The following is a 215013-nucleotide window of genomic DNA, read 5'->3' as shown; positions in this document are numbered from 1 at the left end:
TGTAAGGTTTCACTAATACAAGCATGAATTGAGCAGTAGCCCTTGCAAGTTATGATCCCCGATTGGTCGCTCCCATAATTGTTTAGACACATAATCTAAAACTGATGATCAATTGGTTTGAAGTGATGGCACATTTGATCAGCCGCCTAGCTAGGATTGGACTTGTCACACTTGGACCACTAATTGAGAAAATCATTTGATGCGACATGCATTACAAATTAATAAATGTGAAACATATCATTATAAGCAGTAATAAATTTGTGATAGGATCTTATTTAAAAACTATATTTTTTTCCTCACAAGAAAAAAACAATATATTTTTTATTGCGTTTTATAATATAGATTCACATGGTATATCTTCTAATAATATCTTAAAAGAAATTAAAAACACACTCCAAAAATACAACCCTGTACACTGTAGAAAAGTATTCGTACGTAGGTGTGGTCCCTAAGGGAAACCCAAAATACATTTTTTTTAAAAAATTTTGTCTTTGACTGTAGAAAAAAAACAACACTCTATGGTATTATCTGCAGAAGAGGAAGAATCTTGTAAAAGAAGTGATGTGGGGATTAAGGAAATTTACGCAATTTTCTTCGTGAATCCTAAAAAGTGGAAATGTATAATTAACTTTTTTTGGGTGAATAATGTGTAATATAACTTTGAAACCTAGTTACTGTCTTCCTGATTATCACCGGGCAGTCATAATAAGCTCGATTAATTTTCCTTCTTTTGCTAATTGTGCTTCTATTTTCCACTGAAGCAACGGGATTGGAGAAACCAACGATCAAGGGCTATGCGCACAAGACGGAGCAGAAAGACAACGAGGTGAAGTACGAGTGCGAGTTCAAGGTCGGGGATGACTTCGGGGAAGTGGGAGCGGTCCTCGTGGAGAATGAGCACCACAAGGAGATGTTCCTGCAAGACATAGTCGTCGACGGGCTCCCTGGTGGCCCAGTTACCATAAGTTGCTCATCCTGGGTGTGCTCCAAGTTTGACGACCCTAAGAAAAGGGTCTTCTTCATCAACAAGGTCAGCCTAATATTTTCTAAACTAGTCATTACTTTTGAATCCGTTAAGAATTTATCTCTTAAATGATAGATGTGACGCAACGTAAATTCATATATATATATATTACACAAGTACTTTTTTTTCTTAGGTGAAATTGCGAAACTACTTTTCATTAATGAGTTATGTTGAATTTGAAGATGATATACGTTTCATGGGAAAACAAGTTTTCTGAGAGATGTGATAAAGTTTGTTTGGATTTTCATATGTTTATAAAGGAATGCGGTACCACTTCAAGTCGTTCCAAACAAAAGAATAATATGGTACCACACTTTGAATTGAACGATGGATTGACATTTTGTCGGCTAATTAGCTAGCACGCACCGCATGGATAGTTAAGATATTTTGGGGCGCCCTGACTTGGGTTCTCTTGATGGAACCGGCGCGATACTGCAGTTGTACTTGCCGTCGGACACGCCGGACGGGCTGAAGAGGCTAAGGGAGGAGGAGCTGAAGGTGCTGAGAGGGAACGGGCAAGGGGAGAGGAAGACGTATGAGAGGATATACGACTATGACGTGTACAACGACGTCGGGGACCCCGACAGCAGCTCGGACAAGAAACGACCTGTGCTCGGCGGTAAAAAGTTCCCTTACCCTCGACGTTGCAGAACCGGGCGACCACTGTGCAAAACAGGTAAGCCTGTAATGCATACCATACATACACACATGACAATATCCGTCCTTTCGAAATTTCCAATCATATCATTAAATTAAGAGGGATCATTTGATAAGGTAAAAGACTTACTTTATATTAAGCTTTGGATCATCAGACGTCGAGGGCCCCACGTTGAGGCAACTCAACTCGTCTGGATTTTCATATCTTTGTCATTGAAAATGAATATTTGGCTTCGATTGTTTCATAACTATCGGGTCGAAGAAAAAAGGAGTTCCTAGCGGATTAGCCCCGATATGGCCAATAATGAGCAGTGGAGAACGAGACTAGTAAGATCAGTAACCCCAAATATCCAAGCCGAAAACTCACTTCCTTGATCGAGTTGTAGTTTTCATTTATTCTTCGGTGAACATTTCATGGTGATGCTGACATATATATGTTTGCTGAATAACAAACAAACTTCAACAATAATATATTAAAATAATATTCTATAGAAAACTATATAATATAATAGGATGTAAATATTCTATATTCATAATTATTAATACGTAATCATATGGTATTATGTGTTTATGTAGACCCGGAATCGGAGTCGAGGAGCTCCACCATTTATGTACCGAGGGACGAGGCATTCTCGGAGGTGAAGAACCTGTCATTCTCCGCCAAGACGGTCTATTCCGTCTTGCACGCCTTGGTGCCTTCCCTGGAATCGGCGATAATCGATACTGATGTCCCCTTCCCTTACTTCACGGCCATTGATGAGCTCTTCAATGAAGGCGTGACATTGCCCCATCTGCCAACAAAAGGCTTCTCAGACCTCCTCCCGAGACTAGTTAAGGCCATCGAAGACACAACCGAAAGTGTCCTGCGATTCGAAACCCCGGAGACAATGCTACGTAAGAAACAATCCTATTCATCCCGGTGCATGAATATGGCGATTTTCAGGATATATATCGAATTTTCTGATAAATTCACTCCCGTTGGACCGTACAGGAGACAGTTTCTTCTGGTTTAGGGATGAGGAGTTCAGCCGACAGACACTTGCCGGCATCAATCCTTACACCTTACAGTTGGTCACGGTAATAAGAATCAGTGATCACATTCATATAACAATTCGTACAAAATCCGGTATTATAGACAATATATATCTTCGTCGACTTTCTAAAGCTCGGCCTAAAAATATTTCCAGGAGTGGCCCATGAAGAGTAAGCTTGACCCATCGGTCTACGGTCCAGCAGAGTCGGCAATCACCTCAGAGATCATCGAGCGGGAAATCAAAGGATTCTTGACAGTAGACGAGGTACTTTCAGCAGAACCAAGGGAAAAAATAGAACTCTCTACTGTCAATTGTTTCTATTCTGACTAAGTCGGGATTGGTCGGGCTTGCAGGCGATAAAGCAGAAGAAGCTGTTTGTTTTGGACTACCATGATCTGCTACTCCCATATGTGAGCAAAGTAAGACAACTCAAAGGCACAACACTATATGGATCAAGAACGCTGTTCTTCTTGACCCCGGATGGCACGCTAAGGCCCGTTGCTATAGAGCTAACTAGACCGCTGATGGATGGGAAGCCACAGTGGAGGGAAGTTTTTACACCCACATCTCACGCCACTGGTTGCTGGCTCTGGCGGCTCGCCAAGGCTCACGTGCTCGCTCATGACTCAGGAGTCCACCAACTCGTTAGCCACTGGTATGCTTCCAGTTATATACATACCACCCAATGTCGACCAACATAACTCTAAACAAATCAGCTGATACCAAAAGCGTGTGATATGTTTCAGGTTGCGAACACATTGCTGCACAGAACCATACATAATCGCAGCCAACCGACAGCTCAGCGCGATGCACCCGATATACAAGCTGCTGCACCCGCACTTTAGGTACACAATGGAAATCAATGCCCTCGCCCGTGGATACCTCATCAATGCTGATGGAGTCATCGAGAGTTGCTTCTCCCCCGGCAAGTATTCCATTGAACTCAGTTCGGTGGCCTACGACCAGCTGTGGCAGTTCGACTTGCAAGCCTTGCCCAATGACTTGATTAACAGGTAGACGAATCAATTCATCGAGCTGTAAGACGACTTTATCATTACCTTGCACAACGTTCTCATTCAGCTCATTTATGAACGGTGAAGTGCTCAGTATAAACCCCTATACTTTGTTATTTCACTCATAAATTAATTAATGAATCATTATTAATATTAACTATAAAAAAAAAATCAATCCATCAACGAGCTCATGATGAACTAAAAATGCATATGTTAAAAAAAAAAAAAAAGTTAGCAAAGTGGCATATACTTTCGTCTGGTAACCAAGAGGTTTTAGATTCGATACTTGGTGGAATTATATATCCGTGCCCCTTTTAGGCTTGTTTGGTTTCAAAATGTGATTTTAAAATCACATTTTAACTTAATTTTACCCACAACAAAACAAAATAACTCATGCAAAGTCAAATGGTGGATCCCATTTATACCACTCTTTTTTCCACAAAAAAACAAAATAACTCATACAAAGTCAAATGGTGGGCCCTATACATAACCATTTATACTACTATTTTTCAAAATCAAAATTTGATTTTAAAATTATACTTTGAAACCAAACGCAGCATTATGCTCCGTTTGGTTTCACAGTTAAAATCACAAAAATTTTAACTTTAACTTTAACTCAACATACTACACAACAAAAATACATATTTTCCAAGTCAAAAATTTTAACTTTAACTTTAACTCAACATACTACACGATCATTTGTCATTTTCCACAATCAAAATCAAAGTTATTTTAATTCTGAAACCAAACGCACCATTAGAGTTCTGTTTTACGTATTAGGCCCATTGACTCCCTTGTTACCGAAAGAAAAATGCATATGTTTTTAAAATTATGTTACCGTCTTCATGTTTTCAGCATCCCTCAACATTGGTAACAACATAATTTTGATAAAATCGGATTAGCGATAATCGGCTGAGATATTTCTAATTTCAATTCTAGGATCGGGCACCCCTAGACATGCTCATCCCTCAGCATGACATCAATGAATTTATGTCTAATGATATATGGAAATTCTCTCTTTGGCTGATCGACAGAGGATTGGCGGTGGAAGATCCGTCGGCACCACACGGCTTGAAGCTGGCGATTGAAGACTATCCCTTTGCCAACGATGGCCTTCTCATATGGGATAGCCTAAAGGAGTGGGTCACCGACTACGTCAATCACTACTACAAGGATTCTAGCCTTGTGCAGTCCGACCAGGAGCTGCAGGCGTGGTGGGCAGAGGTCCGGAACGTTGGCCACGGTGACAAGAGGGATGCCGCTGGGTGGCCGGAGCTGAAGACCACCGATGACCTTATCCAGATCATCACCACTATAGTGTGGGTGACGTCTGGCCACCATGCAGCCGTGAACTTCGGGCAGTACCACTATGCCGGCTACTTCCCGAACCGGCCGACCATTGCGAGGACCAAAATACCCCTAGAGGAATCCACGGAGCCAGAGCTGAAGGAGTTCATGGACAAGCCCGAGGCCTCCCTCTTGAAGTGTTTTCCCTCACAGATGCAAGCAACGAAGGTGATGATAAATCATGTGATTTCTTCGTGTTACCGAGTGCACGTAATTACATTTTTCGTGACAACAAATTATTTACATTTTCATCAGGTGATGGCTGTCCTGGATGTGCTTTCCAACCACTCGTCGGATGAGGAATACCTGGGTGAAAATGCCGAGCCGGCATGGAAGGAAGACCCGATAATAAATGCAGCTTTTGAGAGGTTCAATGGGAGATTAAAGGAGATTGAGGGGACCATAGACGCGAGGAACCAGGATATGAAGTTGAAGAACAGGAACGGGGCCGGGGTTTTGCCGTATGAGCTTCTCAAGCCATTCTCGAAATCCGGCGTTACGGGGCAGGGAGTCCCATACAGTATATCCATCTAGAGAAATATCGACAACATCACCTCTTCGCTGTGAGCTTAATGTATTTGTGCGGGTTTGCCAGTTCCATGTATGTACCACACGTTTGCAAACGAATGCATAAAGTTAGAAATAAGCTTGACGCGCATCATACTTTTCATGGAAACATCGAATCAAGCATCACATTGTACAGTCGACCTTTGTCGTCTCAACACATCCAAGCACGGAATAGCAAGTAATCTTATTCTCAATTCTCAATTGTAACAAACACACAAACTCCTTTCTTTTCTTTACTGCTCATCATTCTCTCAATGAATCTGAAGGTATTACAAGAAGCTTTCGATATGGATGGCGCGCGGCAAACCAACTGCACCTTACAATAAGTTTTACATGAACTGTGTGGATTATATGGGATGTTTCAAGACTTTGGGAGAAAGCTCTTGAAGCTGGTCGGCGAGATATTGTGCTTTGATTCAGAAGAAATTGTGCATTTTATGGTAGAATTGGACAATTCGATTGACGTGATAATGCACGGGAGATCCGTCTTTCAAGAGCCTCTAATTCATTCCTAGAACTCCATGTTAATTTGTGTTGAGACCGAGATAATATCACTCGTTAAAATGGAACGACTAGTCCATGAAATGACAGTTTGTATTCATTGTCTGAATTATTACTCGGTAACATTCTGGACCACAAGACATCGAAAAATCCGTAAGCATCAAAACCCATGTCCTTCATGATGCCCACGTCTTCCTGCAGCTTGGTGTAATGAAACTTTGTACGTATTTGAGCTCTGAGAAAGAAAGATATACCACTTTTCAAGGGGAAAAAAAAAAACCTTTGAGCCACTCCTCTGAAAAATGTATCGTTGAGCCCAAAAAATAAAATAAAATAAAGAAGGGGAAGAATAAGAAAAGGGAGAAGAGCAGAAGTTAGATAAATTTGGATTTTTTTGGAATTCAGTCTTATAAATTTCAATTTGAATTTTTCAGTCTTATATGTTTGTTATGTAATGCACTTTTAGTCATGTCCGCTAATAACCGTTAAGATCTACTGACACGGACTTTACATTGTCAAATCTGTCCTAGGTGGTTACTAATTGTCCATGTAGCAATTTTCTAGCATTTTAATTTTCACCCAGTAGAAAATTATCACGTGAACAATTAACAGCAACCTATGACAGTTTTGACATTATGAAGTCCACGTCAGTAGATCCCTAATGATTGTTAACATATAGGACTAAAAATGTGCTTCAAAGCAAACATATAAGACCGAAAAATTCAAATTAAAACTTATAGGACCGAATTCCAAAAAAAATCAACTTATAGAAATTCTGCTGCACTTCTATTATAAGAAAAGTCATCAAGATATGGAAAAAAAAGTCATCAAGATGATCCCTCTATCTCTTTTTTGACTTATGTGAAAGGGAAGGAATTACCAAGCTTTTGAAGATATGGAGAATTCTATAGATACTTTCTTAGATAGATTGATTAACATGTTTAGTTTTTGAGTAAAAGCGAACCGATTAGGGGATGATAGCCCATTATTTTAGATTACATAGGAGACTCATAAGTCTACCTCACATGAGCATCGAACTTGAGACCTCTTGATCACCAGGCGAAGGCGTGCGTTACAACGCTACACCTTCTTTGATCTATTCTTTGATGTAAATGATCATTCAACTATCTTCTGAGTTTGCTTTTTCTGTACATATGGTTTTTTTAACCTTTTGTACATGTGTTTGAACCTTGTAGGTGTTTTTTAAATGGAAGTTATTATCTTTTTATTAAAAAAAATAGAACATCCCCCCAATCATATAAAATTTCAATTTTCTCCCCGGATTAATTGATACTCATTCAGAACCTTCATCAACAGCTACATCCCTGGGCACTGCTGTTAAGTATTTTACCTGCCATATGACAAAATACAGCGTACAGAAAAGTTGTATTACTATTATTAATTATGATAGAAAAACAATCCAAAATTACACGTTTTTCATCATTATTAATAGGGAAAATTACAAAAAAAAACCCAAGTTTTGTAAAAAATCTCTGTTTTGTCATAAATTTTGTTTTGTAACAGAAAAAACCGTAAGTTTTCTAAAATGTCTCAAAAATTACCTCCGTTATAAATTCTGTCAATTTTTGCTTCTGATGATGGGTCCCTTTAACAGTCCACGTAGGTCATGCGTAGGCAAAAATTGACGGAATTTATAACGGATGTCATTTTTAAGATATTTTAGAAAATTTATGATTTTTTCTGTTACAAAATAAAATTTAGGACAAAATTGAAACTTTTTACAAAACTTGAATTTTTTTTTTGTAATTTACCCTTATTAATATTAGGTCTCTAGAGATAACTTTGTTTTCGGATTAAATTAAACTAGTCATTTCACTCGTGCGTTGTGCGAGATTAGTTCTTCGTAGTATAAATTTATACATTTTTATTGTAAAGAGTCTTTAAAAATATTAATTAGTTTATATTTATAGAACTAATTCTTTGATAATTGTCAAAATAACTATGATTAGAAATTAGAAATTAGAAATTTATCTTATATACATCATAAACTATAATATTTATTTAAGGGCAAATTACACAAAAAACCTAAATTTTGTAAAAATCTCAATTTTGTCCTAAATTTTGTTTTGTAACAAAACAAATCATAAGTTTTCTAAATTGTCTCAAAAATGATTTCCGTTATAAATTCCGTCAATTTTGCATACATGAACTGTTAACTTCAGACATAAATTAATAAACGAATAAGATATGTTAAATAAAAAATTCAAAATTTCAAAAAAGTCTCAATTTCATCATAACTTTAGTATGTAATGAAAAAAAAAATATGATTTATCAGATGATGTGTAAACTTTGTGGGTCCCGTGAAGTCCACGTAGGCAAATAGACGGCAAACTTAACAGAATGGTAACAAAACGTCAAATCTGAGACGATTCTCAAAACATGTGATTTTTTTGTTACAAAACAAAGTTTAGAACAAAATTGAGAACTTTTACAAAATTTAGGTTTTTTGTGTAATTTTCCCTTTATTTAAAAAGCATTAATTTATGTATTTTATAAATGAGATTAGTAAAAGCATGAATAACATTATTTTGAATAAAATCAAGGTGATAATTAAACTTTTTAGTTTTCAAAAAAGAATCTGAATTTTCAATATCAATATAGTAGAATATGGCTATATATCTTTTGTATAAAAATAAGTCCCTCATAGCACACAAAAATGTAAATCACTCATAGAATTCAAATGTTTTAACTTTAAGTAAATTTAATAAAAATAGAAACTAAATTTGTTTCATTCGTTTGTATGACTTCTAAAGAAATAAATTTTTTTGGCATCATTTTTTATTTGTAAGTGTAATTAATATTAACACAAAATTTGTAATAGTTATTGTTTATTCCAAAACTCCTAACAATTTAAATTTTGTAAGTGATTACTTGTGTGAAAAATTTTCAAAAAGTATTTCAACATTCTTTTCATACTAAATAATCCAATTAGATTTCAAGAATATAATTAAGCATGGGTAGAATTGGAAAAACAGAAAATAATTTTAATTAATTGAATTTGAAAAGATATATTTTTCTTTCTAAATTGTATGCATTATTAGATTAACTTACTTGTATTATTTTTTCTAAGGTCCGTAAGATTTCAATAATGTAAGTAAAATTACTTGTGTGGAAATTTTTGAGAAATATTTCGTTGTTTTTTTAAACTGAAAATTGAATTTGATTTCGAGAATATATTTAAGCTTGTAGAATTAAAAATTATTAGATTAATTCAGTTGTTTTATTTTTTCTATTTTAAGTGCATTTAAATGACGCACTAATGAGGGTAGAGAAGATTCTTAATTTTCAATATCAAAATTGTAGAAGATATTTTGATTTATATCTTTTATGTAAAAACAAATTACTCATAGAATTCAAATATTTCAACTTTAAGTAAATTTAATAGAATAGAATATAAATTTATTCCATTCATTTTATGAACTTTTAATTTGTAATTGGATCTAATATTAACATAATACTTGTAATAGCCTTTAAATATTACAATTACGATTTTAACAATATAATGAAGCATTTATAGCATTGAAAATTGGAAAATAAAATAATTTAATTAATTGAATGTGACAAGATTATATTTATTCGTAAATTATACGGATTCTTCAATCAATTTCCTAAATAATCCAATTACGATTTCAAGAATATAATTAAGCATTTGTAGAATTGAAAAATAAAAAAGAAAATAATTTTAATTAATTGAATTTGAAAAGATATATTTCTTTATAAATTGTATGAATTCTTAGATTAACTAACTTGTATTATTTTTTTCTAAGGTCCTTACGATTTCAATATTGTAAGTAAAATAACTTGTGAGGAAATTTTTAAAAAATACTTGAATTTTTTAAAGTGAAAAATTGAATTTGATTTCAAGAATATATTTAAGCTTGTGGAATTTAAAATTATTAGATTAATTTACTTGTATTATTTTTTCTATTTTAAGTGCATTTAATTTGATGCATTAAAGAGGGTAGGGAATATTTCATTCATTTTATGAACTTTTAAATAAAAGGTAAATTACACTGGTGGTCCAAAAAGTTTTAATAATGTATCAGGTTGGTCCAAAAAGTTTTTTTTGCTACTTGATGGTAAAAAATGTTTCAAAATTGTAACATGATAGTACAAACCGTTATCTCACCATTGAAGCCGTCAAGCGAAGCTAACGTGGCCGAAACGTGGCCGACACGTGGCTCTGATATGTTTTTAGGAGTTGGTGGAACGTTACATGATGGTTCAAACTCTTTTGAAGTTGTCACTTAATGGTCTAAAATGTTTTACAGATGTAACATAATGTACAAAATGTTTCTTTAATTAATTTAAACGTCCACCAATGTCAATGGCGAGATGACGGCGTCAATGGCAAGATGACGGTTTGTACTATTATGTTACACTTTTGAAACATTTTGTACCATCAAGTAGCAAAAAAAACTTTTTGGACCAACTTGATATATTATTAAAACTTTTTGAACCACCAGTGTAATTTACCCTTAAATAGATAAATTCTTCAGCATCATTTTAATTTCTAAGTGGATTTAATATTAACATAATACTTGTAATAACCTTTAAATATTACAATTACGATTTGAAGAATATAATGAAGCATTTGTCGCATTGAAAATTGAAAAAAAGTTAATTAACTAAACGTGAAAAAATTATATTTATTCCTAAATTATACAAATTCTTCAATCAATTTATTTGTATTATATTATTTTATCTTTGAGTTTATTTGATGTTAGTGATAATTTTTTTACAATATTCTAGTCAATATCAATTTACTCGTTAAATTGAATATTGAAAAATGGAAATAATTTGAATGAATTGAATTTAAAAAATTATATTTATTCCTGTATCGTACAACTTTTGAAATCCATCAATTTCTTGCATTAAATAGGGTAGAGAATATGCCACATGGAGATTAATTTGTTGGCATTAAAGCGGGTTGAGAAGATACCAAGTGACGGGATTTACAGAAGACAAAAGCGATACGCACATGGTATAATCCGGTAAAGCCAAAAGTAACATTTGGCGAAACTACGTTTATTCCCACTCTATCGTATTGGCATTATATAGATGTGTTGTAACTGATCCAATCTTATCTCCATTTCTTATAATACCCAACCCAACCTTATTTTTTAACTACTCCTCCTTACTCTTCTTCTTCTTTATTTTTTCCCCTTTACTGGCTCAACAATTTTTTTTTCCTGATGAATGGCTCAAAGATACTTTTTTTTTTGAAAAGTGGTGTATCTTTCTCATTACTCGGAGCTCAAATATGTACAAAATTTTATTGCACCTCTAATCCGGAGCTATTATTAAAACAAACAAACATGACAATATCGTGTTGTTCCATTCCACACACACACACATATATATAATATAGATGTGATGGCTTCACAAGATGTTGTCAAATACTAATTGAGTAACTGCCGAAAAGCTAATTAAATAATTGCGATGAGAAAAATTATAATAGTGATATTGAAATGATAATATAATTTTCGCCAATAAAAAGAAAAACTTGAAATGTCTCCCGAAATGGAGTCCCACCAAAAATAATAATAAGACAAGGAGCGCTATCATTACTTATTCTATAATAATTATTATCATAATACATTATACTAGTACAAAGCACCGCACGACGTGACATTTACTTCATCGTTATTTTTTTCACAAATTTATAGAGATAAAAGTTGGGCGTGATATCATTTTTGAGAAAATTAAAAGCACATGAGTATCAAAATGTTACTTTACTCCATTTTTATAGGATGTGAGATGTTTTAGTGATAAATGTATAGATAATTAAGACATGTTATTTTTGAAATTTTTTTGAAAGATGTAAGAAGAAATAAAAAGGATAAAATCGAAAAATAATCAAAATTGTGGATAAACTCGAAAAGGAAGAAAACAAAAGGCTACAATGAAAACGAAAAAATAGGACAGGTGTCCTCCTGTAGTTTAACAGCACAAAACAACAGTTTTAGTTTATATAAAGATAAAGATAAAGATATATAATATAATAAAATATAAATTAAATTAAAATTTTATATTAATAAATGAGTTAAATATATAAATTGACTATTTTTGACAATAGCATTTCTGTGTAATTTTTATGAAAGAAATATCATATGAATTATATGTTGTAATCAGTTAATTTTTTACAGAAAATTGTAACTTAATTTAATATTTTCAAGTAATATTATGTGAATATTTTAAGTGCTTCAAAAAAAAAACAATTTATGAAAGCTATTTTTATTTAAGAAAATTTTTAATGAATAAATTTTGCCTTTACTGCAAAATAAGTAAATCAATTAATAAGAAAAAAATTACATAAATCTACGCATTAATTTTTTGGTTTGGATATTTGCCTATTATTATATCTCTTATTCATTATGATGATCCGAGATACACACATCTTATTAATTATGTGGTTGATACAGGAAGTCACCATATTGTAAACTCAGGAAGGTCTTGTACGTCCGCAAAGTGCAGTTCGCGGCTTGACGTCTTGATTTTTGGGTGAGATCGGGTCGAGAATGGTGAAATTAATCTTGAAGAGAGGTGGAAATATGCATATACATACATATATGTATAATTAATTTAGAACAGAGTATCGAGAGGATATTCAAATGATGACAAAGGCATTTCAATCTGTAGGGCCAAAAACTAGTATTTAAGGACCAGCATGATATGGGAACCCATAACCAAGCCTGCTCTTAATTAATTAAGATCAGCGAGAAAACTGAACCAGCTCGATCGACAGGCCAAGCATGGACCCATATCAATGAGGTAATTGGATCTACTTCTAGAAAACCCTAGCTTGATCGATATGAGCAATAATCGATCAGTTTCAACCCCCATTTCAAGTATAAATAAATAAATAAAGGAAAAATTGATTAATAGATCTTCCATATATGGCCAAAAATTTAGATAGGACTCCCGGTACGTATGTAGACAAGAAACGACCTGTGCTCGGCGGTAAAAAGTTCCCTTACCCTCGACGTTGCAGAACCGGGCGACCACTGTGCAAAACAGGTAAGCCTGTAATGCATACCATACATACACACATGACAATATCCGTCCTTTCGAAATTTCCAATCATATCATTAAATTAAGAGGGATCATTTGATAAGGTAAAAGACTTACTTTATATTAAGCTTTGGATCATCAGACGTCGAGGGCCCCACGTTGAGGCAACTCAACTCGTCTGGATTTTCATATCTTTGTCATTGAAAATGAATATTTGGCTTCGATTGTTTCATAACTATCGGGTCGAAGAAAAAAGGAGTTCCTAGCGGATTAGCCCCGATATGGCCAATAATGAGCAGTGGAGAACGAGACTAGTAAGATCAGTAACCCCAAATATCCAAGCCGAAAACTCACTTCCTTGATCGAGTTGTAGTTTTCATTTATTCTTCGGTGAACATTTCATGGTGATGCTGACATAAATATGTTTGCTGAATAACAAACAAACTTCAACAATAATATATTAAAATAATATTCTATAGAAAACTATATAATATAATAGGATGTAAATATTCTATATTCATAATTATTAATACGTAATCATATGGTATTATGTGTTTATGTAGACCCGGAATCGGAGTCGAGGAGCTCCACCATTTATGTACCGAGGGACGAGGCATTCTCGGAGGTGAAGAACCTGTCATTCTCCGCCAAGACGGTCTATTCCGTCTTGCACGCCTTGGTGCCTTCCCTGGAGTCGGCGATAATCGATACTGATGTCCCCTTCCCTTACTTCACGGCCATTGATGAGCTCTTCAATGAAGGCGTGACATTGCCCCATCTGCCAACAAAAGGCTTCTCAGACCTCCTCCCGAGACTAGTTAAGGCCATCGAAGACACAACCGAAAGTGTCCTGCGATTCGAAACCCCGGAGACAATGCTACGTAAGAAACAATCCTATTCATCCCGGTGCATGAATATGGCGATTTTCAGGATATATATCGAATTTTCTGATAAATTCACTCCCGTTGGACCGTACAGGAGACAGTTTCTTCTGGTTTAGGGATGAGGAGTTCAGCCGACAGACACTTGCCGGCATCAATCCTTACACCTTACAGTTGGTCACGGTAATAAGAATCAGTGATCACATTCATATAACAATTCGTACAAAATCCGGTATTATAGACAATATATATCTTCGTCGACTTTCTAAAGCTCGGCCTAAAAATATTTCCAGGAGTGGCCCATGAAGAGTAAGCTTGACCCATCGGTCTACGGTCCAGCAGAGTCGGCAATCACCTCAGAGATCATCGAGCGGGAAATCAAAGGATTCTTGACAGTAGACGAGGTACTTTCAGCAGAACCAAGGGAAAAAATAGAACTCTCTACTGTCAATTGTTTCTATTCTGACTAAGTCGGGATTGGTCGGGCTTGCAGGCGATAAAGCAGAAGAAGCTGTTTGTTTTGGACTACCATGATCTGCTACTCCCATATGTGAGCAAAGTAAGACAACTCAAAGGCACAACACTATATGGATCAAGAACGCTGTTCTTCTTGACCCCGGATGGCACGCTAAGGCCCGTTGCTATAGAGCTAACTAGACCGCTGATGGATGGGAAGCCACAGTGGAGGGAAGTTTTTACACCCACATCTCACGCCACTGGTTGCTGGCTCTGGCGGCTCGCCAAGGCTCACGTGCTCGCTCATGACTCAGGAGTCCACCAACTCGTTAGCCACTGGTATGCTTCCAGTTATATACATACCACCCAATGTCGACCAACATAACTCTAAACAAATCAGCTGATACCAAAAGCGTGTGATATGTTTCAGGTTGCGAACACATTGCTGCACAGAACCATACATAATCGCAGCCAACCGACAGCTCAGCGCGATGCACCCGATATACAAGCTGCTGCACCCGCACTTTAGGTACACAATGGAAATCAATGCCCTCGCCCGTGGATACCTCATCAATGCTGATGGAGTCATCGAGAGTTGCTTCTCCCCCGGCAAGTATTCCATTGAACTCAGTTCGGTGGCCTACGACCAGCTGTGGCAGTTCGACTTGCAAGCCTTGCCCAATGACTTGATTAACAGGTAGACGAATCAATTCATCGAGCTGTAAGACGACTTTATCATTACCTTGCACAACGTTCTCATTCAGCTCATTTATGAACGGTGAAGTGCTCAGTATAAACCCCTATACTTTGTTATTTCACTCATAAATTAATTAATGAATCATTATTAATATTAACTATAAAAAAAAAATCAATCCATCAACGAGCTCATGATGAACTAAAAATGCATATGTTAAAAAAAAAAAAAAAGTTAGCAAAGTGGCATATACTTTCGTCTGGTAACCAAGAGGTTTTAGATTCGATACTTGGTGGAATTATATATCCGTGCCCCTTTTAGGCTTGTTTGGTTTCAAAATGTGATTTTAAAATCACATTTTAACTTAATTTTACCCACAACAAAACAAAATAACTCATGCAAAGTCAAATGGTGGATCCCATTTATACCACTCTTTTTTCCACAAAAAAACAAAATAACTCATACAAAGTCAAATGGTGGGCCCTATACATAACCATTTATACTACTATTTTTCAAAATCAAAATTTGATTTTAAAATTATACTTTGAAACCAAACGCAGCATTATGCTCCGTTTGGTTTCACAGTTAAAATCACAAAAATTTTAACTTTAACTTTAACTCAACATACTACACAACAAAAATACATATTTTCCAAGTCAAAAATTTTAACTTTAACTTTAACTCAACATACTACACGATCATTTGTCATTTTCCACAATCAAAATCAAAGTTATTTTAATTCTGAAACCAAACGCACCATTAGAGTTCTGTTTTACGTATTAGGCCCATTGACTCCCTTGTTACCGAAAGAAAAATGCATATGTTTTTAAAATTATGTTACCGTCTTCATGTTTTCAGCATCCCTCAACATTGGTAACAACATAATTTTGATAAAATCGGATTAGCGATAATCGGCTGAGATATTTCTAATTTCAATTCTAGGATCGGGCACCCCTAGACATGCTCATCCCTCAGCATGACATCAATGAATTTATGTCTAATGATATATGGAAATTCTCTCTTTGGCTGATCGACAGAGGATTGGCGGTGGAAGATCCGTCGGCACCACACGGCTTGAAGCTGGCGATTGAAGACTATCCCTTTGCCAACGATGGCCTTCTCATATGGGATAGCCTAAAGGAGTGGGTCACCGACTACGTCAATCACTACTACAAGGATTCTAGCCTTGTGCAGTCCGACCAGGAGCTGCAGGCGTGGTGGGCAGAGGTCCGGAACGTTGGCCACGGTGACAAGAGGGATGCCGCTGGGTGGCCGGAGCTGAAGACCACCGATGACCTTATCCAGATCATCACCACTATAGTGTGGGTGACGTCTGGCCACCATGCAGCCGTGAACTTCGGGCAGTACCACTATGCCGGCTACTTCCCGAACCGGCCGACCATTGCGAGGACCAAAATACCCCTAGAGGAATCCACGGAGCCAGAGCTGAAGGAGTTCATGGACAAGCCCGAGGCCTCCCTCTTGAAGTGTTTTCCCTCACAGATGCAAGCAACGAAGGTGATGATAAATCATGTGATTTCTTCGTGTTACCGAGTGCACGTAATTACATTTTTCGTGACAACAAATTATTTACATTTTCATCAGGTGATGGCTGTCCTGGATGTGCTTTCCAACCACTCGTCGGATGAGGAATACCTGGGTGAAAATGCCGAGCCGGCATGGAAGGAAGACCCGATAATAAATGCAGCTTTTGAGAGGTTCAATGGGAGATTAAAGGAGATTGAGGGGACCATAGACGCGAGGAACCAGGATATGAAGTTGAAGAACAGGAACGGGGCCGGGGTTTTGCCGTATGAGCTTCTCAAGCCATTCTCGAAATCCGGCGTTACGGGGCAGGGAGTCCCATACAGTATATCCATCTAGAGAAATATCGACAACATCACCTCTTCGCTGTGAGCTTAATGTATTTGTGCGGGTTTGCCAGTTCCATGTATGTACCACACGTTTGCAAACGAATGCATAAAGTTAGAAATAAGCTTGACGCGCATCATACTTTTCATGGAAACATCGAATCAAGCATCACATTGTACAGTCGACCTTTGTCGTCTCAACACATCCAAGCACGGAATAGCAAGTAATCTTATTCTCAATTCTCAATTGTAACAAACACACAAACTCCTTTCTTTTCTTTACTGCTCATCATTCTCTCAATGAATCTGAAGGTATTACAAGAAGCTTTCGATATGGATGGCGCGCGGCAAACCAACTGCACCTTACAATAAGTTTTACATGAACTGTGTGGATTATATGGGATGTTTCAAGACTTTGGGAGAAAGCTCTTGAAGCTGGTCGGCGAGATATTGTGCTTTGATTCAGAAGAAATTGTGCATTTTATGGTAGAATTGGACAATTCGATTGACGTGATAATGCACGGGAGATCCGTCTTTCAAGAGCCTCTAATTCATTCCTAGAACTCCATGTTAATTTGTGTTGAGACCGAGATAATATCACTCGTTAAAATGGAACGACTAGTCCATGAAATGACAGTTTGTATTCATTGTCTGAATTATTACTCGGTAACATTCTGGACCACAAGACATCGAAAAATCCGTAAGCATCAAAACCCATGTCCTTCATGATGCCCACGTCTTCCTGCAGCTTGGTGTAATGAAACTTTGTACGTATTTGAGCTCTGAGAAAGAAAGATATACCACTTTTCAAGGGGAAAAAAAAAACCTTTGAGCCACTCCTCTGAAAAATGTATCGTTGAGCCCAAAAAATAAAATAAAATAAAGAAGGGGAAGAATAAGAAAAGGGAGAAGAGCAGAAGTTAGATAAATTTGGATTTTTTTGGAATTCAGTCTTATAAATTTCAATTTGAATTTTTCAGTCTTATATGTTTGTTATGTAATGCACTTTTAGTCATGTCCGCTAATAACCGTTAAGATCTACTGACACGGACTTTACATTGTCAAATCTGTCCTAGGTGGTTACTAATTGTCCATGTAGCAATTTTCTAGCATTTTAATTTTCACCCAGTAGAAAATTATCACGTGAACAATTAACAGCAACCTATGACAGTTTTGACATTATGAAGTCCACGTCAGTAGATCCCTAATGATTGTTAACATATAGGACTAAAAATGTGCTTCAAAGCAAACATATAAGACCGAAAAATTCAAATTAAAACTTATAGGACCGAATTCCAAAAAAAATCAACTTATAGAAATTCTGCTGCACTTCTATTATAAGAAAAGTCATCAAGATATGGAAAAAAAAGTCATCAAGATGATCCCTCTATCTCTTTTTTGACTTATGTGAAAGGGAAGGAATTACCAAGCTTTTGAAGATATGGAGAATTCTATAGATACTTTCTTAGATAGATTGATTAACATGTTTAGTTTTTGAGTAAAAGCGAACCGATTAGGGGATGATAGCCCATTATTTTAGATTACATAGGAGACTCATAAGTCTACCTCACATGAGCATCGAACTTGAGACCTCTTGATCACCAGGCGAAGGCGTGCGTTACAACGCTACACCTTCTTTGATCTATTCTTTGATGTAAATGATCATTCAACTATCTTCTGAGTTTGCTTTTTCTGTACATATGGTTTTTTTAACCTTTTGTACATGTGTTTGAACCTTGTAGGTGTTTTTTAAATGGAAGTTATTATCTTTTTATTAAAAAAAATAGAACATCCCCCCAATCATATAAAATTTCAATTTTCTCCCCGGATTAATTGATACTCATTCAGAACCTTCATCAACAGCTACATCCCTGGGCACTGCTGTTAAGTATTTTACCTGCCATATGACAAAATACAGCGTACAGAAAAGTTGTATTACTATTATTAATTATGATAGAAAAACAATCCAAAATTACACGTTTTTCATCATTATTAATAGGGAAAATTACAAAAAAAAACCCAAGTTTTGTAAAAAATCTCTGTTTTGTCATAAATTTTGTTTTGTAACAGAAAAAACCGTAAGTTTTCTAAAATGTCTCAAAAATTACCTCCGTTATAAATTCTGTCAATTTTTGCTTCTGATGATGGGTCCCTTTAACAGTCCACGTAGGTCATGCGTAGGCAAAAATTGACGGAATTTATAACGGATGTCATTTTTAAGATATTTTAGAAAATTTATGATTTTTTCTGTTACAAAATAAAATTTAGGACAAAATTGAAACTTTTTACAAAACTTGAATTTTTTTTTTGTAATTTACCCTTATTAATATTAGGTCTCTAGAGATAACTTTGTTTTCGGATTAAATTAAACTAGTCATTTCACTCGTGCGTTGTGCGAGATTAGTTCTTCGTAGTATAAATTTATACATTTTTATTGTAAAGAGTCTTTAAAAATATTAATTAGTTTATATTTATAGAACTAATTCTTTGATAATTGTCAAAATAACTATGATTAGAAATTAGAAATTAGAAATTTATCTTATATACATCATAAACTATAATATTTATTTAAGGGCAAATTACACAAAAAAACCTAAATTTTGTAAAACATCTCAATTTTGTCCTAAATTTTGTTTTGTAACAAAACAAACCATAAGTTTTCTAAATTGTCTCAAAAATGATTTCCGTTATAAATTCCGTCAATTTTGCATACATGAACTGTTAACTTCAGACATAAATTAATAAACGAATAAGATATGTTAAATAAAAAATTCAAAATTTCAAAAAAGTCTCAATTTCATCATAACTTTAGTATGTAATGAAAAAAAATATGATTTATCAGATGATGTGTAAACTTTGTGGGTCCCGTGAAGTCCACGTAGGCAAATAGACGGCAAACTTAACAGAATGGTAACAAAACGTCAAATCTGAGACGATTCTCAAAACATGTGATTTTTTTGTTACAAAACAAAGTTTAGAACAAAATTGAGAACTTTTACAAAATTTAGGTTTTTTGTGTAATTTTCCCTTTATTTAAAAAGCATTAATTTATGTATTTTATAAATGAGATTAGTAAAAGCATGAATAACATTATTTTGAATAAAATCAAGGTGATAATTAAACTTTTTAGTTTTCAAAAAAGAATCTGAATTTTCAATATCAATATAGTAGAATATGGCTATATATCTTTTGTATAAAAATAAGTCCCTCATAGCACACAAAAATGTAAATCACTCATAGAATTCAAATGTTTTAACTTTAAGTAAATTTAATAAAAATAGAAACTAAATTTGTTTCATTCGTTTGTATGACTTCTAAAGAAATAAATTTTTTTGGCATCATTTTTTATTTGTAAGTGTAATTAATATTAACACAAAATTTGTAATAGTTATTGTTTATTCCAAAACTCCTAACAATTTAAATTTTGTAAGTGATTACTTGTGTGAAAAATTTTCAAAAAGTATTTCAACATTCTTTTCATACTAAATAATCCAATTAGATTTCAAGAATATAATTAAGCATGGGTAGAATTGGAAAAACAGAAAATAATTTTAATTAATTGAATTTGAAAAGATATATTTTTCTTTCTAAATTGTATGCATTATTAGATTAACTTACTTGTATTATTTTTTCTAAGGTCCGTAAGATTTCAATAATGTAAGTAAAATTACTTGTGTGGAAATTTTTGAGAAATATTTCGTTGTTTTTTTAAACTGAAAATTGAATTTGATTTCGAGAATATATTTAAGCTTGTAGAATTAAAAATCATTAGATTAATTCAGTTGTTTTATTTTTTCTATTTTAAGTGCATTTAAATGACGCACTAATGAGGGTAGAGAAGATTCTTAATTTTCAATATCAAAATTGTAGAAGATATTTTGATTTATATCTTTTATGTAAAAACAAATTACTCATAGAATTCAAATATTTCAACTTTAAGTAAATTTAATAGAATAGAATATAAATTTATTCCATTCATTTTATGAACTTTTAATTTGTAATTGGATCTAATATTAACATAATACTTGTAATAGCCTTTAAATATTACAATTACGATTTTAACAATATAATGAAGCATTTATAGCATTGAAAATTGGAAAATAAAATAATTTAATTAATTGAATGTGACAAGATTATATTTATTCGTAAATTATACGGATTCTTCAATCAATTTCCTAAATAATCCAATTACGATTTCAAGAATATAATTAAGCATTTGTAGAATTGAAAAATAAAAAAGAAAATAATTTTAATTAATTGAATTTGAAAAGATATATTTCTTTATAAATTGTATGAATTCTTAGATTAACTAACTTGTATTATTTTTTTCTAAGGTCCTTACGATTTCAATATTGTAAGTAAAATAACTTGTGAGGAAATTTTTAAAAAATACTTGAATTTTTTAAAGTGAAAAATTGAATTTGATTTCAAGAATATATTTAAGCTTGTGGAATTTAAAATTATTAGATTAATTTACTTGTATTATTTTTTCTATTTTAAGTGCATTTAATTTGATGCATTAAAGAGGGTAGGGAATATTTCATTCATTTTATGAACTTTTAAATAAAAGGTAAATTACACTGGTGGTCCAAAAAGTTTTAATAATGTATCAGGTTGGTCCAAAAAGTTTTTTTTGATACTTGATGGTAAAAAATGTTTCAAAATTGTAACATGATAGTACAAACCGTTATCTCACCATTGACGCCGTCAAGCGAAGCTAACGTGGCCGAAACGTGGCCGACACGTGGCTCTGATATGTTTTTAGGAGTTGGTGGAACGTTACATGATGGTTCAAACTCTTTTGAAGTTGTCACTTAATGGTCTAAAATGTTTTACAGATGTAACATAATGTACAAAATGTTTCTTTAATTAATTTAAACGTCCACCAATGTCAATGGCGAGATGACGGCGTCAGTGGCAAGATGACGGTTTGTACTATTATGTTACACTTTTGAAACATTTTGTACCATCAAGTAACAAAAAAAACTTTTTGGACCAACTTGATATATTATTAAAACTTTTTGAACCACCAGTGTAATTTACCCTTAAATAGATAAATTCTTCAGCATCATTTTAATTTCTAAGTGGATTTAATATTAACATAATACTTGTAATAACCTTTAAATATTACAATTACGATTTGAAGAATATAATGAAGCATTTGTCGCATTGAAAATTGAAAAAAAATTAATTAACTAAACGTGAAAAAATTATATTTATTCCTAAATTATACAAATTCTTCAATCAATTTATTTGTATTATATTATTTTATCTTTGAGTTTATTTGATGTTAGTGATAATTTTTTTACAATATTCTAGTCAATATCAATTTACTCGTTAAATTGAATATTGAAAAATGGAAATAATTTGAATGAATTGAATTTAAAAAATTATATTTATTCCTGTATCGTACAACTTTTGAAATCCATCAATTTCTTGCATTAAATAGGGTAGAGAATATGCCACATGGAGATTAATTTGTTGGCATTAAAGCGGGTTGAGAAGATACCAAGTGACGGGATTTACAGAAGACAAAAGCGATACGCACATGGTATAATCCGGTAAAGCCAAAAGTAACATTTGGCGAAACTACGTTTATTCCCACTCTATCGTATTGGCATTATATAGATGTGTTGTAACTGATCCAATCTTATCTCCATTTCTTATAATACCCAACCCAACCTTATTTTTTAACTACTCCTCCTTATTCTTCTTCTTCTTTATTTTTTCCCCTTTACTGGCTCAACAATTTTTTTTTCCTGATGAATGGCTCAAAGATACTTTTTTTTTTTTGAAAAGTGGTGTATCTTTCTCATTACTCGGAGCTCAAATATGTACAAAATTTTATTGCACCTCTAATCCGGAGCTATTATTAAAACAAACAAACATGACAATATCGTGTTGTTCCATTCCACACACACACATATATATAATATAGATGTGATGGCTTCACAAGATGTTGTCAAATACTAATTGAGTAACTGCCGAAAAGCTAATTAAATAATTGCGATGAGAAAAATTATAATAGTGATATTGAAATGATAATATAATTTTCGCCAATAAAAAGAAAAACTTGAAATGTCTCCCGAAATGGAGTCCCACCAAAAATAATAATAAGACAAGGAGCGCTATCATTACTTATTCTATAATAATTATTATCATAATATACATTATACTAGTACAAAGCACCGCACGACGTGACATTTACTTCATCGTTATTTTTTTCACAAATTTATAGAGATAAAAGTTGGGCGTGATATCATTTTTGAGAAAATTAAAAGCACATGAGTATCAAAATGTTACTTTACTCCATTTTTATAGGATGTGAGATGTTTTAGTGATAAATGTATAGATAATTAAGACATGTTATTTTTGAAATTTTTTTGAAAGATGTAAGAAGAAATAAAAAGGATAAAATCGAAAAATAATCAAAATTGTGGATAAACTCGAAAAGGAAGAAAACAAAAGGCTACAATGAAAACGAAAAAATAGGACAGGTGTCCTCCTGTAGTTTAACAGCACAAAACAACAGTTTTAGTTTATATAAAGATAAAGATAAAGATATATAATATAATAAAATATAAATTAAATTAAAATTTTATATTAATAAATGAGTTAAATATATAAATTGACTATTTTTGACAATAGCATTTCTGTGTAATTTTTATGAAAGAAATATCATATGAATTATATGTTGTAATCAGTTAATTTTTTACAGAAAATTGTAACTTAATTTAATATTTTCAAGTAATATTATGTGAATATTTTAAGTGCTTCAAAAAAAAACAATTTATGAAAGCTATTTTTATTTAAGAAAATTTTTAATGAATAAATTTTGCCTTTACTGCAAAATAAGTAAATCAATTAATAAGAAAAAAATTACATAAATCTACGCATTAATTTTTTGGTTTGGATATTTGCCTATTATTATATCTCTTATTCATTATGATGATCCGAGATACACACATCTTATTAATTATGTGGTTGATACAGGAAGTCACCATATTGTAAACTCAGGAAGGTCTTGTACGTCCGCAAAGTGCAGTTCGCGGCTTGACTTCTTGATTTTTGGGTGAGATCGGGTCGAGAATGGTGAAATTAATCTTGAAGAGAGGTGGAAATATGCATATACATACATATATGTATAATTAATTTAGAACAGAGTATCGAGAGGATATTCAAATGATGACAAAGGCATTTCAATCTGTAGGGCCAAAAACTAGTATTTAAGGACCAGCATGATATGGGAACCCATAACCAAGCCTGCTCTTAATTAATTAAGATCAGCGAGAAAACTGAACCAGCTCGATCGACAGGCCAAGCATGGACCCATATCAATGAGGTAATTGGATCTACTTCTAGAAAACCCTAGCTTGATCGATATGAGCAATAATCGATCAGTTTCAACCCCCATTTCAAGTATAAATAAATAAATAAAGGAAAAATTGATTAATAGATCTTCCATATATGGCCAAAAATTTAGATAGGACTCCCGGTACGTATGTAGACAAGAAATTGAACCTTCCCATCACGTCGAGCCATCAGTGAGCATGGGCACCCTACATGCAACATGCATATACTAAGAATAATTTAATCAAAATCCAATTGAAAGCTCAATTATTATATGGGTCCATGATATCATAGGTACCCATTCACTTGATGATGCAATATACGGCTACTTATCTATCTTCTACATGATTGATTGACAGATTCCTTTGTCCGATCTCCTCTTCGTATTAACAAGTTAATGACCATTCTCATCGACGGGTCAAGATGACTGAAGAAACCTTATTAGTATCATTCTGCGATACGCACATATGCAGTTTCTTCATCGTACGTGAGGTGCTGCTAAATTCAAGCTTTACATACATGTCTCTCGATAGACATTCCTGTGTCAAAACTTCAGTCCTAGAGTTAATTCTCACGGGCACGCAGATTTAGAAACGTGCCCTATATATAATTGACAGGCTCTAGCTTGACACATTATTGGATTAATTTTTCTCCCACGCATATAATTGCCATCTTCCAGCTCCCTCTATATATATAAAGGACAGATTTGCCTCACCACTTCAAAGCACCACGTTACCTCCACAATAATCTATAGTCTAGTCAGTACATCTTCCTTGCAGATTGATTGAATCTCCCTGCCAAAAAAAAAGAAAAAAGATGTTGAAGGCACAAGTTCACTCACCACAGGCTTCCCCCCAAACCCTAGTCGCCCCTGCCGTCCTCACCAAGCAGTTCATCCATGGCCTCAATGGCCGTGTCATTCTGCCGCGTCACCAGCACTGCCTGATGACTGCCCGAAAATCATGTAAGGCTGCAGCTCGACTAGGGTTTGTTCCCGGGAACATCAGAGCCATTGCTAGCGCTACTAATAATACAACGACGACATCCACTGTCAAAGCAGTGGTCACCGTGACACCACCGACGGCAGGCGCGCTATACGAGCTCGGGATAAACCGAGGGCTCGATGATATTGCGGATTTGATGGGGAAAACCCTCCTCCTTGAATTTGTTAGCTCAGAGCTTGACCTCGGTAAATACAACATTAATACATTTTTACGGTACCCATGAAAATATATAAAGATAGAGATTATCAAAATCGTCAAAAATGCTGAAATTTGAGTATAACGTAAACCTTCATCTCCATTTTTGGGTTTATATTTTCCATCAACATGGTATTATACATATGTACCTTTCTGTACCGTAAAAAGTAGGTGAATACCCATGCATTCTGTAGGTAAATCTATGAATAAAATATGTAATTTTATTTAGTTGCATTTATGAAAAATTCATTAAATTATTATTAAGAAATATTTTTATGTGAATATTGAATTAATCATGTTGCAGTTTATTATTGAACTTGTTTTGGTTCGTACATTAAGTTTGTTTAGAGAAATTTAATTTACCAATTTATTTACTCTAAAACTATATTAGATTATATTTAGTATAAAGGAATGGAACGAAATGAAAATAATGAAAGAGAATGAAATGTAATAATAATGATATTAAGAGAGAAAATGTGATCTTCTTGTTGCACGGCTTACATAATAATACATAATTGTAATGTTAGATCTCCACCGTCAGTATCTCAACTTAAGTTTGAGGAACATGTTATTTTTTTCCGAAGAAATTAAATAATTTTTAAATGTTAAATGAATGCAAATGATAGTTAATTGTTAAATTATTATTCTAATCATTGTAGTGCATTAAAATATGTTGTAAACTATAAATAAAGAAAAATAAAAGTATGTGAAAAAAGTAATTAACTAAATGAAAGATGTTGAGCAAATATATCACTCATCTTAGCAGCTCTAAGTAAGGTCCTTTACTAACTTCTGCAAAATGACCAAATTGATGTAAAAGATGCAGTGTTGGAATTGGATGAATATGCACAATATATATATATGTGTGTGTGTGTGTGTGTGTGTGTATTATGTACGGAAAGGTCAAGAGCTAAGGTCCACTAATTCACCCAGAAAAAAAAAGAATATGGAAAAATTATGCAAATTATTTTCTAAATAATTATTAAGGAATTTATTATTCATTAAAATATTCCCCTTTATTATACTTATGTAAAAATTACACTATACGTAGTGAAATGGCATCCATATATGCATAAGTTGGATATGTAACTATGAAAGGCACCGGTCTCGATGATCATCGGGCATATATCTATCTAATTTGCTCTTCTTTTTGTACGTTGAAGCAAGGGGACAGGAGAAACCGACGATCAAGAGCTTTGCGCACAAGACGGAGCAAAAGGACAATGAGGTAAAGTACGAGTGCGAGTTCAAGGTCGGGGATGAGTTCGGAGAAGTGGGAGCGGTCCTTGTGGAGAACGAGCACCACAAGGAGATGTTCCTGCGAGACATAGTCCTCGACGGGCTCCCCGGTGGCCCTGTTACCATAAGTTGCTCGTCTTGGGTGTGCTCCAAGTTTGACAACCCCAGGAAAAGGGTCTTCTTCATTAACAAGGTTGGCCCCGCTATTTTGTGTACGCACATATTTGATAAATTATATTGACTTTGGAGATATTATATAAACAGTATCTTGTAGAAATTAAACAAATTAAATGTTCTAATTAAGAGATACACATGATAAACTAGTTCATTATCAAAGAGGGCGTAATGTGGTGTACATTTTTGCATGATAACTAAAATGTTTCAAAATCATACTCATTATAAGACTACTTGTGTCTTTATTAATTAATTAAGATTTTTATTTTATTATATTAAGTTTGTAAACATCCATTATAAAAAAATTCATTCCTTTGAATGTTCACACACACACACATATATATATAACCGACAGTGCACATAAATATACACTAATAGATTAGAATGCGGTACCACTTCTTGTCGTTCCAACGAAAGAAGAAACGGCACCACCCCACACATAGAGTTGAACTATCGAGAGTTTATCTAATTAGGTCACACGCGCCGCCTCGATGATTATGATATTAGGGGGATGCGTCGGTGACATGGTTTCTAATTCTCTTGATGATATGGAATTATATATGCAGTCATACTTGCCATCGGGCACGCCAGACGGGCTGAAGAGGCTGAGGGAGGACGAGCTGAAGGCGCTGAGAGGGAACGGGCAAGGGGAGAGGAAGACATACGAGAGGATATACGACTACGATGTGTACAACGACGTTGGGGACCCCGACAGCAGCCCAGACAAGAAACGACCTGTGCTCGGCGGTAAAAATTTCCCTTACCCTCGACGTTGCAGAACCGGACGACCACGGTGCAAAACAGGTAACCGTGTAATTAATTGTAGGAGTGAAATATTGATAGAATTTGAAAAAGCAAATTCCCTTTGCTCAATTTCTCTCATAGTCAAATTCTCATCACTACGCGTCAAGGAATGGCCCCCTGTCCCTTGATTTCCATATAAAAGATACCACGAGCATAAATTCCCTCTTTAACTTCTATTATGATGAGGTGATTATCTTTCATATGAAAAAAATGAAATTACAAAATAAGTAAATGGTAAGGAATCGGACACAATATTTGAAATGGAGTTTCGCTTAAGAATGAACTCAGAATGAACTCCGGGAGGGTAAAGTAGAAAGTAATATGACAAAAAGAATATGATAACCTCAAAATAAAAACAGTGAACACCCCGAATATAAAAAAAAAAACAAAAAAGGAATTTCTCCTTCCCCATTCTTGTTTGTTTTTTTCTCTCACAACAAAGTGAGGGACCATTGAATAGAGAGAAAAATCTTACTGCGTAGGATCATCATAGTTCGAGGGCCACTTGGGGGAGGAAATTTTTAAAAGATTCTTTCTCGTGATAAGAAAAAAATAATAAGATTATTCTCTCATTTATATAAATTCATTTCCATATATTTGGCCATATGTTTATAAATCCAGTTATTTATTTATTTCAATTTACTTAATATTTCTCCACGTCACGTGATAAAATATAAAATCACCCAAGAATTCCTCCACATCAAGGAAACTCTACTTAGTCTGTAGGTTCGTCTCTTTGCCATTGAAAATGAAACCATATTTGGCATCAAAGCTTTATTATAACTATCATTTTTATGTTCCAAGCTAGTGATCAGCTTAGTTTTGATGGCCAATCACGGAGGATTAATCAGATGGAGGGCGGGGTCCTTAAAAGGCAAATAGGAAGTAAAATTTTTTAACTTAGGAGGGATGAATAGCAATAACTTTATAAAAAGTTAAACTTTAAGTTTGAAAAGTTTAGGATGACGACCGTCCATCCTTGCCAACCAGTGGGGTGGAGAACGAGAGTAGAGTTTATAATTGAACGATTATCGCTCAATCCCCAAAATAGAATGAGAATCTGCTGGAAGATGACACATTTTTATTATGTGTTTATGTAGACCCGAAATCGGAGTTGAGGAGCCTCACCATTTATGTACCGAGAGACGAGGCATTCTCGGAGGTGAAGAACCTGACATTCTCCACCAAGACGGTCTACTCCGTCTTGCACGCCTTGGTGCCTTCCCTAGAGTCGGCGATAATCGATACTGACATCCCCTTCCCTTACTTCACGGCCATTGCTGAGCTCTTCAATGAAGGCGTGACATTGCCCCATCTGCCAACAAAAGGCTTCTCGGACCTCCTTCCGAGACTAGTTAAGGCCATCGAAGACACAACCGAAAATGTCCTGCGATTCGAAACCCCGGAGACAATGCTACGTAAGAAACAATCCTATTCATCCCGGTGCATGAATATGGCGATATTCAGGAAATATATCGAATATATATCTATATAAAAGTAGAGTTATGATGGGCAAAGGCTGATGACCTCATAATATTCGAATCGCTGAATGAAATTTTCTCGATTTTTTGAGTATTTTCTATAATTTTTAAAAAAATTTAACAAATGCGAAATTCTTTTAACAGATTTTGTTATTTATGGAAATATTTAATCAGGCACGATTCTTTTAAATTATTAAATTGAATAAATATTTACATGTTTTAGAGCTCTTAAAAAAATCAAAACAGACCTTTTTTAAAATAATTTTATGATAAAATAATTTTTTATTTTCTCATAAGGTATTATTAGTTACAAAATATTTTATACTTTAATTTAAAAAATATTTTCCATTTTTTAAATTTTTTAATAATGTTTAATAAAAAGGAATTTTAATCTTTTTAAAAACTTTCATGATAAGACCCTAATAGAAAATTAATTTCTTAATTTTCTCATAAATTAATATTAATTACAGAAAAAGTTAAGTAAAGTACAATTTTTTAAAATTTTAATTCGGTTCAATATTTTTAATTCTTTGAGCTTTTAAAAATTTTTGAATAATTTCTAATAAAAAGAACTTTTCTAATTTTTGCCCTTTTTTTAATGATAGGTTCCATATAAAACAAAATATTTTTCTGATTTTTCAATGAGCCTATAACGTGAATCTTCTCACCATATTACAAAGAAGAAATAATACCAGAGGACGTAAAAGTAAATTTTTTACCTGTGATTTTTTTAACTTTTTTTCAGATAAATGTATCAATTTGCTAACATATTAATTTTTAGGTTTTACCTTTTTAATATAGTTTTTCATCTAATTTGTGAAATTCAATTACCATTAGTCAAGTATATCTAATAGTATATCTTTATCTATCGTAAATTATAATTTTAAACAATTTGTACATGCATATATATCATATAATAAAATTAATTAAAAGAAAAAATTGATCACGTTCTATACTATATAATACAAGGATGTGGGAGAACCGGTTTTATGGCTTTGGTCTGACCGAGGGGTGGGTAGGCTTATGTCTTGTCTGGTACGATGATCGGCCGTAGTTTTCTGATAATAAGTTTTTGGACCGTACAGGAGACAGTTTCTTCTGGTTCAGGGATGATGAATTTGGCCGACAGACACTTGCCGGCATCAATCCTTACACCATACAGTTGGTCACGGTAATAATAACTTGATGATCACATTGATATACGGGTTCATAGATAATCAGATACTTTACATAATATGTTGTTCGTCGACTTTCTGAAGCTTGGCATAAAACTATATGCAGGAGTGGCCCATGAAGAGTAAACTTGACCCATCGGTCTATGGTCCGCCAGATTCAGCAATCAGCACAGAGATCGTCGAACGGGAAATCAAAGGATTCATGACAGTAGACGAAGTACGTACAGCAGACCCCAGGGAAAGAATGATACTTTCTGGTTATACTAATTAACTCAGGATCGGTCGGGTTTGCAGGCGATAAAGCAGAAGAAGCTGTTTGTTCTGGACTACCATGATCTGCTACTCCCATATGTGAGCAAAGTAAGACAACTCGAAGGCACAACACTCTATGGATCAAGAACGCTGTTCTTCTTGACCCCTGATGGCACACTAAGGCCCGTTGCTATAGAGCTAACTAGACCGCCCATGGATGGAAAGCCACAGTGGAAGGAAGTGTTCACACCAACATCTGACGCCACCGGTTGCTGGCTCTGGCGGCTCGCCAAGGCTCATGTGCTCGCTCATGACTCGGGAGTTCACCAAGTCGTTAGCCACTGGTATGCTTCCAGTTATACCACGTGATGTCAACCAACAATTAGATATACGATTGTGCGGACCAACTCTGAACGAATTTAGCTGATACCAAAAGCGTGTGATCTGTTTCAGGTTGCGAACACATTGCTGCACGGAACCATACATAATCGCAGCCAACCGACAGCTCAGCGTGCTGCACCCTATATACAAGCTGCTGCACCCGCACTTTAGATACACAATGGAAATCAATGCCCTCGCCCGTGGATACCTCATCAACGCTGATGGAATCATCGAGAGTTGCTTCTCCCCTGGCAAGTATTCCATTGAACTCAGTTCTGTGGCCTACGATCAGCTGTGGCAGTTCGACTTGCAAGCCTTGCCTAATGACTTGATTAACAGGTAGGGATGAATCATTCCATGGAGCTCATGATGAACTATAAATGCTCACATTTTAGGAATTATGTTATATTGATCCTTCACGTTTTCAGCATCGTCCCTCAACATCGTTAACAACCAGCTTAATTTCAATGTAGTCGGATTAGCAATAATCCTAGGATTGGGCACATGAATTTATGTCTACTGATATATGGAAAAACTCTCTTTGGAATGATCGACAGAGGATTGGCGGTGGAAGATCCGTCGGCACCACACGGCCTGAAGCTGGCGATTGAAGACTATCCCTTTGCCAACGATGGCCTTCTCATATGGGATAGCCTAAAGGAGTGGGTCACCGACTACGTCAATCACTACTACCAGGATTCTAGCCTTGTGCAGTCCGACCAGGAGCTGCAGGCGTGGTGGGCAGAGGTCCGGAAGATTGGCCACGGTGACAAGAGGGATGCCGCTGGGTGGCCGGAGCTGAATACCACCGATGACCTTATCCAGATCGTCACCACTATAATGTGGGTGACGTCCGGCCACCATGCAGCCGTGAACTTCGGGCAGTACCACTATGGCGGCTACTTCCCAAACCGGCCAACCATTGCGAGGACCAAAATACCCCTTGAGGACCCCACGGAGCCAGAGCTGAAGGAGTTCATGAGCAAGCCCGAGGCCTCCCTCTTGAAGTGTTTTCCCTCACAGATGCAAGCAACGAAGGTGATGATAAATCATGTGATTTCTTCGTATGACCGAGTGCACGTAATTACATTTTTCGTGACAACAAATGATTTACATTTGCATCAGGTGATGGCTATCCTGGATGTGCTTTCCAACCACTCACCGGATGAGGAATACCTGGGTGAAAATGCCGAGCCGGCATGGAAGGAGGACCCGATAATAAATGCAGCTTTTGAGAGATTCAACGGGAGATTAAAGGAGATCGAGGGGATCATAGACGCGAGGAACCAGGATATGAAGTTGAAGAACAGGAATGGGGCCGGGGTTATGCCATATGAGCTTCTCAAGCCGTTTTCGAAATCCGGCGTGACGGGGCAGGGAGTCCCATACAGTATATCCATCTAGAGAAATATCAATAACATCACCTCTTCGCTGTGAGCTTAATTATTTGCCTGTCGTTTTTCCAAATAGGTGGGGGACCAAGGCTGATGATCAGATGGAAATTGTTTGCGTGGTTCGGTCGATCGATATGCCGTGTATCTTAATGTACTTGGGCAGGTTTACCAGTTCCATGTATGTACCACACGCTTGCAAACGACTGCATAAAGTTCGAAATAAGCTTGATGCGCAACATAGTTTTCATGGAAATATCGAGTCAAGCATCACATTGTACTCGAACCTAGTCATCTCAACGTATCAAACCACCGAAGTAGTAATCTTATCTTGACTATAAGTAACGCAATTTTTTTTTTTTCATAATTTACTGCTCCTCATCTCTCAGTGAATCTAAAAGTATTGCAGTATGCTTCCAATTATCGACGGTGCAGCAAATCGACTGCACCTTACAACAAGTTACATGAACATCAGTATGGCTAGGGATATTAATTTCAAGACTTTTTAAGAAAGCTCTAAAACCAGGTCGAGGAGAGCTTGGGGTGTCTCTTTAGTCCGTCCTTATAATCTCCGTAGTAGATACCGAACCGAACAGTGTAACCGGAGCTCCACTCGAAGTTGTCTAATAACGACCAGGCAAGATATCCCTTCACGTTCACACCATCCCTTGATAAAAAAAGGTTAACTCAAATGAAAAATGTCAATATACTTATATAAATTCTAATTTCTTATGCGTATATATATGTATATATTGTATAACTTTGAGTTCGGACCACTTACTTGATTGCCCTTCGGAGGTACGAAAGGTGACGATAATAGAAATCTATCCTCATCATTCAGCTAACTATGTGGAGTTATTGTACTCATCAATTCATCCTGAAACAAAAATGAAAATGCATAGATGTGTGTATATGGGTATATATAAATTCATGAATGTATGTATAATAATCCGACTTAATTTTTGCAATATAGATTTTTAAAAAATAGTACCGTTTTCTGTGAGGTAAATCAGTGGGTTTTGATATTTCTATTTCACATGGAGCAAGAGATCTCGTATTCCGCTAGGATAAACATATAGCCAATCTGAAGCTGCATGGAAAATGAAATTTTATTTGGTGTTGCTATAGAATCAATTCATGATATGTAATTTTCAGCACGTAACTTAACCCGTCCGGGTTGTTAGTAAATAATACCTTTGGACCGATTGGAATGCCACGATTGGCTGCCTTAAGAAACCGGGTTAATGAATAACAATCTACTAGCAAATCCACGGGTCAAAGTACTGAATGGGAGATAGTTTTAGTGATCTCTCGTGCATAGATTTAGTACAGTTAAAAAAAATCCTAATATCTAATAAAAAAGTACGCATCATTTTACCGTGAGAATCGAATCGAAAACCTCTTGGTCACCAATTGTGCTACGAGCAAATATTTGGCAGTATTACTCAGCCACAATTGAGTAATATTCAACAAAAATGCTTGGATAATGAGGATCCTTATTGGTGCCACAGATTCTCATTTACTTGTATATTAATTGGCTAACACTCATTCATAACGCTTAATAAGTATTTAATCGCTGCCTTATATCCTCTTTACTTGAAATTTGTAAATTTAATCACTGACGAGACAGCGTAGGATGCTCCAAATTAATCCTTAGTCAATAAGCTCGACCATAGGATGTCCTTTTGTCCTCTAATGAAGATTGACAGGTAAAAGTTTATGGCAATTAATCAACAAAAAAGAGAATTTTGGACGAGCAGTTCATAAGCCCGATAAATGGGAGCATTGTCATATTCCGCACGGCAACAAATTTTGCCAAAGCTTGGGAAATCCATAGAAGAATTAGCAGACCAGTGAAAGAATGGAGGATGATTAAGTGGTATCCATCACCAACGGATTGGATCAAGCTCGACACAGATGGTGCTAACTGCTAAGCAAGGTAACCCGGGCCTTGCGGGTGCGGGAGGCTTACTTCGTGATGGGAACGGCCAACGGATATCGGGTTTACTTCGGTTGTCTTGGCCGAATTATGGGGAGTGTTAACTAGGCTCGACATACGTGGAGCTTTGGATTTAAGAAGGTGATTCCCGAGGTAGATTTTGAAATGGTCTGCAAGCTTGTCTCGAGCTCTGGTCACAGCGGTCCCCATGTCTCACCTCTAGTCGAGTCCATTAAGCATTTAATCAGGAGGGACTAGAGTGTTAGGGTGATTCATACATACAGAAAAAGAAATTCATATGCAGATTAATTGGCATGATGTTCCTTACAAATGCCTTTGGACATATATCTCTTTCATCAGCCGTCGACTAGTCTAGGAACGCTATTATTTAGCGATATTATTGGATCTCCATGCCCCGCCTTTGTCTTTCTTAATTTTATTTTTTATCGGGTCTAGGGACCGTTGTCTTACTACCAAAAAAAAAAAAAAGAAGTAATTGTTTTCTTGGTCAAAATAAAAGAAGTAAATTATATCTGCCTTTTTTTTTGGCCAAGTAAATTATGTTTGCTTGTAGGCCATTGAGGAAGCTCAATTAATAATTAGAAAAGTAAGCATTAGTTGATGTGACGTTAATGGAATTATTTATAACTAAAACGATGGAATTGAAAAAGAAAATTACCATCCCATATGAAATCAAGGGCTCTGGTTGCCGCATTTTGATGGCGGTTGGCATCTGAGAATGACACCATCCATTGTGACACCAGAGTTATCCCCATCATCCCCTTCTATGCCCGCCCCTCGAAAAAGGCAAAAAAAAATTATATATAAATATACACGCATTTACACAAATCCAATATTAGTTTATTAATTATATTTTACATGAAATAATCATCATAATATCATTTTGTGGTCAGGAATCGAACTACAACCTGATACTTCTGCTTGTATAGCCTTACGGCTGCTGCGTGAGCAAGGAGCTGGTGGTGAGACACCAGGCAGGGATCGGTGCCAGAATCGCCGACGGTGCAGTTCAGCTGCTGCCAGGGGTAGCACCTTCCGGCTCAAAGAGCCCGATCCCATAGCCACCCATGGTGTCGCTCCATGGCTCTTTCAGAGTCATCCAGTGCTTCACCCGGTCTCGAACTCCCGGAAGCATACCTCGGCATAGTCCCGGTAGTCATCTCTGAATGGAATAAGAAGGTGGTGTTATATATTTAAACGAGACTCAGAAGTTGATGAACGAGCATTTGGTGTAGGGGGGACGGAGACTAATCAAATTAAGTCCTTACATGACGAGAGGACTTAGGAAACTGCCGTAATCGTCTTCGGGGGCCTGAGGGAGATCCCAGTGGAATAATGTTACGAAGGGCCTAATACCTGAAAATTAATAAACATTTTAATGAGGTGAAATTAATTTGGTTAGTCGTATATTTATATATAGTTACTAATGATATTCGTATACGTATACGTATACCTATGAAGATGAAATATACGGAGACCGTTAGATAGAAGCTCGTTGATGGGGAGGTTGTAGTGTTGGATTCCTTCTCTGTTCACTCCTCCACTTAGCTTTCCTCCTGAAAAATTTTACCAAGTAAAATAATTATTCTATGAAATTATTACTGATCTGGAAAAAGAGAAGGAGATTTGTGCTCAGACAAAATGGCCTTACATGTACATGTCTGGTGAATAAGGTCGAGCTATTTTGATTTAATTCAGAAGAAATTACGGGATTATATGATAGAATTGAACAAGTCAGCTGACGTGACACTGCATGCGTTTTATTTGTTATACGTTAAAGAGAATGCTTGTGTGTTACAATTTGACATCAGTGCGCAAGCAATTATATTTTCAAGAGGCTCTAATTCACTCCTAGAGCTCCATGTTTTGTATGTGTGCGTGCTCTCGACCGGGACTACTCATTAAAATTGAACGACTAGGCCATGAAATGAGAGTTTGTGTTGATCATATTTGAAATGCTTAATTACCTAAAAAAGCACAACTTTTATATTTTTTTCTAAATATAACACGACATTTATAAAATAGTATAAAAAGGCACAACATTTGCATTTTAATGTAGCACGATATTTGGAAAGTAACATATAAAAACACGACCTTTGTACTTTTTTTTAAATATAGCACGACTTTTAAATTTTAATTGCGTATTTATTATAATGTAAATTATTAAGTCAAATTGCAACAATAATAGCTAACGTGAAGCTAATTGTGCCACATGACAGAACATGATTGGACGATAGCAGCAAACATGGAACTAATGATGTCAGGTGACATTCATTCAATCAAGTTGTATCACATTGCATTGTTAACTTCCGCTAACTATTATCTTTACATTTGACAGAATAATTGATGTCATACTAGAATTTCAGCTCAACCTAAAAGTCGTGAGTTTCTATACTATTTTTTAAAGGTCGTGATATATTTAAGAAAAAATGCAAAGGCAGTGCATTTATATGCTAATCTGCAAGTTTTTACTATATTTAGGAAAAAATGTAAATATCATGCATTTCTATATTATTTTCTAAAGATCATATTATATTTAAAAAAATTACAAATTCCGTATTTTGTCATGTAATTAACCTTATCTGAAATGAATTATTACTTGGTAAGATTCTGGACCACGAAATCCAAAATCTGTAAGCGTCAAGGCCCATGTCCTCCATGATGCCCACGTCTTCTTGCGCCAAGGGAGAACATATATATCTCATCAGATCAGACAAAAAAATTTATTTTATTTCCAGATTAACTTGTCCGAATTTAAAGGGACAAAATATTCGAACCAACAGCCACGTCCCCGGTTCTCGAGTCAAGTATTTTACCTGCCATTATTGACGAAATGCAAAGTACATAAAAATCATGTTACTATTAATTATCCGATTGAAATTACAATAATCCAAATTTCTCATCATCATTATAATAGTCGGTCTCCGAAAAAACTTTTGTTTTCGAATATCCTCAAAATTCAATATTCCTAAATAGAAAAATAAATAAATAAATAAAAAGGCCATAACAAATTAATTGAGCAGCTCCAAGTTCTGAATGTATTCTTACAGGCCTAACTTTATCTCCGAATTATTATATATAATATTTAATATTATATCTCCGTATTAATTTTTTGGTTTATATTTGCCTATTTATTATAAGTTATAATTTCGTGAATATATAAAAAGCCAATAACTCAAATACATCTATACATGACACAAACATGAAAGAAACGATATAGTTGCCGTTAGCAGTTATTTTATGCTTATATGATGAAATTATTCCATTTTTATAGAAAAATAAAGAACATGATATAATCTCAAGCCATTTTAACAAATGGATGTATTGGGCGAAATTAATAATAAACCATGGAAAGAAAAACCAAGATAAATTAATTATGGCATGATGAAGATTTGATTGCTACAACTCGATGAAGACCATCGATGTGCGATATATGTAGGAAACGACACCTGGATATTTGTGAGTGAAAGTATCCCAAGTACTCGTACCTCGGCCACCTTCATCTGTTGAACCTTCTGTTCAAGTCAAAATCGCATGATCATTTAATTAGCAACACTTGCGAGATCTGGGCGTGTCAGAAAGCGATTTCAAGTACATCCACATGTCATTAGTTAGCCCCACCAAAACAAAGCGTATACCACGGCCTTAGAAATTCGTGGAATTGTTTGGCGGCTAGATTTAGATCTTCAATATTAGAGTGCGGCTTAGATTCACGGTCCGGAGATTTAAACGTTTAGAATTCTCCACCAATTTTTTGCACATGAACACAAACACGAGTCCGAAAACGATCAAGCGGCTATGCAGCTAGCCTAACCAATATTCAACGAGCACTCAGCCTCAAAAAGCTGAGCCGAATATAGAACAAGCTCACCTGAACCTTGAGCAAACTTAGGCAAGTGGTGGCAAAGGATGATGAATCTCATCTTGACGCCCAGAAGCTCCAAGACGACAATAATTTTGATTCACGGAGAATCTGTTGAAAGATAAACGAACAAGAATTGAAAGGTGCGATAAACGAAAGCGCAAGAAAGATAAAGTGCGATAAATGAAAGATAGAATGAAAGTACGAGTTTGATTGATTGATGTGCGGGGAGGCACAACGAACTCAAGAACACGTATATATAGACGTGTACAGTGAAACCCTATGAATATATCGTAATTGGATACGCTTATAAAATACGATATCGAGTTAATATCTAATTAGGAAATTGACCCTAAAACTATCTAAATTGCCTAAAAATAAGATAACACAAGAATATCACTTCTTTAATATCCAAGTATATCGGCTGCTAAGGAAAAATAATTCTTCTACCGCCACTGATGATGTAATCGCGCGCACACTGATGCGTATATGTGTATATGTCTTCATATTGGGCTGCTATAAAAAATCAAATCTTCCGCCCACTCTGATCAGAATGCTTCACCCGTGCATGAAGTCTTCCGTGATGGGCTCTTGATAATGGGCCTCCTCTTAGCTAGGCTTTTCTCCAATAAACATGGGCTCGACTTCCTTTATACGAACTCTAATTAACCCGACCTATGCAATGATGATCGCGGCCCGCTTTCTCAATCTCGGACCAACATGTTTCCAAAACCCGGGAAAGTCATTGAAATCACCGATCAGACATCACGACTCGACAATCTTCACAAATTGTGGAAAATAGGTGTAAACCCCTTCTCACTGATAAAACACAAGAGACGTTACTGCAAGACATAGTCGTCGACGGGCTCCCCGGTGGCCCGGTTACCATAAGTTGCTCATCCTGGGTGTGCTCCAAGTTCGATGACATTAATTCAGAGCCACTATTATAACGAACAAACATGACACTACCGTGTTGTTTCTTTCCACCCATATATAATACAGATGTGATGGCACCACAAGATGCTATTAAATACTAACTAAGTAACTAACAAAAAACTAATTAAGTAATTGCGATGAGAAATTTTATAATAGTGAAATTAAAAAGGACAATGTAATTTATTCCAATAAAAAGAAAAACTTCAAATGTCTTTCAAGAAGGAGTCCTACCAAAAAAAAACAAGAAAAAAGACAAGGAACCCTATCATTAATTATTGTATAATAATTATTATTATTATAATATCTAATAAAATATAAAACATAATCTTTATATTAATAAATGAGTTAGATGTATTAATTAACTACTTTTGAAAATAGCATTTCTGTGCAATTTTTATGAAGGAAATCATATTAATTATATGTCGTAATCAGTTAATTATTAATTTACACAAAATAACTTGATTTAATATTCTCATGTAAATATTTCAAGTGCTAAAAAAAAGTTTATAAAAAGTAAGAAATTTATCAAAGTATATTTTTCATTAACTTTACGCTTATTGTAAAATAAATTAATTTTTTAATTTGGGTTTGCCTTTTGTTATATCTCTTACTAATTAAAATGATTGATACGGGAAGTCACTATACTGTAAACTCAGGAAGGTCTGCAGTTACGTTCCCAGAGTGCACTTCGCGGCTTTAATGTATTGATTTTTGGGCGAGATCGGGTTGAGAATGGCGAAATTAATCTTGAAGAGATGTGAAAATATGCATATTTGTAATCAATTAAGAACGGAATATCGACAGGATATTCAAATATTACGTTTTGAATTTGAAACAGCTCTAGATGTTTCTTTCCTATTCCTTCTATGTCGCAGGTTAAAACCAAAAAAATCTGAAAGAGAAAGAAAGAAAGGGGAGAGTCAAATTATGTCTGCTGATATGGAAATTCTCTCTTATTGGCTGATCGACAGAGGAATGGCGGTTGAAGATCCATCGGCACCACACACGGCCTGAGGTTGGCGATCGAAGACTATCACTTTGCCAACGACGACCTTCTCATCATACGGGACTAGCCTAAAGGAGTGGGTCACTGACTCCGTCAATCACTACTACCCGGACCCTAGCCTTGTGCAGTCCGACAAGGAGCTGCAGCCGTGGTGGGCAGAGGTCCGCAATGTTAGCCACGGCAACAAAGAAGGACGCTGCAGTATGGACAGAGCTGAGGACCACCGATGACTTAATCAATTATTTGCCTATCGTTTTTCCATATTGGTGGGGACCAAGGCAGATGAGATGGGAGTTGTTCGTGTGGTTCGGTCGATATGCCATGTAACTCAACGTACTCGTGCGGGTTTAGCAGCTCCATGTATGCATGGAACTTTGCAAACGAATGCATAAAGTAAAAGATAAGTTCGACGCGACATACTTTTCATGAAAATACTGAATCGAGCATCGCATTTTACATTCAATCTTCGTCGTCTCAACACATTGCAGCATGGAACAGTAACCTTATTCTCGATTATAACTAACACACAAATTCCATTTCTTTTTTTCCTTTTTCTTTTTTATATTTGCTGCCCATCAACATTCTCTCAATGAATCTAAACGTATTGCAAGTAGTTTCCGATTATCAATTGCATGGCAAATCAACTGCGCCTTACAAATAAGTTACATGAACAATATATGGCCCCGGGATATTTCAAGACTTTCTAAGAAAGCTCTTGAACCAGGTCGAGGATAGCTTGGGATGTCTCTTTAGTCCATCCTTATAATCTATGTAGTTGATACCGAACCGAACAGTATAACCGGAGCTCCATTCGAAGTTGTCTAATAAGGACCAAGCGAAGTATCCCTTCACGTTCACACCATCCCTTGATAGAAAAGGTAAATTCAAATGAATAATGTCAAATTTAAAATGCATTCTAATTTCTTATATGTATATATGTATATATGTATATTTGTACATACTGTATAACTTTGAGCTCAGGCCACTTACATGATTGCTCTTCGGAGGAACGAAAGGTGACGATAATAGAAATCTATCCTCATGTTGTCCGCTAACTGTTGCTCAAGTGGCAATGTGGAGTTATTAAGCTCGTCAATTCCTGAAACAAAAATGAAAACACGTAGATGTGTATATATGTATATATAGATTCATGAATATATATATATATATATATATATGTGTCTGTGTGTCTGTGTGATAGTAATCTGACTTAACTTTTGCAATTTAGATTAAAAAAAAATATTGTACCGTTTTCTGTGATATAAATTTGTGGGTTTTGATATTTTGATTTTACATGGAGCAAGAGATCTCGTATTCCTCTAGGATAAACATATAGCCAATCTGAAGCTGCCTGCAACATGAAATTAATGGTGTTGCTAAGAGTTAATTCATGATATGTAATTTTCAGCACGTAATGTAACACGTATGGTGTTTACAAATAATTAATAACAGTTACCTTTGGACCGATTGGAATGCCATCACGATTGGCTGCAGTAATAAATCGGGTTAAATGAATAATAACTTACTAACAAATCCATCGTTACTGAAAGGGAGATAGTGTTTAGTGATCTCATGATGCATGCACTTAACTGGTGAGGTTGACACGACTATCGGTTAAGCAGCTTGCGTTCGAAGTGTTGAAGTGAGGGATGTAGGCCGCGTAGTTGGCTGTGTAATAGTTCAATCCGATGAAATCGAACGATCCCTTTACTAAAGACGACTGCTCCTGTGAGAACTTGGGAAGCCGAGCTCCGACGAGAGAGCTCATGGTACGCGGATATTGACCACTCGTCAATGGATCCAGAAACCTGTTAATCATCAGTTAGAACTAAGACATACATATATATAGCTAAATTTTAGAAACATGTCAAAAAAACTAAATTTTAATTAAATTTCTTCATAATTATTAAATTAATAATTTTTTCATTACAAAAGAGGTTTACAGATTTTGTCAATAAAAACGAAAATTTAACAGCTAATAAAGTGCAACTGTGAAAATTGAATCGTAAATCTCTTGGTTACTATATAAGAAGGCGTATGTACTGTGCTGCATCATTTTATTTTTAATATGAATTAATTTAATTACTGATAAGACATTATGGAATGCTCCGAATACTTAGTCAATAACCTCGATCATAGGATGTTTTTGGTCCACTAAATGATGATTGACTAGCAATCAACAAAAAGGAAGTAAACTATGTCTGCTTTGTAGCCCATTGAGGAAGTTCAATTAATTATTAACACAGTAATTATAGTTGATGTGATGTTAATGGAACTATTTATTACTAAAAAAAATAGAGTTGAATAAGAAAATAAATTACCATCCCAGCATGAAATCAAGGGCTCTGGTTGCAGCATTTTGATGGTGCTTGGCACCTGAGAATGGCACCATCCATTGTGACACCAGAGTTATCCCTATCACCCCCTTTCGTGATGCCTGCCCATCCAAAAAAAAATATAAATATATACGCATTTACACAAATCCAATATCAATTTATTAATTATACTATACATGAAATAATCAGAATATAATTTCATGGTCAGGAATTGATGATCAATTACAACCTGATACTTCTGCTGGTATAGCCTTACGGCTGCTGCGTGAGCAAGGAGCTGGTGATGGGACACGCGGTAGGGCTCGGTGGCGGAATCCCCATCGGTGCAGTTCAGCTGCTGCCAGGGGGAGCACCTTCCTGGCGCAAAGAGCCCGATCCCGTAGCCTCCCATTGTGTAGCTCCAAGGCTCATTCAGAGTTATCCAGTGCTTCACCCGGTCCCCGAACTCCTGGAAGCATACCTCGGCGTAGTCCTGGAAGTCATCTCTGAATGGAATAAAAAGGTCGTGTCATCTCAAAGACGCTAACATCGAGCATTTTGTGTTGTATGGCGACTGGAGATTAAATCTAAGTCCTTACACGATGAGAGGACTCAGGAACCCTCCGTACTCGTCTTCGAGAGCCTGAGGGAGATCCCAGTGGAATAATGTTACGAACGGCCTAATACCTGAAAATTAATAGATGCCTTTAATAAGGTCAAATTAATTTGTTTAATCATGAAATACGTATACGTATGAGGATGAAGATATACAGAGACCGTTAGATAGAAGCTCGTTGATGAGGAGGTTGTAGTATTGGATTCCTTCTCTGTTCACTCCTCCACTTAGCTTTCCTCCTGAAAAATTTGACCAAGCAAAATAATTATTCTATGAAATTATTACTGATCTGAAAAAAAAGGAAAATAGATTTGTGCTTCGCCAAAATTGCTTGACTGGTACATGTCTGGTGAATAAGGTCGAGGTATTTTCCTTTAATTCCGAAGAAATTGTGTATTTTATGTTAAAATCTAACGAGTCAGCTGACGTGACACTGCATGCGTTTTATTAATTATATACTGAAAAGACAATGTTTATATCTTAGAATACATCAGAGCACAAACAATCGTTCTTTCAATCAAGAGGCTCTAATTCATTCCTAGAGCTCCATGTTTTGTATGCGTGTGCTCTCGATCGAGATTACTTATTAAAATTGAACGACTAGACCATGAAATGAGAGTTTGTCATGGTCATAAATCTGAAATGGATTATTACTTGGTAAGATTCTGGACCACGATATTGAAAATCTGTAAGCATCGAGGCCCATGTCCTTCATGATGCCCACGTCTTCCTGCATCAAGTGAGAACGTATATATCTCATCAGATCAGAAATTTTCGATTTTATTTCCATATTAACTTATCCTAATTTAAGGGTGGGGGAGGAATTAGTTGAACCTTATATCTGTGGTATGAATCAACAGCCACGTCCCCGGTACTCGAGTCAAGTATTTTACCTGCCATTTGACGAAATACAACGTACATAAAAATCATATTACTATTAATTATACCATTGAAATTAAAACAAATAGAAAAATAAATATATAAAAAGGCCATAACAAATTAATTAGGCGGCCCCTAGTTCTAAGTGTATTCTGAGAGGCCCAATCTTATCTCCTAATTAATAAATATAATAATATTATTACTATATCTCCGTATTGATTTTTTTGGTTTATATTTGCCCACTTATTATAAGTTATAATTTCGCGAATATATAAAAAGCCAACCTCAAACATGAAAGAAACGATATGGTTGTAGTTATTTCATGCTTATTCGATAAAATTCTTCCATTTTTATAGAAAAATAAAGAACATGATACAATATCAAGCCATTTTAACAAATAGATGTACTATTGGGAGGGAAGAATAATAAACCATGGAAAAAAAATAAGATAAACTAATTATGGCATGACGAAAATTTGATTGCTACAACTCGATGACGATCATCGATGTGCGATATATATATAGGAAACGGCACCTGGATATTTGTGAGTGAAAGTATCCCAAATACTCGGACCCCGGCCACCTTCATTTGCTGCACCTTCGTACTGATAAAACACAAAGAACCGGAAAAAGATCATATACATAATTATAACAAGTTAGGCCAGCAAAAACACTCTGCTGCATTATGCAGTGTGATATATACTCATGATCGTCAGTTTACCTGATAGGAGGATGATGCGGTTCCGAAGATGAAACCTTCAGGAAAGCTGCTCCTGTTGAACTTTGAAGTGTTGTAACGAGTGGAGATCGCGTGTGCTCTTCCTCGAGAGCCGAGGATAATGCCGATTACTAAAACTAAGGTCGAGAGGAGAAGATGAAGATTACCCATAAAGGCCATGTAAGTTCTATATGTGAAATATTTGTGATTAATTATAGTTGGAAATGTGTATATATAGATATAAGTGTGGGAACATGAGAGAAGAGAAGGGTTATTAATATGTGGCCAAACGGCAAAAATGAGTCAATGGAACAGACAACACCACCACATGCTATATTATATAATAACATATCTTAATATATAAAAAAAAAATTTCTAGAGGATGAAAAAAGAACAGTTTGTCATAAACAGATTTAGCCCCCAAAAAAGGGGAAAAAAAAAGGACCTTTATCTTTGCAAGATTTTTTTTTCCAGAAAGTATTTTGGTATTTTCGAAAATCCAAAACGTAATGATTAATCTAGTTTGAGTCAGGTCGGCTCACTAAAGGGTTAAAAGCTCTCCCGTAATGAATTTTTTTCATTCATAATACTCAAACTCAAGATCTCATTCAAGAAAAAAAAAAGCTTCGATCAATCATATTTCTGATTTAGTTATTAGGTGTGATCTCTTTTTCATAGACAGAATCAAAATTATTGTCTCTGAGATATTATATTTTAGTTATCCTACTCTCTTGTGTCATGGACGAGCTAAATTGGATTTAGAAGAACCCACTTGCCGGCCCTGACTTTATTTATACTCATTCCGTTTCCAGAGAGGACGGCTAGAAATAAATTGTTTTATTCTCGACTTTTTTCTTCTTCTTCTTCTTTTATAATTAATACAACAATTTTCCCTTTTTTGGAGATTCACAGAAAAAAAAAAACTACGTAATTTCTATAATATTGTTCGTGTTTATATACATTTCTCTAATAAAAAATAGATGGCAGATGGAATTTTTTTCTTTTTAATTTACTTCCTCCCAAGCAGTATATTTTTGGCTCCATTAATAAGGATGCAATAAAAAAGAAGCTCAAGAAAGAAAGTAGAAGGGATGAGTTATCCGTACGCTGGCCATTGTGCATCGCATGGTCCAACTACCAACTCAAAAATAGTTTTTTAAAATATTTAAATAAATAAATTAGGAAAATTTTACAATGAACGATTAATCTCTCGTTTTGAGGATATATCTTCTTTTTTATTAGAAGAATAATTTCATTAATAAAACAACTAAAAAAAAACAACTAAAAAAAATAAAGTCTCTGAAAATTCTCAACGCATCTTCTATAACATCTTATCACAATGCCTTCAAAACGATCTAACTTCTCCCCCGAAAACAAAAGTATTCAGCTCATAAGCAGCAGAGCGTCACTTAAGAGACTGTCGTAATCAATAACAATAAGGAGGACTTTCGGGAGGGAAGATATCGATTCACTCGGTCAATCCATGCAAGGAACTCGGAACTCATACTTGTAACTTATTTAGCAATGAATCAGCAAAACCATAAGGTTCCCAGCAAACCACCGTTTAAGATTCGAGGATTAATCGCGATCGAGTTAATTTCCTGCTATTTTCATATCAGAGATACAAGATTTTATTTTATTTATCATCTAATTTGTCCACTAATTTTTCAAAAAAATAAAGACAAATTTTTCGTGCTTTCATCGGATGCACATCGTTTAGAGTCCAGCCCAACTTTAGCGCAACTAACATAAGATTGAGGCCCAATGGGCCTCAGCCCAGCCCACGTTGCCTACAGTCCCGCCAAAGGTGATCACTTGGCATTTGATATTATTTTCTTAATAATTTCAGAAAATAAAACAGGAAAAAATAAATAAAAGGCATAATATTGCACGTGGCAATGGCTAAACTTCAGATTTTGACTTGGACTGGAATTGCTCCTGCATTCAAGAACTGAACATTCAAACCCATTGACCAAAAAACAGCATTGTAGATCGCATGACATGAAAGCTCCGTACTCAGTTCATCAGCAGCTATCTGCTATTTTTCCATCCATATATCGATAGAAGCGAGTTTCAAATGCCACCACCTGCTCCTTCTCACAACAGATAGCATCGAGTCATGAATCTGCTCAACACATCTTAAGCAAGCTTAGCACGATCTTTGGCGATGAGACGAAGCTTATTAAGAATTAATGGCTTAAGCACCAAAAGAGTTCAGATTCTTGATATTGGAATGTCTACAAATTCACTTAGTGATTCCGAAACAGAAAGCATACCTGAACATCTGAAAAGTCACAGCGATGAGTGCGAGATGAGCACGAGACGCTAAGTCAGATGTTTACGCACTCATCTTAACATTTGACAAGCCATTAGCAGGAATTAAACAGAACTCTTGCACATAGAAGAACGTTTAAACTGCTCTTTAAGATTTCCAGATAGATTAATTACAAAGCTATTGGAACACAAAACCTGCATTACAAAGGCTGTGCTACTCGAACACCGCAAAACTAGCAAAATTAGTCAATACCATTGTAGCAAGGTACGATTAATTTATATAGTTCAAAACTTTTCATATATCGAAAGAACAGATTAAGCAACATAAGGATTGACAAATCAAATGAACATTCACCGGAGGCCTCTCCCTCTGATTTGTACTTTATTCTGCAAAAGGAGGTTTACTTGCATTCGACACCCACCTCAGCAGCCCGCCGGGGCTTGCTTTTCCTCCTGCTCCCATTATGACGGAACCCATTAGGCTTGCTCAAGTCCTCAGTGCCCAAGCGAGTCTCTCCTCCATTTTCCTCTTCAACTGAGCTCGGTTTATCTTTCGACTGCGTGTTTCGCTTCCTCTTCTTCCCATTCTCTCCTGGGATGGGGCTTTTCGGCTCTTTTGTGGTGATCCCACTCTTTGCATCCTCGCCATCTTCTTCTTCTTCAACCTTCTCAGCCTCTTCCTCATCGAATGCCTCCTTTACCAGCTTCTGAGGCCTCCCCCTTTTCTTCTGAACCGGAATCTTCTCTTCCTCTTCGAATGCATCATCTTGACTGCTCGCAGACAACTTCTTCCCCTTTCCACGACCTCTACCCATGATAGCAGAACTAACTAATCAAAACTCACATTAACACACGATGTATCTGCCATGCAAAAGAAACACTCGGGTTAGACCGCCGCATGTTATGCAAGATCAGTCCTTTCTCGCAACACAAACCATATACAGTCACATTTACACAAGTGCAGCTGTTCAAGCAGAACAATCAACATTTCCATGCTTTAATAGTCATACGCTTTCCAAGCAAAACCAGGTCAAAGGGATCCAATCGACCAGCAAAAACGGAAACCTCTTTGAGCTTTTTCATCGAGAGAAGAACAGTCAAAAGAAGAAACTTTCCAGCTTCATCAAAATGCAAAAGTGAAAGGGATCACTAACCCACATGCAAAATCCAGGAAAGAGAGAAATGACGCGATCCGCTGAAGAGCCATGAGAGTCAGATCATTATCCGATACAATATCCATGTAGAGAAAGGAAGATAGACAAGCTAATACAGCGACTAACCCGATGAGAAGAGAGAGAGGTGGGCAGCATCTGCAGGGGAGAAGAACCCATTACTTGGGGACTGTCGAGCAAGCAAGGAAGCAGCAGAAGGGTTAACACCTAGATGGGTTTATCGCTGTTCAGGATTCGTTTAAAAATGCGAACTTTAATCGGCTGATGAAGGCGTCAGCCCCAGCTGTGACGGCGTCTGGTACTTCGGAGAGATTGAGGATCGTCGAGTGTTCTGTTGGCGCATTTGCCCAACACGAAATGAAAGAAACAGAGGGAGGGAGGGAGGGAGGGAGGGAGGGAGGGGGAGGGGTGGAGAGAGAGAGAGAGAGAGATATGAGAAGAAGAGACTGTTGATTGGCTGTGCATCTCTTTTGAAGGGGTGAGGGAGATTTTGTAATTGTAAGCTGTCAGGGGCAGCTTGGTAAAATGGCTATTCAGCAAAACAGTAGAGCTCCCATACCCCTTTATTACGAACCTCTTTTGTAACCAGAGATAAGGGGCATTTGAGTAATTAGACGGGCAGGAGCAAAATGTCCTCAGGTTTTTCTGAGATAAAGGAAAATGTTCGTACCTAATAAGCTGGAGACAATTCACCTTTGAGTAAGTAAGATTTGTTAGGAGCCATGGAGAACAAGAAAACATAGGAGTCATTTTTTTAATTTCGATAGGCCGAAGGCCGATTCGAAGAGATCACATCACCAAATTCAGATCAGGTTAATGACGAGTTTTGTCATGATTGGACCCTCGCAATATTCCCCGAGGATGGACCGACTCGACTCGACTCGACTCCTCAGTCGCGAATGCTGACTGCGACTAAATTACTGAGATTGCGAGAAATTAGAATCCTCACTGTCCGAAATGCAGTAGAGGTTTTCAAATAGCAAATGACAGGATTCCGTACAGCAAATGCCATGTTGAAGATTCTGAATTCTATTTACATACAATTACTCCGCGAAAGCTATAAATTAGTAAGCCAGGGACAAGTCGAGCCTCGCTTCTTGCCTTCCACACCCGACGCCTCACGTCTAAGTTTTCCCAAAAGAAATCGCCAGCACACTGGCAATGGAACAAAAAATGGCTGCCTCAATCCCCAGTTGAACTGACAGCACTTACGGGTTACTCTTTGCTGCGGGAGGACCGGTCTTTCCTGTGTCCTCCGAGGATACGGGAGATCTGCAAACCTCTGCTGAAGGCTTGGTTGAAGAGCATACGCGTCTGGAATTCCGAGACGAACGGGAACCAAGCAAGAAATGCAACCGGTGTGAAGAGGAGCAACCCCATCACAATCTCGTAGCCCCGAGCGAGCGTGCGGACCGATCCCCAGAATCCTGCCCGCTTCACAAGACGCTTGCATGCCTGTGCAATCTGGGAGGGAGAATACAGACACACTTTGAGTTCTTCAATCATTCTTCCAATGCAAGAGAATCCCGAATTGGAATATGATAATTAAACTCTAAATGGATTCGGGGTGATAATTTTCTTTTCGGTTAAGACGTTCCGAAAAGAAAATGAGGAAATTAAGGAAACAAAATGTTTGATTGTGATTTGCAAAACATGTTGAATTGTATTACGAAAGAGGAAAAAAAAAAGATGACTTATAAGAGAACCCATGAAGAGCATTTCAAGTAATCCTTTCTCCTTGTAAACATAAGGACCAGAATCGACATAAAGGTGAGGGATATCTTACCAAGAGCATTCCCCAGCCAGTTGGCATAAAGGCAAGGATGCAAACAATGATATCTCGAATGGTCATGTGAGGGAGTGCGATCAATGTGACGAGAATTGCTACGAAGGTGAGGAATATCATTCCCTTAATTAGCCGGAACATGAGCTGGAAATCTGCACTGAATTTTCTCCGTCCAACGGATACAGTCTGAAAGAACAAAGAAAGAAAACCTTATTATTGAGCAATACTGAGCAGGTAAAAGGCCTCTAAGAGTTCGTTTGGGAGTGAGGTGAGAGATTTTATAATCACTTTTCTTTATAATTTTAAGCAAATTGGGTGTTTGGTGAGTTTTTGAAACCACGGTTTGGGTCAAACTGCGGTTGCAAGCGTGATTTTTTTCAAGCAAGTTAAGGTGCTTACGAAATCTGCTTCTGCTTATTCTATTTCAAGTATTAATAATTGCTTTTTTACTTTCAGCAGTTTTAAATTAGTTTCTTCCAAAATGCTTTAACTTATTCTGAAATCAGCACTTATTTCTCAGCAATTTTATTTCAGTACTTCTCCATCAGCAACAGCACTCCCAAATCAAGTCTAAGTATTTTCACACACCCCCCCCCCACCCCCCACCCCACCAACAAAAGAAAAAAAAAAAAACCAAAAAACCCCCTTTTCAGGAATGGTATTATAAACAAAAATCTGAAATATTACGAGGCTCACCTTCATTACAAACAATATGAGGAATATCACAAGCCATGATATACCATAAACCTGTAAGAGTTTTCAAAAGACATATTAGGTATTCCCATCAAGTATAAGACCGAAAAAGGAAAGAGGAGAAGAAGATAATTTCAGAGGATTTAGTTTAATTACCAGAACGCTTTTGTTTTTCCTCGTAATGTGCAAATGATAAACGAGCCCATACTGATAGATGAAGAATCGGAGAGCCAGTAATATCTCAGCAATTATTCCACGCTTCCCAGAAGAATCAAGATGTTCCTGTTCCTCTTCCCACCATGATTCCCAACTCTTCTCAGGAGGCACACCAATTCCACCTCGGTTACTGATCCACTTGTTCCAGTCGGTCCAATCATCGACAATCTTCTGCCACTCAAATCCCGATGGATTGAACAGGAAGGGAGCGAAAAGCCAAGTTCCCACCATGAACCACATAGAAATTGTAATCAATATATAAGCAACAGCACCTCTGTAAGATTGACCAAAGATTTGGTAAACCAGAAGCAAGATCATCAACTCGAAACCCTTGACAAAATGACTCCGAGAGTAAAGTCTGTAGTTATCAGCAAACTTGGCATGGAACACCACAAAACCTCGGCCTGTAGGCCTATACTTGGCACCTCCATGAAGCAAAGTTCTTCCATAGTAATGGGTCTTTGTTCCGAGAGAGAATGTGAAGAACACTGGAGCGAGTTGAAGCTGCATCAGTACAAAGTCACTCAGCGCAGTTCTGAATCCCCTTTCCAGACCTATCTCCATCAACATAGGTAATGCCATCAAGAAGCCAATCTGAACGAACGATTGAGAAGCAAGAGCCACTTGCAAAGGCTTATTGTCCCTAATGGCAGGCTGAGTGCTCAAACCTTCTTCAAGCCCACTAAGAACAAGATAGAGACGGCCATAGAGAAATACATAGACAGTAAGCACTGTGATCTGCGTATGGAGAAAGTAAAGTTAGTATTAAAGGCTATAAATGCCTGCAAAAGTAAAATCATTGAGAACCAAGGGCATGATGGCATACAAGAGTACTGAAGTAGAAACCAATTGTGGTAAAATAACACGATAGCATTCTGAAGAAGTCAAAACGATGCCCAAGCCGATAGATGTCTCTACTTAGAGTCTGCTCTCCATTTCCATTAGCTATTTTGGCCTCAAACATCGAGATCTGGTTCAGACCCACATCCCTTCCCTTTCCAACTTGTATGTACTCGTGGTGAGTCACATTGCCTTCACGAAGAGTGGAATTGAACCCTGCAAATGGAAATAAATTAACTACGATACCCTAAGTAAAGCGTGTTGTCTTCCACAGTTTGGTTCAGGGAACCAACTCTGATTTGCATTTGAGATTTTGAAGCAGAAAGCAAGAATGAAGCTGACAAGTGAAAGCATGAGGGCGGTTACAGCGATAAAGCCAACTGGGAAAGCTCATGGGAGGCTAACCCCAATCAGAAGATAGAATAAAAATTTGAAGATCCACATACCAGCAAAGATATCTTCACTCAAATTGATAACCTTGGATGCCTTACTGACACCACCCCTCGTAAGGTGAAAGAGCCTCTCAAACACATCAGGATGACCGTAGTGAAATCGAACCCTGTATCAGCAAAGAAGGGGATTATAAGTTTGGTGAATAACAGAACACTCATATATTATTATTAGATAATTGGCGTGCAGAAAGGCAAAGGCCCATGTTATTTAATATTATCCTCTAGATCTATTCCTATTCTATGCATATGCACATATACAGTAAATATCACTCAGTAAAATGTCGCTATCATTTTCACTTTGGATCCATTCCTATTCCTCTTAACTAATTTTTTCCAAGCAAGTCCATTATATCGCTTCATCTATGGGGTACAACCGCAGTACTCTTCAATTAAGTGCCACCTCATTCCAAGGAACAAAAGATTTCCAAGGGGATGGAGGTCCTTTTTAGTTATATAACAATGGATATTTAAGACTTACTTCAAAGGGTTGGCCAACAATCTCTGCCCGATGGTCACAAAACTAGTCTCCTGATTTGACATGAACCAAGCAAGAGATGAAACACTGCACCCAATAGCGAAATGTTAGCTATGGATTCAAAATGGCTACATATTTAACTGAATTCAAGATATTCACTGCACGAGAGCACCAACCTTCCTGTGAAAATATGCTCCCGAAGTCCAAGGATTGTCGGGGTCCGCACACCATCATGCTTTTTGAGGAATTCTTCCAGTAAGTTCCTCATTTTGAGAGATTCCTCCAAATAATTATCCTAATACAAACATGCCCGGAGTGATGGAGAGAGAGCCAAGAGGACGCCATAGTAAGGGGGGTGAGAGATGGAGAAAAAAGTATCCTAATACAAAATATCCTAATACCTGGTTCATATCTATTGTCTGCAATCCTTCTCCACGAGTGAAAATTATTGCGTGGTTTTGATTTTCTGGTTTCCCCTCACCCAAAATAGCAGGTCCAGGAAGTTTTATCCGATAAATAACCTACCAAAGAATCGAGACACAGATTTGTTAAGTGACAGGATGCTAAAGATAAATCTGAGGCCTTAACTAATACAACAACATGACAGAGAGAAAGAATGTTGCTAGAACCCATAAAGTTCAAGCTAAAAGCATGAACAAGCTTAAACCTGATCCAAGCTCTGCGCTGGTTCGGAAGAGTCCTTGGACTTTGGCACAGCCTTCACAAGAGTGGAGTAGTAGCCCTTCGGGTTAACCTTTTTAGATCCGTCCATGGTAGGTTCTTCAACCTCATCAATATATGCCACACGAAGAGAAGGGTAACTGCAAGGCGTACACATGTCAATAATAAGAAATTATAGCAATCAACATCTTCAGATATTTTAAAAAAAAAATTTGGGTGGGGGGACTTACGTTGTCATGAGCCTGAGAATGTCCTGCGCACGGGCATCGCCAGATCTTTTGTGGATCCCATATAGTTGACACGACACCACATATGTGAATTTCATGTCAGCTACTGCCTGACATTGGGCCCATAGTGACCTGTCACCATTTGCCTGATCCTCTGCGCTGGATTCTACAGCTTTGTACCCTCCCATTAAGTCTGAGTAATGTCATAGTCCATTCAAGTTAATAGAATGAATGAATCCAAGCAAATATTACGCAAGAATATATAGTAGAATGTACTATTCTAACTATGCGAAGTAAGCACCTTCATCTTTGGCCATATCAAGAAAAGCCTGAAGCTCCAAAGCTTCCCGGTAGTACATCATGCCTCTTACTGTCATTTATCATGAAAGTCCCGTCAATAACATATAACTATATAAGAAAAGAAATTCCACAAGAAAAGGATAGAAGGCTCTCCGGACATTCATTAGTTGAGTGTGGGAGCGTGTCTGCAAGGTTTTGGGAGGAGAGAAAGAGAGAGCACCAGTCTTAGTTAATGTTTGGCCTCTGTATGATGCCCAAAGACGAAGTTGTTCCTCCAGGTAATCAGATTCCCTGAGTTCTTCTTCATTTCTACATTTGACCCTCTCAAGAAAGTTGTTCCATTCATCTAGATTATAATAGCAATAACAGCATCAGAAGTAGACATCACTTTCGACTAAACACAAGATAGAGAACAGCTGAATTTTCTTCCCAACAGAACACATGAACCGAGAAGGAACCTGGGAAAATCTTCTGCAAGTAAAAGAGGATGGAGACACCATCTTCATTCGGAGTCTCCAGATCTTTCAGTGAGAAGAGGACCTCCTCAGTGTAGTAGGGAGTTAGAACCCTAGAATAGAGTTTATCCAATCAGAAATTCAGAAGGATAAAGGTTTTAGGTCGTACATCATATTACAAGATAAGAATCCAAAAGGAAACATTTGGCTACAAAGTGACTTCCATTTATTAAACCAAGTCTAATAGACATGCAGTAAACATATGAAGCATTTCAAGATAAAAGATGTGAACAAAGCAGAGCTAAAAATTTGAGAAAATAATGCAATTAACACAAAAGCCTTACGAGAACGACAGCATGTTGCGAACTTTAGGAGCAGTGGGCATTTCCATAAACAATGAATTTGAGAAGAAAGAAATGCGCCTTCTAGCCTCTAAGTTGGATGGCACATCCATCGCAGATTCTTTTGTTGTAAGCAACAGATCAAGCCGTTTAATCTACAACGAGGAAAGGAAAAATCTTTAGGGTCAGGATTAGTAATGCAGTGCATATTGCTTTCTGCTGATGAGATAAACCTTCTCCTGCCAAGCATCAGTTACTGGGTCAACAGGAAAAATAATAGCCCCACTAGACGCAAACAACTGATACTGCTGCTCAAATGCGGCCATCCCCTCGTTCCCAGAACCCCCATGGATCGAGTCTACCAAACTGCAGAAGAATGTAAAATCCTTAAATATGTCTTTTTGGAAGGAATAGATATACCATCAAGAAAATACCGAAGTCCCAGACCTGGAGATGTGATCCTCCATGATGTCCCTTGTAACAACTTCAAGCATATCTTGGAAAAGAATCACAACTTGATCCCTGTCCTCGGCCTTGTTAGTCAACTGCAAATTTTTAACATTAAATGTAAGGCTTACAGCAGTTGATTGAAAATGTAAAGATACAAACAAAAAGTTGACAGTTACCAAGTATTTGATGAGCCTGACAAACTGGTCATAGAGGCTGGGAAGAGCACTCATCTTAAACTCACGTAATAGATCATCATCTGCTATGTGTTTGTCCACTAGAGAGAAGATATGTTCAATAACACTGGATGAACATGGCAGAAAAGGCAATATACATTAGGCAACAGTAAGAAGTCGCTGAAGCCACTTTGAGAAAGAACCAAGACTTACTCTTGTTCGCGCTTTCCTTGGACCAAGAACCTGATGATGCTTTTAAATTGGGCATAGCATTCACGAACAGCACAAGACATGTAATCGTCAACTTCAATCCTCTTTCTCAGCTCACGGTCCTTTCCATTGCTGTCCTTAGCCATGTCCAATGCGATAGGAATCTAAAGGGCAAGCAAATAAAGGACATAAGAACAAGTGGACATCAATTTATTAAAAGAAAGTGAACCGTGACATACTTTGCTAGCAAGCAGAAATGGAGGCCATTGGATATCTTCAAGTTGGCGATCAGCCCAATATGGAACAAGCAGCAGATTCATTTCCCTGACAAGGTAAGAGTTCACACATAAACAAGGTGAACTGCGTAAAACTACAAGTACACAGCAAATGAAGCAAAGGAGAGAGGAGTTCATCCCAACAACTATAGATTTAGGTGGCAAGTAAATATAGTATGCACAATCATTACCTATCATTTATAAGGTCTTCTTCTCTAAAACTAGTGATTATTTTGTTCCACAATTGAGCAAATCTTGCTGCCTCTTTCTCTTTGTTAGATGGGATCTGCAATATCAGACGGACAAGTACGAATTATATCAATGAATCTTCAGCCTTTCTAACGAGAAAAGAATGATTTCAAATACAGAGAGGGCGCAATATGACAAGGAACATGCAGCTTTTTAAACAAATAAACATCTATATACAGTGGCTACAATGTAAGCATATACAATTAACTCACACTAACAAAATATTTATCCAATTTGATAATTATCGTAGACAAGTGATCGCTTATTTGTTTCGATATACAAAAACAGTCTATGTTTTTTAGTGTATTTGAATTTTTTATATTACTGAAATGTAACGCAATTTTTCACTTCAATTCTACACATTTACTATAATTATAATTAATAAATAAATCTGAAAGAAAAAGGTTCACTTTTAGAATTAACTATTTTTTTCCTATTATATTGACAAATATTATTAAATTCAATTTCTTATATTATAAATAATAGAATTTTATATCGTAATTTTTTTGTTTATAGAGTCCGTGCAACACATGGGTCTAAAAACCTAGTTTTTATAAACATGAAGACAGCTCACCTGAGTTAAGTTGCGAGAAAAAGTAGCCCTAAGTCCCTTCTTCTTTGGCTCACTCTTTTCATCCGGAATCAAACGATCATTAAAAGCAGCAGGCAATGACTGGAAACGAGATCTCAGCATTCCCAGAGTACGAATCTTAAAGAAAATGCAAAGTCAGTTAAAGAATGTAATCAGGCCAAAAAAAAGTATAAAGAAGGTAATCATCTGCTAAACACATTCAAGGATTTGCTGTCTAGAAAGCAGATAACTGTTTCACCACAATAAACTTTGAACAAATATAATTAAATGACCCATCATCAAGATACTAAGAAAACGTCCACCACTGACAAGTAAACCTATAACTATTCTGCAAGCATGAACAAGCTTCGCAAGGCAACCTTGCATATCATCATTTCAACCAAAAACAGATGATATACACAAATGTACAGGAGACGTCAAGACTGTAATAAACTGACCACGAGTTTGTAGTAGCAAAATGAGAATAACTCGTAACTTAGAAGGGAAAACAAAGTTCTCTATATCATAGTACATGACCTTTCTTCCTTTTTGTCCTATTACCCCAACACAAAAGTAAATCAGTTTTATGCTTACTATCAGATCTTCTATATGCAATGTCTATCTCCTATTTCAAAAAGGTAGCAATGTGTAAAACTGTTTCACAAGTTCAACTGAACTTAATCAGTTTTCCCAGATTTCATTTCAGCCGTGTCTACATGTCAAGAACAATGAAGTTTCATTATCCAAAATACCTGACCACATAGAGAGAGAAATATCCTTTTATATTGTTGTCACCAATATTCCAGGTGCGTGTGAGACAGCAGAGAGAGACCACTTTTTATCATTATGTAATTTGAAATATAAATTATACATCCATTATAGCATCAAAATAATTTTTTACTGTAAGACATCAATGAAATAGCATAGCAAGAGCCCCAGAAAAAATAGTAGCGCTAAATAAGAGAATCGAGACAATTCCACTAACCTCTCCCAGCCGACGAAATGCTCCATAGATTCCTCCAAATAAAGTAGAGAAGATGGCATACCATATTTGGGCATCCATAAAGTATACCTGAGAAAACAAATGCATTAAAAATCGAACAATATAGAACCTTCAACAAATTTAGCTAACAAAGCAAGGATAAGGCATAGCACATACGAGAATGATGGGAGCCCAAAGAGCGATTACAACTCCAATATTGTTCTTTGCTGCAAAGAAATGATAACATGAAAATCAGAGCTCGTCAACTTATATGGAATTCCAGACACACAAGGGATACAATCAAATCCATTACCTTGTGGAAAGAATTCATGCCACTTGAACTTGGTTATGTGAACACTCATGATAGCTTTTGTCGGCCCCACTAGAGGTTTTATCTGCATCAAGTTCAAGAAATTTCAGAATAAGTCACGTTAATAAGCCTCATGCAATCATTTGCCTTGAGTTAGCATAAGAATTTTGTTTAGGAAATCATATTCTGCTAATTTCAACTCCCTTCTTGACAGTCTTCTATAGGTTTTGATTTCAGTCCCCAATGCTTCATGCAGTCATTTGCTTTGAGTTAGATAATGGTGTAAGTAACGAGATTAAAGACCAATAGATAACCTACCTCAATGTAGTAACTGAAAGCCAATTTTGTCACCATGAGAAGAACCCAGAACAGTGTATACCTGACAAACAAGTGCCGTAAAGTGAATGTGTTTCCAGCAAATAAGAAAAGTAATTTCCAACACTATTAATTGTAAATCAGCACAAAGGATTCATCTTCAAGTGTCTTACTTGAACAGGGAGAACGTGCTTTCATGCATTCCCCTCCCAACATAGAGTCGAGGCTGCAAGGTTCGATAAGACATCAATTTGGTCAAGTACAATATCATATTTCTTGGTTGCCCTTATAAAAGAAAATAGACAAAGTGATATGAGCAATCATACGGATACCTGTGACCACCACATTATGAGCATCACAATTCTATAGTTGGATCTCTCGAGGAATCGACGGATGGAGGGGAATAAGAACAAAACAGCAGCTAACATATTTGGTGCCAAATAGATAACCACAGCCAAAATAAACAAGGGAGGTGAACTTGAACTATTTCCGCCAAACCAGCTTTTGATAGTTTGAGCAAATCCGCCAGGGTTAGCTGATGAATATGCATAAGTAACTGGTAGAATTATAACCCAAGCAGCTGCTGAAACCACCTTTAAAATGTATCTCAACTTCACAAAATAAGACATGCTCCTGTGTGCCTTCCCGCTCAGTATTACATCAAGAACAGCTGCACATATAAAAGACAGATGATCAAACAGCTACTACTTCATGCTACCAATGAAAAGGTCAATCATGACAGAATTTCATTTGTGAACCACATAGTGGCAGAAAGCTGAGGCCGTCTGTCCTGAAAAATTATATCTTTGCTTCAACTTTTTTTACCATTAAGCTCCAACTATAATCTCCATAGATGTTTTAAGATAAATTAGATAATAAACGTAATAAAGATTCAGCAGTACATAAGAAAAGTAGTAAAGGGAAGAGATAAGGTTGAAATATTCTAAATCGTCTAATAGCCTCCCTAGTATAACAGCAATAAGTATGACACCGTCACCTCATCTAACATTAACTATTCCATTATAGAAATCTTGCTATCCAGAAGCAGAGCATGTTTCGGCTGCACAACCCTAAAGTTTTTCCAATACTAATCATTGTGAACTTTCCACCATCAAAACGTCATGTTATCATCAATCATAAGAAGAAAAGAGCTAATCGCAAGTTCAAACAAAGCAGAACTGATGACCACATCAATGCGGCTGAGGAATACTTCCCCCAACGTCATCACAACAATTTCTTGATAGCTTACAGAACCAAAAACAAATTACTTGCAACAAAATATAATTTGATACCTTGCCCAAGTTTCAATATTGAAGCTGTAATGAAGACGGATAATACTTTCTTGAATACATCAGGTGAGAAGACTGCAGTTGGATCCCCCGTGCCATTCCAAGCAACAATTATCATTGCCTAGGAAACATTATAAACCACATTTAATTGGGATCTTAAGGGAATCACGCTCATATAATTACACAGGTAAGAAAATTTTAAACCTGTAAGCATAAAATGAAGAAGCTCCACATCCGGTCAAAGCTTCTAAAGATATGCCAAAATGAGCGTATTTCAACAAAATTGACCTTTCCCACCCATCGATCCTGGGGAGGCTTACCATCCTGAATATGATAAAAAAAAATGATATCATTTCACACTCATTCAACTGCCGAATCAAATAAGATCATCTTAGCCTATTAGATGGCTACAAATTAGAAATATGTCTAGCTTCCAATAGCAGCATCAGTTGGCACTTCATCATTTATGCGCACACACAAACTCTGAAACCAACATGACATGCTTTGGTTTTGTGGGTAACATAAAGCAAGAAAGCAAAAAAACAACTTTTTTTCTTTCTTTCTCTCTTCTTTTTTTTTTTTTGGTCAAACGTCTTCTAATACAGATAGCAGTTCATCTGAACAAAATATAAACAGTATGAGTAGAAAACATCAATCATTGTAAAAATGCTGGAATATCAGTAAAACCTCAAGGCCCCAAATGAAGAAGAGGTTCCAGATAGTCAGGAAAAACAAATAGAGAATGGAGATTCACCCCATTTTTCTCCCGTAATTGCCCAGCTGGAAGATGGAAAAAATCAGCATCTGCACGCATTGGCCAACCTAGGCGGAAGCAGTCAACTGACCTATTAACATGAAAGAAAGTTGGTCACTTCAAGATCCTTAAACAGAGAGAATACAGCTGAACAATATAGAACTCAGAATTACCAAAAATATTCATTCAAATCATCATAGTTCCTCCACTGGGAATGCTTTGACTTTCCTCGCTTGGTCCTTTTTGCTTCCTGATTATCATTGCAAGCATGGAAACATCGTCAAGGTAAAGAACAAACATAATGTAACTCATACAATATAAATATCATTTCAGACCTCTGCAATCACTTCATAGATCGGAGTAACCACTTTCCTCAAGAAAGCCTCGTCTTCACCTCCATAGGCTGGCTTTACATTCTCTCCAGTCACAGAACTGACATTCCCAGCTAGCATACCATACAATTCAAAAGCCATCTACAGGAAGCGAAGCAAGACCAGCAGAAGGTCAGGACACAAGAACGAAAAATGATCTTGCTGCACATGCAGAATGCTATCAACAGGCTTAAGTACTTGTGCAAGAATTATTATCACATACGATGCTTAATATGTGGAGAACACTGATGTGGCTCCTGTCATAGGAGTTAGATTAAAAAAACAGAATTGTCCATAACAGAAGACTCGACCACAGAAACCTACTGCTGCTTATTCACTCTGGACAGATAATTATTCTTCATTCTTACAATGATGAAAATAAAAATAAATTTCACTAATTAATTTACTTCCACAAATAACAGAAGCAGATACAGAAATTGATGGAGGACATAACCAAACTTAATGTTTTTAAAGTTCATGTCTTCCTTTTTTGCATTGAATAAAATTGTTGCCTTTATCAAAAGATATACAATTTGCAACATCAGGCAAAAAAAAAAAGAAAAAAGATATACAATTCACAATTTTGCACATCTAGTTCTGGAGAAAGAGCATATGAACATACATGATGATAAATATAGCAGAGGCACTCTGGCATGAATCTTAAGTTAGCTGCTTCCCCCCATATAAGAAGATACAGAGCCATGTAGAGAAGTTTCCGTTGCTGTACTTCCTGCTGGATGGTCGGCAACCTAGATATAGAAAGGAACAGAAAGAATAAAGAGAACTGCGATTGTGCAATGGTCAGAATAGAAAGAAAATTCTGAAGAACTGGGTCTAAAAATTGAGTCCACTTAAATCAAATTCAAAGCATTTCTCAAAACTTTGCATACACTAGTTTTATTTATTGTCATTAGTCAATGTGACATGCTAATCTGGTATTTTTAGGCACAGTTTGCTGAAACCACCAACTAATGTTTCAGGGAGTAATGACGTAATGTATATTGAAAGTACAGGACACCTAAAGAGCAAATCCAACACAACTGGCCTGCTTCAATGCATATAGAAACAACAGCAGAAGCTTACCAGAGACTGCTTTTCCTATCCAAGAACTTGCACCACTTCTTGTAATTCTTGAACAATTTCTTCATCACTTCTGTCAAAGCTCGCTCATCCAACTATTTATCAGATAAAACAGATCATCAAAATTGAGCTTAGTCCAAATACTGATTCTTGATTTAAATAGTATGACAAGTGAGGGCAAAATATGTACAACACATAAATGGACCTCAATGCAAAAATAAATAAAAATAAAAAAGGAAGAATAAACGAAAAAAATTAAAGATTATGCAAAGAAATGTAGGGCGGCATCTTTCACTCCAAAGGGTAATCACATTATGCAGAGCCGTAAAATAGATAAGGTTAAGCACCATATGATACTAGATATAGTACAAAGTTCAAGTATAAGAGTAAATAGAGTAAAAAAGAGAACCCATTTTAACAAAAATAAGATGGACATCATTTGGATGGAGTCTTGGCAAAGAACAAACCTTTGGTTGTTGATCGGGTTTCGGAAATTGCCTTATATGTACGTTAGCCAGCAACAGGATCAAATGTTCCCTTTGGTTTGCCACATTGTCCTTCTGTAATATCAGTAAGCAGAAGCAACAAAAATTGGTTAGCATACTATCAATTTCTAATTGAACTACCATAGACAATATAGAAAATTCATCAGAGTTAACTACGAGATGGAACATGCAAGTTTGTCACCTGAAAGCCAAACATTGCTTGGAGCCAATCTAGAATGTCTTCGTCCTTTTTCTTTTTGTGATCCTTCGGCCAAGGAAGACCTCTGGTATTACGAAGAGCAAAAACAGCAGCTTGGATCTGCAAAGTCGATTTTCAATAGAGAAGTTTCAATACTACTGTGGTCAAGTAAAACTAACATGAAGATGAACAACCACAGACAGAAAATGACCTCCGGATATTTCATGATTGCTTGATTTGCACTATCAGGATCAAGAGGAAGAATGTTGTAAGGTACATAAATCTGCGTTTTTTCTGCAACTTTGTTCTGAAACTCCTGAATCTGCGCAAATTCGATAGTAATGAACACCATTCCCTCATGCAGCACACTAATTTTCAGAAGAGAAACGTATGCAATAATAGAAATATGAAAATTTAGAACAGTTAGGGTCAATCAGCAACACTCAATTAATTAAAAACATCATCACAGAATAACAGCATAATTCTGCAGAATTTCACCTCCCGATCAACTTCAATGGACTGAGTCATGTTAACAGCTTTCAACACCTCAAAAAGAACATTAGCAGTTTGGTATGCCTTTGTAAGCTGCGCACTGTAAACAAAGCACATGTTAATCATCAGTGGAGCTCATAACAATTTTTCCAGTTCGTTTACATAAACCGATAGTTCACAACCTGGAACTTACCGGTCAGCTTTGTCAGCAGCATTGTGCAAAGCTTGAATGTACTTCTTGTAATAATGCTGGTAGAAACTCTGCATCTCACGTGCATCACTTTTTTTCACCCTCCCCTTCAAGGTCGGATCATTTTCCTGGAAAAGGATACATCATAAGAAGACTCCCATTACAATGCCATAATAAAACCTGGCAAAACCTAGCAATTTTTTTTTACTCATTATTTGAATTTCATGCAAGTTGACAGAATGGCTGTACGCAAGGTGATTATGCCTCCACATCATTATTTATTTCACCTAATTAAGTGTCCTCAACCAATCACTATAGGGGCAGCCAGTCTCTAACATACATATGTTTCCTCAGGTTAATTTCCAAACAATATGAAAACCAAATCTATGTGCACAGAAGCCAAACATGCTTACCCTTTCCAGACGTTGAAGGAGAGCAGTCTTAAACTGACGAACACCACGTCCACTGGATGTGGGATCCAACCTATGAGCTTTCTCAAAAGCATAAAATCGGCCTGCATGGTGAAAGCCAACAATTAACCAAGATGTAGGGCCAAGAGAATGAAGGTAAATTTATAGCAATTACCCAAAAAACCACCAACAAAGGCAATAGGAAACAGGATCAGCAGAAGACAGATACATAAACCAGCATACAAGTATTTTTTTCGAAGAAACTGGAACAACCATACAAGTGTTATATATATATGTAAATAAACAAAAAAGTGACTATCTACTGACAACTACAACCACCTTCTGAAGACCAAATACACGAACCAAGCTATAGCTTAAAAAGCTTTAGCTCAGATTCGAGGCTGATTTTCTACTCTGGTGTCACACTACAATGGCTTACCTAGTTCCACAAATTCCTTTTATCCCAGGAGAGTGTCTACCATTTGGAGCATCCTTAAAAGTGCACTTTTAAGGATGCTCCAGAAAAGATAAGTTTCTTGTTATTTAGTAAGATAACTTGTTATTTAACAAGAGCCTTGTTATATTCAAAATAATAAGTTTCTTACAAAATAACAAGTTCCGTTTTATTTAGCAAGTATCTTATTATATTCAAAAACAATAATATTCAAAAATAATAAGTTTCTTATTAAATAACAAGTGTCTTACTATTTAACAAGGTTCTTATTATTTTGTTACGGACAACCATCCGACAATTTGCAACGTGGCACCCTCCCTCCGATTGGTCTCTGTAAATCCCTCCTTTTAAGGATGCTCCTAATGGAAGTTCAATCCTTTTCCCAAACCCATTCTGTTAAAATACGTGTACCCCAGATTAGCCCCGTAACTGGCTGGGCACCTCAAGCTCAAATTTTCGAAAGGAAATTTAGAGCATGAAAAGGCTAAAGTTTTCATAGTCCAGAATCTCCTCTTTTGCCTTTCCGTCCAAATAAGAAAAGAAATGAATATTCGCAGAATCTCACTGGCTCTACTGTATCATTTCTGCATGTCCGGAAATTTGATGCATGGATACTTCCAGGGACGAAAATGATCTATATCTGAACCCGCACTAGCATATGAGTGAACTGAAATCTCTCTAATCGCTGAGCAATACATACATTCATATAAAATAAAAAAGTTACACTTGCATTCACCGAAAAAAAAGAAATTGTAACTTGCAAGAGCAAACTGCATGAGTCCTCATCAACAAAGCTATGGAGCAAATTCGTGATGCACAGTATACAAACATCTGGGATCTGAGATAATGAAGCAAAATATGGTAACAAACGCAAAAATCAAAACAGAGCAAAAGCAGAAGCCCAAAGATTCAGCTTTAATGTCGCCATTTTCTCAGTGCAGAGCAGTTACATCGAAGAGAAACCAGACAAAGAAGCAGAAGATGTAGAGCAGAGACTCACAGAGGTAAGCCACCCGGGGGTTGCTGTTCTCGACTTCATTGGCGACACGGAGGATCGGCGCGATCTCGACGAGGGAAGACGGCACGACCTCACTGTCAAAAGCGGTCTCGCCGAGGTTCCCGGCGGTCTGGGTCCGCATAAGCCGCCGCTGCGGCTGCTGGGGCTGATCGGGCCCCCCACGGGAGGTGGACATTTTGCCCTGCCTCCGTCCCGGGAGCTCAAGAACACTCTTTTAGACCTCCGAAACGGAGCTTAAACCCTAGCACCGAGCTCGACTGGCAAGGAGGAAGAACACGGGAGGGAGCAGCAAGGGAGTGGTCATGAATGGAGCCGAGCTTCGGCGGCGCGGCAATGTGAGCTGAAAGGAGCAAAAGGGAGCCGAGGAAAGGGGATTTGCGAGCAGAAAGGAGATGACCCAGAGAGGGATGAAGCTTTACCAAGCTGCTTAGAGGAGAAGCAAGCAGTAAAGTTAGGGAGAGAGTAGAGAGAGAGAGAGAGAGAGAGAGAGGATATTGGTGGGAGAATGGGGCGGGGTGACTCACTGGACATGGCAGGACGAGTGCATGACTGTTACTTGGAATTCTTCCCGGATAAAAGGACTCGGAGTTCGGCTGAAATTACCGCAGACGCCACTCAGCTCGTTGCCTTTGCTTAATTGACCGAATAGCCCTCGGGTAATTTCCTTCTTGATCTTTTTTCAGCTATAATAACCGTTATTTTGCAGCATGAAAATTACTTTAATTAGTAAAAAGCTGGATCGGAAGATTGCATCTCGATTGTTCTATAAAATTGAATTCGGTGCAATTCTGAGTGCGATGTTGATGGTAGCTATTAACGATTAGATAACTCCTATGAATATTAACGTTCCGTTTGGTTTCGCAGTTAAAATCACAAAAATTTTAACTTTAACTTTAACTCAATACACTACACAATAAAAATACATATTTTCTAAGTCAAAAATTTTAACTTCAACTTTAACTCAACACACTATACAATCATTTGTCATTTTTTAACAATCAAAATCAAAGTTACTTTAACTCTGACACCAAACGCACCAAAAATGACTATTTTCTTAATATAATCACGATTATGATAGTAATAATAGAGTTTCTACTAAATTATTTATCTCTAATTGATATGATTTTCTAAGCGTACCAAAAACTTCAGTATTTCAAACTGGATACCGAAAATGAAAACTCATATTTAGAAAGTGATAATATCAATTATCAAGACCATACACATTATCACAAAGAATGCCAATAATGCAAACCTCGTACTTGTCCATATTATTATCTTTTTTCTAAGTGCAACTCGGAGTATAGAATTATCAAATTCATATAAAGTAAGGGAGAAATTTAAAAATTCATTCGACAAAGAACTTTTATTTCATTAACATAATATATGGCCGAATGATATGTTTCCGATGTAATATTAAAAATGTCGAGTGGGCTAAAATCATTCTTATTGAATTAGCTAGAATGATCATAGAAAAAGGACAAAAATTAGGGTCTCTTGGCCATGTTATATTGTCAAAAGTGGTATGGTCAGAAAAACAAAAATAAAAATAAAAATAAAAAGATTGAGATGTTTTTTTTAAAAAAAAAAGGGGATGCAGAAATATGCATCCGAGATTCAGTGGCAAGGGCGAGTAAATCCAGGAGAGTCCAGGGGCATCTATGGAAAGTGATTCAAATTTCAAAAGGCCAGATTCCTCAAGGTCTAGGACCGAAAAAGTAACGCTCGTTAAAAGTAGCCGTTCCCACCGCATGGACCATTCTACCCTCCAAAAGTCCCGTATTTCCAGTCCCCTTGCCATCAACATCAATCGTTCAATCCGGCCGTGTCATAGGTTGTTGGGCCCTGCACATCGAGGCGGGTGCGGTGGGCCATTCAGCAGAATGTCAGGGGTAAAACTGTCTTTGTGCCCCCGTATAAGGTACGAACGTCGGTGAGTTTTCGGCTCCGTCTTTTGCTTTTTCCTTTTTTTTTTTTTGGAGTAATAATGTTCGCGACATGACGGAGACAGCGACCCAAGAGCAAATCCACGTGGCGCCCGGTGATTGGTGAAAGTTGGACCTTTTTCGGCTTTTGGATTCTTTCGTCAAGTAACGTGCAATTTTCCCCAAAAAGAAACAAGATTTTGACGTGTTTCTCTTATGAGGCTGATTAGATCATGGCTTTTTCTCCGACCGATCGATCAATCCTGACTGCCAATAAAGAAATTTGTTTATCTCTCTGTGAATCTTTTCGGAAAATTGGAAAAGTCGAGTGGACGGCGAGATGGAGGAATCTCGATTACATCGAGCATGGTCCTCCTGTATCGGATTCCGCCGGGCGAAAACTGCACGCAAAGAGGTTTGATTCGAGGTTGTCAACTCGTCCGTCGCCTCGACTACTAAATTGATTGGTCTATGAGGGTAGCTCTTTTTTTTTTTTGGTTACTTTCGAGAATTTGATTTATAAAATTATTAAAGTATTATATATATATATATATATATGTTAGTAATGATTAAAAAAAGAAATAAAATTGAGAAGATGGCGTGGCAGTAATTTCGACAGGAAGGCCTCTTGTCGGGCTGGACCATTTTTGCTGCAAAGGCCCATTTATTTAACGTATCAGAACAGGAACTCAGAAGGGAAAATTCAAAAGGCCCAGTGTGTATCTCTAGAGGCCCCAACTCGTTTTTCTCTATTTTTCTCCTTTCCTTTTAAGAAAATATAAGTTTTAATCTTCAACCTTTTAACATTTTCGTCATTTTTATATTAACTTTTAGTCATCAAACTTTAATAACGGTTTTAACTGAAAACTAGATATTTACCTGTGCCCTTCAATCAACATCCCTTCAGTATCTGTTGATACAATCGAACTCACTGATTCACTCGGTCATGGGGAACAATAAGAAATTGTATGAAGCAATGTTTGGCCGCTCAAATAAATCTGGAGCAGAAGACGATGAAGGGGAGAACTACCGGAAAAGCTCTGGCGGCTCCAGCTTTGATTTCAAAGAAACTTCGACATACTCTTATGAGACTGTCAAACAAATGGAGAACTACCGGAAAAGCTCTGGCGGCTCCAGCTTTGATTTCAAAGAAACTTCGACATACTCTTATGAGACTGTCAAACACATGGATCAACATAGTATAGCAACTTCTGCTAAGCGCTTGGAAGATGAGGGTTTTCCTGTAAGTAAAAATAAATGGGACCTTCATCTTGAATTTTTATTTTATTTATTATTTGCTGCATAAATTCCGTCCTTTTCTGATGGACTATTTTAGGGATATAAAATTTGGGAGGAAAAAAAAAAGATTAAATGGATCCATACTAGTGGTCTTACAGCCTAAGCCATAATTTTTTTGCTTTCTCATTTTTTAGCGCACCATAAGTTGTTCCGTATGAGAACCTGCCAGTCTCGTGAATGTTGAATTATTAATTCATCGCCAGAGATGATGGCTTAGAAACAAAAATGAATACCCCATGGCCTTTTTGCCTTGTAATACTTCTCATCTAAAATTTGACATATATTCGGGAAGATGGGCTATTATTCACAGTCGATAAAGAAAGGGAGTTAGTTACTCGAAGCCAGTGTCTCAGTACAAAAGGATGAGAACGATGAAATCAGCAACTCTAGCTCACGGCAGCAAATGACATTGGAAGCCCAGTTAAAATTATTCCCCTCGAACGAACAATGTAAGTGAATTGAAAAGACTTGCAAAATCAGTATTTGAACCTGAACAGACTAGACTGATGGCTTTGATATCAAGATGGACATTCCTTCCCGACCCAATGCGGAACCAGTGACAGAACACCTTGCAAATGTATTCTGCTGCTTTGGGTTTTGATGATTAATATCTCTCTCAATTTCAGGTGGTTTAAAGCGAAGTCTTCCTTGCAGGGTAGGTTGTAGGGACAATGCTTTATGTGCATTTAATTAATGCTTTATTTGATTTGTGAGTATAATTTTAAAATCGCAATTTTAACCTAATTCTACACACAACAAAACAAAATAACTCATACAAAATCAAAGAGTGAATTCCATTTATAATACTTTTTTTACACCAAAACAACATAATTCATACAAAGTTAAAGGGTGGGCCCCATTTATACCACTCTTTTTCAAAATCAAAATTTGATTTTAAAATTCTATTATGAAACCAAATGTAGCGTAATGCACTCATCACTCACATTATCATTTTTTCATTGAGTAAATTAATAATTTGTCCCTCGAGAGATTGACGTTACGTCAAATCCGACCTCATAATTTTTTTTACATCAAATTGAATCATGACGGACTAAATGTACATCAATTAACCCATTCTGTCAATATTTCCATTAACTTTAACCGGACTTGCTGACGTGCACATAATAGTGCCACGTGGCACGCGATCCGTTTCGTATATTTTTTAAAAAAATTATGAACCATATCCCGATCCGTAACTCGAATGTTAGACCGAACCATATAAAGATAAATCTAACTATAAATCTAAAATAATATAATTAAAATTAAAATTAAAAAAGATATTGTTCATCTTCTTATGATGGTGATGGCTCACTTGCTCCCCACCATGTGAGCCATCCTAAGCCGACCATTCGGAGACCCGTGGGTGGGTTTGCGCTGGACTGGCGTTCCCAGCTCATGAGGTCGCGATCCCCCGGCTTAACGAACCCAAGCTCGGGAGGCATGGTTCGCAGAAGCCTCAAGCTCATAGCGGTCTCAGCTCAGCAGATCGCTTCTTTTTCAGGGCCCCAGAGGCTTGTTCTCGGCTCACGAGCGCTGGGCGACCTTCGGACAATGTTGTCGAGCCCACTGCGAGGATCGTCGAAGACCTCTAAGCGATTTCGGGTTTTGGCCGAAGACCTCTTAGCAATTCAGTGGGTAAATATATTCTTCAGTTGTTGAGTCAGGCTTCTTTCTTAGATGTTCAAGGTTAGCAATCAATCTCCGCTAAAGCTTTTGCTTCATCAATCCTTGGAATAGTTCTCTTTGAACTCCTAGAAATTGGTTTAAGATTTTCGGGTAAACTAACAAGTAGGAAAGGAAAAGCCTTTTAGATAAGTTCACAGAACGAACGAGATCATAAAAAACGGCATCATTTTTCCTCCGTGCTCCTGTTTTCTGCCTATCCCTCGATTTCTGCTCAAAAGTTGCCGAAAATTTGACCGATTTCGTGCTTACATTTATATATATATGTGCGTGTAGATACGTTGATTTGGCTGATTTTGTTCTTTAGTTTGATTTTATGGGTTCGGATTGATTCGTGTATTGGCTAATGTGGCAATTATCTCGAAACCAAATGTTTGAGAAATGGCGAAAGTAAGTTGAACAGATTGAAGATGCCGAAGCTCTCTAATCGTTGAAGCTCCCGCTGGCCACTGGATTAGCAAAGTTCAGGTGCCACGAGTACGTGGAAGAAACCCTAGAAAGAAAATGTTATCATGGTTTCATCTTCTTCATTTTTTAATTTTTATTTTCATTTCTCCACAAAAAATTAGCTGTTAATGTGAGGACATAAAATCACCTATACTCATCCTGAGGCCTACCAGGCTCCGCGCAGAGCTCTTTTCAGAGGACGACCCCCATATTGAGTTTCTAGGTTTTGAACGGAGCTCTTTTCGGCGGACAACCCCTATATTGAGTTTCTGGGTTTTGAACTTGCGACCTGCAGGACTTTCCTAAGCCTTGATACCATTTCGCCACGAAAAACTAATTGTCCTTGTGAGAGCACAAAATCACTTATACTCATCCCTAAGTTATAGGGTTCGAAGTAGTTCTTCCATACTAGGAACTGACTTAAAGTATGATTTGTGCTTGCCTCGTATGAGGATCCTGCACATCAAAAAGAATGTCGCTCAGATATGTTATCGGAGGTAATTCTAGGATATCAGTGGTTTCAACAGTGTCCAGTCCGGGGGATGAAACGGAGCCCAGGGGCTTGAGCATTGGCCGCGAGGAAAGGCTGTGAAGCTCGCCAATGAGGGGCATGATTTCATCTTCTTCGACCTGAGCTTCATTAATCTTATTGCATTTCCCTAACTTCAACTCGAATCGTATACTGTTGTTAGATTTATCTTTTTCCGGATATGGTTCGGGCTACCATTCGGATTACGGATCAAGATATGGTTAAGAATTTTTTTATTTTTTAAAAACATATGAAGCCCACTTGGCCAATCATCGCGTGTCACGTGACACTGTTATTTACACGTCAACAATTCCGGTTAAAGTTAACGGAAATATTGACTGAATGGATCAATTGATGTACATTTAGTCTTTCAGTATTCAATTTGATGTAAAAAAAAATTTTGAAGCCGAATTTAATGTAACGTCAACCTCTCAATGGGTAAATTGTTAATTGACTCTTTTTCATTTGCAGTGTTATACAGGAGTGACAAACACTGATGAAGGGTCCTCTACGATACCCCAGTACCTAATTTGTCCTTTAACGAGACCGCTGTTTGAAGATCCTGTTACCCTAGAGACTGGTCAAACATTTGAACGAGCAGCCATCCAGAAATGGTTTGACGAGGGGAATAAGACATGTCCAGTGACCGGAAATTCCCTAGAATGTCTCTCTGTTCCTCTCGCCAACATGGTTATCAAGTGTGTAATTGATTCCTGGAAGTCCAAGCACTGCAAAAACATCTTGGCTTTTGCCTCTCAAATGATGGAGGAAAAGGAAGGCCGTGAGTTTGCGCACTCAGATGATGGATTTATATCTATATTGGAGCAGCTTATTACTATTTACAGCAGAGAGGAAAGAATAGTGAACGTAAAGCATTTAATATCTCTTGGCAGCGTGCAGTACCTAATTCGAAGATTTGTCCTTGGAACGACTGAAGAGAAAATTCGTGGTGCTGGTCACTTGATTTGCTGCATCGAAGCAGATGCCAGTTGCAGAGATCGGATTGCTAAAGCCATTAACATACAAGTCCTCATTGAATTCCTTCACAGCAAGCAGATAGAGGCGAGAACAAATGCAGTGCCCTTGCTCACTGAACTAGTATGTCCGAAGAGGTAAACTACAAATATCAATTTGGTAGGACCATGTAGTTTCTTCTCCAACCCCCATGTACTTGGCATCTTATCGTGAAACATAAGGGCCCTTTGAGGATGGAAAACCCGGCAGTGGGCGACGGAAGAACTGACAGTATGGGAAACAATATGAAATCAGATATGACAGTATGTTTCCATTTTTCTTCCTTAATTGCCCAGCTGGAAGACGGAAAAAATCAGCATCTGCACGCATTGGCCAACCTAGGCGGAAGCAGTGAACTGACCTATTAACATGAAAGAAAGTTGGTCACTTCAAGATCCTTATAACAAAGAGAACGACAGCTGAACAATATAGAACTCAGAATTACCAAAAATATTCATTCAAATCACCATAGTTCCTCCACTGCGAATGCTTTGACTTTCCTCGCTTGCTCTTTTCTGCTTCCTGATTATCATTGCAAGCATGGAAACATCGTCAAGGTAAAGAACAAACATAATGTAACTCATACAATATAAATATCATTTCAGACCTTTGCAATCACTTCATAGATCGGAGTAACCACTTTCCTCGAGAAAGCCTCTTCTTCACTTCCATGGGCTGGCTTTATATTCTCTCCAGTCATGGGACTGACATTCCCAGCTAGCATACCATACAATTCAAAAGCCATCTACAGGAAGCGAAGCAAGACCAGCAGAGGGCCAGGACACAAGAAGGGAAAATGATCTTGCTGCATATGCAGAATGCTATCAACGTGCTTAAGTGCTTGTGCAAGAATTATCATCACATACGATGCTTAATATGTAGAGAACACTGATGTGGCTCCCATCATAGGAGTTAGATTAAAAAAAAAAATTGTCCATAACAGAAGACTCGACTGCAGAAACCTACTGCTGCTTATTCACTCTGGACAGATCATGATTCTTCATTCTTACAATGATGAAAATAAAAATAAATTTCAGTAATAAATTTACTCCCACAAAAAACAGAAGAAGATACAGAAATTGATGAAGGACGTAGCCAAACTTAATGTTTTCAAAGTTCATTTCTTCCTTTTTTGCATTGAATAAACTTGTTGCCTTTGTCGATAGAATGAAGGAAAAACATTTATGGTGACATGGATATACAATTTGCAAAATCAGGTAAAAAAAAAATCGCAATTTTGCACATCTAGTTCTGGAGAAAGAGCATATGAACATACATGATGATAAATATAGCAAAGGCACCCTGGCACGAATCTTAAGTTAGCTGCTTCCCCCCATATAAGAAGATAAAGAGCCATGTAGAGAAGTTTCCGTTGCTGTACTTCCTGCTGGATGGTCGGCAACCTAGATATAGAAAGGAACAGAAAGAATAAAGAGAACTGAGATTGTGCAATGGTCAGAATAGAAAGAAAATTCTGAAGAACTGGATCTAAAAATTGAGCCCACTTAGTCAAATTCAAAGCATTTCTCAAAACTTGGCATGCACTGGTTTTATTTATTGTCATTAGTCAACGTGACATGCTAATCTGGTTTTTTTAGGCAGAGTTTACCGAAACCACCTACTAATGTTTCACGAAGTAATGAAGTAATGTATATTGAAAGTACAGGACACCTAAAGAGCAAATATAATACAACTAGCCTGCTTCAGTGCATATAGAAACAACAGCAGAAGTTTACCAGAGACTGCTTTTCCTATCCAAGAACTTGCACCACTTCTTGTAATTCTCGAACAATTTCTCCATCGCTTCTGTCAAAGCTCGCTCATCCAACTATTTATCAGATAAAACAGATCATCAAAATTGAGCTTAGTCCAAATAAATACTGATTCTTGATTTAAATAGCATGACAGGTAAGGGCAAAATATGCACAACACATAAATGGACCTCAATGCAAACAAAAAAAAGAAGAAAAGGAAGAATAAAAGAGAACAAATTAAAGACCAATGCAAAGAAATGTAGGGCGGCATTTTTCGCTCCAAAGGGTAATCACATTATGTAGAGTCGTAAAATAGATAAGGTTAAGCAGCATATGATATAGTACAAAGTTCAAGTATAAGAGTAAATAGTGTAAAAAAGAGAACCCATTTTACATAACCCAGTGTGAACAAAAACAAGATGGACATCATTTGGATGGAGTCTTGGCAAAGAACAAACCTGTAGTTGGCTTATATGCACATTAGCCAGCAATAGGATCAAATGTTCCCTTTGGTTTGCCACATTGTCCTTCTGTAATATCAATTAGCAGAAGCAACACGAATTGGTTAGCATACTATCAATTTCTAATTGAACTACCATAGACAATATAATATAGAAAATTCATCACATGCAAGTTTGTCACCTGAAAGCCAAACATTGCTTGGAGCCAATCTAGAATGTCTTCGTCCTTTTTATTTTTGTGACCCTTCGGCCAAGGAATACCTCTGGTATTACGAAGAGCAAAAACAGCAGCTTGGATCTGCAAAGTCGATTTTCAATAGAGAATTTTCGATACTACTGCGGTCAAGTAAAACTAACATGAAGAAGAACAACCACAGATAGAGAATGACCTCCGGATATTTCATGATTGCCTGATTTGCACTATCAGGATCAAAAGGAAGAATGTTGTAAGGTACATAAATCTGCATTTCTTCTGCAACTTTGTTCTGAGCCTCCTGAATCTGTGCAAATTCAATAGTAATGAACACCATTCACTCATGCAGCCCACTAATAGAAATATGAAAATTAGGGTCAATCAGCAACACACACTGAATTAATGAAAAACATCATCGCAGAATAACAGCACAATTCTGCAGAATTTCACCTCCCGATCAACTTCAATGGACTGAGTCATGTCAACAGCTTTCAACGCCTCAAAAAGAACATTAGCAGTTTGATATGCCTTCGTAAGCTGCGCACTGTAAACAAAGCACATGTTAATCATCATCAGTGGAGCTAAATACCAATTTTTCCAGTTCGTTTACATAAACCGATAGTTCACGATCTGGAACTCACCGGTCAAAGGAGAAGGAAGCCGTAAAGTTAGAGAGCGAGAGAGAGAGAGAGAGCTATTGGGGGGGGATAGTGGGGTAAACTTACTGTCACTTGGAATTCTTACCGGATAAAAGGGCTCGGAGTTCGGCTGAAATTCCTGCAGACGCTACTGAGCTCGTTACTGTCTGAGCGCGATGTTGAAGGTGGCTATTATAGTTAGTTCCTATGAATATTAGGTGATTATTTTCTTAATGTACTCACGATTGTTATGACCAGTATTATCCGAACCGGCCTAGCTATGGGTTTATGAGTTCAGTCGGGAGTTCGATGGGTCGAATCGCATGTTTAATTATAAAATAAATAAGTATTTATTATTTTAAGAAAATAATAATATAAATTATAAAATTACTCAATAATATTTTTTATAAATAAATAATTAATTAAATTCCATATCATATCATATCGATGAGATAAACCTCTACATTTATCCAAACTGAAACACATATGGCCATGAGTCTAGCTTACAGCTCGGGAAAAAAACCAAAAGAGGGACAACCTCCCCATTTCCTCTGCATAATGAACTTCTAAAAGCAGTATAACAAACTGAGATTTTCATCTATATTGATGCTGATTCTTATTACCTGAAAAACGATCGCGGACAATGGACAAAGGATAGGGACTCACCACAAGCTACCGCTCCATTGAGGCACCAACGCAGGCAGCGACAGGAAAGCTGTATGAGAAACCCAATACTCTCAAAAAGACACAGACCTCTCTTCTCTCAGCTCGAACGCTCGAAGCTCTCACCACGACCACGACCACGACCACGACACTCCCTTACAAATCTCTCACAAAAGTAACTCTCATCCTCTTCTGCACATGAAACCGACAACACCCCTTTCTCACACACGGCATTTCATCAAATACGTACCAAATCAAACTCATTGTTGCCTCCATCCATGTCGATCCGATTCGTTTGCAAACTACAGCTCAAAACAAGGTTAAGGGCAGAATCAAAACATGAAATTTCTCAGATAAATCACCGCAAGCAAAGGAGAATAGGAAGAGGAAGCTCGAACCATGCCTTGCCTGTAGAGATCAAGATGTGCTTCATGTCGTTTCAGGAGCTGCCGTGTCGTGCGTCTGGACTCGTGCCTTGCCTGTAGAGGTCAAGCTCTGCTGCCATGCTGCGTCTGGACTTTGGCCCCCTGCCATTTCAGGAGCTAATATGCCTCAAGATGGCCTTATCCTGTCCCTCTGCTGGTGAGGAATCCGCTCTTGAGTCGTCACTCTGCTACGTCTGGACGAGGAGAAGTCAAGAAGCGACAGAAGGAGAAGAGGAAGCTCGAACCTGTTATAATCTTCCGATATTTGAAGGAGAAGAGGAAGCTCAACCTCTAGCAGAGCTGCAGAAGTCACTGATGATGAGTGATGATTGAACTAAAGAGTGAATATGAAGTTGACAAGGGTTTCAAATCGTCAATCTATTTTGATTTCATTCTCCGATGCTCATTTTCGGTTTCGGATCGGGGATTTTCTTTTAAAATTTTGAAACCATGCAACCGATGGGTTCGATGGGTATATCTAAAAATCGGCTGATTTTTTGGGTTCACCGGTCTGTTTGTGCATTTTCAATTTTTAAGCTAATCGGACCGGACATAGGTTCGGTTTCCATTTCGAAAGGTCGAACCGCCCGGTCGGGTTCTAATAGCACTGGTTATGACAATATTAGAGTTTCAACTAAATTATCTTTTCAAAAAGTTATATCTAACTGATATGATTGTTTAAGCATACCAAAAACTTCAGTAGTTCAAATTGGAAACGGAAAATAAAAACTCATTTTTAGAAATGGATAATATCAATTAAGAAGACTATACTTGATATCACAAAGAATGTCAATAATGCAAACATTGTACTTGTCCATATATTATCACCCTTTTTCTAAGTGCAACACAGAGTAAAGAATTATCAAATTTATATAAAGTAAGAGAGAAATTTAAAAATTCATTGGACAAAGAACTTTTATTTCATTGACATAATACATAGCCCAGTGATATGTTTCTGATGCTATATTAAAAAAGTCTAGTGGGCTAAAATCATTCTTATTGAATTCACTAGAATTCAGCAGATACATGAAATAATCGAACGTTTCATGATCATGAAATAATATTTTCGCTGACGTGGCACTAAGAGAATATTCATTTTGCCACGTGGATCCTATGTCACGAAATTGCACAAACCGACTCATTACCTAATTTTTTTTACCCGAATAAAATCTAACTCGATTTAAGAGAAAAACAGTAGAAATCAGCAAAAAACGGGGTAGTGTGTGCTTAATTTTGAAAGGAATGAGTGTCCCTGGCCATTTTACAAATTATATCGATGTCGTCGAAATTTATTAAAAAATAAATGGAAAAATGACACCTTGCATCACAGTTTAATAACAAGTATCACAATGCATCATAATTTGAAAAATTAATATGGAGCATCATGCAAATTTTGAAAATTTTCACCGTGCATTATTTCTGTCAACTGATAAATGGAAAGCTGACGTGACATGTTATTTGGACAAACGATGCCAATGTGGCTGTGCTTACTCTGCATCTGGGTCCACATTAACGCAACTCTCAAACTCGCCATTGAGGAAATCAGGCCCTTCTTTGTGTTGACGAAAGCGATGTGGAAGCCCTTGCAAGAGCTAAGCGAATTTGAGGGTTGCGTTAATGTGGTCCTGACCCGAGCAAGGGAAACACACAACATGAGGTTTTGTGGCTCAGCTGATGACGAAGTTCATGTCTCCTGATCGAGCAGCAAACTTGTGCCAAATATTACGAAAAAATGGAAGAGAGATAGGAACAAGATTGTTCAGGACATGACAATTTGTATATAATTGTCGGTGCATTTCCGTTTTAGGAACTAAGTTAATAAACAAATATTAAAATTGAAAAATGATACCTTGCATCACAATATGAAAATAATTTTCACAGTGCATCATATTTTCAATGCTAGGTGGGATCCAGATGCAGAGTAAGCACGGTCATATTGGCACCGTTTGTCCAAATAACGTGTCACGTCAACTTTTCGTCCATCAGTCGACGGAAATGATGCACGGTGAAAATTTTTAAAATTTTCGTGATGTATCATGTTAATTTTTTAAAAAATTATACAATGTGATACTTGTACTCAAAGCGTGATATGTGATGAAATTTTTCCTAATAAACAAATAAAATGATAAAAAAGGGAGAGCTCGCCGACCGCCGGCAGTATCCGCCACAGCTTTGGACCTTCTTCCTTCTTCCATCCCTTTGACGTCGACACCTCCAATGAACGGTCACTCGCACAGTCCTTTTCCCATTGTCAGCTTCCCTCTGTCACTCTCTCAGCCGCCCCTCACTCTCCTCCCTCCCTGCCCATTGTCACACTTCTCCGTCGTTGTCGCTCCCGCTCTTACCCCTTCTCTTTGTCTCTTCCTCTGTCTCCTCTCCTCAATACAAACTCCCCCCAGTCTTCCAATGGATTTCGCGCGGTCGGCCCCTCTGTCATTTCCTCTTGGTCGAGCATTTCATGTCTTCGGTTCCGGCCGATTCTGCTGCTTCCATCAATCCGCTTCTCGCCGAATCGGCCCGAAGGATCTCGAATCAGCAGCTGGGAAGATATCAGAGGTATGCTGTGCAATCATATGCTGCTATAGCGCTATTACTTGAGAGTATTTCACTGTTGAATGCTGGTTGCCGTTGCATGTGGGCTGGTTATTGTATTGCAGAAGAGCAGTATTTTAGTAACAAATGAGTTCGTGTTTCCTAGTCCGGGCATAGAAATCGACCGTCTGTATGTCGGATTAAGGAAAGAAGTTAAAAGAAGTATAATGAATTCATTCAACTGCTTTTTCCTGCTACATCGTATATGTAGACGGTGTTAAATGTGCGAAACGGTCTAGATTAAACTTCTTGTTAGGCAAGATTAGATATTCCACTGCATATGCTCTATCTTATTGATTGTAAGTGTGGAGTTTGTAGATGCAGATGGTGGGAGGCGGAGCTGTATATGTTGAGATTTTACGGTTTCCGGTAGTATTCAAAGAAACCCAGGATTTTGGAGGAATTCATGGGTTTAAGGATTTATCTTGTTTCAAATGGTTCTTGGAGAATATTTGTTTTGTACAGAGTGCAGACTGTCTTAAACTTTGCTCATATTGTAAATTTTTCAGCATTTTTGGGAGGCGAGTTTCCAATCTTCTTGGAGATGGCATCGTCCTTGGAAGCACTTCTTGCAGAGGAAGGGTTCAGAGGAAGGAGGTCCATGACCAGGTCAAGAGCTTCTTTTGGTTCAGATAATGTAACTACACCTCTTTACAGTTCACGTGGTCAACATAAGCCACATTCGTCATCTGTTAATAGAACAAGGACTCAGAGAACAAGATCCGATGTATCTAGATATAGTTTTAATGGTAGATTGGGAAAGAGCGACAGTCTTGGAAGTACGCAACCGCGTGATAATCTGATCACGAGGGAGAGGATGAATGGGAAGGGCATGGAACCACTTGAAGGAAGAGGTGATATGGAAAGGCTAGGAGATAGAAGATTCGAGGTCAGTTCTGATGCTTTTTCCAGAAACGAGATAGTTGAGGTTGGTGTAGAAAATAGTGAGAGGATTAAGGATGCATACTTAAGTGTAGGTAAGGGCCCTTTGAGGATGGAAAAGTACCTGGCAGCGGGCGATGAAAGTACTGACAGTATGGGAAACAATATGAAATCAGATAGGAGGGGCCCTAGCAGTTCAAAGCATCTGCTTGGAGATCCATCTTCTGCTCGTAATGGCAGGACAAGCACGAAACCGGCTGGGCCCTTTGAAAATAGTCGCCTTGAAAAGCATGTCCAGAGCACACTTTCTGATTCTCTTCCGGCTCTTGATGAAGTTGCTATCCGAGCCATAGTCTCCATCTTAATTGGATATATCACACCGTTTCTCAAAGACAAGGATTTTCGCATAAACCTCCGCGACAAATGCTTTTTATCTCTCAACTTTGTTGAGTCAGAAGAGTACCAAAATGGCGAGAGCAAAGTCATCTGTAATCTCGCACAAGCAATTGAAACGGTAGAAAGAGCAGCTGAGGAGTACAGAGATCCAAAGGATCTGAAAAGAGCTTCTCTGCAGCTAAGTGTAATTACAGGGCTCAACGCTGGCGAGCTGAAGAATGGATTTACTTGTGGTGTTCCGAATTGTAAGCTGTCTGCATGTGCTCATCTGTACCTGAGTGTGATCTACAAAATAAATAAGAAGGACAGGGTTTCGGCAAAGCATATCTTACACGTTTTTGCTGATTCTCCTCTCCAGGGACGGAGACTTCTGTTACCTGAACTCTGGGAAAATTTTTTCTATCCCCATCTGTCACATTTGCAGTTGTGGCATAGTCAGGAAGTTGATTCTCTCGTCGATGCAACCAGCAGGGCAAGGAAATTGAAGCTTCTCGACAAAGTGTACAATGAAATTCTAGATTCTGGTACTCGCCAGTTTGCAGTTTACTACAAAGATTGGCTCACAGAAGGCTCTGAAGCTCCCCTTTTCCCTTCAATCAACATCCCTTCAGTATCTGTTGATACAGTCGAACTCACTGATTCACTCAGTCATTCTGGAGAGCTTGGCAATCCAGTTAGTGCTCCCCATCCTCAGCCAATGGTCAGTAAGAAATTGTATGAAGCAATGTTTGGCTGCTCAAATAAATCTGGAGCAGAAGACGATGAAGGGGAGAACTGCCGGAAAAGCTCTGGCGGCTCCAGCTTTGATTTCAAAGAAACATCGACACACTCTTATGAGACTGTCAAATACATGGATCAACATAGCATAGCAAATTCTGCTAAGCGCTTGGAAGATGAGGGTTTTCCTGTAAGTAAAAATAAATAGGTCCTTCATCTTGAATTTTTATTTTTATTTTTATTTTTTTGCTGCATAAATTCCGTCCTTTTCTGATGGACTATTTTAGGGATATAAAATTTGCGGGGAAAAAAGATTAAATGGGTCCATACTAGTGTTCTTGCAGCCTAAGCAATAAAATTTTTGCTCTCTCATTTTCTAGCGCACCATAAGTTGTTCCATATGAGAACCTGCCAGTCTCGTGAATGTTTTATTATTAATGCATCGCCAGAGATGGCTTAGAAACAAAAATGAATACCTCATGGCTTTTTGCCTTGGAATACTTCTTATCTAAAATCTTGACATTTATTCAGGAAGATGGGCTATTATTGACAGTTGATAAAGAAAGGGGGTTACTCAAAGCCAGTGTCTCAGTACAAGAGGATGAGAACGATGAAATCAGCAACTCTAGTTCACGGCAGCAAATGACAGTGGAAACCGAGTTAAGATATTCCCCTCAAACGAACAATGTAAGTGAATTGAAAAGACTTGCAAAATCAGTCTTTCAACCTGAACAGACTGATGGCTTTGATATCAAGATGGACATTCCTTCCCGACCCAATGCAGAATCAGTGACAGAACACCTTGCAAAGGTATTCTACTAGTTACCGTCCTTCCTTTTTATTTCCTTTTTTTTTATTGGGGTTTGATGGTTAATATGACTATCTCTCAATTTCAGGTGGTTAAAGCGAAGTCTTCCTTGCAGGGTAGGTTGCAGGAGCAATGCTTTATGAGCATTTAATTAATGCACTCATCACTCACATTGTCATTTTTCATTTGCAGAGTTATACAGGAGTGACAAATACTCTGGTGAAGGGTCATCTACGATACCCCAGTACCTAATTTGTCCTTTAACGAGACAGTTGTTTGAAGATCCTGTTACCCTAGAGACTGGTCAAACATTTGAACGAGCAGCTATCCAGAAATGGTTTGATGAGGGGAATAAGACTTGTCCAGTGACTGGAAATTCCCTAGAATGTCTCTCTGTTCCTCTCACCAACATGGTTATCAATTGTGTAATTGATTCCTGGAAGTCCAAGCACTGCCAAAACATCTTGGCTTTTGCATCTCAAATGATGGAGGAAAAGGAAGGCCGTGACTTTGCGCACCCAGATATGGATCTATATCTATGTTGGAGCAGCTTATTACTATTTACAGCAAGGAGGAAAGAATAGCAAACGTAAAGCATTTAATATCTCTTGGTGGCGTGCAGTACCTAATTCGAAGATTTTCCCTTGGAACAACTGAAGAGAAAATTCGTGTAGCTGCTCTCTTGATTTGCTGCATCGAAGCAGATGCCAGTTGCAGAGATCAGATCGCAAAAGCCATTAACATACAAGTCCTCATTGAATTACTTCGCAGCAAGCAGATAGAGGCGAGAACAAATGCAGTGTCATTGCTCGCTGAGCTAATATGTCGGAAGAGGTAAACTACGAATATTAATTTGGTAGGACCATGTAGTTTCTTCTTCTTCTTTCTCTCTCTCTCTCTCTCTCTGTTTTTTTTTTTTTTTTTTTTTTTTCCGTTCCAGTATTCAAGGAAAAAGCTGTTCTTGGCATCTTATCTTGAAACATAAGAAGATGCTCATCCACAGAATCAATGTTTTATAGAAGTTATATCTTTCTCTTGTACTGCTTTCTAGCTGTAATACCTTGGAAGTTGGAACCAAATGTTATTCTGTGTATTTAGTAGCTTACCATGTTTAGCAAGACTTCAGATGTCGATGTTTCTATATGGATATCTCCAACAATTTGTCTGTATTTACAGGAGGAAAGATGTTACAGATATTCTGAGAGGCTTGCCAAAAGAAGAGATGGTGAATGTAATGCATGTTATTCTTTTATATCTCCGAAGTTCTCAAAGTCAAGAAAGACCATTGGTTGCTGTTCTTTTACTCCATTTAGATCTGCTGGTACACTTTCTTTTATGATAATCTATTTTCTCAGTTTTTCTTTCATGTCTCTTTCAGTCACTGACCAACCAAATATACATGAGGGGATGCTTAGGATGATACAGGCTGGCAACAAATATTAATGCTCGCCAAATGGTTTTTCCTTTATGCATTGGAGTTGCCCTTTTTGAGCTCTTTGCTATTTAGTCTAATTGATGTAGCTGTTTTCTGCTGCCACTCTTGACTTAATAAGTCGTCTCTTCTCATTAAAGGAGAATCCATTAATTTACATCTGAAACACTTTACAAGCCTCTCTTCTCTCTTATTAGAAATCTACTTAACCTAAGGCAACCTGACCTGAATAAATCGACCAGTTGACTTCTGGAATGTAGTGGATATCACTGCTGACAAACCACTTATTTCAGGTTGGACCTCAGAAGTACAGCATATATAGAGAAGAGGCTGTTGATGCAATAGCAGTGGCCTTAAATTTGAGCTTAACCGATGAGAATGTAAAAGAGACGTGCTGCAAAGCACTCTCAATTTTGGCAGGTTGTTTGTCACCGTCTGGAAAGTTGACTGAGGCCGGATTCGATGTTAGCTGCCAAGCAAATCTCAAGGACAACAAAGAGCATGGAAGTCCCCAAGATCACGCCATTCTATATGTATGGTTGCTCTCTCTGTTCTCCATACATCTCTCATAAATCTTGAAGCACCTGAAAACTGCTGCCAGTTTTGCTTTGAAGAATAATTAATCTTTTTTTTTCTTTTAATAATAAAAGCACCAAATGAAATAAACAGCACCCAATGGATATAAAGAAGCGAAATTCAATCTTTTCTTAGAGAGAAGCACCGATCAAGCTGAATGATGAACTGGTATTGTTATTTTGCTCTGGATTTTCGAAGGGTATTTAAAATTTATGCAAAATGAGCTGTCAAAGCATTGGAAAGGGAGATCAGTGGCTGAAGGAATTAGGAATCACCTGAACATTTTCCGCAGTTATATTGAAATCGGAGAAGTGAGAAATTATTTTATGCTTTAGATAGGATTGTGTACTATGTGCTGTTTTTGGAAAATAATAATTTTGACATTACAGATGTAAAGTGATTCCTGCGAAGTTTAATTCTTACCATATAAAACTTCAGTACCAGGTTGTATATCGGATTTCCCCTTTGTAATATGCCATTTTCCGTAAGACTGCAGCCTCTGATATGATGCTGCTCATAATAAGTAGTTTCGATGCCCATAAGCAGTAACGGTCATTTGCAGAACAAACCTGAATAAAATTATTCCCAAGTCTTGTTCCATATTTGAGAGCGAGAGTTCACATAATTCCTGATTGGAATTCGTTTGAGGCTTACTTGTTAATTGACTTCAAATACAGGGCGACGAAAACCTGGCCCATGAACAATGGTTGAGATACCTGTTAACATCGCTTCTAGGCAATGAGAAGAAGTCATTCTTAGAGGCGATCTCCAAATGTCTGGCCTTGGGGGAGTCCAATCTAGTGCTGGCATGCCTAAAGATGGTGGCGTGGTTGAGCTATGTTCTGTCTTCGCTATCAGACATAGAGTGCCAGCTCTCCACTTTCGCAGGCCTTGTCCGTCAGCTGAAAGAGAACCTTCAAGGTGGAGAAGAAGAGCACAGAATTCTCGCTTCATTTTCCCTGATGAATTTCTCCAAAATCCCAGGTTAGGAACAATCATAGAAGCAATCCCTATATTCTTGAAATAGAACGCATTTCCTTAATGAAATGATGCTTTTAAAAGTTCCGGTCAAAATGCATGAAATCATCTTTGAAATAAAATGAGAGATATCACCTCCTTCAGTGCTTAAGCAGTTGTATGGATTTAAGCGCATAATTCCCAAAAAATTGGGAATGCCACTGTCTTAGAGTCGCGAGTCCCTTCATGCATTACTTTTACGTAAACCTAGAACACTTGCATGCATGAGCACCATGCAAGTCGGCGCTCCCATTATTACCGCTAATATTCTTTTACCAATTCAGAGAAAAGGAGGGTTTTACCATTCATAGAAGAAGCTATTACCATAAATATAGTATAAAGGTGCATTGAGTGTGAGCTCCCCAGCAAATCTGCCTTTGTGTTATTGTTTTTTTTTTTTTGAGCATATTATTTTCATTGTAGCTTCGACCTTTTCTTTTGCTCAGGTGCATGATCCAACGTTTATAATACAAAGTACCATTTGAAATCTCCAGCAGCCCTACAAAGGAAAAGAATGCCGGCTTGGTGTCAACTAGTTTGGAATTGAATAGGAATACGCATTTTATTGGGCAAAACAGCATGCGTCAAGGACAATCTCAATATATAATAGATTTTTCAGCATGGTTATATGGCTAGTATGACCGTGCAACACTTCACAACCATGGAAAAGATACATTGATAGCAGCAAACTAATCCAGTAGCTGACGTTATACTCTGTATTTTTTGTAACAAAATGCAGATGCCTGAGGCGTCTCGATGACAATTGCAAGAGAGAGCGCCGCTCCGCCCGGAAGCATAACTGATGTAACATGGTTTGCAAAGGAGTTATGTGCCATCATCTCCAACGAAGATCTCTAGTGTGATAGAGTGGAAAGCTGCTCAGCTCTGAAAGTACCCAGACGTGAATACTTCTGCCTTCGAAAGTATAGATTGTTGTTTTATAACAGTGTACATTTGACCTCTCGACCCGCTGCTCCATTAACGGTAAAATATCAGTCTCAATTTATTTTTTCGGACTGGTGGAAGATATGGGGAATCTATTTCCAGTGATAAATTGATTGTACTTTTTGAGTAGTCTCTTTGTTCGAAAAGAGTTGGAAAGAATTAGATCTTTTGGGGACCTTACAAAATGAAAGATATACTCCGTAGTCGATTCGTTCAACTAGTCAATACTAAAGAACATGCATGTCCAGAAAAGCAAAGATCAAATCCTCAGAGGATATAACACTTGCGTATGCCTTTGAGTTCGACGAGGTTAATACCGTTAGTAGGATGGTACTTTTGGAAGGAGCACCGTGTGTTATTATGGATACATCTATATGTGTAAATCTCTTATCGAACCCTAAATTGCCGTCTGGGATCTCTTGAATGAAGTAGGATGAACCGATGAAATATTTGTGCTTTAGAAACATAGAGAAGTTGATACCATAATGGAAAAAAAAGGATGATAGTTCTACACATAAGCTTATTGATCGAACAGAACAAAGACATTAGGACTCTTAACACAAACAGCAATGAAACACAAAAATATTATATATATATATATATATATATTGAAAGCATATTTATTTATTTCTTGGTGACCATATCTTCACTACGCTCAGACTCTTGAAAAATCCTGCATTGGCAGACCAGTCATCAGTTTTCAACCTCTGCCTTCACTATGGGATTAGAGGCCATGGCAGCCGAGTGCGGCATCTCCGGATTCGGAGGGGGAGGGGGATACGGCATCCCAGGAGGAGGAACAATCCTAATGGGAGTGGCAGCAATTGGTTTATTCAGGAATTCTCTTTTCTCCTCCTCCTTAATGTTGATTCCTGGCTTTGGACCCATATAGGTTTTCTTGTCTCTGGCCTTATTAGTCTTGGACCCTGGACCCAGAGAAGACTTTGGCATGATGGTGACCCCGTAATGAGATCGCACGAGCTTGAGGCCCTTCTTCTTGTATTTGGCAGCCAGCCTCTTCATCCTCTCATCAATAGTCTCGTTCCGATAGTGCGACGATTGGACATGAGAGGCAAACGCTTGGGAGTATCCAAACACTGCATTACACCTGGGGCATGCGTAGGGCCCGTGCTTCCCCCTGTTGAGGCTATGAGTCCGGCCATCATAACTCTCGTCGTCCTCGGTCTCTTCCGAATCAGTCGTCTCTTCCGCCAGTGGCACTGGTGGCACTCTCTTCCTCTGTTGTTCGGGGGGTTGTTGGCTACTGGAGCCGATTGTTAATCCAGCAGCCACTGGTGGTGGCACACCCTCCCTCTGTTGTTGGGGGTGTTGTTGGCTGGTGGAGCCGATTGTTGAACCAGCAGCCCTCGCTTGTTTGCGACAAGTGAACCTAACTGCCGGTTCAGAAGGCTTCGACGAGCGGCTGTCGGTGGATCCCTCTCCTACCTCGAATTCTTTTAGACACCCAAACTTTGGCTGCACATTAGACCAAGGCTCTGAAGTTTGTATAGCGGAAGTTTCACTACGGTTCGGTTCTGTCAAAGTTGCAGGTTGTGCTCCCATCATCGACGGGAGGTCTTTGACATCAGCATAATCGGACAGGATCTCATTTTCAAAGCCCATCATAAGGTCGTTCAAACTCGGGACTATTGGATGATTGAGTGGTGAAGGGTAGGTGTGGTAGCGAGAAGGATTTTGGGATTCATGAGTAGATGGGTGCTTGTTCATAGGGTTAGAAGTGCTTTCAACCCAGTTGTTCATTATAGATGGATGGTATTGTTGCTTCATATTGGTTTCTGGGAGGAACATGCCTTCTCTCGTCGAGAGAGCACCAGGGAACTGACTCATCGGCATAGGGTTAGTGTTCGAAGGCACAACATCCGGGAGAGAGGCTAATTCCGACTGCCTTCGGGTGAAGTCAACGTCTACGAAGCTGTGAAATTGCACACCTCGAGACGTCATAACAACCTGCATTATCTCGGTGACTCGGTGGTTCAAAGCGAGTTGGCCTAGAACGACATTAGAACGTGTCGCTTGAGGGACCATATGGCTATTTGAGAGCAGCTGGAAGCTGGAGGAAGCGAGGGGATTTTGAGTGAGGTTGGAGGAGATGAGGGGGTTTGGAGAGAGCAACTTATTTTCAGGCCCCCCCAAAAATGCATTGGCGCCACCGACTGGCCTAGGGCTCTCGTTTGGGCGATTGAGAGGGAACCCTAAATCACCCAAGTTAAAGCCTCGGCCGTCAATGGCATCCCCGTTGAGGGTGAAAGAGATAGCATTAGAGGTAGAGGAAGAGGATTTGTAGTGCATGGCCATGAGAGATGAAGGAAATAAGGGTATACAAAGACTATGAGAGAGATTGTGAGCATTGGCTATATGATTAGCATATCATCTATTGAGCGAGTGACTCCTCTTTTATAGAGAGATGAAATGAAATCATACGAGTCATTCAAGTCAATACTAGCTATTAAATAGTCAGAGCGCTCACAGAAATCAATAATTCATATTGTCCCAGCACGAGCTCCTGTTTAGGTAAGTGCATGCATGCACATCAATGAAGATACCATATAAGGAGTGAGGTAGTTTCACGCCACTATAATGATCCTTCCCTCGAGTGAGCTGTATTGCCCCAGTTAGCAGTATCACGATAAGAGTGTATCCAACCGTATTAGGAAGGTTAACTCCAGGTGATAAAGGAATATGGAGTCGCCATTTCATTAGTCTACGGTTTTACCCTAACCTTTTTTTTTCCGATGATTATATGGTTTTACCTTAACTTAATATATAAGGAGATTTACTTGGCCACATGCCACTTTTGCTAACTTAGTAAATACTCTTAGTGTTATATATGGAAAGTACACATATTGGTTGGTTTGTTGAATATGTAGTGTTGGTATGTCAACCGGACGTGACGCATCAGATCGATCAGTCGCTTAAACGTAGCTTGACATGGAATGATGATGGACAATCAATTATCACCGCGGGAATGGTATAATTATTTTTAGTAACTGCATTTAACCAGCTTATGTCTAACGGTTTTGACGTAGTTCGTTACACCGACTAACTTTCGCAGCTGAAGATACCTTATTTTTCCTATGCAGATGATGTATATTTTCGTATTCGAACTATTAAACGGAATATCACATACGGGAAAACAAAATATGCAATATTTTGATCACGAGAAAAGATGTCAACAATGTTTTCAAATGGTAAAATGAAGTGCAAGTTGATTAGTCCGTTAGGTTATAATTTCAAAAGAGTACATCTTGAGATTATGCTTCCAAAGGAGGCCAAATACGTGATATCACTAGCAATTCAAAACCAATTTCTTTTGAGTTATTTCACTATCAAAACTGTTTGTATTTGAACGTCATGGAGAGATTTATGGGAAAAAAGGAAAGGAATCCAAAGTGAAAGAGTTATAAATTAATTGCTGGATTACGAGTCTATCCCCTTATCATTAATAGGGTTTTAATTTTTTTTGAAAACTAAATATCAGCCAAAAGAATAATCGAAAATTAGTAATACGAATGGGACAGAAAGTTTGGTAAAGTTTAGGCTGGGTATAGCTTATCACTTCCTTTTGACGCGAAACAAGAATAGATCATTTGTTCGATTTTTATAAGGATGACCATCAATTAATTGGACTTTTCTTATTTAGGCTAATAAAACATCGCGATTCTTCATTTATCCAACTGACTTGAACCTCATATTGTACAACTTCTCGGCCCAGACGATCTGTTTTAGTCACCATCTCAATGGCATAATACTATTGTGTAATAATATGTCTGGAAAATTATCATACTCCAAGAAGAAAACCTTTTGGTAATAAATAATTAAACCTTTGAATTAAGAGTACTCTGTTTTTCTCCATTAATCAAAGATATGCGGTACGACTTATCTTATGCATACATCGATGTAAAATAGTTATCCAAGATTTCTTTCAATAACCGATAATATAGTTTAAGATTAGAGCTTCTCTGATAGAAGGGCTCGGTATTCATGATCCGCTAGAAAATGTGTACTTAAAATATCTACCTCTTGCGCTATCTCCATAACCGTTCTAAGTTCGGTCTATCATGAAATTAAGCATTCGGATTTGGAATATGAGTGTGTATTATATATTAATTAAATAAAAAAGAAAGCATTAGATCATTAATTACAGATCATGTTAAACCCATCAATTAAGCGAAGAGTACAACCCTGCATCGCCTGTGGAAACTATTGGAAAGCTCTCACCTTTCTATTGTTCGTAGGGATACTCTTATAGATGAAACTAACTAAAAGAACACCGGGACTAATTAACCGAATTAAGTATAGAAATTTGGAATCGTTCCAACTGAAACAGTATTGGTTAATTACGTATATTAAAACTTGTTCTTGTACCAAAGCACCCCTTTACCTTTTACATACAAACATTCCCTAGCCTTCCTCCACATTGCTCTCCAAATGGGGGTCCTATCCAACATGCATGTAGTAGTCCATCAAGATTGGCCTCATGGACTCAGTGGCCTCCTTGGCATGGGAGTGGGGCATCGTGGAGAAGAGGCGGTGGACCACCTGAGTGTCTGTTATGTTGTGGAAAACCCTGTTTAGAACCCCATAATCTCGATCCACCGTGGCCAATGCCCCTCTCAGCCAATCTCATTCGTCCCGGTCGTAGTAAGGGAGTGCAGGGTGCGTGTGTTGGAGATAGGTTACCGCCACCAGGAATGCATTCAATGTGAGGAGCGGGACAGCATAGATGCTGAGAAGCCAAGGGAGGCCTTTCATGGCTGCAAGACGGTAGAGGACTTAGAAGGTAGTTGTGACCCCAACGTTCGAGAGGTAGACCTGGAGCCGTTCTCTCAAGGTGACTATTGGAGCGTTGGGGTTGTAATGCAACACAAACCCATCATAGGACCTGCCTGAAGCGTTGAATGTCAGGTATGTCAATATTAGGGTGAGAACTCGGCCCGGGGGGTTGTTGAAGCACCTGTTCGAATAGTTATAGTTCACAATTATTAGTTGATGATGATAATATCCATTTCCAGTTCACTTAATCGAGGAGGTGATCTTCATTACATTAAGGGCATCGTTAATCATATGCCGAAATGTACATATATATATATATATATATAATATGTGGAATGTAATAATCCCTAATATTAATTAATACTATTTGATATATTGAGCAAAACATATAATAGAGAATTGTACTAGGTTTATAGACCTTTTTATATAGCAGGAAAAAAAAAACAATAACTAAAATAGGCTAGAATAATATTCCAAGTATAAAATGTTGCTAAGTTTACCTGTAATACCACTGGACATCATCCTTATACCTCATCATGCTCGACGGAGCTGGTGTTGTAGTGGTGGCGGGCGGTGGCTGTACTTCCATGAGAAGTATGGGACGAGGAGTGCCGAGTGCAGGATGAAGCCCACTACATCATTGACCCATGCGTAGTCGCTGAACGCCTGGTGGCCGCAGTCGTGGGCGACGACCCGGATGCCAGTCGTGATGCATCCCTCCAACAACCAGTAGACCGGCCAAGCCATGCAGGCGAGCGGTTTTGGAAGGAGCGGGAAGTATTGGACAGCAATGTAGCAAAAGAGGAAGGCCAGGGCGAGATTGAGGACGAGGTACGATGTGGACCGGAGGAACCAGTGGCCAAAGCAGTGCAGTGGGATTGTGCTCCGGAGGTCACTCAAGGTGAAGGGTGGCTTCGATTGAGGGGCTCTTTGGACAATGTTGACTTCGTGGTTAGGGTTTCTGTTGAGTTTGTTGATCTCTTGGTTGGGCATTCTTTTGCTTGGAACATCAGACACTTTTCCATTATCTCCCATGTTTTTGTTTGCTGTTATTGCTTTCAACTCCATCTGCGTGAAAATAAGATGTACGGGCTTGATGAAGTAATAATGAGAGTTCATTATAGAAACAACTGAAGGGGGACATGACATGCATGATCAAGACACATACAAAAATATCAAAGATGGTGTAGCGAAGTGACATTTACTTTTACCTGATAATAAAAATGTTTCAGATTTGATACTAGTAAAACAACTCGTACTCCTATGTTCATGAATTTATTTTGTAACAAAAAAAAGATAGATGCAAAAAAGTAATTAATAAGAGTGAACTCTCATACACCACTTTTTCCTTGATCTCCGGCTGTCAAAAGGCCTGCACTTTCCGGCAGATTCTATCTCTCTCTCTCTCTCTCTCTCTCTCTCGCTCTCTTCTTGCTTCAAGAGAATACTTCCCATTCCCTTTATATACATATACACACGCACATATATATAACATATTGATTGTTGATTTGGTACCACGTCAGAACAAATGTGTCTTTTAGTTTCAACTCTCGGAAGAATCTGAGTTTCGATAACATCTGGGATCTAAGCACAGCTCGAACAATTGAGTGAGTGAAATGGCCGCGATCCCTGGTTTTGTGTACCCCTTGTGGTAAACATTGCGATTACTATCGAGTGGAATCAATGCTTGAACTCTTTTAGTAGATGTATGCATGCCATTTCTTGTTTGGCGGTAAAACATGTTCATGGCTTTTGTTTTCTATTTGTCGGTTTTTTCTTTCACGATAAGAAGAATTAAACAAATGTGAAATAATTTACATGCGAAATAATATTCCGTATGAACCAGCTTGGGTAACATTAGAGTGTATATATATATGTCTAACATTTTACAGGGTGCTAGCTTATTTTCACTATGCTCCCCCCAATCAACTAAATTAACTAATGTGTCTTCAATTAATTAATAAATGATTAAAAAGGAAAAATAAATAATTTATTATAATGCTCTAAATGAAGAAAATGCTGCTGTGACGTTGCTTGCATGCATGGTCCAAATGTTGCAATTGGAAAGGAAGATATAAACTAAAACTCATAACACTGTAAAACCTACAAAATAAAATAAAATAAAATAAAATAAAATATCTTAACATATATTCTGCTGCTAGAAATCTATCCACTTATTTAAGATAAATGTATATCATATAATTTTCACCATAATAAAAATTAAAAAATACAAACCCATGAGAAGAAATGATACTCATCGTTCCGAACGAATTTCGTTAGATCAATTGGATCGCTATTTTATTACAGAAAGAAATTATTAAGTCACAATCCGTAGTGTGTTCTTCTGATCAACCTTACTGATTATGAAGCTAGCCCATTTCATTTCGACACTATATTATATGAAGATTCCGATTGCAATGCCAAGAATTTGGAGGTGCTAAGTAACCTAAATGGAAGGTAGTATATATACAGTGGAGTCATTAACTTGTTCAACCATGTATGGCAGATATTCTCGTGCTAGATATGTCGTTAATTTGTTGTTCGTCGGTAGAGATATATATCGAAGTAACCTAAACGGAAAGTAGTATAGTGGAGTAATTAACTTGTTCAACCGTGGCAGATATTCTCGTGCTATATATGTCGTTAATTTGTTGTCCGTCGGTAGAGATATATATCGAAGTAACCTAAATGGAAAGTAGAATATAGTGGAGTAATTATCTTGTTCAACCATGGCAGATATTCTCGTGCTATATATGGCATTTATTGTTGTTCGTCGGTAGAGATATATATCTTGTAATATGGACTTTTTTCGGTGGTTTAATAATGGAAATTTATATTTAGGAATTTGGTGAAATTCAACTTCAACAGCTGGCGTGTGCGTGATCAGTATATTGAGAATTTAGTGAGTTGTTAAATAGACAATGATTGGTGCTGCGTTTGATTTTAAAATCAGATTTTAATTTTGAAAAAGAGTAGTATAAATGAGATTTACCATTTGACTTTGTATGAGTTATTTTGTTTTGTTATTGAAAAAGAGTGGTATAAATGGGGTCCACTCTTTGACTTTGTATGAGTTATTTTGTTTTGTTGTGGGTAGAATTAGATTAAAGTTATAATTTTAAAATAATATTGTGAAATAAAACAAGCCATACGTTTATCGTACCGAAAACAAGGGAAACCAATTTAAAGGGCAGATATGATCAAATCCTTCTAAATTTGGTTAATGTTTTATGGATAAAATCGACATAAAGAAATATATGGCACGTATATACTACCCGCGAGAATATTTGCCTCCTTTAACTCACTTATTCTCGTGTAAATTTCATTTCTGCCAAATAGGATATGCTTATATACTGTCGAGTAGTTACCGAATTATCATCGATATACATATTTATTTATCTTTGGTAGGAGAATTATCCTATATTATAATTTTTACCAAGAAAATATGACATGATATTCGCAGGAAATAGAACTACATAGTACATACGGTTAAATAAAAATTAATGCTACCCCAAATAAAGACAACGTCGCCATTGTTGTATATTACCCAAGAAAAACAATGCAAAATTAGTATTTCGTTATATCCATACACCTATTTTAAATGGGAAACCCTTTTTCTTTTCTTTTCCTTTTTTTTCCTTACAAAATTCCTTTTACAGATATCTTCATGCAGAATATCTTAAGAAAGAATACATATAATAGATTTATATTTAATCAATAGTACGACTACAATGAACCACAGAGAACGAATAGTACGACTACAATAACATTTGAGCTGATAAATTATAATATAAGTTTGTCCATCGTTATAATTATTTATGAGTCAATATCTTTCACAATGATTGGCATATGTACATAACATCATCCGACATTAATCGGGGAACTTTTCGTAGAAAAAAAAATTGGTAGAAGAGCGGTCATCGGGCGAAAAGATCCAAATCGGTCGGTTGCCATTTAGCGAGCTAGGGTAAGGAGAACTAACACATAAAAGACTAATAACAGTATTCAAGGTGACATGTGTAAATTCTAACGATCAAATGTTAGGTGAAATGGGAAATGAACGCGTATCGTGGATGCCACTGCGCGCGTTAATCCCCATCTAATGCTTTCTTGGTTGGACTACTATAATTAATAATCCAAATAAATGCTATGGAATCCCAGATTTAATTTTAATAAATGGAGAGACTTAATTAAGTGGAAAAGGGCAAAACCAGAAAATCTGCATACCTCGATTTTATCGAAGGGGCTGTGGGGTTACGTATGAAAGGTCTCGCATGCAATGCATGAAACCCACGGCATGCCTCATGCATGAAACCGTCGGTCAAGAGAGTTTAACCGAACCGCGCATGGCGGGTGTGTCCCCTTTTCCTTAATTTATTTCTCCTCTTCTTGTTTTACACATTTGTTCATTTATTTATTGAATTAAATATCTATTTATTAACTTTCAGTTGCATTTTTTAAGTAAACACGAACACTTTTCAAAGATGTTAGAAGGTATTGTGGGTAATGGATATATAATGTAACACTGTATCATTATACACATAAAAAATTCTATTTCTATCAACATTTTTTTATTATTTCTAAAACTAATAGGTATTAGGAAACTCTTAATGTCTTTTAATATTGTCACGTAATATATCCGTTATATATAGAACTTTCTCATTTCGATGTAGTTTAATTAATAAAAAATAAAAAATTAACAGTTCTGTGAGAAGACATCGGTGAAATACATGTGAAAGGGCTCTTCATAATAATATGTTCTTTACGATAACCCCTTTCTTTTTTTCTAGATTTCCCCAGATTCGCTCCCTGTTGTATGAACGACGCTCTGTCCCTATATGCTGAAAAGTACAGAGGGAATTCATGTTCCACGCGACACTGTAATTTAATTGTACGTGTTATTTTTCGCCATAAATATATCGCGTAACAGACGGCACGTTGAGTTGAATGGTTAGGAAACGAGGCTGATCGTTGAGCTGGCTTGATGATTTTCCACGTTCCATCTTTCATTGCGTGAAGAGAGTATAATTGTATAGTGTCGTTGTCTCTAACTATTATGTATAAATTATGCACGGGAAGGCGTCACTCGCACGCGTAGCGTCACACGAATTAAAAAAAAAACAAGCAGGAAGCATAAATGGCGATCGATACTTGCATCTGTTAACCATGTTTGCGATTCGACTATAAGTGAGATAGTTGAAGTAAACCCGGCATAGATGACTTGTTTGAGTCTACAATTATTTTTATTTGGGCCAAAGCCCAACGAGGCGCCTCTTTCTTCCCCTAATGCCCATTCCAATGGTATAACAGAATATCATCAGGAGAATGTTCGTAATGGGTCTGTGACTAGGCCCCCTGGCCCCAACTCGACTTGGAGTGGTGCGCCCAATAGAGAAATCGGTCGCTTCAGCTCAATTGATATGCTAAACTCGACTAGATAATAGATTGACTCTGCTGATGAAGGATCAAATGCATCCGGCCGGATGGAAAGCACGACTGTAAGCATAGCTCGGTTTTCACTATTTGTCGAGGTACCAGCGAGCCATAAGTTATGATACGTTAGGGAACAAGCCGATGGAAACGAGGGCCCCGCATATTGTACATTTGCACAATGAATAATTAAATATGTTCCTTACAGACATAACATAGGTCGATCGAAAAAGTTAAGAGCCTAAAACAACATAGAAATTTGGCGAAATCTACGCTTATCTAGAAATTACAAAAGATAATATTTTCGTCTTAAATATCGCGCCAAAGAGGGTACACCGTTGAATGGTTGGAAAAGAGACATTGGTCGGAGCTGTCGGACGATTTCCCGATTAGGTTTTCCGTATTCCTTCTTTTCTCGTGCGCAAAGAGATTCTCGTATAAGATCATAATGGTGTAGCTATTACGAGCACATTATGCACCGGAAGAGACGTTCCTCGTGGAAGTGCATGGGTAAACACGGCGAGGAGGACAAGTAAATGGTGACGCTCGCATTATTTAAGCACGTATGAAGTTCGACTATAAGAAATCGAAACAAACTAACATAGAATGTCATACATGACATGTTTGAGTCGGCTAGAGAGAAAGAATGACTGGGCTTACGCCCACAATACACCTCAGTAATAATCTGTCTTCTATCTCTAATGTACGTAAAATTGGTACAGTATCATGAAATGCGAGTTCGCAATGGGCCTCTATCTAGGCCCAATGGCCCAAAGTCGACTTGTAGTGGCAGGCCCAATGAAGAAGCTTATCATCTTAAGAGCGCCTCCTTGCTCGGTCGATAACGTGCTAAACTCGAAAAGACAAATCGATCGACTGTTCTGATGAAGGACCGACATGCAGCATCCTGGCGTGGATAAGAAGCATGCCTATACGCATAGCCCATTTCACTAACTGTCATGTTTAGAATTATCCACAGAATGTCATAGATTGATCGAACTCACAGGAAAATGAGCCATTACATTCCATGCACTTGCACATTCTTTTAGCTCATAATTAGGATGGAAATCGGATGTCTCGTACGTAATCTAGGATTGATACAAATAGTTGAAGTTGAAGACTCAAGGAGAGCAAAACATAATAACGCGAAAACCTCGGCTTGTGAAGGGAGAGAGAGAAGGCCCAATTATGACTGATGGGCTTGGATTGCAGGCCCATCAGAGGCCCAATTGACTCGGCCCAAGGGCGGTACACGACATCGTGACGTCATAAATCTGGAAAATCCGACATCACCCGTCGCGCGTGACGTCAAGCCGCCCTCTACCCGCCAACCGTATAAATTTCCCGACGATTTTATTTTTTATTTTAAATCCATTTATATAATTTGTTATTTTCTGGTGACTTTCCTTCTCTGTCGCTCGAATATCTATTCCCTCTCCGGAATCACTCTCCCCTCTCTCTCTCACTCTCCAAACCCTAGCCCGTCCCCTGCCCCCGTGCCAGGGTTTGCGCCTCTGCTTCGCTTCGATTGATTGCGTGGCGTCCTCTTCCTCGAATTCCCGCTACCTACTGGATTTGCAGACTGTGGATCTTCGGATTCTGTAGGGATAGAGGGAATGGAGTACTCCGGCGGTCGCAAGAGATGGAGGTCCGACGGCCCTCTGAACGGCAATGGCGGCGCCAAGAAATATAAGCAAGGTTTGTCTCGAGACTTCACCTCTCTATTGGCCGCAGCCGAGCTCAAATCGGTTGCTTTTCTTTGCTGTTGGTTCTGGCGCGTAAGTTAATGAGGAGGAGACAAAAAAATCGAGGCTTTTACGCATGAGAGTTCGATAGGGTGATGGACTGCTACACTGCCAGTGGTTTTATTTGTGCAGCCAGTAGTTGTTGCCGCTATTGTACGTTTAGTTGAGAGGAAGTCCTCATTGTGACAGTCAATTGTTCTCTTTTTGGAATGAGATGAGTTTCACACCCCTGAATTGCTGTCTCTCCGCTCCTCCGAAGGCCTCTTTTAGCCCGGGTTTTGTTGTCTTGTTGTGCCCAACCAAGTTAATATTCATCGAGCCCCGCGAGTTTGTACTCAGTAATCTTCTTATTTGTTATGTGCGGGAGAAGAAAGAACTTCTCATCGATTCTCTGTGGCCAATTTGAATAAGGTTTCCGTGGCCAGCAGGGGTTTTAGGGTTGAGTGGAGGGGTTTGGGGTGTGAGGGCAGAAGGTTTTTGGTGGGCTTTATTTATCATTCATTCTGCATTGTAATCAGTGAGCAAATCATTTTATCATTTATAAAGCATGGTAGAGATAATAAATGGTAGTGTGGCTTAATATCGCGAACTACTGAAATTCTTAACTGAGGAATTAATTAATGTTCTGCAACAGAAGGGGAGTCCTTTCCATCTGGTTTAGGAAGCAAATCGAAGCCATGCACAAAGTTTTTCAGGTTCAAATCTTGACCTACCCGAAATAATTGGTGTAAATTTAATCTCATCTATTCATAATATTTATAAGTTTAGGAGGAATTTATTCATTTAATTTCCAAGTAAAATAAATCTTATATGGACTAATGAACTGGGAGTTAAAGTTGTGTTACAGGTCGCTCTCTGTTCTAATCTTAACAAAGATGACTGTACAGAAATGATTGATCAGAAAGGATCCATTGGAATTCGGTTTAACTACTTGCAGGTTAATGTAAACTGAAAGCTGATATGTGAGATGCAAAATTGTCCTCGACATAACTGCGGTTTGTTAATCATGGGACAACCTTTCTTAGTAGAAGCCAATGTTTCTCCAGTTATTGGTCTCAATACACATGGATTTTGTGCCTCTGGCCGTTCCTTCTGTTACATTGAGGAAACAGGCATGAGTGAACAGATAATGATTACTCAGTGGATGTGGTTTGGTTTACTGATATTCGCTTATCTGGAAACCGAGTTGGATAAATCCCAAAAGGCCAAAACCCTCTCGTAGCTCTGGATCTACTGTGTGCCAGTACTACATTACAAGGACCCGATATGATCCATAAAAGATTGTAATTTATATTGTGAAGCTCAATTATCATTCTGGCAAAAATTTCTAGAATCATATGATCATGATCATAAAATAGAATAAATGGTTCTCTGAAAGGGTGATCAATTTGTTAGGCGTCCATCTCTTTCCTTTCTGCAAATGGGGTCTATGGATCTGAATGAAAATATTGCAGTAAATGTTTTCCTTGTCATTTGTTTCCTTCTTTCCTTTTTCAAATCCATACATGGAAGTTAGTTCATGTTAGAGTTGTTTATGTTTTCTAGAAAACGTTCAAATTTTAGTTTTCTTGTCTCGTGAATGGGTAAATAGTTGCAGAGTTTTGCATGAATTGATGCCTGGGTCATACAAAAGTGATGCTTTTCTATAGTGTCTGATATGTGCATTGCACTTATGTGAGGGTGTTTTGTAATTTATTCTTATAAACAAGATTTTTTCTGTGTTTTCATGGAAATTTATTGTTGGACGCATATCCAAATTTGAGAGGTAATGCACGTGTTTGCTCATGGCAATCTCTTTGGGATTGTGCTGGACATTTCCTTATCTGACCTTATAGAAAGTTTGTGTAGAGTTCTATATCATGGAGGAGGTCCATGTATTATATGAAAGTATCACTCAATGCGGTGATTCATTCCATTCTCTAGTTTGATATTCTCTTTCTTTCTGACATGAATTATCAAGCCATTTTGTGTCTAGCTCCATATTTTACACAGGCTATTGAGCAGTTTTATACTGCAGAGATCTTTTGTACTGTCAAAATTCATCATTGTTCTTTGTGTTTTTCAGCACTTCGGGTTGTCCATTTGGTGAGGGCTGCCACTTTCTGCACTATGTGCCTGGGGGCATCAAGGCTGTCTCGCAGATGCTTGGGAACCCGAACCTTCTCCCTCCAACTCCCAGGAACTCGGCGCCACCCGCATCATTCCCTGATGCTCCCTCTCCTTCTGCCGTGAAGGGTCGCATGTGCAACAAATATAACACTGCTGAAGGCTGCAAGTTTGGCGACAAGTGCCACTTTGCTCACGGTGAGTGGGAGCTTGGGAAGCCCTCAGCTCCATCATATGATGACCCTCGAGCCATGTCGAGAGGTGGAATGGGCCGCTATGAGCCACCTCCTCCAGCAATGGCAGCAGGCTTTGGTGCCTCAGCAACCGCCAAGATCAGCATCAATGCATCCCTAGCTGGGGCTATCATTGGGAAGAACGGCGTGAACTCGAAGCAGATCTGCCGCCTCACTGGGGCCAAGCTCTCCATTCGCGACCACGAGTCTGACCCCAGCCTGAGGAACATCGAGCTCGAGGGTTCGTTCGAGCAGATCCAGCAGGCCAGTGCCATGGTGCGGGAGCTCATCGGGAATGCAGGCTCCTCGTCGGGACCTGCTGGAAGGAACAATGCCATGGGCCACCACCACCACGGTCGGAGCAATTTCAAGACGAAGCTCTGCGACAACTTTACGAAGGGCACCTGCACTTTTGGTGAGAGGTGTCACTTTGCACACGGGGCGGATGAACTACATAAATCTGGTCCGTGAAGCATGATTTTCGAGTTGCTGATCCTATCTGCCTTATCCTTTTCTGTTGTTTTTGGTAGGATAAACTCTTAACGGTGGCCTCTAGTTTCGCGCTTTCTCTGGCTTTGTTGGTCTTGAATAGTTAAGCTGTTGTGTCAAAGAATTACAGTATGAAGTAAAGTTTCGGATTCTTGATTGGTTATGTGCACAGCTTGATAAGGCAGTTAGTAATCTAAAATCATCGGTGGTTTGTCATTCTTTTTTGCCGTGCATCTCTGTTAAATACGAGCCATGCATTAACAATAGCAGCATAGATCGGGGAGTGATAAGACTAGTGAACCCGAACATGTAAATTTGGGAAGCACAATATAAAGCATTGCTGCAAGCTTAAAAGAACTGTAGAAAACAGTTGAGCGAAAGACAAACATCAGACTGAAACGATGCCTATCTTATCGACAGTTCGAGTGGGGATGAGACTTTAGATTCTGTTTTCCCGTCCACCGTTCCATGTCCGTCCTAGAAAATGACATCTACTCAGTTTAGTATTGGAGTCAATGAAAGGGTAAGCGGCCATGGATTAGTCTATCCCGAGTCCTGACCAAGTTTTTCTGGCCACGGATTAGATCATTCTTGTGTTATCCTCACATGGGAAAGATCGGAACTGTGAGTGGAGGGCTGATGTTTGTGTTGCTTTCTCGGGTCTGAAACTGCCATGATGATGGCTATCTTTTCACGGGTCATCACAGCACGAAAAAGAGCAGCAAACACTGCTCGTGCACACAACGAATCATCTGAGAAACTGTCCGTGGAAGGCAGTATAATTACTCTTGATTGCATATCCGAGGCCCTGTTCCTTTTCTCTGCTCCTGTGCGTGTCTGTCTCGAGAAGATGGGAACGGAAACCACATTTCTGGAATTTAATTGACAAATGGAAGAAACAGAGAGGGATAACGAAGATCACAACGTTATGGTATCAACTAAGAAGTTTTATTCGGTCGGTGTAGTACAACAAACGATGAGAAGGAATGGTAACTAGCCGACAGCTGACAGCACAAATGGTGGATCCATAGAAGCACAGAAGCAAGATCATTATATCCTCCTGTTCTTTGAACATGCTGTTCACTTATTCGGAATTACTAGTCCTAAAATGGGTCGGTCTCCGGAGGAGGAAATTCATTTGCATTGACGCCATAATCTTCGAAAGAAACCGGAAAATGGAACCGCATAGGCTCTACTTGATGACCGAGTAACTATCTCAACCTTCCTAGACTTTACTAATGACTTCTTCTTCCTTTACAATCTCGTCGACTTCCTTGTCACCTCCGTCGAAGTTGGTGGCTTTATACCATTTCGCGCAGAATAGGTAGATCACAAAGTCGATCGCTGTCAGGGCTGCAAGGAGGAAGTAGAACCGGTCTATGTGGCCCGAGTTAAGGCTCTCTGGGATCCATCCTGGGCTCTCTCCACGAGCTGTAATCCCCATCACCATGCTCACGAGCATGCTGCTCACATAGTTCCCTAGCGAGATCGAGGCCATGCAGAGCGAGCTCCCAAAGCTCTTGATCCCATCCGGAGCTTGGCCATTGAAGAACTCGAGCTGCCCGACATACATGAACACCTCTGATGCCCCCACAAGAGCATACTGCGGGATCTGCCAAAACACACTTAGGGAGCTTGCTTTCTCTCCGGGCTCGACATGCCTGAGCCGTCCAATCTCCGTGGCCCCTGCGGCAACCATGGCCAGCATCCCGATTATCAACCCGATCCCCATCCTCTGGAGCTCAGTCAGACCTGTTCTTGATGCAGAAAAACCAGTCAGATATTGTACGGAGATATGTCATGCTCGGGGATGGATTTAGGAGGGGGCAGTCGCCGCCCTTGGACTCGGGAAAAGTTACGGAATTTGTATTAGAGTTTGTCGAGTTTATCAAAATTTTCATGAAAATTATCCTATTTCACACCGTTGACTTTACGGTACAAAGTTCCTTTGAACTTTGTCCCCCTTGGACAAAATTCCTAGATCCGTCCCCGGTCGCTAAAGCAGGATTAGTTCTGACCTTCAAGCAAGCATATTTACCTTTGGGGTTCCCGCTCAGCCGCCCTGCCAATGGAACCAGGAACTGGCGATATATTCCTGTGCAGATGAGGACGCTGCATATATCGAATGTGGACATGCTCGCCGCCGGGATTTTAAAGTTTCCTATTTTGGTGTTCATCACATCTCCCTGCTCGACGAAGAGGGAGGCCATCTGGGTGAAGACCACAGAGTAAATTATCGTGCAGAGCCAAACTGGCATCATCCTGAGGACGCACTTGGCTTCCTCGACTTGAGTCACGGTGCATAACCGCCACGGATTGCTCGGACCCTGCAAGTCGGCTTCGGTTATGGTCGCCGCCTTGTCCATGAAACTGAAGCCATTTCGAGAAAACATAAGCTTTCCAAGAACTCAAGATATGGACGATGGCAAATGAAGGAAATAGGACTCACCCGAACTCATTGCTATGAAGAATCTTCCTGCTCCCTTTAATGGCAGAAGCAGACCCTTCCACCTCGTAGAGCTCACCTTCCTTAGCAACATCGACTCTCCACTTCCTGAAGGCTGCAACAAATACCTGTGTGACCCGTGGGATCGGGTTTCCCCATGCCTTAACGTACCGGTACCGCCTTGACCCTGCTAAGAATGCTGCCAGGCCCAACACAGCGGCACCCCCTGATACGAGGAACCCGAGTGTCCACTCCCCCGTGTCCTCATAGTACACGAGCACGGTGTTGGAGAAGAGGGATCCCACGTTGAGCGCAAAGTAGAAGTAGCAGAAGAAGGCCGCCTTGTTGGACTTTCCCTTTGGTTCCGAGTCATCAAATTGATCGGCCCCGAATGTGGCAACTGTGGGCTGGTGGCCCCCGTACCCGAAGGCTATGAGGTAGATTCCCAGATAAAACATTGCGACCCCGACCGAAGATGTAGGCATGCATTCCAGGTCCCCATCCCCGCATCCTTTGGGCTTGAGCAAGAACATACTCGACGAGATCGACAGAAGTGCTAGCCCCTGATTAAAACGAACATGTCAGATTGATTTGGTTGAAAACATAACTTCTTAACATCTTAACTCGTGCTTATGTCTTATGTCATCCCCCGATCGATAAAGTGACAATTATCTCATTATCCACAGACCAAATTAACCAAGTCCGTCTATTCAATTTCAAATGTGATACGATACGGACTTGAATAATATGCGGCTTAAATCAGTCATTCTCCACTACATTTGGACAGTCATTGTATATGATAATCTAAGGATAGAATGCGAAGTCATCCATTCAGGAGAGTTGATAATAGATGAAAAACCGATACTTACCAGGACGAGGATGACTTGGAAGATGGCGCAGGTCAAGTACCGACCCCAGTAGGAGTCACTGAGGAAGGCACCAATGAGAGAGCAGAGGTAAACCGTCCCCGTCCACTTGCTCACGCTGTTGGCTGCACTCGCGTTGTCCTGCCCCATCACCCTAGTAAGGAAAAGCACCAAGTTCACCCCCACCCCGAAGAACGCCAGAGTCGCTAGAGCTTGGTTCGCTGCAAGTTGTCCAAGCAATGGAAGAAATTCATTTATCAAATAATTATCGACCAAAAAGAATCAAAACCATCAACGCTTTAATAATCATCTGTCAATACGGATGACCTCGCCTATGTCTTTGGGACATGATGGAACACTTACTTAGCAAGATTATGGTGCATTTCCACCCTCCAGTTTTGCGGTTTTTCGAAATAATCTCCTCCCCATCGGGCTTCTGATTATCGCTTCCATCGAAGCTCAAGCTCATGCCTATCTCCGAATCAGCTCCCTTCGCTGCAGGTTCCTCCCTAGCCTGCATGATTATCGACTGAGAGCATAACCTCTTATCTTAACCCTTACATATGTGGAGCTAACTAGCTGGTATTGAGCAGATAATTTTCTGATAAACGAGTTTTTAGCTCAATCAAAGTACAAAGACACTGTGATTTACCTTCAGCTCAACCTCACGGCTGCAGTTGCTCGGCTCCATGGTAAAGATGGAAGGTTCTCTCTGCAAAATAACATTGAAAACACAGCGATTGCATAAGCCACCTAGTAATTATATATAATTAATCAAGCTTTGCTTGGATGAGCCATTGCATTAGCGTATGCATTGAGATCACAAAATTCATTCTTGTAACATTGATGGGGTACCCGGTTAATGTTTCATGTTAACGTTGATATATAGACAATACACACGGTCGAGAACAATGCAGACTCACTTTGAGCATGAAAAAGTGATCAAGGAGAACCAGAGGAAGCAGTTGTAAGAGGGTCTAAGCTCTAATATCTTAGGAGTCTGCTAACTATGATGTGTAAGGTTTAGAAGGTTCGGTATTTATAGGAAAAAGCTTTCGACTATAGCAGTAAATTGGACCCCCAAAAAAAAAAGTTTCTTCTTCTCAGCCACAGAATTAGAGTCATCCTTTCCATTGAGTCCTCTCTTTAGTGGACAGCTTTTCTAATATGACAAGGATCATATTGATAATCACTGCTGAATTTCATTTTAAAATTTATATTCCGTTCTTTTATTTATAGGTTCTGATGCAACCTACATCTATATCTATACAGTTTGGTGTCTATTGAAAGCCCGGGCATGCGTTAGCATGCATTAAAAAGGAATCATTCTCATGTAGAACGGACGAGCTTATATACGGGGTCAGCTTTTTCCGTGTCGACAACAATACACAAATAAAAAGAACCTCTTTATATCCGTTTATATCTAGTGCAGTTGCCCACATCAATAATATAATTGTAATTGTTCGATTGCAATATGATCTACAGATGGACGAGCTAGATACATATACGTACCTCTTGCGAAACTTGGTGGCTGAGAAGATTATGTAGCCCGGTTCCTCACAGGACTCCGGCGATGGAGAAGAGTGAGTGTCGATCCGTGCAAACACCAATTGGGAGATCACTTGACTCGTCAGGGAACTTGGCTTGTCGCGAAAACCTTTTGTCATTTATGTAAAGCAACTAGCTTGATTAATGCACGATACGGAGCCGATCAACTTCCCCAGGAGATTGGTCCCGCACCTCAGTTCACCACACTTCTCAGGTGAACTCCACCCTTCATCAATAATAAATTTGAGGGGAGGGGGAGAAAGAAGACACGCACACACTCACACACAAAATCGAGTTTATTATGTTCTTTCTCTTCCGATAGAGCATGCACTTCGTTTCGGACTGAGAAAACACAGATTCTGAAAACGACAGGAGCACTGGTTTATAGTCGGTGTGTTTGATCACAGAGTTATATATATAGGGGACTTGTGTTCTTGAAGAACAAGGGGATTCTGTTAAGTTAACCGATTAAATCTCCGAAAGATTCTCAAACTTTTACCGGGTTTTTTTAAGAAAAGGTCCACGTAATGCACACCTCCATATAATAATAATAATAATAATAATAATAAGAGGAAAAAAATGCGAAATATTGTATAATATATTTAACATTCAAATAATTAAAGACAGTTAAAAAATGTCCCATTATTACTCCCTTTTGTTTTAGTCAATTAATTTTACATGTGAATTGCTGCTACTTATTTGATCTGCAGCCGTGCTTATCATTTTTTTTAATTTAACCCAACATCCAAATTGCCTGTTACCAGCCAAAGATCAAAATCTCATAATCCGAAACCCTGGAAAATATATATCCTTATTAATTATTGCAAGATAGATATATAATTGTATATTGCAAAAGTTTTGTGGATTTATTAGGATATATTGTAATGTAATTCCATCAAGATGTCTATTATATTGAGTGCGAGTCCTGGGACTGTGCTTGTCGAGAGAGAGAGAGAGAGAGGAGAAGAAAAAGTCAATTGAACGATATTTGCTAGAAATTGGTCAATTTTAATGAAGGCAAGGGAAGGACGAAAAAAGAAAAACATGTGGATTAACGTATTTGTAGAGAGTTCGTGATGATGGGGATATCAAGACCCTTAATCAGAATTGGAATCGTAAAGGTATTTGTGGAGAAAAACATGGCACAATTTATTCTACTGTGTTTGAAGTTTGAAACTCATGCCGCAGATGAAAGGAATCAAATAAGAAGGAATGGTGACTTATAAGAAGGAATCAAATAATACGTACAATTGTGAAAATAATTAATGAAAAAAGAAGTCACTTCTCTCTTCTTCTTCTTTTTGTTTTGTTGGGGGGGGGGGGGGGGGGGGGGGGGCGGCATCCTATGTTATATTATTGAATTGTATCTTGATATTTAATCCCATTATCTTATATATTTCAAATCTTTATATTCTTAAACGATTTTCTTGATGATACTTAGAGTATTGTATGTATTAGGAGATATATAGAGATTTTAATGTTGGGGTCTATAAATATGTGTAGAGAGTTTTTATGTAAAGGTGTGAGGAGAGCACTTAGTGAGCGGGATTATTCTGTGAATGAAATGTTTTTTTTTGTGTTCAACAGTTATGTCTACAAGGAACAACTCATTTTGTGCTCAACTCCATTATTTGTTATTTAATAAGAAGTCTATGTCGAGTCTCCTTTGTTTGTGGATACTTCTCTTTTTCTCACATCGGTCTAAAGAGTTTTACTACGTTATCTTGTGTGCAGTTCTTCTCTATTTCATATTATTTTCGTTGATATTGTGTCGATTCTGAAAATATTTGATATGAAAAAAGAGTGAAAGAGAGGAATTAGAGAAGGAGATGGACGATCATATAGAGGGTGTTTAGCTTCAATGATTAAGTGACAAGGGACTTAGTGAGCTAATTGGTAGATAGGATTTAACTTAATGAAATAAATTATTTTTTATTTTACTGGTGCATCTAAATAGTCGAGATCTCACTCTTCTCGGCCTGCTCCTATATGATTCACTTTTTTGCATTAATTACTCGTAACAAATTACGCCCAACTGTATGTAATTTTTAGGTACCTGTTTAATTAATTTGTTATCCAATACCACCTAACTATCATAATCAAGAAAAGACGATTAACACACCCCTACGAAAAAAGTTATCCTTGTTTTCATCCCCTTTCTTTTTGGTGGGAAAATTTACCCATGTAAGTTGAAACTATGAAACTTCGCAAAAGAAATTTTATAAGTTCGACGGGTAGACAAGAAATTTCTCAATCCGTCTTTAATGTCATACTTTGTTAAGTGATGACTTGTTTATAAAGGAAAGGATCCTACATATGGGCAAAGATGGACCAAAGATCAAGCTTAGTATATCAGTAGTTCATGGACACAAATGTCAATATATATATATATATATATATATATATGTATATATATATACCATTCTTTCAACAATCTCCAATTAAAGTTATTTCCCCTTGCAGCAAAGATCTTCGTTGTCAGTTTGATATATATTCAGATGAACAAATTACGTGCACACATACTCATACTAGAGAGAATTAAGTCGCTTATCACTAATTAAATTCGTTGCAAACAATCTGAGAGACGGACGTCGAGACTCGACTTAAAGTACTTCTTGTGCAAAGATGGATCACCTGCAGCCTTTTCTATATAAAAAGACTAAATTGGTTTAATGATATTCCTAATCCTATGACATTGATATTGTCTAGTAATAAGGAGGATATCGACTTTGAGAAAGCAATGATAAGGACAGATCCATATTGGAGCACTTACTTACGTTGACTTATCAAATCAAACGTGAGAAATGTCTCCCTCATCTCAACACACTTATCAAACGCATTATATATAATAAGCTGTCGTCCACTCTCGAATTTATATAATATATATCATATCTTATGTTTTTAGTTGAAGATTCTTTGCCATTGTCATCATTATACGTGTAAAGTATAGTCGGTTTGGATTTTGTAGATTTACACTGCAATATTATGCAAGTTAAGCGTTTCTGTTTTCAAATTTTCTCCCATCAGTCAGTCCATAAATAGCTAAAGTGAGCTTCTATAATTCTTAAGTCGTTTAATACAAAGAATATCTTCTATTTCGATCACTTATATATAAAATTGGTCATTTTTCATTATATTTTTAATTCCTCTCGATTGATAAGCAAGAGAACTAAATGTATCATGTCATCATTGGTTTGAAACAGCTCTCTGGTTGCATCAAATCACACTGTCTTCCACTTTCGGTGACTCTCTTCTCTTTGACACCTCACACCTAAATTTGATTTCTTATGACATCTGGTGAAGTTCATATTCTCCATCTCTTTCAAAAGATATAGCATAATTTCTTATCACCTGTCTCCGTTATATATGCGTGTATGCATATGTATACTAAATTTATATAGCTAATAGCTACTACAATATATATAATAAATTGTCATGTAAACCTTCTTCTTCTTTTTTGGCTGACTTTTGTCATCTAAACCCTCACGTGCATCTATATAGTCTTTTGAATTTTAATATAGTGGATTAATATCCTACAATGCCTATGATACGTCTATATATGCATTTTTTTTCAATAGTTCTATATATTCATTTTAGTTGCCCGGGGAAAGGTTTCATTTTCATTGCCTAGGGGTCGGTTAGACGTATTGAAATTGGCTCGATCCCGACATAGCTGGACCACGCTTGTTTCAGGCCACATGTTTGGCACACACTTAATATCTCTCGTACAAAATTCCTTGATTTGATAGAACTATCTTTTTCTCCTTTTCCCCACTCATTAATATCCTAAGAATATATTTTGATATATAGGTAATTTCCTCCTTTTATTTATTTATCGAAAATGAACTAACTAACAGAGTCTTTGGTTCATGTATTATTAGATTATAAGAATGTCACTTCAAGAATTTGGATTTCCATAAATCCATATGAAAATGTGCTACTAGCTAGCCACTGACATGGTTTAGTTAATTGGTCTTCTGAATTTATCAGCGTTGTCCATAAAGTCAATGTACAATGTCAAGTTTGGTTTGTCAAAAAGATAATTAATCAGATCGAGACAAGTGTAAATTTTTTTCCCCGAGTGCATTTACATCAATTAATTTTATGATTAGACTAATATCTTGATTTTCCATTTATTATTACAACAACGTAAACATAATATATATCAATTTACTAATATTTTGATTTTCCATTTATTCATTACAACAACGTAGACATAATATATATCAAATTTATATAATAAAATTCACTTGGAATGATGCAAATGGTATCAACTGAATCCACCAAAATAAGTATTTAAAAACTATAATAAGAAACGCTTAAATTGAAAAAAAAAAGATTGTTATTGCAAAGAAAAGAGCAAAACTTCGAATAATTTTGAGAATGGAAAAAAAATCATATTTCTTTCTAATGGAGTGACTGATTATTAAACCAAAAGAAGCAAGTAATATAGTAAGAAAATAACAATACTTTTTGTATGTGAAAGAAAAAAAATACAAATATTGATTTATCTGAAACGATAAGAGACAGACGAAAGTAAAAGACTTCTATTTGATATTTGAATCCCCATCTAAATTCATAGTAGTAGGGCGGATTAGATATATATTTAGTTCATAGATAACTAGTCAATATCTAATATCACATATACATGTCTTTTTTCCATAACGGAAGCCGACTATTCGTATCTTAAATTTAAATCGGATTCTAGAATCATTTTTAAAACGTCAAAGAGTTGGATTCTAGCCATTAGATTCCGTATACCCAGTTTTGATCCGCCTTTACTAACCGATTCATTTTTTTTTTTATGAATTTCGTTTTTTCAATTCTTATTCTTCTTTTCCTTTTATTTATCATTATCCCACATGTATACAATCTACATGTACAAATTCGTTAGGCCAAGTTTATAAAACTTGGGTGTGTACAGGGCCCGGGAACGAATTCACCGCGCTCAATTACTTCAACCATTTACTGTCAAATTTCCATATCGTTTTCTTATTATTATTATTTTTGAATGTAATGAGCGCTGCTTCCTTGTCAACTAACAAACTAAATGAGGCTCTTTCTAGAGGCTCCCCCAAAAGGTAAGTCTCCCCAAACGGCTTAAGTGACGGGATATCCAGAATAGGAAGCTGGAAATCCACGCCCTTGACCTCCTTTCCTCAAAACACCACCACACCCAGAAACTCCCTGTGTTGCCCTTTTTCCACTGTAGACAGCACGCGCAATGGTTCGTCAAGAGCGAAGAGTTCGGTGATATGCAAGAGTGCCTTCCCTCGGAAAAGAACACCACCGAGCGGACCCAGTTGAACAAAAGAAAATATTAATAGAAAATCTTGATTTGTCCCCCCCTCTTTCTATTGATCTTTGTTTTGGAGTTGAGCTGAGATCGAAAGGAACTTTGAGAAATCCCCGTCTTTTCATATTTTTTTTTCTTTTTCAATATGAAAAAAGTAGTAATAAGAATGAGAGGTGTTAAGCTTTTTATCATCCTAGCGTCGAGCTATTTTTTTGCAGGACCTCTCGATCGTATTGATAGAAAGATTCAACTATTATAATATATATCTATCTTTAATTGTTTCTTCCATTTTCACAAGAAATCTCTTGAATTGCCGTTTTTTAAGTTCCATTAGGAACTCCTTAAGATCCCCACTTACCTATAAAGTAATTTACATCTATTCAATTAGAGAAACCCACTAAAAAAAGGACACGCATTCTTTGGCAGAAAATCCGAAGAGGCCTCACTCATTATCTTTCACTTACACTACACTTTGTTTTGAAGGGGATTTATGGGGATGATGGAAGGTGAGAAATGAGAATGCCCTTGTTTGGCAAAAATTATTGGACGGTTATCTTGATATCCACAACCCTTCAAACATTCATTTTGTTATTTCCACCAATTTGGTGAGCTATGGAGCTTTAAAATGTGAAGAGACGTTATTACTCTCTTCTATTATCTGCCGTGATGTCATACATTCCATCCCAAATAGAGAAAGGCGTATAATGATCTAATGATATGCTTATAATTTTCTGCGATATACCTTCCTTATGTTATGACCTAACTTACTTTATCCCGGCCCTTCTCTCCACAACCCATTCCTCGCCATTGTCCAGACAAAGTGATCTTCGGTTATTTTTCATCTATTTCTTTGTTATTAGCTTGCTATATCCACTCCATAGGTAGGTTCATTCTTTATTTCTTTAATTTCATCTGTGCAACATCAGTGAAAATAAATTATTTGTAAGTTTTACTTGTCAACTTACTTTAATTTCTAAAGTGAATATTTATTTTTAATTGAGTTTTGATGTTTTGATATGTTCTTTTGCATCCTATGGGGTCTTAATTTGAAATTTTGCGCCTTAGCGCAAATACATATTCATGCCTATTCTTCCATGGAGGGTCACAATTTGAGAGAAATTGATGCAACCATATATGCAAAATGAAGTCGAGTAACCAATTTAAAAATGAAAAACTCAAGAAACTAATGCAACAATGAAAATTAAATCATTTAATTCATTCAAAACGTTACACTAGTTTTACTTATGTATATAATTGATTATGTAGAAATTCGAATGAGTTAATTCACCGTGAAAATTATTTTGATTGAAATTATCATGTTTAATACGAAATAAAAATATGTAATATACATCAGCACCAGTTATATATGTTGAATAGATCTCTTTGTGGGGGTGTTTCCCTACAAATTATTATTACATTTTTAAAAAGTGTGAATATTCCCAAAAAAAAGAAAAAGATATTTAAATGGCTTTTCCGCATGGTGGTCGAGCTATGTAGAGTTCTTTAGAATTTCATTGATGATGGTTCTATTTTATAAATGATTTTAATATTATTTTAGAATATGATTAAATTTATAATATGAAAATTATATTGTACTTTAATATTATATGTAAATAATCATATACGATATTGAATTAATATATGAAATAAACTCGTGCATTAATATATGAAATAAACTCGTGCAGTGCACTTATCGGAGACTAATGATTTAGTAAATTAATTGGTCTATTGAATTTATGAGGGCGTCCATAAAGTTAATGTACAATTAATGTCAATGTCAATATCAATAGTTTGGTTTGCCAAATAAATTAATCAGGAAGAGACAAGTGTAACTTTTCCTCCCTTTCACTTTATTTATGATCATCAGACTAATATCTTGATTTTCCACTGATTCATTACAGTACAACAACATACACATAATAATAATATATATCAAATATGAATTATCAAAAAAGAATATATCAAATATGTAGAATAGGTCAATTATACAAACTTGTTAAACCCTGAAATAATGAAAATCAACAAATAAGATCGGGAAATCTCGTAATACCGTCAGTCATAATGTTAAGAAATTTTCTCGACCAACAAATTGCCCCATATCAATTTTTTATAAGGGCTAATGTTCGTATATGTCTTAGTTTGGGACAGAAAAAATTAATAGTTATAATTTTGTTTTGACGTGGAAAATCAATAGTTGATGGTGGTTGTCATCGTTGTTGTTATTGTTTCTTTTGATGTCATCGGTACCTATTTGAAGAATATATACAAACTTCTGGGTCCAATTTAATTTTCGCTCGTCGACAAAATAGTAAAGAGGGGGCATGATTTAATAGTGTCCTTTATCCCAAGTCTATATCGATTTCGAAATGGCAATGCTCATTCTTGACTTTACAGATCTTGTGGGGCCATGACCACAGCAATATGTTTCTTAAGTTATCTTTTTCTCCCATTAAAAAAGATAAATTCCTTTATGATTATTTTATATGGTTTTAGCACTATATTAATTATTTCGTAAGGTTGACCATAGAACAGTGTTGCTTACGTGATTGGCCCATGCATGCATATATTGCAACCATGAAAATTTAAGAATAATTCATCTGTCACTGCTTTTTAACAAAGCGGTTTGTGGACCTACGACAATTTCCATCTCGTCTCTGTGTTAATTAAGTGCTTGCAATAGTCGGGCCGCCACACTAGATATGATGTCGCACAACGAACATCAACAAATCTAATTTGATCACTAGCTAATTCGAGGTATACGATGGCATGCACGATATGGTGTTATAGAAATTGGTTGTCCATTAATTATTAATCGGGTGGTCGTGCTGAGAAGAGAATCCTTTCCTGACAAATGAATATATATACACTGTTTTTGCATGTTTTAAGTTTTGGATTAGCATGCCATAGCATTCCCCACCGCCACCATTGCTTGCTTGCTCCGGAGAAACCGGCTTTGGCTCTTCGATCATAATCGTTTAAAAGATTTTTCTTTTTTTCAATTGAAAGGAAGAAAAATAGGAATATCCTCTCTATTTGTAATTATTTTCTTGCCAACAATAAAAAAAGTAAATAAAGAATGTCGTTGTTGATGTTTTTGTCCTATTTCAACTATTGGGTTCGGATGCATTCGTCCGAAACAAAGAGGTTCTAGATTCGACTTTTGTGAGCGAATTTTCCGAATTCATTTATTTTATTTTCTTGATTCTTACGTTAGGTTCATGTACTTCCTTTATAAGTGAGAAAAGGAAACTGTATTTTACATTTATTAATTCACATAAATCAGGATTCAACCTAATTACTTCACATACATATGGAATGGTACACTTATTATGTATTAGTGCTTGAGTATAAATAATTTTTAATAGATTTTTCTATTTAAAAAATAGTTAATAAGTTTTAATCTTGTCTCATGAAATGTTTCATCCAGAAAGATCTTAAAATTTTTTGATCGTGAATGTGGTAATACAAGTATTCATAATAAAAGGCTCTAGATTAATGTTGTTATTTCATAAAATTTATGAAAGTGAAGATAGATATTTTATGTAGATATCCATATGATCTGTTTAAATTACATATTTAAAAATAATCATCGCAATGAAAACATTTATTGGAAAAAGTTCATTTCAGAAGAGCTTATTTTATATATTTATCTATTTATTTAAACATTATACATAAAAATTAATAGATCTATTTCGTAATCTCAAACTTTTATCTATGTTGTTGTGCAATATGAAGATCATTTATATATATATATATATATATATATATTTAGCTAAAAGATAAAACAAAATTATCTTTTTTTTAATTGAACAGATAAAACTAAATTATTGGTTACATTGTAATTGATTTAATTATGCTAACTTATTTGATTTCCAATGAGACCATAATTTTATCCATAGGAATAGCCATTTTGGTAAAAGAATAGGAAAGACGTAAAGAGCAGGCCTTTTCGCTGAGGGCCCATTGTGTTCTTCAGCCCAAAAGTGAATTAGAAAATGGGCTTCTTTGCCCCGACCCGAGCGGCTCGTTTCGGAGTGCGAAACGCGTTTCGTTCCGCCCTCTTCATTCTCCTTGCTTCATGCAGCTACTTCCTTCCTCCGTGCTTTGAGTTTGGATTTGGATTGTCTCTGGGAACATCTTCAGAGTTCAGAGCCGAGAAGAAGGATAGAAGCAAAGCTCGCCGTAGCTGAAATTCTCCATTTCACCCATCAATTTCTCTGCTTTCTGCTCCACCTCAAAGGTCTCCGCCTGTGCGAGCAGGTACGACAATGTAGCTCAGTTTCTTGCTCTGGCTGTTCGTTTGTCTGCGCTTTCTGCAGCTCCATCGTAGTAAAGAACAGTTGCCCACCTCGAAATTATGGTTTTTGTGGGGCATAAGAAGTACAGTGTAGCGTAAATTCAAAATGATAACCGAGTCGTGGAGTTATAGGTCTCTGCTTTATCTTGACAAAATCCGACCTTTTGGGAATGACAGCGGTTGCAGCATCGGGGCTGCAAATGGCGGCGGTGAGACCCTGCTTGTCTTCTTCATGCAGAGCTTCCATGGTCGGTCCAAGAAGGACTTATGGTACTCGTGTGAAAGGGGCATTGTGGGATAAGCTGGCCAACATTTGTCATGTATCATCATTGTCATCGTTTCAGAGGGTGCCGGTGTCATCCCCCGTTAAAACTACCAGGGTCGCCATCAGGGCAATGTCTAGTGAGAGCAAGCCTGCGTCCGGTTTAGCAATTGATTTGAGAGGTCAGGTTCTTCTTTATCTAGCTACGGCTCTGCCTAAGTCATTGGCTTTAAGGGCAACAAACGAGCTTCACTGTAAGTTACTAGCATTTGCAGCATCTATTAGTAAAGGTAGAGTTCATGTGTAGGTAAGAGGGCATTTATAGCTGGGGTTGCTGATGATAATGGATATGGTTGGGCAATCGCCAAATCTCTTGCTGCTGCTGGTGCTGAGATTCTTGTTGGCACATGGGTTCCTGTGAGTAAATTGTCTGGTTCCTTGTGTTTTCTGTTTGGGGATTCTCTGATGTCCATGAATTTCTTTTATGGGGAGAAAATGCTCACTATTGATTCGTTGGTAATTCTTGTAGGCTTTGAACATCTTTGAGACCAGCCTGCGGCGTGGAAAGTTTGACGAGTCGCGTGTGTAAGCTGCTACAACAGGCTCCTGTTTGTTTCGTGCTGATATATTTGATGAAAGCCTTACCACAAAAGGTTCGATTTTCAGGTTGCCAGATGGCTCTATGTTGGAGATTACCAAAATATATCCCTTGGATGCAGTATTTGACAATCCTGAAGACGTACCTGAAGAGGTAAAATGGAGAATTGCATTGGACCCTTATTCAGCTCGTCAATAGTCAATTAATCATTGCTGAAGAAATTCCTATGTTGTTTTTTGTAGATAAAAGCTAACAAGAGGTATGCAGGATCAAGCAAATGGACAGTTCAGGTATTAGTTTCTCATGTTTCTGGAGAATTCAGTTAATAAAAAGTTTCCTCGAATATAAAGTTAACATGAGTTTGTTTGCATTTTTTTGTTGATGAGAAAGCCAAATTTTGGGGAATCTGTTGGTAAGAGTGGTCTTTCAAAACTAATATCCTTGGAGTAGGGGATCACTAGGTTGAACTTTGGGTGCAAACAAGTCCGTATTTTGTTAGCCGTGATGATTGTTCACTTGACAATACGGCTGCTACATTCTTTCTGTTGTCTGTTATTTTTTAAGTTGCACGCTTTAAATTCCTCAGCACCTACAGTTGGTCTCTACTCTTCGTAGTCTGTGTACGACGAAAGTGGAACATAATTGATTTCTTGGTAGTAATTTGACGATTTAGGAAGTTGCAGAATCTGTAAAGCAAGACTTTGGCAGCATCGATATCCTTGTTCACTCCTTAGCAAACGGGCCAGAGGTAATGATCATCACATTTTGCTAGTCATTATCGCCATCATTATTCTCAATATGAGATCGAGGTTTTGCTTTGCAGGTGACTAAGCCCCTATTGGAAACTTCAAGGAAAGGTTATCTGGCTGCAATATCTGCATCAAGTTACTCCTATGTTTCATTACTGAAGCATTTCATTCCAATATTAAACCCAGGCAAGGTTTTTTTTTTGCTGCATCCTGCTTTCTCTGACTTCTTTGAAACATATGGGGACTTCTTAAACAATTCAGGTTGCTGTTGCAGGTGGTTCTTCAATATCACTTACGTACATTGCTTCCGAGAAAATCATTCCAGGGTATTTCTTTATAGCCACTCGGTTACCAATTTTAAATTTTGCATTTTGTATTGATTTCACTTGGCATTTGCAGATATGGTGGTGGAATGAGTTCTGCTAAAGCTGCTCTAGAAAGTGATACCCGGGTAACTTTTTAGTTCGTTAATTACCTCTGTTTCCTTCTCGCTCTCCCTCTCTCTGGGACATCGCATCGTCCCATTCCGCATTTACCCAATGGCACAAACAGATGTTATCGAGCTCTCCTTTCTCCTTTTTCAGGTACTTGCCTTTGAAGCGGGAAGAAAACGCAGAATTCGAGTCAACACTATATCAGCCGGTACCTCGACCTTTCTTTCTCTCAATAAATAGTATAAGCTTTCATCTGCCAGAAATGGAGATTTTTCTGGCTTCCATTGCCTTTTTTCTTCTACGTTCTGATTTCTCTCGACTGTGCATATCGATGTTTGGTCCATAGGAGCTTATGATATGTCTTATATTTTCTGCTCTATAACATTTGTTGACCAATTTCTTTGTTTTAGTTTCAACTGACGATCTAAATTATTCTTTGCATTAAAACATCCAGGTCCTCTGAGAAGTCGTGCTGCAAAAGCAATTGGATTTATTGACATGATGATGGACTACTCATCAGCCAATGCTCCTCTGCAAAAGGAACTATCTGCAGGTGCTCTTCTTTGGGAAACTAATCTGCCACACCGACATGAACCTTTTCTTTATGCTTAAGATTTTCTGATGAGGAAATTGTGATAACAGATGAGGTGGGAAACGCTGCCACTTTCTTAGCATCGCCTTTGGCTTCTGCCATAACTGGTGCAGTTATTTATGTGGACAATGGCCTTAACGCTATGGGAGTGGGAGTCGACAGTCCGATCTTTGCTGAACTCAACATTCCAAAGGACAGTCACTGATAAAAAAGGGTAATAAATGTAACAGATGATTTTATTTAGGAGTCACCAACTTGTGTTATATTTTATCCATTCAACAGCAGAGGATGACTCGATCGGAGCTCCTCATTTTGTCCCGAGAGTTTGTGCCCTGTAAAGACGAGAACAGTTGTAGTTGCATCCCATGTCCAGGTCGAGAAGTCGAAACTAATATTCAAGCTTTGTATTTAATGTTTTTGCACTCTACTCGAGTCAAATTCGAGTCTTCACTGAGTCATTCAGCCCCTTCAGATCCACCCTCAATTGATAATCAAGATGCAAGAACTCATAATTACATAAATTCAGAGATACGAGAACTCATAATCACATAACTTCAAAGTCACGGAGGTCAAAAACAATGGCCATCAAGGAAGCAATGAGTTAAAAGCAGAAGGATCGTCTGATCACGACCCTAAAGTCTACTGCTAACTACACCCTACTATCCAGCAATATATACAGAAGTACTACACAAAATAGGCCGTGACACTAGGGAACTTCTCGATTCTCTCAGCGAAGCTTGCGCTTACATTTCCGGATAGCTCTAGTTCTTGAGGAATCATCGCCCTCTATCTCAGGGGAGTCTTCGACCACTGTTTCTTCCTGTACAACAAGACCGCGATTTCTAGTCAGTTTCCGAATTGGTGTTGTGGGCAATGCTGCTTCAGAATTACATGCTGCTTGTTCTGGTGCTGATTCTGCTGCCGGTTCTGTAGCAGTCGAGTTGTTTGACTGTTCCCTATGAGGCATCAATTCCTCTCCAATTGGCACCGTGTCAATCATAAACTGCAATTAATCAGTTTAATAATAAAGATAAGTCACTGGGAAGGTTGCAGAAAGACTAATCAACTCATGACAATTGACAACTTCAAATACGAAGACAAGAGAAGCCTGTTACACGCAACAGAATTGACTCAATGTGCTAGATATAACTATGTCTAATACGTTCAGATTAAAAAATACAAAATTAACTCGTTTGGAAACTGGCAGTTCAACATTATAGGCTGCTAGTCCAAATCATGGTAGTAGAGAAATCACACATTTTCACTAGTTTAACAGAGTCTATCAACTATGAGATCTACAAATTTACCTCATATAAGGAATAACCATTTAAGATTTAATTTCTTTATTATGTATCATGCCATAAAACTAGCAAGTTCTCAAACTTCACACAACAGACAGTTTTAGACTTTAAACAACTAGCAAGTTCTCAAGCTTCACACAAGACAGAGGTATTGCCAAGACAGATGATTACATACTTTCCAATCCCTGAAATCAAATCTGAAGACAAAGTGACTATAAGTGACAGTATTGGCAACTGGTGCATTCCTTGGGGCTGAATAGGGAAAAGTGATATTGTTAGGCACAAAATTAAGTTCCAACAGTGATGAAAATAGGCATAAATAATGAAAGTTGTTAATCAACAAGGCTGGCAGGATCTTACAAACTAAGTGAGTGCCCTTATCATCCACAGAGATCTCAGCTCGCCCATCTTTAACCAGGAAAGAAAGAGCAAAAAGATTTTCAACAGTTTGTGCGAAAGATCTTCTATTCAAAATCAAGTGGTCGAGCTTGACAGTCCTCTTCCTCCTTAAAATCCCGAACATTGTTGCCATGTTCTGGTCAGTGTCTGTTTTCTCTTCTTTTCCAGCATCATCAAGCTGTTACGAAACAAGCATCGAGTTTCATCAATCTGAAGGATCCTACTTACAAGGTCATAATGATTACCCACAAAAATCTTAAATTTATTACTTCTAAAAGCAATGAATTGATTAGAAAAAAATGTGTATTTATTATTGTTGGTCAAGACAATGATGGAAGTAAATGAACAAATGTCATAAATCCTAAGCTGAGGGACTTGCAGTTGCAGCATTACTTACCTCTTCTGGCCGAGCACTTTCAGTGGGCCTTGTGTGTTTTCGGTGAACAGGCGTCTTCCTTTGCTTCAGTTGAGTGTTCATTGGTCCAAGCCTACAACACGAGCAAAATCAACAAAAGCAATCACTTCACAACCCATTCCACAGGTAACACCCCATGTTCTTGATTTAATGAAGCCACTCACATAGTGCAGCAACCATAGCCCTTCCTGAATATTGGCGAAACAGAGAGCCCCAGATCTTTCCACTTCACTGAAACATGGTCATAATTCTGCGAGGTGCTGGCACCTGATACTCGTCTACAGCGACCAAAGTCCTTAAGTAATCCGGTGATGAAATCCGACGGAGTTATCCCTTCGCTAGAAAAAGACTTGACCGAGTTGACCAAGGTACTCGCAATGTCTAACAATGCCTCGGCATCCGCAACTTGCTCTCTCGGCTTATCAACTAAAACACACACACAGAGCACAGAATCCGTCACATATGTTATGCTATGTTTCAAGTAAATGGAAAGCCAAGGTACAATATTCAACAAGTACCTAGTTGATGCAAGTTCTCGACTTCACTGAAAATGGAGGCAAACTCATCCGAATCCGGCCTCAATAAGTTATCTCTCTCATCTACGACAACAAAATCAAAGTCAAATCAGGGCAACGCCACTCGAAGAAGATCATCAGTTCATGAATTTAAATTTAAATTTGAAACTGAATTTCCACCGAACGCGCGCTCACCGTTGATCCGAGACTTGACGGCGAGGAACTGAGAGCGGAGGACTCTGCGGAGCGTCTCGTCCTGCTGCCCATTGCCGGAGTGTCCGTCACCCGCGTTCGTCCCACCAGTGTCGGCGCTCGGGCCGGCGGAGGAGGAGGGCTTTCTCTTGGCGGTTCTCCTCATCTGCTCCCACCAATCCGAAGCAAGCGTGGCCGAAACCCTAAACCCACCGCCCGCTTCAACGGCGGAAGAGATCTCCGGCGAATGTCCTTTGGATTTTCAAACCGATTTTATGTATTTATTTATTGCCCAAAATAAATACGAAAATTTCGGGGCAATCTTCACCGAGGGAACTGAAAAGGTTCGTTTCCCGCTACTACGGATTTTAGCGGATGGGCTTTCAATTTGGGCTTTCGTTGGGCCTTAATGGGCCTCCAGACATAATTGGATTAAGCTCAGCTTCGACCACTCTATGGTTATTGAGAATTTGGCCCCACTAATTTGGATGTAGTCTAAACATGCACCCTCAATTTAAATTTATCTCACTTCGACTGATAAGATCTAAAAAATCATCCAGTTTTCTTTGAAAATAAATGCAGCTTTAGTGTATGTTCGATAACACAAATGAAATGTTGTAATTAGACTTTGGACACTTAATTTCATTTAGCTTGCATAATAAATACTAAAGAAAATGATATAGAGTTAAGTAAATAAAAAAAGGCACTTAATGATTAAGTAAATGGTGACCTACGCAATGATTAAGCACTTAATGATTGAATTGCTTAGCTGGGGAGCCATTTTTCTAATATTTGTAGTTGTACCCTTGAAGTTTTTTGTAATTATAATTTTGTCCCATTTTTCGATTTTCTCTCATAAGGTTAGAGAGAGAGGGGTGGAAGAGCGATTCACGGGCAGGAGCGGTGGCTGTTGGGATGGGAGCCACCACTGCCCTCAATCTCCCATCTCTTCATCTTAGATCAAATAGGCAGATGGGGAGATCAGAAGAGGTGATGACTGAGATAAGAGGCGCCATCGCCCTTGATCTACCCATCTCTATGTTTGATGAAAACAAAGAGGTGGGGAGATCGAGGGCAATGGTGGTTTCGATCCCTAGACGTTAATGGCCTCTGATGTCACTGGTGATCTTATCTCTAGAGCCAAGAACGGAGAGATGGGGAGATTGAGGGTGTCGGTGGCTCGATCCCAACGACCTCCCTAGATGAGGTCCTTAATGGTCCCTGAGGTGGCTGGGGACCTTGTCTCCAGAACCGTCATTGTTCCCTCCCTCTTCGATCTCACTGTTCTCTCCTCTCTCTTTTTTTTGTAATTTTCATTTTTTTTATTTCAATAATTGTAAAAAAATAATATAATATTAAAATAATGGGGTCAAAGTGTAAGAAAAGTAAATATTGGACTGGAAAATAAATATAACTCTACAAAAATACAGACGAAATGTTTAACACTTGGCTTTATCAAACAATTTTTTTCATAAGCAATAAAGCATTTATTTCATTAAACACTTAATTATAAGTTCGAACAAACAAACACTTATTTCATTGACCGCTTGCTAATCATATGACACACGCTTAGTCCTATCTAAAACTTGACCACTTGCTGATCATATGACTTGGGAGTTGTCAACGGATTGAATGGGTTCTAACTAAAGAAAGCATGTCAAATTCGGTTCCTTGTCTAAAAGTTTTCGTACAAAAATTAATTGTGTTTTTCTCATAAAATTACAGATGTGTGAAAACATAGACATGCCAAATTCCACTCTTCCTTCCGACAATTAGAGACCTAACTATGAAGAGCATAGATGTGTCCGGTAACCAAAATGTTGTCCCAGAAAAATAACATTGATATATGAAATTTATGGTTTTGGAGATAAATCTAAATACTTTATAAGGGTCCCCTAATGAGACTGTGGCCAAACTATAGAAGCAGATTGAGATTAACCCATTCCTTGAATATTTTTATTATAAAGTGTCTTTAAAACTATTAATTAGCTTATAGTTATATAATTAACTCTTTGATTATTGTCAAGATAACAATAAATAAAATTGTTAAATTTATCATATGTACATAAGAAACTATATCATTTCTTTGAAAAGTATTAATTTATATATTTTATAGATAAGATTAGTAAAAACATGAACAACATTAATTTGATCAAAATTAAGGTGATAATTAAACCTTTTAATTTCTAAAAAGAATCTTAATTTTCAATATCGATATCGTAGAAGATATTTGGATATACACTTTTTGTGTAAAAATAAATCACTCGTAACTCATTGAAAAGTAAATCACTCGTATGTTTCAACTTTAAGTAAATTTAATAAAAATGAAAACTAAATTTATTCCATTCATTTTACGAACTTCTAAAAAAATCAATTCTCTTAACCAACTTGTGTTGTTTAAATGGTTCGATACTTGTTTCGTTGAATAAAATCTCGGATTGGAGTTTTTGTAAATGCAGAAAATTCACATTGGAAGACTTTACCCGTAGTGGGCCAACATGGCTTGACTAGATTGGTCGGGCCTAATTGAACTTATGGATATCAAGGTTAACATCGAAAAAAAAAATCAATTCTCATAGCATAATTTTCCCGCGGGAAAATTTTTAGTTAATTCCATACCATATCCTAAATTATTATTATGTGTTACTAAACCTCTCACAATGCCCTGTTTAGTAATCATGTCTAACTAGCTATTTCACCCGGACGTTGCAGGCGATTGTTTCTCATAGTAGAAATTTGAATATTTGTTATTATAAACCGTCTTCAAAACTATTAATTTGCATCAAACTGATTCAAAGCAACATCAGACTGATTCGAAGCCAACTGACCTATCCTTTGCTTTTCTCTCTCGGGCTCCTACTGCTGCAGCTTCTATATTAGACAGAGTCATTGTCGAAGAAGCAATTCCAGGCCCTTTCTTTATAAAGAATTTAGTCGATCCTTCGGTATCATTGCCTCAACTTCCGAAACCCGAGCTTGCTGCAACCTTTCTGACCTATCCACAGCTTCGATACTGACATGAAAACCACATTAGAGTTTGAACTTTATATCATGAATTGACTCAGAGTTTGCCATGACATTATTAAATTTACAATTTGAACAAAGTAAAAAAGAGATTTGAACAAAGAATTACATAGTTTCTTTCTAATATTGACTCGAGATTCTATCAACACAGCAATTTGCATCAAACTCATTCGAAGGGAACATCAGACTGATTCGAAGCCCACTGACCGAACTTTGCTTTTCCTTTTAAAATCCTGAACATTCAGCTGAACCCTTCAAGGAGTTTGATAGCAGCCTTTTGTTTGCGAGAGATGGAGACACACAGACAGTCTCGAGGCAGCCCGAGAGAGCAAGATAAGGGCACAAACACTCTCTTTTGGCAACGACAGACAGAGAGGGAGATGGTGGACGAAAACAGAGTCTTTGATGATCGAGAGAAGAGGCAGTATGGTAGATGATACAAACAGCCAAGGCGACGACACAGAGAGACAGGTGCAAAGGCAACAACAGTGAGAGAGGGGGGAGACAAGGAGACGGCATGTCAGTTTATTTGTTTCTTTATTTTTATTATTTTTGTTTTTCTCCATGTCCGTCTTTTCTTTTGGTAAATAGGAAGCTTGGGATTGACACGTGGCCGGTCCTTGTTAATCTTCAAGAGACACATGGCGGAACGTCATTGAGCCTGGGTCTTTGTTTTGCTATTATATAGAATATATATATATATATATATATATATAGTTTGATCGGATATCATTACCGTCCCTGCGTTTCATCTTTCACATGGCAACTGTCTACAATTTTCTTTTTTTTATATAAATTGTTATGTTCATGTTTATGCAGATTAAATCCTGTATTTCAATCAAAGATGCGTTTTTTTTTTCTTTTTTTTCAATCAATCTGTAAAAGGGTATGTCGGAATTCCTCTGTACTGAGAGGATTTTGCTTCTGGGGTGGCAGCAGGTACGGCTTTTACTTCCAGTTTATAATTCTTGGATTGAGCTTAGGGATGTTTTGACTTAACGGTCTGGCTGCGATTTTGGGATTTGATGATTGCGTATTTAATCTGTAAAACCGGGCAGATCTGTGTTTTGGATCTCTTTTATTATGTCTGCTGCAAAAAGTGAAAAAGCTATATATCTGCTGTTTCCTGACACCGCATTGATGCTTAGATGCCATGAATCAGAGGCAAGCAAATTCTTTATTGGTTGTCTTGTTGATGCCTGTCCTATGACTTCTAATTTCATCTTTCATGTTTGTGTATATATTATGTGTACAATATATGTAGGGAGTGTGCGTGTATTGTCACTGCAATTTAGTGCAGGTGCTGAGCAGAGAAAATTGGGTCTAGTTTCTTGCTCGAGCTTTTTCCGATTCTTTCGAGTCTAAATTCTTCCAGAACAAGATATGTTGACCTTGTTCTGATCATAAGATTATATTTGGAAAACTGTTGGAATCGTCAACAACTCTTCATTTTTTTTTCGAGATATTTACGGGTTTTAAAAAGACGCAATCCAAGGTGTCTTCTTCTAGAAAATTATTCACCGTCCGATGAACCTCTTTTCTGTCTGGAGATCAAGACATAATTATTTCTCAGGCGTTGAGTAAGACCAAGGAACTCGTAATAGTCTCTGTTCAATGATGTTTAGAAGTGTGTTGCTTGCATAACTGTGCCAGCGCTTCTGTACTTCCGTTAGAATTCCTGCTTTGGGATGGGATTGATCGGTGTGCTAGTATATGTAGTTCTTATGAACATTATGAGTATCATCTTGCTCTACTTCTGCCAAATGGAATGCACAGTTTGCAGATTCGCATCGTTTTTAAATCGCCGACAGTGGTAGGTCCTGGGATGTTCTGCCGTTTGGACTTGTCTGAAGGTTTGTTATGGTTTTCGGGATGCTAAGGTTCCAGTGAAGGTCTGCCTCCATGGTTGGCTGCAGCACTCTGTCCCCGTTTGCTGTCAACTATGAGTGCAATCCCTCATGTATCGTCTATCATATGGAATCTCTACTGGAAGGTGTATTTCTCGAATATTGGAATCGAAGAGCCACTGAGACCGATTGCAGCTGAAAGATTGTATTATTCTATCTAATCACGCCCCTCGCCATATCTGCTACTCTATATATTAGTTGGACATGTAGGAAGGTGGTTGGATGTGATCCTTTATATAAGTTTTCAGACAACCAGCTCCTCGGAGAGATTCACTCACTGCCCTTGGTCCCTCACTCATATTTAGCAGGGGATCCTTTTACTCGTGGAGCATGGAGATCATTTGCTCTGACCAAAATTACATTCCCTTTTCAGCCACATAATCGAAGATCAAAAGTTTTACGAGACTTCCGACAGAGACCGCATACTATGCTATAGTTAATTTACTGCTTACTAGAACATGTTCATATACAGATACGCCAAGATGAATTCACATACAAGGGGAAGATGTCAGCAAATCTGTGCTAAGCAAAAGCTACTACAAAGCTGACTAGCAAATCAAACATCCCACTGGCCCACTAAAATACCAACAATAGAAATCACAAACATCAGCTGGAAAAATGGCATCGGCTACGAATAGTCACATGTCAGACGCAATTCTTCTACCATCTCCCGACTCTGCTCATCATTAGTTACTCCCTATCCCCAAGCGGAAACCTCGAACAAGTCCTAACCTTCTCCACCCATTTCGATCACACTGCCATTTGCCTTCCATCTGCTTCGAAAGGCAAAAAGAAAAAAACAACAATGAAAATGGAAGATAGAGGTTGATACAAGAAGGGACTAAGAGGAAAAAGATGGCCACGGAGAGCCGTTTGAGCTCTCATTCACCAATCTTATTTGATACAGCAGACGTTTTTACAAAAAATTCTACAGAGCTCAGTACAGAATTGCAAAAGGCTGATTCACATACTACAACGACAGAATTACAACAGCAGTCGGCTTTCTCTCTCTTAGTTCACTACCTAAAATTTTTTCCAGGTTATTAAGCAAGATGGTGATGAGTAATCAGTTATTACCACTTTCACCATCTGACGCGTCCTCGAGCTTTGATATCGCGTCCACCAGAGCTTGCTCATGCTCCTGCATTTTGAGGACAAAATTAACATTATGTAATGCACAAGGGAACATACATTTCTAAGGATAAGCATAACTCCGCCATCACCTTCAGAACTTTCTTAGCTCTCTCGATCTCTGCGGGATCAGGATGACTCGACCCAATGACTCTTTCCACCTGCTCAAATTTGATTAAACACCCAAAAAGAAGAGAAGACTGCTTCACCCAATCATCCATCCAGAAAAATGAGATTGTAGCTTACCTCCTTCACGAGAGTATCGGTATGAAGAATCTGAATATCTCCCAAAGACTTTTTCCCAATTCCATTTTGGGACGAAGGGATGTCCTTCTTTGATTGACTCTTTGTAGTCCCTCTACCTCTTCCTAAACCTGCAGCACTGCCACCACGTGGCATTGACTTCTTAACTCCTCGTCCAGGACCTGGTCGATTTCCTCTTCGAGATGCTCCAGGATCCTCACCTTCCCACCGAATATCATCAGGCGATATCTAATATGTGGGGAAGAAGAGAAGAGATAAAGTACAAGATTAATTTTTGTAAGAACGGCATATAAATGAGCACTAACGCATCTAATATGCGACACTGGTATAACAGCAACCACCGCTTCACGAGCATTTCCATTCACAAAACTCCATGCAAAAATTTGAGTTACAAAATCTACTCAATGGCATCAAGGGAAAAAAAAAAGGAAGAAGCATGATTCCTAGTATTAAAGCAGATTGGTAATGATTCTTTTCAATGGCCTACCATCAATTGCTTGAAACACTCATACAGCAGAATTAATGGTAGCATAAATTTTTTTATTTTTTCATCTCTTGTGAAACCCTAAAAATAAAAAATAAAAAAAAATCTAAGAACTGCTGGTGTAATAGCAGATGTAGCAGCAAATATTAATCTTGGCCCAGTTTGAAGATGATTGCAATTGTGACATTTAATGCATACCAGATTTGATGCGATTTGCCGACAAGTCAAAGATGCCAAGGCAAACAAGGACTAAGTTTCGGCACACTAAAATGTACCATTTAATGCATATCACGCATTGTCAACTTCAAATGCTGCATTTACTAATCCAGGTACTTAGACACCGTCTAAAATGTATGCTATCATATGCACAATATTCTTTTTAGAGAAAGATTTAAGAGGAAAATCAGCATTATTATAGCAGAATACCAAAAGCCAAAGCAAGATAGGATGAAATAATGCATGCTAATTTTGCAAGTTAGCTACAGAAATATGAGAGACAGCTTTCTCTGTTCATGATAGACTGACAGGATGCCGACCTCATCCACAAGGAACAATTGGCATGTAATTTTACTGAAATCAATTATCAAAAAATTGATGTCCGTGTTCATTCAATGGGGGGAAAAAAGGTGAAATAAATGAACCACAATAGACCCGTGACATAAGCCTCTTACCTCTTTGAGATTGACCCATTCCCAAGTTTCATTAGCTGTGTTTATGTCATAAACAAGAGCATGACGGCCCTGTAATGCAACCAAGAAATGAGAACTGAGTAAATGCAGATTACTGAAATACCAAGCACTAGCTTGAAATTACCTCAACAGCATTGTAGTCAGTAATAACGGCCTCGTAAAAATTGTTGTCATCAGGCCACCTAGTCCAAACCTTCTTCCCTATGAGTGGATCATAAGTCGCTGCTTCAGCAGGTTCATTGGGTGCAAAGCCACCCAAGGAGCTTGGATCGGCCCCATGGGGTCTTCCTGCAAGACCTGGGGAAGGAGAAGGGTGCTGCATGGACTTCTTGTAAGGATCCCGCAGAGGCAGAACGTGTTAATAACAAAAAGAGCAGAAAGGGCACGATCGAAGATCATCTCACGCCATAATAAAATTTTAAAGAAACCACAAAGTTTGACTTACTGTTTTCGGCTTCTTACTTCTGGCAACCGGGGGAGGACCTCGTCTTAATGCTCCTGAAGATTGTTGAACAGGTGGATGAAGTGCAGGAGGTGGCGCTCCCATAGACAAGGAGGCCACAGATTGTGATGTTTTTTGTTTCTTACGTGACGCAGAAACAGTAGGACTAGGTAAAGGTTCATGAACAGGCTGAGATGTACTAAGCATTCCAGGTTGAAGCCCGTTTGATTTTCTCCATTCTCTGCAAATGACAGAAACAAAATAAATCATGGTTTACAGTACAATTGATAGCTCATGAAAAAATTCCTCTCCTAGCATTTCAGGAACCAGTTTATCACAAACATGACCTTATTCTCCGAATTGTGTCATCCGCATTGACCCTAGAAAGAAGCTCTCTGTGCTCCTCATCTGATACTCTCAGCTCTTTCCTGAGTTCGGTGATTAAGCTTTCCTTTTCCTACAAATACCCGAATTAAAGAAAAAAAGCTTTCAGCTTAGTTACCATCACCGAGTGAAACGGTATAGAAAATGAGAAGAACACGAGGCAACATGAAAATCAAATGCAGAAGAAATTACCCAAGAGATGGCATCGGACTGAGCTTTGAAAGCCCGAATGACTGAACAATATGCCTCCTGCTCAATAAGGTGAATCTGGGTTTCCATGTCCCCATGCACAGCAGGCAATGGAGCTGAACCAACCATCATAGGACGCATGCTACCAGCAGCTCGGCCCCCCCCTCTTTGAAATCTATTCCGGTGGGGCGGAGGGAGATCGTCATCTGTCCCTGAAAATTGTTCAAAAGTGAAGGCATTCAAGAATTGCATTCATAAGATATACTACAAGGATCAATCAACTCTATACAAAAGAAAAAAGAAAATCATCAGAATTGTTAAGGAAAACAAATAATAATATATTCATAGGTCCCGACAAATAGGTGGGCAGTTAAATCCCGGTCACAAGAAAGTAATGAAGCTACACCATAAATGCAACACTATTGCCACAAGATCTTCTCCACTAAAACCAAATATTCAAGAATGATCACTTCAGGTTTACTACCACAAGTTAAAACTTAATCATTGGCTCAACAATCAGTTCCGAACTTGACCTCGCGTCAGCTTATCTCCAAAACCAATATCCCGACTTTCAACTAAAACTATCACTCCCTCAATGCAGGTTCGTTACTCAAACTCATAGCTACAGTTATAAAAATGACATCTTCGAGCAAAAATTCTCGGAACCAGAATAAAGTTCGATCATCATGAGCATTAACCCTAATTTCCACCAAAACAGTCACTTCAGAAGCTTCCATGTGCATCAATCTCGCAAATTTCGCTCCTCTTTGAACTCTGAAAACCAAGAATCCGCTGAAAGGAGCTAAAACTTCCACCTTCAATCTAAAGCCACCATCAAACCACACAACTCGACGAAATTGTAAACCTAACGATCACAGCGGAGCTCCAGTAAACCCTAGAGCAGGGACCGTGACGAAGTAAAGCCAACACCCAGAAGAACTCACCGCTGCTATCAGAGAGTCCGTAATCCATCTGCGCCTACTGAACTGATTGCTGACTGAGAGCTCGAAAAATCCCTAATTTTGAGCTCGAAAGGAGTGAACTTGAGGTGCGAGAGAACAAACCCACGCCCGAGCTGGCCGGGAGCTGCTGGGCAGAGCTCCTCTCGAGCTTCCGGCTTCAGGGAGACTCCCGGGCAGACGAGCCGATTCGGTGGGCAGCTGGGTGGGAGCTGAGGAGTGGAGAAAGTGAGATTTGGAGGCCGAATTTCGACGGGGAAGGGTCGCGATCGAGCCCACGGGGAGATCGGAGAGCGAGGGGGTGCAGTGATGCTGAGGGTTCAGACTTTCTTCGGACAAGGGGAGGAAGAACGAAGCCGGACTTGAAACGTTTGTGGCGCCCTAATTTTTGCCAGTTTGAGTTCCGCACCGGCGGGCGGGGGAGCCTGTCGGAACAGCTTCCCGACCATATTAATCCCTCCTCTATTTAAATATATTTTTTTTTAAAAAAGAGAAATTATACGGTACGACACGATTTTTCGATATATTTTTCACGTTGCGGACAAATCAATTTAATTTCATCATATAATAAAAATAAATAAAAAAATGACACATGATGCTATTTATATTTATTCTATCGATGTATGGAAAATAGACGTGGCTTTTCTTGGGAAGCCTCGCATAGATAGCAGTTTGGACAACTCAAAACAAATTAAACAAAAAAAAAAAAGTCAAAGCGTGATCGGATAATGGGCGGGAGGCTAGTGGGGGCGCCCCACCCCCTCGTAATTTGAGAGATCGCACACCGGCCACTAACCTCTGATCGAGGTCGCAGGCGTGATCTACCCGAGCGAATGATAGAGGCATGAACACATTCTGACCAAGCCTTATTATAATTAACCTGATAGTTCCTTCTCAATCTTTTTATATTGAAGTAGCGTGCTCTCTTGACCGGGTCATTGGGATTTACATTATAAGCAAGAGAAGCGCCTTTTGTACTAAATGCAAATGGTACTAATTTGGTAATGGTTGGAGGAACAAACTTGGTTTCGACAAGAATTTCATTTTTTGTTTAGTACGGATGGGGAATTAGCCAAAGTTGGATAGGCGAGAGGCGCCCTTAATTTGAAAGATCTCAGTCCGACACCAAATCCCAGATTAGGGTTAGCAACGTGGCTTGATTTGACCGGCGACTTCGATCGGTGGTTGGATGGCAGGCGAGCATGCCCTTCTAAAGACTTGTTTGGTTAAAAAAAACCGTTTAACTCTACTCAATTCTTCTCTACTTATTTTCAATTCAACAATATAATTATTATATTTCTTTTTAAATTTTTTTTAATCATTTAATTTTTAATATTAAATTCTCTCGAGTATTCATTACTTTTTTCACAATTCAACAACACAATCATTACTTTCTCCCAACTATTCATTATTTTTTCATACTTTTTTCTCATAATTCAACAACATAATTAAAATCAAATACAACAGATGTCTCAAATTGGGGGTGTATTTGGTGGGTTCCTTCTTCCACGGGTCAATAGACCATTATTTATGCATTTGAATGAGTAGTTTGTACTTTGTAGGTTCTTTCTGCCATAGATCGATGGAAGATAATTTATACATGACCATGGCAATGACAAAAAGTTGTTTTCCTGACTTAACTTTCTCCGAAAGTACTAGAAGAATTTACTTAATGGGTAAAAAATGAATTAACAAAGAAATGTTATTCAACTTTTTTTCTATTAAAAAAAATACTTCGGAAAATTATCCCTCCCATATTTTCGGGCGAGAATCATGTCCCGGGCAGCTGACACGTGTCCAGATCCACACCCCGTATCGTCACTGGACCGACCGACAGTGCGAAGAAAAAGAAACCCCGTTTTTTGAGGAAACGGCTCTCGGAGACAAAAACGGCAACCGCTTCAGCCCTCTCTCTCTCTCTCTCTCTCTTTTCTCGTATGTCCCAAAGACCATTAATTAGTCAAAACCAGCACACACGATGCTTTCCCATCTCTCTCTAAAACCACCGCTCTCACTCTCAGCCTCCTCTCCCCTCCTCTCTCCTCTCCTCCGCCGCCGCATCGCCACCGCCGAGCCCAGCCTCCGCCCCACCGCATCGCTCAGCTCGCTGCTCGGCCTCCCCTCCCAGCTCCGCTTCGCATGCCACGCTAGCTCCCCCGGAGCAGGCAGCAGCAGCAGCAGCGTATCCATGGACTCCCCGCCTCCGCCGGAGGACGCCACCGGCGCATCTGTAGAGTCCGTGACGCGCGATTTGAAGAATCAGAGCTTGGACGGCGACGGCGATTCGAGTCGTGCCAGGAGGTTCAGGCTCGAGGATCTTAATTGGGATCACTCGTTCGTCCATGAGCTGCCGGGCGATCCCCGGACCGATGCTTTTCCTCGTGAGGTATTAATTCTCGTATCCTACGTTTCTCCTTTTTATTAATTTTTAGTTATATAATATTCTCTTGACTTTGATTGATTAACGGGGAACTGAGTGAGATTAGTGGTTTCCAAATTACGTCATGTCATAAGCTTTTAGGTCTGTTGATTATGTATAGTCTCTTAAGTCGATTTCCTGCAGTCCCCATCTTAGGAAGACGCCGAGGAATGTGTAGGAGCACGACATGTATTGCCTTGTTTCCATTTTTGGCAAAGTCGGCCATTTCTAGTTAGCATTGGTTGCGTTTCTGGAACTGTCCCGTGATTCGGAGAGATTGTGCACATCGATGATTCAAATTGAGTTCGAGGACTTTGTAGTTGCTATTACCTTTCTTACGCGGTTTGAAATGCAGGTGCTTCATGCTTGCTATACAAAAGTCTCCCCTTCAGCTGAAGTGGACAATCCTCAACTCGTTGCATGGTCAGAATCGGTTGCCGAATTACTTGATTTGGATCCTAAGGAGTGAGTTTTCCCTTCCCTAGCACTTCCTATTTATGCTGTTTTTTGAGGATGGTTTTCTTGCTTCGTTTATTAAACTATCTGAACCTATTTTGTTGGGCACAGATTCGAAAGATCAGATTTTCCGCTAATATTCTCCGGTGCAGCTCCTCTAGTGGGAGGGTACGTCATGTGACTTGACATCGATAGATCTAACTTGACGTAAAACATCCTTGGAGTCTTTGACTTAATTTTATCTGGACTCCTATAATGTCTATGCTAGGTTGCCCTATGCTCAGTGCTATGGAGGACACCAATTTGGGATGTGGGCCGGTCAGTTGGGTGATGGTAGGGCAATTACTCTTGGGGAGCTTGTGAACTCTAAGTCCGAAAGATGGGAACTGCAGCTCAAAGGGGCTGGAAAGACCCCATACAGTAGATTCGCTGATGGGCTCGCTGTTCTGCGCAGTAGCATCAGAGAATTTCTCTGTAGTGAAGCGATGCATAGTCTCGGTATCCCAACTACACGAGCTCTTTGTCTGGTGACAACTGGGAAATTCGTCACTCGAGACATGTTCTATGAGTATGTTCACGATGTCCCTGAACTTCAAATATAATTTTTCTAGAGAAATAAGATGTTCACCATCATTGACCTGCCATATTTTTTTTTAAACTATATATATAGGTGCAGTGTTTGAATACAAAGTGTTATATTTGATTTTTTTTTTCCATTGTACTATGCAGTGGCAATCCGAAGGACGAACCTGGTGCAATTGCGTGCAGAGTTGCTCAATCTTTTTTACGCTTTGGTTCATATCAAATACATGCTTCAAGAGGCAAAGAGGATCTTGAAATCGTAAGGGCTTTGGCTGATTACGCCATTAGGCATCATTTCCCTCACATAGAAAATATGACCACAAGTGAAAGCCTGTCCTTCAACACGGGCAGTAATGATCAGGATGTGGTGGATCTTACATCAAATAAATACGCAGGTATTATACCCTTGTTTTAATGATAATCGTTAACCAGCTTTAAAGGGCAAATTTTTCAATCCTTTTTCTGCGACTGCTTCTATTTGCACATGAAGATATAAGAGCACAACTAAGAAGCGTGAATATTTCGGGTTCTATTCTCCCCTTCTTGTAATCATTTAAAGATGACTTATAGTGAATCATCAATTCTATCAGCTTGGACGGTGGAGATTGCAGAGCGTACTGCTTCCATGATCGCAAAGTGGCAGGGGGTTGGGTTCACTCATGGGGTCTTAAACACAGATAATATGAGCATTTTGGGCCTGACGATTGATTATGGTCCTTTTGGATTTCTCGATGCTTTCGACCCAACCTATACCCCTAATACAACCGATCTTCCTGGAAGAAGATACTGTTTTGCAAATCAGCCAGACATCGGTTTGTGGAATATAGCCCAGTTCGTTTCAACCCTTTCCGCTGCTCAGCTGATAAATGATAAGGAGATGAATTATGCCTTGGAAAGGTGGTTTCGAAGTTATGATTTTCTGTTTATTATGGGAATCTTATATGTCATTACTAGTTGGTTAATGATGGATCCTTTATTTTGCGGCAGATATGGGACCAAGTTTATGGATGAGTATCAGGCTATCATGACCAGAAAGCTTGGCCTCCCTAAGTACAATAAACAGCTGATAAGCAAGCTTCTGAACAATATGGCTGTGGATAAAGTTGATTACACAAACTTCTTTCGGTTGCTTTCAAATATCAAAGCCGATCCCAAAATTCCTGAAGAAGAGCTTCTAGTTCCATTGAAGTCTGTTCTACTGGATATCGGGAAGGAGCGAAAGGAGGCGTGGATCAGCTGGGTGAAAACCTACATACAGGAGGTATGCTGACTCCACTACTTCTGTCATTCATTCACTTTCTCGCATTTGCAAACGTACTTTCCAAACTTTAATCATTAAGTGGTTGGATACTTTTTCTGCTTCGTTTAGTACGGATACTTGTTTTGCCTAGCTTCTCTGAACTAATCCACCAACATCGTCATCTTCCCCCAGCTCGCTAGCAGTGGCATGTCAGATGAAGAACGAAAGGCTTCGATGGACTCGGTGAATCCTAAGTACGTCCTCCGGAATTACCTCTGCCAAAGTGCAATTGATGTGGCTGAGCAAGGAGACTTTGGAGAGGTCCGAACTCTTCTCAAACTAATGTCAAGACCCTATGATGAGCAACCTGAGATGCAGAAGTATGCTCGTCTTCCCCCAGCTTGGGCTTACCGACCTGGTGTTTGTATGCTGTCTTGTTCCTCGTGAATTAAAAAAAAAACTTTGCTCGGTGTCACTACACTTATAGTGCGACTGATTTACGTGTTTTTCTTCTGATGTATATAACATAGCCAGGATTACGATTTTTACCCCTTAAAAGGATGAGTTTGTACACAACGCCCTTATTCTTGCATCTGTCAGGAACCCGAACATTTCATCATTATGAGGGCTCTTGGCTCCTCCATAAGAAGCTTATGTACCATTGGCCGACATTATGGTCAGCTGATCCTATCTAGCCTATGCTTATGCTAAACTTATGTATCTACCACAGGTAAACCGATCCACTGTATTTGGAACAATTATCACATGATATATTCCTAGGATTGAAAGTAAGCTGAACAGGCAACAGTCTGAAACGAAATCGCTACATTCCAGCATCTGCATTACTTTTCTTATGGAAGGCCTAGGGCTTGGGTCTTCCTGCATCCACCAAATGGCCACCAGTACCATCCTCTGAAGCTTCCTACCCCCTTCGTCACTCATTGCCTCCATGTCCCCTTCCACCAGCGCCTCCACTGCCCCATCTGCGTTGCATTCATATGCCCTGTCGCTCAGTAGCATCTCCTCCCCTGCTTCCTCGATTGTCCCGCCCCGTATGTTTCTCTTGCAGCACACAATCTCAAGTAGCAACACCCCGAAGCTGTAGACATCCACCTTTACCCTCACAGGGGGGAGTTCCCGCACCACTCGGGTGCAACGTATCCCTTGGTTCCCCGAATGGCTGTATCAGTCAGGCTCTGTCCCATTTGCAGGAGCTTCGCAAGCCCAAAGTCAGAGATCTTGGCAGCAAAGTGATCATCGAGCAGTATGTTCTGCGGTTTTATGTTGCAGTGGATGATCCGAGTGCTGCACTCCTCGTGCAGGTGCAGGTACAACAGCCCTCTAGCAATAGCAAGTGCGATCTGACACCTGTAGGCCCATGTAGGTCTTGGGTTCCCAAGCAGGAGGCTCGACAATGGCCCATTACACAGGTACTCATGCACCTGCAGCCTCTCGTGCCCCTCATCACAGTATCCAAGGAGCCGAACGAGGTTCTTGTGGTGGGTCTGCCTGATCACATTCACTTTTGTTTGGAACTCCTTCTCCGAGTCCTGCATAAGATTATTGGTTAACTTCTTAACAGCAACAGATGAATTTGATATCATTCCCTTGTACACTATCCCAGAATGACCTCTCCCAAGCTCTTCCCTGAACCCATCTGTGGCCTCCACAAGCTCCTTGAAAGTGAAGCATCGCAATTTCGTGAACCCTTCGCTCTGGGGTGGGGTTAATATCCCGGTTATTCTGCGGCAGTGAAATGGGTAAAGCCCAGACAAATCATGCCGACTAGTAGGAAGTTAGTGAGCACTGAAGTGCCCAAAAGGACTGATCCCATGAGGATCACGGCATCTTTCTGGCTTTTGTGCTTCCCATTTGGGGGCTGAAATATGAGGCTGTCTCGGGGGGGACTTTGATCAGAGCCTTCCCTGGAAGATACTGACCAACTTGCCCATTGGAGAGCGGTAACTTCTTCCAGCACTTATTGCCCTCTCTGAAAGTTGTCACAGCACACACACAGTCATTCAAGCATGAATCTCGGCATTGCTTTTCAGTGAAAGGCGTGAGAAGGGCATAGTCAGAAGAGGGCCATCCAGTGTTAATAGCCTCCTCAAACGTGAAAAGATCACTGGTATAATTCCTCTGAGCTTCATCACTGCTTACTATGAAGTTCGGTGCACAGCTGCTAAAATGGTCATTTGGATAGATGAAGGTGAACCCAGCCGGGCAGCTACATGTGGGATGAGCATTTTCTCCAATATTGCATACGCTGTTGTACCCGCAAACCCCAAGACCTTTCTCAACATTAAGGTCTTTACATATGTTCTCGGGTCGAGACCAGATGGGACTCCACGCTCCAGTGTCTGCACCTTCAGGTGCACATAATGGGCTAAAACTCCATCAAAGTTGAGCTTAATCCTATGATAGTACTGTTCTTGAGTGTAATTGCGTGCAGAGTTGCTCAATCTTTTTTACGCTTTGGTTCATATCAAATACATGCTTCAAGAGGCAAAGAGGATCTTGAAATCGTAAGGGCTTTGGCTGATTACGCCATTAGGCATCATTTCCCTCACATAGAAAATATGACCACAAGTGAAAGCCTGTCCTTCAACACGGGCAGTAATGATCAGGATGTGGTGGATCTTACATCAAATAAATACGCAGGTATTATACCCTTGTTTTAATGATAATCGTTAACCAGCTTCAAAGGGCAAATTTTTCAATCCTTTTTCTGCAACTGCTTCTATTTGCACATGAAGATATAAGAGCACAACTAAGAAGCGTGAATATTTCGGGTTCTATTCTCCCCTTCTCGTAATCATTTAAAGATGACTTATTGTGAATTGTCAATTCTATCAGCCTGGGTGGTGGAGATTGCAGAGCGTACTGCTTCCATGATCGTGAAGTGGCAGGGGGTTGGGTTCACTCACGGGGTCTTAATCACAGATAATATGAGCATTTTGGGCCTGACGATTGATTATGGTCCTTTTGGATTTCTCGATGCTTTCGACCCAACCTATACCCCTAATACAACCGATCTTCCTGGAAGAAGATACTGTTTTGCAAATCAGCCAGACATCGGTTTGTGGAATATAGCCCAGTTCGTTTCAACCCTTTCCGCTGCTCAGCTGATAAATGATAAGGAGATGAATTATGCCTTGGAAAGGTGGTTTCGAAGTTATGATTTTCTGTTTATTATGGGAATCTTATATGTCATTACTAGTTGGTTAATGATGGATCCTTTATTTTGCGGCAGATATGGGACCAAGTTTATGGATGAGTATCAGGCTATCATGACCAGAAAGCTTGGCCTCCCTAAGTACAATAAACAGCTGATAAGCAAGCTTCTGAACAATATGGCTGTGGATAAAGTTGATTACACAAACTTCTTTCGGTTGCTTTCAAATATCAAAGCCGATCCCAAAATTCCTGAAGAAGAGCTTCTAGTTCCATTGAAGTCTGTTCTACTGGATATCGGGAAGGAGCGAAAGGAGGCGCGGATCAGCTGGGTGAAAACCTACATACAGGAGGTATGCTGACTCCACTACTCCTGTCATTCATTCACTTTCTCGCATTTGCAAACTTACTTTCCGAACTCTAATCATTAAGTGGTTGGATACTTTTTCTGCCTCGTTTAGTATGAATACTTGTTTTGCCTAGCTTCTCTGAACTAATCCACCAATGTCATCTTCTTCCCCCAGCTCGCTAGCAGTGGCATATTAGATGAAGAACGAAAGGCTTCGATGGACTTGGTGAATCCTAAGTACGTCCTCCGCTACCTCTGCCAAAGTGCAATTGATGCGGCTGAGCAAGGAGACTTTGGAGAGGTCCGAACTCTTCTCAAACTAATATCAAGGCCCTATGATGAGCAACCTGAGATGCAGAAGTATGCTCGTCTTCCCCCAGCTTGGGCTTACCGACCTGGTCTTGTTCCTCGTGAATTTAAAAAAAAAAAAACTTTGCTCGGTGTTACTACACTTATAGTGCGATAGATTTATGTGCTTTTCTTCTGATGTATATAACTTAGCCAGGATTATGATTTTTACCCTTTAAAAGGATGAGTTTGTACACAACAGCCTTATTCTTGCATCTGTCAGGAACCTGAACATTTCATCATTATGAGGGATCTTGGCTCCTCCATAAGAAGCTTATGTACCATTGACCGATGTAGTCCAGCTGATCCTATCTAGCCTATGCTTATGCTAAACTTATGCATCTACCACAGGTAAATTGATCCACTGTAACAATTATCACATGATATATTCCAAGGATCAAAAGTAAACCGAACAGGCAACAGTCTGGACTGAAATCGCTACATTCTCATGAATGGGAAGGGACAAGGAGGAACAGGCACTTTGATAGCTCCTTCCAGCATCTGCGTTACTTTTCTCATGGAAGGCCTAAGGCTTGGGTCTTCCTGTAAGCACCAAATGGCCACCATTACCATCCTCTTGAGCTTCTTACCCCCTTCGTCACTCAGTGCCTCCATGTCCCCTTCCACCAGCGCCTCCACTCTCCCATCTGCATTGCATTCATATGCCCAGTCGCTCAGTAGCATCCCCTCCCCTGCTTCCTCGACTGTCCCGCCCTGTATGTTTCTCTTGCAGCACACAATCTCAAGTAGCAACACCCCGAAGCTGTAGACATCCACCTTGACCGTCACGGGGAAGTTCCTGAACCACTCGGGCGCAACGTATCCCTTGGTTCCCCGAATGGCTGTATCGGTCAGGCTCTGTCCCATTTGCAGGAGCTTTGCAAGCCCAAAGTCAGAGATCTTGGCAGCAAAGTGATCATCGAGCAATATGTTCTGTGGTTTTATGTCGCAGTGGATGATCTGAGTGCTGCACTCCTCGTGCAGGTACAGTAGGCCTCTAGCAATACCAAGTGCGATCTGACACCTGTAGGCCCATGTAGGTCTCGGGTTCCCAAACAGGAGGCTCGACAAAGGCCCGTTACAGAGGTACTCATACACCAGCAGCCTCTCGTGCCCCTCATCGCAGTATCCAAGGAGCCGAACGAGGTTCTTGTGGTGGGTCTGCCCGATCACATTCACTTCTGCTTGGAACTCCTTCTCCGAGTCCTGCATAAGATTATTGATTAACTTCTTTACAGCGACAGATGAATTTGATATCATTCCCTTGTACACTATCCCAAAATGGCCTCTCCCAAGCTCTTCCCTGAACCCATCTGTGGCCTCCACAAGCTCCTTGAAAGTGAAGCATCGCAATTTCGTGAACCCTTCACTCTGGTGCGGGGTTGATATCCCGGTTATTCTGCGGCGGTGAAACGGGTGAAAGCCCAGACAACTCATTCCGACCAGTAGGAAGTTAGCGAGCACTGAAGTGCCCAAAAGGACTGATCCCATGAGGATCACGGCATCTTTCTTGCTCTTGTGCTTCCCATTTGGGGGCTGAAATATGAGGCTTTCTCGCGGCAAATCCTGCTTTGGGACTTTGATCAGAGCCTTCCCTGGAAGATACTGGCCAACTTGCCCATTAGAGAGTGGTAACTTCTTCTTCCAGCACTTATTGCCCTCTCTGAATGTTGCCACAGCACACAAACAGTCATTCAAGCATGAATCTCGGCATTGCTGTTCGGTGAAAGGCGTGAGAAGGGCATAGTCAGAAGAGGGCCATCCAGTGTTATTAACCTCCTCAAACATGAAAAGATCACTGGTATAGTTCCTCTGAGCTTCATCACAGCTTACTGCGAAGTGCGGTGCACAGCTGCTAAAATGGTCATTGGGATCGATGAAGGTGAACCCAGCTGGGCAGCTACATGTGGGACGAGCATTTTCTCCAATATTGCATATGCTGTTGTACCCGCAAACCCCAATACCTTTCTCGACAAGAAGGTCTCTACATATGTTCTCGGGTTGAGACCAGATGGGACTCCACCCTCCATTGTCTGCACCCTTCAGGTGCACATAATGGGCTAAAACTCCATCAAAGTTGAGCTTAATCCTATGATAGTACTGTTCTTTTGGGTAAATCCCTCGAATTGAATCTATCAAAAAGACCCCCCCAACTGAGAGATTGGCCATGTTCCCGTTTTCCCGTAAGACGTACAGAGAGCCTAACTCATCAAACACCAACCTGAGGCCTCCGGCAGTGTTTGTTGAGTAGTAGGGTTCGTTAGCATAATCACCAGGCAAATTTATTGTGTTGAGATGGACATTTCCATCGCTTAGGAGGCGAAGCTGAAACCTTCCTAAGGAGAAGTTTGTCTCCGACTGTGAGGAAGAGAGGAGGCCGCCTCTCTCGAGGACTTGCGTGGGCAAAAGCGTGTCGCTGGGAAACCTAAAGGTCTCCCAGATAGGATCAGAACTGGAATCTTCCCCGAAGAGCTGAAAATTGCCAGTGTTGTTCATCACCCCATAGGAAGCAGTCCCCGAGAAGGACTGGGACATGTAAATTTCTTTCCCTTGAGGATCGGTGAGGCGTACTCCTTTATCGGAAGTGAGCTCAACTTTGGATCCTAATGGAGCTGGAATGGTATCTTTCGGGTACCAAACTATGGTTTTTTCCGGGAGTATGTCGTACCATATGCAAAGCAAGAAAAGGTTGCTGTTGGGAACAATTTCTTTGAACCCAAATGCGAAATCTCTCGAGGGAGAGAGCCAAGAGGAATTCGAGCCTGCTGTAGCAGTGAGTGGAACTCCAACGGTTATTTTTCCATTAGTTTGGGCCGATGAAAGCGGTGGGAAGTTCAGGAGAAACATAAAGAAGCAGAAGAGGATCATACGAGGCAGGAGAAATTCCATTTTTGTGTGAATAGATAAGAAAGCAGAGATTCCAGTTCAGAATATAATCTCGACATTTGAGCAAAGTTGACACTGTACTTGATATTTCATGAAGAGTGACTTCTGAACCTTCCAAGTCAAGCAGAGCCCTTTACAAGTCAATCACGGTACCTAATCGTAATGAGTCCAAGTCCTCTTCTTGCACAACGGAAAAAGAAAACAATTTTGTGGGTCTTGAGTTGGTTGGTGATTGATTATCATCCTTTCCTGGAACGAGCTTATCTTAGACTCTTTTAACGATAACGCGGTTACTCTTACGGATTCGTGGGCTCTGCTTGAGTTCAGTCAAGAGCACAACTGCTCCATAAGGGATATAATTGGAAAGAGAGCTGCTTTATCCTCTGAATCGGTACTGCCGATTATCTTACAAGTGGCAGTTTTGTAAAGACGTGAAGAATAGGCGGCTTTTATAAACAGAGAGACGATCGGAGGAATATCTTGCAAAAATTTTCGGAAGAAAAGAATTTTCCCAGCTGGAAAGTCCTAGATATGACGAGAGCATATAATGCACGGTCTTGGAGGGCAGGTAATGACTTGGTGTGGCCCATTTGATTTTGAAGTTTCTTGTGTGGGACAAGACAAAGGGATGTGGAAGTCCTTTCTGGTTTCCAGCAAAACGTACGTTTTCGGACCTACAGAAATAGAGTATGTTCGCGATAGTCCAAAGTTGTCAATTCTGTCGAATGGCCCGTCGTCCCTACCGGAATACCACTGGACACTTCTGAGGACTATTTGGGCACTCTAGTAATATATAGCTACCCATAATAGAGCCGAATCCAGATCTATTAAAAGCCTAGTCACCAGAACTAAAGAGGGGTGAGGACCACGCGATAAAGCTTATGGATTCATGTACTTTGCTTGAGTTTTGTTCAGATCACAACTGCTCAATCAGGGATAAAATTGGTAAGTCCTAGATATCACGAGAGCCGATTCTGCATATCCAGGGGTCTTGGAATGCAGGAAATTGAAAAGTCTGCAGCAAAGACTTGTCCGACAAGAAAAAGGGATGTGGAACTTAGAGAGAAACTTAGAGAACGTGATTTTGTCAAAATAAATATGATTCGAGTTTGAAGTTTCTCTTGTTATCTTGTGAGGCAAGAAAAAGGGATGTGGAAGTCCTTTCTGGTTTCCAGCAAGTCAGTTTCCGAGCACAAGTGGCAAAGGCATATGTCCGTGATAGTCTAAACGCCTGATCAGCCCCGTTTCGTTACTAATATACCACTAGACACTTGTGAAAATTATTTGGGCCCCCAAAGAGAGAGGGGTGAGCGGATCGGAAAAAAACAGATCATCTGACCAATATAATTACTGATAACTGTAAATGCACTTTCTGTACGCGTCCCCCAAATCCATGTATTCATGAAAATAAACAGTCTGTGATCGGCAATGGAGCTTTGATATCGAAATATTTGGAATGATCAAGAAACTGTATAGAGATCAGATCTCTCCTACGACTTATGTGTTCAGCAATAGCAAGAAGCTGCAAGACTTTATCAGCAGGACTACTATTCCTAATCTCTCCGACGACTCATATCTATATAGAGAAACTTTTAGGGTCATGAACATCCTTAAAAGTAGCAAGATTTTTTTTTTTTTAAATCCAAGGAAACTTTTCATTTAACAAGATTCTCGTTCTATTCAAATTGACGAGTCTCTGGCAATATAACGCATCACCTTATCAATAGATAACTTTTTTTATTATTTAATATAAGTCTTTTATTTGTATTAAAAATAATAATTTTTTGTTAAATAATAATAAACTTATCGGTAGTCATTCGACACATAGTGACGTGGCATTCTCCTATTGACCACTGCAAATGGAATTTTTTTAATAAATATTGATTTTTTAAATAATTTATGTTAGTGAAACATAAATTATGAGATTGGTTTTTCGGATTCTATTGTGAATTTGCCAATTGTATCGCCTGGGCGGTGGAGAGTGCAGAGCGTATTGCTTCATTTTCGCAAAGCGGCAGGGAGTGCGGTTCACTCGTGGGGTGCTGAACACTGATAATGTGATCATTTTGGGCCTCACATTGGTTATAGTCCTTTTGGATTTCTCGACGCTTTTTGACCCAAGCTGCAACCTTAATACGACCGATCTTCCTGGAAGAAGATACTGTTCCACAAATCGGCCTGACATCGGTTTGTGGAATATGGTCCAGTACGTTTCAACCCTTTCCATTGCTCCGCTGATAAATGATACGGAGATGAATTAGACCATAGAAAGGTAAATTCAATTTTATTTGGCTAGTGACGGATTCTTTATTTTGCCTCGTATATGGGACCAAATTTATGGATGAGTATCGGGCTATCATGACCAGAAAGCTCGGCCTTCCCGAGTAAAATAAACAGCTGACAAGCAGACTTCTGAAAAATATGGTTGTGGATAAAGTTGACTTAAAAGAATTTCTTTCGATCACTTTCATATATCAAAGCTGTCGTGGAAGTTGCCGAATTCGAGGGATTTAGATCAAGAAAAAAGAACAATGAACACCGGAATATACGTGGTAAAAACTTTTGAGTGAGGGAAACGTCAATGGACAAAGCAGGAGATTCCATTAGATCGATAAATCGGATATTACAACCTCGAGATCACACTCGTGTTTCCCAAAACCTGTTACAAGATCCAAGCCCGAGAAGAGCCTTCCTCCCAATTCTCACCACTCTCTCGCTCTATGAAACCCTAAAGACTCTAAGAGAATAACCCGAGAACTTCCCGAGAGAATTACACATGATTTCCCGATCTCATACCCTACATCGACTTACCAAGCTCATCCCATATTTATAGATTCAAGACCCAAAATATCCTCTAGAATACATCCAAAATATCCCTAAACCACCTAAGAAGATTCCTCCTTTGAATAGAATGTAAGTTGCAACGAATTGCACCAAAACGAAAACTAAATTGCAAGATACTCTCTCTGGGCCAAACTCGCCATGGCACATTACTGTGCTCGCCATGGCACACTTTGCTGATCGCCTCTGTACTTCCTGCCGTGGCACATTTGCATTTTCACCTTGGCACGATTTGCTGATTGCTTCCTTTTCTTCAGTCGAACTTTGTTCTTGTTTCCAGGTCTTCGGATTTCCACTGAATACGAGAAATACCTCAACAAAAGCCGATCCCAACATTCCTGAAGAAGAGTGTCTAGTTTCAGTGAAGGCTGTTCTGCCGGATACCGGGAAGGAGCGAAAGAAGAAGTGGACCAGTTGGGTGAAAACCTACATACAGGAGGTCCGCTGGCTCCACTTCTCTGCCATTTACTCACCCCCTCGCATTTGCAAACTTACTTTCCGAACATTAGGCATTAAATGGTTGGATACTATCTTGCCTGATTGATATGGATACTTGAATTGCCTGCCTTCTCTGAACTAATCCGCCAAGGCCATCTTCTTCCCCCAGCTGGCTAGTAATGGCATATCAGACGAATTCTAAGTACATCCTCGGGAACTACCTCTGCTAAAGTGCAATTGATGCAGCTGAGCAAGGAGACTTAGGAGAGGTCCAAACTCTGCTCAAACTAATGTCAAGGCCCTACAATGAGAATCCCGAAATGCAGAAGTATGCTTGACGTCCCCCAGCTTGGGCTTGTCGACCTGGTGTTTGTTTCGCTCTCTCATTCCTTGTGAATTTAAAGAAAAAAAATGGTACTTGGTGTTACTACGCCTATAGTGCCAGAGATTCACGAGTCTTTCTACTTTCTACTGATGTATACAACATATTCAGGACTACAATTTTTACCCTTTAGAAAGATGAGTTTGTAAACCACGCCCTTATTCTTGCATCAGTCAGGAACTGGAACCCTTTGTCATTATGATTGATCTAAGCTCTTCCATGAGAAGAGTATGTACCATTGCCTGATGTTATGGTACAGCAGGTCCTATCTAGCCTATGGTTATGCTCAATTTATGCATCTTCCACAAGTAAACCAATCAACTGTATTTTGGAACAATTTACATGATCTTTTTCAGGACCGACAATAAACCAAACAGGCAACAGTCTGGAACGAAATTCGCTACATTCTCATGAGTGGGACTGAGCAGCCTCGCGTGCCCCTCTTCGCACTATCCTTGGAGCCGGACGAGGTTCTTGTGGTGGGTCTGCCTGATCACGTTCACTTCAATTTGGAAATCTTGCTCCGTGTCCTGCATCAGACTGTTCATTAACTTCTTTACAGTGACTGGTGAATTTGATATCGTTAACTTCTTTGGAGGTGGAAATATGGGGCTGTCTGGTGACGAATCCCGCTTTGGAACTTGGATCAGAGCTGTCCCTGAAAGATACTGGCCGGCTTGCCCATTATAGAGTGGCAACGTCTTCTTCCTGCACTTGTTAGCCTCTCTGAAGCTTGCCACAGCACACACAGTCATTCAGGCATGAGTCTCGGCATTGCTGTTCGGTGAAGGCCACCCAGTATTTATTGCCTCCTCAAACGTGAACAGATCATTGGTAGAGTTCCTCTGAGCTTTGTCACAGCTAAGAGTGAAGTTCAGCACCCGGTTGCTAAAATGGTCATTGGGATCAATAAAGTTGAACCCAGGAGGGCAGCCACATGTGGGCCGAGCATTCTCTCCGATGTTGCATATACTGTTGTACTCGCAAACTCCAAGACCTTGCTCAACAAGAAGGTCCCTATATATGTTGTCGGGTTGAGACCAGATGGGACTCCACCCTCGGGTGTTTACGCCCTTCAGGTGCACGTAATGGGCTAAAACTCCATCCAAGTTGAGCTTTTATTGATGATAGTACTGTGCGTGTGGAACATTCCCCCCAATTGAAAGATTATCCGCTTTACCATTTTCCCCCGAGACGTACAGAGAGCCCAACTCGTCAAACACCAGCCTGAGGCCAGCCTCATGAATTAGAGCCTCCGCCAGTGTTTGTTGAGTAGTAGGGTTCGTTAGCATGATCAGTGGGCAAGTTTATCGTATTGAGATGAACATTTCCACTGCTTTGTATGAGAAGCTGAAACCTTCCCAAGGAGAAGTTTGTCTCTGACTGCAAGGAAGAGAGGACGCCACCTCTCGTGAGGGCTTGCGTGGGCAAAAGTGTATCACTGGGAAAGTCAAATGACTCCCATACAGGATCAGAACTGGGATCTACTCCGAAGAGCTGAAGATTGCCTGTGTTGTTCATCACACCATAGGAAGCAGCACCCATGAAGGACTCAGACTTGTAAATTTCATTCCCTTGAGGATCAGCGAGGCGTACACCTTTATTGGAAGTGAGCTCAACTTTGGATCCTAATGGAGCTGGAATGGTGCCTCTGGGGCACCAAACTATGGTTTTTCCAGGATCTTATTGTACCATATGCAAACCAAGAAAAAGCTGCTGTTGGTATCAATTTCTTGGAGCCCAAATGCAAAATCTCCCGAAGAAGAGAGCCAAGAGGAATTGGAGCCTGCTCTGGCAGTGAGTGAAGCTCCTAGGGTTATATTTCCGTTAGTTTGGGCCGATGAAAGCAGTGGGAAGTTCAGGAGAAATATAGAGAAGCATAGGATTATCTGAGGCGGGAGAAATCCCATTTTTGTTGGATCAGCATACATAAGAGAGTAGTGATTTCAGGAATATAAATATTGACATATGAGCCAGATCAGGAAGCTTCCAAGTCAATCAGAAGCCTTTACAAGTCAATAATGGAATAACCCCACTATCTTTTCGGTTAACGGAAACTGTTCCTAGTCCTATCCTTCGTCGGTGGTTGAATTCTGTGCTTGATCATCATCTTTTACGGAATGTGCTGATCTTAGACTCTTACACGATAATGCAGTAAAGCTATTGTATTCATGGACTGAACTTTCACCCTCGTTCTGGACCGTGAAGTCGTAGTTGCTGGCACCGTCGGTGGTGAGCGTGTTCATTAGGCCGTCGTTGGACTTGAGAATCGACATCGAGAGGTACATCCGGACCGCGAGGAATTCGAGGAACATGGTCTTGCTGGCAGCCGTCAGGTTCTTGTACTTGGGCAGGAAGACCTTAAAGGGATCGTCCAGCGGGCAGAACACCGTCAGCCCTCCCTCGGCATTGTCCTGAAAATTGGCCACAAAATTAGATTTTTTTTTTGTTATTAGTTATTACAATCCCATGATTATAAATTTAGGAGAAGTCGAAATTAAGGAAACAATTAGTGAAAGCACCGACAACATTAACACCTAACCCCCAACTTTTGCATTTGTCCTTCTACACGAAAATTTACATATCAAAACAAAAGATAAATCATTCATTTACTCGAAAAAAGGGGGAAAATTTTCAGAAAAATGGGAAAATGGGAGCTCGTAAGTCTACCTGATAAGTCTTCATGGCATCGGGGTTGGCCAGGAGAGTGTCAGCGAAGACCTTGCAGCCATGCGCCGAGATGAGGGAGGTGATGTTCATCTCACTGGGGCCGGAGGTGGGGGCCGCCACCACGTCGGAGGGGATGATGCCGCTGATCTGGATGACGGAGATGTTGTAGGGGACCTCCTCGAGGGACTTGACGAAGTAGGTGCTGAGGGTGCCGCCATTGTCCTCCGGGTCGAGCCCAACCCTACTGCCTTTCAGATCTGTGATGTTGACGAAGCCGGAGGAGCCCAAGGCGGACCCGGTGGCCTGGAAGAGGGTGGCAGCAAGGACGGTGCCATTGGTGATCTGGTGAAGCTTTTGGAGCTGAAGTAGTCCAGGAGGACGTGGAGGGAGAGGACGTTCTTGATGGTGGAGATGGAAGGATGGCTGGCAAGGAGCTCCGATATGGTGTCGTTGTCGATGGCGCAGAAGGTGATTGTCTCGTTGGCGAGGTGGGTCTGGGTCAGGTAGTGGTTGAAGGTGGAGAAGGCCGGGTGGTCCTTTAGGAGGCGACTGATGTTGTGCCCATGGGATGGGGCGGTGAAGAGGAGGAGCAGGAAGATGGCGCCGGCAGCGAAGGCGAGCTGCCGGTGGAGCTGCATTGTTAAGTCTTTCTTGAACTCGTTCCATTGTTCCTATAATTGCATTTGCCCCGATTCTCTCGTTTCTTTTTCTTTCTTTTGCATGTCTCTTGAGTAAGAGGAGAAGAAATGAGGAGAGACGATAGTTGTATAGCTTTGATGAAGGAGTTAGCTTAAGTTCGCGGCAAAGATCGGAAAGCAGCAGTATGCTTAATATTATTTCGGGTCTGATTCTTATTTCCATTGGCAGTGACAGGTACATGACTCATAACTCCTCTTAAAAGAACTATGTGTGCTCTGATTCTTATTAAAACGAGATACGTATTCACTCCATCGTTATGGAGTTCGAGTCCGGCATTCTATCAACTTCATTGTGTGAATGAGATAAAGTCATACCTATATTCGAGTCAGCTTATCAATTGCATATTTCCTTGTTTTTGTGGTTATAATGGATATGGATCGAGGAGACGGCAAACTTGCACCCTGAAAGCTTGACTTGATGAATTATTTTTAGTAGTCATGTGAGTACTTTATTTCTTTGTAAAATGATGTATTATACTTATATAAAATATTTAAGAAGAATATTGTGATAGTTAGAGATTAAGGAATCGGTCTTCCTATGTTAAGTGAAAGGGTTTGACAAATATTGCCCTATTATATTTCATTTTGACTTGAGATATGTGGTGTGATTGTGTATGAGATATGTAATGATAATATAATACATTGTAATGTGATTGGGATTGTACTCGTGTATACTGATATTGCTTGATTGTAATAGCAATTGGATCGCTGAACCGACGGAATAGGATTTGGGGTATGGTTGACGGCTGATGCGGGGGATATAAAATGGACATCTATACCACTAATCCAGCGGGATATAAAATAGACATCTAGACCGCTAATCCAGCGGGATATAAAATGAACGCCTAAATCGCTGAACCGGCTGGATATAAAATAGACGTTTAGACCACTGATCCGGTGGGTTATAAAATGAATGCCTAGATTGCTGAACCGGCAGGATATAAAATATGCGTTAGGTTGGAGGTTGGATAATGGGTGGTGCTCGATTATGAGAAGTGGTAAGGTGAATTATGGAAATTTTAGTTGCGATGCAGGGTCACGGTATTGGTTATAACTCGATTGCAAAGAAATGTGACCATATGACTATATTGATTGGTTATGTTGTATATTATTTGTATGATATGATTGTTATAGATGTGATGATTGTTGAGGTTATCTAAAGTTGTTCTGTGAAACCCGTGTTGTTAGTTAGAGCTTGATTTAGTTCGTGTATGAATATTATTTGGAGCTGAGTTAATGGTTAATTCTAATACTATAATGTGGTTATAAGATAATTGATTATTTAAAAATGAATTTAGTAGTTATTTGTATATATTGTATAATGCCTTGTGTTGGTGAATTAAATGACGACTTTTGGTATGTTAGTATTACCTATATGAATCATTTAAAAATATTTTTATTGAATATTAGTTCATTTTACTATGGATTCTTATGTTCACTGATGCTGCGTTTAGTTTCAAAGTAGGATATTAAAATCAGATTTTGATTTTGAAAAAGAGTGGTATAAATGGGGCTCACTCTTTGATTTTGTATGAGTTATTTTGTTTTGTTATAGAAAAATAGTGGTATAAATGGGGCCCACCCTTTAACTTTGTATAAGTTATTTTGTCTTGTTGTTGGTAGAATTAAATTAAAGTAGGATTTTAAAATCCTACTATGAAACCAAATAAGCCATGAGATGCTACTCACACTCTGCATGATATCTTTCCAGATGGATTAGAGATTAGCTTGGCTGAGCCGAGGAACCATTTTTGACGGCGGGGATTAGCTTGGAGGACTTCCTAGATAGCCTTGTCTATTTTATATTTTATAGTTAATTAACCTATTATAAGAGAAGCTTAAAAGTATGTTACGACTTGGAATTTTTTTGTATAATTATTCTTTTGGTAATTGGAGATCATTAATAATCTATTGGGATGTTTGATGTGTGATTTATTTGATGGAATAATTAATTGACAATTGGAGGTCTAGCATATTGAAATATTAGCAAGTTTTGGGTTATTGAAATTTTAAGGAAAATGCTGCTGAAATTTCGGGTCATGACAACTGTAAATACACTACCTTTATATGTCCCTTAAATCTATCAGTTCGTGAAAATAAAGAGACTATGATCGGGAGACTTGATATCAAAATATTTCGGAATGATCAAGAAACTGTATAGAGATCAGATCTCTCCTACACTTATATGTTCAACAATAGCAAGAATCTGCAAAAACTTTCTCAGCAGGACTACTGCTCCTTCTTGTATTCTAACCAGAGTTTTGTTCTATTTGAATTAACAAGTTTTTTACATAATAATGCGTCATTTATCAATAAATAATTAAGTTTCTTATTACTTGATAAGTCTTTCATTTATATTCAAAAATAATAAATTTCGTTTTAAATAATTATTTCTTATTATTTAACATGAAAACCTAACGGCAGTCAACTGACACATAATGCCGTGGCACACTCCGATTGGTCTCTGCAAATGGAATTTTCTGAAAACTTTGAATTTGAGTTTTTTTATAATTAGTGAAATGAAAATTATGAGATGGGTCATGTATTTTTTGAATTAATAATGTACTTCATTTTTGTATTTCAACTAATCTGTTGTATATCTATGTAATATCACCTGAATAGATATTCATACTTGCCTTTAAATGAACTCGGTGACTCCTAAGTACGTCCTCAGAACTACCAGTGCAGTTGATGCGGCTGAGCAAGTTGACTTTGGAGAGATCCGGACTCTGTTCAAACTAATGTCGAGGCCCTATGATGAGCAACCTGAGATGCAGAAGTATGCTCATCTTCCTCCAGCTTGAGCTTATCGACCTGATCTTCACATGCTTATAGGACCAAAGATTCACGAGTCTTTCTACTGATTTGTATATAACATAGCCAGGATTACGATTTCTACCTTTTGAAAGGATGAGTTTCAAGTACACCACACACTTATTCTTGCGTTACTCGACATTATGGTCCAGCAGATCCTATCTAGCGTACGCTAATGCTAAACTTACGCATCTACCGTGAGTAAATCAATCTGCTGTATTTGGAACAATTATTACATGATCTTTTACAAGATCAACAGTAAACCTAACATGCAACAGGCTGGAACGAAGTCGCTACATTCTCATGAACGGGAAAGGACAAGGAGGAACAGGCACTTCGATAGCTCCCTCCAGCATCTGCGTTACCTTTCTCATGGAAGGCCTAAGGCTTGGGTCTTCCTGTATGCACCAAATGCCAACCATTACCATCCTCTTGAGCTTCTTACCCCCTTCATCACTCAGTGCCTCCATGTCCCCTTCCACCAAGGCCTCCATTACCCCATCCACGTAACAGTCGTATGCCCAGTCGCTCAATAGCATCCTCTCCCCTGCTTCTTCATTGATAATCTCTGTCTCTATGTTCTTCTTGCAGCACACGATCTCGAGCAGCAACACTCCGAAACTGTACACGTCCACCTTGACCGTCACGGGGAGGTACCTGAACCACTCGGGCGCAACGTAGCCTTTGGTTCCCCGAATGCCTGTATGGGTCAGGCTCTGCCCCATCTGCAGGAGCTTCGCAAGGCCAAAGTCAGAGATCTTGGCAGCAAACTGATCATCGAGCAGTATGTTCTGCGGTTTTATGTCGCAATGGATGATCTGGGTGCTGCACTCCTCGTGCAGGTACAATAGCCCTCTTGCGATCCCGAGTGCTATCTGACACCTGTGGGCCCATGTAGGTCTCGGGTTCCCAAACAAGAGGCTGGACAAAGACCCGTTACTCAGGAACTCATACACGAGCAGTCTCTCGTGCCCCTCGTCGCAGTATCCAAGGAGCCGAACGAGGTTCTTGTGGTGGGTCTGCCCGATCACATTCACTTCAGTTCGGAACTCCTTCTCTGATTCCTGCATAAGATTGTTTATTAACTTCTTTACAGCAACTGGTGAATTTGATATCATTCCCCTGTAGACTATCCCAAAATGGCCTCTCCCAAGCTCTTCCGTGAAACCATTCGTGGCCTCCACGAGCTCCTTGTAAGTGAAGCTTTGCAATTTTGTGAAGCCTTCGCTCTGGTGCAGGGTTAGTTTCCCAGTGATTCTGCTGCGGCGAATCCAGTAAAAGCCCAGACAAATCACGCCGACCAGTAGGATGTTAACGAGCACTGAAGTGCCGAAAAGGACAGATCCTGTGAGGAACAGCTTATCCTTCTTGCTCTTATCCTTCCCGTTTGGAGGTGGAAACATGGGGCGGTCTGGCGGCAAATTCCGCTTTGGGACTTTGATCAGAGCCTTCAATGAAAGATACCACCCGGTTTGCCCATGGGAGAGCGGTAGCTTCTTCTTCCAGCACTCTTTGCCCTCTTTGAAGATTGCCACAGCACAGAAACAGTCATTCAAGCATGAATTTCTGCATTGTTGTTCGGTGAAAGGCGTGAGAAGGGCATAGTCGGAAGTGGGCCAATCAGTGCTTGGAGCCTCCTCAAACGTGAAAAGATCACTGGTGTAGTTCCTCTGAGCTTCATCACAGCTTACTGCGAAGTTCGGTGCACAGCTGCTAAAATGGTCATTTGGATCGATGAAGGTGAACCCAGCCGGGCAGCTACATGTGGGACGAGCATTTTCTCTGATATTGCATATACTGTTGTATCCGCAAACCCCAAGACCTGCTGTGACAAGAAGATCCTTGCATATGTTCTCGGGTTGAGACCAGACAGGAGTCCACCCTGGAGTGCTTGTGTCCTTCAGGTGAACGTAATGGGCTGCAACTCCATCAAAGTTCAGCTTAACCCGATGATAATATTGTGAGGGTGGGTAAGCCCCGCTTGAGAGATTGGCTATTTTCCCATTTTGTCGTAAGACGTATAGAGAGCCCGACTCATCGAACACCAACCTGAGGCCAGCCTCTGTATCATTAGCAAATTTTCCTGGAGTATGTGATGTGTAGTAGGCTTCGTTTGCATAATCAGTGGGCAAGTTTATAGGGTTGAGACAGACATTTCCATCGGGTAGGAGGCGAAGCTGAAACCTTCCTAAGGAGAAGTTTGTCTCTGTGAGGAAGAGAGGAGGCCGCCTCTCTCAAGGACTTGCGTGGGCAAAAGCGTGTCGCTGGGAAAGCTAAAGGTCTCCCAGATAGGATCAGAACCGGAATCTTCCCCAAAGAGCTGAAAATTGCCAGTGTTGTTCATCACCCCATAGGAAGCGGTCCCTGAGAAGGACTGGGACCTGTAAATTTCTTCCCCTCGAGGATCGGTGAGGCGTACACCTTTATCGGGAGTGAGCTCAACTTTGGATCCTAATGGAGCTGGAGTGGTGTCTTTCGGGTACCAAACTATGGTTTTTTCCGGGAGTATGTCGTACCATATGCAAAGCAAGAAAAGGTTGCTGTTGGGAGCAATTTCTTTGAACCCGAATGCGAACTCTCTCGAGGAAGAGAGCCAAGAGGAATTCGAGCCTGCTGTAGCAGTGAGTGGAACTCCAACGGTTATGTTTCCATTAGTTTGGGCTGATGAAAGCGGTGGGAAGTTCAGGAGAAAAATAAAGAAGAAGAAGAGGATCATATGAGGCAGGAGAAATCCCATTTTTGAGTGAATAGATAAGAAAGTAGTGATTTCAGTTCAGGATATAATGTCGACATTTGAGCAAAGATCGCACCGTACTTGATATTTCATGAAGAGTGACTCCTGAACCTTCCAAGTCAAGCAGAGCCCTTTACAAGTCAATCACGGGACCTAATCAAAATGAGTCCAAGTCCTTTTCTTGCACAACGTCCTTATCTTAGACTCTTTCAACGATAACGATTTTCCCAGCTGGAGGAAATGACTTGGTGTGGCCCATTTGAGTTTGAAGTTTCTTGTGTGGGACAAGAGAAAGGGAAGTGAAAGTCCTTTCTGGTTTCCAGCAAAACGTACGTTTTGGGACCTACAGAAATAAAGAGTATGTTCGCGATAGTCCAAAGTTGTCAAAGTCTGTCGACTGGCCTGTCGTCAAGTCCAGAATACCATTGGACACTTCCGAGGACTATTTGGGCACTCAAGTAATATATAGCTATCCTTCTCAGAGCCGAATCCAGATCTATTAAAAGCCCAGTCACTGGGACTAAAGAGGGGCGAGGATCACGCGATAAGGCTTATGGATTCATGGACTTTGCTTGAGTTTTGTTCAGATCACAACTGCTCCATCCGGGATAAAATTGGGAAATCCTAGATATCACGAGAGCAGATTCCGTATATCCACGGGTCTTGGAATGCAGAAAAGTCTGCAGCAAAGACGCGTCCTGTCACGACCCGAAAATCCTGTAGAGTTTCCTTTAGAGTATCACGATATCCATTTTACCAAATTTAAACATGTTAAACAATTCCATAAAATCTCAACTACATCTATCCCAACCAACCACGTCATATTTATATCGAAGAAACACATCACACCTTCAAAGGAACTTCTAGCATGTTTTTCAAAACCACCCATAAACAACTAAACAAATTTTTTCAGGCCGTAACTATTCACGAACATTCTATACATAGCTTAATACCTACGATATATACAAGTTTAGCTACAAATCTTCCATGTTGATCCCCAAAGTCCAAAAAGTCATCCAATGCAGCTAGTTTAGCTTCTAATTCATCTGTAACAAGAAATATGTATGGATAAGCTACATCTCAGTGAGTACTAAATTTCATAAGAAAATGAAGTATTAAATTCATATTCTATATCACTTTATGTAACTCAACTCACCACCAAAATATTTAAATAACAACCATAACTTACCTACATCAACTTTAGTACCAATATCCAATTTAACATCAATAAACTCAAATGAAATTTTAATGCAACAATTTAACAGTCATAGAGGTCGCATTCCCTCATGACAGAGTTATGACGATACCGTAACCCCGCACACCTCATCACCAACTCCTCAAATTGATTACCACAAGCAAGGACCCCCTATTACTCTCCGGTGGTAGGAGTCTAGCGTCCATTTTATATCTCGTCGAATCAGCGGTCTAGCGTCCTTATTTATATCTCGTTGGATCAACGATCTAGCATCTCTTTTTATATCCCGCCAGATCAGCGGTTTCACAGCCATCACAACAATAGTATTCATACTATACCATAATGATCAAATTCACTTACCTTCATCTTAACAAATAAGCATCAAGATGCATGTACTCTCTTAATTTCATTAACCTGAACTAAAATGCACTTTCATATATTTATCCCGAATATAACCTCATTCTAATAAGGAGTAGAGTACTCACTAAACTCTCAAAATTATCTTATTGAGTCGAGCCTTTAGGATGTATGGTCTCAGTCTCCTTGGCCCCTATTAAGTTCAAGCATAAAGGTTAGATAATATACCAGATAAGAGCATACATATACATCAATTCAACTCTCTTGTTCCTATTAATTACAAGCACCTACATAATAATAAGATAATATGCATAATAATAAGAGTTAAATGCACTTGCCCCCTGACCTATAAAGCGAGTTTGAGTTTACTCCTCGACCTTCAAAATTTTGTAGAGTACCCTTCAACCTTGCTGGAAAATAAGCAAAGTGCCTCCTTAATCAAATTCCAATCAAAATTTCAGCCAAGAGAGAAAAAAAAAGTGCGTTATTTTCGGATTAAAACTATTTGTGAATGTTTAATACGTCTTCCTTATGTTCAAGATTAAATTTGGGGAGATCATATGGTGAGGGATCTCATAAATTCCGAAGATCCGCAAAACCATAAACTTTGAAGGTATATGGTAACCTTGTCTATTAATCTGGACATAAGGACTGAGGGGGTAACATTGCTTATTAATCTAAAAAACAATGCATTTTTTTCCTCTTTTGGCCGGAAATTTGATCGGAATTTGATTAAGGAGGCATCTTACTTATTTCCCAGTAAGGTTGGGTGGTACTCTATAAAAATTTTAAGATTAGGGGGCAAACCCAAACTCATCTCATAAGTAAGGGGTAAAGTGCATTTAACTCTAATAATAACATTACATGCTTAAAGCTAAAATTACTTCCATATACAGTTTCATGCCAATATCTAGTCCTTTCTATCAACCAATCTCACGTGGCAACGTGTGGTTCAACACGTGCCATGTGCCTTAAACACCCGCCCTTAACAAGGGACCCGAGCCGGGCATCCTCTTCCGTGCTCGGGCAAGGGGGGACAAATACCAAACTAGCCTCGAGCTCCACACTCGGGCCTAACTAGAGGTGCACATTTAGCTACCTCGAAACTGGACCGGACCACTCTTGGGCCTGATTAACATGAAATCGAATCTGGCGTGGTGTGAGCCCACATGAGCGCGCGGAAGCATAACCCGCTTTGATACCATGTAAAATACCCACATGGGCCTACACGGACTTAAGCCCATCTGCAACTCAAAAGCTTAAGCTGATAGGTTACTGGACTCAAGTTTCATATAAGCTTGTGGTTTCTTTCTCAATTTTTCGATGTGGGACAACATATGTCAACAGTTGCCTTAGTAAACTCATACAAACCAACTCTCGAGAAGAAATGACATACAAGTATATATAACAAAAGTCAAAGAACAGGAGATATACATGTATTTAAATGTGTATATATAAACGGCGAAATATACCCAAATCTCCACAACCTACCTGAGTGAAAGACACAATCTTTTCTCGATGTCTCTCCCAATTTCCTGCATCAATCTACTCTCATGTGATCCGTCTCGTTTCCCTGTTCTTCTCCCAAGCTTTCTGCTCAAAGAAATCTCCCGGCTGTGGATAAAGTTGATTACACGAACTTCTTTCGGTTGCTTTCGAATATCAAAGCCGATCCCAAAATTCCTGAAGAAGAGCTTCTAGTTCCACTGAAGTCTGTTCTACTGGATATCGGGAAGGAGCGAAAGGAGGTGTGGATCAGCTGGGTGAAAACCTACATACAGGAGATATGCTGACTCCACTACTTCTGTCATTCATTCACTTTCTCGCATTTGCAAACTTACTTTCCGAACTTTAATCATCAAGTGGTTGGATACTTTTTCTGCCTCATTTAGTATGGATACTTGTTTTGCCTAGCTTCTCTGAACTAATCCACCAGTGTCATCTTCTTCCCCCAGCTTCTCTGACTTGGTGTGGCCCATTTGAGTTTAAGTTTCTTGTGTGGGACAAGACAAAGGGAAGTGGAAGTCCTTTCTGGTTTCCAGCAAAACGTACGTTTTCAGACCTACAGAAATAAAGAGTACGTACGCGATAGTCCCATCGTCACTGCCAGAATACCATTGGACACTTCTGAGGATTATTTGACCACTCAAGTAATATATAGCTACCGTATCAGAGCCGAATCCAGATCTATTAACAGCCTAGTCACTGGGACTAAAGAGGAGCGATGATCACGCGATAAAGCTTATAGATTCATGGACTTTGCTTGAGTTTTGTTCAGATCACAACTGCTCCATCAGGGATAAAATTGGGAAATCCTAGATATCACGAGAGCAGATTCTGTGTATCCGCGGGTCTTGGAAGGCAGGAAATTGAAAAGTCTGCAGCAAAGACGCGTCCCATGGTTATTTCGACAAAATCGTGTTCTCTAAGTTGCAATGAATTGGTGTGGCCCATTTGAGTTGGAAGTTTCTTTTGTTATTTTGTGAGGCGAGAAAAAGGGACGTGGAAGTCCTTTCTGGTTTCCAGCAAGTCGTTCTCCGAGCACAAGTGGTAAAGGCATATGTCCGTGATAGTCTAAACAAGCTGATCGGCCCTGTTTTGTTACTAATTACCGCTAGACACTTCTGAAAATTATTTGGGCAAGGACTGGTCGCTGGAAGAGAGGGGTGAGAGGATCAGAAAAAAAACAGATCCTCTTACCAATATAGTTACTGATAACTGTAAATGCACTTCCTCTACGTGTCCCGCAGATCCATGTATTCATGAAAATAAAGAGTCTGTGATCAGCAATGGAGCCTTGATATCGAAAGATTTGGAATGATCAAGAAACTGTATAGAGATCAGGTCTCTCCTACGACTTATGTGTTCAACAATAGCAAGAAGCTGCAATACTTTATCAGCAGGACTACTAGTCCTAGTATCTCCGACCACTCATACCTATATAGAGAACTTTTAGGGTCATGAGCATCCTCAAAAGTAGCAAGAGTTTTTTTTTTTTTTTAAATCCAACGAAACTTTTCATTTAACAAGATTCTCATTCTATTGAAATAATATATGTCTGCTTGATTGGGGAAAGTAATATATTTGTTTCATTTGGTTAATTGAAATAATGGTGAGCTATTTTTACCCTGATTTGGCTAATAGCCTAATACATTTATTTTTATTATTGTTTATTTATCGAGGACAATGCCTTTCATTCTGGGTTGATTTTTTTTCTTAATAAAATTTCGGGCGAAGTTTTTTCTTTTGAAGTTTTTCTTTAGTATAAATATTTAAAAAATCATCCAATAATCATTTGGGATAAGAAAATTATCTAAGTATTCTCATCAAACATAAATATAATACCCGGAATGAAAAAATAAGTTCAAAATAATGTAGGAGATAACAAATCCAACAATGTAATTAAGATTTAATGTTCTAATCATAATAGAGAACAAGTAGAAAATAGTTAAGTATGACACTCAAACTAAGAAATTAAGAATAAAGTGCCGACTATCGAAAAAAAAATATCAAGTGAGAATATAAATTTTGAATGGATTGGATACCATCCAGTTGTTTTGGTCGAAAACCGTTATTTTCGATTTTGTTTTCTTTAAACTTGAAAACCATTTCCTTTCACCTACATTGGAGGCCGATCTACCACCAATTGGAAGCTACGTGGAAAGGAGTCGGGTCATGGCTCTGGCCAAGGGCACTGGTCTAAATTAGAGGGCAAGGTCGGGACGGGGCAATTGGCCCTTCCCTTCTCATCGTCCAACTCTTTTCTTCTCTCTCTCTCTCTCTCTTTTAATCTTTGAAAAACTTAAATGTTTTTTTGAAATTATTAAATAATATTTGAAATCAATATTTTGAAAGAGAAGTGACACATAGTATACTGTTATTGGCTTCAAAATCCATGTCAATGTAATTTAACAGAAAAAATGTGACGGTAGGACTAAAGTTGCGAGAGGGGAAAAATATTTGGAAAATAAAAATGGCAAAAAACATAGGTTTAGGTAAAAAAATGACAAAAATGTTAAAGCTTAATGATCGAAAGTATTGTTTTCCTTACATTTTTTCTGTCTTTTACGTGAGGTTCGTGAGCTTAAATATAAGAATGCGAAATCAAAATAAAGGGGCAAACGGAGTGATTCTGGCAAGAATCGAACACGTGCTCTTGCATGTTTAGCATGGGGATATGAAATAAAATGGAATCTCTATACGATAATGTTTAAGCATGGCCACAGGAGTCGTCTTAGTTGCTTACTTGCTACTTGCCTCTCCTAAGGCAACTCATATAGATAGCAGAGACTCAATTTGAGCATGAAAAAAAAAACATTTTTCAGTTGAATGTTACATCGTGTTTGATATAATAAAAATGGAAAAAGAACAGTTAGATTCATGCAATCGAGTTCGGCATGGTGATTCTGCTTCCATGCATTCTCTTCCTTTAGTGTAAGCACGACAGTAGCTCGTTTTCCCCAATTTTACAGGAGCTTCTCGACAAGTTTTAGCTCATTTTGATCTCTTATGAGTTTCTGCTCCTTTCGTTGGCAAGACGACATTTGTGTTGATATGGGGAACTACATACTCTGGGACATCCGAAGTCGAGATGACCTACATTCGAACCAAACGATTTTCTGATCATGATAAATATAATATCAATGATATAATATATATAAATGGCACAGTTATAATACGTTTGACTGAGGTGCATACAGAATTTTCAAGTAATCTACGCCAAATTTTCCAGTAACTGTTGCTGAGATTCTTATGGAAACTGTGATCTGTGATAAGAAAACTAATTTGCTTAATCTTCCACTTTCAAGAGATAGAATCATCGGTATATATATTCACACCTATATTAACTGCTAACATGAAGTCGTCTTAAGCAATTAATCCCAAAAACTAACTAAAACCCTGTCAAAGATTTGAAGTCTTGGCAATCCCTTGTGTGCCTTGTCTATCGTCCTTCAAGGAAACACTAGTGGCTCATGCAGTGTCGGTCTCCATAGAAGCTCTAGCGATGGCGGGCTCCAACTACCTCGACTATTAGATGGATGTCTCTGCAAAGCTGGAGAGCTTCTCTCATCCCGAACCCAGTAGACTCCGGTGGCATATCGGAAACGGTCACCGGTCCCTGGAAATCTAAATTTTCAAACCTAAAATGGTTGTGATTCTATAGAAGCACAAGAGGAATTATCCCGAGACAGGACGAAAGAAATACTAGAAATACTAGACCTAACTGATAAAAGAGTAAAATGCAACAGAGCACTTACTGACGGATTCTTTATTTTGCCTCAGATATGGGACCAAATTTATGGATGAGTATCAGGCTATCATGACCAGAAAGCTCGGCCTTCCCGAGTAAAATAAACAGCTGACAAGCAGACTTCTGAACAATATGGCTGTGGATAAAGTTGACTTAAAAGAATTTCTTTCGATCACTTTCATATATCAAAGCTGATGTGGAAGATGTCGAATTCAAGGAATTTAGGTAGATAAAAAATAACAATGAACACCGGGATATACGTGGTAAAACCCTATGATGAGGAAACGTCCACAGACAAAGTAGGAGATTCCATTAGATCAATAAACTAGAGATTACAACCTCGAGATCACACTCGTGTTTCTCAGCACCCAGTACAAGACCCAAGCCCGAGAAGAGTCTCACAATCCTCTCAATTCTCACAACTCCTCTTAATTCTCACCACTCTCTCACTCTATGAACCCTAGAGACTCCAAGAGAATAACCCGAGAAGTCCCGAGAACTTTCCAAGAGAATTACACGCGATTGCCCGATTTCACACCCGACATTGACTTACAAGGCTCATCCCATATTTATAGATTCAAGACTCAAAATATCCCTAAACCACCTAGGAAGATTCCTCCTTTGAATAGATTCTCAGTTGCAACCAATCGCACAAAAATGAAAACTAAATCGCAAGATACTCTCTCTCGGCCAAAATTGCCATGGCACGTTACTGTGCTCGCCATGGCACACTTTGCTAATCGCCTCTGTACTTCGTGCTGTGACACATTGGCATTTTCGCCATGGCACAATTTGCTGATTGCTTCCTTTTCTTTAGTCGAACTTTGTTCTTGTTTCCGGGTCTTCGGATTTCCACTGAATACGAGACATATCTCACAAAAGCCGATCCCAACATTCCTGAAGAAGAGCGTCTAGTTTCAGTGAAGGCTGTTCTGCTGCATATCGGGAAGGAGTGAAAGAAGTAGTGGATCAGTTGGGTGAAAACCTACATACAGGAGGTCCGCTGGCTCCACTTCTCTGCCATTTATTCACTCCCTTGCAATTGCAAACTTACTTTCCGAACATTAGGCATTAAATGGTGGTTTACTATCTTGCCTGATTGATATGGATACTTGATTTGCCTGCCTTCTCTGAACTAATCTGCCAAGGCCATCTTCTTCCTCCAGCTGGCTAGCAATGGCATATCAGAAGAAGAACGAAAGGCTTTAATGGGCTCAGTGAATTCTAAGTACATCCTCGGGGAACTACCTCTGCTAAAGTGCAATTGATGCAGCTGAGCAAGGAGACTTAGGAGAGGTCCAAACTCTGCTCAAACTAATGTCAAGGCCCTACAATGAGAATCCCGAAATGCAGAAGTATGCTTGACGTCCCCCAGCTTGGGCTTGTCGACCTGGTGTTTGTTTCGCTCTCTCATTCCTTGTGAATTTAAAGAAAAAAAATGGTACTTGGTGTTACTACGCCTATAGTGCCAGAGATTCACCTGTCTTTCTACTGATGTATACAACATATTCAGGACCACGACTTTTACCTTTAGAAAGATGAGTTTGTAAACCACGCCCTTATTCTTGCATCTGTCAGGAACTGGAACCCTTCGTCATTATGATTGATTTGTGCTCTTCTATGAGAAGAGTATGTACCATTGCCTGATGTTATGGTCCAGCAGGTCTAGCCTATGGTTATGCTCAATTTATGCATCTTCCACAAGTAAACCAATCAACTGTATTTTGGAACTACTTACATGATCTTTTTCAGGACCGACAATAAACCAAACAGGCAACAGTCTGGAACGAAATTCGCTACATTCTCATGAGTGGGCACTGAGCAGCCTCTCATGCCCCTCTTTGCAGTATCCAAGAAGCCGGACGAGGTTCTTGTGGTGGGTCTGCTGGATCACGTTCGCTTCGGTTCGGAGCTCTTGCTCCGAGTCCTGCGTCAGACAGTTCATTAACTTCTTTAGAGCGACTGGTGAATCTGATATCATTAACTTCTTTGGAGGTGGAAATATGGGCTGTCTGCTGACGAACCCCGCTTCGGATATATAAATAGGATGCGGCACCCATGAAGGACTCGGACTTGTAAATTTCATTCCCTTGAGGATCAGTGAGGCGTACACCTTTATTGGAAGTGACCTCAACTTTGGATCCTAATGGAGCTGGATTGGTGCCTTTTGGGTACCAAACCATGGTTTTTCCGGGATCTTATCGTACCATTTGCAAACCAAGAAAAAGCTGCTGTTGGTATCAATTTCTCGGAGCCCGAATGCAAAATCTCCCAAAGAAGAGAGCCAAGAGGAATTGGAGCCTGCTGTAGCAGTGAGTGAAGCTCCTAGGATTATATTTCCATTAGTTTGGGCCGATAAAGCAGTGGGAAGTTCAGGAGAAACATAGAGAAGCATAGGATTATCTGAGGCGGGAGAAAACCCATTTTTGTGGTTTCCCAATATGATTTTAAAATCTAATTTTAACTTAATTCTACCCACAACAAAATAAAATAACTCAAATAAAGTCAAAGGGTGGGCCACATTTATACCACTTTTTTTTCCACAACAAAACAAAATAACTCATACAAAATCAAAGGATGGCCCCCATACATAATAATTTATACCACTCTTTTTCAAAATCAAAATCTGATTTTAAAATATTACTTTGAATCCATACGCAGGAATAAATATTGACATATGAGCCAGATCAGGAAGCTTCCAAGTCAAGCAGAAGCCTTTACAAGTCAACAATGGAATAATCCCCCTATCTTTTCGGTTAACGGAAACTGTTCCTAGTCCTATCCTTCATGGAAAACCAGAAAAATGAAGATAATTTTGTGGCTCTTTAGTTGGTCCGTCGTTTCTGTGTTTGATCATCATCTTTTATGGAATGTGTTGATCTTAGACTCTTACACGATAATGCAGTAAAGCTTTTGTATTCATAGACTAAACTTTGAGTTGAATTCAGAACACAACTGCTCCATCGAAGATATAATTCGGAAATCCTGGGTATCATGAGAGGTGGGAAATTGAAACTCTGCAACGAAGATAGGTCCAGTGGGTCATTATGACAGAATGCTGCGGTGTTTTAAGGAGAAGAGAGCATATATAGAGAAACTGCAATGGAATGGTATGGCTCTGGCCCATTTGGATTTAAAGATTCCTTTGTGGGACAAGAAAAAGTGAAATCCACTTTGGTCTCCAGCAAACCGGTTTCCGAGCACAAGCGAAAAAGAGGATGTGCATAATAGCCCAAACGCGTGGCAACTACTGTAATACCTCTACACACTAATAAGAACGGTTTGGATGCTAGAGTAATATGACAATTGGTATCAGATTCGATTCCAGATCTCTAACAAGACCCGTTTTATGGAAGAGGCAAATGCAGGAAATGAATAATCCAGATCCTCCTACCAATATATTTGCCGATAACTGTATACACTTCCTCTAAGTGTTCCTCTATGTGAAAGTAAAGCGACTGTGATCAGCAATAGAGACTAGATATCGAATTTTTGGGAATGATCAATGAACTTTATAGAAATCAGATTTCTCCTACCACTTACATGTTCAACAATAGCAGGAAGCTGTAAAACTTTTTCAGTAGGGCTACTTCACTTAATCTTCCTTACTACAATCTTGCCGGAGTTTCAAGTGGCTAAATATGCAGATGATGCTTATTCTGGGTCAGGTTCGATTTGCTCAGCAACGCCCTCCTTAGAATTGTTTTCAGGGTCTTCTAAGCACTTTTCAAGACCTCTCTCCTCATATTTTTGGTCATATAAATGGTTGTCACCAAAGCCAGCATTCTCCTCAGTCTGCTTCTGAGACTTGAAATGGGAACCCCCTCCACTCCCGACAGACACAGCAGGAACGGATTACTTGTGAGACACAGCAATGACGAAGTAAAACATGAGAAGAGGCCTTTACAAGTCAATGGCCATACCTAATCGTACTGTCTTTCGGTAAAGGAAAACTGTTCCCGGTCCTCTTCTCTTTGGGAAACCGAAAATGAAGACAATTTTGTGGCTCTTGAGCTGGTTGATTATCATTCTATACGCAATGAGCTTATCTTAGAACTTTTTCACGATCACGCAGTAAAACTTATGAATTAATGGACTCTCACAATTCACCGGTCGTGAGAGGCAGAAAACTGATAAGTCTGCAACGAAAACACATCCGATGGATTATTTCGACGAAATCATGTTCTCTAAAGGAAAAGAGAGCATATATGGAGAAGGTGCAATGAATTGGTGTGTCCCATTTTAGTTTGACGTTCCTTTCGTTCTTTTGTGGGACAAGAAAAAAAGAAGTGGAAGTCCTCCCTGGTTTCCAGCAAGTCGCTTGCCGAGCACAACTGATATGTCTGTGATAGTCTAAACGCACCGGCCAGGCCCTCTCACCACCGGAATACCACTAGACACCTTTTGAGGACCGAATGCCCTCAAATAATATGGCTATCACTATCAGAGTCGATTCCAGATCTATTAACAGACTGGTCACTCGGAAGAGAGAGGGGTGAGGATCGGACAAAATAGATCTTCTTACCTATATAGATACCATGACTGTAAATGCACTTCCCCTACGTGTCCCCTAAATCATCTAATTGTGAAAATAAAGAGACTGCGATTGGCAATGGAGACTTGATATCAAAATCTTTTGGAATGATCAAGGAACTGTATAGAGATCAGATTTATCCTACTACTCATATGTTCAACAATAGCAAGAAGCTGCAAAACTTCCTCAGCAGGACTACTTCTCCTAATCTTCCTTAGATCCTAAACTCCGACCGAGTTTCCAAGTGGCTAACTATGCAGAGGGTGCTTGTTCTGGGTTGGGTTCGACTTGCTCGGCGGCAACCTTCTTAGGCTCGTCTTCAGAGTCTTCCAATCAGTTTTAAGGACCTCTCTGCCCATACTTCCAGCCATGTACATGGTCGTCCCCGAACTCCGCATTCTCCTCGGCACTCTTCCGGGAATTGAAATGGGAACACCCTCTGCCTCCGACTGATGCAGCAGGAGTGGAAAACTCAGAAGATGCAGCACAAGGACAAGCCAAAACACGAGAATGGCAGCTCCATGGCAGAATTTCATCGTCTTTGGGCAGCAAGAAACTGCAAAAGCTGTGTTGTTTCGGAATTTCAAGCTTTTGGGATGTGGGCATTATATAGATCCAACCCGAAAAGGCTGTTTCTTCACATATTTGTTAATCCAGTGGTGTTGTTTATTGGGGGTCGGGACTTGGAAGGAGCCTGAACATGTGATGCAATTGCATCTTTTCTGACTTTCTCTGCAAATCTTTGGTTATTAAACCACTTTTCCTCATGTGACAAGTCACATGAGACCAAATGAGATCACCTTCTCTCTGTACCTTTTTGCTCCTTAATAATTGCAAAAATTCAGCAATTAGTTCTTTGGTTGTCTGACTTATCAAAAAGAAAAAGAAACACAGCTAAATTTAGCTGTGTTTTGGATCTTTTCCTTATGGAAAACGATGGACACTCAATTCCATCATCTAATAATCCCTTTTCCCTTGCTGCACTGGAAAAAGGGCAATGCCTTTATCCCTCCATCATCCATCTACCATTTGCCAAACTTCACATGGTTCGGCCCCGGTGGGGGTAAAAACATGGAACTGAAACCGAGCATGAAAATTTGGTTCTTGCCGGTGTGTTTTCTGGTTATATTGGCTTAGCTCATACTAGGACCGGCCCATGATCATGATCAAACCAAACCATCACAACGTAAACATCGGGGACATGATTTGCCTTGCGTACTACGGCTTTCGATTGATGCGTGCAAGACAAAATCCTGCCCACCGGCGACTGCTTGGTTGGACCAAAGCCATGTAAAAAACCAAACAGAACCCTCCGAGATGATTATAACCAGAAAAATCGGTTCTTCTGCATCCTTGAATGCGAGATCTTTTGGCTTCGATTTTGATTTGGATATGATAAGAAAAACCGAGCTGAGCCTGTGTTCACCCCTTAAGAGTCCTCATATACGACCCATCTGATACGTAATAACTACAAAGCGCCGTTTCATGAGTTCCGATCCGTGTTCCAAGTAAACTATAATATGCGGCGTGGGTTCTACTCGATCCCAACACTGTACCTTGAAATGCCTTTGGCTGGTTCAGCCACATGAAGATTTCACGTGGACTCAGATTTTTAATTAATGTCCCCATTGCTCCCAAAATTACCTCAAGTTCAGTTCAGACGCGGATCTTGACCGGTCAAATCCTTCAGAAACTGGTAATGTTTATTCGAGTCTCCCATCAATCAATTGGGCTTTTTGGCTATGTAAAGAGTGCCCATCCACATGAAATTAGATAAAATCAGGGATGTACCGAGAGGATTACGGTGGCACTCAACTCCTCCTAAAATTTTCACGTATTAAAAAAAATTACATATAATTCTCAAATTTTGATCAATTTTTTTTTATATTTACTCCTCCTAACTCTGAAAATCTATTCATTCTTGGATACAATTATTTCTTTTTTAAGTAAATCGAGAGGGAAAAAAAAAAGAAGCTAATAAGATTGATGCGATTATTGAAGGTCATGACTCATTCTCCATGTATTTAAAAGATTATTTTCATATTTGTTCCCGATGCTTCTTCACGTTGTGTGATAAGATAGATTAGCATGGTTGGTTGAGGTAAAACATACATGCCGAGAAGAAAATTTCTATACAGACTGATTGGCACAAAACTCTTTGCAATTACCGATGGGTCTACATTATTATCAATATCTGCCTAGGAGTGCTATTGTTTAGCAATTTTATTGGAGGGTCTTTATCCCATCTTTGTATTTGTTAAGTTCGGTTTTATTTTCTTAGGGCTTCGACCCCACAATCCACCCGAAAAAAATAAATAAATAAATAAAATAGAGAGAGAGAGTAGCATGAAAATTGCCTCGTACCGGGTTGACGACAAGGAGGAGAGTTTCATACGACATCCTCATGGAATTCAGTCAAAATGGACTTCTGCGAATTGGATTTGCATAGAGATTTGATTCCTTATATTGCTTTTATATATAGCGTGAACATGGGGACTCTATTATATAACTCAATCAAAGAATTAATTAACATAATGTTGAATATCCCTCAATGTAGGCCCTAAGCACATTGCCTTTCTAATAAATTTCGGGAAATTTAGCATGCGATGAACGAAACATTATTTTAACTATGTGATCGTCTGACACGCATCACAAATCATTGGGGATTCAGTAAGAGTGAACCCAATGACGTAATTAGCAAATTTAATCAATTTTAGATCACCATAATCTTAGTGATATCAAAGCATATATATAAAATCTCCGTGCTTAGCACGGGCACTAGCAGACCTCTGGTACTCCATGACGTAAGATTTAATGCAAGCTCAGCTCAGCTCACCTCATAATAGTAGAGGGTTGGGCCTTGGGCTCCTAATGGACCGTTCTATTCTGCGTGCGAGCCCATTTCTTCCCTCTCTTGATGGGCCGAAATGGACCCAAACTTCATACGTGGCGGACGCGATTAAGAATATTACAGCCGTCAAACTCGATCAGATACTTCCAACCGTCCAATTCTCTCTCTCTCTCTCTCTCCCCCCTCTGCAGAAAAGCATCTTTAAAGAAGGAAAATAATAATAATAAATAAAGCACAAAAAAAAAACATGAAAGAAAGATTCAGATTCCTCCGGTAGTTCTTTAGATCCGCCGCGACTAGAAATTGACGAACAATTCTGGCAGATCGACTCTTCAATTTCAGTGCTGACCGGAAAATTTGGAGGCTTTCATATCCGTTTCCGGTCGATCAATCGTTAGGGTGTCGCGGATTTGCTAATTCATACGTAAAAGGGGGAGTCTGGAATTCTTGTAGTTTCCGGTAATCCAGAATTCATCAACTTGTTGCCTTTAGAGATCAACTGAGATTCGGCGTCGTCGGAGATTTTCGCTGATAGGGTTTTGATCTCACTGCTGGTGTTTTGGGGGGTTGATTTTGGGCTCCTGATCGTTTTTTTTTTTTTTTCCTTTTCTGAGTGGTCAGTACAGTTGTTGAATTGCCATGAACGATCAGTCTCAGATGATGAATCCGTCACCGGTGATGATGCATCACGGTCAGATTATGAGCCAGCCTTCTCAGGCGATGGTGAGTCTGTCACAGCTGATGAGTGGATCTCAGGTGATGAACCAGCCGCAGTTGCTAGGTCAGTCTCAGGTCTTGAGTCAGCATCCACAGTTGATCGGTCAGCCTCAGATGTTAAGTCAATCGCAGGTTTCGATGTTGAACAGAAGCTACAAGCCGTGGCCGCAGCAGCAGCCGCAGCCACAGCCTCCCCTGGATTCGACGAAATTCCGTCGGAGCAACTGGAAGGGCAAAAACCCGAGTGATAAGCGCCAAGGACCGAGAAAGGCCCGAAACCCGAATTCTTCACTGAGCGGTAATGCTGTTATGGGAGGGTACAAGCCCCCCACTCTGCACGAGTTGCAGTCCCAGAGCCGCCTGCAACCTCGCAAATTTTACCCAAAGAAGAAGTTCAATAACAGGTTCACACCTTACGCGCCAAGGAACACAACCTCGTTCATAATACGGGCAAAGAAGTCAGGTGGGATTGCGTCGCTGGTGTCCCCTTGCCCTGTCACGCCCACTGTGTTGCCTACACCTGTGTTTTCCCCATCGAGAGAGGTCTTAGTGGACATGGCGAAGGAAGAGTGGGGCGTGGACGGGTACGGGTCCATGAAGGGCTTGATTAGGCTTCGGGGCGTGTTTGATAACAGAGACCATGAGGACGACGGTGATGAGGATGAGAATGAGGAGGAAAACAATGGATCGGGTGAGAGCGATGTGGAGGAAGGGGAGAATAGTGTGTTGAGCCGGTTGGATCATGAAATGAGTCGGTTCGAAATGGTTTGTCCATCTTATGGGTTTGATTATAACAATATGCCGGAGAACCGAGTGGATGATCAGGACGCCCACATCTCACAGCTCGAGGAAGAGAATCTAACGTTGAGGGAAAGCCTTTTCTTGATGGAAAGGGAGATGGACGATTTGAGGAGGAGGTTGCAGATTCTGGAGAGGCAGAACCAAGTGTCTGAGGATGTCAATGAGGAAGTAGTTGAGAATGGATCTGACAATGAGAGCGAGGGATGTTCAGATGCTCATGGTATGTGTGGAGAAAACAAGGAAGTAGTTATGGTTTATGCAGGGAATGATGCTGCAGAGGGAAAGGTTGATGAGGGTGCAGAGAATGAAGGTGTCAAGGATGCATGTATGGAAGAGAAGGCAATGGGTGCGAGTTCAGAGATGGGAGAAAGAAAGAACAATCGAGTCTAGGACGAATTATTACCTGTTGAATTGGACATGAAGAAAGACGAGCAGAACAACAGAGTAGATTAACAAGATTATGCAGGTGGAAGAGTAATGGTGAGGGGTGTACTTGCTTGGTAGGCTGACTCTCACTCGATGGAGTGACTATCTCGGAATTATCAAGGCGTGTTAACCAATTTCCATCCATATTTGTCAACTGCCGAAGGAGAATGAATCCTTGTTTAGTTCGGTCTCTTGGCATCCATTAGTACCTAGATTCTCGTGTGTTTGCTCTTCAGATATTACTTTTGATCCTCTTTTCTTTGGGTAGGTTCTGACTGTTCATAGATTCTGGTCTCGTGTTGAGGTCTTTAAGGGACTTGTAAGAACTTGAACTTGTAGTGAATCTGTACTTAGCTTAAACTCTCATTGCAATGAGTATGTAAATGCGTCATTTGCTGGATATCTTCTGTCAATCGGGTAAATGTTATGTGCTTCGTTTAGGAACAATCTAATACAAATCTTGAAATTTACTGATCATTTGGGGCAGTATATTCGTTGAATGGTTTTAGGCAGCATGGTCCATTTGCCCTCTGCTGCCTCCCATTGACAGTCAGGTATGTGGATGGCTAAAGCATACATGTGACCCAACCGTTGTGCTCCCACGTACAAAAGCTTGCAACAAGTAGTGTCCCTGTCGCCCTTCAATATGGAATATGGCCAGAAGAACCATAAACCAGATTGAACCAGAAAAACCTAATGCGTTATCTTCCATTGCCAATCGGGTATATTGATGGCAATGATGCAGCTGACCCAATCATTCTCACAGCCGTGTTCTTATCCAGGTATGATGCAATTTTGCTAACCGGCTGCCAGAGAACAAAATGCCTCAAAATCAAATGAAAAAACTGAGCTGAGAAAACCGATTCTCTTTGGTTTGGTCGTTTGAGCATCATCTCAATTCGACATGGAACTGGTTTGTAAAACTGACCAGGCTAAGATGATCTCTGCTTGTTAAATCACAGCAACTACTTATATGCAGTGTACATATTTACATGGCATTGCTTGCCACGGATATAATGGAATCTTCAGCCACAAAAATATCTTTCTGATCCTGCTGTTTGCATCATTTCTTCGATCCATCCACTCGGAGGTGCACAAAAATGATGTCCTTGTGTCCACGGGAGATCCTGATCTTGTCGTCACTGTATCTGCAGAACAAGTGATTGAAGAGTGTGAGTTGAGATTGAACTACGGAAAGTTTCAAGGGAATGACTCGTGTAGGATATCTTACAGCAGTTTCAACTTAAGCTTGGTTTCCATCTCTACGGGATACCCAAATGGTCCCCCTATTATCGCCGCATCATCCATTGTGAGATTGTAAGTGCTCGTGTCTGATTTCCTGCAGGTTCACCACATCACTTGTTATGCTGATGAGATGTTTATTGAAGTATTTCCTTCGCAATGAATTGTTTCACAGTGGAATTTAACTTACGCAAACTTCCCAATCATGGAAAACCTAAACCCAGGCAAGATGTTGACAACGAACTTTATTTGCCCGTTCTTTCGGATAATCTATAAGCCAGTGAGAACAAAATTAGCGGGTTAAACATGATTATCTTGAAATCAGAAACTGGGGCATATGCATTAACATGCACAAGGCTAGCACGCGATCACGCAGAGTCACCTGTGTTCCCATTAGACCATTAGCAGCATTCTCTATCCAACTATCAGTTTCCATCTGCAACATAGAAAGAGAAGTTCTCAGGCAAGACGAATCATTTGGTAATTATTGTCAAAGTTGCGGAAAAGAAAAATAAAACTTGAAAATGAATCTAATTGCGTAAAGATCATTTTCATCCATATTCCTCCCTTGAATTAAGCTTGTGGACTACATAATTCACATATAAGAACTCTACATATGCTACCATTTTCATTGAACTATGGTCTACCTGTGAACTCCAGATCATTTTCCATTCTCCCTCGACTAGTTCAAACTCACCATTGATGTCGTTCTGATTGGTTGAAATAAATTTCTCTACAACCTGCAGAGGAAATTAGTGCATAGAAAACGTTAGCAAGGGGAATCTATTTTGGACAGTGAGCACTATTCTTCTCCGACAATTCACCTAATTCTAAGCTGAAAAGTTACCTCTTTAACATCTTTGCCAGTAGAAATATCGGACAGCAACATTTGCCTGGGGTCGCTTATCTTCTGCAGCACAAAGGTGGTTCCCTGCACTACACAGCCATTGCCAGGTCTTCAAGCAAATAATGCTTTCAGGAAATTTCTACTTCATCTTAATATGTCTGTGAATTTACTTTAAGGTGCTCGAATTTTCTAGGAATGAAGATAGTCGAATCACAATGCCGGAGATGACAGTTTTTTCTGTTATTCACCTTATTTCCTCTGGATATACGGAGATTTCCTGTCTTGGACAAATATGTAGTGTCTAACCAACCCTTTGCTTCATCACCCAGAAGCCTGAATGGCACCGGATATGGAACCTTAAATGGCAGAAACTTAAACGAAAATGCTGCCCTGTCAAACCTAAAAAGGATCCTTTTGCCATCCTCTATCGATGCGGCTGCCTGCAGATGAACAGCGATGAACATAATCAGAGGAATCCCAATGTGAATCATGATTTTTCATGACAGACTTGTGCATATATCAGTTCCTTATCAAGCAGCAGCGCATAAATAATGTGAGCAAAAGATGCTGGGATAAACATTGAGTAGCATAGCATACCTCTACTTTGAGTTCACCAATTGCATTAGAGAAGACTACGATATTGGATACACGAGGATCATTGGTTCTGAGATATATCTCTTGAAACACGCTAAAGAAGTCAAGTCCAACAAATGTCCTCTGCAATGATAGGAGAAGGAACACTTCTTCGTCACGAACTGGGATAACCAAGTTTCTCGGTCTAATGTACTGTGAGTATGTCGGTTGGTTTTGGGGGGGGAGGGGGAAACGGAGGTCTTTCGCAGTGGACAATGTTATGAGAGACAGAACCAAATCCTAACCTGTATAGGTGATGCTGTCCCCGGTCTAGTCGTGAACATCAGTTGCCAGCGGCCTTCGATCAAATCCGAGCTTGTCTGCAGATAACAAAAAGAACCATCATCGAAATCAAAACAATCTGTTCGACCTATAAAGCATCAGCAACAATCTTCTACCAACATTATCTCGATTTTGATCTAGACGACCTGGAAAAAGCTTCCTCGACCCAAGCACAAATAGACTCTTTATTGCTCACCGGATTAGGCACTCCTTGTAATCCCTCCAGAACTTGCACTGCCCTCTCAACATCCTTCGGGAGCTCAAATTCATCAGAAAAATCTGTAGCGACCTATAAATCACTGAAAGAGAAAAAATCAGCGTTACAGCAGTTGTTATTACCTTGAGTTGCTCGGGAGAAGCAGAGCGACCGCGGCCTTGAATCCCGAGCAGGGCTTCGATGAGCTGCGTCTCCGGTTCCGTGAACGAAGAGGTCCTTTCCCACTCATCGACCACAGAGGACCGGCAAATGTGGAGGTTCCTTCTGCCCTGACTGCAGCCAATGGAGCGCGGACATCCAAGAGCGAGAGCTCGCAGACTACTCAACGGGGTGGAAGGCAGTGGAGAGCTCGAATGAAGGCGGAGATGAGTCGGATTGATTTGGATCGCCATTGAAGAAGAAGAAGAAGAAGACGAAGAAGAAGAGAAGGAGGGGGTGAGCTCGGGTAGCTCAGCAGAGCAGTTGGTTCCGAAGAACGGGAGCCGTTAGAATTTTAGGAGCGGAAGATATTATGGAGGGAAGATGACACGTGGAGGCTTCCTGTTCAGACACGTGGAATATATATTTTAGGAATTTTCAGCCAAAAAAAAGAGTTAAAATTTATGTCTGTTTTCGCGTATAAATATGTAATTATGTATACGTATTATCCAATATTAGATTAAACGATAGATTAAAGTAATGCAAGAACAACATCAATGGAGTTATCTACACCAGCTAGCCGTTAAGGAGGCAAAACCAAAGACTTCCCTTTCAGGAGTCACTGCCTAAATGTGAAATGCCGACTTAACCTCGATTCGTCCAGAATGTCATTCTCGATTTCTCCGTGGAGCGTGTTCATGTGAGTCTTCTTTGTGTTTTCCTATCGATACTCGTCTGTGAATCCTTTGTGCTTATTTATAGGCATTCGGCAGTTACTAGGCGATCACCGGGACAGATGGGGATGATGAGTACAGAAACCGAGCAAAGGCCGGTGATCACTCACTTCAGTCATCCACATCCCTTAGAGATCACAAGTCTCCCGGAAAAGCTCCAAGCAGCCTGTTCCGGTTGCGGGATCAAGATCTTCCCAGGGAAGGCCTATTACGCATGCAAGACCTGCGAGTTCTGCCTCCATGGGACCTGCTATAACCTTCCGAGGAAAATCTACCACCCAGCTGACCCGAACCACCACCTGATCCTCATCCTGTCTCCGTCCTTCCGCTGCAGAGGGTGTGGGAACCCCGGGAACGGATTTTCCTACAACTGCAACGTCTGCTCTCAGGACTACCATTCCTTGTGCACTCTCAAGCCTCTCTCGATAACACACCGTTCTCATTCCCACCCGCTAATATTGGAGTTTGCGCCAGCTTACGAAGGGAAAGGGTTCCGATGTGATCTGTGCCAGAACCCAGGGGGCCTTGATCACTGGTTCTATAGCTGCTCAGGATGTGGGTTCGACGTCCACCTCGACTGTGCTAAATCTATGACAGAACCACTGAGAGTCCAAGTTCCTTTGAATCCGGCAAAGAACTACTCAAACCGGTCAGTCCCAAGCTGTGATGGGTTCGGTCCAGCTGGTGCTCATGTAGCTGATCCAGCGATGCCTATTACGCCGATAACAACTCAAAGAGGCCCTCCCACGAACAACACGAGCTTTCCAATGGTTGCATCGCAGTTTAGTCCTCCTGGAGCTCCTTTTGTTAATCAAGGGGGCTTCGGTTATGCTAGTGGGGCACCTATTTATGGAATGAATACCGGTGTTCCCGGGGGGAATAATGTCTTCCCTACGGGATCTTATGTAGGAAATAACCAGACTGTCTTCCTGAGGACAACGAATGGAGCTCCGATGACAACTGTTCTTCAACCAAATGGAAGTGCTCTAAGCTATGCGCATGCGACTCCGATGGGTGTTGCTCCTAGTCAGGGAGGCATGATGAATGGGATGCAAGGGTTGATTATTGGTGGAGTTGCCTCTGGGATTGGGCAACAATTGGGACAGGACGTGGTTCACAGCTTGACTAATGGGCTTGGAGGTGATTCTGGTTCCGGTTCCTCTGATAGCAGTGGACTTTCGGACATCGTGGGTTGCTGGATTGGCGGTTCTGATTACTACTAGTTCGGGATTTCATCTGTAAGCATGTCCGAAGTAGTTCTTTCTTTTTCAGTCAGTTGCGTGATGAATTTGCTGAGCTTAAGAATGTTTATTATGTACTCTACTGCAGAATGAACCATCATGTTGTGTTTAATGTACAATTCCCACAGTCAAGATCATGAAGTGCGATTTGCCATAATTGTCAAAGCTATAAAGCAACCAAAAAATTACCATGACTTCTGTTCGAGATTGAAGTACTTGAAGCAACTGACAGGTTTCGAAAGTCAGGGGAAGATCCTCAGATGAAAAGTAGTACTAAAACACGGCATTTGCAACGAGTCATCCGGCAAAAGACTGAGGAAATATCGGTTTATCGTGCAGTAAGTGGTCTGCTAATAGATAAAATGAAATCTCTCTATTGCACTGCAGTGAAAGCAGATAAGGTTTAAAATCTCCATTGCATTCCTGACTTAGTGCACTGTGAAACCGAGGTCGAGCTACAAGGCTTGGCTTTTTTGAAACGATAATGATCAGCACGCTATTCCACTAATTCTTCGTTCTATTGGTATATAAAATTGGAAATCGATTAAGTTCAATGCATGAATTGATCCCAAAGAAGCTTTTCAAGTTCGTACAAAACATATAGGCTAATGTGGCCGTCATACATCATCAGCACTAAGCTGAAAAACCAAAGGCATGGTTTCTCGGAATATAAAAAACATGTAATGGGGCACGATAAATTCCACATTGTCCCAGTTATAAATAAGGGAAGTGGCACCCCGAATGCACTCGTGCTTAAGTCTGGGTATAGAGAGCTACTTCCAAAGTATTTATCGATGGAGGGTCCAGCAAGTTTCAGGGGCTTCACTCTCATAACGAGTCTGCTTTTGGTATCTTGGACCGTGAATTCTCAGCTCACGACAGATTATTACATGAAGACATGCCCGAACATTCTCCAAATCGTGCGGAGAGGAGTCCAGACCGCGATCATGACAGAGATGAGAATGGCCGCTTCGCTGCTTCGGCTTCACTTCCATGACTGCTTTGTAAATGTAAGAGATTCCTTCCTTAATTTTGAAAGAAGCTTCTGAGAAATTATTGCATGCTCCAAAAGTAATGCTTTTATCTAACCATGATCACAGGACATCGGGCTTCACAGTAATCTAGCCCGAATTCTCATTACAACAAATTCTTCTCGAAAATAATTGGATTCTGTAGTCACTTCCATGAACTGAACTAATAATTAACAAAAAAGTCATTTTCTAAGAACTTACGAACACTTCCATTGCAGGGCTGCGATGGATCAGTTCTACTGGATGGAAACGACAGTGAGAAGTTGGCTGGTGCTAACCTCAATTCTGCAAGAGGTTTCGAAGTCATAGATTCCATTAAAACTGCAGTTGAGGCCTCCTGCCCCGGAGTCGTGTCTTGTGCTGATATATTAGCCATAGCTGCCCGAGACTCCGTGCTGTTGGTGAGTATTACTTTTGGTTTTTACATTACCCGTACTTGCTACAGATTGGATCTGCTCAAACAGCATGCGCGTAGACGTTCACCTCAACATCTAAGGACATGTTCATGTTTTCTTTTTGAACCGTAATATACTGAAGAGTGGAGGACCCACATGGAGAGTTCTGCTGGGAAGACGGGACGGGCTCATGGCAAACCAGACTGGAGCAAATAACGCCCTTCCTTCTCCTTTCGACAGCCTCGGCACAATCATCTCCAAGTTTGCTGCTGTGGGACTCAACGTAACAGATGTTGTAGCCTTGTCAGGTAACCTGTGGCAACAATTTTGTAGAACTAGGTGGAAAATTTTGAGCTCGTATGGTGTGTGAACGATGAGAATTTATGTCGAGTCCAGGTGGTCACACTATTGGGCTAGCAAGGTGTGCAACTTTCAGCAACCGACTGCTCAACTTCTCGGGCACTGGCGCTCCAGACACGACCATAGACACAAGCCTGGTATCCGACCTTCGGAGTCTCTGCCCTGTGAATGGAGATGGTAACACGGCCACTCCTTTAGACAGGAACTCAACTGATCTGTTCGATAACCACTACTTCAAAAACTTGAGGAACAAAAAGGGCATTCTCAGTTCGGACCAGATACTGTATTCCAGTAAGGAGGCCAATTCTACGACCCGACCCCTGGTTGAGACTTACAGCTGTAACTCCAATGCTTTTGTCATGGACTTCGTGAACTCGATGATCAAGATGGGGAATATAAGTCCACTCACCGGCACAAGTGGAAAAATCAGAAATAACTGTAGGGCAATCAATTCGTAAAATTTATGAGTTGAGATTCGAGAGAACAGTGTGATACTATGAATGGAGTGGAATTGCTATCAGAACATCGTACTCTGCTTAGCGATTCCATTCTGCATCATTTCCACTGAATACTGAACATGACATTGTGGTTAAATCAAATAATGTCCTGTGGAAAGAAATATATATTTGTCGCCGACAGCTTACATATTGCAATGTCGTTGCTATATATAAGGAATAAAAAGGGAATGCAACACCATGTATTAGAATCTATATGTTGATCCCATTTTATTCTCATTCCGACATACTAAATATAAATCCAGTCTTGGAAACATACAAAAGAATAAGAAAATGAAATGGCAAGTGACAGGAAGACCTCTCTGCGAAGCGACATCTCAAAGGGCAGTAAAACCCAAAAAAAGTCACAAACTTGGTGCATTTCCATCTTTATTCTTGGCTATTGATTACTCCTTCGTACTGGACAGAGAGACAGAAACAGAGCATCTTCAAGAGAGGCCAATCACCCTCCCTGTGGAAGTATCAAGATCAATATCATAGAAACAGGGCCTTGTGGGAAGGCCGGGCATTGTGCTCATAGTCCCAACTAAAGGGTAGATGAATCCTGCCCCAATGCTAGCCCTTACGTCTCGAATGGGTAAGATGAATCCCGAGGGGGCCCCCTTCTCTGCAGCATTGTGGGAGAAGGAATACTGGGTCTTTGCCATGCAGATTGGGAGACCTGAGAAGCCTTGCCTGCTGTACAGCTCAATTTGCTTCTCGGCCTGTTGTCACATAGAAAATTGATCTTTCGGTAAAAGTCGGAATAAGATGCTGATGAACACTGACAAAATAGTTTATGAACTTGCGACTTTTCAAACATATACAGTTGACCTTTTCTACAACTTAAAAGATTCTACCTGCTCAGAGTATTCAACGCCAGCAGCACCATATGACCTTGCTATTGCCTCTATCTTCTCTTTTATGCTGATATCGAGAGGATAGAGAAATTTCAAAGGTTGAGCCACACTTTCACAGGCTTTCTGAACTGCAATTCCAAGGTCCACCTGAGAACAACAAAATCAGTTAGCTAAAAGTGTCATGTAAAGAACTTGATCTCTATAAACACTGCACTTGCTTCAGTCGGGAGAACTGCGGAAGTTTTCCAGTTTATTCGCTTTCTTTCTTCGATTACAATCTCCTAGGTATTCAATGATCAAGACGTTCTCTTAGTCATAGTTCTGTAAGTTCTTTCTTTGTTATTAAGGAAGAAATAATGAAGAAATGCAACTAACCGCTCCTTTCCCACCATGGGCATGGTGGGTACAAATAACAGCATCGAAGGCTCCTGCCGCCATTGCAGCACTCTTCACAGCATTCAGTTCTGCCTTGGTATCAGTTGAGAACATATTCACTGCCACAACGACGTTCACCCCATAAGACTTCGTGTTTGAGATGTGCCGGGCCAAGTTCACACAGCCTGCTTCAACAAGCCCAACATTCTCTGTCACGTATGCCCGATCGAGGGGCTTCCCAGCAACAACCTCAGGCCCACCTCCGTGCATCTTCAGGGCCCTTATTGTCGCAACTATAACTGCACACTGGGGAGTTAATCCACTATACCTGCACTTTATGTTCATGAACTTCTCGGTTCCAATATCGGAACCAAACCCAGCTTCTGTGACCACAAAACCCCCAGGACCCACCAGCTTTAGTGCGATCTTATCGGCCACGATAGAGGAGTTCCCATGGGCAATGTTTGCGAAGGGGCCTGCATGGACAAGCACAGGGGTGCCTTCAAGAGTCTGCATCAAAGTCGGGTTGATAGCGTCTTTCATTAACACAGTCAGGGCCCCACCGACTCCGAGATCGTCAGCAGTTACAGGATCACCAGCCTTACTGTTTCCAATCACCATATTCCCAAGCCTTTCCCTCATGTCAGCGAGAGAAATCGTGAGAGCCAAAACAGCCATTATTTCACTAGCCACTGAGATATCAAACCCAGTCTCCCTTGTCATGCCTTTCTCTTCTGGGCCTTGTCCCACAGTAATCTTCCTCAAGAATCGATCATTCACATCCATGACTCTTCTCCATGTAATTGAATTGGGGTCAATGTCTAGCCTCGCGAACTTCTTAACTTCTTCAGGGGAGAGATCCTCTGGCCTGTCCTTGGATATTCCAAGCTTCTTCAGACGCCTGAGCATGATGTTACTGAAGCTCCTTTTTCCTTCCTTGTTTGGTGGGCATAACCGGTTGAAGAGAGCCTTGTCCGATTGGGTTGACTCATGAAATATACGGGTATCGATTGCCGCAGCTAGGAGGTTATTTGCAGCGGTAATTGCGTGAATATCTCCTGTAAGATGAAGATTGAATTCATCCATGGGAATGACTTGACTATAGCCGCCGCCAGCAGCCCCACCCTTAATTCCAAAAGTAGGTCCTTGCGAAGGTTGACGTAGGCATGTCACCACCTAGGAATCACAAGATAAAATGAAATAAACATAAAACACACACTACTAAAGGTTGTAATAGCTGATTTTCTCGAACAATATCAAGTAACTTAAGTGACCTGTAATAATATGATTGAGGATTTAAACATTAAGTATAGTATCATGGAGAAGTGAGATCAGTAAACTAGCCCAAGCAGACTATCGATACACTGAAAATAGATAACACCGATCATCCAGCATACGCGAAGAAAAGCTGCGGACTTATGCACCATTTTCTCTCTTCCATCAAGTAATTGCCACTGGCCTTAAGGCAATATATAGATTAAGTATGTGAAAACAGTAGAGAGCATCAATAGCTAATACTATCAAAGCACAAAACCAGCTTATATTTCTTAACGTAAGTACTTTCAAGCAAAGCACCCACAGAGCAAGACAGGTATGCTCATTACTCGACAAAGTGATTGATAAAAGAATTTAAAGCTGCAAACAAGGCTATTAAAAGGCAAAAGACTTGCATGATTTTAATCAATAGAATCATCCAAGGGCGTTGACGGTGATATCACAAGATTGGGCATATCCATGAATTCGTTTCACAACAGGCAGCATCCATCAAATCTACGGTTCCTAATGAACACATTCTCGACAAGAGACGAAACACGGGTCAAGAAATGGACCGTCAAGGCGCAAGGTAAGTGTAAAGCTTATACCTTCTTATCAAGAAAAACTCCCAGAGCTTGGCAGAGGCCAACGGTGGTGGTGGATTTGCCCTCTCCAAGTGGCGTCGGGGTGATCCCTCCGACCACCACATAGTACCCATCTTTAGATCCTTGTAGCTCATCCAGCACGGACAACAGAACCTGCGGCAGACGCACTCTAATCATCAGTCCCACGAAAAAAAAAAAAAAGAGGAAGAAGAGAAGAAGAACCGATCAGTCCCGAGTAAAGGAGTCACCTTGGCCTTATACTTGCCATAAAAATCGTAGTGGGAGGTGCCAAGGCTGAGCTCCCGGGCGATGTCAGAGATATGGAAGGGCTCCACGGAGTTGGCAATGTCTATGTCGGCCGGGACAGGAGACACCACCTGCAGCTTCTTCAGGGTAGAGCTCATGGTCGGGGACCCGATTGAGCGGCCGGGGGCTGGGACTGAACTACGGCTGAATCCACGTCGAATCGAATCGGATCGAATCAAGACCAACAAAAGTACATCGGTTGCTGATGTTGAAGGTCCGGACAGACAAAGCAAAGACGATGTTCAGATGGAGAGAGAATGGAATGGCGCCTTCGAATCTTATCTGGGAGGAAATGATTCCTTGAATTTATTTTATTTTTATTTCCCGATATTGGGAAAATGGATGGCGGGGTTGCGTGACAGGTGGGGTCCGCCAGAAGGAGAGTGGATTTTCAGTGATGAACTGAGAAGAGATAAATGATTGGGGTTAATCACGGGTCGGGTAATCGGGTAAGATCGTGTTTATGTATATTTTGGAACAAAATCGAATTTGTCGGGTCGGGGGATCGCAAGACCTAATTCCACTCGATGTATAGTCTTATCGGGTCGGTTCTCGCGTTACCCATATTAATAGGAAAAAAAACTGTTAATCCATTATAAACTATCCGTTTTAATGAATATCTCCGTTTTGGCAATTCATTACGTGAAACTAACAAGATGCACTTTATAATAACATCGCAATTTCAGTACACTAAAATTGGGAAATAAGACAAGACCTCAATATGTTTGAATATATTCAAAATTACATAAATTAAATTAATCCAGAGTAGATCGGATATTCAATTTTTATATTTTCAGACTTAAACTCGTATTAAGAAAAAATAAATATAGAATCGACTTTATAATCTAATCAGAATAATTTTTTAATAAAAAAAGAACCAAATATTCGGGTGGAATCGGCTCGATTTTTCAAGTCTTGTGATTTCTTTTGCTCCGTCTTAAATAACAGCGAGAAGAAAAAGAAAACAATACGGACGAAGTTATTATCTATATTATATATATTAATTTTAAAGAAAGATTACATTTTCACTGTCAGTGCGAATTGATTTGCTTTGAGTTTTGCTACAATTTGCAGTCGTAAAATAAATAAGTAAAAGTTTCAAAAACAGAAAGGAAAATAAGAGAAAATTGGAGTTTTGTTACTTTATCTATTTAATTTGCAGTCAAAAAACAAATAAAAGTTTCGAAAACAAAAGGGAAAATAAGATTAAGATGGAGATGCGGGGTATCGATCCCCGTACCTCTCGCATGCTAAGCGAGCGCTCTACCATCTGAGCTACATCCCCGGTGATGCCAGGTTTGAAATTTATATTAAGACAACATAAATACAATATTATTAATATTATATTCTTCTTCCTCTTTAATCATTGAAGAAGACTCATGATATAGATCGGTGCTCAAAAGCTCTGAGATTCCATCACTTTGCAACTCTTAATCGTCAATGTTGTGAATTTTTTTTTTTGGTTCCTAGTTATACTCATCGGTTTTAACTGTCGGGGAAACTGCCGGATATGCATGGAATGAGTCAGACAAGATGATATTGTAGTCGCAGTAAATTTTAAAGCATATTTGAGAATATCGAGTTTAATGAGTTCCTGAGATATGAAAATCGTTGTAAGTTTCACTAATCAATGACTAAAAGAATCTTCTCCAACCAATACAATCAAATCATCAGTTCTATACTTCAAGACACAATACATAAAAGAAAAGGGGCACTACTACTTCACAGATGATGTGAAACTGGATTTAATAGGAGGCGAGATCCTCCATGCTCAAATATTCCGGGAATGTGATCCCCGACCTCCCGGCTGAAGAACCAGAGGGGGAAGGCTCGCCACCCAACGGCAGGTCAGAGATCACGGCTAGGATCCGCCGGATGCTGACAGAGCGAGCTGGCTTGAAACTAAACGACCTGCTCATCTTGTTCCTCGAGAACAGGTCGGACGAGTTCAACAGGATGAGGCACACCAGAGCCTGAACCACCAGGAACACAGCCACCTTCGCGAGCGTGGAGGCATCCTCCACAGCTTCCAGCATCGCCGAGGCAGACATCGCGCTTTTCCAATAAGGCAAAGGCTAGCTAATCAAAGATATCCGGACTGGGACAAACTAGAGAAATTAAAGGGTGGTTGTCGAGATCGTGTTGCAATGGCTACGTGAAGCTTCTCATATATATACACATATGATGTACAGGAAGCCGCGTTGTTGTATTGCGGAAGTTTTAGTTAAATAGATTGATTGGGAAGGAACTCACTCGGTCGTTTTTGACTGCACGTAATGGATTAGTTAATGGAACAAAGCCTTTTTTTTTTTTTGCAATATCCCAAAACTGACTATGACTTCCCCAAAGAAGAAGAAGACAGCCAACGGCACCATCCTTAATCTTTCCTTAAAAGGGTCCCTCGATCAATCGTCACCTGTTGCTTAGTTTTTGGGAGATATAATCAAATCCGGTATATGTTATATTCGACTATTAATAGCTACCCATAAAAAAAAGAAAAAAGAAAAAAGAAAAAAGACCATCAATATTTTCCCAAACATCTCTATATCGTACGCAAAGGAGAAGGTGCAGGCATCCTTGATTGTCGTAAGCATAAACTTGTGATCAACAACACCACATGTCATGATATGAAATGCACGCGATAAATTTATAAACATTACAATAACATATAATCGTTATGATCCTATATGAGATGGCTGTCAATGGAAAGAAATGTTGAATGCATGTATCTGCATATCGGGCATGTATTTACAAGTAGCTCATCTCCTGCCATGATTTTGTAATGCCATGTTTCCATTAATCAACTGTCAGTTTCAAAATATATAAATACTAACTCTCACGCACACGCTTACGTTCGCGCATGGAAATATAGATAGACTCGCATATATTCGAATGGACCGGGCAGGGACCGAAAGAATTTCCTATTCTCGTTGGTCCACTAATTTCCTAGGATTCCCTACAAGATGTTTACTGCTCTTTTTCTGCCAGCCAACGTTCACGGATTCATCGATCATCTCACGCCATCCCATCAGATCTGACGGTTGGGAAATGTACCACAGGATGATTCCCCACATTTAAATTTACTTGCTATAATTGCGAAAACCTCCCTGAACTTTGGTCCTAGCGCATTGTCTTCCTAAGATTTAAATTTTTTGGGCAATTAATACTGCGTTTAGTTTTAAAATAGGATTTTAAAATTAGATTTTGATTTAAAAAAAAAGTGGTATAAATGAGGCTCACCCTTTAACTTTATACGAGTTATTTTGTTTTGTTGTGAAAAAAAGTAATATAAATGGGGTCCACTCTTTAACTTTGTATGAGTGATTTTGTTTTGTTGTGGATAGAATTAGGTTAAAGTTGTGATTTTAAAATCACATTTGTAAACCAAACAAGTATCATCCTTCATGTCTTTAGGAAGAAACTAGTGACGTTGCAATTTGATTGACTAAATATAAAATTTGGTTTTCTTTAATTTTATGATTTCCATATTACCTCCTAAAACTTAATTGTCTATGACATAGGAAGAAATATTCTTACTTTGATTCCTATGCATTTATATTTGATCAATCAGATTCCTTTTGAACAAAATTTTTTTTAAATTCAGACGACATTTATTTAAAAGATATTTATAATTTTATTTTATATTGATAAATATAAAAATTATTAATTTATACCATGTGATGTTTCTCCTTTTCTTTTTTTCTTTTTTCAACCACGAACAAAATATTAGAAGTCTCAAAAAGTATATAAGTGAAAGAAGAAGAAAGTTATAAAGTAATTTACGTTATCAATCATAAGGATAAGGAAATTGCTTCTTCATGCGGATTCAATTCCTCCAAATCTTTCGAAACTGGAGGCACAAATTATCGCCCAAAAAGTTGCTAATAATTACATCATTACCGCTGTTTTTAGTCAGAGATTGAATTCAATAGACATTGTCACATGAAATATAGCATATATTTAAGACTATAAACGGTTCTTAAGAAAATCCATTAGAGTAAGGTAAACCACCTTCTTTTCAAAGACCAGATAATATACAATACAATTTCAAGAAACTTTTTGATCACGCGACCAGCAGATGAGGGTATTGATTTGCCAAAGTTGAGCAGCCGATTGCCAAAAAAAAAAAAGAAAAGAAAAGAAATAACATCGGTTAATAAAAAATAGTTCGAAATGGACCCTTGACTTGCACTTATCTTCAACTTCACCCCGGACAGCAACCCCCTATAACGGCAGGATTTCGCTTCTGGGCTACAATTTTTTTTCAAAAGATGCGTGCGGGAGATGTCACCTTCAAAGTGGGAAATTCAAGGACAACGCAGCTCCCCCCCACTAAGATCTCATCTCATCCCCAGATTTTCATCTCCCTTTTTTTAATATAAATAAATTTAGATAGAATTTATATATAGATTACCTTGATAGCTCACATAGTTGATATAATGAACATTTAATTTTATACATCTCAATCATATTCAGCAAAAAAAAATTATAAATCTCAATCACTTTGGAAAGATGTCACAAAGTTCAGAAGGTTCCTAAGCTCAAATTATTCGATACAGTGATCCGAGCATCTTTCTCAATCACCACAGTTGATATGAGGGCAATTCTGGGACATTTTTAGACCCTTATTTCATTACTTCGGGCTCCACCACGTAAGCTAATCAGTTCTCGCTCGAGATGCATTCACAACCATTTGACGAACCCCATGTTGGTACCAAACGCCCGGACAATCTGCCAAAGCCAAAGAGAAAAATTCATATTGACATATTAGAATTTAGAAGTGATGTTTCTTCTAACAATGATATTAATCAAAATTCTCGCTTGAATAAATACTTAACTGTGAGTAAACCAATCTGTATATAATCCTTTTAATTTCGGAAACCAATATGTAATTCTTTTACGAAATTTTGTTTTGAAGTTTCTTTTTGGTAAATTGTTTTGAAGTTTTTTGTGATGAACTATTTATCCTACGTTGTAATTACCTCTTGAGGGGAAAAAAACAGACGTCCAGACTTGTCCCAAAAGATGTTATTTTTACCCCAAAAAAAAAAAGAACATAACAAAAGAAAAATCTTTGATTTGTCCAAGAATGGGCTTAGGTGTTGCAGACGGAGACGAGGACAATTCCTGCCACCATTAGAGAGGGAGAGGGAGAGAGAGAGAGAGAGAGAGGTGTTTTTTGTGTTACTGATTAGTCGACTTTGACTTGTTTATTTAAGAAAATTTTTCAATACCAAATCACCCTCAGACACGCAATATCCGGAGCCATTACCTCAGATGGACTCTTCTCCACCTCACCTCCACTTCCATGTTCGTGGAGGTGCAATCATTGTTAGCTCGAATTGATCGGAACTCCGACCTCCAGGGTGCAGAATCTCAACTGGGCATGGTCGTTTCCGCTTGAACGGAGCTCAAAATTTCATCTTGATCAAGTATGCCCTCTGTCTCCTTGCACTTTCTGCTCACTGCCCTTTCCTAATTCCTATTAGCTGAACCGTACCACCTGCTTGCTGAATCGATTCTCATGGAGTCGATTTTTATTCGTATTTACGAGTGTTCTGTGCGATGCAATGAGACTGGGATGCAACAGGGAAGCAGTTGAGAAGAAGCAGCTTCATTGGGTTTCTCCGCTGGGTTCGGGATTGCTCTTCTCCCTTACTTTTGCTTTGATTAGGTAAGGACTGGGGTACTCTGAGTACCAAAGAAGAAGTGGAAGTTAGGTTTGAAGTTTATGAGAAAATTGGCCCCAAATCAGCGATTTTTTTTTTTGGGGTGTCTGGGTCGAGAAACAAACAGGAACCTGAGCTTGTTGCTTCTGAATGTGTCCCAGATGCAGTCCGAAGGAAGTAAATGGTGGATGTTCAATTACTGATCTATCTTGTTATTTCAAGGACAAAAGATCCATCTTGATGTATGTCGAGAGTGTCTAAATTACATTAGGTGGGATCTCAGGTGGGTTTGGCTAGAAACTGTTGTCAATAGATTTGGTTGATGATTGTCTATCCTGTAGTCTTAGTTGAATGTATCTCCACTTTCCCCCTTTCCGTTTTTCCCTCTTATTTACGATCTCATAATGCACAGTATCCTTGTTGAACTGGATATGCCATTATTTGAATGTAGGAATCCTCATGATTGATTTTGCAGTTGTCTCTTACATGACGACGAGTACTTGCTCCTCTTTCATGATCCTTTAATAACTTTAAAGTTTGCTGCAGAATTTAGAAGTTAAGAAAAGGTTTCATTGGTAATGATCTTTTGAGGAAGGAAGATCCTCACAGATGCATATACCTTTAGTTAGCAATAATGCTGATTTTTCTGTTGGGGTTTTTCATTGTGTTGCTTACTTTCTCCCTTTCCTGTGTACAGTTTCTAGTGCTTTATGACACTATTTCTTCTGCCAAATGGTATTCTTATGTATTGTGAAGTTGAATTTCCTGCTCAAGTAATTACTTGGTATTTGTTTTCAGATTTTGGCTGTTAAGAAGAACTTTTGATTCAGCAGTAGAGTGCAGGGAGAGCACACAACTGTAACGGAGCGTCGTAGTACCAGACTCATAGAATTTTATATTCACTTCACATTTACTAGGAAGAAGACATGGCACCAGGAAGCAGCACTTGCAAGGATGTTGTTGATTCTCGAATTGCATTTGTTGACTATGATACTACAACTTCAAATGCGGAGTGGAGAAGTTCATCATCTGGAAAATCTGCAACAAGCTTGCGAGGAAATCCCAGAACACCATTTAAGGATGATGTCCATGAGCTGCTCGAGTGTTCGGTTTGCACAAACATGATGTACCCTCCAATTTACCAGGTATGTACATCTTCTGTTGGAGTCGGCATTTACAAGCTGAATATCCAGTGGTTGCATTTCCTTTATTGAATACACGAGCTGCGTAGTTTGTAAGCTGGTGCTCCTTTCATCAGCTTTAGCTTTTAGAATAATGAGTTCTTTAACATAGTAGAATTCCATGGAAACGTTCTAATTTTAAAAGGATGGTTTTGATATAGCCATGAAAGGAGCATAAAAATTTGCTTGATATACATTGGAGTGCACATTGTTACGAATTTAAGTGATTAAAAAGAATTTTTCACTTAATATTTTGCATATGCCAAATAAAATTATGATACGTAGGGGCAATACTTGCTTCTTTCCACCTGAACTTCTAAATGCAGCATGCCTACAAAATTACAATATGCCAAAATTTAACCTTGGGATACCATCACCAGAGTGAAATGCTGGATTTATTTCCAGAGTGACTTCAAGTCCTTTTAACCGTCTTCATTCGGCATTTTCTAAAGCAACAAGATTTCAGCACTCTCTTTGGGAGCAATACATGGTCCTAACATGGATCATCTTATTTATGTGCTACCTAACTTTTGTGTCTCAGTGCCCGAATGGCCACACTCTATGTTCCAACTGTAGGGTTCGAGTGCCCAAACTCTGCCCAACTTGCCGCTATGAGCTTGGAAACATAAGGTGCTTGGCACTGGAGAAAGTTGCAGAGTCCCTTGAACTGCCATGCAGATTCCAAAACCTGGGCTGCCATGATATATTTCCATATTATGGGAAGCTCAAGCATGAGAAGAGCTGTAAATATCGACCCTATAGCTGTCCCTATGCTGGAGCCGACTGTTCTGTTACTGGTGATATTCAGTTTCTTGTTATGCATCTGAAAGATGACCACAAGGTCGACATGCATGATGGGTCTACTTTCAACCACAGATATGTGAAGTCGAACCCCCATGAAGTCGAGAATGCTACATGGATGTTGACTGTAAGCCCCCTCCCACTCCTCTCTCTTCACCCAGTACTTTACACTGATCTTCAAGATGACAGTCTATTCCATTTTGAGGTGTAAAAACGTAGTTCTTTTGGTTGAATTATTGTAAAAAGTTCCAAATTCCCATGTTTATGCTTTGCTGGACTCCAGCACGGGCCTCTCTTTTATAGGAGAATGATCTTTTCTGATGATCTGATAAACTGTCTGGACTGGTGCTATGAAATTTGAGACTGAGAAGCATGAACAATCTAAAACTTATAACTTCTAGCAATGCCTTATTCATTTTCAGACAGTAATTAGTCCGCATATCAAATTTTAGAATTAGATATCTAAAAATCTTTCTTCGTGGGATTTCTTGGTAGGGCTAGTTGAGGAAAGCATAGCCCACGTCCTATGATCAAATTGCTTGTTCCCACCCACTCCATTCTATTGGGCATAGCCGTAACCCTTGATTCTTGGATGCAGATTTTCAACTGTTTCGGGAGACAGTTCTGCTTGCACTTTGAGGCATTCCAACTAGGGACAGCTCCCGTTTACATGGCATTCCTCCGGTTCATGGGGGATGAAGAGGAGTCGAGGCAATTCTGCTACAGCCTCGAAGTGGGAGGGAATGGGAGGAGGCTGATATGGCAGGGGATTCCAAGAAGTATACGTGACAGCCACAGGAAAGTCCGAGAGAGCCAGGATGGACTCATAATCCAAAGGAACCTTGCACTCTTCTTCTCAGGAGGTGATAGGCAGGAGCTGAAGCTCAAAGTCGCAGGCAGAATATGGAAGAACACCGAGGTGGATGCAGGATATTAAAAACTCAGAGATGATTAGTTTGTGGAGGAGATATGGCGAGGGTTCTGCAAAGTTTTTCCCTTTACCTATATGTTCTCCGTTGCTCCGGCTGTACAAGCTAACAAGGTCACAATAGTGATGTCTTGTATCGATACGAGTCTACTGTATCACGTGTATGTAAGCTTCATTATCAGGATATACGTAATGTATATATGTAATTTGTTGCTTTTCGACCGTTGATCTTCGGATTCAATATTTGCTGCAGTTCATTGTTTGTGTTTTGGGATCTGATTTAGATTGAAAATGAGTTTCATAATTTGAAGGGAACCAAACGAAAATCGAAAGTGTGCGAGAATTATACATAAAAAGGAAGGAAAAACAGATGCGCTTTTGGTTCAATTTTTTCTAATTTATTATATAATTTAATTATTTATCAGTCGCCTCCTTAGACCCTCTCCTTCCTCCTCTGAGGTAAGTACAGCTTAAGCCCTTTCTTCCTCTGTTGCACAGTGAGCAAACGTCAACCTCGGAATACCGGAAAACCGCCATTGAAGCGCCGATGCTAAGCTTAATAGCTCGAACCAGGAACCTCTCCTCTTCAAAGCTCAAACCTTTCGTGGTTCCTCTCTCACTCCTTTTCCAATCGGACCTACCGAGCCCTTCCCATGAAAATCCTCAAAATCCAGACTTTGCATCCGCCCGCCTCACCTTCTTCGCGCCGTTCGCCAGCATCGGCGGCGGCCCGTCGAAGGTGAAATCGACCTTGCCGCTATCTCGGGAAGGAAATTACGACGATGCGACCCCCCATGACGCCGTCTGCCCCGGCTGTGGGGTCCACATGCAGGACTCCGACCCCAAGCAGCCGGGCTACTTCTCCAACCCCAGCTGGAAACCTGCCCATTACCACATGTTCAGCTCACACCTCGCGCCCGTCGCGCAGGAGCCGGAGTTCTCCGATTCCCTCAAGAGGGGCTTCATCGTCGAGACTGAGAACCCTAACGCCGCTCCCAATTTGACTGATAAGCCCGTGGTCTGTGCCCGCTGCCACTCGCTCCGGCACTATGGTAAGGTGAAGGACCCGACTGTGGAGAACTTACTTCCCGATTTTGATTTTGACCACACGGTCGGCAGGAAACTGATCTCAATCAGCGGGACGCGCTCTGTGGTCCTGATGGTTGTGGATGCTTCCGATTTCGACGGGTCGTTCCCAAAGAAGGTCGCCAATTTAGTGTCCTCTGTGATCGAGGAGAATTCCTCTGCTTGGAAGGAGAAAAGATCAGGCAATGTTCCAAGAATTCTGTTGGTCGTGACGAAGATCGATTTGCTGCCCAGCAGCATTTCTCCGACCCGATTTGAGCACTGGGTGAGGACGAGGGCCCGAGAAAATGGAGCGATCAAGATCACTAGCTTGCACTTGGTGAGTGCAGTTAGGGACTGGGGGTTGAAGAACCTGGTGGACGATGTGGTCTCCTTGGCTGGACCGAGAGGGAACGTTTGGGCCATCGGAGCCCAGAATGCTGGGAAGAGCACATTGATCAATGCGATCAGGAAGCATGCTGTTGCGCTCGGGGGAGGGAAGGTTACACATCTGACAGAAGCTCCGGTCCCGGGAACCACTCTAGGGATCGTTCGGGTTGAGGGGATTTTGCCTGGCAATGCGAAGCTCTTTGATACGCCTGGGTTGCTGAATCCGCATCAGATAACAACCCGACTGATTAGGGAAGAGCAGAAGCTCGTGTATGTCAGCAAGGAGTTTAGACCTCGAACTTACAGGATTAAGGTTAGTAGATAGTCCTTATGCTAATTTGTCGATGCTATGATTGCACTTGCGAAACCTTGATCAGTGAAGGAAATGCTTATAGTTAATGCAGAGTATCCGATGGCTGAAACAACGAAAAATTCGAGCCTTTCTGAGATTTCATGTTTGTCTCTGTGCTGTAACATTTTTGCAATGTCCTGACAGAAAGGTCATTCGGTTCATATCGCCGGGCTTATGAGGCTGGACACCGAAGATTTATCGGTAGACACAATCTATGTCACTGTGTGGGCCTCTCCATATCTTCCATTACACATGGGGAAGACGGAGAACGCACATACTATGATAGAAGAACACTTTGGTCGCCAATTGCAGGTACAGTGTCATCTACTAGGGTCCGGTACTGAATCTCTTGGAGGACACTAAAGTATATCTGATTGTGGACAATACCTTTGTCTTTATACTTTCAGCCTCCGATCGGTGAAGGCCGTGTCCAAGAACTGGGGAAGTGGGTGAGGAAAGAATTCCGAGTAACTGGCAACAGTTGGGACTCGAGTTCCGTGGACATTACTGCTGCTGGTCTCGGTTGGTTTGCTATCGGGCTCAAGGGAGAGGCGGTCTTGGGCGTATGGACATATGAAGGAGTCGACCTCATCCTAAGAAACTCATTGATTCCCTTCAGGTCTCAGATATTCGAGGATGCTGGGTTCACAGTCTCGAAGATCGTCTCAAGGGCAGACCAAGCTCTTAATAAGTCGAAGCGCTGCGGTGAAAAGAAGGGTAGTAGAAAGTTGAAGGAGCCTGAAGTAGCTGTTCCTCTCGAATTGCCAGCCGATGGGAACTCGAATTTTTGCACGGCTACCTAATTGTTGACGTTGACAGTTGTTTGTTGGGATGTAACTGATGTTGAATGAAATAGGTATAGATGAAAATTAAGGGGAATTGAAAATTTTGTCTGCTTGATTGGGGAAAGTAATATAATTGTTTCATTTGGTTAATTGAAATGATGGTGGGCTATTTTTACCCTTATTTGGCTAATAGCCTAATTGTTTATTTGTCGAGGACAATGCCTTTCATTCGGGGTGAAACCGGGTGGGTAGATTTGTTTTTTAAAATTAAATCTATGGGGAATTTTTTTTTGAACTTTTTCTTTAGTATAAATATAAAAAATCATCCAAAAATCATTTGGGATAAGAAAATTATCTAATTATTCTCATCAAACATAAATATAATACTCGGAATGAAAAAAATAAGTTCAAAACAATCTAGTAGATAACAAATTCAAAATCAGTTCAAAACAATCTAGTAGATAACAAATCCAATAATGTAATTAAGATTTAACGTTCTGATCATAATAGAGAACGAGTAGAAAATAAATAAGTATGACACTTAAACTAAGAAATTAATATTGCGTTTGGTTTGTAAGTAATATATTAAAATCAAATTTTGATTTTAAAAAAGAGTTGTATAAATGGTTATGTATGAGGTTCACTCTTTGACTTTATATGAGTTATTTTGTTTTGTTGTGGAAAAAAAAGTATAAATAGGACTCACCATTTGACTTTATATGAGTTATTTTGTTTTATTATGGTAAAATTAAGTTAAAGTGTGATTTTAAAGTCACACTAACAAAGCAAACAAAGCATAAGAATTAAGTGCCGACAAAAAAGAATATCAAGTGAGGATATAAATTTTGAATGAATTGGATACCATCGAGTTGTTTTGGTCTAAAACCGTAATTTTCCATTTTGTTTTCTTTAGACTTGAAAACCATTTCCTTTCACCTACATTGGAGGCCCATCTACCATCAAGTGGTAGTAGCTACGTGGAAAGGAGTCGGGTCAGGGCACTGGTCTTAATGAGAGGGCAAGTGCCAAGGTAGGGTTAGGACCAAGGCCTATGGCACTGGTCTTAATTAGGGGGCAAGGGCCAAGTTAGCCCGTCCCTCGCTCACTGGCCCTTCCCTTTTCATCTCTTCTCTTCTTTTTGGTTTGTTTTTTTCCATGGTTTTCAGAATCATGATTCGAATCGTAGAATCGTACGATTCTACGATTCAAAGAGGGCCATGCGATTCCGAGTTAGGGGTTGAGTCGAAAAACGTACAATCGCATCTGAATCGGGTGTTGGATCTCGGAATCGCAGAATCGGGCCGATTCTGCGATTTCGGATTCAGCCCAGATTCACATGAAGCCTGGGCCTGATTCGGGCGAAGCCTGGGCCTCAGCCCGATAGGCTTTTTTTTTTTTGCCCCCTTTCCCCTTCGTTTTCCCCTTCTTCTCCAGCGCTCAGTTTCTCCCCTCTGTTCTGTGCCCTAGCCTCCCCGACGTCCCATCTTCGACATTTCTGCAGCAATTTCGCCCGATTTTCTTCTTCGACATTTATTTACCGCATGATTTAGGGTTGCACTCGACTCGCCCGTTTTGACACCGTAAATTCGAAGAAAAACACTCAGACCGTCTACTCTCCGACCGGGATTCTTACATAAATAAATGTACAACATAAACTCTTACATTGTTCTCTCAAATAAATAAAAATAAAAATTGCAACGATTGAATCCCAATCGGTTCGCTTTCGGTCATTATTTCACTCGTGCTCACCGTATGGTTTGCATAAGACTAAAAATTAAATTAAGATACGCACTCGGTGTATGGGGGCATTGGACCCTGTGATCGATGGTTAGGGGCGTTGGACCCGTGTAAATTGTATCCTAAGGATCGGGCTCGATCCGCATAATAAACAAGTGCGAGAATGTAACAAGTAAACACAAATAAAACAAACGATGGAGTTTTGTTATTGTCGAATTTACGTGAATTAACCAATTCATGTGAGATTTTAATCAAAGACACATCCAAATATTTCAAGCACATAAATATGGACAAAATGATCACAATAAAATAAAATACAATCGCATACAATCATATATCAATCACAATCATAACGCCCATCTCATAAATTGCTCAAGGATCGAATTAAAAATAGTTTCGAAAGGATAGGGACTGATTTGGGAATTCGGCTGAAAATCCCGGGGATTGATTCGAGACAACTTGAAAAGTTTCCTGGACTAATTTGGAACGTCTGAAAGGTTCTGTGGCTGAATGGGAATTAGAAAATGGCCTGGGACCTGATTGAAACAGATTTTGAAGTTCGGGACTTATCTGGAAAAAGTGCAAAAATGTCACAGGGACTTAACTGAAACGAATTAAAAAAGTTTACTGGACTGATTGGAATGACCTGACAATTCTGTGGCTGAATTGAAAGTGTTAAAAATGACCCAGGACTTGATTGAAACAAATTCGAAAATTTAGGGCTGACCAAAAAAAATAAAATAGCTGTAAGGACTGAATCAAAATAACTTGAAAAGTTCATAAAAACGGGTTTTGGTGTAACTCACGAACGTTTACTTCACGTTACATCATTTAAACAAACATTAATATGGAAAGATGAAGTCCTAAGCATGCTACTAGGTCCAAGGAATTATACCTTATCCTAGGAGATTCCTGGGATCGATTAGCTCGGAAGATCCCACGACAACCACGGATCTAGGTGGCCTTCATGTCGAGACTCAACCTAAGCCTAGGTAAGTCTCCTCGTCATCTTCGAGCCCCACCGATATTGGCCTAATATCTTCTTGTCTCGCCAAGTTTCTTCTCTTCTCATCAAGACTCGAGGGGACATGCAAACAAGAAACAAACATGGAAGAATCGGGGCAAAGACAAAGATTCGAGCCATGAACGGGATCGAGAGTAAAATTAATGAAATGAGCTCCAAGACCGCAATTCAAATCTGATCTTGACCTTAACGTCCCAATAACCTGACTCCATGACACCCGAGATTAGCATGAAGCGTTAAGAGAATTGATCTCGAGACATCTAAGCACAACAACAACTCATCCAATGACTCAAAGGTGGCTAAAGCGAGTCTCTAAGGCCTTTAATCTCTAGTGGCCAGCAAGCAAAAAAATAAAAAATAAAAATAAAAAAATAAATATTACTAATCGATGGCCAAAGCTTCATAACGACGAGAAATGGACCTCTAAATGCCTTTATACCCAATTCTAGCCTATGTCAAGTAGTTGAGGCAAGGGATAATCGACAAAGCAAGCATGATAAATCGATCTTGAAGTTCAACTATCAAATGGTAGTCTCAAGTCATTCATTATTCACACATCTAGGCAAAATCAACTCAATCATTAGTTCAATTCAACCATTTATTCAAATTTGACCGTAACTTGTCAAATTCCTTTGAAAATGCCCAAATCCATAAAAGATCGAGGAGCAACAGAAAAAAAAAATAGCAGCAACGATAGCAACAATTTAATACAAAGGGCAATGGCTCATGAGGAAGCTCAACTCGGGAAGGTCGGGGAGCGGAGAAACAAGGTGGTCCTGTCGGTGCATGCTTGGCGTAACGATGGACTGCTCTTTCACGATCGATTCTCGATAGGAAACAATATTATCAGTGGTGGCTGTTGAGCTGAAGCTGATGATCACGTTGATGGGGTGTTTTGCGCGGAGAAAGAGGGAACCGAGAAGGAGTCGGGCAAAGAAAGCGAGTCCTTCTCGGTTCCCTCTTTCTCCGCGCAAAACACCCCATCAACGTGATCATCAGCTTCAGCTCAACAGCCACCACTGATAATATTGTTTCCTATCGAGAATCGATCGTGAAAGAGCAGTCCATCGTTACGCCAAGCATGCACCGACAGGACCACCTTGTTTCTCCGCTCCCCGACCTTCCCGAGTTGAGCTTCCTCATGAGCCATTGCCCTTTGTATTAAATTGTTGCTATCGTTGCTGCTATTTTTTTTTTCTGTTGCAGGTCGAAGCCGCACTGTTCGGGATTCTTTCGAGCTCCCTTGGTTTCTTCCACCGTGCTGAGCCACTGCTGGCCTTCATTCATCCTTGGTTGCCTCTTTGTGAAGTCCCAGCTCAACCATAAGAGGAACAGCAGATATGGTGAGGTCCTTCCGTCGCGAACTCGTTTGTTCATGCCTGGTTCGAGATAGGGTGACAAGTGTCGTTTGATTTGGAGAAGTTTCACTGGAAGTTCGTTGTTTGCAATCGTATGCATGGATAGGGCTGAGGTGGGCATTGGTTTCTTGACACGTTTGTGTTGATATTACTTGACTTTCATGGCTTGAGTTGGTGTTTAAGTAATGAGCTGAATTATTGCACGATTTCTTTTATGGATTTGGGCATTTTCAAAGGAATTTGACAAGTTACGGTCAAATTTGAATAAATGGTTGAATTGAACTAATGATTGAGTTGATTTTGCCTAGATGTGTGAATAATGAATGACTTGAGACTACCATTTGATAGTTGAACTTCAAGATCGATTTATCATGCTTGCTTTGTCGATTATCCCTTGCCTCAACTACTTGACATAGGCTAGAATTGGGTATAAAGGCATTTAGAGGTCCATTTCTCGTCGTTATGAAGCTTTGGCCATCGATTAGTAATATTTATTTTTTTATTTTTATTTTTTATTTTTTTGCTTGCTGGCCACTAGAGATTAAAGGCCTTAGAGACTCGCTTTAGCCACCTTTGAGTCATTGGATGAGTTGTTGTTGTGCTTAGATGTCTCGAGATCAATTCTCTTAACGCTTCATGCTAATCTCGGGTGTCATGGAGTCAGGTTATTGGGACGTTAAGGTCAAGATCAGATTTGAATTGCGGTCTTGGAGCTCATTTCATTAATTTTACTCTCGATCCCGTTCATGGCTCGAATCTTTGTCTTTGCCCCGATTCTTCCATGTTTGTTTCTTGTTTGCATGTCCCCTCGAGTCTTGATGAGAAGAGAAGAAACTTGGCGAGACAAGAAGATATTAGGCCAATATCGGCGGGGCTCGAAGATGACGAGGAGACTTACCTAGGCTTAGGTTGAGTCTCGACATGAAGGCCACCTAGGTCCGTGGTTGTCGTGGGATCTTCCGAGCTAATCGATCCCAGGAATCTCCTAGGATAAGGTATAATTCCTTGGACCTAGTATCATGCTTAGGACTTCATCTTTCCATATTAAACAGGTAGTGGCGACTCCTTCTCACGTGCGTCCGTCTCACGTCCCTGGGAAGGTGGACACTCCCAAGCCGCGCTGCATTTAGGCGCGCGCATGCGTGCCCCGACGAGAAGAAATTCGGGTGCGCACAGCTTGGTGACTCCACTGGGGAAGAAACCGCCTAGAACGGTTGAGCAGCATTAGGGAGTCGATCAGGGATTGTGTTGGAGTAGATAACCTAGTCATTTCTCTTGGGGATCCCTAGTCCACGCAGTGTGCGGAGGCCCAGGGTGACTGTTTTGCTCATCTCTCGTTTTAATCTCCTTTTGTTACGGTCACCCGCCTCGGGGCCGTACCTCTCAACCTAAAGGGGATGAACTCTCCTTTTGCCACGACCGCCCTCAAGGGGTTTCCGGTCGTGCCTCTCTTGTGCCCTAACTTTTGCCTAGGCCGCCCCGAAAAGGGGTTTTCGATCTAGCGAGCTCGACTGTGGACACTCCCAAGCCGCGTTGCATTTAGGTGCGCGCATGCGTGCCCCGACGAGACGAAATTCGGGTGCGCACAGGGTCAATAAGCCTTAAATGAAAATATATATATGTACGTTGTTGTGAAATATGAATAAAATAATAAAATCCTTGTGGGCTTCATAATAAAAGAAGTTCCTTCACAAGCCGGATTGATAATGATCCAATAAGCCTTATCGGGTCGACTCGATTAAAAACATTACTCATCGAACCAATTCAATTTAAATGACATAAATATACATAAAAGCCAATAAAATATAACAAAATCTTCAACCTTTGATAACCGAACCGTTTAAAATTAACACGAAACGAACTGATCCGTTATTTACAAGTTATGGCTTATTGGGTCAGCTCGCTTACAATCGATCCCTACTGGGTCGATAAGCCTTAAATGAAAATTATAGAAATGGATATTGTAGTGAAATATAAATAAAATTATAAGCTCTTGGTGGACTCTCCGGAAAAAGACGTTCATTCACGAACCGATACAATCTTGACTTGATAAGCCTTATCGGGACGACTCCATTAAAAACATATAATACCGGTCTAATTTGATTTAAATGAAACAAATATGCATATAAAGCAATTAAATGCGACTAAATTTTCAACCATTTATAGCAGAACTATTAAAATTTGAAGCATAATAAAGTGACCCGTTAAGGTTAATTGGGTCGACTCTCTTAAAATAAGCCTTAAATGAAATAGCATATATATTTCGTAGTCAAATATAAAGAAAATAAGAAAATCTTTGTGGGCTTACTCCTAAAAGACATTCCTTTACGAACATTTATGATAACGATTCGATAAGTCTAATGGGGTCAAGTCCATTAATAACATGACTTATTGGTCCAATTCAAATTATACGAAACAGATATCCATAAAAAGAAATAAAATAAATCAAGAAGTTATGTTTTCACCCCGAAACAAACATGACTCGTCATATTTATATTGTAGTGAAACTTATATTCCCGGTGGCACGCGATAAAAGAGGTAGCATCACGAACCGACTCGATTATAACTTGATAAGCCGTATAAAAATCGATCATTAGCTGGTCGATAAGTTCTAAGTGAAAATAAATTTATTTACGTTGAGCAGAAATATAAAGAAAATAATAAATTTTTAGAGGGCTCCCCACTAAAAGACATTCCTTCACGATCCGACTTAGTAGTTTCCCGACAAGCCTTATTGGGTCAACTCCATTGAAAAACATGACTTATTAATCCGATTCGAATTAAATGAAGAAACTATACATAAAAGGCAAATAAATATAATATAATCTTTAATCATTGATAGGCGAACCGTTTTAAAATTGAAACATAAAGAGCCAACCCCTTAGTGACCCGTTAAGACTTATCGGGTCGACTTGCCTAAAATCGATCATTATCTGGTCGATATTCCTTAAATGAAAATAAATTCATGCACTTTGTAGTGAAATATAGTCAAAATTATAAATGCTTGGCGGACTCCCCGCTAAATGACGTTTGTTTACAAACCGACCCGATAAGGCTTATTGGGTCAGCTTCGTTAAAAACACGTCTTATCAGTCCTATTCGTTTTAAATGAGACAGATCTGCATATAAAACAATTAAATGTAAACGGAAATATTCAATCATTGATAGCCGAACCGTTAAAAAATCAAAGCCTAACGAATCAATTCGTTGTTGACCCATTAAGGCTTATCGTGTGGGTCGCTTAAAATAGATTCTTATCGGATCAATAAGCCTTAAATGAAAATATATATATATATATATATATGTACGTTGTTGTGAAATATGAATAAAATAATAAATCCTTGTGGGCTTCTTAATAAAAGAAGTTCATTCACAAGCCGGATTGATAATGACCCAATAAGCCTTATCGGGTCGACCTGACTAAAAACATTACTCATCGAACCAATTCAATTTAAATGAAATAAATATACATAAGAGCCAATAAAATATAATAAAATCTTCAACCTTTGATAACCGAACCGTTTAAAATTAACACGAAACGAACTGATCCGTTATTTACAAGTTATAGCTTATTGGGTCAGCTCGCTTACAATCGATCCCTACTGGGTCGATAAGCCTTAAATGAAAAATTATAGAAATGGATATTGTAGTGAAATATAAATAAAATTATAAGCTCTTGGTGGACTCTCCGGTAAAAAACGTTCATTCACGAACCGATACAATCTTAACTTGATAAGCCTTATCGGGACGACTCCATTAAAAACATATAATACCGGTCTGATTTGATTTAAATGAAACAAATATGCATATAAAGAAATTAAATGCGACTAAATTTTCAACCATTTATAGCAGGACTATTAAAATTTGAAGCATAATAAAGTGACCCGTTAAGGTTAATTAGGTAGACTCTCTTAAAATAAGCCTTAAATGAAATAGCATATATATTTCGTAGTCAAATATAAAGAAAATAAGAAAATCTTTCTGGGCTTCCTACTAAAAGACATTCCTTTACGAACATATATGATAATGATTCGATAAGTCTAATGGGGTCAAGTCCATTAATAACACGACTTATTGGTCCAATTCAAATTATACGAAACAGATATCCAGAAAAAGAAATAAAATAAATCAAGAAGATATGTTTTCACCCCGAAACAAACATGACTCGTCTTATTTATATTGTAGTGAAACTTATATTCCCGGTGGCACGCGATAAAAGAGGTAGCATCACGAACCGACTCGATTATAACTTGATAAGCCGTATAAAAATCGATCATTAGCTGGTCGATAAGTTCTAAGTGAAAATAAATTTATTTACGTTGAGCAGAAATATAAAGAAAATAATAAATTTTTAGAGGGCTCCCCACTAAAAGACATTCCTTCACGATCCGACTTAGTAGTTTCCCGACAAGCCTTATTGGGTCAACTCCATTGAAAAACATGCCTTATTAATCCGATTCGAATTAAATGAAGAAACTATACATAAAAGGCAAATAAATATAATATAATCTTTAATCATTGATAGGCGAACCGTTTTAAAATTGAAACATAAAGAGCCAACCCCTTAGTGACCCGTTAAGACTTATCGGGTCGACTTGCCTAAAATCGATCATTATCTGGTCGATATTCCTTAAATGAAAATAAATTCATGCACTTTGTAGTGAAATATAGTCAAAATTATAAATGCTTGGCGGACTCCCCGCTAAATGACGTTTGTTTACAAACCGACCCGATAAGGCTTATTGGGTCAGCTTCGTTAAAAACACGTCTTATCAGTCCTATTCGTTTTAAATGAGACAGATCTGCATATAAAACAATTAAATGTAAACGGAAATATTCAATCATTGATAGCCGAACCGTTAAAAAATCAAAGCCTAACGAATCAATTCGTTGTTGACCCATTAAGGCTTATCGTGTGGGTCGCTTAAAATAGATTCTTATCGGATCAATAAGCCTTAAATGAAATATATATATATATATATATATATATATATATATGTACGTTGTTGTGAAATATGAATAAAATAATAAATCCTTGTGGGCTTCTTAATAAAAGAAGTTCATTCACAAGCCGGATTGATAATGACCCAATAAGCCTTATCGGGTCGACCTGACTAAAAACATTACTCATCGAACCAATTCAATTTAAATGAAATAAATATACATAAGAGCCAATAAAATATAATAAAATCTTCAACCTTTGATAACCGAACCGTTTAAAATTAACACGAAACGAACTGATCCGTTATTTACAAGTTATAGCTTATTGGGTCAGCTCGCTTACAATCGATCCCTACTGGGTCGATAAGCCTTAAATGAAAAATTATAGAAATGGATATTGTAGTGAAATATAAATAAAATTATAAGCTCTTGGTGGACTCTCCGGTAAAAAACGTTCATTCACGAACCGATACAATCTTAACTTGATAAGCCTTATCGGGACGACTCCATTAAAAACATATAATACCGGTCTGATTTGATTTAAATGAAACAAATATGCATATAAAGAAATTAAATGCGACTAAATTTTCAACCATTTATAGCAGGACTATTAAAATTTGAAGCATAATAAAGTGACCCGTTAAGGTTAATTAGGTAGACTCTCTTAAAATAAGCCTTAAATGAAATAGCATATATATTTCGTAGTCAAATATAAAGAAAATAAGAAAATCTTTCTGGGCTTCCTACTAAAAGACATTCCTTTACGAACATATATGATAACGATTCGATAAGTCTAATGGGGTCAAGTCCATTAATAACATGACTTATTGGTCCAATTCAAATTATACGAAACAGATATCCATAAAAAGAAATAAAATAAATCAAGAAGTTATGTTTTCACCCCGAAACAAACATGACTCGTCATATTTATATTGTAGTGAAACTTATATTCCCGGTGGCACGCGATAAAAGAGGTAGCATCACGAACCGACTCGATTATAACTTGATAAGCCGTATAAAAATCGATCATTAGCTGGTCGATAAGTTCTAAGTGAAAATAAATTTATTTACGTTGAGCAGAAATATAAAGAAAATAATAAATTTTTAGAGGGCTCCCCACTAAAAGACATTCCTTCACGATCCGACTTAGTAGTTTCCCGACAAGCCTTATTGGGTCAACTCCATTGAAAAACATGACTTATTAATCCGATTCGAATTAAATGAAGAAACTATACATAAAAGGCAAATAAATATAATATAATCTTTAATCATTGATAGGCGAACCGTTTTAAAATTGAAACATAAAGAGCCAACCCCTTAGTGACCCGTTAAGACTTATCGGGTCGACTTGCCTAAAATCGATCATTATCTGGTCGATATTCCTTAAATGAAAATAAATTCATGCACTTTGTAGTGAAATATAGTCAAAATTATAAATGCTTGGCGGACTCCCCGCTAAATGACGTTTGTTTACAAACCGACCCGATAAGGCTTATTGGGTCAGCTTCGTTAAAAACACGTCTTATCAGTCCTATTCGTTTTAAATGAGACAGATCTGCATATAAAACAATTAAATGTAAACGGAAATATTCAATCATTGATAGCCGAACCGTTAAAAAATCAAAGCCTAACGAATCAATTCGTTGTTGACCCATTAAGGCTTATCGTGTGGGTCGCTTAAAATAGATTCTTATCGGATCAATAAGCCTTAAATGAAAATATATATATATATATATATATATATGTACGTTGTTGTGAAATATGAATAAAATAATAAATCCTTGTGGGCTTCTTAATAAAAGAAGTTCATTCACAAGCCGGATTGATAATGACCCAATAAGCCTTATCGGGTCGACCTGACTAAAAACATTACTCATCGAACCAATTCAATTTAAATGAAATAAATATACATAAGAGCCAATAAAATATAATAAAATCTTCAACCTTTGATAACCGAACCGTTTAAAATTAACACGAAACGAACTGATCCGTTATTTACAAGTTATAGCTTATTGGGTCAGCTCGCTTACAATCGATCCCTACTGGGTCGATAAGCCTTAAATGAAAAATTATAGAAATGGATATTGTAGTGAAATATAAATAAAATTATAAGCTCTTGGTGGACTCTCCGGTAAAAAACGTTCATTCACGAACCGATACAATCTTAACTTGATAAGCCTTATCGGGACGACTCCATTAAAAACATATAATACCGGTCTGATTTGATTTAAATGAAACAAATATGCATATAAAGAAATTAAATGCGACTAAATTTTCAACCATTTATAGCAGGACTATTAAAATTTGAAGCATAATAAAGTGACCCGTTAAGGTTAATTAGGTAGACTCTCTTAAAATAAGCCTTAAATGAAATAGCATATATATTTCGTAGTCAAATATAAAGAAAATAAGAAAATCTTTCTGGGCTTCCTACTAAAAGACATTCCTTTACGAACATATATGATAATGATTCGATAAGTCTAATGGGGTCAAGTCCATTAATAACACGACTTATTGGTCCAATTCAAATTATACGAAACAGATATCCAGAAAAAGAAATAAAATAAATCAAGAAGATATGTTTTCACCCCGAAACAAACATGACTCGTCTTATTTATATTGTAGTGAAACTTATATTCCCGGTGGCACGCGATAAAAGAGGTAGCATCACGAACCGACTCGATTATAACTTGATAAGTCGTATAAAAATCGATCATTAGCTGGTCGATAAGTTCTAAGTGAAAATAAATTTATTTACGTTGAGCTGAAATATAAAGAAAATAATAAATTTTTAGAGGGCTCCCCACTAAAAGACATTCCTTCAAGATCCGACTTAGTAGTTTCCCGACAAGCCTTATTGGGTCAACTCCATTGAAAAACATGACTTATTAATCCGATTCGAATTAAATGAAGAAACTATACATAAAAGGCAAATAAATATAATATAATCTTTAATCATTGATAGGCGAACCGTTTTAAAATTGAAACATAAAGAGCCAACCCCTTAGTGACCCGTTAACACTTATCGGGTTGACTTGCCTAAAATCGATCAATATCGAGTCGATATTCCTTAAATGAAAATAAATGCATGCACTTTGTAGTGAAATATAGTCAAAATTATAAATTCTTGGCGGACTCCCCGCTAAATGACGTTTATTCACAAACCGACCCGATAAGGCTTATCGGGTCGGCTTCGTTAAAAACATGTCTTATCTGTCCTATTCGTTTTAAATGAGACAGATCTGCATATAAAACAATTAAATGTAAACGGAAATCTTCAATCATTGATAGCCGAACCGTTAAAAAATCAAAGCATAACGAATCGATTCGTTATTGACCCAATAAGGCTTATCGTGTGGGTCGCTTAAAATAGATTCTTATCGGGTCAATAAGCCTTAAATGAAAATATATATATATATGTGCGTTGTTGTGAAATATGAATAAAATAATAAATACTTGAGGGCTTCATAATAAAAGAAGTTCCTTCACAAGCCGGATTGATAATGACCCAATAAGCCTTATCGGGTCGACTCGATTAAAAACATTACTCATCGAACCAATTCAATTCAAATGAAATAAATATACATAAAAGCAAATAAAATATAATAAAATCTTCAACCTTTGATAACCGAACCGTTTAAAATTAACACGAAACGAACTGATCCGTTATTTACAAGTTATGGCTTATTGGGTCAGCTCGCTTACAATCGATCCCTACTGGGTCGATAAGCCTTAAATGAAAAATTATAGAAATGGATATTGTAGTGAAATATAAATAAAATTATAAGTTCTTGGTGGACTCTCCGGTAAAAGACTTTCCTTCACGAACCGACCCGATAAGCCTTATCGGGTCGACTCCATTAAAAGGATGTTGTATCGGTTCGATTAGATTTAAATGAGGCAAATATGCAAAAAAATAAAATAAAAAAGCAATTGAATACAATAAAATCTTTCATCACCGATAGCCAAACCATTAAAAGGTCGAGGCATAACGTACCCACCCATTAGTGAGCCACTAAGGCTTGTTGGGTCGGCTCGCTCAAAATTGATCCATAACCGGTCGATAAGCCTAAAACGAAAATAAATATGCGTAGATTGTTGTGAAATGCAAAGAAGATATTTGATTCTTGTTGGCGTCCTAGCTAAAAGACGTTCATTCACGAACCGATACAATCTTGACTTGATAAGCCTTATTGGGACGACTCCATTAAAAACATATAATACCGGTCTGATTTGATTTAAATGAAACAAATATGCATATAAAGCAATTAAATGCGACAAAATCTTCAACCATTTATAGCGGAACCATTAAAATTTGAAGCATAATGAAGTGACCCGTTAAGGTTAATTGGGTCGACTCTCTTAAAATAAGCCTTAAATGAAATAGCATATATATTTCGTAGTCAAATATAAAGAAAATAAGAAAATCTTTGTGGGCTTCCTGCTAAAAGACATTCCTTTACGAGCATATATGATAATGATTCGATAAGTCTAATGGGGTCAAGTCCATTAATAACACGACTTATTGGTCCAATTCAGATTATATGAAACAGATATCCATAAAAAGAAATAAAATAAATCAAGAACATATGTTTTCACCCCGAAACAAACATGACCCGTCATATTTATATTGTAGTGAAACTTATATTCCCGGTGGCACGCGATAAAAGAGGTAGCATCACGAACCGACTCGATTATAACTTGATAAGCCGTATAAAAATCGATCATTAGCTGGTCGATAAGTTCTAAGTGAAAATAAATTTATTTACGTTGAGCTGAAATATAAAGAAAATAATAAATTTTTAGAGGGCTCCCCACTAAACGACATTCCTTCACGATCCGACTTAGTAGTTTCCCGACAAGCCTTATTGGGTCAACTCCATTGAAAAACATGACTTATTAATCCGATTCGAATAAAATGAAAACACTATACATAAAAGGCAAATAAATATAATATAATCTTTAATCTTTGATAGGCGAACCGTTTTAAAATTGAAACATAAAGAGCCAACCCCTTAGTGACCCGTTAAGACATTTCGGGTCGACTTGCCTAAAATCGATCATTATCTAGTCGATATTCCTTAAATGAAAATAAATGCATGCACTTTGTAGCGAAATGTAGTCAAAATTATAAATTCTTGGCGAACTTCCCGCTAAATGACGTTTGTTCACAAACCGACCCGATAAGGCTTATCGGGTCGGCTTCGTTAAAAACACGTCTTATCAGTCCTATTCGTTTTAAATGAGACAGATCTGCATATAAAACAATTAAATGTAAACGGAAATCTTCAATCATTGATAGCCGAACTGTTAAAAAATCAAAGCATAACGAATCGATTCGTTATTGACCCATTAAGGCTTATCGTGTGGGTCGCTTAAAATAGATTCTTATCGGGTCAATAAACCTTAAATGAAAAAATATATATATATGTACGTTGTTGTGAAATATGAATAAAATAATAAAATCCTTGTGGGCTTCATAATAAAGGAAGTTCCTTCACAAGCCGTATTGATAATGACCCAATAAGCCTTATCGGGTGGACTCGATTAAAAACATTACTCATCGAACCAATTCAATTCAAATGAAATAAATATACATAAAAGCCAATAAAATATAATAAAATCTTCAACCTTTGATAACCGAACCGTTTAAAATTAACACGAAACGAACTGATCCGTTATTTACAAGTTATGGCTTATTGGGTCAGCTCGCTTACAATCGATCCCTACTGGGTCGATAAGCCTTAAATGAAAAATTATAGAAATGGATATTGTAGTGAAATATAAATAAAATTATAAGTTCTTGGTGGACTCTCCGGTAAAAGACTTTCCTTCACGAACCGACCCGATAAGCCTTATCGGGTCGACTCCATTAAAAGGATGTTGTATCGGTTCGATTAGATTTAAATGAGGCAAATATGCAAAAAAATAAAATAAAAAAGCAATTGAATACAATAAAATCTTTCATCACCGATAGCAAAACCATTAAAAGGTCGAGGCATAACGTACCCACCCAATAGTGAGCCACTAAGGTTTGTTGGGTCGGCTCGCTCAAAATAGATCCATAACCGGTCGATAAGCCTAAAACGAAAATAAATATGCGTAGATTGTTGTGAAATACAAAGAAGATATTTGATTCTTGTTGGCGTCCTAGCTAAAACACGTTCATTCACGAACCGATACAATCTTGACTTGATAAGCCTTATCGGGACGACTCCATTAAAAACATATAATACCGATCTGATTTGATTTAAATGAAACAAATATGCATATAAAGCAATTAAATGCGACAAAATCTTCAACCATTTATAGCGGAACCATTAAAATTTGAAGCACAATGAAGTGACCCGTTAAGGTTAATTGGGTCGACTCTCTTAAAATAAGCCTTAAATGAAATAGCATATATATTTCGTAGTCAAATATAAAGAAAATAAGAAAATCTTTGTGGGCTTCTTGCTAAAAGACATTCCTTTACGAACATATATGATAATGATTCGATAAGTCTAATGGGGTCAAGTCCATTAATAACACGACTTATTGGTCCAATTCAGATTATATGAAACATATATCCATAAAAAGAAATAAAATAAATCAAGAACATATGTTTTCACCCCGAAACAAACATGACTCGTCATATTTATATTGTAATGAAACTTATATTCCCGATGGCACGCGATAAAAGAGGTAGCATCACGAACCGACTCGATTATAACTTGATAAGCCGTATAAAAATCGATCATTAGCTGGTCGATAAGTTCTGAGTGAAAATAAATTTATTTACGTTGAACTGAAATATAAAGAAAATAATAAATTTTTAGAGGGCTCCCCGCTAAAAGACATTCCTTCACGATCCGACTTAGTAGTTTCCCGACTAGCCTTATTGGGTCAACTCCATTGAAAAACATGACTTATTAATCCGATTCGAATTAAATGAAGAAACTATACATAAAAGGCAAATAAATATAATATAATCTTTAATCTTTGATAGGCGAACCGTTGTAAAATTGAAACATAAAGAGCCAACCCCTTAGTGACCCGTTAAGACTTATCGGGTCGACTTGCCTAAAATCGATCAGTATCTAGTCGATATTCCTTAAATGAAAATAAATGCATGCACTTTAAAGCGAAATGTAGTCAAAATTATAAATTCTTGGCGGACTCCCCGCTAAATGACGTTTGTTCACAAACCGACCCGATAAAGCTTATCGGGTCGGCTTCGTTAAAAACACGTCTTATCAGTCCTATTCGTTTTAAATGAGACAGATCTGCATATAAAACAATTAAATGTAAACGGAAATCTTCAATCATTGATAGCCGAACCGTTAAAAAATCAAAGCATAACGAATCGATTCGTTATTGACCCATTAAGGCTTATCGGGTGGGTCGCTGAAAATAGATTCTTATCGGGTCAATAAGCCTTAAATGAGAATATATATATATATATATATATATATATGTACGTTGTTGTGAAATATGAATAAAATAATAAAATCCTTGTGGGCTTCATAATAAAAGAAGTTCCTTCACAAGCCGGATTGATAATGACCCAATAAGCCTTATCGGGTCGACTCGATTAAAAACATTACTCATCGAACCAATTCAATTCAAATGAAATAAATATACATAAAAGCCAATAAAATATAATAAAATCTTCAACCTTTGATGACCGAACCGTTTAAAATTAACACGAAACGAACTGATCCGTTATTTACAAGTTATGGCTTATTGGGTCAGCTCGCTTACAATCGATCCCTACTGGGTCGATAAGCCTTAAATGAAAAATTATAGAAATGGATATTGTAGTGAAATATAAATAAAATTATAAGTTCTTGGTGGACTCTCCGGTAAAAGACTTTCCTTCACGAACCGACCCGATAAGCCTTATCGGGTCGACTCCATTAAAAGGATGTTGTATCGGTTCGATTCGATTTAAATGAGACAAATATGCAAAAAAATAAAATAAAAAAGCAATTGAATACAATAAAATCTTTCATCACCGATAGCGAAACCATTAAAAGGTCGAGGCATAACGTACCCACCCATTAGCGAGCCACTAAGGCTTGTTGGGTCGGCTCGCTCAAAATTGATCCATAACCGGTCGATAAGCCTAAAACGAAAATAAATATGCGTAGATTGTTGTGAAATACAAAGAAGATATTTGATTCTTGTTGGCGTCCTAGCTAAAAGACGTTCATTCACGAACCGATACAATCTTGACTTGATAAGCCTTATCGGGACGACTCCATTAAAAACATATAATACCGGTCTGATTTGATTTAAATGAAACAAATATGCATATAAAGCAATTAAATGCGACAAAATCCTCAACCATTTATAGCAGAAACATTAAAATTTGAAGCATAATGAAGTGACCCGTTAAGGTTAATTGGGTCGACTCTCTTAAAATAAGCCTTAAATGAAATAGCGTATGTATTTCGTAGTCAAATATAAAGAAAATAAGAAAATCTTTGTGGGCTTCCTGCTAAAAGACATTCCTTTACGAACATATATGGTAATGATTCGATAAGTCTAATGGGGTCAAGTCCATTAATAACATGACTTATTGGTCCAATTCAAATTATATGAAACACATATCCATAAAAAGAAATAAAATAAATCAAGAACATATTTTTTCACCCCGAAACAAACATGACTTGTCATATTTATATTGTAGTGAAACTGATATTCCCGGTGGCACGCGATAAAAGAGGTAGCATCACGAACCGACTCGATTATAACTTGATAAGACGTATAAAAATCGATCATTAGCTGGTCGATAAATTCTAAGTGAAAATAAATTTATTTACGTTGAGCAGAAATATAAAGAAAATAATAAATTTTTAGAGGGCTCCCCACTAAACGACATTCCTTCACGATCCGACTTAGTAGTTTCCCGACAAGCCTTATTGGGTCGACTCCATTGAAAAACATGACTTATTAATCCGATTCGAATTAAATGAAGAAACTATACATAAAAGGCAAATAAATATAATATAATCTTTAATCTTTGATAGGTGAACCGTTTTAAAATTGAAACATAAAGAGCCAACCCCTTAGTGACCCGTTAAGACTTATCGGGTCGACCTGCCTAAAATCGATCATTATCTAGTCGATATTCCTTAAATGAAATTAAACGCATGCACTTTGTAGTGAAATATAGTCAAAATTATAAATTCTTGGCGGACTCCCCGCTAAATGACGTTTGTTCACAAACCGACCCGATAAGGCTTATCGGGTCGGCTTCGTTAAAAACACGTCTTATCAGTCCTATTCGTTTTAAATGAGACAGATCTTCATATAAAACAATTAAATGTAAACGAAAATCTTCAATCATTGATAGCCGAACTGTTAAAAAATCAAAGCATAACGAATTGATTCGTTATTGACCCATTAAGGCTTATCGTGTGGGTCGCTTAAAATAGATTCTTATCGAGTCAATAAGCCTTAAGTGAAAATATATATATGTACGTTGTTGTGGAATATGAATAAAATAATAAAATCCTTGTGTGCTTCATAATAAAAGAAGTTCTTCACAAGCCGGATTGATAATGACCCAATAAGCCTTATCGGGTCGACTCGATCAAAAACATTACTCATCGAACCAATTCAATTTAAATGAAATAAATATACATAAAAGCCAATAAAATATAATAAAATCTTCAACCTTTGATAACCGAACCGTTTAAAATTAACACGAAACGAACTGATCCGTTATTTACAAGTTATGGCTTATTGGGTCAGCTCGCTTACAATCGATCCCTACTGGGTCGATAAGCCTTAAATGAAAAATTATAGAAATGGATATTGTAGTGAAATATAAATAAAATTATAAGTTCTTGGTGGACTCTCCAGTAAAAGACTTTCCTTCACAAACCGACCCGATAAGCCTAATGGGGTCGACTCCATTAAAAGGATGTTGTATCGGTTCGATTCGATTTAAATGAGGCAAATATACAAAAAAAAAAGCAATTGAATACAATAAAATCTTTCATCACCGATAGCCAAACCATTAAAAGGTCGAGCCATAACGTACCCACCCATTAGTGAGCCACTAAGGCTTGTTGGGTCGGCTCGCTCAAAATTGATCCATAGGCGGTCGATAAGCCTAAAACGAAAATAAATATGCGTAGATTGTTGTGAAATACAAAGAAGATATTTGATTCTTGTTGGCGTCCTAGCTAAAAGACGTTCATTCACGAACCGATACAATCTTGACTTGATAAGCCTTATCGGGACGACTCCATTAAAAACATATAATACCGGTCTGATTTGATTTAAATGAAACAAATATGCATATAAAGCAATTAAATGCGACAAAATCCTCAACCATTTATAGCAGAAACATTAAAATTTGAAGCATAATGAAGTGATCCGTTAAGGTTAATTGGGTCGACTCTCTTAAAATAAGCCTTAAATGAAATAGCATATGTATTTCGTAGTCAAATATAAAGAAAATAAGAAAATCTTTGTGGGCTTCCTGCTAAAAGACATTCCTTTACGAACATATATGGTAATGATTCGATAAGTCTAATGGGGTCAAGTCCATTAATAACATGACTTATTGGTCCAATTCAAATTATATGAAACACATATCCATAAAAAGAAATAAAATAAATCAAGAACATATGTTTTCACCCCAAAACAAACATGACTCGTCATATTTATATTGTAGTGAAACTTATATTCCCGGTGGCACGCTATAAAAGAGGTAGCATCACGAACCGACTCGATTATAACTTAATAAGCCGTATAAAAATCGATCATTAGCTGGTCGATAAGTTCTAAGTGAAAATAAATTTATTTACATTGAGCTGAAATATAAAGAAAATAATAAATTTTTAGAGGGCTCCCCACTAAAAGACATTCCTTCACGATCCGACCAAGTAGTTTCCCGACAAGCCTTATTGGGTCTACTCCATTGAAAAACATGACTTATTAATCCGATTTGAATTAAATGAAGAAACTATACATAAAAGGCAAATAAATATAATATAATCTTTAATCTTTCATGGGCGAACCGTTTTAAATTTGAAACATAAAGAGCCAGCCCCTTAGTGACCCGTTAAGACTTATCGGGTCTACTTGCCTAAAATCGATCATTATCTAGTCGATATTCCTTAAATGAAAATAAATGCATGCACTTTGTAGTGAAATATAGTCAAAATTATAAATTCTTGGCGGACTCCCCGCTAAATGACGTTTGTTCACAAACCGACCCGATAAGGGTTATCGGGTCGGCTTCGTTAAAAACACGTCTTATCAGTCCTATTCGTTTTAAATGAGACAGATCTGCATATAAAACAATTAAATGTAAACGGAAATCTTCAATCATTGATAGCCGAACTGTTAAAAAATCAAAGCATAACGAATCCATTCGTTATTGACCCATTAAGGCTTATCGTGTGGGTCGCTTAAAATAGATTCTTATCGGGTCTATAAGCCTTAAGTGAGAATATATATATGTACGTTGTTGTGAAATATGAATAAAATAATAAAATCCTTATCGGCTTCATAATAAAAGAAGTTCATTCACAAGCCGGATTGATAATGACCCAATAAACCTTATCGGGTCGACTCGATTAAAAACATTACTCATCGAACCAATTCAATTTAAATGAAATAAATATACATAAAAGCCAATAAAATATAATAAAATCTTCAACCTTTGATAACCGAACCGTTTAAAATTAACACGAAACGAACTGATCCGTTATTTACAAGTTATGGCTTATTGAGTCAGCTCGCTTACAATCGATCCCTATTGGGTCGATAATCCTTCAATGAAAAATTATAGAAATGGATATTGTAGTGAAATATAAATAAAATTATAAGTTCTTGGTGGACTCTCCGGTAAAAGAATTTCCTTCACGAACCGACCCGATAAGCCTTATCGGGTCGACTCCATTAAAAGGATGTTGTATCGGTTCGATTCGATTTAAATGAGGCAAATATATAAAAAAAAAATAAAAAAGCAATTAAATACAATAAAATCTTTCATCACCGATAGCCAAACCATTAAAAGGTCGAGGCATAACGTACCCACCCATTAGTGAGCCACTAAGGCTTGTTGGGTCGGCTCGCTCAAAATTGATCCATAACCGGTCGATTTGCCTAAAACGAAAATAAATATGCGTAGATTGTTGTGAAATACAAAGAAGATATTTGATTCTTGTTGGCTTCCTAGCTAAAAGAAGTTCATTCACGAACCGATACAATCTTGGCTTGATAAGCCTTATCGGGACGACTAAATTAAAAAGATATAATACCGGTCTGATTTGATTTAAATGAAACAAATATGCATATAAAGTAATTAAATGCGACAAAATCTTCAACCATTTATTGCAGAACCATTAAAATTTGAAGCATAATGAAGTGGCCCGTTAAGGTTAATTGGGTCGACTCTCTTAAAATAAGCCTTAAATGAAATAACATATATATTTCGTAGTCAAATATAAAGAAAATAAGAAAATCTTTGTGGGCTTCCTGCTAAAAGACATTCCTTTACGAACATATATGATAATGATTCGATAAGTCTAATGGGGTCAAGTCCATTAATAACATGACTTATTGGTCCAATTCAAATTATATGAAACACATATCCATAAAAAGAAATAAAATAAATCAAGAACATATGTTTTCACCCCGAAACATACATGACTCGTCATATTTATATTGTAGTGAAACTTATATTCCCGGTGGCATGCGATAAAAGAGGTAGCATCATGAACCGACTCGATTATAACTTGACAAGTCGTATAAAAATCGATCATTAGCTGGTCGATAAGTTCTAAGTGAAAATAAATTTATTTACGTTGAGTTGAAATGTAAAGAAAATAATAAATTTTTAGAGGGCTCCCCACTAAAAGACATTCCTTCACGATCCGACTTAGTAGTTTCCCGACAAGCCTTATTGGGTCAACTCCATTGAAAAACATGACTTATTAATCCGATTCGAATTAAATGAAGAAACTATACATAAAAGGCGAATAAATATAATATAATCTTTAATCTTTGATAGGCGAACCGTTTTAAAATTGAAACATAAAGAGCCGACCCCTTAGTGACCCGTTAAGACTTATCGGGTCGACTTGCCTAAAATCGATCATTATCTAGTCGATATTCCTTAAATGAAAATAAATGCATGCACTTTGTAGTGAAATATAGTCAAAATTATAAATTCTTGGCGGACTCCCCGCTAAATGACGTTTGTTCACAAACCGACCCGATAAGGCTTATCGGGTCGGCTTCGTTAAAAACACGTCTTATCAGTCCTATTCGTTTTAAATGAGACAGATCTGCATATAAAACAATTAAATGTAAACGGAAATCTTCAATCATTGATAGTCGAACTGTTAAAAAATCAAAGCATGACGAATCGATTCGTTATTGACCCATTAAGGCTTATCGTGTGAGTCGCTTAAAATAGATTTTTATCGGGTCAATAAGCCTTAAGTGAAAATATATATATGTACGTTGTTGTGAAATATGAATAAAATAATAAAATCCTTGTGGGCTGCATAATAAAAGAAGTTCCTTCACAAGCCGGATTGATAATGACCCAATAAGCCTTATCGGGTCGATTCGATTAAAAACATTATTTATCGAACCAATTCAATTTAAATGAAATAAATATACATAAAAGCCAATAAAATATAATAAAACCGTGTCAATGTAATTTAACGGAAAAAAAAATGTGACGCTAGGTCTAAAGTTGCAAGAGGGGAAAAAAATTGAAAATAAAAATTGTAAAATATATAGGATTAGATCCAAAATGACAAAAAATGTTAAAGCGTAATGATGGAAAGTATTTTTTTCCTTACATTTTTTTCTTTCTTTTATGTGATGGTTGTGAGCTTAATATAAGAATATGAAATTGAAATAAAGAGATGAGATAGTCATTCTGGCTAGGATCAAATGCTCTTGCATGTTTAGTATGGGGATATGCAAAATGAAATAAAATGGAATCTCCATACGATAAAGTTTAAGCATGGCCGCAAGAGTCGTCTCGGTTGCCTGCATACTTGGT

At 38.9% G+C, this 215013-nt stretch overlaps 26 protein-coding genes, 2 long non-coding RNA genes, 1 other non-coding gene and 5 pseudogenes across 49 annotated transcripts in view; 14 read left to right on the top strand and 20 right to left on the bottom strand.

Moving 5' to 3' along the window:
- LOC116209785 (linoleate 13S-lipoxygenase 2-1, chloroplastic-like) overlaps positions 1 to 17320 on the top strand; it is a 20130-nt gene extending 2810 nt beyond the window's left edge. The window contains exons 2-11 of one of the 2 annotated variants that reach the window (XM_031543477.1): positions 762 to 1030; positions 1463 to 1651; positions 13136 to 13184; positions 13742 to 14059; positions 14157 to 14242; positions 14353 to 14463; positions 14553 to 14854; positions 14946 to 15212; positions 16247 to 16727; positions 16815 to 17320. In XM_031543477.1, the coding sequence (XP_031399337.1) occupies positions 762 to 1030; positions 1463 to 1651; positions 13136 to 13184; positions 13742 to 14059; positions 14157 to 14242; positions 14353 to 14463; positions 14553 to 14854; positions 14946 to 15212; positions 16247 to 16727; positions 16815 to 17093 (2351 nt within the window). In that variant the 3' untranslated portion in view covers positions 17094 to 17320. Of the gene's footprint in view, positions 1 to 761; positions 1031 to 1462; positions 1701 to 2257; positions 2576 to 2672; positions 2759 to 2868; positions 2980 to 3068; positions 3371 to 3461; positions 3729 to 4762; positions 5244 to 5330; positions 5837 to 13135; positions 13185 to 13741; positions 14060 to 14156; positions 14243 to 14352; positions 14464 to 14552; positions 14855 to 14945; positions 15213 to 16246; positions 16728 to 16814 lie in introns of those variants that run through there. The other variant, XM_031543476.1, reaches the window with a different exon arrangement.
- A 7820-nt stretch (positions 17321 to 25140) lies between these two features.
- Positions 25141 to 32859, top strand: LOC116210072 (linoleate 13S-lipoxygenase 2-1, chloroplastic-like). The gene is made up of 10 exons (XM_031543880.1): positions 25141 to 25619; positions 26793 to 27061; positions 27609 to 27846; positions 28947 to 29264; positions 30413 to 30498; positions 30609 to 30719; positions 30797 to 31098; positions 31208 to 31474; positions 31693 to 32173; positions 32261 to 32859. The coding sequence occupies exons 1-10, from the start codon at positions 25247 to 25249 to the stop codon at positions 32537 to 32539; spliced, it is 2724 nt and encodes a 907-aa protein (XP_031399740.1). The 5' UTR covers positions 25141 to 25246; the 3' UTR covers positions 32540 to 32859.
- A 539-nt stretch (positions 32860 to 33398) lies between these two features.
- On the bottom strand, positions 33399 to 37158 carry LOC116212297 (annotated as a pseudogene).
- A 3631-nt stretch (positions 37159 to 40789) lies between these two features.
- On the bottom strand, positions 40790 to 43951 carry LOC116211766 (beta-glucosidase 12-like). Its single transcript, XM_031546279.1, has 10 exons — positions 43876 to 43951; positions 43383 to 43460; positions 43205 to 43292; positions 42856 to 43111; positions 42612 to 42727; positions 41881 to 42098; positions 41747 to 41778; positions 41539 to 41641; positions 41281 to 41389; positions 40790 to 41155 (listed from the first exon to the last, which is right to left on the bottom strand). The coding sequence occupies exons 1-10, from the start codon at positions 43934 to 43936 to the stop codon at positions 40984 to 40986; spliced, it is 1233 nt and encodes a 410-aa protein (XP_031402139.1). The 5' UTR covers positions 43937 to 43951; the 3' UTR covers positions 40790 to 40983.
- Positions 43952 to 47216: 3265 nt separating this feature from the next.
- LOC116211764 (nucleolin-like) lies at positions 47217 to 48671 on the bottom strand. Its single transcript, XM_031546278.1, has 2 exons — positions 48372 to 48671; positions 47217 to 47952 (listed from the first exon to the last, which is right to left on the bottom strand). Exon 2 carries the CDS (start codon positions 47904 to 47906, stop codon positions 47493 to 47495), a length of 414 nt encoding a protein of 137 aa, XP_031402138.1. The 5' UTR covers positions 47907 to 47952; positions 48372 to 48671; the 3' UTR covers positions 47217 to 47492.
- A 518-nt stretch (positions 48672 to 49189) lies between these two features.
- LOC116211763 (callose synthase 3) lies at positions 49190 to 65181 on the bottom strand. The gene is made up of 42 exons (XM_031546277.1): positions 64989 to 65181; positions 63538 to 63638; positions 63128 to 63252; positions 62941 to 63034; positions 62654 to 62764; positions 62446 to 62562; positions 62226 to 62318; positions 61762 to 61853; positions 61301 to 61427; positions 60643 to 60780; positions 60481 to 60557; positions 60308 to 60398; positions 59758 to 59877; positions 59557 to 59674; positions 58597 to 58934; positions 58438 to 58490; positions 58268 to 58328; positions 57953 to 58034; positions 57817 to 57866; positions 57643 to 57729; positions 56661 to 56795; positions 56029 to 56123; positions 55802 to 55886; positions 55566 to 55726; positions 55356 to 55479; positions 55177 to 55274; positions 54963 to 55095; positions 54733 to 54884; positions 54392 to 54501; positions 54154 to 54279; positions 53935 to 54003; positions 53637 to 53826; positions 53393 to 53546; positions 53127 to 53246; positions 52902 to 53020; positions 52729 to 52812; positions 52245 to 52357; positions 51785 to 52014; positions 50899 to 51696; positions 50746 to 50796; positions 50050 to 50235; positions 49190 to 49727 (listed from the first exon to the last, which is right to left on the bottom strand). Exons 1-42 carry the CDS (start codon positions 65179 to 65181, stop codon positions 49479 to 49481), a joined length of 5850 nt encoding a protein of 1949 aa, XP_031402137.1. The 3' UTR covers positions 49190 to 49478.
- A 4367-nt stretch (positions 65182 to 69548) lies between these two features.
- Positions 69549 to 72262, top strand: LOC116211082 (putative E3 ubiquitin-protein ligase LIN). 2 transcript variants are annotated; one of them, XM_031545293.1, is made up of 2 exons: positions 69549 to 69862; positions 71358 to 72262. In XM_031545293.1, the coding sequence occupies exons 1-2, from the start codon at positions 69623 to 69625 to the stop codon at positions 72000 to 72002; spliced, it is 885 nt and encodes a 294-aa protein (XP_031401153.1). In that variant the 5' UTR covers positions 69549 to 69622; the 3' UTR covers positions 72003 to 72262. The 2 variants fall into 2 exon arrangements, with proteins under 2 accessions (XP_031401153.1, XP_031401154.1); XM_031545294.1 differs by having other exon boundaries at positions 69552 to 69913.
- Positions 71851 to 76461, bottom strand: LOC116211081 (callose synthase 3-like). Of its 12 annotated transcripts, none has more exons than XM_031545282.1 (14): positions 76324 to 76458; positions 76008 to 76228; positions 75860 to 75911; positions 75570 to 75661; positions 75053 to 75085; positions 74759 to 74852; positions 74505 to 74615; positions 74297 to 74413; positions 74113 to 74184; positions 73637 to 73728; positions 73177 to 73303; positions 72508 to 72645; positions 72346 to 72422; positions 71851 to 72261 (listed from the first exon to the last, which is right to left on the bottom strand). In XM_031545282.1, the coding sequence occupies exons 2-14, from the start codon at positions 76040 to 76042 to the stop codon at positions 72066 to 72068; spliced, it is 1236 nt and encodes a 411-aa protein (XP_031401142.1). In that variant the 5' UTR covers positions 76043 to 76228; positions 76324 to 76458; the 3' UTR covers positions 71851 to 72065. The 12 variants fall into 12 exon arrangements, 10 of the variants coding, with proteins under 10 accessions (XP_031401142.1, XP_031401144.1, XP_031401143.1 ...); XM_031545284.1 differs by having other exon boundaries at positions 76008 to 76188; positions 76280 to 76453; XM_031545283.1 differs by having other exon boundaries at positions 76008 to 76185; positions 76280 to 76453.
- Positions 76462 to 78167: 1706 nt separating this feature from the next.
- On the top strand, positions 78168 to 85528 carry LOC116211108 (annotated as a pseudogene).
- A 335-nt stretch (positions 85529 to 85863) lies between these two features.
- On the bottom strand, positions 85864 to 87348 carry LOC116210325. Its single transcript, XM_031544186.1, has one exon. The coding sequence runs from the start codon at positions 87251 to 87253 to the stop codon at positions 86093 to 86095; it is 1161 nt and encodes a 386-aa protein (XP_031400046.1). The 5' UTR covers positions 87254 to 87348; the 3' UTR covers positions 85864 to 86092.
- Positions 87349 to 89537: 2189 nt separating this feature from the next.
- On the bottom strand, positions 89538 to 91270 carry LOC116211811 (annotated as a pseudogene).
- Positions 91271 to 97001: 5731 nt separating this feature from the next.
- Positions 97002 to 100414, top strand: LOC116211536 (zinc finger CCCH domain-containing protein 14-like). Its single transcript, XM_031545976.1, has 3 exons — positions 97002 to 97321; positions 98003 to 98063; positions 99434 to 100414. Exons 1-3 carry the CDS (start codon positions 97240 to 97242, stop codon positions 100176 to 100178), a joined length of 888 nt encoding a protein of 295 aa, XP_031401836.1. The 5' UTR covers positions 97002 to 97239; the 3' UTR covers positions 100179 to 100414.
- A 711-nt stretch (positions 100415 to 101125) lies between these two features.
- On the bottom strand, positions 101126 to 105425 carry LOC116210119 (protein NRT1/ PTR FAMILY 7.1). 2 transcript variants are annotated; one of them, XM_031543931.1, is made up of 7 exons: positions 105021 to 105425; positions 104161 to 104220; positions 103872 to 104022; positions 103512 to 103729; positions 102646 to 103205; positions 102235 to 102566; positions 101126 to 101948 (listed from the first exon to the last, which is right to left on the bottom strand). In XM_031543931.1, the coding sequence occupies exons 2-7, from the start codon at positions 104197 to 104199 to the stop codon at positions 101422 to 101424; spliced, it is 1827 nt and encodes a 608-aa protein (XP_031399791.1). In that variant the 5' UTR covers positions 104200 to 104220; positions 105021 to 105425; the 3' UTR covers positions 101126 to 101421. The 2 variants fall into 2 exon arrangements, with proteins under 2 accessions (XP_031399791.1, XP_031399790.1); XM_031543930.1 differs by lacking the exon at positions 105021 to 105425 and adding an exon at positions 104432 to 104524.
- Positions 105426 to 114439: 9014 nt separating this feature from the next.
- Positions 114440 to 117700, top strand: LOC116211400 (enoyl-[acyl-carrier-protein] reductase [NADH] 1, chloroplastic). 2 transcript variants are annotated; one of them, XM_031545766.1, is made up of 13 exons: positions 114440 to 114612; positions 114827 to 115093; positions 115219 to 115328; positions 115441 to 115496; positions 115578 to 115662; positions 115752 to 115799; positions 116183 to 116257; positions 116333 to 116444; positions 116533 to 116584; positions 116658 to 116709; positions 116843 to 116900; positions 117147 to 117245; positions 117335 to 117696. In XM_031545766.1, the coding sequence occupies exons 2-13, from the start codon at positions 114850 to 114852 to the stop codon at positions 117487 to 117489; spliced, it is 1146 nt and encodes a 381-aa protein (XP_031401626.1). In that variant the 5' UTR covers positions 114440 to 114612; positions 114827 to 114849; the 3' UTR covers positions 117490 to 117696. The 2 variants fall into 2 exon arrangements, with proteins under 2 accessions (XP_031401626.1, XP_031401625.1); XM_031545765.1 differs by lacking the exon at positions 114440 to 114612 and having other exon boundaries at positions 114820 to 115093; positions 117335 to 117700.
- A 93-nt stretch (positions 117701 to 117793) lies between these two features.
- On the bottom strand, positions 117794 to 120400 carry LOC116211401 (non-structural maintenance of chromosomes element 4 homolog A-like). The gene is made up of 7 exons (XM_031545767.1): positions 120110 to 120400; positions 119918 to 119998; positions 119564 to 119825; positions 119382 to 119472; positions 118946 to 119162; positions 118761 to 118837; positions 117794 to 118287 (listed from the first exon to the last, which is right to left on the bottom strand). The coding sequence occupies exons 1-7, from the start codon at positions 120270 to 120272 to the stop codon at positions 118012 to 118014; spliced, it is 1167 nt and encodes a 388-aa protein (XP_031401627.1). The 5' UTR covers positions 120273 to 120400; the 3' UTR covers positions 117794 to 118011.
- A 2253-nt stretch (positions 120401 to 122653) lies between these two features.
- LOC116210805 lies at positions 122654 to 123753 on the bottom strand. The gene is made up of 2 exons (XR_004157568.1): positions 123240 to 123753; positions 122654 to 123119 (listed from the first exon to the last, which is right to left on the bottom strand). It is a non-coding gene; the product is annotated as an uncharacterized LOC116210805 (long non-coding RNA).
- Positions 123754 to 123851: 98 nt separating this feature from the next.
- LOC116210804 lies at positions 123852 to 125314 on the top strand. The gene is made up of 2 exons (XR_004157567.1): positions 123852 to 124069; positions 124907 to 125314. It is a non-coding gene; the product is annotated as an uncharacterized LOC116210804 (long non-coding RNA).
- A 151-nt stretch (positions 125315 to 125465) lies between these two features.
- LOC116210802 (protein EMSY-LIKE 3) lies at positions 125466 to 130027 on the bottom strand. 3 transcript variants are annotated; one of them, XM_031544862.1, is made up of 10 exons: positions 129565 to 130027; positions 128624 to 128832; positions 128395 to 128504; positions 128051 to 128288; positions 127730 to 127921; positions 127588 to 127656; positions 126415 to 126660; positions 126261 to 126329; positions 126115 to 126178; positions 125466 to 125813 (listed from the first exon to the last, which is right to left on the bottom strand). In XM_031544862.1, exons 1-10 carry the CDS (start codon positions 129590 to 129592, stop codon positions 125788 to 125790), a joined length of 1251 nt encoding a protein of 416 aa, XP_031400722.1. In that variant the 5' UTR covers positions 129593 to 130027; the 3' UTR covers positions 125466 to 125787. The 3 variants fall into 3 exon arrangements, with proteins under 3 accessions (XP_031400722.1, XP_031400721.1, XP_031400720.1); XM_031544861.1 differs by having other exon boundaries at positions 127730 to 127930; positions 129565 to 130026; XM_031544860.1 differs by having other exon boundaries at positions 127730 to 127933; positions 129565 to 130025.
- A 1457-nt stretch (positions 130028 to 131484) lies between these two features.
- LOC116210771 (protein adenylyltransferase SelO) lies at positions 131485 to 134964 on the top strand. Its single transcript, XM_031544814.1, has 8 exons — positions 131485 to 131965; positions 132354 to 132463; positions 132566 to 132622; positions 132723 to 133022; positions 133184 to 133431; positions 133627 to 133933; positions 134024 to 134297; positions 134469 to 134964. The coding sequence occupies exons 1-8, from the start codon at positions 131558 to 131560 to the stop codon at positions 134721 to 134723; spliced, it is 1959 nt and encodes a 652-aa protein (XP_031400674.1). The 5' UTR covers positions 131485 to 131557; the 3' UTR covers positions 134724 to 134964.
- Positions 134965 to 134968: 4 nt separating this feature from the next.
- LOC116212296 lies at positions 134969 to 136072 on the bottom strand (annotated as a pseudogene).
- Positions 136073 to 136678: 606 nt separating this feature from the next.
- LOC116210772 (protein adenylyltransferase SelO, mitochondrial-like) lies at positions 136679 to 138389 on the top strand. Its single transcript, XM_031544815.1, has 4 exons — positions 136679 to 136937; positions 137133 to 137439; positions 137530 to 137803; positions 137975 to 138389. The coding sequence occupies exons 1-4, from the start codon at positions 136694 to 136696 to the stop codon at positions 138263 to 138265; spliced, it is 1116 nt and encodes a 371-aa protein (XP_031400675.1). The 5' UTR covers positions 136679 to 136693; the 3' UTR covers positions 138266 to 138389.
- Positions 138390 to 138507: 118 nt separating this feature from the next.
- Positions 138508 to 141168, bottom strand: LOC116210770 (G-type lectin S-receptor-like serine/threonine-protein kinase LECRK3). The gene has a single exon (XM_031544813.1). The coding sequence runs from the start codon at positions 141034 to 141036 to the stop codon at positions 138586 to 138588; it is 2451 nt and encodes an 816-aa protein (XP_031400673.1). The 5' UTR covers positions 141037 to 141168; the 3' UTR covers positions 138508 to 138585.
- Positions 141169 to 146582: 5414 nt separating this feature from the next.
- On the bottom strand, positions 146583 to 148149 carry LOC116210515 (annotated as a pseudogene).
- Positions 148150 to 150926: 2777 nt separating this feature from the next.
- On the bottom strand, positions 150927 to 152947 carry LOC116212295 (G-type lectin S-receptor-like serine/threonine-protein kinase LECRK3). Its single transcript, XM_031546854.1, has 2 exons — positions 152926 to 152947; positions 150927 to 152794 (listed from the first exon to the last, which is right to left on the bottom strand). Exons 1-2 carry the CDS (start codon positions 152945 to 152947, stop codon positions 151170 to 151172), a joined length of 1647 nt encoding a protein of 548 aa, XP_031402714.1. The 3' UTR covers positions 150927 to 151169.
- Positions 152310 to 153643, bottom strand: LOC116211944 (G-type lectin S-receptor-like serine/threonine-protein kinase RLK1). The gene has a single exon (XM_031546491.1). The coding sequence runs from the start codon at positions 153611 to 153613 to the stop codon at positions 153065 to 153067; it is 549 nt and encodes a 182-aa protein (XP_031402351.1). The 5' UTR covers positions 153614 to 153643; the 3' UTR covers positions 152310 to 153064.
- Positions 153644 to 167999: 14356 nt separating this feature from the next.
- On the top strand, positions 168000 to 170219 carry LOC116211266. The gene has a single exon (XM_031545559.1). The coding sequence runs from the start codon at positions 168438 to 168440 to the stop codon at positions 169704 to 169706; it is 1269 nt and encodes a 422-aa protein (XP_031401419.1). The 5' UTR covers positions 168000 to 168437; the 3' UTR covers positions 169707 to 170219.
- Positions 170220 to 170556: 337 nt separating this feature from the next.
- Positions 170557 to 173445, bottom strand: LOC116211267 (probable plastid-lipid-associated protein 12, chloroplastic). The gene is made up of 11 exons (XM_031545560.1): positions 173086 to 173445; positions 172943 to 172996; positions 172710 to 172784; positions 172429 to 172548; positions 172080 to 172271; positions 171832 to 171915; positions 171632 to 171724; positions 171367 to 171420; positions 171175 to 171254; positions 170974 to 171081; positions 170557 to 170890 (listed from the first exon to the last, which is right to left on the bottom strand). The coding sequence occupies exons 1-11, from the start codon at positions 173353 to 173355 to the stop codon at positions 170806 to 170808; spliced, it is 1215 nt and encodes a 404-aa protein (XP_031401420.1). The 5' UTR covers positions 173356 to 173445; the 3' UTR covers positions 170557 to 170805.
- A 290-nt stretch (positions 173446 to 173735) lies between these two features.
- LOC116211693 lies at positions 173736 to 175188 on the top strand. Its single transcript, XM_031546170.1, has one exon. It carries the CDS (start codon positions 173898 to 173900, stop codon positions 175056 to 175058), a length of 1161 nt encoding a protein of 386 aa, XP_031402030.1. The 5' UTR covers positions 173736 to 173897; the 3' UTR covers positions 175059 to 175188.
- Positions 175189 to 175722: 534 nt separating this feature from the next.
- Positions 175723 to 177360, top strand: LOC116210972 (peroxidase N). Its single transcript, XM_031545140.1, has 4 exons — positions 175723 to 176086; positions 176326 to 176508; positions 176645 to 176810; positions 176899 to 177360. The coding sequence occupies exons 1-4, from the start codon at positions 175760 to 175762 to the stop codon at positions 177318 to 177320; spliced, it is 1098 nt and encodes a 365-aa protein (XP_031401000.1). The 5' UTR covers positions 175723 to 175759; the 3' UTR covers positions 177321 to 177360.
- A 91-nt stretch (positions 177361 to 177451) lies between these two features.
- On the bottom strand, positions 177452 to 181052 carry LOC116210971 (formate--tetrahydrofolate ligase). The gene is made up of 5 exons (XM_031545139.1): positions 180699 to 181052; positions 180454 to 180603; positions 178592 to 179767; positions 178217 to 178363; positions 177452 to 178081 (listed from the first exon to the last, which is right to left on the bottom strand). Exons 1-5 carry the CDS (start codon positions 180852 to 180854, stop codon positions 177806 to 177808), a joined length of 1905 nt encoding a protein of 634 aa, XP_031400999.1. The 5' UTR covers positions 180855 to 181052; the 3' UTR covers positions 177452 to 177805.
- Positions 181053 to 181968: 916 nt separating this feature from the next.
- Positions 181969 to 182041, bottom strand: TRNAA-AGC. The gene has a single exon. It is a non-coding gene; the product is annotated as a tRNA-Ala (tRNA).
- A 266-nt stretch (positions 182042 to 182307) lies between these two features.
- Positions 182308 to 182935, bottom strand: LOC116211691. The gene has a single exon (XM_031546168.1). The coding sequence runs from the start codon at positions 182805 to 182807 to the stop codon at positions 182502 to 182504; it is 306 nt and encodes a 101-aa protein (XP_031402028.1). The 5' UTR covers positions 182808 to 182935; the 3' UTR covers positions 182308 to 182501.
- A 2950-nt stretch (positions 182936 to 185885) lies between these two features.
- LOC116210826 (E3 ubiquitin-protein ligase SINAT2-like) lies at positions 185886 to 189604 on the top strand. 4 transcript variants are annotated; one of them, XM_031544895.1, is made up of 5 exons: positions 185886 to 186188; positions 186347 to 186430; positions 187224 to 187570; positions 188148 to 188534; positions 189006 to 189604. In XM_031544895.1, the coding sequence occupies exons 3-5, from the start codon at positions 187352 to 187354 to the stop codon at positions 189342 to 189344; spliced, it is 945 nt and encodes a 314-aa protein (XP_031400755.1). In that variant the 5' UTR covers positions 185886 to 186188; positions 186347 to 186430; positions 187224 to 187351; the 3' UTR covers positions 189345 to 189604. The 4 variants fall into 4 exon arrangements, with proteins under 4 accessions (XP_031400755.1, XP_031400757.1, XP_031400756.1 ...); XM_031544897.1 differs by having other exon boundaries at positions 186332 to 186430; XM_031544896.1 differs by having other exon boundaries at positions 186311 to 186430.
- A 156-nt stretch (positions 189605 to 189760) lies between these two features.
- Positions 189761 to 192108, top strand: LOC116210825 (GTP-binding protein BRASSINAZOLE INSENSITIVE PALE GREEN 2, chloroplastic). The gene is made up of 3 exons (XM_031544893.1): positions 189761 to 191103; positions 191287 to 191454; positions 191550 to 192108. The coding sequence occupies exons 1-3, from the start codon at positions 189883 to 189885 to the stop codon at positions 191943 to 191945; spliced, it is 1785 nt and encodes a 594-aa protein (XP_031400753.1). The 5' UTR covers positions 189761 to 189882; the 3' UTR covers positions 191946 to 192108.
- Positions 192109 to 215013: the final 22905 nt, after the last annotated feature.

This window comes from Punica granatum, chromosome 6 (genome assembly GCF_007655135.1).
Source record: "Punica granatum isolate Tunisia-2019 chromosome 6, ASM765513v2, whole genome shotgun sequence".
Taxonomy (NCBI): Eukaryota; Viridiplantae; Streptophyta; class Magnoliopsida; order Myrtales; family Lythraceae; genus Punica; species Punica granatum.
The sequence above is the reverse complement of the archived record's forward strand: the minus strand, read 5'-3'. Positions and strand labels throughout refer to the sequence as shown.

Coding starts and splice junctions, on each gene's coding strand:
- LOC116210971 (XM_031545139.1), bottom strand. CDS start 180,854: ATGAGCTCTACCCTGAAGAAGCTGCAGGTGGTGTCTCCTGTCCCGGCC. Junction 179,768..180,453: donor GAGTTTTTCTTGATAAGAAG/GTATAAGCTTTA, acceptor TGTGATTCCTAG/GTGGTGACATGCCTACGTCA. Junction 178,082..178,216: donor GCGTTGAATACTCTGAGCAG/GTAGAATCTTTT, acceptor ATGTGACAACAG/GCCGAGAAGCAAATTGAGCT.
- LOC116210826 (XM_031544895.1), top strand. CDS start 187,352: ATGGCACCAGGAAGCAGCACTTGCAAGGATGTTGTTGATTCTCGAATT. Junction 187,571..188,147: donor TGTACCCTCCAATTTACCAG/GTATGTACATCT, acceptor TTTGTGTCTCAG/TGCCCGAATGGCCACACTCT. Junction 188,535..189,005: donor ATGCTACATGGATGTTGACT/GTAAGCCCCCTC, acceptor TCTTGGATGCAG/ATTTTCAACTGTTTCGGGAG.
- LOC116211691 (XM_031546168.1), bottom strand. CDS start 182,807: ATGTCTGCCTCGGCGATGCTGGAAGCTGTGGAGGATGCCTCCACGCTC.
- LOC116210770 (XM_031544813.1), bottom strand. CDS start 141,036: ATGGAATTTCTCCTGCCTCGTATGATCCTCTTCTGCTTCTTTATGTTT.
- LOC116211082 (XM_031545293.1), top strand. CDS start 69,623: ATGAGGTCGCGATCCCCCGGCTTAACGAACCCAAGCTCGGGAGGCATG. Junction 69,863..71,357: donor ACCTCTTAGCAATTCAGTGG/GTAAATATATTC, acceptor TTTCATTTGCAG/TGTTATACAGGAGTGACAAA.
- LOC116210072 (XM_031543880.1), top strand. CDS start 25,247: ATGTTGAAGGCACAAGTTCACTCACCACAGGCTTCCCCCCAAACCCTA. Junction 31,099..31,207: donor CACCAAGTCGTTAGCCACTG/GTATGCTTCCAG, acceptor GATCTGTTTCAG/GTTGCGAACACATTGCTGCA. Junction 32,174..32,260: donor CACAGATGCAAGCAACGAAG/GTGATGATAAAT, acceptor CATTTGCATCAG/GTGATGGCTATCCTGGATGT.
- LOC116210802 (XM_031544860.1), bottom strand. CDS start 129,592: ATGGATTACGGACTCTCTGATAGCAGCG. Junction 127,934..128,050: donor GAAGTAAGAAGCCGAAAACA/GTAAGTCAAACT, acceptor GATCCTTACAAG/AAGTCCATGCAGCACCCTTC. Junction 126,330..126,414: donor CCGATACTCTCGTGAAGGAG/GTAAGCTACAAT, acceptor AAATTTGAGCAG/GTGGAAAGAGTCATTGGGTC.
- LOC116212295 (XM_031546854.1), bottom strand. CDS start 152,947: ATGATACAGAGGCTGGCCTCAG. Junction 152,795..152,925: donor GATACAGAGGCTGGCCTCAG/GTTGGTGTTCGA, acceptor ATGGAGTTGCAG/CCCATTACGTTCACCTGAAG.
- LOC116211267 (XM_031545560.1), bottom strand. CDS start 173,355: ATGGCGATCCAAATCAATCCGACTCATCTCCGCCTTCATTCGAGCTCT. Junction 172,272..172,428: donor TTGGTGAACTCAAAGTAGAG/GTATGCTATGCT, acceptor GTTCATCTGCAG/GCAGCCGCATCGATAGAGGA. Junction 171,082..171,174: donor TCCATGATTGGGAAGTTTGC/GTAAGTTAAATT, acceptor GTGAACCTGCAG/GAAATCAGACACGAGCACTT.
- LOC116211693 (XM_031546170.1), top strand. CDS start 173,898: ATGGGGATGATGAGTACAGAAACCGAGCAAAGGCCGGTGATCACTCAC.
- LOC116211766 (XM_031546279.1), bottom strand. CDS start 43,936: ATGAAGGACATGGGCCTCGATGCTTACAGATTTTCAATATCGTGGTCC. Junction 43,293..43,382: donor CAACGAGCTTCTATCTAACG/GTCTCTGTATAT, acceptor ATTAATTTTCAG/GTATTAGGCCGTTCGTAACA. Junction 42,099..42,611: donor CTTGATTTCATGCTGGGATG/GTAATTTATTTT, acceptor GATGATTAACAG/GTTTCTGGATCCATTGACGA.
- LOC116210772 (XM_031544815.1), top strand. CDS start 136,694: ATGATAGTACTGTTCTTGAGTGTAATTGCGTGCAGAGTTGCTCAATCT. Junction 137,440..137,529: donor ATGAATTATGCCTTGGAAAG/GTGGTTTCGAAG, acceptor ATTTTGCGGCAG/ATATGGGACCAAGTTTATGG. Junction 137,804..137,974: donor TGAAAACCTACATACAGGAG/GTATGCTGACTC, acceptor TTCTTCCCCCAG/CTCGCTAGCAGTGGCATATT.
- LOC116211401 (XM_031545767.1), bottom strand. CDS start 120,272: ATGAGGAGAACCGCCAAGAGAAAGCCCTCCTCCTCCGCCGGCCCGAGC. Junction 119,826..119,917: donor CGAGAACTTGCATCAACTAG/GTACTTGTTGAA, acceptor TGTGTGTTTTAG/TTGATAAGCCGAGAGAGCAA. Junction 118,838..118,945: donor TAAGGGCACTCACTTAGTTT/GTAAGATCCTGC, acceptor TTCCCTATTCAG/CCCCAAGGAATGCACCAGTT.
- LOC116211536 (XM_031545976.1), top strand. CDS start 97,240: ATGGAGTACTCCGGCGGTCGCAAGAGATGGAGGTCCGACGGCCCTCTG. Junction 97,322..98,002: donor CGCCAAGAAATATAAGCAAG/GTTTGTCTCGAG, acceptor GTTCTGCAACAG/AAGGGGAGTCCTTTCCATCT. Junction 98,064..99,433: donor CCATGCACAAAGTTTTTCAG/GTTCAAATCTTG, acceptor TGTGTTTTTCAG/CACTTCGGGTTGTCCATTTG.
- LOC116211266 (XM_031545559.1), top strand. CDS start 168,438: ATGAACGATCAGTCTCAGATGATGAATCCGTCACCGGTGATGATGCAT.
- LOC116210825 (XM_031544893.1), top strand. CDS start 189,883: ATGCTAAGCTTAATAGCTCGAACCAGGAACCTCTCCTCTTCAAAGCTC. Junction 191,104..191,286: donor CTCGAACTTACAGGATTAAG/GTTAGTAGATAG, acceptor ATGTCCTGACAG/AAAGGTCATTCGGTTCATAT. Junction 191,455..191,549: donor ACTTTGGTCGCCAATTGCAG/GTACAGTGTCAT, acceptor TTATACTTTCAG/CCTCCGATCGGTGAAGGCCG.
- LOC116211400 (XM_031545765.1), top strand. CDS start 114,820: ATGACAGCGGTTGCAGCATCGGGGCTGCAAATGGCGGCGGTGAGACCC. Junction 115,329..115,440: donor TTGTTGGCACATGGGTTCCT/GTGAGTAAATTG, acceptor TAATTCTTGTAG/GCTTTGAACATCTTTGAGAC. Junction 116,258..116,332: donor CCTTAGCAAACGGGCCAGAG/GTAATGATCATC, acceptor TTTGCTTTGCAG/GTGACTAAGCCCCTATTGGA.
- LOC116211763 (XM_031546277.1), bottom strand. CDS start 65,181: ATGTCCACCTCCCGTGGGGGGCCCGATCAGCCCCAGCAGCCGCAGCGG. Junction 55,480..55,565: donor CAAGGAAAGCGCGAACAAGA/GTAAGTCTTGGT, acceptor ATGTTCATCCAG/TGTTATTGAACATATCTTCT. Junction 53,021..53,126: donor AGACAATAGATATGAACCAG/GTATTAGGATAT, acceptor TGTTTGTATTAG/GATAATTATTTGGAGGAATC.
- LOC116210771 (XM_031544814.1), top strand. CDS start 131,558: ATGCTTTCCCATCTCTCTCTAAAACCACCGCTCTCACTCTCAGCCTCC. Junction 133,934..134,023: donor ATGAATTATGCCTTGGAAAG/GTGGTTTCGAAG, acceptor ATTTTGCGGCAG/ATATGGGACCAAGTTTATGG. Junction 134,298..134,468: donor TGAAAACCTACATACAGGAG/GTATGCTGACTC, acceptor ATCTTCCCCCAG/CTCGCTAGCAGTGGCATGTC.
- LOC116211944 (XM_031546491.1), bottom strand. CDS start 153,613: ATGGGATTTCTCCTGCCTCATATGATCCTCTTCTTCTTCTTTATTTTT.
- LOC116211081 (XM_031545282.1), bottom strand. CDS start 76,042: ATGAAGCACATCTTGATCTCTACAGGCAAGGCATG. Junction 75,662..75,859: donor GCAACAATGAGTTTGATTTG/GTACGTATTTGA, acceptor TTTCTCATACAG/CTTTCCTGTCGCTGCCTGCG. Junction 73,729..74,112: donor TGCATATAAGCCAACTACAG/GTTTGTTCTTTG, acceptor TCTGATAAATAG/TTGGATGAGCGAGCTTTGAC.
- LOC116210119 (XM_031543930.1), bottom strand. Junction 103,206..103,511: donor TCCAAGTCATCCTCGTCCTG/GTAAGTATCGGT, acceptor CGTTTTAATCAG/GGGCTAGCACTTCTGTCGAT. Junction 101,949..102,234: donor GCTGAGCGGGAACCCCAAAG/GTAAATATGCTT, acceptor CATCAAGAACAG/GTCTGACTGAGCTCCAGAGG.
- LOC116211764 (XM_031546278.1), bottom strand. CDS start 47,906: ATGGGTAGAGGTCGTGGAAAGGGGAAGAAGTTGTCTGCGAGCAGTCAA.
- LOC116210325 (XM_031544186.1), bottom strand. CDS start 87,253: ATGCCGATGAGTCAGTTCCCTGGTGCTCTCTCGACGAGAGAAGGCATG.
- LOC116210972 (XM_031545140.1), top strand. CDS start 175,760: ATGGGGCACGATAAATTCCACATTGTCCCAGTTATAAATAAGGGAAGT. Junction 176,087..176,325: donor TCCATGACTGCTTTGTAAAT/GTAAGAGATTCC, acceptor CTTCCATTGCAG/GGCTGCGATGGATCAGTTCT. Junction 176,811..176,898: donor AGATGTTGTAGCCTTGTCAG/GTAACCTGTGGC, acceptor TGTCGAGTCCAG/GTGGTCACACTATTGGGCTA.